Source organism: Danio aesculapii, chromosome 12, assembly GCF_903798145.1.
Source record: "Danio aesculapii chromosome 12, fDanAes4.1, whole genome shotgun sequence".
Classification (NCBI taxonomy): Eukaryota; Metazoa; Chordata; class Actinopteri; order Cypriniformes; family Danionidae; genus Danio; species Danio aesculapii.
In genome coordinates, this window is record NC_079446.1 from 28,063,591 (window position 1) to 28,268,590 (window position 205,000).

General features: G+C 36.0%; 11 protein-coding genes and 1 long non-coding RNA gene across 19 annotated transcripts in view; 6 read left to right on the forward strand and 6 right to left on the reverse strand.

The window, feature by feature from the left end:
- The window catches only part of itgb3b (integrin beta 3b), a 32,462-nt gene extending 25,746 nt beyond the window's left edge, over nucleotides 1–6,716 (forward strand). Inside the window, exons 14-15 of the mRNA XM_056469244.1 lie at nucleotides 1–2; nucleotides 2,217–6,716. The exon at nucleotides 1–2 is cut by the window's left edge and continues 165 nt beyond it. Of these exons, the coding sequence (XP_056325219.1) occupies nucleotides 1–2; nucleotides 2,217–2,285 (71 nt within the window). The 3' untranslated portion in view covers nucleotides 2,286–6,716. The remainder of the gene's footprint in view (nucleotides 3–2,216) is intronic.
- A 2,723-nt stretch (nucleotides 6,717–9,439) lies between these two features.
- Nucleotides 9,440–28,907, forward strand: ndel1a (nudE neurodevelopment protein 1-like 1a). Of its 4 annotated transcripts, none has more exons than XM_056469361.1 (10): nucleotides 9,440–9,541; nucleotides 12,252–12,348; nucleotides 16,558–16,711; nucleotides 16,815–16,963; nucleotides 19,270–19,406; nucleotides 19,634–19,807; nucleotides 19,886–19,977; nucleotides 21,128–21,276; nucleotides 22,843–22,880; nucleotides 27,928–28,021. In XM_056469361.1, exons 2-10 carry the CDS (start codon nucleotides 12,263–12,265, stop codon nucleotides 27,936–27,938), a joined length of 990 nt encoding a protein of 329 aa, XP_056325336.1. In that variant the 5' UTR covers nucleotides 9,440–9,541; nucleotides 12,252–12,262; the 3' UTR covers nucleotides 27,939–28,021. The 4 variants fall into 4 exon arrangements, with proteins under 4 accessions (XP_056325336.1, XP_056325337.1, XP_056325334.1 ...); XM_056469362.1 differs by having other exon boundaries at nucleotides 22,846–22,880; XM_056469359.1 differs by lacking the exon at nucleotides 22,843–22,880 and having other exon boundaries at nucleotides 27,928–28,907.
- A 1,352-nt stretch (nucleotides 28,908–30,259) lies between these two features.
- LOC130238980 (uncharacterized) lies at nucleotides 30,260–32,310 on the reverse strand. Its single transcript, XR_008838663.1, has 2 exons — nucleotides 31,978–32,310; nucleotides 30,260–30,912 (listed from the first exon to the last, which is right to left on the reverse strand). It is a non-coding gene; the product is annotated as an uncharacterized LOC130238980 (long non-coding RNA).
- Nucleotides 32,311–32,366: 56 nt separating this feature from the next.
- Nucleotides 32,367–36,098, forward strand: armc7 (armadillo repeat containing 7). The gene is made up of 4 exons (XM_056470099.1): nucleotides 32,367–32,500; nucleotides 32,778–32,899; nucleotides 33,678–33,821; nucleotides 35,690–36,098. The coding sequence occupies exons 2-4, from the start codon at nucleotides 32,809–32,811 to the stop codon at nucleotides 36,034–36,036; spliced, it is 582 nt and encodes a 193-aa protein (XP_056326074.1). The 5' UTR covers nucleotides 32,367–32,500; nucleotides 32,778–32,808; the 3' UTR covers nucleotides 36,037–36,098.
- Nucleotides 36,099–38,711: 2,613 nt separating this feature from the next.
- On the reverse strand, nucleotides 38,712–75,947 carry acsf2 (acyl-CoA synthetase family member 2). Its single transcript, XM_056469149.1, has 16 exons — nucleotides 75,499–75,947; nucleotides 73,514–73,709; nucleotides 70,724–70,852; nucleotides 70,591–70,644; nucleotides 68,693–68,811; nucleotides 68,434–68,596; nucleotides 67,672–67,767; nucleotides 66,971–67,122; nucleotides 65,601–65,692; nucleotides 65,385–65,461; nucleotides 44,346–44,453; nucleotides 44,115–44,266; nucleotides 43,885–44,026; nucleotides 42,408–42,518; nucleotides 40,077–40,145; nucleotides 38,712–39,689 (listed from the first exon to the last, which is right to left on the reverse strand). Exons 1-16 carry the CDS (start codon nucleotides 75,606–75,608, stop codon nucleotides 39,639–39,641), a joined length of 1,821 nt encoding a protein of 606 aa, XP_056325124.1. The 5' UTR covers nucleotides 75,609–75,947; the 3' UTR covers nucleotides 38,712–39,638.
- chad (chondroadherin) lies at nucleotides 51,360–64,628 on the forward strand. Its single transcript, XM_056469150.1, has 4 exons — nucleotides 51,360–52,285; nucleotides 55,876–56,039; nucleotides 58,311–58,456; nucleotides 63,182–64,628. Exons 1-3 carry the CDS (start codon nucleotides 51,500–51,502, stop codon nucleotides 58,450–58,452), a joined length of 1,092 nt encoding a protein of 363 aa, XP_056325125.1. The 5' UTR covers nucleotides 51,360–51,499; the 3' UTR covers nucleotides 58,453–58,456; nucleotides 63,182–64,628.
- A 1,586-nt stretch (nucleotides 75,948–77,533) lies between the features above and the next one.
- faap100 (FA core complex associated protein 100) lies at nucleotides 77,534–84,600 on the forward strand. The gene is made up of 9 exons (XM_056469213.1): nucleotides 77,534–77,809; nucleotides 77,898–78,022; nucleotides 79,334–79,983; nucleotides 80,806–81,024; nucleotides 81,117–81,273; nucleotides 82,042–82,900; nucleotides 82,982–83,098; nucleotides 84,018–84,104; nucleotides 84,425–84,600. The coding sequence occupies exons 1-9, from the start codon at nucleotides 77,663–77,665 to the stop codon at nucleotides 84,554–84,556; spliced, it is 2,493 nt and encodes an 830-aa protein (XP_056325188.1). The 5' UTR covers nucleotides 77,534–77,662; the 3' UTR covers nucleotides 84,557–84,600.
- Nucleotides 84,204–95,202, reverse strand: tap2t (transporter associated with antigen processing, subunit type t, teleost specific). The gene is given in 19 exon segments (XM_056469214.1): nucleotides 84,204–85,074; nucleotides 85,160–85,296; nucleotides 87,317–87,476; nucleotides 87,568–87,741; nucleotides 88,826–88,860; nucleotides 88,863–89,013; nucleotides 89,101–89,229; nucleotides 90,556–90,575; nucleotides 90,578–90,752; nucleotides 90,836–91,041; nucleotides 93,129–93,245; nucleotides 93,248–93,258; nucleotides 93,362–93,446; nucleotides 93,449–93,475; nucleotides 94,665–94,695; nucleotides 94,697–94,917; nucleotides 94,920–94,991; nucleotides 94,994–95,105; nucleotides 95,107–95,202. Coding segments are annotated over 19 exon segments (2,166 nt in total). The 3' UTR covers nucleotides 84,204–84,867.
- Nucleotides 95,203–109,820: 14,618 nt separating this feature from the next.
- slc16a5a (solute carrier family 16 member 5a) lies at nucleotides 109,821–129,502 on the reverse strand. Its single transcript, XM_056469739.1, is given in 6 exon segments — nucleotides 109,821–109,942; nucleotides 109,945–110,151; nucleotides 117,050–117,871; nucleotides 120,658–120,801; nucleotides 125,248–125,691; nucleotides 129,074–129,502. Coding segments are annotated over 5 exon segments (1,518 nt in total). The 5' UTR covers nucleotides 125,555–125,691; nucleotides 129,074–129,502; the 3' UTR covers nucleotides 109,821–109,904.
- Nucleotides 129,503–132,067: 2,565 nt separating this feature from the next.
- On the reverse strand, nucleotides 132,068–148,020 carry kctd2 (potassium channel tetramerization domain containing 2). The gene is made up of 6 exons (XM_056469246.1): nucleotides 147,416–148,020; nucleotides 144,110–144,218; nucleotides 141,270–141,361; nucleotides 139,071–139,166; nucleotides 138,630–138,755; nucleotides 132,068–135,972 (listed from the first exon to the last, which is right to left on the reverse strand). The coding sequence occupies exons 1-6, from the start codon at nucleotides 147,764–147,766 to the stop codon at nucleotides 135,943–135,945; spliced, it is 804 nt and encodes a 267-aa protein (XP_056325221.1). The 5' UTR covers nucleotides 147,767–148,020; the 3' UTR covers nucleotides 132,068–135,942.
- Nucleotides 148,021–150,431: 2,411 nt separating this feature from the next.
- hexdc (hexosaminidase (glycosyl hydrolase family 20, catalytic domain) containing) lies at nucleotides 150,432–160,562 on the reverse strand. The gene is made up of 12 exons (XM_056469889.1): nucleotides 160,281–160,562; nucleotides 160,082–160,197; nucleotides 159,911–159,998; nucleotides 156,941–157,105; nucleotides 156,612–156,795; nucleotides 155,067–155,138; nucleotides 154,789–154,987; nucleotides 154,617–154,699; nucleotides 151,714–151,786; nucleotides 151,486–151,596; nucleotides 151,312–151,401; nucleotides 150,432–151,155 (listed from the first exon to the last, which is right to left on the reverse strand). The coding sequence occupies exons 1-12, from the start codon at nucleotides 160,362–160,364 to the stop codon at nucleotides 150,978–150,980; spliced, it is 1,443 nt and encodes a 480-aa protein (XP_056325864.1). The 5' UTR covers nucleotides 160,365–160,562; the 3' UTR covers nucleotides 150,432–150,977.
- Nucleotides 160,563–164,200: 3,638 nt separating this feature from the next.
- arhgap12b (Rho GTPase activating protein 12b) overlaps nucleotides 164,201–205,000 on the forward strand; it is a 105,825-nt gene continuing 65,025 nt past the window's right edge. For all 5 annotated transcript variants that reach the window (XM_056469191.1, XM_056469192.1, XM_056469194.1 and 2 more), the window contains exons 1-2: nucleotides 164,201–164,388; nucleotides 178,436–179,195. In XM_056469191.1, coding sequence (XP_056325166.1) covers nucleotides 178,509–179,195 — 687 coding nt within the window. In that variant the 5' untranslated portion in view covers nucleotides 164,201–164,388; nucleotides 178,436–178,508. The remainder of the gene's footprint in view (nucleotides 164,389–178,435; nucleotides 179,196–205,000) is intronic.

Genomic DNA, 205,000 nt, shown 5'->3' on the forward strand with positions numbered 1-205,000 from the left:
CGGTCAGTGAAGTGCAAAAAAATACACACAATCGCTTTTTAGATAGAAGACACGCATTTGCAGACACACATCCCTCTGTTTTTATGTCAAGACTCCGCTGGCAAAAACATTGTTTATTCATGATGTGTATTCAGAGCCAGTGTGCAGTGGACTTTTTAAATAATAATAACAGTAATAAAAAAAACTGTGTCAGTGCGCAGTAAAAATCATTGTTGGGATCAATTGAGTAAGTGGGCATACTTGAAAGTGGTCTTCTGCTTTTGAAACATCCAAGTGCTCACAAAAGTTTGGATTACAAATCCATCTTCCTAACCAATTAACCACAACTGCCCTTTAATATATAAATATATACACACACACACATGCACACACACGCACACGCACACACACACACACACACACACTTATATACACATACCTATTATTATTATTATTATTATTATTGTTATTATCATCATCATTATATACACATGCATTATAATTTTATACAAATCCACTCTATAAAAATCCTTGACTGCAACATGTAGAGTTGTGTCAAAAATTGTTTGAGAAATTGATTCTATTCTACGCTAAATATTCCATACCAGTCGTCTGCCTCAATCCATGTGGGGTAAGATGTAGTGACGAGCTACAGCCAATGAGAGAGCAAGCCATGAGTTGAATGCAGGAAATCCCGTGTACAATGTTCAGTGGACACTACAACCAGAGTTTGTGCCTCATGGCATCAGCGTACATGCTGTTTTCTCCCTTCTGATTGGCCAACATGGCTGGGTTCTGCACTTTCACGGCAAATGTATTGGATATTCCACGACATTAGCACTACTGTAAGAGAGTAGTCTGCCTCTGTTCTCACATTTGCATTGACTTCTATGCAATTTACTTCCAAAAATACTTAATTCCCCATTTGGTGTTAACTCATAGTGTCATTATATCCGCTTGTTGGTTCGGCAAGCCATTAACATGCAGCACAGTGTGAATTTGGTACCGATCAGTACTGAAATTGTAAAAAAGTCCATTTCCCATGAACATTTGAGCACTGTGAAGGACGTTCTTAAACAGTGCTGATTTGTCGTTGTGTTCACGTGCTCAACAGAAATGACTGTGATTGGCTGTAAAGGTCATTGGTTTACCAAACTCACCACTGTTTACTGATTGTAACCACAGATACAGGGGCACTGGAGCATTTTAAAGCCACGACCCATCAGTGGATTGCTCGTATGTCAGCTTATAGACAAACCAGCTGATCGACGTGACTTTGAATCACTTCAGTGTTCCTGTATCTGTGGTTACACTCAGTAAACAGCGGTGAGTTTGGTGAACCGATGACCTTCACGGCCAATCACAGTCATATCTGTTGAGCATGTGAACACAATGGCAAATTAGCTGTGTTTAAGAACGTGCTTCACAGCGCTCAAATGTTCGCAAGAAATTGACGTTTTTTTTTTTTTTTTTCAGTTCCGATTGGTATCTGATAGGAATTACAGTATCTTGACAACCCTTGCAGATCTTTTTAAATAAAAGCGGGTAAATCTATATTTATAAATATACATGTGGACATGGATAGAATAACACCAATGTTTTGCCAATGTTTAAAGTCATGTAGTGCAAACTAGGCTTTAAGCATACAGCGCCATCTGCTGTTAAAAAGTAAGTTCAGAATCCATTCAAATGACAATAGTGATGCATGTTGAAAATCTCAAAGCAGAATCAATTTCTCGAATGATTTTATCATCACAGCTCTTGAAATATGCCCTAAAAAATGTTTAAACCTGATTCTTTCATTTTTCAGATTTACAAATTAAATCATATTTAAACAATGGCCCACTTGTATATTTAGATTTTAGAAAACTTGTAATATGAAAATCAATCAACTGTGGATCTGTTGAACAACTGACTGTGTAGCTCGCAGAACTAAAGATGTTGGCAGGATGGTTTTACTATTTCGGTGGCATGCTGTTTTCCCTTTCAGAACAAAGAAAATGTCTCCGTACCCTTGGGCAAGTTTTGTTTTCAATTATCCAGTGCTAATTAGGTTTTCCCCGTGAGGTCTCAAACCACATGTGAACCCTCTGATCCTTTCTGTTCACTCCCCGCTTCACCTTTTATCTTGAAATGTGTGTAATACAACTCTTGTTTAAGGAGGATTGAGGCTAGAAAGGCATATGTTGACTATTCTATATAGATGCTGAATGATAACATTGTGTTTACTCTTATAGGGCCACAATCCTCTTTATAAAGGCGCCACGTCGACATTCACAAACATCACATATCGAGGCAAAGACTGACCCCAGAGAGCAGAGGAAGAGCTGGACAGTGCTAAAAAGATGTTAAAAATCTTGAGAATTATGCAAACATGAAAGGGTTGTAGATATTTTGTTGCTGTATATATGTAAAGTCAAATATGGCATCTTCATGTTGCGAGCCGTTCTAACATTTAATCTATAAACTGTTCTAATATTTATTTAATGCAATACCCATTTTTTGTTACTAGTATTTTTTTTATCTTATTCATTATTTATTAGATTCTAGTTCTTATTTATTAGATACTACTTCTTATTAAATGCACAGTATTAATAGCTATTAAATAGTTTCCAGTATTTATTTATTAAATTCTACTTAGAAGTACTTAAAAATTGGCATTAAAACTACTGGATCCAAAAAAATCGAATTTTCATGTGACCAGGAAGTGGGATTATGGTATTTGATTAAAATTTATAAAAGCAAATTAATTTAATACATAATAATGAAGTGTTTCATTTCACAGTGTATAACAAGAACTACTGTATATACACAAAGTCCCTTTAAGGCAAGCCATTTCACTCGGCGACCAACTTTGAAACGCCTCTCAGGCAGTATGCTCGGGCATTCCGTCTGAATGGGGAAACATCAAGTTCTCCAAAACGGTTTACGATTTTACATTACATAATTGGAATCACCAATTAAATTAAGTTTGTCTCATAAGTTAAGTTTCTAAACGTTCAAATCCAACAAAATCTGGATATTTTCAGGTTGCCTAAGCTAATGTGCATGCGCACTCGAAAGAAACAAGATCACGATACCAACTTTGTTAATGGCTGTTCTACCCATTATCATCTTCTGATTGCGCATCTTCTGAAGTAGTTAAAACTTGGTCTTATGGTGATTCTCCTCTAGAAATGACAGCAACTATTTGTTTACAAGTTTGTAGGCGTTTGAGTAGTTGCTGTCATGCGATGTGCGTTTGACAGGATGAACTGTACACGTTTCATGCAGATTACTAAATCAAATCACTTCTGTTGTCGAAGGTAGTTCATTTAAAAGTAGAGATTTCAAGCTTTATCTGGATATATTTCTCATGTCTGTGAAGCAAGTATTCGCTGAGATTCCAGTGTGTATGTTGATCACCAAACTGTCAAAGCACACGTCTGGTCCGAGATTCTCGCCCAGAGAAAACCTCAGTCTATACCGGTCAATGATTGGCTTATGTACTATTCTTTTGCCTGGCTGCAATTTTCTCTATTGCTAGCTAAGTGGAAGCACGCTTGGTACACATTTTTTTATTTAACGAAGTAAATGGAGTCGCAAAAACTAAAATGTCTGATCATCGTCCATATTGCCGTTTAAATTATACTTGAATTACCAAGGCAACAACTGATGCGTCTGTATTACATTCCAAAAAGCTCCGTTATCAGCACCACCATGGAAAATAAAACCGTATTTGTGCTGATTGGCCTGGATAGGCATGGAATGGAACAGTTAAAGCAAAGAGAATCATTCAGCCCGATAGTGAAAAGCAGCTATTGTTAGCAGCTATTGTTATTACAAAAGCAGCTATTGTTATTAGCAATTCTCAATTTGTTTTTACCATTGACTTCTATGGGGATCTGTCATTGAGATATCAACAATTCAATTTTGACTGGAATTCCAATTGTGATTAGTAAATAATTGTTATTCAGTAAGTTCTCGTACTTATGAATAATTAAGCACTAACATCTTTAAAAAAAAATGTAATGGTATCTAAACAATAAGCACTAGTAGATAATAAGATAAACATACTAGTACTTAAATGGAAAAGATATTACAATTTCAAAAATAAGTAATAGTAAAAAAGATACAGTACTAGCATGAGTTTTGGAATAAATGTTAAAACGGCTTGCCATAATCTTCAGTCTATGCAAGTCTTTCTTGTGGGCTTTTCACAAAAGAAGATAACCCTGGATCGTTCCGAACATAAGATTTCACACTGATTAACAGTTAGTTCTGTGTATGCATACACTGGCATTTTACACTGTAGCCTACATTCTTAAATCATGGGTGAATGAATTACGAATCCTAATCATTTATATTGCATAGTGCTTTCGAATATTTTCCTCAATAGACTCTTCATGTGCAAATGGTAAGAATCAATTTTATTCCCATCTTCAGTTTTCAGCAGTATTTACATTTCTGACTGTGTGGCGTTTCCCTGACTGCACAGAGCACATCAATGTTGTGGCAGAAGAAATCTCAAAACTAAGGAAAATAATTAGTTGGGTGTTATAATAAGATATTTCAAAGAATTAATCAAATAAGGTCTGTGGTACATATAACGTGATGATACTTTATAAGAGTATAAACTGCAGACCAAAACCCCAAACGTTATTTCATTGTGACTTATTAGAAACTTGTTATATAACAAGCTTGTAACAGCTTTTTATTTCACTGCAATTTTCTCAATGTCAGCAATTATTATTCTGTATTTCACACTGCACAATCTTAAACGCTGGGTTAATATCCTTAACTGGACATATATGGAATCAGTCATTCATTTGATTAACTGCAGCACAAGAACTGTTTACTTTAAGGCTCTGTACATCCTGGCACTGCCGACTGCTATCAGTTTTTTTCCCTAAACAACTTTTTGGACTATCCACCTTATTCTCATTTAGCTTTTAAAGGAACAGTTTGCCCTAAACATTTTAATTGTCATAATTTATTCACATTCTCATTCTCTCTCTCATCTGTTGAACACAAAAGAAGATATTTTGAAGAATGTTGAAAACCAGTATCCACTGACTTCGAAATTATATTTATTTCTACTAAGGATGTCAATGGCCACCAGTTTTCAACATTCTTCAAAATATATTCTTTTGTGTTAAAGAGAAACTTGAGGGTGAGTTGGGAGAACTATGTAACTTGAATGCGTTTTTTTAGATTTATGAAACAACAGCTTCTTGACTTTGAAAACTGTATTTCTTATCCTATTATTTTAACTTCTTGTAATCAGAAACATACTGGTTTAATAATCATAAAAATAATTATAATAATAAATAATAACTTTTATTCTAATAAAAATTATTTAATATTTACTGCCATGTGTTACTCCTATATTGAACTTTACCAAAAAAAAAAACACCTTAGATGCACCTGCAAAAAGGTGTAACTCTTCTTTACTCCATCAACTGAAAAGCTGTTCATCAATATTAGTAACCCTGAAACACCAAATCAGTCTTAAGTTGTATGGGAAAATGTAGCCCAAAATACATTGTATTGGTCAAAATGTATTCATAATGATATTAAGTAAAGATAATCTTCCATAAAGATGTGCATCAATTTCCCACTGTAAATATATCAAAATGTAATTTATTATGATTAATAATATTGTTTTCAAAGTTTTAATCCAAGTTAAACATTGTCCTATATCCCATAATCAAGCCATATATCAAATGAAAGCTTATTCATTCAGTTTTCCAATTATGTATAAATCTTCATTTAAAAAACATAATAAATTGACACTTGTAGTTTTGTAATCCAGTGTCACATTTCTACACCTAAAACACGGAATGCACTACAATGACTGTCTGGAGCGTGCAAATATGAGGCACGCAACTGGCTCTTCAGTTACTAAACATAACATTCTAACACCTTATGTTTTTCATGCTGCATATTTGGCACCATAATGTGGAATCAACAGTGTAAACACAGTGCTAATTTTGTTTTAAACCACCTTAGCCTACATAAAAGATCTTTACTTCTAAATTACCAGTGTGAAATGTTAATTTATCCAAGATTAAGAGCCCATGTTCCACAATATCCTGGGTTAAACAATGTGAAAAGTCCTTCTGTTCATCACTGGATCTGTTTATCGTACAGTACTTGACTGTATTTGTCAGCACAGATAACGTCACACTGTACTGACACGTATCCATTTCCTCCCATTTCCTGCAGATCGTCTGTCATTATGTGCTGGCAGATCTGAAATATTACATGTCTGAATGATCTTTCCAACTACTGATGGCCTGCTGTAACACTGAATTCCTCAGCATTAACATGAACTGTTCTTAAAATAAGATATCGTTTCCATTGTGGTTATAGCTTTATTATTAATATTATGCAATTATGATTTCCTATTAGCCTTTTCACACTGGGTAAGATAAAAAAATGTAAGAAATGTGTCTCTATAGTCACTGTTTTATTTATTTGACTCCAAATGTCCCTCACAGATAAAGTGAATAGTAGCAGTGCCCTCCAATGGGAAATATATGAACTTTCTGAATTTGTGTTGGGTCATTTTATACCCTTTTGACAGACTTTTTGTAAATAAAAGCTTGGAAGGAAATGCCATATGGTTTTTAGAAGAAGACAAAAATTGATATTTAATTGTGAAATCATTATCTGCCTATAAATATATGTAATACATTCTGTATGAATGTTTGTTTTATGCTGAGTTTACCATGATTAAAACATTATTAGTCTGACCTGTGATCAAGCCCATTTCTTTGTGTTTTGGGGGTAAATAATGATCATTTAACTCAGCATCACATACATTGATGGCATTTATATTCGGCAGTTGCATAAGTGTCTTAAAGGCTGGCCCCAAAAAGTGATCATTTGCTAGTGAACATTTGCTAGAAGATTTTAAGCTAAATCTGCGGTCTTTGGTGATCCATAAAAAGCATATTAATAGTTATCATCACTAAGAGAGTCCAAAGTATATATTCTGTAGCTAAATAAAAAATAAGCAAACTAAAAATCACATAGCATTTGATGATAAGTGTAACAATCGCTCTGTGCATTAAATGTTCAACTGTACTCAGAAAAGTCTTGGATAGCACTAAGGGTTTTCAAGTTAATTTCAATAGATTTTTTAAGACTAGGCTGTCCAAATAGCAGTTAAAATCACACTAATCAATCACACTTGCTTTTCAGATTCATATTAGATCAATCTAACTTTTGAAAGTTTATGACCAGTGTTTATAATGTGACGACTATCATTTAAGACTAGTCTACTGTAAACAGTGTATGCCGGCCATTACAGTATACAGTACATGTCTTGCCGTGTATAATGGAACGGTTCAGGGGATGTTAGTTTGAGATGTGTTGAACTACAGCACCACCTGATGGATCGTTTTTTTTTTTCACCTCAATTCTTTTTATTGTTATGTGAAAAGTGAGAATATATAATCACAGTTTATTATAAAGAAAATTAAAAAAACATGCTGAAAAAAGAAAAACAAAATCAAACAGAATGGGGATATACATCACACGTTAAAGAAAATGTCAGTTGTTTTTAAAAGCCTATTTTGTAAAAGAGTTAGAAATAGTTTCAAAGGTAATACTGCATTTCAGTAAGCAATAATTATATATATATATATATATATATTTATATATATATATATATATATATATATATATATATAAATATATATATACACATACATATATATACATATACATATACATATACATATATATATATATATATATATATATATATATATATATATATATATATATACATATACATACATATATATATACACATATACATATATATATATATATATATATATATACACATATACATATATATATATATATATATATATATATACATATATATATATATATATATATACATATATATATATATATATATATATATATATATACATATATATATATATATATATATATATACATATATATATATATATATATATATATATATACATATATATATATATATATATATACATATATATATATATATATATATATATATATATATATATATATATATATATATATATATATATATATATATATATATATATATATATATCTACCACATATTTTCTTCCAAGACACTGGAAATAATTATGATAAACGTTTAGGTATAGAGTAGAGGAACTGTTATCCAGTGAAATTAGGAAAATATATTAGTTGCAAATACTAACGACATGAGGAGCCCTACTCTAGAGTCTTAAACACTAACAAAAGGAAAAGACGTTGTTTGAAGTTTGTGTCTGTTTCAGATTTACCCTCAATGCCGGAGGTCTACAAAATCTCTTTTAGGTTTAGCTTTATTTTTATATTGTAAAGGAAAAGGTGCAGATTATTTCTTTGTGCAGGAAACACATTCAGGTAACAGATACTGTATAATACGTTTTGGAGAAGTCGATGGGGAGGCGACATTTGATGGCAGCAATAGAGCAGAAGGGGTCGCAATACTCAAGGCAAAATTTAAGGGTTACGTTCATAGTCATGATCGAGAGAGATGATTCTGTATGATAATGGAAGCAAACATTGGTCAGTCACATACATATTGATGAATTCATATGCCAGAAACAACATATAATATATATTTTGGAAATGTTAAACAAAAATGAATGCATTTAAGAAATAAAAACCTGATAGGCTACTATGGGGAAGTAATATTGGGATGCATAGCATTAGACAAATGGCCACCGAAAATGATGGCACGTCTGAAATAAAAAAGTATGCCTACGTTTAGAATTAAATTGATAAAATTTATTTTATTTTGTTGGTGTTTCAGACTCTATAGACTCAGGCACTATGACCTTAACAGATCTCAACAGATCATAAAGGAATATAAATAGGTATGGCACATTAAGTCAAACAGAGGATACTGGAAACTCAAATGGACATTGTTGATGAATTAAACATTATAAATGAATATAAATTTAGACAGCCTGGTGTTGGATTCAGGCTTAAATGGTGAATTAATAAATTAATGAAGGAAAAGTTTTGGAGCTCATTCATGTTAGTACTTTAGCTATTTAAATGTGCTTACTTTTACTAAACAACATAAAGAATGTAGTACCACAAAAAAATGTGGAGCTGTCTTGTAGAGTAAATTTAACTTCTCAAGAATTTGATCTGTCATTATCACAATTAGAAATGGACGATATTTACAAAAAGAAAGCAAGAGGTGTTTCTACATCATGACAAATTTGGAACGGGTGGAAATAACACCAAGCGCGCCTGGAACAAACAAGTTATTACGAGTTAATACGTTTTTAACGTACAAAATGAGTAAAACAAACAAATAGCTAAAACAAATAAACAAATTCAGTTATTAAAACTAACGTCGCAGTCATAAATAAATAAATAACCAGTTACGTGTTACTGTAAGAGGCGTCGCCAAGATCAGTTTACACCACACCACACAAACGTCACTGAAGCGAGAGAGAGAGGGAGAGGATGCTGAAACACTGAAGGCTGTGCCAGGACCACAGTCAGTCCTACTATCAGCGTTCAAGATCCTGGAAATGTGCAGGTGAGTTCTTTAAATCACACGATAGATATCTTTAAACAGAATGAGATTCTATCTGACAGATTTATTGCCGTGGCTTATCATAAATAAGACAACACCCTATCGTTACCTGCGCTTCATCTGCTAACGTTACATCTCATCGAACGGAAAATAACGTCTCATCTTAACTGCAGACATTTATATTAGTTTCAGAATAATTTTAGTATAAAAGTCATATCTATTCGTGGTAATTCAAAGCACATAATCACTGTTGTTGTTAACGCTAGCTGGCTAACGTCAGTTAGCTCAGCTGTTGGCTAGCTAATGTATAGCTAGAGTGGAATTTGACGGGTCACCGTGATATCAATAGTGTTATAAAACAAATATGTCAGAATTGATCTTTCTTGTATTCGATACATGTGTTGGCAGTATTTATGAAGATATTTAGAAGATATATTCATCGTTTAGTTGTTAGTTAATGCGCCTGTCACACAGTTCGGCAGCCCCCATCAGCTTATTAAGAGTTTATAATGACCATTAAGATGAATGAAATCGATATGTAATTGTTATCAGAGCTGTATGTTTTAGGGCGTCCTATTTTCTGAACTGTCTTAATTGGTTGAAGTTTCTAATTTAAATATAGGTCAAAATTTTTGCCTGTAACATATGTCATGTATGATATATGAGGGGTTTTTTTTCTACTGTGGAGGGATTTTTTCTACTGTGAACTCCTTGGCAAAAAGAGTCACGATGTTCCATCAATTTCTCCACATCAAATTAATTTGGCAAAACTTGTAGAAAATGTTAAATACAAGGATAGTATAACCCTGATGATGATGTGGTGCTATTAATATTTGATCATTACAACATTCACAGTATGTGGTGGTTTTACTGCTACACTGTAAAATGCCAAAAACATTTATTATTATTATTATTATTATTAGTGTTCCATTTTTTTTTACTAGCGACACATTTTACAGCCAGCTCTTGTTCTATAATGAAAAAAAGGGATATATTGCATGAATATTGTAAGTAATCTTTTTTTTAGAGGATGTCAGTTTAACTTTAAAACACAACTGGAAGTCAAGAAGAATGAAAAAAGAACAAACAAAACAAGCAAACAGAAAGAAAAACTGAAAGGTGTGGGTGTACTGGGAGTTTTAGCAGTCTTTGTGAAACTAGATCTGAAGCTGCGCTGAATCTAGTTCATCTGACTAAATATTGCTCATCAATGAAGACTAATCGACTCAACACTTTCTCAGTAAAGAGTCATGCTGTGTCAGGCTGTGGCCTATAACCAGAGGGTGATTGTGTCCTGGCGTGTTTGAACAGGGCACACTGGGCTGGTACAGGCTGGGTCAAACTGCACGCACTCTTATTGATTATTTGGGACAACAGCAGTCAACTTAGAGGTGAACTGAGGTACATGCTACAACTAGATTACACATTTGGAAGATGCAATTCAGTTTATGAGGTTCTCAACATCTGGGTCATGACTGAAAAAAGGGTCACAGTTCAATGCTAAATGTAAATAATCATGCATAGATTTATAGTATTACATACAGTTGAAATCAGAATTATTAAGCCCCCTTTGAATTATAATTTTTTTAAAAGATTTCCCAAATGATGTTTAACAGAGCAAGGACATTTTCAGAGTATGTCTGATAATATTTTTCCTTCTGGAGAATGTCTTATTTGTTTAATTTAGGCTAGAAAAAAAAAACTGTTTCTAATTTTTAAAAAACATTTTAAAGTCAAATTTATTAGCTCCTTTATTAGCTATTTTTTTTCGATAGTCTACAGAACAAACCACCGTTATACAATAACTTGCCTAATTACCCTAACCTGCCTAGATAAAATAATTAACCTAGTTAAGCCTTTAAATGTCACTTTAAGCTGTATAGAAGTGTCTTGAAAAATATCTAGTCAAATATTATGTACTGTCATCATAGCAAAATAAAAAATAAATAAGTTATTAGAAATGAGTTATTAAAACTGTTATGTTTAGAAATGTGTTGAAATAATCTCTCTGTTAAACAGAAATTGGGGGAAAAAATAAACAGGGGGTCTGATAATTCTGACTTCAACTGCATGTTAAAAATGTCTTCAAAAATAAAAGTAGAAGACATTTCTCATTTTATGAGACTTGTTGTTATTTTGAACTTTTATTAAATCAAAGAATCCTATAAAACAACATTTCCACAAACTATTTTAACTGTTTTTGTGATTTTTGAGCACCAAATCAGCAGAGATGAATGATTTCTGAATGTATAAAGTAATGGTTGCTGAAAATTAATATTATCATTATCTCAGGAATGTTTCTTTTTAATATATATTAGAATACAAAATGGATATTTTAAATGGTAAAATCTTAATCGTTACTGTATTTTAATCAAATTTCATGTATATTTTAATCAAAAAATAAAAAAAAATTAAAACTCAAAGTTTTACTAACATGAAACATCTTAACAATAGTAAAGACCACTTTTAAAGTGGGAAAAAACAGTTGCCATACCATTCTGTGGCAGAAGAACAGGCGTGCATCCAATAAAACTTTGGCAGACATTCATCTCTGACTCGGTAGACAGCCAACTTTGGTGACCGTCAACTTGCACTTCATCTTCAAAAACCTTAATATTAATTATAATACTGCTCCTGTTCTGTTTATGGAAATATTAATACATTTTTAAAAAATTGGTTTTGATGGCATTTGATTTTGGTGCTATTTTACCAGGTTTATCTGTCATGGATGCAAATATGATACCAAAATTCACCACTAAAGAGGAGGAAATTGACTTCTGGAAAGCTCTTTCGCTCAAGTACAAAAAAAGGTAAGCGCATTGAACGTTACTCACACACAGCTCAGGTCTCGGTTTTGTACTCTTGACACCCGAGAGCTTTCCTTCATGTTGTTCTCAACCATCAGTATTGTGTCTAAAAGGACAACATCAGCTTGCCCTGAAGTAATGTCTGTGAATGCTGGGAATAAAACAAATGAGACCTGTTGTCTTACATTATTACCGCCATGTTGAGGAAGTATCTGCATGTTTGAGGACTTCCTCTCAGTCTCATTAGTCTGTTTACCGTACACAATCTTCCACAGTGGGAGTTTCCTTCAACGAGTTTAGCCTTTGTGATTTGATATAGACTCCTGCTGCTAAAATTCTAAAAATATTACACAAGCTTGTTGCTTGGTAAAGTTTGTATCCCAAAGCAGCATTTCTCAATTGCAGAGGTTTTTAGACTACTTGGAATCCCGTGGCAAACTTGGCAAAGGTTGGTGTGTTACATCTGGTTACGTAAAAAAAATGGATTGTAGCCCCAATACATCTGTTCATGTAATATGAATCAGAGATTTGATCTACAAATCTGCTTTGTTCTTTTGTGTGTGTGTGTGTTTACTATTTTTAGCATTATGGCATCTGCATGTCATATAAGTCTGAAATATATGATTGGGCAGCTTTTTAAACAGAGTTGTAATATTAATAGTCAAACAGTGGGTCTATTTTGCCTCATAGATGTAGTTAAAATCCCATAGGACTACTTTGAACAAAGGAATTGGGCTATAGAGATATATGGGTGTTGTGTTATTTATTTATTTATTTTTTTTACTTGAGCTGCTTACAATCTTAGCAAGGCTTTAACTCAGCTTAACATTGTTAACTTAGCTTTCCTTATTATGCCTTGAGATTCAACCATAGTTGTATCTTTGTACATCTAACAAAGGCAAAAAAATATGTTTATAAAAATATATATTTTTTTAGATATATGTATATTTTATTAACAAATATTATTTATGTTCTTTTAGTTTTTTTATTTTACTTTTATTTTAACTAACCCTGATTAAAAAATAATGAGAAGTAAATAATTGTCATTCTATAATAATAATAAATAATAATAATAATTCTGTATTTTACATTATACATTAATCACATTTCATAACTCTCTAATCTGGCCGATCTCATGAACCAACGCAAGTGTTTGTTTATGAGTTTACAAGCAGAGGAGGAGGCATGTGCGCACATGGGTGATACATCCAGCTACAACAGGTGAAGAGGTAGATGTTCTGTGGGGCTATGAGCGATCATTGCGCTCGCGTCACAACAGCTAAAACACATACAAAGGTGTATTAACCGTTTACAGTCAATATGTGCGACCTGCATGAGTAATGCTTTTCTTAGTTGCAATAATTGTGTATTAGTGTTTTAAGCTGCTGTGACACAAGTGGATCAATCGCCCCTCTCTAGTGTCTCATCCAACCCTATGACCTCTCCTGGGAGCTCCTAAAGTCTTCAGCATGTTCATAGTGGCTCCGTGATTCCCGCAAAGAAGATAAAAAAATACACTGGAAATCATGGAGACGAAGAGTAAACGAGCAAGAGAACAGATCACAAGACGCACAGTGATGGTCTGTGCATTATATTTGTTAGGTAAAATGAATAGCACAGTGAAAAAATCTCCTCTCTCATTGAGTGATGGAGCTGCGGTCATTCTGCTGCTGTCAATAGTCAGAGATGAGCAAAATATTGGAATGGACGTGAGTCTATTTAGACTATTTTACACACAAGAACTGAAAGTTCAGTTTTTTGACAATATTGCAAGTTTTACTAAAACCTTGCTGGAAATATTTGCTAAATAAAAATTATTAAAACCTCAATATTTAATAATATAACTTTTTGTAATATACTTATTGCAACAAACAGTAGTGTATAGTGCTACTTCCTGTTAAGCAAAGAAGTGATGGATTTATTTATTTAACAATTTTTTTATCTGTTTAATTATTATTTTCTGTAAAGCTGCTTCGGACCACGACATCTCCTCACTAAATGATTATAAGAGATGTGTTTAAGGGATTATATGCAGCATCCTTAATTTATTCTCTTTGGTAAGGAGATCTCCACTTAAGTTTAATACTTTGAGTGAAAATGTGCTTTATGCATTATTAAGTTTAAAGCATCAGAATCGGTATTTAGGATCAGCGTGACAAGGAATCATTACTAGGCATGGGCCGGTATAAGATTCTGGTGGTATGACAACCTTGGATAAAAATATCATGGTTTCACGGTATCATAGTATTGTGCTCACTGCTCTAAAACAATATTCTTTTTAAATGTCTGGGTAAAAAACTATTTTTCCCCCTTTGAACACAATAGATTTCATTTGTTTAAAGATTTATAATATTTTGGAATGGTAAACACGTCATGCTAAATAATTCAAATCAATCATTGGCTTCTGCTGTCTTCATTTGTTTAAAAAAAATGATTTCTTAACAATTTAAAACGGCATCTTTGAATATTTTTTTGCAGAAATTTTTAGCAGTTTTAAAACCTTTCCAAACTTTTCCAAACCGCGGTATACCTTAAAAACGGTTATCATCCCATGCCTAATTAGTACTTGGAATTGGTCACAAAAATCCTGATCAAAGCATCCCTAAATTTCACATCTCTGGCCTACTTATACCTGATATTAAGATGCACTTTTATGTGGAATGCTTATTTTTAAATGGACAAGACTAAACACAGATCTAAACAGGTTTTGAGGTGTATTAAGCAAGCCCATTTTGAACACTTCCAGTAGTCATGTATTTGTTTGGATGATTGGACAGACTCCTCTGTGTCTGACATGATAACTCCATCTGCTCAGTTCTGACCAGCTAGTAAAACACACTAATCGGCACTTCAGAGACCAGAAACTATGAAAAAACGAGTCCCAGATGTTCTCATTCCCTCCTTTGCTGCCTCGGCATTATGCACTTTGTGCAGTTCTAGTGGTCTCCTTATGCCTGGACAAACAGGTCATCATGCTCAATCTCTTGGCTCACGTGGTGTAACATGACTAGGTACAAAAATATTGCTCTGGTGCCATTTTTAGATCCTTCCACACCATAATGCTGGCTGGTGATTACATAAAGAGGCCCAGGGCAGCGTTCTCCCAGTCACTGGTGCACTGTAAACAAAACTGCTTGTTTACAGCAGATCTGCCCCATGAAGCAAGACTCATTCAGCTTAAATCACCCTATTTAAATAATGAGGCAAATACCAGTAAGATGACCAGTGCTTCCCACAGGTTTGAAATATACTTGCGGTGGTAGCCGGATTGAAACACTTTTTACCTGCGGAAAATGCACGTCTCTGTGTGTCCTGTGGGTCACTGCACAGCACGTGAGATTGTCTGTGGGACACTGACAGATCTCACGCACACCCAACGAGAAGTAGGAAACGCGGAGGGCAAGAGGAGATTTTCCATTAGTTAATCAATTGCGGATGTTTGGCTATTGGGCGAACACAAAAAAAGTGTAAAAGGATGTGTGGGAAGCACTAGATGACAAACATTAGTAAATCACTTTGAATGACTCATTAATTTGCATGAATTTTATTATAAATTTATTACACTTGGTGTGATATAGCTATCTTGTTGTACCGAAATTAGACTCCTTTGATTGCACAAAGCATTAGTAGTAGAAGTAGTGGTAGTAGTAGTAAAACTTTATTGTCCTTGACAGGAAATTTGTTTTGGGCATTGCCATATTGCTGCAGACATTCACTAAAAACAAGCAATAAAAACAATACAAAATACAACAGTTACAAAATTTATAACGCTAATTAAGATAGACTCTTATTAAATAAACCCACTGATACAGGTACAAAGGATTTCTTATAACAGTTTAACCTACACTTTGGGATTCTATATCTTCTACCAGAGGGAAGCAGTTCGTAATGTGGAAACAAAAAAGGAGTTGGATCGTTTACAATCCTTTCCCCTAATTACACAATTTAACAAAGTAATTGCAGGTAAACCTGAAGCAGTATATCATAAGGATTCTATCCATTTATTCGCTTTTTTCTCCCACAATTAAAACTTAGGAAAATAGAAGCCTTGTCTAAATGTGTCACTAAATGTGTCTGAACTCAAAGGCTTTTACTTTCATCAATAGTCTATAGTACAAGGCAAACTCTATTTAAGAGTGTAATTGCTTTGTGCATGTTTCATTAGTTCAAGGGTGTTCAATTATATCCTGATGTGTGTGTGTGTGTATTCAGTTATAAGGAGGCACAGGAGGAGTTGCTGGAGTTTCAAGAGGGGAGCAGAGAGCTGGAAACCGAGCTGGAGACACAACTGGGCCAAGCGGAACATCGCATCAGAGACCTGCAGGCGGACAATCAGAGACTGCAGCATGAGCTCGACTCGCTCAAGGTGACAGTGTGTGAGCTAAACACAGGAGCTGAGAGTGTGTGTGAAGAACATTAAAGCGAGGACAGGACTAATGCAGGTGTGTTTTGCGTATTCTGTCCTGTAGGAGAAGCTGGAGTATCAGTATGCTCAGAGCTATAAACAGATCTCTGTGCTGGAGGATGACCTTAGCCAGACTCGAGGCATCAAGGAGCAGCTGCATAAATATGTCCGAGAGTTAGAGCAGGCCAATGACGACCTGGAGAGAGCTAAGAGGTAAGAGGGCATCATCTTTCCCTTCACCATATATTCCAATTGGCTGCATCACAGTCAGATTACTTTATAAGAGGAAACAAATGACACCCACAGTTAATTAATATTTGAAGGGAAGTTACACTGCTGTTCAAAAGTTGGTCATGGTCTGATTTTTAATGTCCCTTAAACTCACCAAGGTTGCATGTGTCAGTAAATGAAAGCAACACTGCAAGTTTATCTTGCGACTTTCTCTTGTAGGAGCGCAATTGGTTGTTACCATCGTTGCGCTTCCCAATGGGCAGCACAACTCATGTACATTTGTTGTCTAACCTAACAAGACCAGTGTAAGCTGACACCTCTTTTGGTCCAGCAACCAGGTAAAATAGCCTGTGTTACGCTACTCTGTTCAACAAATATCATTACATGGCAACCAATTGGCCCTTTAGCTTATACCATTAAATGTAAGCTCGTGCAATACAAATCAGTGTTTGGGTTTGTTTCGATCAGCCTTAGATTGTTTTTTTTTTTTGTTTGTTTGTTTTTTTTGCTTTCTTGGACAGAACCCTCTTAAGTATTTTTAGTGTGTCTATATTGGCCTGTTTTGTCGCAACAAACAACAAAAAATAAGCTTTTGGCTAACTCCACCTAGGAGACAATTTTATATATGTCCATGGTTCCACTGGCAGGGGAATATTAATAATAAGTATTATGTTTGCAAAAAATATGCTAACTATGCTTTATGTTAACATCATAATAGCAATGATGCCAGCAGTGTACTGAAATATCTTAGTATTGTGTGTTAAATCAAAGGGATCTATTTTAATGATCTAGGCGCAAAGTCTAAAGTGCATGGTGCAAAAGCATTAAGGGCGTGTCAGGATCCACTTTTACCAATTTATGGACGGAAAAATACGCTCTGCACCGCGGGGCATGGTTTAACAGGGTTGTGCTTATTCTCTTAATGAGTAATTTGAGAATAAACCAATCAGAGTCTCATCTCTCATTACCTAAGAGTTCGTTGATTCGCGCCATGGCGCATTTGCTATTTACATGGCGGACTTTTTAAGTGAAAAATATGAACGCTTCACTAGCGAGAAAACAGTTAAACAGAGCATTTGCAGCACTGAAGGTAAAGAACGAGCCTACTCCAATTGACCGCTTTACCTTCTTTTTCTCTCGTGGATAAGGAAACAATGTTGTAGGCACAGACATCCATTAGCCTACATAATTAATTTAGTTTTTTTAAGCACAAAGATTTGTTTCAAAACTATTTCTAAATTCAGTTCTAATTTTCAGCAAACGAATAAATGAACAATAATAATGAAGTGTGCTAAAAAAAACTTTAGTTATATCCAAACACACATGCTACCCCCCATAAGGTCCAAAACCTGACAGGTGGACTAATCTAAGCTTGTTTTTATAAAACAAATATAAATATGCATATAATAAATATTACTACTACTAATAATAATAATAATAACATTTTACAACAGCAAAGTTGTCATGAATAAAATGAAAAAAAAAAACAAGGTGAAGGCATGGAGGCAGTGGTTTTTATATGTATGTAGAAAATAATAACTTTTGTAATATTTTAATCCTTTAATAATTTTTCATTTGTACAGATATTTGCGTGTTGCTGTACATCCTGTGTGTATTAGCCTAAGCAATGTGTAAGCAAGGTGCACAACTAACGCACTCTGCGGAGTCCACAAAGTGGCCCTAATTGATTTGCTACCTAAACAACGTGGCGCAAAAACGAGAAAATTAGCGCTGTGTTGGTCTGAAAATAGCAACATATTGCAGCAAACACATCTTGCATTTTATTGCGCCGGGTGCAGGATAGGGCCCAAAGTGTGTTAAAACAAAGCTAATGAAAGGTAAGCCTGCAACTATTTGCCAAAAAAGTGATGTCTACAGATGCTAATAACATTCTAACATTCTTCTCAAACATCCAAAAACAACAGCCATTGCTAATTCTGATGCAATCAATATATTACTCAATAAAAATCAATATATTACTTTAAAAAAAATTGTGCTGCATAATATTTTTTGTGGACAAGTCAAGTGTACATGAATTCTCTTATGAATAGAAAAATAAACAGAACAGCACTTATTTCTATTCAGATTTGACTTATTTTTGACATTATCCTTGGGATTTTTAAACATTGGAACAGTAGAAAAACTGTTTTAAGCAAAGAAACAAAACTGTGTCATAACATAACTGGCAACATGTTTTCTTTAAAGAATTCAGCCCTTCAAGTTTGCATTGTTTTCTCACTGTTCTACTATAGTTTAAAGATTTATTCTGCTATGATCTGTAACCACAGAGCCACCATAACATCTCTGGAGGACTTTGAGCAGAGGCTGAACCAGGCCATCGAGAGGAACGCTTTTCTGGAGAGTGAACTGGATGAGAAAGAGTCTCTCCTCGTGTCTGTGCAGAGACTAAAAGATGAAGCCAGAGGTATTTACTGACTCTGCTCGCAGTAATCTGGTCATGTGAAATTACAGATAGTTCCTCATTCCAGGCTGTTTTACAGATCTTGTTCTGTCAGTAAAGAGCTTTTCTGCCTGCTAGTGGAATGAAGTTATGATGTTACGTAGTCTGATCAGCATTATTGTTTGCGAGTGAAACTTACAAATCGATACTGTACGCATCATCTTAACATGCACATATATATGCATTTGTAGATTTGCGGCAAGAGCTTGCAGTGAGAGACACCAGGTCAGAGGTGACAAGAATGTCGGCTCCTAGCTCTCCGACTCCAGATAACGACAAAACAGACTCTGCGGTCCAGGCATCCCTCTCTCTGCCTGCTACACCTCTTAGCAAGAACCTGGACAATGCTTTCACCAGTCAGACAGGTTGATTTCTGTCACTGAGATATATACAACATCACACTTGTTCAACTTCAACTGACTTATTTCTTCTCCCTTTTTTAGTTCTGGCCAACGGCTCCACTAACGCAGCCCTCACACCATCTGCTAGAATATCAGCGCTCAATATTGTGGGCGATTTACTGCGCAAAGTTGGGGTGAGGAAATTCTGTATGAATGAGGGACAAATAATTGTTGATGGTTTGGTTTGCTGATCACTAGGGGTGCAATGGTTCTAGATGGACCTAAAATTCCTCTCATGGTTTGGTGCACCCTGTGATCCATGGTTTAGATCAGGGGTCACCAAACTTGTTCCTGGAGGGCCGGTGTCCTGCAGATTTTAGCTCCAACCCTAATCGAACACACCTGAATGAGCTAATCAAGGTCTTACTAGGTATACTTGAAACACCCAGCCAGGTGTGTAGAGGCAAGTTGGAGCTAAACCCTGCAGGGACACTGGCCCTCCAGGACCGAGATTGGTGACCCCTGGTTTAGATTATACATTATTATTACTAGTTTGATGAGAAAAACAACAGCAAAAAGCTTCGCCTTCGTACATTTCCAATTACCTTTTACATTCATGCGTCCATTTCCCAGTACTGGATTGTAGCTGGAAGAGCATCCGTTGCGTAAAACATATGCTGGAATCATTTTGAAAAGTAATATTTGTTAGTAGTAGTTAGTAGCCCTTAGTTAAAATTTTTGCAAGAAAAAAATGCTTATATTTTAATTTTTAATAATAAAAATATGTATTAATATTAATGGGTATATTGTTATTTAAATTTGCCTGTAGCCATTTTTTCTAAACAAAGCACATACCATACTGAAGCCAAGACCCTGAAACCGTGATGCATACCAAACCGTGGGTAGTATGAACTGTTGCACCCCTACTGATCACATATATGACTATATATATTTATATATATATATATATATATATATATATATATATATATATATATATATATATATATATATATATATATATATGGCCACTAAAGGTTGTTCGCACAAAGCATGATAACTATAAAGATAATGATGAAGATAGAGTTACAAAAATCATCCTAAAATGTAAAACAGCAGAATTCCAACCACTACAATAATGATAAAGATGTTAAGATGTGCTAGTAGCACACTCAGGACATCTGCTGGTCACAGAAGGGGCTGAAACATAAATAATAAAAAGCATGAACTAAAAACAAACAGATTTTTTTTGTTCGTCAAAGTGGACACAAATAAATGTATTGTTATGTTTAATGTGCTTTGTGTGAACTGGCTGTAATTTTAAGTGTTGCTTTTGTTTTCTAGGCTTTGGAGTCTAAGCTCGCGGCCTGTCGAAATTTCGCAAAGGACCAGGCAGCCAGGAAGAACTACGTCACCAACGTCAACGGCAATCTGATTAATGGCGACATTTCAAATTACTCTCATTCGCTCCACACATCCTACTTCGACAAAGCGTGAGTTGCCCATTTAGTTCTGCCACTGTTCAGAAAGACCAATCAATACACCATTAGATGTTGATGAGCAGTTACTTGACTTGATCTGTTACCCATAATTACACTTTCCTCCTCATTCTTACGATTCACCAAAAAAATATTAATTAAATATTTATAAATATAAAGGGCAAACTATTAAGTTCAGCTTTGGTCACCTAGAAATGGACATGCTGTCATCTTTTAGTCTCATGTTGTACTAAAAACCCATAAAACATTTGCTTATCTCCTGAAAATTGAGAACTTTTTGACTCTAATAACTCAAGTTTTAAAAATGTTCAGAAAAACAGTGCAGTAATCTATTCCGTTAATCACAGGTTTATGAAACGCTTTGAATTCTTTGTTTGAGCTTTATTTATAGACTAAATATCTTCACTTCCACATGAAAACCAGACAAGTTTATCAGTAATCAGTAATGTGCTCTTAATCTGCTCTCACACCAAATGTGTATAAAAGTGTATAACATTATTTAAAATGACATTATTTAGATGGCGCTCAGTGGAGCAGGATTTTTTGAACAGCATCCTGAGTAGTAGCTGGGCGCCAAGGACAGATGCCAAATGCTGCCGCCAGTGTGTCTACACTCATAGAAAACAATATTTAGAATTTTTTAAAGATGTGGCATGGCGCTGTGCTTCTTGTCCGGTGTTTAACCCTCTGTACGTGGGGTTGTTGCACATATTTTTAAAAAGTGATAATGCCTTGTTTTAAAAGAAATAATTGAAGACCCAAAGCAGAATCATTTCAAGATGGTAGCATTTCTGTGTTTTGATGCGAACATAGACCTTATTGTAATGCAAACATCATGGAAGTGAGGTTGTTTATGGCAGAGCTTCATTCATTATACAATAATAGTAGATTTTGCTTTATTTTTGTTTGGGTCTTTTTTTTGTAAATTATGCACAACATTTTATTTTATTTATTGACACATAAAAAACATTGCATTGTTTCGTGAAATTGGGATTAAACGTTTACTTTTTCTAAACAATTTGAAGCTCAAAATGTTCTAGCAGAAAACTCTGACTGTGAAGATGATGGAAAGTTTTATTGGGACTGGAACAACATGAGAGAGATTAATTGATGACCTTTGGATGAATTTCAAGTGTGGTTTTAATGGGATTGTTCACCTGAAAATGAGAAATGTACACATCCTGCTTCACTTGTCCCAAACCTGTTTGAGTTTCTTGCTTCTTTTGAACACAAATTGAAGATGTACTGGTGGTGAATACTGGTTTAAAAACAGAAACTGACTTCCATAGTATGTTTTGTTCCTACTATGGATATCAATGGCTGCTTTTTCCCCCAAACTTCTTCAGTATATCTTCCTTTGTGTTCAGAAATAAATCATCACAAAAGTTTAGAACTACCTGAATGTAAACGCTTTGGAAATATTCATTTTTGGGTGTACTATCCCTCTATTTGAGGACTGATGGAAAGTGTGATTATAATAATAATAATAATAATAATAATAATCAGTCTAATTGACACCGGAGATGAAATTCTCTCAGACTTCTGTGTTTCTCTCCTCAGCAGAAGAGAGAGGGTCATTTTCCCTGCGTTACTCTTGGGTAAATGATCCGACTAGTAGTTTTATGATGGGGTCCATGCATGCTGGTTAACAACCCCTGCATATACTGTAACTTACGTATAGTATGATAATCCACTAGGTTAAGATCACATCATCTCCACTAACATCTTGGTGGTGGCTAAATCTGTGATGGTGCACTCCATAGGTTTGCTCAAATGTGTTTTAAGTTAAAGTGAAAGGATTGGACACTTTGCTGGAGACTCAAAAGCTGAAAGGCCTTCAGAAAAAGTGCTAAATGTATGGAGTTCATCTAAATGCTGAATTCAATAGACTTTCTCTCCTCATCTGTCTGTCGGTTCAATTACATTACAGATTAGATTGTTCTAGTCTTTAGTTAGATCATGTTCATTTTCTTGCTAATGTCAACATGAAATGACATTCGCAAACTTGCTTTATTTTCATAATCTGACATTTATGAGTAGAACAATATATTCAGAAATATAGCATGGTGCTTCGTTTGATCCATGGGGGTGAGAAAAGTGGGGATTATTTACACTACTATAATTCAAAGTAAATATTTTTGCTTGACTTTAGCCTGTGATGGCAACTCATTATTTATAAACTATATTTTATACAACCCCTGTTGCATTCCAGACAACTTGAAGGAAGTGGAATTTACCAATGAAGTGTGAAATGACCAATGCTGTCACAATCGTTAGCTGTCCTTTGAATACGGTCTGTGAAGTAACTTCAAATGACGAGTCAATTTGCCTTGTTATTTCCAAGTAGGAAAACTCCCAATTCAAAGTTGTCTGGAATGCAGCATTAACTCCATTTAAGAAATTTTAATATATGCTAATTACTGCTTAACCCTTGTGTACTGTTCAAATTTACTACACTTTTGTTATGTTGGTGGCTGTTTTTGCCCCATTGACTTCCATTTTGATCACATTTTTTGATTGCAAAGCCATTACACCAAATAAATTTACTGTTTACAATGTTCTAAGAGATTGGGTGCTTATTTTTTTTTTTCTCAAAGATTTTTTATCAAGATTTTTAGCAAGATAAGTGCACAGAAGTCTCTCTTACATTCTCACACGCTATACTCCATATAAAAGCCAGAAACTAAGCTTTTTTTCACTGTAAATGATGATCAACTGTTAAAAATCAAACATTTTACATCTTCCTAAAAGGGAAAACCATCACCAAGAATGCATGATTATATAGTGTCATGGCTGTAATAAAAAAATGTCATTATAATAGAAGTCAATGGGGCAAAAACAGCCCCAAACATAATGAAAGAGCAGTCAATTAGCCCAAAGTGTATTGAGTTTTTGAAAATTTCCAAAGCATTTTCCCAAAACTTGTGTCAAAAGATTTGTCACCAAAAAACCATGTCATTTGCTGAAACACAGAGAAAGTTGTGGCCCAACAGCACATAAGGGTTAAGGAAAAATGATTATAATTTTGTGCGGTGGAAATCATGATCCATCTCAGGATATGTTGATGAATAGAAAGCTTTTATTTGAAATACTTGTTCAAGTCTTTGTGGCATTATTACTGCTTTACGCTTGATCTGTATTATCATACGCTCACTTTTGAACAATTTCTTCAACAAAAATTACCTACAATAACCCACAATGAGTTATTTCAGAGGCAAATCTGGAAGAAAGAGTACAAAGAAGAATTTTTAGAATACATCCAGTGCATAATACCAGGAACTTAGTAGCATCCCACAAACAAATGCTTGTTTATTTAAATTTCATGTTGACTTTAAGCATGTTTAATGATTAAGAAGCTTTATTGCAATTTAATCCGTTTGACAAGACAAATGGAGTCCTCCGAAGACTCAGTGTGTCTATTAGAGTGGCGTTTTCCGCAGTGCTGAATCAGTCTCTGCGGTGGCTCGAGTAGATCAATAGATGATAAAGGTTATGGTGAGGGCGTTTTTCTGTAAAGCTTGTGTCTCTGCTGCGTAAGACTTATCACATCTATACATGAACAATCACAGTGTTTACATCAGGATTATCAGCTTTAATCCGGTAACTTTATAATATAATGTTATAATTAATTACAGATATTTTCAAGAATGTCAAGGTAACAAAAACAGAGACAGTGATGCGTAGCTGAAGACCGTCATCGAGTTACCTTTACACTGATGGACAGTGGAGTGTTTGTGCCTGGCATGTCTCTGGGGGCCGTATTGAATGCTCTGGGCTGTTTGAGGCCTTTGCCTGAGAAAATCTACAGTTTCAGAGCTTCAGAGTTTTGTTTCGCTTGCTTCTACTCCAATTCACTCACGTGTGGGCTTTGCTTTGCATATTAACTGGTCCTTTTGGTTTTGGGAAAGCTTTTAAAGGCCTGTTTTTGTCTCACAGAGTTTCATCAAGCTAGGTTCTGTCTATTGTATCTTGTTGTTGTAGAGTAGCAAGTAGAGCTGGGTGATATGGCAGAATACAGAAATAATGTTACAACACAATAACAGTCATTTCTAATCTTCGCTTCACTGAAATATTAAACTGTAAAATAATGAGAATTTTCTCATTCAGACTGCGCAGGCTACTTTGAATTTAGTCCTTCCTTCAACGTTTATAATGATTTTTATTAAGGATGTTTAATGTCAAACCGTATATTTATTACTGTTGGTTTATTTTAGTACTTGCAATCCATTTACAAACCAAAGTGCAGTTCCAAACTATCTAAAACGACTTACAATTGCACAGTACTCACATTAAATTATACTAATAAAATACAGCTTATCTTTTTTTTTTTTAAATAAATGAATTAAAATGTTCTGGAAAGTGTTTTAGAGTAGGCATGGGCCGGTATAAGAATCTAACGATATGATAACCTTGAATAAAAATATCACGGTATTACGGTATTGTGATTACTGCTGTAAAATAAGTTCCTTTTAAATGTCTGGGTAAAAAGCAACAACTTTTGCCCCCATTGAACACAATACATTTTATTTTAAGAAACATTTCAAATATTTTGGAGCAGTGGTTTTTAATGTGGAGGTTTAAAGTTTTCTAGATGTTAGTATCAATGTTATTTGTTTTTAGGATATCCATAAGCTAGTGTGCTTCAAAACTGAAACAAATTTTGCATTTAGAAAATATAAAACCGATATAAACAACGGCATTGATATTGTCGGCAGCTAGCTCTCTGCAACTCTCACATGGTCGCCCACTGAGGCTAAGAAGTGCTGCACCTGGAAAGCTAGGTTGCTGCCAGAAGTGGTGTTAGTAAGGGCCAGCAGGGGGCGCTCAACCTGTGTTCTGTGTGGGTCTTAATGCCCCAGTATTGTGAAGGGGACTCTATACTGCTCAGAGAGTGGCATCTTTCAGATGCGATGTTAAAACGAGGTCCCGACTCTCTGTGGTCGTTAAAAATCCCAGGATGTCCTTAGAAAAAGAGTAGGGGTTTAACCCTGGCATCCTGGCCAAATTTGACAACTGGCCTTTGTCCATCATGACCTCCTAACCATCCTCATATCATTATTGGCTTCATCACTCTGTCTCCACCAATAAGCTGGTGTGTGGTGTGCGATCAGGCGCAATATGGCTGCCATCGCGTCATCCAAGTGGATGCTGCACACTGGTGGTGGATGAGTAGACTGTCCCAAATGTGTCAAACGCTTTGAGTGTCTAGAAAAGTGCTATATAAATGTAAGAAATTATTATCATTATTATTATAAACATGTATAAAGCTTGTAGTTTGTCACTTCCACTCAAATTGATCAATGGTTTTATTCACATCACCTCACACTACAGTTTCTCATCACGTCATAATCAAGTTATAGCTCTCTAGTATCTGACATGCCCTGCCTCCTCCAAGACGCTTCTCATTTGCTTTTCACTTGATGCACTTGAGCTCAACCACACAAACCACTATTTTATATATATATATATATAATAGTGGTTTGTGTGGTCCTCATTTGTTTTTAATTTAAATGATAAATTCCTCTTAAAAAATGTTTAACAACACATATTTATCTAAATTCCTCTTAAATATAATGTTTGCTTTTTTTATAACAAATATATTATTATTATTTTAAATAATGTCTTCAACTCTGTCTTAAATATGTTTGCTTTTTAAATAACAAATATTTTATTATTATTATTATTATTATTATTATTTTAAACATGTCTCCAAATCTGTCTTAAATATGTTTTTATTTTTATATAACATATATTATTATTTTTTTTTATCTAAATTCCTCTTAAATATAATGTTTGCTTTTTTATAGCAAATATATTATTATTATTTTAATTAATGTCTCCAACTCTGTCTTAATAAAATATTTTTTTATTTTAAAAGCAAACATTATATTTAAGACAGATTTGGAGACATATTTAAAAAAAATAATAACAAAGTATTTCTTATTTAAAAAGCAAACATTCTATTTATTATTATTATTTTAAAAATGTCTCCAAATCTGTCTTAAATATGTTTGCTTTTTAAATAACATATATTATTATTTTTATTCTAAATTCCTCTTAAATACGTTTGCTTTTTTATAGCAAATATATTATTATTATTATTTAAATAATGTCTCCAACTCTGTCTTAAATACATGTTTGATTTTAACAACAAGTTTTTTTTTTATTTAAAATCTAAATCCCTCTTAAACATGTTTGCTTTTTAATATCAGATATATTCAATATTACAAAAAATAAAAAAATATTTTTTTTTTAAATCACCCAGCCCTAGCTGCAGTAATTGTAAAGGCTCATTCACACCATGTACGATAACTACAACAATAATTATAAAGGATGTAAACAAATCCACATCACAACTAAAACCCTACCACAGAGGCACAATATCATTAAATTCACCTTCACATTGGTTTTATCCAAAACATTTACAGCCAATCAGAAACCACCTGACCTTAAAAGACCTCAAATATTTAAATCAGCAGACAACAAAGTCATAGCGCACTCTTAAAATAAATCGAACGTTATCGTGTGTTGATGTGGACACTCATACGGTTATCACTCTTGATGTGAAAGGGTCTCATTTAATTGGTTTGATGTCTCGTATTGTACAGGACTCAATCTGAAATCTCATGTTTTCTTTGAGCACAGCAGGACGGTGAACGGTTTGGATCCCGGCGACATGAAGAACATCCCAGCCCCGCCACGCTCCAACTCTCCATCCGGCCTGGTCCTCAGCGTATAAAACACACTCTGAGTTTTACATTTACAACCACTATACAGCAATATAATACACTACTGAAGCTGAGTCCACCCTACAGTGGGGTTTACAACAAGGTTAGAAACTGGAGCCCTTCTGTAGCTGCACCTCATAACTCGGTTATAATCTCGGTTCGCAATATACTACACGAAGTACTTGTTAATAGTTGTTAAAGATGTACAGTATATACCCTGACCTAATATATTTATGGTTACCGTTCATTTAGGATTTATGTACATATTTAGGTTTTCTGTTCGTTATGGATGTGATGTCTTCTAACACAGTCCAAAAATGTATTTATTGCTATAATGTTGGATCGCAACGTATGTGAAATTTGAAAACAAAGGGAATCTATGATATTAATGTATGTTGTGCGACACCTGCACCTGTTTGTGTAAGAAGGTAGACCTGATATATAACGATATACTGTATAATTGATGGAAAATGGATGACTATCTAGACTTACATGTGCACTTATGTCATTTTTATCCCCGGTTATACTTTTTTATTATTATTATTAAGTGCTAATGTGTGCCTCGGATGGTTGAACTTGCTGTATTTTTGTGGCCTGGTGTGAAGCGTCTTTGGAGTTGCACATGAAGGATTGAATTTGGCTTTAGCAGGTTTGTATTGGAACACTGGTTTTGGTCATTCTGACAATCGACTGCTGTAGTAATACTGTATAATACATTTGCTATCGAGTATCAGGCTGGTTTCCCAGCCTCATAGTGTTTGTATGGATTTTCATACCTTATTTGTCTCCTTGTTGTGAATGAGAAATCTTACTCGTTTTGCTTTGGATAGTGCAATGTGTTCTCAAAAGCACCTTTTGTTACTTTATCTGTTGCTCAAATAAATTGTAGTGTTCTCATCGGTCTGTATTATTGTCACAGATATTAAACTGTATGGTGTTGCCACTAAAAAAATATTACAGATGGAAGAACTTTACAATAAACTGGTATTTTACTACTGTACTATAAATTTATATTGGTTAAAACTGGTATAGGAGCCATGTTACTTTTCATTTAATTATAATGTTTATTTGTATAGTGATTAGTTTGAGTTTCACAGTGACGTTTTATGTTTTTAGTCACGTGGGCCTACCTGGCACCTGCTAGAGCAAATAAAGCGCGTGCACAATCACACACAGGTGTTAGGAGGAGAGAAGGAGAGTGGGGTAGCTGTGTTTTTTGTTGACCGCCACATCACACACACAACAACCCTATATCACTACAATGCAATAATCAGCTTCATAGACAACAGGTATTTAACCCACAAATTGCTGTTTTGTTTGTCATGTTTCAACTATATATAAAGTTTTGCTAACAACATCTTGGGCTCAGCGTGTCTGTCACAGCCATCAGCGCGTCACAAATACAAAGGACCCTCACTGCCTCTCTAGCGACTTAAGGAGAAATCAGGAAGTTCGAATAACTGGTTAATGTTTTAACTAACAATGAGAAACAATGCTATACTTAAACTATATCAGGGGTTCTTGGAAAACCTGGAAAAGTCATGGAATTTTGACAGCGATCTTCCATATATATACACAATATGATCTCATTCTCTCTCAATCTCCTAAAGCGACTACTGTATGCTTAGTGGTTGGTCAGCGGGTGCTGGAATAACACATATTACTAAGCCTCACTTACAGTACATGCTATTTCAGACCGAATATTCAGGGTCGCATGGTAAACAATATAGGGAGCGCGTCACAGGTTGTCAATGTTCAAAAATGAACCAATGTGAATATAAAACCATCTTCACCTCAGTAAAGCACGCTAGGTGGAATATCGCTATTTACTTATGTTTTGTTGTTAAACTAAATAAAAATCTACATTATCGATGCTGTTTAAAAAAACATCACCTGTCTAAAAGAAATACTTCAGCCATGGTGTCATCCTTCCTCCAGCATGCAAAAGTAACTCCAATATTGATTCAGGATTTTCAAAAGTTTGATTCAATGTTTGTTTTTACTGCTGTCACTTTCTCTCTCGTGTGCACGTGAATGCGGTGCAGGTGCACGCACAAACGGCAGATCTGTGTGAACGGCTGCGCAGATTTACACATTTTAATTGGATAAGTGTTTTTTTTGTCTTGTACCTTACCCAGAATATATAAATAAATATAAACACATTTAGATCATTAACTTTAATCATTACTATTAGAATGTGAAGAGACTTTCAACAAGCACAACAACAAATGTTTCTGAAGACAATCACCTACTGCACCTTTAAGGTTTATTTCAATGATTTAAAACGTTTGTCCTGTATTTGTTTAGACAATAAAATTAAGTACTGTCTAACAATTTTTCATTTATCAAAAAAGAAATGTAGGCTTTTTATTTAAAGAAATTATTATTTTAATCAATATGTTTCCCCTATAATTTAATCCACATTGTTTTTGTCAGTGGCGTACATATTAGAAGCTTACATATTTGGCCCATGATTTCCACCCTTTGCATCTTATCCATGCCTTAACCACATCTTACAAAATATAATCAAGGCAACCAGTTAAAATCATCATTGTCAGCAAACGTGTGTGTGCGTATATATATGTATGTATATATACTGTACAATACTATGTTGGCTATATTCTTTCTATATCACTCAAAGCAACATCAGTCCGATTTTAGCATCAACAGAGCAATCAAAGAACACTTCCCGAAATTATATTGGCAAAAGATGTCCAGTGTTTGTCTTCTTCAGTGGTGATTTCCTGCAGGTGTGTGTCAGTCGTCTCACCTGCCGCCTGCACTCTTATTTGCAAGTTCCTCCATTTGTTTCTGCCTTCTTTCCAGCACCTCCTGTCGTTTGGCCTCATGACGGGATCTTTCCTGCTCTCTGAGATCTGTCACATCTTCCATGAACAAATGCCTTCAGGTACAAACCACAACCAAAGGTCAGGTAACCACAGTGATTTAGTTTTAATGCTCATATGCATCACTCATAATTCTACATTAGGCCTATATTTTTGGCAATGCTTGCAATTATTCTCAAATTGTAATTTCAGAATCTGGTACAATATTAAAATAAAGGGGTTGATCAAATACTGTCCCATAAACAACCTTTAACACTAATGGAACCTCTTTGATGCATAAAAGGTGTGTTGAAAAAATTGTATATTGTAAAAATTATTTTAAAAGCAGCAGTAATGCGGTCGGTGTACCAGTCAGTTGTGGTAAAGAAGGAGCTGAGCCGAACGGCAAAGCTCTCGATTTACCGGTTAGTCTACGTTCCTACTCTCACCTACGGTCCTGAGCTTTGGGTCATGACCAAAAAAACAAGATCTCGGATACAAGCAGCAGAAATTAGTTTTCTTCACAGAGTGGCAGGGCGCATCCTTATAAGTAGGGTCAGGAGCTCGGAGTAGAGCCGCTGATCCTCTACATCGACAAAAGTCAGCTGAGGTGGCTCGGGTATCTGTTTCGAATGCCTCCTGGATGCCTACCTGGGGAGGTGTTTCAGGCATGTCCCCAAGGGAGGAGGCCTCTGGGAAAACCCAGAACACGCTGGAGGGACTATGTCTTTCGGCTGGCCTGGGAACATCTCGGGATCCCCCGGGGAAGCTGGCGAAGTGTCTGGGGTTCTCTCATAAGACTGCTGCCCCCACGACCCAGCCCCAGAACAGCGGATAAAAAGTGTATACTGATAACACTAACTTTATGAAATTAATAATATTTGTGGAATAAAATGTTCATAGATGTTAAAGGTTCTTCAGTGATGTAAATAAAGAAACTTTACTTTTCAGAGAGTATCGTAACTCAGATGTTATGTTTGGTAAATATTGAAATCGTGCACTGCTGGAATGCACACCGTTCGTTATGGGCCTGTATCTGCACATAATTTGAGTTGACTGGCTGCACAATATTTTGTGACTGTAAACAGTGTGACTTATCAAGTGTGTGAATGTCAAGGGGGTGTGTGAGTGTGTTTTCTCACCTGTTCATAAATGCTGTGGCCAAACCTACGAGCAGCGTCCCAAAAAGTATCGGCTTTGTCAGGCGCTTTCCTGTAGACAGTTTGTGTTGTTTCATTGTGAAGATGTTTACTCTGTGTTGGTAACATTAACTTAACTAGCTAGTGAATGGTGAACGTCTGAGCGAAACTGTATTTCTGACCTCCACACGGATGAATATTAACACTGCACTTATTACATTACTTCCGGCTCGTGGGTTAACGTTATATAATAGCTTACTAAATGCGACGTTGTTTTAAGAAGTAGGAGGGGGGATTCTTTACTATTTTATCCATTATAATTCTGCGCTTTATTATCCTGCTGGTAAGCAGGTTTATGAGAAGGGAACGGTCAATCGAAGGAACTTCAGATGACGGTTAAAGCGGGGAAGTTATTTGGTGACGGACCAGTCGTGCTGCATCGGCTTCAAACAAGTCTTGATTAAATTTATCTGTAAATAAAATAGTAACCGAAGCCTGTAGCAACTTCACGGCTGCCTTTGCAATAGTAAGTCAATTCTTCTGTATTAACGTAATGTATTGGCGTCCTTTATTAACGGTTTTGTTGTCGTTTTTCGATATATTACATTAGGATTACGAAGTTTATATTGTTATGATAGTTTTCATGGTGTAATAAAGATCTATCTATCTATCTATCTATCTATCTATCTATCTATCTATCTATCTATCTATCTATCTATCTATCTATCTATCTATCTATCTATCTCAAACATTTTGTAACATATATATTTACATTGTAATATAATCCTCTTTTCTGTGTGCAGGTGTTGAGCCCATGTTACCCATGATTCATCAATGATGGCAGGAAAGAACCGTTTCTCTGTATCTGACAGGTTTGAGTATCTGCAGGGTCTCGTCACGGAGTTTCAGGACACTGACAGTGAGGGTATGACAAAACATTACACATGTATGTGAGCTTGCAGCAGTTTGCACCCATTCCAATCATTTAACCAACATCAGTGTTCTGAATAACACCCTGCCATCCTCTGCCAGAAAACCGTTAAATAATTCCTAATGGTTTCCACTGAGATACTATTGAATGCATTACAACCAACCGCTAAATTTGGAAGGTTTCTAGTGTGCTTTAGGTCATATTCCATTAAGATCTATTGGTTTTAAATGTTGATATCAAACAGCAACAGCAGGCAACAATCACAGTGACCATTAAAGTTTCTTTTTAAACCAATACAATAACGAAACCATTTGGAATTTGTTGAGGATTTCTATTGATTTTTCACCTTTAGTTATTAAACTCTGCTCCATAAAAAAATAAGTTAACACTGCTTTTGTGATGTAAACCTTTGCAGTCCGTTACAGTCACTCTACATAAGATATACTGTATACAGTTTAATAATAAAAACATCAGCCTTTCTTTGAAATCTGTTTCAAATATTTTTATAAGTTAATATAAGTTATTAATATTAAGTGCTGTGTAATGGAGAGACAATTTTTCTCAACAGTTTTTAATATTTTAATAACTTATTTTTAATAACTAAATATGTATTTTAAAAAATGCACTGACATTGAATTGATTAATATAGAGTAACATTAAAATGGAGTTAATTTATTCATTAAGAAATGTAATGAATAAAGAAGTCATATTCCTTTTTAGAATTAGAATAAATAAAAATGTATTAATAATAATAATAATTCATCTTTAACAGAGGCTAAAGAGCAAGTGCTGGCTAATCTGGCCAACTTTGCTTACGATCCATCCAACATGGAGGCCCTGCGAACACTGCAGGTCACCGAGCTCTTCCTGGACATGCTGACAGAAGAGAACGAAAACTTTGTGGAGTTTGGAATTGGTTAGTACGGCTGTAATATCGTTGTTTAACATTTTGATCTGTTGTTCAAAGTATTAACAAAAAACCCTGCTCTCATTAAGAGAAAACTATTGCAAATACAGTTTTACAAAAATACAGTGCCTATAAAAATCATTTTACCTTGTGAAAATCTAAACCTTTACTCGCATTACAACCAGCATAAAGTTGTAAAAAGGCACAGGTTAGAAGGCTGGAAAAGTTATTTGATATGTGGTTTGATTTTAGGCTGTATGACAGTAATTCATTCAAAGGGGTATGGTTTTCTATAGGCACTGTATATAATATTAATAACACTTTTTAAATATATGTGCCATAATTATTGGCACTGATATGAAATAATTCATTCATTCATTCATTCATTCATTCATTCTCTTTTTGACTTAGTCCCTTTCTACTGTAAATACATGCAGTAACAGCAAATTCTTTTCCAAGTATATCCTTATTAATCAGAGGAACTGGAAACCATGTGCTCTAAATTATATGCCAAATACAGGCTAAACAACCCTCATCACGATGGGTAAAACCAAATAACAACAGCTGTGATTTGCAGCCCAGTTGCTCAGCTTCATAAAATGGTAAGTGGGTGTAAGAAAACCGTAAAACCCAGAAAATGGCTATTTCCATTATTGGGAAATAATAGAGCAATTTCAGTCCACTGGAAATGTAAAGATTGAGACTGAATATGGACATGAATCTGTCTCTTACAAGCAATATTTGAGGGGCTAAAAATCTCCAAGAATCACAGCTGGAGATTTGCAGAAAATTTTCAGCAAGTCTCTAACACTACAATCTGACATCACCTCCACCACAAGGCGATTTCCAGAAGAAGGGGGGGGGGAGCATCTACTCATCTAAAAACAAACTCAAGTATAATTTGAGCACAAGATCAAACAATAAAAATATCCGTATATACAGTGTATACAGTGGTTTAAAGTAACCAATTAAAATACTCTTAATTACTGTGAGTAGTTTTTCTCAGGAATTGTAATTTACTCAAGTAGTTTTGAAAATATCTACTTTTACTCTCCTTTGAGAACATTTTTAGTGCTGTATCGGTACTTTTACTCCACTACTTTCCTTCAGTTTGCAATCATTACTTTAAAACTTTATTTTTTCTGTCTATGGGGATTGGCTAAAGTAGAAAATCAGTCATGTGATTCCTGTCCAGTCAAATTGCACAACATTGAATCATACTAAACAACCTCAAGACATGGACGCTTCATAAATGCAGCTAACCATTTAGAACCATTAAAGGGTCCAAGAAGATGTCCACAATCTTTAAAGACCCAGAGACTGTTTAAACTACATGTCACTGATGAGAAAATGGCAGATGTTTACTGTATGACTGAAATGGCCCTAAATAATAACTAAATGCACTACAGCAGTGTTTCCCAACCCTGTTTCTGGAGGCACACCAACAGTACATATTTTGGATGTCTCCCTTATCTGACCCATTAACTTCAGGTTTTGGAGTCTCTTCTAATCTTCTGATGAGTTGATTCAGGTCTGTTTGATTAGGGAGATGTTGAAAATGTGTACTGTTGGTGTGCCTTCAGGAACAGGGTTGGGAAACAATGCACTACAGAATCTTGCGTTTTTTACACACATGGACAAATTGAACACTTTCAGACTTTCACATCGTAATACTCACTACTCTTGAGTACTTTTAAAAGGGCTACTTTTTACTCATACTTGGAGTAAAATGTACAAGATACTTTTACTCTACGTGTACTACATTTTTGGGCAAGTAATGGTACTTTTACTTGAGTATGATTTTTCAGTACTCTTTCCACCACTGAGTGTATATCATAATCCATTTTTGTGAACCGAGAGTGTTTGAAACCCTGCAGGTGGTTTATGTAACCTCAGTATGGAGCTGGAGTCTCGAGATCAGATCCTGCAGAGCGGTGGAGTCCCGTTGGTGATCTCTTGCTTGTCAAGCAGCAGAGACGAGACGGTTCTGTCTGCCATCACAACACTGATGAACCTCATCACAGCGTCCTCTCGCTCTGAGATCACAGACAGCGCTGTGGTGCAGTGTATGCTGCGCTTCTCCCACACACAGAACCCACGCCTCCGGAACCTGGCCTGCGTCTTCCTGCAGGAGCACTGCACAAACAAACAGGTGGACACAGCCAGACACGCACTGCAGGGACAGAGCCAATCAGCAGTCGGGATTCCACTGCCAAAAGACTAAACACAGCCTGGAAATGTTTACGTTATTATTTAAAATAAACAAATGCCTATTTTCCTAATAAATATTGTTCGTGGTTATTTTTTATAGAAACTAAAATGTATAGGGGTCTCGTTTTAGTGGCTGCATCAAATAAATTTTCCAAAAACAACATTTTGTATGGATAAAAGCATATTAGATGTAAGGGAAGTGTCAGTTATAAAAACGTTTGTGGGAAAAATGTCAAAATGTGTGAATTAATGTTCTATTGTCATTCAGGATATTTACGTAGAAATTAAATAACTTAAAGGATCATTCAAAATCAAAAGTGTGTGATTCATTACTGAACCCTCATGTCATTCCAAACCCCTGAGACTGTTGTTCATTTTCAGAACACTAATGAACGTATTCAAGTCCGAGAGCTCCCTCATCCTCCATACACAGCAATGGTCCCGCCCATTAAACATCCTCAAAACAGACCAAATGCCTTCAAACTAAATATTATCAAATTACCAGAATACTTCTGTATTCACAAATCAAATAAAAATTAACATTCGACAGTCTCAGTGTCAGTATAGGGTGCACAGTCCAAGTATTGTATAACTGATGCCTGTTTTGCAACTTCTTTTGATTGAAAAAAAAAAAAAACTCAAATGAAAAAAACAGGCATATTTGAGGTGTATGTCAGCAGCTTGACCTACCGCAACATCATCAGCAATAATACTATTTTTATTTTTGGGTGAACTAACTCTTCAATTCGACTTGAATAATAATAATAATAATATAAAATACTAATATAATCATATTAAACTTTATTAAGTGTTTAATAAAACAATGATAATTCAAATGCTAATCGTTATTTTAAGGATGATCAGTCTTTTAATAGGTCATCATATCTATACTGTATGTCTATGTCTGACATATGTATGTCAAGAGTTTTTGGAATTTGAACCTCAAAACGATATAAACTAATTACACTGATAATATCCGTTTCTTGGGTTTCACAGAATTTTGTTTCATTAATTCATTTTCTTTCCGGGTGCCTTTATTAATCTGGGGTCCCTACAGCGGAATGAACCGCCAACTTATCCAGCACGTTTTGCGCAGCGGATGCCCTTCCATCTGCAACCCATCACTGGGAAACACCCATACACTCATTCACAGACTACGGACAATGTTTTAGCTTACCCAATTCACCTAGTGGGCATGTCTTTGGACTTGTGGGGGAAACCGGAGCACCCGGAGGAAATCCACGCGAACACGGGGAGAACATGCATACTCCACACAGAAATCCCAACTGACCCAGCTGGGGCTCGAATCAGCGATCTTCTTGCTGTGAGGTGACAGCGTTACCCACTGCGCCACCGCACTGCAGAATTGTGTTTAATTCAGTAAACATTTCTTTCAAATTTAGAATGAAACTAACTTTACCATGTGAACAGATGTTATATTCATTTTTAGACAGCACAATACACTACATGACAAAAAGTCTTGTCGCCCATCCAAGTTTTAGAAACAACAAATAATAACTTGATCACTTGATTCTAGTTGATCATTTGGTATCAGAAGGTGCTAATATGAAATGCCAAGGCCTCTAGGTTACACTTATTTTACCTAAATAAAATATGATCATGCCTTGATTTTTAATTATTTAATTAGGACAGTAAGGTCTGACTTTTAGACAAGTCTTGTCACTTAACAGAAATAATGTACAGAATAGAATATAAAGTCATGGTGCAGTGGAAAAAGAATTAATATTGTGTATGACTCCCATGAGCTTGAGTTTGTAATGTTATGGGCAGCACAAATGTCTTGATACCTTAGGCTGCTGATGTTTCCATCCACTCTGCAGATCTCTCACATGCCCTCATACTGAATATAACCCAAACCATGATTTGTCCCTCACCAAACTTGACTGATTTCTGTGAGAATCCTGGGTCCCTACGGGTTCCAATAGGTCTCCTGCAGTATTTGTGATGCAGTTCAACACATGATTCGTCCTTTCTTTTACCACTTTTCCAAATGATCAACTAGAAGTCAAGTTATTAGTTGTTGCTCTTACAACTGGGATTGACGACAAGACTTTTGTCAGGTAGTGTACAGATGTTTATTAGTTGGTTTAATTACTCCCATTTTCAGGCCATGATATTTAAACGCATTCTGACCTATTATTATTTTCTGAAATAAAAATACTCTAAAATTATGGTGTTTTTTCTGATCAAACACACAGTATAGTCATTAATATTGTGAAATGTCATTATTTTTAATTATGTAATTTAGTTAAATTAAATTTAGTGTTTTACTAAATTACATAAATTACTTCAGTATTGTTTTCTATTTCACTATATTTTTTGTATTACACTATTACAAAATTACTAAATCCCAAAAATGTTGAAAAGGCAGCTTAAAGACATCCTATTATTGCTATTCTTCTAAAGGACACATGGGGGAGACATCACTGTTCACATCTCCCTTGGTCTCTTTTAAAAATTTCACTCATGCTAGACTCCAAATTAGATGATCCTTTCACCGCGAGTAATAAATCACTGTTAATTTGATGAAATGCGTCACAGCCCACCGAATGCATCCCATAATGACCTCAAAAAACGCACGGAGAATGACAGATTCCATTATGAGCTGCACGGAAATTCGCAAAGAATGTCTGGGGTTTTGTCCAGTGCTCTCAACCTAAATAAATGATCCTCACAAAACTATGCGTTAGTCCATACCAGAGTGGCCATTAGTTTCCAGCAGACCCATTAGAAAGCTGAGAGGCGACCTGCTTCTCCATATGGTCTCAATCCCAGCATCCAAATGTTCACATCCCAAGCCAAGCAGGAAAGCAGCGAAGCCTAAATGAACACCGACACGCTGCACCTGAGATCACAATGAGCCCAAACTACACCACAGCCAACAAAAAGACCACGTTAATGCCCTAAATACACTACTTTGGGGTATTTGGGGAATTTCAAAAGGTTTTATGGGGAGCAGATGTCCATGCAAGATAACTGACGACACGTTGTTTTTGTCTTTTTGTTTCATGAGAGTTATAAATGGTAGGTACATTTTATTAGACATCTATTAATACATTTACTTAACATAAGCATGCGAATTGAGTAATAAATTTCTATGTCTATATTTGGAGCCTATTACCCGTGATTATGAATCATTCATATGCAATTCATAACAGAATAAAAACAATTAAAAGTACATGATTTGTAAAGAGAGAGAGATAAAAGTTGCTGTTAATTTACTTGGTAGCTGTTTTTCCTTCATAAACAGATACCAGCACTGAAAAAAGTCATCTACAGGCTAAACAAAATTAATATCTGTGGCTCCTGAGAATTTGCGGATACAATCCCACATGTGAGCTGACGCTAAAGAAAGAAGTCGTCTTCAATCTTGAAAGGCCTGAGTGTAAGTAAATTAACAGCAAGTGTTTGGGATGAACTGTTCAAGATGGTGAAATGTTTTTCTAGAAATGCGGTAACTTAGTGTAATATCGTGCACATATAAAACAAGATGGGTCTAATTATGAATGTGGAAATCACAAAAGTGACCTAGTAATGTCCTTAGCATAATTTCCAGCTTGTAACGGTTTTACAAAAATCCCACAGGTGCCGTCATCACAGTCCGAGCTGTTTTTCGGTCCGCTCGCGCAGTTTGTGCTTCTGGATCTGAAAGAAAGATGAAGAAAAGACACAGCTGTAGTGCTATTAAAGGGTTCAATCTGTTGACAGCAAACCACAACCTTTTAAAAGCAAAGGTGTCACAGTAGCCCTCAAATGCCTGAAACCACTTCAGTGGGTTTGATGCAGACGGGGAAATTGCTTCCATTTCTTCTGTCTAGGGATGACTGTAAATCAGCCCAAGAAAACACAGTTTCTACACTATTTTTAACATTATGTATCCACGGAGATACAGAAAGGAGTGATGAGTAAGTAAAAAGAGATTGAGTCTGTGAAGACGATGGTGAATTGACTTTCTCTGGACTAAAGGAATTTTCTGAAATGTATATTTATAAGCAAGAATATGAATATTTAATATAATTTCGTATCACTTACCTTGCCTGTGATTGTCAGAGGATAATCCTGCACAAACAATATATAGCGCGGTACCTTGTAATGGGCAATCTGCAAAAATAACAGCAGAACTTGAACTCATTATGTATTATTATTATTAAATCATATTTCTAATTATTGTTTTATGTATTTTCAATTCATGTTTATATCTATAGCATCTTTACAACAAAGATTGTGTTAAAGCAGCTTAACATAGAAGTTCTAGTAAACTGAAACTGTGTCAGTCCAGTTTTCAGAGTTGAAGTTTAGTTTAGTTCAGTGTGGTTTAAATTTTACTGCTGGAAGTCCAACACTGAAGAACAAATCCATTGATGCACAGCCCCACAAGTGCCAAACAAAGCAAGCCAGAGGAGACAGTGACGAGGAACAAACTTCACCAATTTGCTAAAATGTTTGTTTTTAAAAATTGACTGAAATTGAAATTATTAATATATTGTAAATACTATTAAATAAAAAACACATTTATTCATGCAAAAAAGTATACTGAGGTCACGGATAGCGTCTTTTAGCTCTACCTTTGGCAAGAATTGTATAAGGTGTCACACAGGCGAAGCAGACTTGTCTCACATGTTTTGGATGTGCCTTAAGCTTACTCCTTACCCCGTACTAGTATAACCCGTACTAGTATCTATTTTCATGTTATTAGTGCTTATTTTTTAGATACTTGTATCTTTTACATTAAGTACTAGTGCTTATTCATTAGATACTAGTGCTTATTCATTAGATACTAGTGCTTATTCATTAGATACTAGTGCTTATTCATTAGATACTAGTGCCTTTTCTTTAGATACTAGTGCCTTTTCTTTAGATACTAGTGCTTATTTATTAGATACTAGTGCTTATTCTTTAGATAATAGTGCTTATTCATTAGATAATATCTATAAAATAGGCACTAGTATCTACAAAATAGGCACTAGTATCTAAAGAATAGGCACTAGTATCTACAGAATAGGCACTAGTATCTACAGAATAGGCACTAGTATCTATACAATAGGCACTAGTATCTACAAAATAGGCACTAGTATCTAAAGAATAGGCACTAGTATCTAAAGAATAAGCACAAGTAAGTAATAGTACCTAATAAAATGATAGTAGTATCTAAAAAGTAAGCACTATTAACATAAAAATAGATACTATTACGGGTTATAGATTAAATGTCAAACGACTTGCCATACTCGTCAACCATATTTGTTATATAGTCTAAAGTACAGCTTAAGCCATGTGCAGAATTTGCATTGTTTGGCATTCCACCTGGTGAATTGAGTCTGACTTTGCATCTTTCCTGACTCACAGACTAATTCTATTGCATTGGAAATCGTTAAATCCACCTAAAGCATCACACTGGCTTCAAGATCTGATGTTCCATCTACAGTTGAAAAAAATTAAATATACAATTAGAGGTTCTGGCCAATTTTCATATGTTTAGCAGCGCTATGCTATCAAAGTACTTCTTTGTGCTGTGACTTATCTTGTATGTAACTGTATTTCCTTTTCTTTGTCTGTCCAGACCAGTGGTGCTCAAACTCACTCCTGGAGGGCCGGTGTCCTGCATAGTTTAGATCCAACCCCAATCAGACATACCTGGGCTAGCTAATCAAGCTCTTAGTAGGCTTGCTAGAAATGTCCTGGCAGGTGTGTTGAGGCAAGTTGGAGCTAAACTCCGCAGGACGCTGGCCCTCCAGGACCGAGTTTGGGCACCCCTGGTCCAGACCCTCATATTTAGTCTTCGCTAGCCTACCATTGTAAGATATCACAGCACTATTCCTGATTGTAACACCCAATATTGTTGTCTATTTATTCAATTATTTATTTATTACTATCTTATTTTATACAATTTTGCTGTTTTTTTATTATTATTTTTATATGTGTCTTCACTTTTTATTAGCATTACTGTCAATATATTAGGCAGTGTAATTAAGGTTTGTTGAAGTGAGTTTATTATAAAAAAAAATCTATCTCTGTATAAACAATGACATCTGTTCTTAGCATAAAAATAAAGGGAAAAGGTATATTGAAGTGCTTAACTCTGAAACTAACTTTGTTTATTTTACAAAGGGATTATTGAGTACAGTGGAATAAATCAAATGAAAAGAAATGTATTTATTTATTTAAAATCAATAGATTTCCTAAGCGACACAACACAATTTCAGATTTTATTTATATTTGTATATTAATAAATGTGTAATTTAATAAATTGTGTGTTTCTATGTTTAAATTACATATGAAAATTATATAGTGACATTTTAATTTTGAACAAGTGTGTACATGTGCAGGGAGACACACACACAAGCTTGAGAATCCAAATTTCCTGACCTTTCCTTTGCAGTAAGCCTTAATCTCTTCTACAGTGCATTCCTGACCCTCCTTAAGTCGAATACAAGCACAGACTTCCTCTCCCATCCTCTCATCCTTCACACCAACCACCTGTGTGGAAAAACAGACAATTAAAAGGCTCAAACAACCTTGCTAACTATAACATGATGGTTAACAGTTAATGAAAACCAGATAGTACTATCTGGACTAAAAGCCTAGACTAAAAGTTAAACCAGGTTTACCATGTAGTTATCATGACATAATTCATACAATTGTAACATTAGCAGGTTTTTGGAATGTTTCTAGACTATCTTTAACACATTGACAACATGATTTTATAGGTTGCAATTATGCAGTTAGCATTGCTGACAAAAATTAACATGTTGTTAGCATGATTTAACATTACTAGCATGCTGATTGTGTGTTGTTAGCACTGCTAGAAAGAATTAGCATGTTCATAGCATGATTAAACACATTTCTAACATACTTTAATACATGGCTAATGTTTTCGTTGACAAAACACATTTCGCACATGTTTTAACACAGGGCTAATGTTTTAATTTGTTGACAGAATTAATTAGCATGTTTCTAGCATCTATAATATTTTGTTTCTAACATTAGCCATTGCTTGCATGCTTCTATTCCTTGATGAAAAAACAGCATTCACTGGCAAGGTATGTTTTGATGCTGGTTTATGGTTCTTGCTGGTCCTTTGCTCGTTCTTTTTTTGGTTCATTGCTGGTCATGTGCTGCAGGGAATCAGCAGGAACCAGTATAAACCAGCATCAAAACATAACTCACCAACATACGCTGGCTTTTTCAGCAATTATTAGCCATTTCTCCGACTGTTTTACCACGTTTAACATTTGTTGACAGTATTTTTAACACATGGGTAATATGCTTTAACTGTTGTGTGTTAAATGCTAGCATAAAATAACATGTTGCTCTAAACAGGTAAGACTTTTTAAGACAGGTAATTTTTTGCTAGCATGTTTTTTATTATGTGGCTAAAGTGAATTTGCTACATCAATTGACATGTTGTTTAGTAGCTGTTTAGTATTTTACTAGCAGGAACTAATGTCGTTATCATGTCAACATACTGCTAACTTGAATTAGCATGTTATTTTTAACACATTGGACATGCTAATAGAATGAGTTGGCATATTTTTAGCATAGTTTACCACAAAATACATTTTGTTAGCACAGATTTCTTTGCAGATTTTACAAGTTGCTGTGATGGTTCTCATACTTTAGTACCAAGTTTTAACACTATGCAAGAATTAATTACACTAGCATTATAACACATTTATACTCTTTGCTAGCATGTTTTAGCTAGTCTTTGCTAGTAGATCAGCAGCCTATATTGACTTTTCCAGCTAACATTATTGAAGCTAATAATTTGTTTCTGAGAATTATGCTGAAGTTATATATAGTGCTAAAGGTATATATATAAACATTTCTGGTAAACATCGCTGACCTGTGCTTCTAGAATTTTGGGATGTGTGTGCAGAAACTGCTCAATTTCAGCAGGATAGATGTTTTCTCCTCCTCGGATGATCAAATCTTTGATGCGTCCCTCTATTTTGCAGTACGCAAACTTGTCCAAACTGGCAATATCACTGTATGAATCACAGAGCAGAGAGACTCAGTCATGACAACAGGGAATGAATTTATAATAATGTAATGTGGAGTATCAAGCACACTTACCCGGTTTTGTACCAGCGGTCTTTCGTGATGCACTCACGGGTCTTCTCCTCATCCTGCCAGTACTCCAGCATCACACAGTACCCTCGGATCATCAGCTCCCCCTGAGCCCCCAGAGGCATGATCTCCCCTGTTGTAGGGTCCACCACTTTAGCCTAATGGAGAAACAATCATTCAGTGTGTCAGAACTGATGTCTGCAGAGCATCTTTATCTGGTGGGGTTTGAAAGTGTACCTCAGTGTGTGGGGAAATACACCCAACAGTCTCTATCTTTCTCTCTGCACTGTCCACTGGAAAGCCACAGAATGTTACAGGGCTGTTTTCAGTTGTGCCGTACCCAATCTGTTCAAAAGCACAATGATGACACAGTGAGAATCAATCACTTTGAAACTTAACTTTTAATTATGCACATATTCAAATGACAATATTCAAGCAGTAATTTCTAAAAGTTGCACAGGGATTAAAAAAAAGACTAATGAAAGTGCCTCAATATAACATTAAATTATATTAATTAAAATGTTTATGAAATGATATTGTGCAAACAATATAACATGAATAAATACATTTATACACATACACAGTTGAAGTCAGATTTATTAGCCCCCCCTGTTTATTTTTTTTCCCAATTTCTGTTTAACAGAGAGATTTTTTTTCAACATTTCTAAAAATAATAGTTTTAATAACTCATTTCTAATAACTGATTTATTTTATCTTTTCCATGATGACCTTAAAATGGATTTAAAAAAATTTAAAACTGCTTTTATTCTAGCTGAAATAAAACAAATAAGACTTTCTTCAGAAGAAAAAAAATATTATCATACATACTGTGAAAATCTCCTTGCTCTGTTAAACATCATTTGGGAAACATACAAAAAAATAAAATAAATAAAAATAAATCAAAGGGGGGCTATTAATTCTGACTTCAACTCTCTCTCTCTCTCTCTCTCTCTCTCTCTCTCTCTCTCTCTCTCTCTCTCTCTCTCTCTCTCTCTCTCTCTCTCTCTCTCTCTCTCTCTCTCTCTCTCTCTCTCTCTCTCTCTCTCTCTATATATATATATATATACATACATACATATACACACACACACACACACACAGTATATATTCTATAATTGAAAATGCATACACATAGTATTACAGAATTTGTCAAATAATAATAGGTTTAAATTAAAAAAGGTTTACATTAAAATGTTTAATTAAAAAATGATAACAATAACTTGATTTCAGTTATTATATATTTAATATTAATTATTTATGATTATCATCAAAATAATAATAATATAAAGATGTAAAACATTACTATATAATGTGTGCGTATTAACATTTTAGAATTGAACTATTAATTCTAATTAATATAATGTAGTGCTTTATTAAATCTAGTGTTAAATAACCTGTTATTTATTTATTAATAACATTTATTATTTATTAATTGATTCGGGATCTTGTTATATTGATAAAAAAGGTCATAAATAGATAATGTATGTATGTATGCATGCCTGTATGTATACACACATACCTCATAATAGCAAAAAATAAACTTCCTGAAATGTGAGACTGTGTACTGTATATGTAAGGGTTTGTGAAAGTAACCTCTTCACATCTAAGCTATGAAACACTAGTTTAAAAGTCAGGCTGTGTGCTTACATTACACTTCTGCACAGCATATTGTGGTAAAGACCTACAGCTGATATTTTATTCCTCAAACTAGCCAAAAGGCAAGCACAGAGCTGAATGAATTAACGGGACGGGTCTGGGAAGCAGGTGAGGTATGTGGTGCCCATCTGACAAACTGGCACAGCAGCATTTTCACTTTACAGCACCACTTCACTCTAAAACAAATCTCCCAAACACTCAGACCTTCAAGATAATGTGCCCTGGAAACAGCTCCTCACGCTGTTACTGAGAGACATAACCTCATCATGTCGATCTGTGTTTACGAAATTCAATAACATGAGCTGCCAGCTGCCGAGAGACTCGCTGATGTGCCAGACATTCATGATGTTTGTGTGGAATATTTTAAGTGAGTCACAAGCTTCTGAACTCAATAAGTATATACTGTATATATTTTAAATGCATGCATCAACATTCATTTGCCTTTCCAGTGTTGCCTTATTGGGATTTCAGTGACCAACACTACTGCATTGTTGCTCACTTGATATTTTTAGATATTAAAATAAATGTAAACATTTTTTTTAATTTATTAATTATTAAGACATCATAATTTCACCCATTTATTTGCTCTAAAGCAGGACTAAATTTTCTTGAGATTTCCGGTTCAATTCCATTGGTTTTTAACCATAAGAAAAGAGCTTATTATGCTGCTTTTATGGTGTTTTAAATGTGTATTTTCTTATTATATTTTTATATATTGTAATACAGTTGTTTTAGAGCAAGTAGTTTGGCGGTTTACTGATGTTTATTATTCCTGCTCATTTCCCCATATGCAATTTCCTAATAATAACTTACTTAAATATAATGTATTATTGTTGGTTATTTTATCATCAGATATTGTTCACACTGCTAATGCTCCGGTTGCAAGACATGTGGTATAAGGGAATTTGCTAAACTAAACTGGCCTTTAGTGTATGAGCGCGTGTATGAATGAGAGAGTGTATGGGTGTTTCCCAGTACTGGGTTGCAGCTGGAAGGGGATCCATGTCGAAATAGTTGGAGGTTCATTCTGCTGTGGCGACCTCTGATAAGTAAGGCACTCAACCGAAGGAAAATTAATAAATAGTAAATGTTAAGTAATGTATTTACTAACATGAACTAATTATGAACAATACTTGTACAGCATTTATTAATCAGAGTTTAACATTTATGCATTATTAACATCCAAATCCATGCCTGTTAGCATTAGTTAATGCACAATAAGTTATCATGAACTAACAATGAACAGCTGTATTTTCTATTAACGTTAACTAACATGAACAAATACTGTAATAAATGTATTGCTCATTGTTTGCTCATGTTAGTAAATGCATTAACAAATGAAACCTCATTGTACCCAGATCAATAACTAGTCAATGATACTATTAGCCAAACTAGCTACACTAGCCTCTTTGGGTTGAATCTGTAAACTGTAAGGTGTGAAAGTGAACTTTCCCGATAAAATGTTAAATTTGTTAAGCAAACACTAGATTCCGCCGATCCTGAAGGTGAGACGCACATAAACAGATCTTACAGCTTTGAGCCAAAGGAGTACAAGGATAAAAGTGTGACTGACTTATGTAAAAGTTAGCTAAAAAAGAAAACGCTAGGTGATTCCACAATGCACTTTCTCTTTTTTATACTGAATACTGTACATAGTTGAAACGAAAGGGGCCATTTATGCGGAGGAATGCGTCTCTCTAAATGAAACGCTCCTCTACAGACAAAAGAAGAAAAAAAACTCCATTTCCATTGTTGTTATGTGTTACTAGCCAAACATCTGGCGGTGATTATATGTTATAAAACACCCGCCGCATGGGAGTGTCTCCTTTTCCTCCTCCTGCTGACTAAAAACAATGGAAATGTCTGGCACGACATGCAGTCTCATCTTAACCTCAGCAGATTTGGCTGCACACAGACAAGCCTGTGAAATAAGAGACTAAGACCGAAAACAATCACATTTCAGACCTCTGGACTCACTTATAACATGCTCGAATATTTTCAGGTAGAAATAAACAAAATTCAAGCTAATAAATGAAATAGCCTAAATTCTATGTGAATCTGATGAAGAAGATTTAAATTTGAGTTGCTTCACACATTCATCAGGCTTGACATGCTTTGAAATGTGGTCTGTGTACGTTTTGCTCATTTGTTTTCCAATTTTAAACTCAGCATCAGGTGCACAGCAGCAAGAAGTTTGGGAGCGAAGTATAAGCATATTATTATTATTATTATTATTATTATTATTATTATTATAAAGGCCTTGCTCGGAAACAATCATGCAAACCAGGTTCTGCTCGGAAATGGCTATCCTTGCTAAGCATCAGGTGCATAGCAGCAAGAAGTTTGGCGGTGAACTATGGCCTTACTTTAATGCCATGGTCTACTAATACTGCTAATTTACATTTTTATTTCATTTATGCATACACAATGAATGTAAGCCTGCAGTTTGTTAATATATAATTAAATAATATTAATTAAAAGCCTGAAGGATTATTATTTTGAGGGCGACGTACTGAGCTCAGATTTGGTTGGCCAATCAGAGAAAAATGGGCGTTTCAGCACCGCCTACATGCGTATAATGAATTTTAAAGTCGTTTTGTAAGCAAACGAAAAACGACCGTTGTCTTCGCTTCTTTAATTTCGTTTAAAATTGGAAAACAAATGAGCAAAACGTACACGGACCAAAACTGCATTTTTTGTTCAATGTTTGACAAGCTCCACTGAAACATGAACAGAGCGTTGGACAGAGAGTACCTCCTCCCCTTGTTAAAAATCAGCCAATTGGTCCAGATTTGATGAGAAAGTGAAGTATGAGGGGACATGAAATAAATCGTTGATCTGTTTAAAATAGATGATAGTGACAAGCTTTGGATGTTTATATCATCTTAACACAAATTTTGTCACTGTTTCGGGGTAATAATAACATCTAAAATACTTTATTTAAATTTCACGAGACCTTGCAATTTGAAAGAGAACATTCATTCATTCATTCATTCATTCATTCATTTTTTTTTTCAGCTTTGACCCTTTATTAATCTGGGGTCGCCACAGAGGAATGAACCGCCAATTTATCCAGCATATGTTTTACACAGCGGATGCCCTTCCAGCTGCAACGCATTACTGGGAAACATCCATACACACTCATACACTACAGACAATTTAGCTTACCCATTTCACCTATAGCACATGTCTTTGGATTGTGGGAGAAACCGGAGCACCCGGATGAAAACCCACGCAAACATGGGGAGAACATGCAAACTCCACACAGATATGCCAACTGACCCAGCCGGTACTCGAACCCAGCGACCTTCTTGCTGTGAGGTGATTGTGCTACCTACTGTGCCACCGTGACGCAAAAAGAGAATATTATTATCGAATAATGACTTGTTCTTCGGAGAACATTTCAGTATAGCTCCAGAAAACTGGAATCGAGTCAGATAGGCCTATTTTGTAATACTTGTATTTATTGTTCAAAATAAATGTATATTTGCAATATTTTTTATTATTGGGTTTAAGGCCCACTGGAGAAGGAACTCAAATGTGCAGAGCATGCTGGGAAACCAAAGAATATAGAGATCCTGGATGGCACGGCACATTTTTACTGTCAAGAACCAAATATACTGATATTCATTTAAAAATATATATAAAAGACGCAAAAAAGTAGATGCTTGTTATTAGGTTAAATGCACCTAATAATGCCTAGTTTGTGCTGGTTTGTGAACTGCATGCTTTAATACATTGTGAAAATGAGCTGCTGCATCTATTTATTTTTTTTATTATGATAGTCAGTAGATCACTTGAAAAACGTTCTACTCAGGGGTTTCTGTGAGATAGTGATCTCATGTTAATTTTCCCTGTTCAGCGATTCCAATATTAATCCTGAAAAGTTCTGTTCTGGCACACTTTAGTTCCAGCACATCTGTCTGTTGTTATCAACCTGGTCTCTGAAAGCTCTAAATTGCTACTTTTGGAGGCAAATGCCAGAATTCATCAAGGCACATATGAATCCAAATTCTGCTCCACTTCTTCTTTTGAGCAAATTTTGAAGGCTGCATATTTATTCTTCACTGCCTTTTATATCCCACAATCCCGGGCATTCCATTGATGACAGTTAAGCTAAAATAAATCTGTTTTCTACTTTACTAGTCATTTCTAACAAGACGTTTTGTATTAAGCAAATGATATCACCAAAGCTTTCTCAATTCTGTTGTATAGATTCAATCATTATGCCGTCTCAGAAGCCTGTTTGAAATCAGTTTTGTTTGGTGGTGCCTGAGAGGGCAGCAAGCTAACAAGTCAGTTGTATAAGATTTAGGGAACATCCCAATCATCTCGGTTAATTAGTTGAGATTTGTTCGCTAAAGGTTGGAGCTGAACTCTGCAGGATTTCAAGGAGAAGGTTTTGGAGACTCTATTGAGTATTTTAAGCAAAATTGTATTCTGTTTGTCCAATAGGTGGTGCTGCTCCCAAACCGATATGGTGCGGTCAAGTGTGTGGTGACATTTTACAGAAAAAATAGCTTGTTGTATGCCAAAGATGACAAAAAAAAAATTAAATTGTCAGACTGTCAAAAATATATACCACTGGAGTATGTAGGAGCCAATAAATAGAAACATTGGTATTCATTTCTATCAATCTAAATACCCATCAAAATTTAAGCATATTTGTTGAAGATATTTGTAAGCATATTTGACATATTTGACACTGATTGATATAATCCTTGTAAGCATATAAAGTGTACTAACAATACACCAAAGTATTTATAAAATAAAGTATATAAAGTGATAGTTCTGCCCAAAATGAGAATTTATTTACTATTTACCCACCCTCAAGTGGTTTCAAACCTTTATGGGCTTCTATTATTTAAGTTATAACCAATGTCTTCCATTGTATGTCAATAGTTAAAAAGTTCAACTTTCTTCAAAATATCTTCTTCTGTGTTCCACAGAAGAAAGAAACTCAAAGATTTAAAACAAGAGTGAGTAAATGATGAAAGAATTGTAATTTTTAGGGGAACTATCTCTTTAAATAAAATAAAAAATGGACATTGTACAAAAGAAATGACACAGAAAAAACTGAAACTTTAAAAAAATGTCGTAAAAAAAAATAAATAAATAAAAAAAAACAACAACAAAAAAACAGTAGATGTAGATGACCAGTAGATGATGATGATGATGTGCTGAAACTACCAATGTAATCTCAGGCCATGCTTAGTTTCACGTGTTTCAAGTTTGACCTGAATAGAAGACCTGAGCCAGTTTTAGTAAAATTCTGTCAAATCCTTTTGACCATCTACCATTGTGTCCCAACAAGTTCAGATCATCAGCTCTTAAAACTCCATGAACTGAACCAAGGGTCAAATAAAAAACACAAAATGCTGAGGGATGGTTCCCAGGACTAGAGTTGAGAAGTTTGAGGAGGTGGATTTTTGACAAAATGGAGGAAACTTTACCATCAAGTCAAGAGCAGAACAGTAATATAAACACTACTGCATTCAGCTTTCTTCCCACACATACCCCTCTCTCTCTCTCTCTCTCTCTCTCTCTCTCTCTCTCTCTCTCTCTCTCTCTCTCTCTCTCACCTCCAGCCCTCTCTCTCTGCTCTCCCACACACTCCCTCTCTTTACTCTGAGGCTGTGTGGACCACTTCTGCTGTCTGTATATGTTCCTGCTGCCACAGTCTCTCGGAGTAAAGCAGAAACCAGACCAAACATTCAGACAGCAATAAGCTCAACATGTACACTTTCCGTGTCTTACTGGTGCTAGTGTGTCTACAGTTTTGTGCTCCTACTGCTTTTGCAGCTCCAACTCAGTGTCCAAGCCAGTGCCACTGCCATAGGGACCTGCAACATGTTATTTGTGACAATGTCGGGCTAAAGAAGATCCCTCGCATATCCGAGGCCACGCGTCTCCTCAACCTGCAACGCAACAACTTGGGGAATCTACCAACCGGGGGCTTCAGTGAGATGAAGGGGCTCATTTCTCTGCACCTGCAGCACTGCCAGATCCGAGAGGTCTCCGGGCAGGCTTTCAAAGGGCTCAACAAGCTCCACTACCTCTACCTGTCTGATAATGAAATCAGCACCATTAAACCCAGTGCTTTTGAGGACCTAACCGAACTCACCTATCTCTACTTGGACGGCAACCAAATCACAAGCCTTCCGAAGGGCATCTTTTCTCCCATGATCAACCTGTTCATCATGCAGCTCAACAACAACAAGCTTCGAGAGCTGCAGCCTGGTACTTTCAAAGGTGCCAAGGATCTTCGCTGGCTTTATATGAGTGGCAATGAGCTGAGCTCCATACAGCCTGGTTCTCTTGATGAAGTGGAGAACTTGGCCATTCTAACCCTGGACCAGAACAACCTGTCCACCTACCCTCTCCTGGCTATGAGCAAACTGCGTGTTGTGGAGGAACTCAACCTCTCCAAAAATCCTCTCAGCTTCATCCCGGACCATGCCTTCCGGAGCTTCGGACGCTACATGGAGAAGCTACATCTAAATGACATGAGCCTGGAGAAGGTAAGCCTGTCACTCACGTTATAATTATTTTGTATTGTTAAAAACGTCAAATAATACATGAAAAATCAAGATGGTGCCAGTAACTTGAATAAAATGTTGGACTGTAAAGTTTTGGCTAAATAAATGCTTGTTTGTGTTTGATTTTTTGGAAACTTGGCATTGGCAAACAAACTTTGCATCCAAATAAAGCAGACCATTGCAATATTCTGCAACTCGTTCAGACTAAATCAACTATGTAGACTAAAAAACTAGGATTGAGATTTTCAAGTTTTCTTTCAATAAGACTTTTCTTTTTTTAATAAAGTATGTTTATTGACGGCAGCGCAGTGGCGCAGTAGGTAGTGCTGTCACCTCACAGCAAGAAGGTCGCTGGTTCGAGCTTCGGCTGGGTCTGTTGGCATTTCTGTGTGGAGTTTGCATGTTCTCCCTGCGTTCGCATGGGTTTCCTCCGGGTTCTCCGGTTTCCCCCACAGTCCAAAGACATGCGGTATAGGTGAATTAGGTAAGCTAAATTTTCCATAGTGTATGAGAGTGAATGAGTGTGTATGGATGTTTCCCAGAGATGGGTTGCAGCTGGAAGGGCATCCGCTGTGTAAAACATATGCAGGATAAGTTGGCGGTTCATTCCGCTGTGGCGACCCCGGATCGATAAAGGGACTAAGTCGAAAAGAAAATGAATAAATGAATGAATGTTTATTGACAATATACTAGGGTTGGGTGATGTCAACCAATTTGGCATCGTACGGTGTCTAATGTGAAGCATCACGATAGAGGATTGCATCGTCGTCGTAAGTGGCAGTGAATTAATTATTTATGAATAATTAATTTATTCATAATGAATAAATTTTTTGTAGCGTTTCAACTACCTGACCCACATGGTCTTTGTTTAACTCATAACCAAATCATAAATAAACAAAGATAAGTTACACACAAATTACCACCTGTCAATCTCTTTCTCTGGGACTCTGGCATGAATAGGCAGAGTGATCTGTGTCGTTATAATGGCGTTGACAAGCTTGGTTGGTAAAAAAAGGTGCACCACCAACAGGAACCAACCAACAGTATCTGAAATTTTCGCTAAAATTACGAAGTGCAAGCGTGAAAACGAAAGATTGTGACACTGACGCTGTGAGTCGATAGATAGAGACAAGATTAATGAAATATCACGTTTAACAACTATAGTGAGACACGATCCATCGCAGCGGTATATCCTTGATAAACTGTCCGACATTTTAAAACTAAGGCGTATTAGTGTAAAAGGGGCCTAAGTGTGTATTTTTCGCAAACGGATTTGCGACAGGGGCGGGGCGGAGGATCGGCCATGCCGGCTCAGCATCGTGATGTCAATCGACCATCGGCGATGGAATCGTCTATCGACCCAACCCAACCATATACCTAATATTATATAGAATGCAAGTATACAAAGAGTATCAAGACTTTTTATAACAATTATCAAAATAAAAATAAAAATAAAAAATACAAATACAACACACCCCGCCACCGCCTATCCATACAAGCTATAATTGTCACAAATTTGGTCAAAACATTTCTCATTTTGATATTAAATAAAGATAGTAGAAATGGTTGATGGTAATAATAAATAAAAACAATAATTTCTAGAAATGATGCATAAATAAATTATTTACAAATAAACAACAAAAAAGACTAGCAGAACTAACAATAATTATACAAAATAATCAATTATTAAAGTCTAACAGAGGTAATCCCAGCAGGCACACAACATCATAAGACGTTAATATTAGGTTAGATTTAGGTCATGATGTCAGGTGACCAAAATTCAACGTCTAGTTAGGGTCTAAGGACAACGCTATTTTGACGTCAAACATAGACGTCAAATTACTTTGATATTTGGTTGATTTTAGGTTGTGTTGGGAAGTGACCAAAATACGTCTGATAGATGTCATAGTGATAACATCCATACATCGTCAAGGTGTAACATGATTAGACGTTAATATTTGGTTGATTTTTGGTTAATTTTAGACATTAGACATTAACATCGGCCTGATGTTGAGTTCTGACGTCAACCTGATTTTCATTTCCAAACAAAATCTAACATCCCCATGACATGGGGTACAACGACAATTAACATCATGTTGATGTCCTGTGCTTGCAGGAATGCGCCAAGAAAAGGGCCCCAAGTATAATCAAAGTCTGCAGGCTTTTGTCTGACAGAATACAATATTTTTTCAGGGGTAATATAAAATACAAGCTCATTGATCTAGTGTTTTTTATAAAGGGGGGTTCTCAGATTTCCAGTGTTGAAGTATACATTTTTTATCTGCAGTGCTTGCAAACAAAATAAAATAGCTGTTGTAGTAGGTCAATTGAAGCAAACTGATATCACCTAGTATCAAAATTTTAGGATCTGGATCAGTTTGATTATTTGATATTTCAAAAGACGTTGCAATGACAAACTTCCAGAATGTCTCAATGAGACATTCTGATATTCTGCCCATTCCCTTCATGCTTTCAGGCCTTAAATACAGTCACATGTGCTTTATGTCAGGATGCACATGTGCTACATCAGCAGGACATTTCCCTGTGGACTACTAAATGGCTAATGAAAGCATTTAAGAGATGCATTCATCTTTTCCTCGTCTTTGATCTGACTTCCAAGGACAAGGACTGATGCTAGCCTGATATATACACTGGATTGATGCATCAATTCATGCTTTCATCCAATCATACACCGCATTTATAGAACTTTTTATTGTTTAAAAAAAATTGTCATCGAAATTATAATTATATTATGTAATGCATAACACATCGCCCCGCCTCAGCCCCATGAAGTTGGTCAATGCTGTTTCTGTGATAGAAAAGGGAAAAAATAACGCCTCTCCCCTCACGTGTGGATATTTTAGGGCCTATTTGCTTGAGAAATGTTATTTTGAGTCCCGTGTTTTTTCCTCTTGCTCCGAGCACCATGTAAACAGGTCAGTAAGGGGTAGCAGACGGGTAAACAGTCACAGGGTGTTCCGTGGCCCATGAAGAGAAGTATTTTTAGGCTGTCGTTGCCTTACTTGAATGGACAAATAAGCCCTTTGCGAGCATTTCTGGCAGAGGAGCAGGTCGATGGAGAAGTGGACAGACAGAAAACGTGAAATCAACCCTTCAATGCTGGAAGTAATCCATCGCCTCAAATTACCAAGCTCTCCACGTCTCTGAGTGGAAATTTCCAAAAAGTCCCTTTAATAAGTCTATCTTTTCTACGCTTGCATAACACACCGACACACACTGTCTCAAGCCCCTCAACCGTCATCGTCCTCCTATAAAGCAGACACTATGCAGATCTAACACCTTGGTGAAGTTTCTAGCAGTCTTACAAATCCTTATGAAGTTTGATGGAGGGCTGCAAGGAGAGCGCGGGCAGGTTTACATAAGCCCTGGACGCCATGAGAAAGGTCTTTCATAAGGGAAAAAAAGCCCTCAGTTCAGCCTTCACGTGTCTCCTTTAGATACTAAAAGTGACTTTGAATGTTAATTCTGAGGATATTCTACAGTACATGCATATGTTGTGATGTTGGAACACAATATATTTACGCATCTATCTGTCCTTTCTCCCTATCAAGTTTTCTAATGCTGCCTTTGAGGGAGTGACGGCTCTCAAATCTCTGCATCTGGAGAACAACAAGCTGAGGTCACTACCAAACAGCCTTGAGTTCAGCACCATCCAAAACATCACTCTGTTTAACAACCCCTGGAGCTGCACCTGCCCATTATTAAACCTCAGAAAGTAAGAGACAACAATGAGTACCACTTAATATAACAATACAATAATAATTTGATGACTATCAGAATTTGTGGACTACATATGAAAATTCCACCAATCAGGGAATTGCAGTGAGCAAAGTGTGCCAAGAGATCTTCCAGCCACTTTCGGGTCCAAGCGCTCTATTAAACTGTATGGGGAGACTCAATAACTAGTCATAATAAACGTTTACAAAGTGATGTAATACTTTCGAGAATCATAAATCGCAATATATACAGTTGAAGTCAGATTTATTAGGCGGTTGCTAAGGTGTTCTAGGTCATTGCTATGGTGTTGCTAGGGGTTGCTAGGGAGTGGTTGCTAGGCAGTTGCTAAGGCATTGCTAGCTGGTAGCTAGGTGGTTGCTAGGGTGTTGCTAGGTGGTTGCTAAGGTGTTCTGAGTAGTTGCTAGGCAGTTGCTAACATAAATTAGCATGGTTCTAGTATAAAGTTGTTTGGTTGTTCTGAGTGGTTGCATGTTAGTATGTTTCTAGCACAAATTAGCATGTTGTTGTTAGCATTGTTCAAGTATGAATTACCATGTTGTTAGCATGAATTAGCATGTTGCTAGTATGATTGGTATGTTTGTTAGTATGTTTTAGTATGAATTGGTGTGTTGTTAGTATGTCCAATGTAAAGTCATTGGAATTTTTTTTTTACAATGGAAGTCTATGGGACAGTTGCTAGGGTGCCATAAGTGGTTGCTAGGGTGTGGCTAGTAAGTTGAAAGGTCATCAGTGTTTGGCAGATTGGTAGTCTGAGTAAATTGAGTCCAACCTTAAATCTGTAGGACAGTCTGGCGCAAAGTTATGAGGTCACAAAGTTTGGTCTAATGTTAAGTCAATGGGACTTTCAGAATTTTCCAGTCAGTTTTCAGAAAACCGTAAGTCGGATTAGTAGGAAAAGATATAGCAACTTTAATCATTAAATGAGGAAAAAACAGAGGTGACTGTCTTCAGCCCTACTGATAACGTTTAGGTCTCTTGCCTAGATTTGGGCTGCTTATCTGCCTTCAGATACCCCCGTGTCCACAATCTGGGTGTCATCCTTGATGAGTCATTGAAACTAGACAAACAGGTCATTTCGGTTATTGGCTGCAGTTTTTATCAACTCCGTTTGCTGTCTAAAGTCAAACACTTCTTAAATCCCACCACTCTAGAGATGGCTGTCCACGCTTTTTTTACATCACGGTTAGACTACTGCAATGCACTTTACAGTGGCATGTCAAAATCCCAAATTTATCGCCTTCAGTTGGTCCAAAATGCTGGATTTATTTGTAAAAGCAGAAAATATGACCACATTACCCCTCTTTTAAAAGGCCTCCATTGGCTGCCTGTCCATCTCAGAATTGATTTTCAAGTGCTTTTACTGGTATATAAATCCCTCCATAATCTAGCCCCATCCTATCTCTCAGAATGGTTTCATTTTTACACTCCTGTGAGATCTCTTAGGTCAAGTGATCAAAATTTTCTTTTAGTTCCTCAGTCCAGACTGAAACGTAGAAGGGAGAGAGCTTTCTCTGTGGCAGGTCCTAGGTTGTGGAACACCTTGCCCCTTGAGATTAGAATGTCTCCATTATGATCTACTTTCAAATCACTTCTTAAAATGTACCTTTTTAGCTTGGCTTTTTAAGATTATTTTAGTAGTCCTTTCTACTGCTACATTTTTACATTTTTTCAGACGTTTCTCTTGCCTTATTTCTATGTTTTTATATTCTGTCCTTTTATTTTTACCTTGTCTTATGTACAGCACTTTGGTCAGTCTTGTGACTGCTTTTAAAAGTGCTATACTGTATAAATAAATGAACTTGAACTTGAACTTAATTCAGTATAGTTTGGAGATTTAGAGTTAGTTTGGTGGTTGTAGTATGAATGGTTTAGGAGGAGCTGCGTTCTTAAAATAGTCAAAGAAGAAGAAGAGGAATATTAAGTTTAAGTAGTATATGTTGATTTTCTCAAGCAGTTTTCAAGCAATGTTTGTTTTTGTTTTTTGGCTTAAAACATTTCAACAAAGGCTTTTTATTTTAAGTAACTATGGACAAATGAATATAAAAATATATTTCTGGAATCAGCACTGCCAAAAAAGTGTGTAGGCACTGATGCACTCTATAGATAACTTTACCAAATATCCATATAGCTAATTAGTCGTTGTACAATATCTGCATTCAATCCACTAACCTATCAATTATTGTAAAAACCCATATATTTTATCTATACAGCAACTGACGAGATTTGGTTTAAATGCTTGAATTTACAGATGGATGGACACTACTCGTAATCACCCAGATGCAGTTTGCGCTTCACCTGCCAACCAGAAAGGAAAGCAAATAAGAGACAGCACTGCTTTCGCCCGCTGCAAGGGAAAAATAAAGAGGGCCAGGAAAGGCACACGACTTTGAGATGGTGAGCTACTTCCATTCTCGCATACTAAAGATTGACAACTTTAAAAAGGCAAATTCCAAATATTCTGTTCACAATTGAGGTGTTTAAAGGTGAAAAATACAGCAAGTAATAGCAAAATACAGTAAGTGTTCTTAATGTCCTCTGGAGCATAGATATCCAGTACATACAGTGGACGTTTTATTAGAGGCTGTTTCTAGGGGCCGCTATACTGTAAGTATGTTGACTGTGTGTCTGTAACCAGAGTTGTTTGTATGTATAAATATTTGTATATACAATAGACCCCATAGATGATTTAGCTAAACTAACAAAATAATAAAAAATGTGAAGACATTTGCTAAAACAACATCAAAAACTTGGAAGTGCATAATTTAAATCAATACATATGAAAACACAAGCCAACACATTTTCAACTGAGAAAGGATATTTGTTTTACTCAATAATTTAAAGGGGTCATGAACTGACAAATCAAAATTATATGATACAAAATCATCTGTCACTGTACACAATTTTTTATTACTTAAAACAGCTCATACTAAAGAAAGGTTGAGGAACGAGCCAATCTTTTACGTAATAGTGAGTGTAAATTCAGCAAAAACTTTGCATTTGCATTGCTTTCCTTCCGATTCAAACATTAGAAAAGACTAATACTGAACTTTAGAAATTAATTTTCATTTAATAAAAGTCCCAGACCACATATTAGAACTTTTACATAGATTCATAGTCGGCAGGATTTTCCAAAAGATTGGTACTAAAAGACAATGCTTTACAGATTATATTGGGCACAAATGTAATGTCACACCAGAACAATTTCAGTTATATTAAATAGCTTTAAAATAGAATTGATTTGTCCATAATTTTTTTTATATTTATATTTTTATGTGTTTTAACATGGATCACAGCAGTCTTCATCAAGGAAAGATGTAGGCTGTCAAATCACATGCTGCACACTTGGGGATTTACATCTATCTAATTTTAAATGGTAACAGTTCTTGACCCCAGTGAGTTACAAACAAAAATTCTGTATCAATGTGAAGAAGACACTTTAAGCTTTATTATGGTCTATCTGTAAAGTTTAATTCCTAAAAAATATAAAAAGTTATTCATTATGAATTAAAGAGAAAACATGTATTAAGTTCAATATTTGTTTTTTCATATACAAACACAGGAAAACATTAATGTAATGACATAGAAAAAATATGCCTTGAAAGTCAAAAGTCTCACTAATATGTCAAATTTGATGAAGATAGCATGCAAAATGAGATTTCTGCAAAAAGTTTTTCAAGGCTATATCGGTGTCCCTCTCTCCCTCACCATCAGAGGAATTTTCTCAAAAATGACCTCCCTAAACTAAAACAGTAACAGTTGCTGAATAATTTGGTCTACATTCAGATTGGCATCTAATTGTAGAAGTAAAGCATTTAAAATTCGTCAATGTGCTAAACTGTTTGCCAATCATACCTGAGGATGTTTACATCCAGGTCTACAACTTGCTACACTGCTTTAAAAAAAAAACATTCAAATATTTAAAAAAAAAAAAAAGAGTGCAGAGACTAAAGTCAATGTTGTTTAAGACAGAAGAAGTCAAACTATAAAATGACGATCTATTACCTGTTTACCGAACGCAATGTCCCAGACCAGTTTATTCAAAACTATAAGCCAGACCCAAACAAAGTCTTCCAGGCTTTAGACCCACACCCAAACCTGAGGGCTAATATCCAAACCCATACATGGTTTATGTGGTCAACAGAAGTCTTATAAATGAGACCACAGGATTAAGGCTGCAGCTAAAATCACAAAACCCAGACATTAAATCACAGGCCTCAATATGACAACTGGTCTCTTTCCACATGATTTGCAAAAATAAATAAATTATGAAGGAAAAAAAGGGTAAATAAGTAGTCTCAAGGGTTCTCTGTGGTGAATGGAGCAAGACATCATGCACTGCTCTTCCGTGATCTTTATGAAAGGCTCTTTCATCACGAGACACTCATGAGATTCCCTGCTCAAGTGCTACCAAAAACCCTGAGAGACCTATGAGGATGGGATAAACAACAGTTCTTGGAAAATTTGGCGTCTCCTAAATAAACCTTACATTATATTTCAAAAACAAACAAAAAAACTTTAATAAAACAGCTTTGAATAGTATTACAAAATATATCAATTTATGTCTAAAAATCGTGTTTGTTTGTGTATTAGCGGACATTTTGTCTTGATAATATTCACTTAAAGACTTCTGAATCGTACATTGAGCTTTAATTATCATGAAATAAATACACCTAATTTTCATCTCTTTTTTGTATTTACTACTAAGATAATATATTTTGTGTATTATTTGTATTTATTAATTTCAGTAATATTAAAATTTATTTTGTGTCTATCCCTGCATTCCAATCAACTCTGCTACATACATAAAATGGCATAACAATATTTAAAGCACTGATAGAAAAAGTCTGTAACTCGCTCAAAGAGAGTTGACCTCCAGAAAGTGTTTTGTGCAAAATATTTAGGATGTAACAATAGTAGATTCATTATTGGTCAACTCTGTTCTTGTGATAGCTCATCGAATCTCTCATGTCATGCTTTAAAAACAATAATATGATGAAAATACAAACAAATCTGTTTTAGATATGCCATGTAGTACCTCATGTGAGGTTAGCATCTTGCTAAAGCTAAAGCTCAAAATGGTGGAAAGTGTTATTGTCCACTCTTATTGTTTTAGTTTAAAAGGTTTATTTTTTGTTTATTTTACACCAATTTATGTTTACATTTTTTACTTATATTTTAGATTATATTATATGTGTAATTGTATTTGTGCAAGTCCGAATTATTAATTTCTGTTTCATGGAGAGAAGATTTTTTCAACACATTTCTAAACATATTAGTTTTAGTAACTCATTTCTAATAACTGATTTATTTTATCTTTTCCATGATGACAGTAAATAATATTTGACTAGATATTTTTCAAGATACTTCTATACAGCTTAAAGAGACATTTAAAGGCTTAACTAGGTTACTTAGGTTAACTAGGCAAATTTTTGCATAATGATGGTTTGTTCTGTAGACTATCGGAAAAAAAATATAGCTTAAAGGGGCTAATAATTTTGACCTTAAAATGGGTTTAAACATTTTTTAAATGCTTTCATTCTAGCCAAAATAAAACAAAAACTTTCTCCAGAAGAAAAAATATTATCAGACATACTGTGAAAATTTCCTTGCTCTGGGAAAAAAAATAAAATAAATCAAAGGGGGGGCTAGTAATTCTGACTTCAACTGTATAAGTTAGGCACCTATAGTCTGAGAGTAATGCAATTTCAATTCTCTGCATGTCCTGTACATGTGGTTAAATTGACAATAAAGCTGACTGACTTGTTTTGACTTTTGACCAATAATTGATTTAGTTTACTGTAAATTATACATCCGTTCTATATCATAATTCAAGAAAAAATAACAGAAAATGCTTGAATGTTCCTTCAATTCTGAAATGAGTCACATGGTTATGAAAGTATTCAAGTATAGGTCTGCAAATTGATTTGAGGTTTGTCAAGCCTGGTTCCTTACCAATCACTGATGCTCATACCTTTTATTCTGTAGCTATTAAAAACTTATCACAATAAATGTAAATGTTTTGAATTACACTATATTTTAAAGTCATTATACTACATTAAAAGGGGCTATATGTGAGAATTTACCATGCATACATGTACTCTTATTGCCAGTGTGTGCGCAGCTTCTAACAAACCTTCAAAAACAATACATTCCCGACGACCTACAGTAGGTTATCTATGAAAGTTTATAAATAGTTTATATATGAAAGACTATTTGACGTTTTTACGTGTCAATTATACTCAATTAATAATCAATTATACTTACATACAATTATAATCAGCATTAGGGAAAAAACTAAAAACTACAAGTTCTGAAAGAAATCAAGCCTCAGACAGGTAAGAAAAAGTGACACAAAAGTAACGTAACAGATTACTTACAATAAAACGTAACTAAGTAATGCAACTACAGTAGTTACTTTTTTGGAAAGTAACTGAATATTGTAATGGATTACTTTCAAAAGTAACTTTCCCCAATTCTAATTCTAATTTTAATCAGATGATCAGTTTTTATGATCGGATGCATTCTTAACTGTTGTTTTCTTTATGTTGTCATTTCTAGTGTGTTTATATTGTTAGAGAGAAAACATGTGGCAGATTTTCTCGTCTGAACGTCACTCTCAGCAGAGTGAATGATGATTGTTACTGTTATATTGCTGCAAAGGCATTTCCAAGTTTTAGCTTTTAACAGTCTCATTTGCGTTACATGATTAAAAGTACAAGAAATAAGTTAGTCTGCAGTTCGCTTAATGGCTACTAGTGTCTAATTCTAAATAATAATACAATTTATTAAACAAATCATTCTAAAAACACTAACTTCCCGTAACTTCTCTGAGAAATAAAAGTTGCATATTTGCACCGAGAATTGAGAGGCTAATGCTAACCGTAAGTGTTTATACCTCTTCCAACATGAAAGAGCGAATGGTAATACTATAATCATGGTCAGGATATGGGTTTGGCCGACTGCCTTGTGGTAAAATACTGTCTCTTATGCTTTTTCCAACCTATCCTTCATGTTTCTGCTGATCTCTTTGTCCTTTGGTTTGTTTGTGCTTTTCCATTTTTGGCTTCATGTCCAGAACATCACAAGTCCTTGGCACTCTGTATTTGTGTGTTCCCTCAGGAGGACAGGGAGAAGAAGAAGCCTGTCCAGGTGTCAAGACTTCAATGTGCAGAACAGGGAAAGCAATGCTGCCTTCAACATTGGGACTGTCTATCTCCTCTTTCACTCTTTTTTTTGTGTGACATATAGATGCGCTGACTCAGTTCATAGTATATAACGTGAATAGCATAAATATGTGTTCGCAGGCATTGAGAAACATCCTGAAGGAGCAACCGTGTACGCCACAAAGAAAATATGCCTTAAACTCTCAATATGCAATGTTATGGTAATGTATAAATATCCTAGTCAAAAATCTAACATTACGACAGTACTACTTCCTATAAAAAAGAAATAGTTGACTTATGAAAATTGATGGAATTCATTTGTATTGTTTTATTTAGCAACAGATTTGCTGAATTGAACCTGACCAAATGTTAGAAGACAATTTAAAAAAAAATCTAACTCTATGACAAAGCATTTCAATTAAATTATATACACTTCTACTTTTAAATGCACATGAAATCAGCATTTCGTTTTTTAACCTAGATTCTTTCAGCATATAAATGTAATAGGATGCACAAAACATATAAATATGTTTAAGCAGACTGTCATTAGGTTGAATAGACTGAACATTCAGAATGATCTTGATATATTCTACTGATTTCATTTTAAACTCCCGTTATCAACACCTAAAATGAGCCAACCATATATAAGCACACCAGAGCACTTCATCCTTGGCTTTACATGTCCCATCATGACTTCTTGCAAGGAATTTTTCAGCCTTTGTAAACATAAACCCAACCTGACCGTGACTAAAGCTGACACATATTCAAGATGTGACCCGACCTGACCTCTTCCTTCCATCTCTGACCTGAGTCAAATGCAACACAGGCCAGGAAAAAAGCATGGACTCCATATGCTCATGTAAAGGTAAATAAGTCAATGTAAACACTATATGAAGATACAATATTCAGCAAGTCATCATCAAAAACACAGTATGACTATAGGATTGGTTGTATCTAAAATAGATGTAAAGAATGCAGCAGTTTCCACAACAGAAGACAGTTTACAAAGAGCAGGTAAAATGAAAAAGACAAATGGATGTTCTCCAGTCTACTGTTTTTAATTTGTTATTACGATGATTTTATGCTCAATAAAGCACGTATAAAGCACCAGTAGTAATGCTTTTTTAAGAGAATGAGAACTGCATTCACTAACAAGTTAGAACAAAACATCAGTACAAATAGATACTTGTTCAGATTTTGTTACCTTCTCCATACCCTGTACGTAAAAGGTATAGCTTTTTTTAGGATATTTTGCTTCTTAGGTTGAAGTTTGAATAATCTAGACAACCTGTTTCAACTAGATCGATTCAAAAAGAACCTTTTGAGCAATTTAAATGGTTCTGTGAATGTTTAAGTTTCTTCATAGAACTATCAAATCACAATAAAGCACATTTATTTTTAAAGAGTGTGCGTGTTTGGTTCTTTTTAGAGCTTGACAGCCTCATCGTATGTAAGAAAGATGTTTGTTCCAACAAATGAAAGTTGTATGGTTTGGATTAATGAGTTAACACCTATAGTTTTATTTTTTGCTGAACTATTCCTTTAACAATACTTTTGAAAACGAACAATAGTTGTACATAACGTTCAGAAGATTGGAGATTTTTTTTTAATAGGTTCATTCTTTTATTCATCAAAGACGCATTTAATTGATCAAAAGATATTTAAAAATATGTGTTTCTAATAAAGGTTTGTATTATGCATCATAGAATATATATTAGTTCCAACAACTTTATAAACAGCATATTAACTGATAATCATTAAAAATGTCTCATAAGCACAAACTTCATTTCTAAATAAATCATATATTAAACTAGAAAACTGCTATTATAAACATATTCAATATTACTGTTTAAATTATTTTATTCAAATTAGTCTTTTAAATCACATAATTTTGATGTATGGAATGTAAGATGCACGGCAAGTCAACTAAACACATTTATTTTCTCAGAGGAGAATGAATGTGTTCATGAAAGCTAGAATAAAAGTGCCATAAACAGAGTGCTGAGTGGGTTTTATATGAGCTCATTCAATTCATAACAGAAAATATTGCCAAATCTGCTGCTAAACCAGTAATGTGGAAATCTCTGTCTCCCTCTAGTGATTTGGACAATCATTATCAGAGAATTTGCAATCATGTTTTATTATATATGACTACTTACCACCATTTCCTTAATATCCATGACATTTAAGATTTTACGCATGACCTCAGGAGGACAAGGAGATCCAGCGGCAATACCTGACAGAAAACAAAGCGAGATCTTAGCAAAATACTGATGGAAGTGCACAATGTACTCCTTGAAAAATGTGTACAAGTTAATTGATAACTTTCATTTAGCAATACATTTAGATTTTACAAAAACATTTGATTGACTCACCACCCTCCACTGATGACAAATCAAATTTGGCCAGGTCTGGCTGTCCGAGCATGTCGATAAACATAGTGGGGGTACCGTAGACAAAAGTACACCTGGGTAAACAGTTTGTGTCAATGGTATTAAATGAGTCGTATTAAATTTTATATATTTAGTTTAGGCATATCATTTATGACATTTAAACATTATCTAAATTATACACTGCTGTCCTCTTTATGTTTTCTTGTAATTTAGTTATGAAAATATAATAATAGTGTAATAATTCCTAACATTTATATTGCACTTTTCTGGATGCTCAAAGCCCTCTACACATTTTTGTGAGCAATCTCCTCATCCACCACCAGTGTGCAGCATTCATCTGGATGAAGGCAGCCACAGTGCGCCAGACCGCACACCACAAAACAGCAGAGATAACTCTTACTCTTTTTCAAAGGACTTCCTAGAATTTTTAATGACCAGAGAGTCAGGACATTAGTTTAACATTTCATCCAAACGACGGCGCTCACTGAGCAGTATAGAGACCCCATCAATATACTGGGGTGTTAGGACCTACACGGACCAAAGGTTGAGTGCACTCTACATCTTTCACTATCACCACTTCCGGCAGCAACCTAGTTTTCCCATATGGTCTCCCATCCAGGTGCTGACCAGGCACAGCCCAGCTTAGCTTCAGTGGGCAGCCATGTGAGAGTTGCAGAGAGCTAGCTGCCATCAAATATATATTCATATATCTGTAGTAAGTACCAAGAATCATCCTTCTGTTCTATGGCAAAGGACAGGTGTGCGACAGTTGTGAACTTTCGCAAATTCATAAATTATAAAGGAATATGAATATAAATACACACACAGTGGATAAAATAAGTTGAAAACGTCATTATTTATATATATATAAAATATATTTATAGAGCTGTTGACATTGAATTGACCCAGATTTCAGTAAAAACACAAACAGGTTTCATCTTTATCAGCCTGGTAATGTAGGTGTTCAGACTGAAGCAGCTAATATTAATTTACACTGGTGTCTAATGTGGGTTGCGTTCTAACTAGTAAGAAAATTCAGCTGCTGTCTGGGCTTTCCATACCTTTTTACACCAGCCTTTCTTTCCATACTTTTCCCTGTATCAATTTTATTATCATTTTATTGCACATAAATTAATTGCTAAATTAATTAGTTTTGTGTGTGTGTGTGTGTGTGTGTGTGTGTGTGTGTGTGTGCGTGTGTGTGTGTGTGTGTGTGTGTGTATGTATATATATATATATATATATATATATATATATATATATATATATATATATATATATATAGATATAGATAGATATAGATAGATATCTCAAAGGGTTAATTAACACTTTCATAATTTATGATAGCATACTTCTCTTTCTCTATTGCCTGCAGGTTGGCACGTCCATCATAACCGGTTGATGGAAAAATCACTGTGGTGCCATACAAAGCCATGATTACACCACCACCCACTGAGCCAAAACAGTGATACAGGGGCACCGGCAAGCATATCCGCACATTTTTCTGTAAAGACAATGAAGTTGCAAACATATTATAGTTACATACATATTAAACATACTAAAAATAATGATTTAAATAGATTTAATTAGAAACATTTTAATGTCCTCATAATATGCATTACAGCCTCAGCTGTTTTCTCACAATGTCTAAACAATTCGTTTAAGAATCCAATTCTCTCAGACCTTTTTTTGGCCTTTCTGATTAGTCAAATGAGGAAGTCTGTTGTGATTGGCCAACTGAATTCCAAAGGCTGGAATTAAGCAAATTTGTTACGAAACTAATTAGGTTTGTGCAGGAAGTATGGCTGAAATTACAGATGACTTGTTTCAGGCAATTCACAAATCAAATCTGTTCTTTCTTTTTTATAAATAATTACATTTATAGTTCACATTCACAAATAGCTATATTACACCCTCTGTGAACAGTAATTTCTTCTTAGACTAGAGAAAATGGCATCATGTAAAGATCAGTTTTCCAAGATAAAAGACCATTATATGGAATCAAACACTGCTTTCACTGTATTATCATTGTTTGTTGGTCACAAGCACCCACCCTCCAGTTGTAGCCAATGCGCATGCCGGTGAAATAAGCATTGTTCACAATGTTGTGATGAGATAGAGTGGCTCCTTTGGGCTTTCCAGTAGTTCCCTAAGAATCATAAAGATATAACACAGTTCCAATACATGTAGGGTGTTCCAATTAATGTTATTTTAACGGAACAATTCACCAAATAAACAAATCTGTAAAACATTTTACATTTACAACATACAAGCCCACTCCTCCCTGACCCATTTAATATGTCTCTTTTTTTCAGTTGAACACAAAAAAAGATATTTTGAGGAATGTTTGAAACTGGAAACCACTGAATTCCGTAGTATTTTTAGTTTTTCTACTATGGACGCCAATGGCACTGGTTTCCAATAGTCTTCAAAATATCTCCTTTGTGTTCAACTGAATAAAGAGACTCTTTAAAGTTTGTAAACACTTTAAGGTGAGGAATTAGTCTGCAAATTTTCATTCTTTGAATGAACTGCTCTTTTTCCATTAGACTGTACAAGACATAAAGCTAAAGTGTGCAGTTTCCTTATGTAAAAATTGCTTCATTTGCAAAGCTAACATTGCTAAGGTAACATCTCTGAAAAACTTTTTTGTTCGTCCCATCCACTCAAAAGCAACAACATTACCTCAACCAATTGTCTGCGTTTGGGTTGCAATTTTCATTTAATTTTTGCAACATACATCTATTAGTGAAAGTGCCACAGAAATGACACACTTCAGCTTTATACAAATAAAAAATAAGCATAGAATCAGTACCGAAGTAAACTGAATGTTTATAGGATCGTCGCAAACAAGTTTCTTCTGCAGGTCCTGTAGCTGTTGATAGTGTTGGCTGCTTCCTGCCTGCATCAGATCTTTTAAAAGGAAAGATCCTGGCTGCTGACTGTCAGTCACGATCACAGTATGCAAGTCTGGTAGTCTGAAAAGAAAACAAAAACAACAAAATGGCAGCTCAATCACCCTCTGGCCCTTAATATTGATTTTGTAGATCTGTCTTTTATTACATCACTGGTACCTTGAACTCTTGATTCCTCCAGGTGATGCGGTCTCCATTTCTGGACAAAGCTGCTTTAACATGTCACAGTAATGCTGGGATTTGAATTTAGTTGGGCAAACAACTGCATTGCATTGCACCTGAAAGAAGCCATCAACCATTAATAGTGCACAAAGGTTGTCTATTTGGAAAAACTTGACTATTTGAGTATAAATGAAGCCAACCACACTCTTGTTTCTTATAATTATTACTTAAAATATCACAGTATGATTGTACATATCTAAATATTGACTTAATTTCTCAGAACTGTGACTATTTCTTACAAGTTCTTCTGTATATTTGCTACTTCATGTGATTTTACATCTGTATATCTGTCTTACAAACATGACTTGAAGGAATAGTTCAATCAAAATAAAAAATTGATGCTAATTGTTTCTTCAATAGAATATTAAACATTTTTTTAGCTGAGAATGTTGTCTTTAGTGATTTATAAAGTGCAAGTCAAAGACAACCAGCACTTAAGGTTTTTTTTTTTTAAGTACAAACAAAACTTGTGTTTTAGACTGTCATAAATGCACTCTGAACTGTTTGGCAATGGAGTAGATAAAAGGCATTAATGTTCAGCTTCTTGTAAAGACTGTTCGTTCAGGTGCAGGGCTCTTAGGTGTTATAATAAGGTCTTATGTAGCTAAACAAACACTGTGCAAATGAAGCTGAACATTAATACATTTTATCTACTATTTTCATTTAGTTTTGTATGATGTTTGACTCTTGCTGACTTGCATTTTATAAAGTCTAAAGGGCAAAAATGACCAAGTTTACAGCTAAAAAACTTCTTCAATATTCTACTCAAAAAACACTCAAAACACACCAGGGATGGTATGAACTTTTGTGTACTGTTAGGGATGTTTTCATCCACTCTGGGGTGATTTCGAGTCTTAATTTGGCCAGAACTTTCACTGTTTTAGCAAATGGAATGATTTTTGATGACAAACCTTATTTTGAAAACTCTCAATTTTTGAAAATTTAACAATACACTCTGGGCAAATGTGCTACCCTTTCATTATGTTTGTGGCTGTTTTTGCCGCATTGACTTCCATTGTAATGACATTTTTTGATAGCAAAGCCATGACACCATATAATCATGCATTCTTGATTGTTTCTGGTTTTCCTTGAAGTAAATTTAAACAGTACACAATGGTTAAATTAGGACAAAATGTTCATTATCTGATGAACTATCCCATTAATTTTTGACAATGGACACTTTATTTCTTAGAGTCCAACTGTGTATCTCAATAATGCAATCTTAATGAGATAGTTCACCCAAAAATGAAACTTTACTCACCCTTTAGGAGTTTCTTTTTTTCTGCTGAATACAAAAGAAGATTGTCTGAAAAATGTTAGAAACCTGTAACTGTTGCCTTCCATAGTAGAAAAAACAAACACTATGGAAGTCATGGTTACAGGTTCCCAGCATTTTTCTAACACTTCTTTTTGTGCTCAACAAGTTTGTGAAACATGAAGGTTGAGTTTATGATGACAGGATTTTCACTTTTAGGTGAACTATTCCTTTAATTCTCATAAGTTTAACTTCATTCATTCATTAACCCACGCGAACATGGGGAGAACAAGCAAACTCCACACAGAAATGCCAACTAGTCCAGCCGGGATTCGAACCAGACACCTTCTTGCTGTGAGGCGACAGTGCTAACCACTGAGCCACCGTGTAGCCTAAGTTTAACTTAATTTCTTAACTTTGAATTTATAATTCACAGAAACTTCATTACAGACCTTAAAACACAAATGGAGGCTTCTATTTAAATCCGACCTAGTTTTTAATCTACAGCAAATAAAGCCATCAGGACATCAGGACATTGATAGTTTGTTGTTCTTTCATGCATGTATAAACATTAACTTACCTTTCTCAGAGCATATTCTACCTCCTGCAATTGATAAGCCGGGTTCACCGCAACCTGTTAAATCACAATACACTTTAGCAAGCTAATGCAATATTATTGATAAACCAAAGTCAAAACCATGAAAAGCACTCACCAAAATGATCCCTGCTTTAGCTGTGGCGAACTGCATCAGTACCCATTCATAGATATTCGGTCCCCACATCCCTAATCGATCGCCCCGCTTCAGCCCAGCCGCCAGCAGACCCGCAGCAGCCTTCTCCACCTGAAATCAAAACATACCACATTTTTACACTAGAAGACATTCCAATTGTTCAACATTAGCACATCATATTTTCTAATAAATAACAAAATGAGAATTTTCTAAGAAAATCAGGGAAGACACCCACTCCTGCAGATCTGCATTTAATAAAATCACCACTTTGGCACTTATCGCACATACACTGTAATAAGTCATTAGTTACTTTACTTAAAAAAGTGAGTAAACCCAATGTCTTAAGAGTGACAATTTGACTTAACTTTTAAAAAAGTGAGCAGACCCGTTGTAACTTGAAACTGTTCAAATTGGAGGTTACAAAATGGCAGCTTGAAGGAAAGCTGTGTGCAGTTAAGCGGTAGTGTCACATTGTGATATTTCATTACAAAGCTCTCAATAGGTTACATTTTCACACGCTCAGACTGAGCATTCCACATTATGAGCATTGATTACTATTTTCTGAGGCAATCAGAAAATACGCCACGTAAAAAAACACTGTTTACCAGCCATGAAGAGGCTGACGAACGACTAATGCAAGCTCAAACCCACAAATCCACTGTCGAACATAGTTGCAGAGATTACAGCTAATATCGCTAAACTTACAGATGAAACTGTTCAAATGATTTACTTCCATTTTTTGTAATGAAGCACATAGTTCATTTACTTAATAATTGAAAGACAATGGTTTTAGCAAAATTCAGAGTTTTGATGGGAACGGTTGTATTTCTGTCAAGAACAGAGACAGTCATTCTGGTTTAAAATAAACACATTTGTGGTAAGGTAAAATGCTAATGTGCTCTTCTTGTAGAAAAATCAATAAATAAAACACACTGTTCTATAAAAACTGGAGTATCCACACTGAATATGTGTGTAGTGACACCGGTTTGTTTCAACCTTATTTATGCTATGCAATCTGTAAATATTTAACTTCTTGCAACATTGATACACTTTAACCCAGTGAGCAACCACACGTGAAGCACCTATCTGTGCTAGGTTGCTCATTTCAGGCAATTACAACAAAATCTTAGCTTCAGTGTCATGCTCACAGTGATTTAATGGGTAAGAAAGGTCAAAATTATTGCAGGATAATCCCAGAAAATGTTTTATATCCAGTCAAACATTCAACCCTCTTGGTTCATGAACCTAATGTATATACTGTAGGTCAAAGATGAGAAGTAGTTTATAAGTATGCATTACAGTTGAACTTCCCCTCTCCCTGTACATTAGAATGTGTTTTTCTGCACACAAAGAACATAATGTGTACTTTTAAGAACATGCATTATTATCATAACTTGGACATCTACTAAAATGCCAACCAACCATTTAAATATCACAGTGCATCCCCAAAATGCAGGGGCGTAGCGGACATTTTAAATGTTGGGGGGACGGCTGTATGACATCATATGTTCATATAACTATTAATCACCCATTTCTAAATGGTCTGTCTCTAAAAGTGAGGGAGACGGACCACCCCGATTTGGTTAAAGAGCACAAAACAAAGCTGGATCAATCAGCAGTGAGAAATGTGACATACATATATATAGCACCGCTCAGCATCTACATTATAGATGCAATATAGCCACTCCCATTGCCGAAGTGTCCTTTCTGTTCTGCATTAAACCATTTTACACTCTATGTTAAACCTAGACTTAAGTTTATTTCAAGTGTTGTGAAACCACCCAAACTTAACCAGGTAGGAGTTGCTTGGTTTTATAAACCTGCAACCCGGAGTTTGTTCGAGTCATTTTATGCAACAGCCCTCAGATCAGAATTACTACAGTGTTATATTTACATTACATGTTATTGTGATGCTTAAATATATCTCTTAAGCTGTATAGTGAGAGAAAGTTATTTACCCATAATAGAATTTTCTTTACAGACATTATATGAAACATGACACACTTTACTTGCACAAAATTCATTCATTCTTTCATTCATTTTCTTTTGGCTTAGTCTCTTTATTCATTAGGGGTCACCACACTGGAATGAACCACCAACTTATCCAGCATATGTTTTACACAGCGAATGCCCTTCCAGCTGCAACCCAGTACTGGGAAACATCCATATACAGACTCATACACTACGGACAATTTAGTTTATTCAATTCACCAATAGCACATGTCTTTGGACTGTGGGGGAAACCGGAGCACCAGGAGGAAATCCATGCGAACACGGGGAGAACATTCAAACTTCACACAGAAATGCCAACTGACCTAGTCGAGACTCGAACCAGCAACCTTCTTGCTGTGAGGTGAAAGTACTAACCATTGAGCCACTGTCGCCTACTTGCATAACATTCTATATAAATTCACTTTGAAAATTTTATATAATGCACACACCAAAATTGGTCTTCTAATCTTTGACCCATATAAAGAACACACTCTAGCCTACACAAACAAATAGGACTGTTGAACACAAATGGCAACAAAATTTTGCTATTTTAACTCCATGTTTCACATGGAATCTGTGGTAAAGGCATTTTTAGCCATGATTAATAAAAACCTGCCTAGGAATGTGTACTTTTTTAATGATATTATTTTAGGATTTGGCCAAGACACCTCATTCCACACACTGCCCTTTTGACAATGTGGTTTTCCTCTTTCCCATGACTGAAGGGAGTCGGTTCGCCAACCAGTATTCTTTAGAAAAGCCAGAAGCAGAAATACTCACGTCTTGGTAAAACTCAGCAAAGGTCTTGCGTATTCCGTCCTGCACAAAAACCATAGCTTCACGGTCTGGGTAACGCTCAACTGTAGCTTGAAGACACTGGTCCACAGTACTAGACTGCAGTGAATGGGAAGAGAGGCCATGGACATAGCTGGTAGTCAGGGCTGGGATGCTGGGTGGATTATCTACATGAATGGCACTGGAAGACAAAAAGGGGGCAAGAAGGAGACAGTGTGTGTTTATATAAGATGCAGAGATATATTTAATGGAAAATAAAATACATAAAACACAACAAAACTAATGAAATTATTTTATTATCATAAAGGAGTTATTGTTTGTAAACAGCAAAGAAGGTATTGCAGGTTTAGAACAATGTGAGGCTAAGTAACTAACTATTTTCAGCCACCTGTTGGCAGTTTTAGTTTCATATTTAGATTACTATCATATATCTGACTTAGTATATTTAGTATATGTGACTCTGAACAAAACCAGTCACAAGCAGAGATTTATTCATCATATGAAACCTTAATAAACAATCTTTCTATTAATGCAGGGGTGTCCAAACTCAATCCTGGAGGGCCGAAGTCCTGCTCAGTTTAGCTCCAACTTGCTTTAACACACCTGCCAGGAAGTTTCTAGTATTTCTAGCAAGAGCTTGATTAGCTGGTTCAGGTGAGTTTGATTATGGTTGGATCTAAACTGTCCAGGAAACATGCCCCCCAGGACCGAGTTTGGACACCCCTGTATTAATGTATGCTTGTTAGTACTCTTTTAATATCTATAATCCGGGGGTTTTAAAATATACTGCAAAAATTGCTTTTTAAATTTGTCCAAATGATGAACTCAATCAAAAATTTTGAGTTTGACAGAGTTTGACATATTTACAGTTAAAAATGTACAAAATATCTTCACTTGATATTCTAATTATATTCGTAATAACAGAAAAATATGTTTTCACCCATATAAAGTATTTCTGGCTTAAAATATTCCAGTGCAACATAACTGGTGGGGCGTCAGGGTGGCGCAGTGGGTAGCACAATCGCCTCACAGCATGAAGGTCGCTAGTTCGAGCCTGAGCTGGCATTTCCCCATGTTCGCGTGGGTTTACTCCACGTGCTCCAGTTTCCCCCACAAGTCCAAAGACATGCGCTATAGGTGAATTGGGTCAGCTAAATTGATCGTAGTGTATGTGTGTGAATGAGAGTGTATGGATGTTTCCCAGTAATGAGTTGCGGCTGGAAGCACATCCGCTGCATAAAACATATGCTGGATAAGTTGGCGGTTCATTCCGCTGTAGCGACCCCTAATGAATTAAGGGACTAAGCCAAAAAGAAAATGAATGAATGAATAAACATAACTGGTTTTGTGATCCAGGGTCACAAATAGTACATTTCACCCAAATATTTATTTATATTAAATTAAAATTATGTTATTATTTATTCCCAATATGTTGTTTCATATCTGTATAGTCATTATATAAACAAATAAAATCATTTAGTCAATCAATATATGTAGATATTAGATTGTGTGTGTGTGTGTGTGTGTGTGTGTGTGTGTGTGTGTGTGTGTGTGTGTGTGTGTGTGTGTGTGTGTGTGTGTTAGGGGAAAAAAAATCGAGAAGTGAGTGTTAGATAAGGGAGGCATTTAAAACAGGCGGTGCTGGGCGACAAACTCAACCACTAACCATATTAGTTGCCACAAGTCTTTTGTTTTGATTTTCAGCAGAAGAAACTGTTACTTCTTCTCACTACAGAAATAACACATTCATCTGCTTTGCGTTGTCAGTTAAATGGTTAAAAAACATTACATAATCACTACAGTCAGCAACTGATATTATGCAGTCCATCGGAAGTCTGAGTTATTTTCGAGTTTCCAGGAATATGGAGACACAATGCCAAAAGCAGATCTAAAAGAAGCAGTCTGCCTCGTGTCTGATAGCTTCTGTCAGATAAATCATAAAATATGCATGTTTTTTTATAGTTCCTTACCAACTCTGTTGAAAAGCAATGAAAGGAGTCCGGGGTCTCTGCGGAAACTTCAGGGTTTTGCAGAAGCTCGCAGTCGTTCGTAGATTAGTCAGAAGAATCTTAGAAGACATCTTTCTTTCACCTTCGCCTTTCTGATAGAAGTAAACTGCGAAGAATCCGAGTGCTGCTTTTTAATTAAGAAACTCGATGCGACTGCAATCAAACAAAAAAAACACGTTTCCAGACACATGCAGGCGCATTCACACGCTAAAAATGCACATGCACTTAAAACAAGCAGCCCCAAATTAATTGCATTAGGCTAAACCATGAATTCTCGACTTTTAAGCGGAGCCGAGATCGAGCCACAGTGGTCCCAAAGTTCCCAAAAGTTAATCGTTGATCTACAACAACAACACTTGAAGTTGTAAGACCAGCAGCTGCACCGGAATATGAACTGTAGAGGACGCAAAGTAAACCCGATCACATCAGGAAGCTCTAAGTTCAGCCATACATTAACTTGTTCAGCATTTATTTACAATCTTTACAGCTTTGAAAGTGAATGTTTAAAGCAAATGATTACACTACATGTTTTTTTTTTTTTGTTTGTTTGTTTTTTGAGAAATGCAAGATTGACAATCTAACAAACATATCACACTTGTGAATACTGTTATTTGAATATCAGTGCTCTGAAATACTGCATGATTATTTATTTCAATCATATGGTGAGTGGAAAATATATAGACCTACATATTTTACTACATTATATTATACTACATTTTGTGGTTCTCAAGAACATTGTGATTATGGTCAATGCATAGAAGAGGAGGGGCGTGAGTTGAAAAGACATAACAAGACCTCACTGAACAAGACCTAATACGCATCCCCACGCACAAGCCCCAACTAGTCTGGGTGATTCAATCGATTATATTGATTATAAATATTATATATATATATATATATCCACTTATACACAGTATATCACGCTTGACCGCTGACATTTACCTCTTATTAACTTTCTGTACTTCCGCTTTGTAGTTATGAGTTTGTACGAGTGCTTACATTACTAATTAATAAACTATTAAAACATCTACTGGTCTAGCTTTTACCAACGCAACTACGCTAATTTTTGTTTTGAGTAGGTCACTATGGTAACACTGCAAGCAGATATTGAACAGCTTCGTCGCCGCATACGTTAAAGATATATTTAAAGGTTTAGTTGAAAATACTAAAAAAAATATTCCCCTGCAGCGTTCTCCTTGTTTTCCGTATAATAAGGTGCCCCGTATTTCAGTTACAAGTGAAAAGAAAGCTGTTCTAAACGATTCAGGGCGTGAAAGAACTGTTTGTGAATCACGATTCATTAAAGTGTAAGTCACGATTTTATTCTGTTCAAAGAGTCACGATGCTTTTACGGGGTAAATATAAACAATTTTTGTTCCATTAAAAATATGAAACAAGAATATTACGTTAATATTTAATTTACATCATCAACAACACTACAATTAAATTAACAATTCCATTATGAATTAGTTAACTAGCAATTTAAATATAAAAAATGCAAGATTCGATAGAAAATATGAGCTTTGTTGGTTTTAAAAAACTTTCAATAGATTTTTCAGTATTTGAGTAAAAACACTCATTGTCACCCTAAACGATTCACGAGTTTCAACTCATAGAAAGAATATTTAACTCTCGATCCTTAAATGTCCGTTTCATGTTAGCAAGGTAAAAAATATCTCTTCAAATGATTCAGGTGTGAGAGAGCTGTTTGACTGAATCGCGATTCTGTTTAAATTCGTTGAGTGGATTTGAATCCGTAGAGCGAATCAATCACGTTTTTAATATCATGCAGCCTCGATTTGAAAACTGCCAACGTTACATTGTTGCTACTTTTATCATTTTGTATGCACTGGAATTAACATTTAGTGATGTTCTGATTACCTTTACTTTGAACGTATTTTGAAATCGATACTCCGTAGTTCACCGAAAGATGGCAGTGTACTAAAACTGACAGGCAGACGAGGAAGAGCCTTGACCCTCATTGGTGACTGTAGAATCTATGGCGGGTACACGAAACACTTTAGTTACAGTCACGAACATGCGGCTATACTTGATAACTATTATTCCACGAACAGAAACCCTGAAGTTCAATTAATCTCTGAAGAGAATGTAAACATGCACCGTAATGGCCGCGGCTCGGTGCAGTGTTGAGTTTTTATCAGAGTTCAGTGACTGTCAGTCGGTGCGCTTCATTCAGCACGACACGAATCTATTCTTGACCAGCGGACACAGAGATGTGCTCATATTCAGTGTGCAGGACAGAAAAGTCAAGGCAAGTGAATGTCTGCTGTTGTCAGTTTTGTGTTGTACTTCTGTTATATACATTGCCGCAGGCTCACTTCATGTATGTTGTCTTTTAGACCGTGATTCAATTTGACGACTCAGTGACATGTCTGGATTTAACGTCAAGTGATGATAAACATCGACTTTATGCACTCTGCAAGAACGGTGGGCTTTACTGTACTCCTCTACCACAACAGCTCAGGTAATATCTTCCATTATTCCTTATGCTTTTGATAACAAAATACTTTGATAACATTTATTGGAAAACAATCCTGAACGCACAGATTTTTTTTATGTTATGATTTTTAAAATTTATTTCATGGATTTGGGCACTCAAATAGAAAAGAGTGTGGCTGCTGCTGAGCCATCTCTTGGTCCTCCACCAGCCAAAAAAAAAACTTGCTCAAGTTCTGTGTGGAAGCATTTTACAGTCAGTGCTGCAGATAAAACCAAAGTAATACTGTATGTAATGTGTGCAAAAGTCAAATCAGAAGAGGCAGAGATATCAAATGTCTGTCTACATCTGCTATGCATAATCATTCATTCATTAATTTCTTTTCGGGTTAGTTCCTTTATTAATCAGGGGTCAACACAGCGGAATGAACCACCAACATATCTAGCATATGTTTTACATAGCGGATGCCCTTCCAGCTGCAACCCATACACCCATACACCCATACACACCCATACACTCTCATTCACACACATACACTACGATTCAATAACCAACCCAATTCACTTATAACCGGAGCACCTGGAGGAAACCCACACCAACATGGGGAGAACATGCAAACTCCACAAAGAAATGCCAACTGACCCAGCAGAGGCTCGAACCAGCGACCTTCTTGCTGGACCTCACCGCCCCTATATATATTATAATTTAAGTTATGCATTAAGTTTTGTGTTTAACATTACATGATTTCACATGTTCCCCCTAAAATATAAAACATTGTTATAACAATTATGCATTTAATGTGATATTGCAAGCATATACTACATTTAGGAATGTTTCCATAGAAAATCTGTCAGGAAAAGGATAATTCACCCCCAGAAATTAATTTGTTGTTAATTCAGGCAATACAGTAGGTGGGTGACTTTTTCTTTTTTTTTTAGCTGCAACAGTGTGTTGTGTTCAGTTTCTTGCACAGGTCAATTGTTTTGCTTCATAAAACCTAAATATACCACCCAAAGCCACGCTTAATAATAATAATAATAATATATTTAATTTTTATGTTTTTTGTTTTTATGTTTATTGATTCACTAAAGTGAACACCACATGATTCACCTGAGACCAGAGTTTCAGCTAAACTTTTTCTTAAATGATCATTGGAAGGAAAAAAGTCACTTACATCTTAAATTGCTGGAGGGTGAAAAAATTAAAGGCTTTATTGAACACAATAAGAAACACTAAAGTCATCAATCTTTTGATTATTATATTATTATAGACCTCCTAAAGTCACTGAAGTGTAGAATCTATGGTTTTAACATTTTATTTTTTCTTTTCCTCTCATAGTTCTTCCTCTGTGAACAAAAGTCCTGAGCCTATGCTACATGTTGTATCAAATGATTCACTTGTCCTCAAAAATGCCGGTCTGCAGGCGTTCACGATAGTCAAAAAGATCCTTGTGACTCTTAGTCTTGACGAGTCCGTCTGGAGTTTTAACCTCTATGAAGAGCCTGGATCCAAACCCTTTTGTAAACTTGCACATTTCCAGATTTCCACTGTAATGACGTGTTGTTTAAGCGTAACAGACAATGAAAAAAGTGTCAGCTCACCTCCAGTGCTGACCTGCATCTATCCTGAGGGCTCCACGTCAGTCAAAACTCACCAATCTGACCTGCATCATCATCTCGAGCCCCATCTCTTCAGGCTTTTATTTGGAGTGGACGCCGCTTTAGTCAGTTCCCCGGTTATTCTGTGTGGTTTACCTGATGGACGTATTTGCTGCTTTCCTTTGCTCGTCCCCACTCTGATCGGTCCGAGAGGAGAACAGAGATCTCCAATAAGAGTCCTTCAGAGCTTAGAGCAGCCGATCGTATTCATCGGAACTTGCATCTCTGGAGAACATGGACCTCAGAGTCTCATTGCAGTGGGTCAGAGAGGCAAACTACTAATGGTCAGAAGCAAACCAAGAAGCTCGGAAGGAAAAGAGACAGATTATAGTAAGTATGAAATGAAATTTTGTTTTTATTTTTGTTTTTTTATATTTGATAATGACATACAAGTTGAAAACTTAAAAGGCCATTTTGTTCTTTGAGCATTTTCACTAGTTTTTACATGGTTTAATTAAGCATTATAAAGAAACACCATAATGTTATTAAAGTAAAAAAACAATGATGATAAAAAACTTTTAAATATTTTATAGAAATATTCCATAAGTATAATTCCAATTTTGGAGAGATACACTATATTTTACAACTGGATATTACCTTTATATGCCAGACAAAACATTAGGTCCAATTACTTGGTTTTAGGTTTTAAACAAATCTTTTTTTTGCCAGGTTTTTATTTTCTTCATTGTAAAATTTTTTTGATTGTATACTTACTATAGTAAATCAAAGTGTTGAATCTCCGAAATTAACAAATATTTAAAAATAGGCACTATACTTATAAATAAATGGCATAGTTGCACAACTACAACTACATGGCAATCTATACAACTACATTCTTGACTAAAAAGCCTCAAAAGTACATTATGTTAATACAACAGCTGCAATATTTGTCAACCTGTAGCGAGTTGTTCCCTCTTCCTCCTTGTCTCTCTATGTGGACGGAGTAATACACCACTTGGGTGAAGAGACTGTATGAGTGCTGTTATTGCAGAATATCACACATCTAAACCAGATTTAAGAATATATATACACACACACACACCCCGTAACTATCATTTGAAGCAGATCAAAACTTTTTATCTCAAATTTGTTCTAAAACTACTGAACAAAAGAGAGATTAGTTTTGTTAATCTGTTAAATTCATTTTCACAGGCTTCAATGAGCATAGCGTTCGAGGGCCAGTGCTTTGTGCCTGTGCTGATGATAAACGGCTATACTACAGTTCACTTAATGACCTTCACGCTCTTCAGCTCACCACATCATCTTCATCAGAAGCCACAGGTACCGAGTTCCAACTGCAAGCGCTGATATCAAACAGTCTTGGTGTATGCAGGGTTATAGCACTTGCTGGACCATATACAAACCCCACAGGTATGACACAAATCCCTATGCTGTTTACCTGGCATTTGTAGTGTTGGAAAAATGAAGTTACTTACACAAAGTTTTCTATTTTAAATTTTAAGGATCCGTTCAACTTTTGGCTTTATCTTCAAGTGGAAGACTGATGCGAGTCAACCTTCCTCAAGGGTCTGAAAAGGGAATCTTGTCCAGGTTGTCCTCATCGCTGGCAGGCCAGAGAGTGAAAGACCTCCTGGCCTCCATTGGAAACGTCTGGGAGAGGTTTGTTCATGCTTCATCACTAAAAAAAAAAAAGAAAGCATTCCAATGAAAAAATGTCCAATGCTGCAAGCTAAATGGCACCTTTTGAATAAATATCTGTTGTCATACAAACATTTTCAAGTACAATTGTGTTTCCAAACATCAGACATCTATTAAAGAATGCAAGATAACACAGCAGTTCTTCTTCTTCATTTCATCTGCATGCCCTGAAGAGTCATGTATGTCCCAATTGTGTAAAAGTAAAGATCTACAGTTATTGCAGCAACTTCCGTTCTATTTTTGATAATTGAAGAAATTATATAATATCATTATTATTAAAGAGATAGTTCACCCAAAAATGTAATCTGCCATAATTTACTCATCCTTCACTCGTTTAAAATGTATATGAGTTTCTTTTTTATATATATATAATAAGTTATTTTGAAGAATGCTAGTTGCTGTGACACATTGACTTCCATAGATGGAATCACATCAACCAGCAATTTTCAAAATAGATAATAATAATAATTCCTTACATTTATATAGAGCTTTTCTAGACACTTAAAACACCTTACACATTGGGGGGGAATCCCCTCATCCAATACATTTTGTGTTCAACAGAAGAAACGATCTCATAAAGCTCTAAAACTAATTAAGGGTGAAAAATGGTAAGGTAATTTCCATTTTTGGCTGAAATATCCCTTTAATTCATGATTATTTTTAAAATACATTATTAAAGCTGCTGTACGTGAGTGTTATGTCATTGACCTTTATTAATGTTTTCTGCAGGGCAGAATCTTTGAAACAGAAGCTTCAGGAGAAAAACGAGTCTCTCAAACAACTTAATCAAGTCGTAAACATTTGCAGCCTTCTGTTGGACAGCAATGGGAATGAAAAGCAATCTAACATGGACACCAAACCTCCGATCAGCTTTCTTGGTGCAGCTAGATGGAGCTCACTGCTTCAAAAAACCTCTTTGACTCTTACATGTGTGCTTAAAAACTCAAGCGATTGTACGCTTGAACATGGCTGGACGTTGTGCATTCAGGTCCATCCATTATACCAACATCCAAATACGGAGAGCTCATCCAGCTCGTACTCATTCCCACTGAGGAAGTTAGATTCAGGTCAGAAACTAGATGTGACTATTCCTCTTGAAAGCAATGGTGGCCTGTTTCTGCCAGTGAAGGTCTGCTGTTCCCTCTCCTTCTCCCTTTCTGCTCTGTTTGGCCCTGATGCATCTTCCCCTGGTGTTTATCAGCTTCTAAAAGAGATGGGCTCCATCAGTGCACCTTTGAGTACTTTAACAGTAGACTGGCTTGATGTTTTAAGGCTCGAGGGATCCTTTTCTCACAATAACATCAGCTGCAACACGATCTCCGATGGCATCCAAGCCTTTCTGCGATCCAGAGGAGTGTTTACAAAACATTCCGATAAAACTTCCAAGTCGGGACCCGTTGCAGTGGTGGTGAGGGTATCAATCGAGCTTCTAAAAAGCAAACTGCACCTATCAGCAACCAGCAGTCTGGAGGCGAGCATGTCTGTGCTAAACTGGTTGGTATCACCTGAGACGATAGGATCTGTAAAAAGTCCAGTGGTTAATGCCTACAGTCCAGATGGATGCTCTGTGAAGATCATGGCCAAAGAGGTGTTCGTTTTACACCACAGATTACTCGTGTATGATTGTGAAGTCTGTGTTTATTATGAATTAATAATATCTTTCTGCTAGGTAACACTGGGAGATTTCTATTCTGAAGGACCTCTCGAAGCCCTGGAGATTTGTGTGGAAAGTACATCAATGGCAGCAGTGTGTGGACTCCATCATGCCATTCTGAGGCGCCTACGGGTACTTTTACAATAAAGTACACTACTGGTCAAAAGTTTGGGGTCAGTAAGATTAAAAAATAGTAATAAAATAAGCTTAAGGCTGCATTTATTTGATAAAAAATACAGTAGAAATGATAAAATAACTGTTTAAAAGTAGTTTATCGTTTAATTAAATCATTTATTCCAGTGATTTTAATGATTAATTTTAGCTTCATTCCTCCAGTCTTTAGAGTAACATGGTGCTTCAAAAATCACTCTAATTAATATTATTATTAATGTTAATAGTAATGAAAGCAATAACAACTGGAGTAATAATTTCATTTAAAACTACACACTACAAGTAATAAATTAGGCCCACACAGAATCTGCATGCACAGAAATTCGCAGATTTCCACAGATTTTTAGCCCATCATTGAGTCTGTTTACTTGTGTGTAAATTTATATTTACACACATTTACTTTTAATACTACTATTACTGTGATATAATAAATTTTCAGTACAGGTTGTGAAGTAATATTTTCAGTCATTTAGGAGATCTATTATATGAGAGACTTGCTTTGTTTACCAAATAAGTGGATCTAGTTGGATTTGCATTGTCAACATTAAATAAAAGTTAAAAATGTATTCTTTGTTCATTTCATATAATAAGTTTGTTGTAATGGTACTCCTGAAATAATTCTGCAGATTTTTTTGACCAAATTCTCTGCAGAAATAGCAAAAAATGTCCGCAGATTCTGTCTGGCCCAAGTAATAAATATTTAACAATTAATTTTTTTACATTTAATAAATGCTGCCTTGATGAACACAATAATTTTCTCAAAATAAAATAAAAAAACCCAGAAAAAAATCAAACCCCAAACTTTTGACCGGTAGTGTAATTCTATTTTTCAAACATGTACTTCTAATTGAAGCTGGATTACAAATCTTGACATTTTCAGGACTTGCTCAGAGACTCGTCTGCACAATGTGGCCATACAAAGAAGTTAAAAGCACAAAGCTTGTGTGAAGCTGTAAGGCATGTTGAGGTATTTTATTTGTTTACTCTTCAATGATTTGATTGCATGCTATTTTAGTTTTAAGGTGCCATCACGTTAACCACTGCTCAGTAAAAGTTTCCAATCATCTCAATAGCAGTCCAGAGTTTAATATGAGGGTGAAAAGGCAGGCTTTGGTCACACAAATAAACAGTATTAATGAGTAAACAGCCACTTGGTTTTTTGGCCTGCAAATTTACATTCATGTGACAACACCTTCACTCTGCAATTAGTATTCATTTACATGTAGCAAAGTTTTGCACAAAACCCCATACACCTCTAATATACATTTCTGTGTGTGTGTGTGTCAGTCTCTTTATAAAGATCTTCAGGATGCTCAAAATCAAACAGCTCTTGGTGGGGAAATGAAGACAAATCAGAGATCCGATATCCTGTTCCACATTTTTCTGCAGCTGAGGGCAAACCCACTGGTCATTCTCTAAACTACACACACTCATGATGTATCAAATAAAAAGTAAATACAGTAGATGTTCTTAATTCATATGGTTTTACTTTAAGGACATATGGCCTGACTGTCTCATTCATTGCTCTATAAAAACAGACATACTGAGAACAGTATGTAAACACACACACTCACACTTAAAACCCTCTTCACTGGACTTCGCCCTACCCTTAGGCACATAATTCATCAAAACATATGAATTTGTAATATTTGTTTAATCTATATTAAAGTCTGTGAGTGTGTTCTAAAGTTTCTGTAGCGCGTGAAATATTTCTACATATATCTCATACTTTAGTCTCCTGTTGTTTCCATGTTAAAGAGCTTTTCTCTGAGCCGATGGTATCTTCCTTGCTTGTCCATTAGCTGCTGGTGTGTTCCCTGCTCCACAACTTCACCTCCTTCCATGAAGATAATGTGGTCTGCTTTCTCTATAGTCTCCAAACGGTGAGCTATCACCAGAACCGTCTGATCTGTTATGCTACAGAGCACATCTTGAACCTGGAAAATGAGGTCATGAATAGACATTATCAATGGGGGAAGCCTCTGAATTGATCGGAATATTAAGATCTATCAGTATTCTTACTGCTTGTTGTGTGCTGGAGTCCATGTGACTGGTGGCCTCGTCCAAGATCAGAATCTGAGGGTTTCTTATCAGAGCTCTGGCTATGGCGATGCACTGCTTCTGGCCTGCAGACAGCTGGCCACCACACTCGCCAACATCTGTAGAGAAAGCATCCACATTAAACATACTTTTTAAAACCCTTTAACTGCCTGTTCTACCAAATGGTTGCCCATATTTTGACTGTTTTAAATAATGCTTTACATTATACACAGCATTGTTGGTTTACAAAAAAAATCTAAAATATTATATAATCCTGTTGCACTACTACACTTGATTTTGGTTTTATTGAAAAGGTTTTTTTATTAAAAAATAAATAAACATGTTAAATGAGAATCTGAAATATTTTATGGTAATACTTAAAAAATAAAGATGATTTAGGCTTCGAAAATGTTAGATAATGTTTTTAAATAAATTGGTCTTACACTTCATATTTTTCATAATATATGTATTCATTCCAGTACTTTTTTTAAAATTATTATTATTTTTTAGGGGTTTTCACCTTTATTGGGATAGGACAGTGGAGATTGTACAGACAGGATAGTGTGGGGAGCAGAGATAGGGAAAGGATCAGCAAAGGTCCTCGAGCCGGGAATTGAACTCGGGTCGCCGTGAGCACCTTGGTGCTATGTGTCGACGCAATACCACTAGGCTATTGGCGCCGACATTCCGGTACTTTTACCATAAACCGACATATCAACCATTTGGTAGAGGTTCATGTTTTAGATTATGGGATTTGTTGGAAAAAAATGCATTGAGTGTGTTAACTAGCGACATTAGGAGTTAAGAAATGCAATCCAAATGTTTTTTTTTTTGTTGGTGGGGCAGTTAGGTTTTTGGTTACACTTTAATTTTTAGTGTAAGTATTACAATGTAATTATACATTTAAGTATATTAATGAAATACATTTACAGTAATAATGGATTACGTTGTAATTGCAAATAATTTACTGTTACTTCTTTATATCAAGTGTTAGGGTTCCCAAGTTTGTATTCACTAAATATTGGTACAAGATTGCATATCTTTTTTGTTATCACTCGATATTGGGTCATTTTATGTGTTAATGCTTTCTCTATTTTTATAGAACATGGAGGTGGCATTCACAAATATTGATTGCATTTTGGCCATTCAGTTACATTAAAAATCTACTTATTGGGAGCTGAAAATTCCATATTCTGAAAACAGAGGATTTTAAAACTATAAAAATATGATTTTGTGAAAATAGTGCACTGGGCTAAAGGCTTGCACGGGTACCTGACAACCAAAACATCAATGCTGGATTACAGGATTGTATCTGCACAGACATCAACAACTACTGCCATAACACGCATAATACACTTCATTTTCACATTTGTTTTCTTTAAAAAGGGGAAAAAATGACATCTGTATGTTAAAAACTGTTTTAGTTATATCATTAGATATAAAACTAGACTGCCTTGCTCTCAAATAGTAGATATTTTAAAACAAATATTTTAACAATAATATATTTATGAAATCTTTCTTTTTCCTTCGACTTTTTCCCTTATTTATCAGGGGTCACCACAGCGTAACGAACCACCAACTATTCTGGCATATGTTTTATGGAGTGGATGCCTTTCCAGTGTACTCAAGGGTTTTTTCTGGGTCTTTTATAGTCTAAAGACATGCTATAGGTGAATTGATTAAGCTAAATTGGCCGTAGTGTGGGTGTGAATGTGTATGGGTGTTTCCTAGTGCTGGGTTGCGTCTGAAAGAGCATCCGCTGCGTAAAACATATGCTGGATAAGTTGCCGGTTTATTCCGCTGTGGTGACCCCTGAATAATAAAGGGACCAAGCAAAAAGAAAATGAATTTCCCAGCCGCAACCCAGGACTGAGTAACACCCATATATTCTCATTCACACACACTAATACACTATGCCAATTTAGTTTATTCAATTCAACACCTATACCACATGTCTTTGGACTGTGGGGGAAACCCACGCAAACACGGGGTGAACATGCAAACAACACACAGAACCAGCATCCTTCTAGCTGTGAGGCAACAGTGCCACCTGATTTATGAAATATTTTTGTTTATTTCTCATCAAAATGATTCAGAATGTTATCATTGCTGCCACTTTACTAGTTAAATCTACTGTACCTGTGTCATATCCCTGTTCCAGATTGCATATGAAGTTGTGTGCATTGGCTTTTCGAGCAGCAGCTTCTACTCTTTCGAGTGTGCAGTTCTGCAAACCATATTCAATATTATATCTCACGGAGCCCGAGAAAAGCACAGGATCCTGAGATACCATTGCCACCTGAGCCAAGTAAATAAAAGAACAATGTGTCATGTTTTGCACATATCTCCTAAAGTTACATAATTGTAAACGCCTGTGTGTGGTTTCTTGCCTTTTTATGCAAATACTGGTGTTGGTAGCGGTACAGAGGTTCTCCATCTAGGAACATCTCACCCTCCTTAGGCTCATAAAACCTCTGCAGCAGGCTGACGCAAGAGCTCTTCCCTCCTCCTGAGGGTCCTACCAATGCTGTCAACTTCCCTGGACTCAGTTCCAGTGTTACAGACTGCATTAATTCAACAATCAATGCATTATTATTATTTATTTGATAGCTTTTAATGTATAGTGGAGATCAAAATTAGAGAACAATTTATGAACACTTCAATTTTTTTGAATAATGTAATGATTGTACAAAATTTGAAAATTTTAGTCATGGCTTTACCATGCTAATAAAGCTGTTTTACAAAATAACAGAAAATGTCAAGAAAAACACTACATTTTGTGGAAAACACTGATTAAAATTAGAGAACAGGACACTACTTATATCTCACAGGACACCAAAAGTCTCACAGGATCTTGATCCAAGCTTCTTCCAGTTCTCATTTCATTGTAAGTCTCAAAATTCTCATTTAGGTTTAGGTCAGGACTCTGGGCTGCCAGCTCCTGCTCCACCATTCACTGACTTCTTTAAATACTGAGGCTTCAGTCTTCAGCCCAATTTGGCAATGAACAATGTTTCCCATCAGACCCAAATATATTAATCTAGACTTAATCACTAAAGCGCGAACAGGTGAGCAATGGTGTAAGTGCACAGACTTTTAATTTTCAGTCAGCCAGCCCAAGCACTTCCTGTCATTCCATTACAAAATCGGCACATTTAAAATCAGATTTATTTAAAAATGTGTGATTTTTTACTGCCTGATAGATAAATACGATGTAAAGTGTCCAAAATATAAAATTTCCCCACCATGACTTTAAAATATGAACATTTATTTTACCCCAGTATTTTCAATAGAGTTTCTGTGCTAGCCTGTTGCTACTGACGACTCTAGCGTCTACACATCTCGTTTTATGCTTGAACAACTAAAATATAGCTTATGTTTATTTAACTGATCACCAAATTACCAACTGTGAGGCATCTGGAGAATATGAAAGTGTTCGCTAATTTTGACCAGTGCTTTTTAAATGTCTAATTTACGTTTTTAAAAATGTGCAGAATATATGTAACTCGTGAAAAATGCTCAGGGATTGTTCTTTTATTCTCGTTAGGATAACTTCAGAGAGGACCAAGCTCAAGCAGTGGCCTCAAAAATGAAGAAATTGTAGGTTGTCCTCTAATTATGATCTCCACTGTATAAATAAAACCATACCTTTAGTGCTGGGTCATCAGGGCGGGAAAGGTAGGAAAGGTGACTTTTTCAAAAGTTATTCTTCCTTTAAGCTTTTCTGGTGCCAGATCGCCTGCTTCTCTCATTTGTGGCTTCCTGTCGAGCAGCTGGAACACCTTTACTGATGAACCCACAGTGCTCAGCATGTCTCCATAGATATATACAAGGTGCTGTGAATGTTACAATGGGCAAAATTTATCTTATGTGAATAGAGCTACTTCTTACTATACAGTATATGTATAACCTGCCAGTCTTACCTTCATACTGGTCACCATGTCCTTCTGGTAAAACACAAACGCCAGTAGGCTGCCGCTGCTAAGCTGCCCAGAGGAGATGAGATTTCGGCCTTGGCACAGCATTGCTACCTTCAAGCCCACTGTAATAAACTGTAGAGCAATTAGTATGTCATATGTGTGAATCTATGCATGTGCTTAATTATAGTGTTATAGATGTGACAATGCAATAAAAATCTGATACATACATTCACAGAGAATGTGTATGTTAATAGTACATTATCATAAACACATGTTTATTTTCCACAGAGTTAAGGGATCAGAAAAATATCCATCTGTAAAGGTGTTTTATATTTTGATTGAGGAAAATAAACATGCGTAATGAATGTGACCAAAAGAGTATGTGACTTTACAGTACACAGCATGTAGAAATTCTCTGAAATGTACAGCGCAAAAAGAAAATACCAATCAAAAGGATAAGGGTTGGCTCTCTATAGAAGAAAATGTATTTATTTTATTTTACATATATTGATGCCAGCGGTCAGAAGAGAATGGCCAGACTAGTTCGAGCTGATAGAAAGGCAACAGTAACTTAAATAACTACTCGTTACAATTGAGGTTTGCGGAAGAGCATCTCTGAATGCACAACACGTCTAACCTTGAGGCGGTTGGGCTACAGCAGCAGAAGACCACACCGGGTGCCACTGCTGTCAGCTAACAACAGGAAACTGAGGCTACAATTCGCATAGGCTCACCAAATTTGGAAAATAGAAGATTGGAAAACGTTGCCTGGTCTGATGAGTCTTGATTTCTGCTGCGACATTCGGATGGGTAGGGTCAGAATTTGCCGTCAACAACATAAAAGTATGGATCCATCCTGCCTTGTATCAACTGTTCAGGCTGGTGGTGGTGTTGTAATGGTGTGGGGGACACTTTGGGCATTGTATCAATGCCACAGCCTGCCTGAGTATTGTTGCTGACCATGTCCATTTCTTTATTATCACAGTGTACCCATCTACTGATGGCTACTTCCAGCAGAATATGTCATAAACCGCACAACATCTCAGACTGGTTTCTTGAACATGACAATGAGTTCACTGTACTCAAATGGCCTCCACAGTCACCATAACTCAATCCAATAGAGCACATTTGGAATGTGGTGGACTGGGAGATTCACATCATGGATGTGCAGTAGACAAATCTGCAACAACTGCATGATGCTATCATGTCAATATGGACCAAAATCTCTGAGAAATATTTCCATACTTTGTTGAATCTATGTCACGAAGGATTAAGGCAGTTCTGAAGGCAAAGGGGGGTACAAACCAGTACTAGCAAGGTACCTAATAAAGTGGCCAGTTAGTGTATGAGGAAAAGAGCTTCGTTATGGATGTGACAGATGTGAAATTGGCCCTTGTGTGACTTTGGCAAATCAAATAAAATCCTTTGAAAATGTATATGATACTGTATGTGATTTACCCTGCGTATTAAGAGATAAAGGCACTGTGAAAGCCTTTACGCCTCAAAACCTGGAGCTTCCTGTTGATAGTTTGTTCATATCGCTGCTGTTCTTGACACTCGGCCTTAAAACTCCGAACGGTCTTCATCGAACTAATGACAGAAGACGCCAACTCTCCAGTCTCTGCATCACAGTCTTGAAGCTCTTTGGAGGTTTTCTGATCAGGAAGATGAGAGACATTATGGATTTGTTATGTTCTACCCCATTAGTTTGTGGAAAAAGTTAAAGATGATAATCTACCTGGGAGAGGCTGTTGTATGAATTCTGAATGAAAGCCAGAAGTGGCATTTCGATGCAGGTGAGGAGAGTTAATTGCCAAGAGACACCCAGCATGAAGTACAGCATGCCGCAAGTCTTTACCATACTCCGCAGTAACACATTCACATTCATGGCCACAGCACGTCCCATTTTATCAGTGTCGGAGATCAAACGGGATGCGAGATTACCTGTAAGAGAGGATTAACTTATTCCTAAGTCATGCTAAATAAGCTTTGGCTACATTTAAAGGGATAGTTCAACCAAACTGAAAAATCTGTTCTCCTTTACTCATACTTTACTTATTATAAACCTATTTAAATTTCTGTTTTAGAAATATGTTACTTTGAACAAAGCTGGAAACCTGTAACCATTGACTTCCATTGTATTTATTTTTTCCTACTTTGGAAGGCAATGGTTTGTAGCTTTCTTCAAATATCTTCTTTAATTTTCAACAAAAGAAAAAACTCATAATGTTTAAAACACATAAAGGCAAGTAAATAGTGAGTAAGTAAAAATTTTTGGGTGAACTATCTCTCTAAAATATTTGTCAATCACAGAGACAAATTCAATGTGTCAAGTTTAACCTTCATTTTCAAAGGATTTAAAGGTTTAAGAAACCCTCGAGTACTTTTTTATTTTAACACATTTGTGTGTGTGTTAGCTTTATTGTGGGGAAAACTGGTTAATTTGAGCTTTTGTCAGCTAATTTCATCTTCCGGGTTTAAAATAATGTTTGGGGTGGGATCAAATCGCTGATGTAGCGCAAATCTGCTAGTGGATGATGATGTGTCGGTTTCTCTTTATTATTCATACCAGAGTATTCTTATCTTATGAGAAGGACTATGCTTCTTAATTATTCATGAGAGCACGTGCTTTCCGAAGGCAAGGCAGACCTGCCAAGATGAGACCCAATGACTGGGTGAGACCGTGTCCGCACACGGCACGGGCCGTATGTGTTGTTTTCATGACCCACGGGGTTTGTGCATGTTTTTTGTCAGGGCTGATACAGTAAAGCTGTTGGTTTGCAGCAAGATTTTTGTCAGGAGATCTGTACGAAAATTGGAGAATGGCGGACTTTGTCTTTTATTAGTTGAGTTTGTTACATTCACACATATCACCTATATCTATGCTGCTGTGTTCGCCTATGTTTAAATAGTCCACATTACCAACAGGGTTAATGGTTGGAATAGACAGGGCAAGAGACCTGCTGCACTGCTGTCCACTGTGTCTGCATTCAGACCTGGGGATTGAGGAGGAGGGAAGTGCTCCACATTCATTGTGTTTATATAAACATGATTATCTTTATGATGATAAAAAATAAACAAATGCAGCAGGACATTAAATTACTTACTGTTTAATTCTTTGCATTTTAACTTTGTAAACTATCAAATCATGGGTCTCCTCACGGTTTGCGTCTCATTTTGTGAGCCAACTGACAACAGTTGTTTACTCCCCTCTTTTCCCCTGCTCTGCCGGCCACGCCCCCTCCTCCCTCAGCTCGCAGCACTCCACACCCATCTCAGAGCATTTTATAAAAAAATTCTGAGGTAGAATTGAACCAAAAGAGGGGGGTTTCATGGCCCTTTAACGTTTTGAATTTTTTTCACATTATTATATTTTTTTCATTCATTTCATTCATATCATTTATTTATGTATCTGCATTTTTGTACAAATGTAAAATCTCAAAATGTACTTCAGCTCATGCTTATTGTTTATGTGTAAAATTTTAGGACAGTCTGGTGGTGTTGTATATTCAGATTTTTCATCAAATCTTTTTATATACAAGTTTATAAACTGGTGCCAGTATAACCCCACCGGTCCTACACCACCCAAACTGCTCCGAGCTGGGATCGAACCGGTGACTCTAAAAAGGAGGCTAAAGACCTTAGCCTCTAGCATCTGTCACTAGAGCACGTTTTCGGGTTCAGATGAGTAAGGTTTACCTGCACAGCACTTTACTAGCTGGCCTCTGTTACACTCACCCCCCATAATCTCACTCATATCCGGGTCACGGCACCAATGTAACCCCACTGGTCCTACACTACTCAAAGACAATGGCTAAAGACCTTGGCTTACCTGCACACCAATTTACTAGCTGGCTTCTGTTACAGCAGAACTAATGCTGACATTGATTTTCTAGTTTACAAAATAAAAAATGGGTATAAAATATGCACCTGTTATCATTAATGTCATTTATGTCAATATTTAGAATAGTTTGTTTTGACTGTCGAGAATCCTTCAAAAAGAGGTCACACGATTAGACTCTTTGGTTTACCTGGTTTGATTTCATCAAAGAAGTATATCTCCTGCTTCATGAGATTTTGAAACAGCATATTTCGTATTCTCTTGTTCAGTCTGTTGAGACTAAACATGAACATCCCTCCACGAAGACGCTGAACATAGAGCTTAAAGACATAACACATGAGCATTTATTCCAGAAGACAACCAATCTGTGCAAGCAGACTTCTAATATTTTAATACAGTTGCATGAGAATGAAGCCCACTAACCTTCCAAGTGAGCACAGTGCCAAGAGTAAAATGGCCCAAGAGAAGTTGCTGTGCTGGTATTTTCCGCTTAATATGTCAATAACCTTCCAGTGCAGTATGGGATGAACGTCTCAACTATAAATAACACCATCACATTAAATTATAATAATAAGGTATAATTAATAAGGTCAGCTTTATTTTGTATTATTCTTTATCTACTGCAAATATTAAAGCAATAAACCTTACTGTGATTGTATAACAGCTAAGATGCATTCTTTAAGTTACTATGGTGCTTTAGAATGCTTGATCTGATTGGCTGATGATCTAAGGTACACACTTATTTTCAGAAAAAGGCACAGCTAAAATAGTTTCAGGCAGACCTTAACTGCATTGCAATTCCCTATACACACAAAAAGTGATGTTTGCTGTTAGTTCGAACTACTTACATAAATAAGCTGAAACAACACGTTTCTTGAGTTTTTTTTGGGACAACCTAATTGTTTATGTTCAATCCACTTAATTTGTAAAAATTAAACTAACTTAATCCCTTCATGTGATTCAAACAAATCGCTTTGTTGAACCCAGTATTCTTTTACAGTGCCACTACACCACATGATTTCAGCTATTTCACAGTCTACAACTGTTAATTAATCAATCAACCAATCAAGGCTTTAGATTAGATGTGTAAGAATCTAGTCCCAAAAAGAAGCGGTTTGAGAAGAAAAAACTGACAAATGCACACCACATGCACAATGCAGGCGGCATCACTACCTTGGGTGTGCATTATTTTTTAATAATCCAAAGGCCTGTAGTCCATTATTATTATTATTAAGTAAACCACAGCTTCACAGAACTTGCTGATTTTATAAAGCAGTTATACCATATACACTGCACTTATAGGTGTGTGTTTATAGAGAAATTTACAACAGATTTAAACTTGACTCAGCCAAACAGAACCAAGGGCTGGTGTCCTGCCATTTTATCCTACCCATCAGATTATGCTACCAACGCTGTATTTGAATGGTTCTGAGGTCGGGGTTAGGGATTAGGTAGGTTAGGGTGATATTACAGCTACATAACACCATTAGTCCACATTAAAATTTACACTGGTAGCAAAATCTGAGGGGTAGCATACTGCGTCATTAAAATGTGCTAGCTACTTTTTGAATGGGAGGTAGGACAATCTGACAAGGTGGGACGAATCGACAGAACACCAGAACTATCTGTTTTATAAAATAATATAGTTTATTCTATGTTGTTAAACAATATACCTTGTGGATTTAATTATAAGGATTAATTCAGATAAATTTGGATAAAGACTCACACAGTGCCGCCAAGCTGAGGAAGATAAAAGCTAGCTCCTAGATAGAGATAATCAAGCCTGGAGTAGCGAATGACCCTCATTAAAAGTGCTCTGGCCTCTTCGTCTTTCTTCTGGTTTCTGCCACCCTTAGATGATCCACCATGTGGGAAGGCCATTTCCCACACCATATAAATCAAGATCGACGTAGCAGAGCTAAGGATCACCATACCAGGATCAGGAACAGGACTGAAGGCCCTCAGGGTCCCATCCAGCATACCTGCATACTGTCGAACACTGGAGGTAAGAAGCTCAACAGTGCAACCCAGCGCTTCAGGAGAGGTTTAAGGTGCTTTCTGGGACAATTGTGCTTAATGAATAAAGCCCGGCGAAGGTGATGGTCCTGAGAGCCCACAGGCACCATAGATCCAGACTGCCCTCTCCATCCAGCCACAGCAGTATTGCCCCACACACAAGCCCAGAAGAGAAGATCACAGAACAGCAGACAGAAGTGGACAAGGACAACCCTGGAGACGCTGACGTGAGCCTGATCTGAAGTCATCTTAACCTGATGAAAAGATAAACCATGAGCCAGTCTAGTTTACTGGGAGCATCGGTACGCCTCAGGGTTGGAAACTACCAGGGTTTGTTTTGGTAAAACAAAAATTAATATTAATACAAGATAAGAAGGCAGAAACTACATCTATTTCGAAAATCTATTAAAACTATACAAAAATCTATTTCGACTATTAAATTTTAAGGCAACAGTCTCAACTCAAGGCTGCAGCTCTGCATAGTTTAGCTCATAGGTCTCAACCTCAATTCCTGGAGGGCGCAGCTCTGCATAGTTTTGCTCCAACCCTAATCAACACACCTGATCAACTAATGGTCAAGACTACTCTTGAACACCTTAATTGGTTGGATCAGTTGTGTTTAAATAGGATTGGAGAGCAAATCTGTGCGGAGCTGCAGCCCTTCAGCAATTGAGTTTGAGACCTATGGAGACCTACATATGGAAATATGTAGAATGTTAAACCTACAAGTAATGTATTGTAGTATTTGTAATGTAAATATTGTATTGAAAGCAATGTATTTTATTATATTGTTGTATGTAATTGTATTGTTTCGATAGCAGTAATTGTGAAGTGACGATTGTAGTGGGTAATCAAAATAGTTTTGAGTTAACTTTAAAAAGCATTATTTTTGTTTTTAGATTGTCATGTTACAAAGTTAAAATGCATGCGGTCCTAGCTTTTTACACATAATGAGTTACCATTGCCTGCATGGTTATAATCACAATTTTTGCTTACATAAGGTCTAAAATTGAACATTGTTTCACTGAAGTCATTGGCCAGAATTAGTTTAATCCAAATATAAAAATGTAATCAATACAAAAATACATATATCATATGTACAATACAGCTATAAAAACCGTCCAGTCCTATATGCTGCATATCACAAGGGAAACATGTCACCAATTAATGGAAACTGGACAAATGTATCTGCTTTCAGTTTCTCCTGCCTCACTGTTTCCTTGCAAAGTGTCGACCTTTTTTTCGTGTTGTGAGCTTCCCTATTTACGTTTTTGACATACAATACAACAAAGGTATAAGTTAGTAGTAAAATATTGCCATTACACTGCTTATGTAAATCGGTTCATGGTTGACATTGGGCAGTCTGGTCTTTGAGACCACCTGAAAAAAAACAGTCTCAAACTCGATCTGCAGTCTGCACAGTTTTGCTCCAACCCTAATCAAGCACAGCTGATCCAATCAAGGTGTTCAAGACTACTATAGACTATTAAGCAGGTGTGAGTTGGAGGTGGTTGGAACTAAAACTATGCAAAGCTGTGGACCTCCACGAATTGAGTTTAAGACCACTGAACTAAACCAACCAACTTTTAACCAACTAAAGGCTGCTAATGGATGTTTTTCAGCAGCACCAAACGTTTGAACAGCTATAAATGAGAAGATTTAAGCAATAAACAGTGTATAGCGTTAGTCTGCTTACATCTGTTGTGTCCTCGTTGCATTTTGTCGCAGGATCACTTTTGGTTTCACTTTCGCAGCTGTGGGCGACGTCAGATACCTTTTAGCTTCAGAATTTGTTAAAATAGCAAGAGGCTACATAAAATGACATTTATAGGTTCATAGTTTGCTTTAAAACCGATGGCAGTTTGCACACAACACGATATTTCTGTATTATACTGCGTATGACGTTTCATGACGATATTTTCGTCGTCGACCAAATGGCGGCTATTCCTCAAGTGATCGGCAGAGGGCGCTGTTAAACAACTTCACGAGTCTTGAGTGTCATGTCAGCTTAAAGGCGCAGAAGCTGCGAGAACAAAATCATCTCACCAGATCAAGACTCTGGCACGGCCGTGAAAACATCTGGAATGTGAACAAAACGAAGATGGATGGCCGAAAACATCAAAAGCTAAGCTGCTGTGTTTTTTTTTCACACTAGGAGTGGCATAAATACAGGTATTTTGTCATGGTTATATTACATTATATTATTATTACTACATAATATCAGTTTTACAGCTTTTAGAAAAAAATACACAACCATATTTAATTATATAAAATTAAACATATAAACCATAAAATAATGAAACATATAATAATAAATAATAAAATACATTAATCATTACAATAATCAAATTATTAAACAGTTATTTGAAAAATAATAGTCAGGACAAAGCTCATGATCACAACAGGGCTATGAATAATTCTGTTTGCCTTTAAACTTATGAGTCCATTGAACTTATATTTCGTTATTTCGACTTAAAACTGCTATAAAAAATATCATTGTAATTTACAAGAAATGTCAACAGTTTGCAGAAGTTTTTACTCAAACATAAAATCATAAATTGCAGCAACCAATCATTTTTAAGTGATTCTTAAATCTTTCATATACAGTTGAAGTCAGAATTATTAGCCCCCCTTTGATTGTTTTTCTTTTAAAATATTTCCCAAATGATGTGTTAAGAGAGCAAGGAAAATTTTCACAGTATGTCTGATAATATTTTCCGCTGGAGAAAGTCTTATTTGTTTTATTTCGGCTAGAAAAAAAGCAGTTTTTAATTTTATAAAAAACACTTTAAGGTCAAATTATTAGCCCCTTTAAGATATAATATTGTTTGATAGTCTACAGAACAAAACAATCGTTATACAATAAATTGCCTAATTACCCTAACCTGCTTAGTTAAACCTAATTAACCTAGTTAAGCCTTTAATGTCACTTTAAGCTGTATAGAAGTGTCCTTAAAAAATATCTAGTGAAATATTATGTACTGTCATCATGGCAAGATAAAATAAATCAGTTATTAGAAATGAGTTATTAAAACTATCATGTTTAGAAATGTGTTGAAAAAATCTCTCCGTTAAACAGAAATTGGGGAAAAAAAATAAACAGGGGGGGCTGATAATTCAGGGGGGCTAATAGTTCTGACTTCAAGTGTACATTTATTACTTCTCCAGAAAATCCATTAAACAGATTAATAGGGATGTTAACCAGAAAGTGGGTAAATTCATACCTATATAAAGAAAAAGAAAACAAATCAGCTGAAACAATTCTTCTTGTTCACTGAAATTGTCACGGATTGGCCAGGCTCTTCCACCAACATCACGCACCGAGCACCTCCACCTGAGTATTTAACACGCACAGCTGCACCCAATCACTCCCATTCACTATATAAGCACACACCTCACTTCACTCATTGTCCGGTCTCGTTCCTACGAAGCGGACTCTGAGTGAACCACTTCCTAGGTTTCACTCCCCTACGATCTCAGCACATATACTTACCTTATCTCTGTTTTCATTCCAGTCTGTCCAGTGTTCCAGTTGTCCTGTCAACGTGGTGTGTCTCGTCAGTCTGTCTTCCCCGCAAGTCCTCTGGTGTGTGCATTCGGTCATCCTTCTGTGTCTGTCATCCCACCTGGCAAAGAGAATCATCAGTTCATCCAAACTCCATTTCCACTCTCAATCATTATCCAAATTACTCTGCTGTTTGTAATAAACCTCATTTATACTTACTCCCCTTGTTTGTCCGTCTGCTTCCGTAACAGAAGACCGGACCTTCAACTACCAACAGCATGAGCACTCACGATCCCCTTCAGGAGTTGGTGGATTCATTGAAGAGAGTGCTACTACCATCTGCTCCACTTCCCGAAGCACCACCAGCACCGAGCACTTCTTCACCGTCCCCCACTCAATCCAGTCCCATGGCTCGACCAGCGCCCTACTCTGGCGGGGCGGAGGAGTGCAATGGATTTCTCCTACAATGTTCTCTGGTATTCACTATGCAACCCGAGTTATTACCCTACAGATCGGTCCCAAAATCGCATTCAATCATCTCCCTTCTCTCTGGGTGGCTCTTCGGTGGGCTGAAACCATCTGGCAACAGTCTGGGCCGGTAACAAATTCCATTCAGTCATTCACCCAATATTTCAAGGAGGTTTTTGGTCGCGCGGATGCCGAAGTAGCAGCTGGAGAACAGTTATACCATCTCAAACAGGGAGCCATGTCCACTCAGGATTATGCTCTCAGGTTCCGAACTCTGGCTGCTGCTAGCGGGTGGAATGAGCGATCTCTCTCTCACAACCTACCGGCTCGGACTAGAGCCCAGCCTCCGGTTACAGCTGGCCGCCCTCGACGACACGATGGGATTGGAGAAGTTCATCCAACACTCTCTGCGCTGTTCCGATCGTCTGAGGGTCTACCAGCATGATCCTCCACCGGTATCACAAGCACTCCTCCGTTCGCCAGAGCCAGCCGTCCCTCCAGAACCAGAGCCCATGATCATAGAATCTGGTAGACTCACAATCACGAGCGACAGAGGAGGCTGACCGGGGGTCTGTGCATGTACTGTGGTGCCAAAGGTACATGTCAGGCTGGACTGTCCCATCGTCCAACACGCTCTGTGGTGAGTTTGTTCAGTTCTCCCATTGAAAAATTGCATCCTCTCACCACTAATGTCCAGTTAACCTACCCCTTCTGTCTCAGTTTCAGTCACAGCCCTCATCGACTCCGGGTCAGCAGGAAATTTCATCTCGCACGCCCTCTGTCGCCGACTACAGTTAACACCGAAGCCTCGACGCACGTCTACCAGATTCAGCCCATAACCAACGATATCCATTCTCAGGCACGTATCCATCGAAAATGTGAACCCGTCAATCTCCAAGTAGGACTGCTCCACAAAGAGGAGATTCAATTTCTGGTTCTGGAGGGTGCATCGATGGATATCATCTTAGGGCGCCCGTGGCTGGTGAAGCACGATCCCATCCTCTCTTGGGGCACAGGAGAGATTAAGAGATGGGGAGAAGAATGCAGATCCAGCTGTTTTCCCGATCTACCCTTACAAATTCAAAGACCCCTTACCGTCTACGTCACGTCTGTCGAAAGTCCTGTCGAGAAAATATCCATTCAGATCCCGAAGATCTACTCCTCATACGAGGATGTATTTGCCCCAAGAGAGCTTCCCAGCTACCTCCACATCGGCCATGGGACTGCGCCATAGACCTGCTTCCAGATGCTCCTATGCCCAGAGGTAGGATCTACCCGTTGTCCCTTCCGGAGACCAAGGCAATGGAGGAGTACATCCATGAGGCTCTGAGTCAGGGGTATATCCGTCCATCCACGTCACCTGCTGCCTCAAGTTTCTTCCGTGGCTAAAAAGGATGGAGGGCTGCGGCCATGTATCGATTACAGAACCCTAAATCAAGGTACAGTCAAGTTCCGGTATCCCCTTCCTCTCGTCCCTGCGGCCCTGGAACAACTCAGATCCGCCAAAATTTTCACCAAGTTGGACCTCCGCAGCGCCTATAACCTGGTGAGAATACGTGAGGGGGACGAGTGGAAGACTGGGTTTGTGACCCCTACTGGACACTACGAGTACCTGGTCATGCCCTATGGTCTGGTTAACGCCCCCTCCGTATTCCAAAACTTCATCCACGAAGTTCTCCGGGAGTTCCTTCATCTCTTCGTCATTGTATACATAGATGATATCCTGATTTACTCCCGGAGTGAGGCCGAACATCGCCACCACGTTGCGGAGGTCCTGAAAACCCTCAGGAAACACCGCCTGTACCTCAAGGCTGAAAAATGCTCCTTCCATTCACCATCTGTTCAGTTCTTGGGGTACATCATCGATCAAAGAGGGGTTCGTATGGACGAGGGGAAGGTCACTTCCGTCATCTCCTGGCCCGAACCAAAGACCATAAAGGAACTCCAACGTTTCCTAGGATTTGCTAATTTCTACCGACGTTTCATCCAGAATTACAGTCTCATCACCGCTCCGCTCACCAACCTGTTGAAAAATAAACCCAAAGCACTACCCTGGCCTCCCGAAGCCGCCGCAGCCTTCCAAAACCTAAAAGAATCCTTCACTCAAGCCCCACTGCTGACTCATCCTGATCCTGACTTGCCGTTTGTGGTCGAAGTGGATGCATCGACCACCGGAGTGGGAGCCATCCTGTCCCAGTACCACGGTACTCCTTCATTACTCCATCCATGTGCCTATTTCTCCCGGAAGCTCAGCCCGGCGGAAAGGAACTATGACATCGGAAATCGAGAACTTCTGGCCATCAAGCTCGCCCTGGAGGAGTGGCGACACTGGTTGGAGGGGCCAAACATTCGTTCCAGGTGATCACAGATCATAAAAATCTCCAATACCTAAAAGATGCTAAAAGACTCTGTCCTCGTCAAGCCCGTTGGTCATTGTTCTTCTCCAGATTTCAGTTCTCTATCTCATATCGACCAGGTTCAAAGAACATCAGAGCAGACGCACTTTCCAGAATTCACGACCAGCATGAAATTATTGAGACACCGGCCAAGATCCTTCCCGATCAGATCACTATCTGTCCCATCCAATGGTCCGCTCCTACAGTAAACGCCACTCCAGAATCCAGAACTCCGCCGGGCTGTCCCCCCAATCGACGCTTCATCCCTGAAAACCAACGGGTAGATCTCATTCATTCCAGCCATACATCTCTGGGCACAGGACATCCTGGGGCCAACAACACCCTCTCGCTGCTATCCCAACGCTTTTGGTGGCCGAACATGGCGAGGGATGTGAGAAGATACGTCCAAGGCTGCAGAGAATGCGCTATGGCGAAGAGTCCTCGCCATCTACCTGCTGGTAAACTCCATCCCTTGCCCATCCCAAAACCGCCCCTGGTCACACCTAGGAGTTGACTTCATGACAGACCTCCCATTGTCTGAAGGTAACACCTGCATTCTAGTCATCATAGATCGATTCTCTAAATTCTGTCGTTTGATTCCTTTGAAAGGTATACCCACAGCCCTAGAGACCGCCGAAAACCTGTTCAACCACGTCTTTCGAAATTTTGGGTTACCAGAAGATATAGTCTCGGATCGAGGACCCCAATTCATCTCCAGACTATGGAGAGCATTCTTCAGACTCCTAGGTGTGACCGTAAGCCTCTCGTCTGGCTATCACCCCCAAACCAACGGCCAGACAGAGAGGAAAATTCAGGAAGTGGGGCGGTTCCTCCGGACCTTCTGTCACGGTCACCAAAACTCCTGGAGCCAGTTTCTGGGCTGGGCGGAATACGCCCAGAATTCCCTGCGGCAACCTACCACCGGACTCACGCCATTCCAGTGCATCCTAGGGTTCCAACCTCCACTCTTCCCCTGGGATGGCGCACCATCTGATGTCCCCGCAGTGGATTACTGGTTCCGGGAGAGCGAGAGAGTCTGGGACGATGCTCATCACCATCTCCAGAGGGCAGTACGCAGAACAAAGGAGGTATCTGATAAGAGGAGGATTCCAGGCCCCATCTATACTCCAGGACAAAAGGTCTGGCTCTCCACCAGAGATATCCGGTTGCGACTGCCCTCCCGAAAATTAAGTCCCAGATTTGTTGGTCCCTTCACCATTCTGGAACAGGTCAACCCCGTCACATACAAATTACAGTTACCACCACAGTACAGAATCCACCCCACATTCCACGTGTCCCTTCTAAAACCCTTTCACGATCCTCTGATTCCCTCCACAGAGCCTGGCCATGAAGAGGAACCTCCTCCCCCCCTGATGTTAGAAGAAGGGGCCATCTACCAAGTCAAGGACATCCTACGGTCCCGGCGTCGTGGTGGTCAGCTTGAATACCTCGTCGACTGGGAAGGATACGGTCCAGAAGAGAGGTCATGGGTCTCCAGATCCGATATACTAGATCCCGCACTTATGGAAGAGTTCCACTCCAATCACCCAGAATTTCCAGCACCTCGAGGACGAGGTAGACCACCACGACGTCGGAGGTTCAGGCCCTCAGGAGCGGGCCCTGGGGAGGGGGGTAATGTCACGGATTGGCCAGGCTCTTCCACCAACATCACGCACCGAGCACCTTCACCTGAGTATTAACCACGCACAGCTGCACCCAATCACTCCCATTCACTATATAAGCACACACCTCACTTCACTCATTGTCCGGTCTCGTTCCTACGAAGCGGACTCTGAGTGAACCACTTCCTAGGTTTCACTCCCCTACGATCTCAGCAAATATACTTACCTTATCTCTGTTTTCATTCCAGTCTGTCCAGTGTTCCAGTTGTCCTGTCAACGTTGTGTGTCTCGTCAGTCTGTCTTCCCCGCAAGTCCTCTGGTGTGTGCATTCGGTCATCCTTCTGTGTCTGTCATCCCACCTGGCAAAGAGAATCATCAGTTCATCCAAACTCCATTTCCACTCTCAATCATTATCCAAATTACTCTGCTGTTGTAATAAACCTCATTTATACTTACCCCTTGTTTGTCCGTCTGCTTCCGTAACAGAAATGAAGTAAAATATAATAGACTTTTCTTCAATCTATAATTTCTTTATTCATCTTTAGTAATAAACTTGAAACTAAGTACAGAAATAATTTATCTTGTTTTTTTTTGTAAATATATTGTATTACACAGTGTGATATAAATGATAGTCTGTCAGTGGCGTCACAGTCCTTTCTGCTTCCAGATTTGCTTTGGCAAAGTAACAAAACAACAATGAAACTATGGCAAGACCATTACCAGTTTACATGAGGAGTTTACAAAAATCAGCAAATGAAATGTGACACTCTGTATTCAGCAGTAAAGTACAATTCATGACACTCAATTTCATGCTCCCCATTTGCACACTTCAGTTGAAACACTTGTATAAATCAAAACACACAATCAAACACCCCCCAATGGTACATATTGAAATATTCTCATACTAAAGCACACTGTTTGTAAATGCATCTTGGTTAAAGAAATATTGGTATTGTGTAGCCCTGTGCAATAATAGCAAACGCAGTTTGTTATACAGTACCTTTCCTACCCTTTGGAAACTGAACCGAACCAAACACATCATCTTTTTAAGTATCAGGTCTTTCAGTGCACTATAAAACAACACAGTGTGATTATTGTAGGTATGGAGAAAAATAAGAGACCATATGAATATTTACTAGGTTTATTATGTTTGGATATAAAACATCTGATATAAGTTTATTCTATAATGCTTTGATAAGATGTATTTAAAATGTAATATGAATATATTAGATACAAACATGTGCAAAAAGGCACTTTATATGTACAAAAAGGCTTTAAATGACAGCATTTGTATTTAAAAGTTGGTTGTAAATGTTGTCAGACCTTCATTTTTAAATTTCCTGATGTTAAAATAGGACCCAAATCCCAGTGATTTTGAGACCTACCGCAACGTGACGTAAACGGTTAATATATGTGTGTGTGAGTGTGTGTGTAATGCAAAAGGCATTCGTGTGAGACTCATCATTTCAGAAAGGCTTGCATAAACTCCTCCACAACAATGAAATAAAATGGCTTGATATTTTTGACTAATGAGATGTATTTCAGCTTTATACCGTTGTCTGTCTCTCTGCTGTTTATCTGATGTAATGCATGATGAGAATCAGATGTGGGAACAGTGGGGTGGGGAGAAGCAGCTCATTTGCATTTAAAGCCACAGGCTACAAAACAGCTACACTGTTTTCAGCTATAATAAATGGGCACCAAAATGGGCACATTCTGGAGGCTATAATAAATAATCTGATGGGTAATTTGAGCTGAAACTTTATAGACGCATCTGGAGACACCAAATGCTTCTCTTACATCTTGTTAAAGAAATAAAATAGCCACCCTTTAAATGGTCTCTTATTTTTTTTTCCATTGTTGTATATCTTCAAAGGTTGGGGGTCAGTAAGTTTGTAGCACTTTTATTCAGAAAGATGCATTAATAAATGCTGTGTTATAACTTTTTAACCTTGTTTAAAATTCAATCACACTTACTACAAAATATTAAGCAGCAAAATGGTTTTTAACATTGATAATTAAAAAGAAATCAGATGAACAATCGTGAGATTCTGGAAGCTGAAGACTCACTGGAATAAAATGTATGAAATATAGAGAAGAGTTCTATATATTATTATAGTATAGTATTCTATTATTATAGTCTATATACAGCTGAAGTCAGAATTATTAGCCCCCCTGAATTATTAGGTTCCTGTTTATTTCTTCCCCCAATTTCTGTGTAACGGAAGAGATTTTTTCAACACATTTCTAAACATAACAGTTTTAATAACTCATTTCTTATAACTGATTTTATTTTATCTTGCCATGATGACAGTAAATAATATTTGGACTAGATATTTTTCAAGACACTTCTATACAGCTTTAAAGTGACACTTAAAGGTTAACTAGGTTAATTAGGTTTAAAGGCAGGTTATGGTAATTAGGCAAGTTATTATATAACGATGGTTTGTTTCATTAGACTGTCGAAAAAATATCAAGGGGCTAATAATTTTGACCTTTAAATGTTATTAAAAACTTAAAAACTGCTTTTGGTTCTAGCCAAAATAAAACAAATAAGACTTTCCTCCAGAAGAAAAATTATTATCAGACATACTGTGAAATTTCCTTGCTCTGTTAAAACATCATTTGAGGAATTTTAGAAGAGAAAAAAAATGAAAAAAATGAATGGATGGGGCGAATAATTCTGACTTCAAATGTATATTATAGTATTCACTATAAACAAATATTGTACAATATTACAATACAACTGTGTTTAGATTAAATCAAGGTTAACTTTTTGAAAACAAAATAAAAACAATCTTGCAGACCCCAAACGGTTCAAAAGTAAAGTAACTGGCAAATATTGCGGAGAGGATTTATTGGCCTGAAGTGAAACCTTTCCTGCCTTCAAATAGCTTAATTTCCTGGCAAAGTAACTTTTTTAGGACGAAATAATTGAAGTGTTTAAAAGACAGCATTACCGGATAGAATTGTTGTGCCGTGGCACTATTATACTGTTTAAGGCAAACATCAGTAACATGAGACTGGGAGATTTATAAAAGACACTGTAAACTCCATTCGCTTTCTCCTTCATTTGAAACCTCTAAAGACCAACCCTCTGCAAAATGTAATTAGTTTAGTTAGTTCCACCCAAAAATCTGTCATTACTTCATCTTCCCTGTTACAAATCTGCTTGAGTTTCTTTCTTTTGCTGAACACAAAGGAAGATACATTGAAGAATGTTGGAAAAAAACAGCCATTGACTTTCATACCACTGTAAAACCCATAAGTTAAGGTAAACTCAAACCATTTGACGAAAACCGATTGCAACAACCCATTTAAGTTCAAAAACTAATCCTAATGAGTACTGTGAACTTAATCCATTTGAGTAGACGAAGTAATTTTAGCACAGTAACACCCAATAAATGAAGAGAACTCAAACCAGCTGAGTACTGTAAACCCCAGTAAGTTAGGGTAACTCAAATCGTTTGAGGAAACTGATTGCTACAAACCATTTGAGTAACAAAAACTAATCTATATGAGTACTGTGAACTTACTCCGTTTAAATTGAAGTAAAGAGGTGTTTAATTAACTCATTACCTTCAACACTGAGTTTAAAACCCTTTATATGAGTAGAATTAATTTTCAGTCAATTGAGTTAACTACACTCATTTCATTTGAAAAAGTTGACTGTTGGGTTTTACAGTGTAGTTTTTTCATAGTGATCTCCTACATTATTTCATGTTCAACAGCAGACTTTTTATTATAAGAGTTTAGAACCACTTCAGTGTGCGTAAATGCCAGATGGTGAGGAAATGTTCATTTTTGGGTGAGTTCTCCCTTCTTTAAGAAACTTGCAGAAAGGAATCGCCTTAAATTTAGCAATTAAATGGACTCATCATATTTGAGTCAATAATACTGGATGTATGGCTGGGTTACTTAGAAAATTTGAGTATGAGTAACTCATTTTTAAAAGTTGAGTGGTAGTCAAGTTGAGTAACAAGTTTAACAAGTTGAGGGATTACTAATGTTTAAAAGTCAAGGGTCAAGAGCCCAAGTAAAGCAAATTCTAATCACTACAATGCTGACTACAGACTTCATTACTTAAAAAATCATCTGAGCATCTGTTAATTCTTAATAAGAGCCTTCTTTACACTGTAAAACAGTCAACTTTATTAAATGAAATGAGTGTAGTGAACTCAAAATTTTACTGAAAGTTAAATCTACTCATTTGAAAAGAGTTTTGAACTCAGTGTTGAAGGGTAATAAGTTAAAACACCTCATTACTTAAACTTAATGGTAGTAAGTTCACAGTACTCATACAGATTAGCTTTTACTACTCAAATGGTTTTGTAGCAATCGTTTCCTCAAACGGTTTGAGTTGCCTTAACTTATTGGGTTTTACAGTATCAGTTGGTTTGAGTTCTCTTCATTTATTGGGTTTTTACTGTGCTAAATTACTTCGTCTACTCAATGGATTAAGTTCACAGTACTCATTAGGACTAGTTTTTGAACCTAAATGGTTTGTTGCAATCGGTTTTCTCAAATGGTTTGAGTTAACTTAACTTTTGGATTTTACAGATATACAGTGTGGACCAAATTATATGAACATAACAACATATGATTTGATGTGAACTATAACTTATAAAATTAAAATTCGAAACATAATTAACTTGGTTTAATAAGTCATACAAGCTAGCTGTTGGAAACGAGTAGCCACTAACTTCCATAGTAGGAAAAATACTATGGATTTCAAGGGCTACTGGTTTCTAACATTGTTCAATTATCTTCATATGCGTTTAAAATGAAGAAAGAAGTTCAAACAAGTTTGAAACATGTGGAGGGGGAGTAAATGATGACAAAATAATAATTTGTGGTAAATTAGACTGTAAACAATATTTGTAAATGAGCAGTTTTCAGTTTTTTGGTGATTGCTGTTTTTATTTTACCTATTATTTATGCTTTTGAATTGCATTATGGGACCTTGATATTTATTACAACAACTTTTAACATTAAATTTTTTTTTAAAAAGTGGCTTTCATTAACATTTTAATAGTTAAAAGTGATATATTGTCTTGGTTGGTGACAAAAAAACTTGTAATAAACTTGTAATAAAATTTACAGACAGTTCTCTATATAGTCTTTCTTATTCATTATATTATTAATATAACTAGAATATTAACTACAAAAATGTCAATAAAAGTCATTTTTGTTTAACTGTAGAGTTGAATCTTCAACATCAAAAGTGGGCAGAGCAGAGATAAAGGTCCCATAATGCAATTAACAACCATAAATAAATTGAAAACACCTGTGAATCCCGAAATATGGAAACATTTTCACAGTGTATTTGTCAATAATACAGTTTTTTAAATTCAGTATTGGAACAGTTGGGTTTTTTCTAAGTTTACAATTAAAAAATCAGTTTCCACATGTTTACCTAGGAAGGTAAACATTAGGATTGGATTTATTTGAGTTCCGAACATTAAAATCATTAAGTTGAAGGAACTAAGGAAGCTTAGTTTAAGTTTCTTTAGTTTCTGCTATATTTAAGGCAATCGGTTTCTTTCTAATGAAATTTTACAGTGTGTTGTGAGGTTGTTGATTGCTTATTTTAAACCGTAATAGCAGAATTCAATCTAAAAAACTACATCACCTATAATGCTGTACAGAAAATTCCACCAATCAGTCGCAATAAGCACAGCATCTTTGGCTCCGCCCACTTCATAGAATCTCCCTGATTGACCTAATCAAGCTGGTCTCTGACTGCACGCTTTCAAGATACATGAAATGTGTATGTTTATATGCATTTATTGCACTAATCTTAAAATATATCATTTGTAAGATAAATACAACAAAACTTAGCCCTATATACATTTCTGGAGATCGTGAATTATGTAACCAGAGCTACAGTATGTATGGGTGCAATTCATCTTTAAAACGAACGCTACGGGGTGGTATTACGCTGGTTCCTTTCCTCGCTTACCAGCTGACCAATTGCCTTCACTTGGACGGCTTTTCCGCTGGTGACCAGTTTGTTCCGGTAGCTCGACGAGTACGTCGGCAGACTTGAGACGCAGGAGTGGAGTTGACTTGCGACAACGGGGTTTGAATCCGGTAAAGAGCGGTTCCAGAAAACAGGTGAGACAAAAAAAGAAGCCAAAAAATTAAAATAAACAAGTAAATAACAGGGTGAGAAAGCGGTAAAATCTGAAAACGTGGGTAAAAATCAGTTGAGGGCTTTTCTTTTCTGGGTTGCTTTAAAAAACCACTGTCAGCTGGGGTTTAGGGAAGGGGTGGGCAGGTCATCAATGCTTTTGAAAACACTATCGGTTGGGTTTAGGGAAGGAGAAGGGTGGGGGGGATCGTTCGGTTTGGTCAGTCAATCAGTCGACAGCGGCCTCTGGTGGATTTACGTGAGAACAGCAGAAGTGAATGGCACTCCCGAGAGAAGTTTGAGATCTGAAAACGCGTACACAACAGCCTCTGGTAGATTTGCGTAAAGAAAAAATGCAAAAATGTAGCCCCTGGCATGTATTTTGCTCTCTCCAGAAATGTATATAGGGGTGCAAAACCAGAATTAGCCTGGGTTGAATAAATAGTTTGCTCTCCATTGTTTTTGATACAATTGTGTTTGTAGTTCTTTTTCTCATTAATGCCGTCAAGTACTAATTCTTGTATTTTTGTCTGATTTTCAGATACTTCTTTGCTTTAGATTTGTATTGTGATTTTGATATTTGTAATGCTGTGATTCACCTAATAGCTGATTGGTTTGTTTTATGGCTTCAAACCTTTTAACAAATATATATATTTTTAAATCACTATAGGAAAAATAAATGGAAAAAATACATCCGCACTCTATAAACAACCAGGGTTTGACACTCAGTGAAATGATACAGTTCTAAACAGCACATTTTATGTACCTGATTAGACCTTGGTCACAATTACAAAAGACATACTGTAAATAAACCAAGATCCAGGTCTCATACGCTGGTGGTGTTTTCTGCTTCTGATGATGGTTATTGGTCTTGTTTCCATCTGTAGGCACACTGCTGTATTGGCAGTCTGTTGAGATATTGATTGCAGGTTTGGCTGGAGAATCTTTTTTAGCTGCATCACGGGAGTCCAGCCAGTAAAAGGTGAACATGAGGAACAGAGCTGATAAGACCACTATGATGGTGCAGGCCATGAACACATATGTGTACAGTTGGGTACGGTCCACAAGAAATCCTGTAACACAACCGATATGGTTACATTAACAGTTTTTTTTGCATCTAGTTCAAGGCTAGACATGTCTAAATTCTCTAAAGAAGATTTTATAGATTTATATAGACAGAAAAAAAATTAAATGCAACTGTGTGTCTTCTTGACCAGTGGTGTAAAAAGTACAGAAAAATTATACTCAAGTAAAAGTACCATTACTTGCCTAAAATATAGTGCGAGTAAAAGTATCTGTTGTAAATATTACTCAAAGTATGAGTAAGTAGACCTTTTAAAAGTATTTAAGAGTAGTGAGTATTACGCTGTAAAAAAGCTGATGCATTTACATGTAATTTTGTGTACATTCTGTAGTGGATTTAGTTATTTCCCAGCAGTAATAAGACATTAATATTAGGTTAGATTTAGGTTGTGATGTCAGGTGACCAAACTTCAAGTAGACAACGTCTAGGACAATGTTGTTGTCTAATAAAGACGACAAATGACTTTGATATTTGGTTGATTTTTAGGTTGAGTTGAAAGTGACCAAAATGTCGAGCATCCAACATCCAAAACATCTTAAACCAACGTCATATTGACGTCAAATACTGACATTTATTCGTCAGGTATGGCAACCAAAATCCAACATCTAATAGACATCATAGTGATAACGTCCAAACAACGTCAAGCTGTAACATCATTAGATGTTGATATTTGGTTGATTTTAGGTTGGACGTTGGACAAAGATGTAGGCCTAACATTGGGTTCTGATGTCAACCCGATTTTTATTTCCAAACAAAATGCAATGTCCCCACGACGTTGGGGTACAATGTCAATCTGACATCATGTTGACGTCTTGTGCCTGCTGGGTGTTTAAGGCCATTTCGGTCATCATACAGTAAACATCCGTCATCTTCTCATCAGTGACATGCATCTAAACAGGCTGTGGGTCAATGCGTGTAAAGATTTAGACATCTTTTTTGACACTTTTAATGCTTCAAAACAGTTTGCTTGCAATTATAAGTCGCCCATGGCTCATTATAATGTGATTACCTTCTATGTGCGATTTGATGGACAGGAATCACAGGACTTTATTTCTAATCCCCATAGACAAGAAAAAAATAATGAGCGCAGGTTGGAGGAAAGCAGTGGAGTAAAAGTACAGATACTGCACTAAAAACTTACTCAACGGAAAGTAAAAGTACACATATCTAAAACTACTCAGTAAATTTGCAATTTCTGAGAAAAACTACTTAATTACTGTATTTGAATATTGTAATTTGTTACTTTACACCACCGTTCTTGACTGATTCAGTTAACTCAGGGCAATGTCAAAATATGGGTGAAATATTTTGGGTGCCCATATTTTGACATTTCATTTCCCAAACCTAAATCATTCAAGTAGACACTTCAGTTGCATTTAATTTGCTTTCTATGTACATGAAATCACTTTTGTGAATATACTTTGGTGAAACAACATAATGGTTTTGCACTGCACTACATATAAATTACATATACATTCTTACATATTACACTACATATAAATTATTTACTAAAATGTATATTATAAATGAAGAAATATTGGCTTAAAAAGAAAAGAAAAGAAAATACAAAATGCAGGGTTCCACACAATTCATTCATGTTGTTCCAGAACAAATCAATTAAGTTAACAAATTTAAAGAGCCCCTATTATGGGTTTTTGAAAATGACCTTCCATGCAGTGTGTAACACAGCTCTAAGTGAAGTGAAATATCCAGCTAAGGCTTAAATCTGAAAGTGTTTAAAACTACTAATTCATCTACTAATTCATCTATAAAAGAGTTGACTCATGGTGGTGAATGAATAGCCGCTGTAACGAGTCTTTAGCTGTGTCGGCATGACTTTGATATGGAACTTAAGCCCCGCTCATTTGTTGCGCGCAAACCTGGGAGATTTGGCGCAAACCCCAACTAAGTGCGATTAAAATGGTTGCCTCCGTGTTTTCTCTAGCTTGCAAATTATGTATTTAATTGTGTTTTGTTACTTGTAATCGCTTGTAGTGTATCTGGTTAACTTTATACTCTCATATCGTGTCTAAAACCATGTTAAAAACATGACGCGTGCCGCTTTGTTTGCGGATTTAAATGCGTTTGTGAGCTCACTATCCATTGCCATTTGTCATTGCTATGGCCACCATCAGCTGTTCTTACAAATGTGCGGCGGTCAAGTTTTAAAATAGTTCAGCTTTTGCTACTTTATTGAAGAACAGAGCACTATGCTGGTGTTAAACTGCTTTGCTTTATTGCACTCCTGCATTAGACTCACACATCCACCCTGCACTCTGACTACTTGTTGATAAGCCATGCTGGGCATTTCTCTCTGTCTTGCGCTGAACGCAGTCGACCAATCCCAACAGACTGGGTCATCGGACCAATCATCGCAGATTAGCATTGCGCTAAGGAGGGGTTTAGGAACAAATTAATCACTGAACGATTCATATAGGAGTCCTTGGGATAATTTGGTAGAAATAGATGCATATTATAAGACAATGAAAGTGTTTTTTTTGACCTTGCATGCATATCAGCCTGTTGTTGGAGACCCCCAAAAACCAAAATATGACCTTTTATAATGCATAGTAGGGGCTCTTTAAGTGGATTGAACATAAAACAATTAAGTTGTCCCGCAAAAATCCTAAGAATTGTGTTGTTTCAGCTCATTTTAAATATATAGTTTGAACAAGCAGCAAAATAATTATTAAGTGTAAGTTAGGGCTGGGCCGATAAACGATATTATATTGAAACGTGATAATATTTATGTCAATAACAATGATAAGCTCTGGACTTTTTTACTCTATATTGATCTAAGAGCCAATCACACAGCAGAAATGTGCAACAATGGGAATCTAGAAATGTGTTGATATTAGAGATGCACCAAATTTTCGGCCACCCTCTAATTTTTTGTGGCTTCAGTCATTGTTGGGGGCACTTTGAATCTGTAAGCATTAACAACTACTGAAACATATATCGCTATCATTCAATATGGAAATCAATTATTGAGATTTTATTTTTGCCATATCGCCCAGCCCTAATGCAAGTTCATTGTTTTAAATTATTATCAAGTTGACAAACTTTTAACAATATTCGATTTCTGATTTAATACATGTTTAAATGTTATTTATTTGTGTGACATAATATGAATTTTTATTAAGCATTACATCAGGGTTCTGTATCACATGATCCTTTGGAAATTAATTATAATTATTTTATATTTAATATATTATATATAATATATATTATAAATATCCTGATCTTGTTGACATTTATTACGGGTGTTTAGCTCTTCATAAGTGTTAAAATGCAGTGGTTCTTAAGTATTGGTGCGGAAAACATGATTTTATTTAATTTTTTAATTCAACATTCCTTTAGGAATAGAGAATTGAATTAAACAAAAACATTGTAGTTTCATAACATCATATATACATCTTTCAATTTTAGCTAATATGGTGTATCGATGGTGAATTAAAGTATTAATTTCTTTAAACCATTGTTTTATGGTTTGCAATAATAATATTTTTATAACACTAATGATAAAAATTTTATATTTTTTTGAGCAAAACAACAGCATATTCAAATAATTTCTGAAGAATAGTGTGACACAATATTACTGTATTTGCAACCAGCGGTTTACTATAATATAAGATATAACTATATTTAGAATATAACATTAAATAAAGAAAGTGCTCTGTCATCATTATTTTCAAAATAACCACTAAAACATGAGTCAATCTTGACTGTGCAAGGATTTTCTAATATAAGAATGTGTGCCAAGTCATAAACGAGTATACTAATCTGTACTTGGCTCAACAATGTACATCTGAGTGTGAGAAAGAGCCGGTCAGTTTGACCAGACTGAGAACCGCCTTCGCTCCCACCAGCAACACGTAAATCCAGATTAGTGCCTTTACAATGGAGGAGACATTCCTTTGCTTCAGCACAAAAACAGGCACACACCTCTTTCACAATCAACACAATCACAGTTATAATATTTCACTCTGTATCTGTCATGTCTTTTCTGTTTGGGAATTTCTTTGAATGAATTTGTTAATGACTAATGAATTGTACTGCGACGTGACAGGAAAGAACATTCATTTCCTGATATAAATAAGACAGATTTGAAGATGCGATAAGAAGAGTTTTTTAGGAAGTTAATATGTCATGTGTATCAGAACTTCAGGGTAAAGTTTATAACATGTCAGCTCTGTTTTATGTTCCTATGTTTTGTTTCCCACCACCATTAACCACTAAACTGCTTCACCTCTCTTACATTTAGCTCATTATTATTCTCCTGCGTATTTAAAAGGTTTGTTCGTGTCAAAATGTTCGTTATCATTAACTCACCCTCCACTTTTTCCAAATCTGTTTGAGTTTCTTTCTTCTGTTGAACACAAAGGAAGATATACTGAAGAATGTTGGGGGATAAAAACAGCCATTGACTTCCATAGACTATTTCTGAATCATGCTATGCATTTCAAAGGCGTTTTTTCCAACATTCTTCAGAATAGCTTCTTTGTTGTTTAACAGAAGAAAAAAGTTCTTAAACGATTAGAACAACTTGACTGTGGACAACATGAAATATATTGTTCATAAATGAGTCCACCTTCACTGTCTTTCTCACATTCGAGAGAGTTACAGTGTGGAGAAGCCCCAAATAAGCATACCACCCAGACTGCTGCATGCCCAAAGTGAAACATGGCAGTGGATCAGTCATGGTGTTTGGGCTGAAATATTATGAGATTCCCTAAGCCCAATACTTGTGCTAGATGAGTGTGTCACCGCTAAGGACTACCGAACCATTCAGGAGGACCATGTGCACCCTCAACATTGTATCTTGAAGGCAGTGTTATGTATCAAGATGATAATGCACCAATACACACAGCAAGACTGGTGACAGAGGGGTTTGATGAACATGAAAGTGAACTTGAACATCTTACATGGCCTGCACAGTCACCAGATCTAAATATTATTGAGCCACTTTGGAGTTTTTTTGGTGGAGCAAGTCAGGAAACGTTTTTCTCCACCAGCATCACAAAGTGACCTGGCCACTATTCTGCAAGAAGAATGACTCAAGATCCCTCAGGCCACAGGACTTGTATCTGTCATTCCAAATATGAACTATTGCTGTGTTGGCCACAAAAGGAGGCCCTGTACTGTTTCATTGTCCAACACTTGTGTATATATAAGAAGACAACAGAAATGATATGTGAAGCAACAGCTTCCTGCTCTAAAAGCCGTAAAGCAACACTAATGTTCTGAATTTGAGCTAGAATCAGAACTGGTAAGATAACATTGTGAAATTTTCCCCCACATTTTTCACCCTCAAACCAGCTTCCGATTTCAGCTGTCAAAGTTTTAATCCCTTCTGGCTAGTATATTTTAAAAACAACTCATTAAGCGTTGTAGTCTTTTGTGGCTCTTTGAATCCACTGCAAATGAAATCCAACTAAATGAAAGACATGCTCTTACTCTCTATTGATAATACTTGACTCAAGTATAGGGCAGGAACAAATGTTGAAATACCAGCAAGACTGCATTTAGACACCCAAAGATCTGTCAGAGCAGTCTTCTGAGCCATTTGGTGGAGCATTAGAGAACGACCTACAATTTTCTACATTTCGAGGTCACAACTTGATCCTTTTGAAGTTATGCCGAAAGGAGTAAAAAAGCCGTTTTTAAGCATGTTTCATGGGTTACATATTTTTTGAAGTACAGTATAAAATCTTTAATGAGAAATTTGAAGAGAATTCTGATAAAAATTAGAGAACAGCTACCTCTCAGTTACTAGTGTTAATCTGCACCTGGTGGTAAATTCCTCAGTTATCTGACAAACCCTGTTTAACTGGCAGCCTCATTTTCCAGTTTTCTCTGACTGTGCAACACATGGAGCCGTTCAAATGTGAATGAAACCCTTCGACAACAGGTTGTCCAAAATGAAGGCCAAAGGTATGATCCTTTCAGCCATAGCAAGAGAAATGATTTAAAATTCATATAATTTCATTGATTTTAAAGTGATTTGTAGAATATTGCATTTTTTAGAATTTTTGCATTTTGATTGATTGATCCTCACTTCAGCAATGAAGTAAGTTTAATTTATTTTTGTCTGATTGGAAATTACGTTTATTCTCATAAAGTGTGAAGATTGAAACCACAGCATGTAAAAAGTCCGTAAAAGGTGGAGGTGAAATGCCATGGTTGGGGATTCTTCTGCACCAGAAATATATGAGTTCAACATGCAGTTCCTTCCCTGATTTATCGCCCAATCAGCCAGAAATTTTCATGTAGAAAATTTTACTTTGTCACACAGCGAAACAGGTAAATCAGTTCTCTGAAACTGAAAACATTGAAATAATGAAATGGCCAGACCAGAGTCCCGAACTAAACCTGTAATAGCTGGAAAATCCTTGGTTTTGACTAAGAAACCCCATACATTTAGTGAATTGTGAACAAGACAAGTGATGTCCTGTAGCATCAAATGTGCTGAAGTCATTGAAATCCACGGCCACTATAGTTCCTACTCATTTATGACTGCTGTAACCATCCAAAATTTTAGCTGTAATTTTTCTTTTTGCGCTACAATTATTGCTGTTCTCTTCCTCATTCCAAATTTTAGCTGTAATTTTTCTTTTTGAGCTGCAATCGTTGCCGTTCTCTTCCCAAGTCATTCTGTTTTCCACAGAAATTCCATAGTTATTTTGTAAAACACAAAGGCATAGCATAGTGAAAAACTTAAACTCTTTCAAATTTTGAACCATTAAGATTACTCAACGATTATTATTATTATTATTATTATTAAAATCATGTGTTCTCTCACTTTTGATTTCCACTACATTTAATGTCAGAGACATTGTGTATTGTGCCTACCTTATACAATTTAAAACACAAGGTTTTCAAGTTACCTGCAAGTGGAGGTCCAATCAGCAGTGTGACGCTCTCCATGATAGACAGCAGGCCAAGAGCAGAAGGAAATCGACTCATTTCCACAGTGTCCATCAAAACGGTGAACATCAGTGAGCCAACCACGCTCATTGACAGTCCGTAGGTCAACACGTAAACTAACAGCACAGGAAAACTTGCAGAAATGCAGCAAATGCTATTACTGAGTCCGTTTATTAGGAGCGCGGCTGAGAAAACGTAAATGTGACGACCCTTAAACCAGGGAAGGCTGAAGAGGACTCCGACAGGAGGCCGAACAAAGATGTTAACAAATCCCAGGATGGAGAGGAGCAAGGCAGCCCGGCTTGGCTCCATATCATCAGCCGATGCATACGGGACGAGGTAAATCAGTGGCACCACAAATCCCAGCATCATCCAAGTGATGCCCAATGAAAACACCCGAAATCTTGTGTTACTACAGAAAAGGTCAAAGGCCATTTGTTGTCTGAGGGATGACGCTAAACTTTGACAGATGCCCAGCATGCATCCCTTTTTGTCTGAGGTTTTGGGGCTGTTGTTGATCGCAATGGTCTTTCTGGGCTTGCGAGGTCTGATTGGTCTCATGACGGCTCCGCAAACACAACAGTTTAGCAGCACAGCGCCGAGGACCAGAAAGCTTCCTCTCCAGCCAAGCTCACTCTTCAGAAAATCACATAAAAAAGGCAATGTGGAGAGACCCAGAGCAGTGCCCGTGGAGGACATCGCGTTGGCAAAAGGACGACGGCGCACAAAGTAGTGGCCGAGAATGGTGACAGCGGGCTGAAAACTGAAGCAGAAACCCAGACCTGTGAAGCAAATAGAGGGGGATTTAGATTGATTCAAAACTGTAAAAACACAGACTAAAGTTCCTTGTATTTGTTAGCTTACAGTCAACATACCAACGATCACATCCATATCTCTATTTGTATCTATAACTGTATTTCTATTAAGGGATAGTTCACCCAAAAATGAAAATGCTATAATCATTTATTTACCATTCACTTGTTTCAAACCTATGAGTTTTGGGGGATAGTTCACACAAAAATGACAAAAAATTAACTCACTATTTACTCTCCCATTAAATGGCACCTATTTTACCCCTTTTACAAGATGTAAGATAAGCCTTTGGTGTCTCCAGAATGTGTCTGTAAAGTTTCAGCTCAAAATACCCATCAGATTATTTATTATAGCCTCCAGAATATGCTAATTTTAGTGTCTGAATACAGTGTAGCTGTTTTTGTAGCCTGTGGCTTTAAATTCAAATGAGCTGCTTCTCCCCGCCCACTGTTCCCACGTGCGTGTCTGCTTCTCATGTTGCGTTCGTCAGATAAACAGCAGTCAGTGACAGAGACAGACACGGATAAAGCTGAAATACAGCTCATTAGTCAAAAATACCAATTTTATTTCACGTATTTGTGGTGAAGTTTATTTAAGCCTTTCTGAAATGATGAGTCTCACACAAATGCTGTTTGCAGTACACACACACACACACACACACATTATTTGCGTTTACTGACACCATGCGGCTGTGGTGATTATAGCGGTTAAGAATTAGATAGTGATTTTACTGTCTTTATTACAAGCATGCTCTGTTTTAAAATCGTTTTAAACGTATAAAACTTTTACAAAAATCACAGAGAGTTGGAACAAATATTTTAATCCCAGTTTATTTGCATAAAAAAGTTCTGTGGACGTGTGTACATGTTATTATAGAAACATGGCGCCAATCAATTCGGTGGGCAGGGAAAATTGCACTCCTATATCACATTGCGGTGGGCCTCAAAACCACTGAGATTTTGGTCCTATTTTAGCATCAGGAAATGTAAAAAAAAAAAAAAGACTTGTTGAGTTTATATCACTCAAATATGACAGTGGACACACTATAAATACAATGAAAAAAAATAATACTATAAATAATACAGTTCTGTCCAAACAGCTTACAAAAGTTGATTTTCATCATAGGTGCCCTTTAAGTGGTTCCAAACCTTTATGAGTTCCAAACCTTCATTGTATTTTGTTGAACACAAAAGAATATATTTTGAAAAATGTTGAAACCTGTAACCATTGACTTATTTGTGTTTCTTACACTGTAAAAAATGCAGGGTTCCACACAATTCATTCATGTTGTCCCAACACAAATTGATTAAGTTAACGTAACACTTTTAACAAATTTATGTGAATTGAACATAAAGAAATTGAGTTGTCCCAATGAAATCTCAAGAATTGTGTTGTTTCAGCTCATTTTAAACAAGTAGTTTAAATGAGCAAAAAAATATATTTTTGAGTGTACTATTGAAGTCAATAATTACAGGTTTTCAGCATTCTTCAAAATAGCAATGAAGCAATAATTATCAGTTTAATAAATAATAATCAACCAGTGAATGATAAACAGATCAAAGCTGTAACTTTCAAAAATAGATATATTTAAATAACATTGGGAAATAATTTTTTTAGATGATATGAACACTTATAACTGTTAATAATATTTAATAATTAGTTTTTATTGAATACTCTAATGAATGCTCTATTATAATAAATGCTAATGTATTTCTTACCTGCATCACATGACTATCTTAGCTATAACATTATTTAATAAATTATTATTATTATTATTATTATTAATAATATTAAATATGTAGCACGATGGTGCAGTGGGTAGCACAATCGCCTCACAGCAAGAAGGTTGCTGGTTCGAGCCCCAGCTGGGTCAGTTGGCATTTCTGTGTGGAGTTTACTTGTTCTCCCCGTGTTCGCATGGATTTCCTCTGGGTGCTCCGGTTTCTCATGCGATATAGGTGGATTGAATAAGCTAAACTGGCCGTAGTGTATGTGAGTGTGTGCAAGAGTATATGGGTGTTTTCCAGTGTTGAGCTGCGGCTTGAAGGGCATCCGCTGCGTAAAAAATGTGCTGGATAAGTTGGCAGTTCATTCCACTGTGGCGACCCCAGATTATTAAAGGGACTAAGCCGAATATATAAATATTATTTATTAAAAGTAGTAGTAAATCATTCATAAATTGATGTGATGATTAATTATTAGACAATACACCAAAGTATTATTCTTATTATTATAATTAATTAATTAATTACAATTATTATTATAAACAAATATAATAATACCATGTATTATTCACTTATTCATATATATATATATATATATATATATATATATATATATATATATATATATATATATATATATATATATATATCATAAATAATTATAACTTACAGTAAATATAAGTAATATAATTAAATATACATAATATATATAATACAGTTATTAATTTTACTGAATGCAAGTTTATTTGTTGATACAGTACACGCATTTTTAACATCAACAACTTTTCTATAAGGGATCAAGTTGTGATGTTTATAAAGCTGCTGATATTACACACACCAGGATTCATGTGCTGTTGCACAAGATATGTGTATTCATATTCTGCTATTCAAGTCATATCAGCTGGTAAAATGCTTAGCGATAACCCCTTACATAATCACCACAATGTTTATGCAATCTCTGCTGTTGTTCTGCTCTGCTGTCTGCAAATCAAACCGGATGTGATAATCACTTCCTCTGGGGACGCACTGACCTGTGATGACCCCGGCTGTGATGTATAAGTCAACTATGGAATGAGAGAATGAGCTGACCGCCATCCCGAAACCACTCAGTACTCCTCCAAACATCACTGTCGCTCGACAGCCAAAGCGATCCACCAGCACACTGCACAGAGGACCTGAAAGAGACATGCAAAGATTAATATAAGGTTCAAAGGGGACAAATGCTGGTCCTTTTCATACGATGTACAGTAAGTAATTTATTATAGCTGGTCATATTTGTCCCAATTTGGTTCTAAGCAAAAACACGCTGTTTTGTATGTGTGTGTCTGTGTGTGTTCCTTTAAATGCAAATTAGCTGCTGATTTTCAGAAAAGGCCACAGCCTTTACATCCTATTCTGACACTTCAGAAACATCAAACCACAGTGAAACAATAATAGAGAAAACACATATTTACATGTTCAATGTTTTTAAAAAGGTTACTGTATAAATTTATGCAGTTGCTGTGGAGTAGATTCATCTAGAAAGTTTCTTCTCTTATGTGTTTGCCAATAAACAATGAACTGCAATGTTTGCAGTTTGTTGTTTATTACACCAGAATGAGATTAAAGGTTCTAGCCATGTCGACTTAAGAAATAAACCCTTTTTTAATTCCTGTCGGTCTTAGTACATGATGTAGTCACAGAAGAGTTAAGCCTTAATAGGATAATTATTAAAGCTCTTTGGTCATTTTTTGAGTGAGATGCTAATGGTCTAATCAGATTCAATGATCTATGCTAAGCTAAGCTAAAATGCTCCTGCCAGGCTTGGAGATCGACTGAATGGATTAAAAAGTAATCAAACTCTACTGTATAACTCTAATGGACTTGTAAAATAAGCCAGTTTTTTGGTAACACTTTATTTTGATGGTCCATTTGAGTATTAGTAGACTGTCTGCTTAATATCTGTTGATACTGCTCCTTCAACAGACATTTAACTATAAGAAACTTTGCAAGTACTTGCAAGTACAAATACTAACCCTAACCCCAACCGTAACCCCAACCTAATAGTCTACTTATAATCTAATGAGAATTAGTTGGTATGTAGACGCAATGTAACTTAAATTCAACAAACGGACCATCAAAATAAAGTGTGACCCAGTTTTCTCCAAAAAAAGTGGAGTGTGTCTTTTAAACATGGGAAAAGTCAGATTTTCTAATCCTACAACTAACTGCCATCAACCAGCCACCATATAACAATAAAAGACCTTGTTCAAATATGCTCAACACAAATATCTCAAGTAGCTGTGGCAGTTTAAGAGGGTGTAATAAATATTGTATCAGGCTGTTCCTGTTTTTTATATTCTGATTATTATAATTATGACTGCTACTACGACTACAAAAAATTTACAGTGAAAATACAACAGTGAAAAACAAAACACTTTTAATTACCATCTCTGTTGGAGATATATTGGTTAAGAACCTAAATCAGATATAAAGTAAACTGTTTGACAAAGCAAGCACATACAGTCGTCTTTACACAATAAGCAACAATTTTTAACTTTTTTTTTTGTGCATTCAGTCCAATTAACTGATTAAGATGAGTATAATAATAAATGAATGTAATTACTGTATTAAAAATTATTAATTAACAAATCAGTGGAATTTGATTCACTATAAAAAATATCAACTTTACTACTTGTCACGATCACCAGCGATTTAACCTTCATAGACTGCTGGAGAACATTCACATTTGCATGGACTACAAGTCCTGTCATGCAACACACACACACACCTGCTCAGAGTCTCCATTGATTACCCTCACACAGCTGATGCTGCTCAAGGACTGATTACACACACATATATGGCTCACTTTGACACACTCATGGCTGAGTCTTGTTAAACTGTACTCTGAGCATTACACGTTTCCTTTGCCTTGTCTTGCCGTGTTTGTTTGTTTACGCTTGTTTGTGCAATAATGATAAAAAAAATGTATCTTCTATATTTCTTTCCACTAATAATGATTAAGTTTTTTTTTGTTGTGTACATTTTTGTGTGGGTGAATTCTTGACTGGTTCAGGTATGTCATGGATAAATAAAAATGACACTAAAACAACCGTAGGAGGCAACAAATCGCTGTCTTCAATGGTGATTCTTCGAATTATTCATTCAAATTATTTGTTATAAACAAATTACTGATACAGAAAAAAGAGACTGTGACAATGATAATGAATAATGAAATTATTTGATTCTAAACCAGATTTAGTAATGAACAAAACACTTTAGTGTTGCTTTGAGACATTTAGATGTTCTGCTCCAGGTTTGTTTAAAACTGAGAAAAAATGTAAAAAAGAAAAAGGTTTTTACTTGTAATTTACATTGTACAAAATTACTTTTGCCTTAACACCCATGCTAATGTTATGGAAATAATAATTTTTGCTTTTATGCTATTTTTAGCTATGTCATATCTTATAAATATAAAACCAAAAACACATGTAGGGGGGTTTATTGCTTTCATAAGTAATTATAGTCACATTTTGACTGCAATCAAATTTGCATATTTAAATATTTTTGGACTTTTTTTCGTGGAAAGTCAATGGTATACTTATACTTACATTTTAGATTTTAAAAAAGTTACACATCTGTGAATTGGAATTGCCACAGGTTAAATTTCAATCAAGTGTGACCCAATTTATTTCCAGACACAACTCCAGACATTCACTTATGTATGTCTGCAGCTTCAGAACCGTGCTCTGTGCTTTAATGACTCACACAGGGATTCCAAAACATCTTGTGATCCAAACCCCTTAGACAATATTTAGGTTGACGCCCGTTAGCATTTTATTTATTTAATGCCCCATTCTGTAATGTTGATTAATGGTCGGATGACATGAGGTGAGCACTTCACTTAAAATATATTGCTTTATTTTTACATTTTTAAATATATAATCAGGAGTTAATGGAACTTTTGATACCATATACAGTATTTTTTTTGTTTTTTGATAAAACATATCATTTCATTTTCAAATGTCTAATGTTAGTCCTGCTGTGGCACCCAGATACAATGAAATAAAAACTCTACTTCTAATACATGTGTCATGCTTACATTATGTTGAACAATTTTTACATCTTAAATAACATCAGTTGTCATTCTGGAGAAATGTTGATGAATGCTGTAAACTTGGAAATGATGCAAATGTTAATGTAAACAAAGTGAACAGTGTGTTGTGTTTAAAATGATATTCGATGTATGCAAAGATAGAGTTAGTAAGAAGTAGCAGACTTTGAACCTTTACTCTGAAACAGACAGAGCAAACTGACTATATGCAACATTAACTATATATTTTACAATTTAAATATACAGAAGTGAGACTTGTTTGTCTAAACATTGAAAAATGGACAGTGTTTGGGAAGCCTTTTTTGGTTAACATAATTTTGGCAGTTTAGTTTGTGCTATATAAAGATCTGAACACTGAACAAACTCGGTCCTATACAATGAAAAAACGCAACCCAGGCTCATTTTGAAAATGTACAGCTATATACATTTCTGGAGATCGTCAAATACATCCCAGGAGGCATGTTTTTTCTGCAGTTTTTGCTTTCACGAATCCCTCAGAGGCCACCGAGTATGCTTTTTCAGATCTCAAACTTCTCTCGTACCTGTTGTTCTCGCATAAATCCAGCAGAAGCCGCTGTTGACTGACTGAATCACTGACTAACTGACCAATCGACTGACCCACCTTCCTGCTTCCCTAAACCCAACCAATAGTGTTTGTAAAAGCACAGATTGACCCGCCCACCCACTTTCCTAAACCTAACCGACAGTTTTAAAAAGCAATCCCGGAAAAGGCCCTCGCCTGATTTTTACCACGTTTTCAGATTTTACCCTACTCTCAACCCTGTTGTTTACTTGTTTATTTTATTTTTTGGCTTCTGTTTTTGTTCTACCTGCTCTCTGGAACCGTTCTTCGTCGGACTCAAACTCTGTCGTCGTGGTCAATTTCTCTCTGCGTCTCAAGTCAGCGGATGTAACTGGACAAACTGGTAACAGCGGTAAAGCAATCCATATGGAGGTAAGCGGTCAGCTGTTAAGCACGAAAAGTAACGGTGTCATACCGCCCCCTAGCGTTCATTTTAAAGACGAAATGCAGCCATACATACCTCTGGCTACATAATTCGCGATCTCCAGAAACGTATACAGGGCTACGTTTTTAGAATGTTGCAAAAATGGCTTTGAAATTACTCAGAAATTGCTAACAATTTTCATAAACACTAACAAAGAAATTAAAATAATATTCAATTAAACCTGACAAAAAAAGAATAAAAATAGTATAAAGGATAGTAGATCTGGGATCTTGCATGACACCTCACAGTTTGGAATGCATGTGGTCTATGGACTGTTTGCAAAACTGAACCATCATCTGCATTAAATGTTAAAAGCTGAAACATTCAAGTGACACTGAAACTGTTCATACAAACTAAGATTAAAAAAAGACCTCAATTCTATCACAACAGCTATGCAAATTATATCTTTTTCACTTCTTCTTGGGCTTGGATGAACAGTTACACACAAATGATCTCTTATTTCCTGTCTCTGTTTTTTTTTTAATCACAAAATTTGTAACATTTATTTACTATTTCCTCACCTCCAGCGTGCAGAACAGCTGTCATTATTGACGGCACCCAAGATGTCTGACTGTTAGTGGCCTCAAATTCTTTCTGCAGGTCCAAATAGAAGATGATGATGCAGGAGGGAAAGGCCAGAGTCAGAGCTAAGACAATGATGGTGGCCAGCAGAACCACCCATCCCCAGCCTCCATCTGGAGCATCATAGCTATCGGGAGAGTTTGCATTAGAAGGGGGTCCTGGTCCTTGTTTCTCTAGCTCCTCAGATTCAGGTTCACACAGCTCCCTGGACTGCTCCTCCATGCTGGAAGGTTGCTGAGGTGCCATATATTGCTGTCTGATGGTAACCAAATCACTGTGCCCCGTGATGTTGTACTCGATCCAGGGGGTTTTGAGCTCTCAAAAGCAGATGAGTTAGGAAAAACATTCCGGCATATTCTATATCATCTATATATCATGTACTCCTATACAAAGAGGAAAAAAGAGTGATGTTATTATAAAAAAAGTGAAAAAAAGGTATGCAAAACATTGGAACTGCAAAAATAAGTCCTAGCATGAGCTTGTTAACTCCTCTCTGTTTGCTTTTCACGTTCAAGTTGACAAGGGGGAAGGGTGGGATTGGCCATAACAATCTTTCTGAGATTTTTAAGATTGTTTGGTCTAAGCTATAATTAAGTAGTAAACAAATACACATTTACATAAATCCTGCAGCGCACTGTTCGGTACATCAATATCAAAAGTGGAAATAGTTGAAGTAGAAGTTTTTTTGTGAATGAATGTGTTTTTGGGGGTTTCTTTTGTGAATGAATATGTTTTTTTTTGAGGTTTTTTCGTGAACGAATATGTGTTTTTGAGGTTTATTTGTGAATTAATATGTGTTTTTGGGTTTCTTTTGAGATTGAATATGTGTTGAGGTCTATTTGTGAATGAATGTGTGTTTTTGTGTGTTTTTTGTGAATGAATGTGTGTTTTTGTGTGTTTTTTGTGAATGAATGTGTGTTTTTGTGTGTTTTTTGTGAATGAATGTGTGTTTTTGGGTTCTTTTGTGAATGAATATGTGTTTTTGATGGTTTTTTGTGAATGAATATGTTTTTGAGGGATTTTCGTGAATGAATATGTGTTTTTGAGTGTTTTTTGTGAATGAATATGTGTTTTTGGATTTTTTTTGGTGAATGAATATGTGTTTTTTGGATTTTTTTGTGAATGAATATGTGTTTTTGAGGGTTTTTGGTGAATGAATATCTGTTTTTGGGTTTCTTTTGTGAATAAATATGTTTTTTTTTAGGGTTTTTGGTGAATAAATATGTGTTTTTGGGGTTTTTTTGGTGAATAAATATGTGTTTTTGGGTTTCTGTTGTGAATTAATATGTGTTTTGGGGTTTCTTTTGTGAATTAAGGTGTGTTTTGGTGTTTCTTTTGTAAATTAATATGTGTTTTGGTGTTTCTTTTGTAAATTAATATGTGTTTTGGTGTTTCTTTTGTGAATTAATGTGTGTTTTGGTGTTTCTTTTGTAAATTAATATGTGTTTTGGGGTTTCTTTTGTGTATTAATATGTGTTTTGGTGTTTCTTTTGTAAATTAATATGTGTTTTGGGGTTTCTTTTGTGTATTAATATGTGTTTTTGTGTTTCTTTTGTAAATTAATATGTGTTTTGGGGTTTCTTTTGTGTATTAATATGTGTTTTGGTGTTTCTTTTGTAAATTAATATGTGTTTTGGTGTTTCTTTTGTAAATTAATATGTGTTTTGGGGTTTCTTTTGTGAATTAATGTGTGTTTTGGTGTTTCTTTTGTGAATTAATGTGTTTTTAGTTTTTTTTTGTGAATGAATATGTGTTTTGGGGTTTCTTTTGTGATTTAATGTGTTTTGTTTTGTTTTTTTTTGTGAATGAAAATGTGTTTTGGGGTTTTTTTTGTGAATAAATATATGTTTTTGAGGGGTTTTTTGTGAATGAATGGGTTTTGAAATTCTTTTGTGAATGAATATGTGTTTGTAAGGTTTTTTTGTGAACGAATATGTGTTTTTGAATACATTTTAAAGCAATAGTTTATGCTTTTTGCATCCTCAGGCCATCCAAGATGTAGTTGACCTTTTTTATATATAGTTGAAACTGTGGTGATTCATAAAGTACACTCTCAGAAATAAAGGAACGAGAGCTGTCACTGGGGTGGTACCTTTTTAAAAGCTACACTTTTGTACCTAAAGGGTTCCTATTAATACCTCAAGGGTACATATTAGTACCTAAAAAGTACAAAGATGTACCTCTTAAAATGTTTAGGTACAAATATATGCTTTTGAGGTACCAATATGGACCCTTTAAGTACAAATGTGAATCTTCTGAAAAGGTACCACCCCAGTGACAGCTCTTGTACCTTTATTTCCAAGAGTGTATAAGTCGACAGCAATTGGGACTCAAAAACAACATATACAAACAAAATCCATTTTTGTGGCTTCTGCCGATTCATTGAGGTGAAACAATCGGTCTGTGCAAGAAACAATATAAATTAAAACCTTTTTTATACTCAACTATGACAAAAGATTATTTGTATATTACCCCAGCATCTGCAAATGGTCCTGAGGATGTTTACGACACTGTGAAAGTCAAGTTTCCTGTCACACAATGACACGTGCAAGAGCATGTGTGGAGACCCGTTTGTTTTGTTTTTCTGTTTGTGTTGTAGTGTGTGTTGCATTATTTATTGATATTGTTCATATTGTTTTTCAATGTGCATGTACTCATACTGGATGCTGCAACCTATGTAGTGAGATTCTATTCATGTGTGCTATATCAAATCGGAAGACTGACTATGTATAAAGATGTGTGTGTACAAGTGAACATGCTCAGCACCAATTCTTTTCCGAGGCTATGGTACTAGTGCTTGAAAATCTTTTTGCTTCATAAGATTTTATTCATCATCTGAGTTCACGAGTGTTCACTTGTTTTGCTTGTATACTTTTCTTTGCTGTAAAAGTGATACATTTGAAAATACATTTGAACGTTTAAATGAACATTAAAGTAGTTTAAGACTACTTTAATGTTCATTTAAACGTTCAAATGTATGTTAAGACAGTACATTAACACCATTATCAAATCCATTTCAGTCGTGTTTTGTGTGAATGTAATCTTAAAGGTGTAGTAGGTGATTGTCTTCAGAAAAAAATGTGTTGTGCTGGTTGAAAGTCTCTTCACATTCCAATAGTAATGATTAAAGTAAATGATCTAAATGTTTTTATATATTCTGGGTAAGGCATAAAACTAAATAATGTTCATCTAATTAAAATTTGTCGGACCGATAAAGAAAACTGACTTACTACAAATAAACCAACTACATTTTATTTGTAGTACTGCTACACTAACCATTGTTTAACCATGGTAATTGTAGTAAACTGGTATCCAGAACAAAAAATAAACATTGTTAGACTACTATAATTTTTACTACAACAACAAACGTTTAATTTTTGTAAGGGACTCATATAGCATGTGTCGCCACCTACTGGCCTAACCAAGCATGAAACTCTATGAAACTATAAGAACTGTATGACAATATTAATAAATAATCATAATAATGAAAATATTCTGCTCCAACGACATGTGTACACGCTTCTCCTCTTTTGTCTGGCGTTTGTGTTCAGTGACAGCCAAAAATGATGACATCACAATGACATTCGTACAGTTCAGGAAGGAGTCAACAACAAAGAAAATACGAGGAAAACCGATGCGTACATGTGATGCTACCCCCCAACATAAATTGCGACCACATCTTTTAAAACAACAACAACGTAGAAACTTAAAACATTTGACGCACTACAGCTTCTTCCCATAAGAAAACAGTATCATTGAAAGTACCTGAAACTGGCCACATCACCGGGATCTCGGCAGCCAATGTCAACACATCATCCTTTCCGAGCACAGTGTAAGTATTCCCATGTTCAGACACGATGAAGTCAAAAGCTTGAACAGACCTCATGGAAGAAGCAGCGCAGGCATCTTTTCAGCGCATATGATATCAGGCATCCACGCCAGATTCGCGTCTCTGTGTTTTGGAGGCTGTGAAGACTGTCATATCAGCGGCAGGAGGAGGAGACACTTCGGGTGGGAGCAGTTTTAGGCTTCAACCGGTGAAGGAACAGCTAATGTATAAGCTTGTTCTTTCACGTGTCGTGCTTTGACCGCATAATACAAATGGAGGGCTACATGGAAGCGGCAACGTTAAATACGTAGGGAAATTTGAGCACTGAGGCGATGGCATTTCCTCTTTGCCTTTACCCCACAGAGTCTCGATCTCATCCGCCTAGTGGCGCGCTGAAGGGCGGGTTTTGTGAGTGCTGGCGTGCTTATAAACATATAAACGTATAAAGCTTATAAACGTAATATAAACATAAAAACGAACAGGCCTATTAAATACAATAGCACAATAGCGATAAGTTTAAACAGGCTAATACTTCTTGCTTGAATATGCTAAAAAGTGGTTTACATTTATTTACATTTATAGATATAAACTTTCCAATATATATTAATGTAAAACCCAAAACAAGGTGTTTTGATTAAGTCTTAAACAATGATTAAGCTTATTTTGGATAATGAAGGCATTTTCAAAACAGCACTTTAATCCAAAAAGATTGAACAAAAGGACATTCCTAAAATAAATGAGCTACACTTTAAGTAGAAGTTTACCAGAAAGACCAGGTATTAACGGCTGCACAGGAAATAACACACACACACACACACACACACACATATATATATATATATATATATATATATATATATATATATATATATATATATATATATATATATATATATATATATATATATATGTGTGTGTGTGTGCGTGTGTGTGAGTATGCGTGTGTCTGTGTGGCAGTGTGGCAGGATCAATGATGATGATTATTTTCTTACAAGTCTTTAGTACAAGACTTATTTGAGTTAATATTTAGGTTATTTACTAAAATATGTCATTTAAATCTTTCATGGAGCTGAATGTAGTAAATAGTCTGTATAAAAAAGGTTGAAAATGAACCTGTGGAAACAAGCTAGCTTTTATTACCAGATTATTTAACACAACATGATTACTGCAGTAAAATATTTGTAGTCTTTTAATAAGCATGATGTGGGTATGAAAAGTTAATTGTTTGTTCTGAAATTTGTGAATGGCGACGCAGTGGCGCAGTAGGTAGTACTGTTGCCTCACAGCAAGAAGGTCGCTGGTTCAAGCCTCAGCTGGGTCAGTTGGTGTTTCTGTGTGGAGTTTGCATGGTTTTCTCCGGGTGCTCCGGTTTCCCCAACAGTCCAAAGTCATGTGGTATAGGTGAATTGGGTAGGCTAAATTGTCCGTAGTGTATGTGTGTGTGAATAAGTGTCTATGTTTTTCCCAGTGAAGGGCATTCGCTGCATAAAACAAATGCTGGATAAGTTGGCGGTTCATTCCGCTGTGGCGACCCCAGATTAATAAAGGGACTAAGCCGAAAAGAAAATGAATGAATGAATGAAATTTGTGAATTAGAAGTTGTCCAATAATAAACTCGAAACACACGTGTTTGTCATGCAGCAACATGCAATAACTTGACCTCTGGTTGATCATTTGGAAAAGTGTCAGAGGGTAGATTTTTCCAATGAATCATCTGTTAAACTGCATCCCAATCATCACAAATACTGCAGAAGATCTATTGAAACCCGCATGGACTCAAGATTCTCATAGATATCAGTCAAGTTTGGTGAAGGAAAAATCATGGTTTGGGGTTAAATTCAGTATGGGGGCATGCAAGAGATCTGCAGAGTAGATGGCAACATCAACAGCCTGAGGTATCAAGACATCTGTGCAGCCCATTACATTACAAACCACAGTAGAGGGCAAATTCAATATCAGCAGGATAGCGCTCCTCCTCAAACTTCTCAAACTCCTCCTCCAAGCTCAGACGAGTCATACACAATATTAATTCTTTTTCCACTGCCCCATTGTTTGTATTTATTGGAAGCCTTCTTTGATATATTCACAATTTATGATGGCATAGCAGTCAAAATAAGACAAAGGAGCTCATGTATGGGACCTTTTATCAGTGTTGGGGGGGGTGTCTTTTGAACCACCCCAAACCCCCCCTGACTACGGGCCTGTAGTATGTTAAGGCATTCATCAACAAAGTGTTGTAAATATAACACACTTGACTGTATTGTTTAAAAACACTGTAGTATTTACTATAAATTACTATGTGGGACAACTATGTGTTTATTATTATATTAGCATGTGGGACAAGATGTTTTTCATTCTTAACCAAAAACACAACCTATTTTAATTTCATTACCAATTAATAAACACATTTTGAAATGCTCATTTACATTTCCAAAACTAAATATTTACATAAAAAACACAATGATCATTTAAATTCTTTCTCAACAAGCACAATTATATTTCTAGAACTAAATATTTACATGTAAAAAAACAAACTAATTTTTCTACATTATTTTAGATCACTTTAAATAAAGAGGTTTTGTTTTAACCCAGATAACGTTTGACTTTATTCATGGAAAACTGCATGGGGGATGCCAGTGTATGATGTCATTCTGCCAAACTTCTCTTTTGTGGTCCATTAAAATAAACCACATAAGTACAGTTTAATTTCAATAGTATGAATGTGATTACAGGATTCCCATAATAAAATATCAGGGATTTTTTAGTTTCCTGGTATGGCTAATTACCCAACACTGTAGAAATAATTTAATAACACAAAACACTTTTTGTAATCTTGGAATTACTGTTTGTGAGTGCAAAAAGAAAGAAAAAAATACAGATTTTTAAAAACAAAATACATATGAACATTAAAAAAAATGAGCACACAAGTCTGAAACACAAACACATTTTATGATAAAAATCATACATTATCATTTTGCAATCTGTACATTGCAAGAAACTGCATCAAACTTCAAAAATGAAATAAAAAAGAAATGAAAAGGACAGTCTGATCAAGACTATTCATTTCCAGAACACTTAGCTTGACAATCTCCATAGCCTAGTGACATATTTGACACTTTACATCAATACTGTTGACAATACACCCAAAACATCTGATGAAAGAGCAGGTTTCAGCACGTTAAAATGTATGTGTACTGTATATTAAAGCATGCAGGTGTTGTAGACTAACTATTATGGCAGAAAATAAACAACAACTGTTAAACATGGACCTTGTTTTTAGCTTTAATCTGAAGACGTTACGACAGAGGTCTGCACCTTTGGCCAGCTTGAAAGCTATATTTTTATCGAATACATGGGGTGTTGTGTAAGCATATTTCTCTCAGCAAACAAGTTTTTCCAGTAATAGTGAATTGGATTTTATTGATTTCCACCAAACAGTTAAAACAGGGCCAAATTTTATGATTTGATGTCATTGATACCATCTGTCAACTGTCCATGCACCGAATCACCTTTATAATATGACAACATCCCAGCATATAACGTTATATATACTCAATACATTTTGCATGCTTCCGAGTTGGCATTCCAAACCACCAACTTCACCATTTATATATTTTCTTCACAAAGAAAATATCTTTTTTTTTTTAATCCATATATCGTTTTCATTAGATCCTAAACCACACGAAGCCTAAAGAAGAATGGCGGATTTCTAAAAGTATAAGGAGACAAACTAAATTCCCAGTCTCACGTGACGGAAAGCATCAGCAGTCAATGTGACGTCCGTATCGGTTTCCAAAACCGCCTTAAATAAAACTTGAGACTGCGCATGACATTTTCATTTGCCTCACATGGGGTTTGACTCTAAAAATAGAACAAACACAGTGTGAATTACAATGCAGGTAGGCGCAAACTTAAAAGTGCTCAGGGGCAGGAGTGGAGAAGCTAAATAGGGATGAACCACTGAAAACAAGAACAATAACAATCTCAGGGGAAAATGGGCACATTCAGTATCTGTGTCAGGGAACAGAACTGATTTAGTCAAAACAAATATTTCTCAACCATCTGTATTCATAAAAGAGTAATCTAGGAGTGAAGACACGTACAGTAGGGCACGACGGGTCAAAGGCACAACACCAGACAAACAATTGGGACGGAGAGAGAGACTTTAACGCTGCCACCTGGAACAAACTCCAATCTTTCTGTATTTAAAAGTGGACCTGAAAGCTATTTGAACAAAGGGAAAGTACAAACAGGATCCTGTTACAGGAGCTTCGGTGACTAATAAGTGGGCTTGAACAAATAAACTCTCTCCAGGAGGGGGAAAACATTAACACAACCAAAGAAAGAGAAAAGCCAACGACCATTTAAACAGATTATACTGTAGCTCACAAACTCAAGTACATCGTCTTCTTGATATGATCAACTAAAGGACGTGAGTTTAGTGTGATAAAGAGAGGAAAGGACAACACTTTGAAACACTGCAGACCATAAAAAAACGTCCATTTACATGATGCCATCTTAGACTGACCCCTAGATTCAACAATAGTTTATCAACAGATATGAATAATTAAAATACAGCCTGGATTACTATTCAAATACTGACAATTTGCAATGTAGTCACAGTAGATTCAGAGAAACCATAACGAATTTATCGAAAATAAACAAAAATTAAAGGGAACGTTCACCTCTAAAATGAAAACTCACATCGTAAAAAAACAAAACGTCTAAACACCATAAGAAAATTGATCATTGAAACGCAAATGAAGATTTTTTTTATCTAACCTGAGAGATTTTTGTCTCTCGATTGAAAATTTTCTCACAAAACTTCGAAATGTCAACAAATATAAAAAAAAATAAAGCTTAATTGACTTTATTCTCAATGGACACAATCACTTTATTTGATAAAGATTTAATTTAGTATTTTATTTACATATTAACACTGATCTTTTATGAATTTTTTCAGAATTCAAATTACATAATGCTTGCTTGATGCTTGAGAACCAATCAGGTTTATTCTTGTGTCGTGGCATATTCAAACTCATCAAGCTGGAACAGTTTAGCTTCTGTTTATGTTTGCTGTTCAAAATAAAAATGTAAATTAAACCCTATTTAATATTTGACCATCAAATAAGTGATTATGTGCATCTATTCAAATCAACCGGCTGATTTCTATTACATTGTTTTTATGTTTTGATCTCCTTAAAATACATTTTGAAATCTTCGTGTTTTGGCCAAATTTCAATAAATGGGAAAAAATGTAAACATATTAAAAAAATCTTTGTTGTTAGGATGAATGAAGTCTTATGGAAATTTTTCATTTTGAGGTGAACCTACTCTTTAAACAACGAGGGCAACCAAAGCCTTCAAAGATGAGGCTTCAATGTTAAACTTATCAGATTAAAAAAAAAAGTCAAGAACGTTCCACAACAAATGGAGCCCTTTACATTCAAAAACATTCTGCTGACGTTATCAGACTTAGTTTAAACCAAAAGCTGAAAAATTAAACATTTAAATAGCCAAACTGTTATGGGGAGAGCTATATCTGAATTTAAACTTGTCAGACAAGTGTCGAAAAAAAAAAAAAAGATGCAACAAAGAGCCACTAATGCAGTTTTGCCCTGACTCAAAACTTGAGGCCACTTTGTCCATCAACAGTCTCCCGAAGCACCAGGACTATGATACCACTAACACTAGAAGCCTCCTGCTTATTTCCAGTCATCGACAAAGAGTTTGAAGGTAAAACAAACCATTTCACATGTTGGCAACCAGGCTTTAAAGAAAGAAAAAATAATTCAAGGGTCGACCTTCCCCCAAATCAAATCTCGATAAACACACGCGCACACACACACAGAAAAAAAAACGACCACTATGGTACAGATATCAACAATTACAAGATTTGCATTCGGCCTCTTTGTAATACATATGTTTGTAATATACATAATCCTCACATGCCCTACAACCACATATTTCTTCTTTTTTTATATCCTGTATGTTGATGCTTTTGAAATATCCACAGAGACGAGGCAAAACAAAACCAAAATCCAGGACGACAAAAAGTCACCCGTAGCAAATGGGAAATGTGAGACGAATCTTCACAGCGATAGACACGCGGACTATTGGCAGTATGAGTTCTCCCTTCTCCCCTGGTCCTTTCCAGATGGGTAAATGGATCGTTAACGAAACAAACATGCCATTTCAAAGACAAAAAAAATTTCAAAATCAGCACGTTCTGAATGCCGTCGTCTCGATTTTTATCCGTAGTGCCATCTGCCAATGGAAAACGAATGCATAAATGATGGCTGATAATGATTTACAGTGTAAGTTAATGAGAAGCTGAAGATGCGAGTCTATTTTGGAAGTCCTGAGGAGTTGATGGACGCAGCCGAGCCAATGGGGCAACGTGTAAAGCCAGCAGCTGTATGATGATAACGATCGGGATATGAGGATGATGATAATAATGATGATGAAGTCTGCATAAATAAGCATTAGGATGAATGATGGATCCTTCCCTGTAATCCTCTCTCTGAGCAGTCTTGCATCAAATGTGATGGTCTGAGGCTTAACCCCGGACGCATTGTTGTTGTTTCTCTTTTGTTTTGATTAGTCAGTAAGAGCAGTGATAGTTAGTGGTGGTGCTGATTGGTTAATGCTGCAGCACTGCAGGGAGGAGGGGGACTGACGCCCCACAGTGGAAAGGCACGAGGGAGGAGGGCAGGGTGAGGTGAGGGGTGGAGGGCTGATGGAGGATCTGGAAGGAAAGGAGGTGAGGGATGGGAGATCTGTGTGGGCTCAGGCGACAGGCTCCTCACATCCTGGACCCTCTCTCTTGAAGGATCTGGGAAGAAACATGAGGACACCGATGAGTTCAACCATTTTAAAAATCTCCTCAATCTGTTATGGCAGTTAGCAAATATCAAGTATTTTAGAGTATTTACAGGGTGTCTGCAGATCCTTAAAATGTCTTAAACTCAATAGTATAAATATAGGGCCTTAATTAGTCTTAAAATGTCTTAAATTGGTGTTTTGAAAGTCCTAAAATGCAATTGAAATGACCCCATAAAGATTTCTCTGTTTTCTGTCTATTTTTCACCCAGAACTAAATAGGGGGGAACCCAATAAAATAAACGCTCGCAGGGATTTTGCTTACGCAAGCAGATCTTGTAGGAATTTTACTCTGTAATAGCATTTGACAGCTTAGCAAAATAAATAAATACATTAGCAAAATAAAGAACTAGAAATACATTGATCAACTGACCAGGGACCGGAATCTGACGTTTTTTCCACATGACTGGCCTGACTGGTGATTCTGCTGCATCCCAATCCTTATTATTAGTTATTATTAGTCAGCTCAATGACTGTTTTCAGTTTTTTTAATATAATTATATAATATATAATTATAATAAAGTGTTAGAATTGTAATTAATTAGTAGTGTTGGGTGCTTTTTTGCAAATTTGGTACTATAAATTAATTATACTATTAAAAGGTCTTAAACATAGCTCTTATAAACCTGCAGACACTGATTAAAAGAAATAATTCTTATTGATTTGTTGTATGTTTTTTTATTTATAAACAGATTTTAAACGACAAGAAAATGGAAATGCCAAGTTTATTGTATAGATGCATAATTTGGGCAAAATGTACAAATTTGTTTTTTCTTTTGTTTTGCAGTTATGATTTGTAAACATTCATTTTTTTGCAAAAAAAAAACTGTTAATAATACCCAATCTGCAGGTGCACATTCGCAATTATTTAAAATGAAATTATTCAGATGGTGCTCTGTGGCACGGCAGAAATATGAACAGTGTTCAGAGTCGTGACTGGGCACAGGCAGACAGCGGTGTGTGTACCCTGACATAAACCTATGTTAACAATTCTAAAATGCATGGCGCGGCACACCTGGTCTACCACTCCCTTTACGATGTTCTTGCTGCGTACAGTTACAACCCTTTTTGTATCCTTGTTGAAACTCACACTGCTAGCAATCGAAGATCTATGTTAGTTTGGCAGACTGAGCGTATTCTGTACTTTACAGGAGACACGGAGGATATTGATTGACAATGGTCTACAGCCAATCAGGACACAGGACACAATGTGTTGTAAAAAGTATGTCATGGTATCTGCGAGGCCATGAAAGGTGAACCGGTTATAGCGAGGGACCACTGTAATAATAATAATTAGAGATGCACTGATAGGGAATTTTTGACTGATATCTTTAGATTTGGAGGCCAATAGCCGATATATTAGTCAATAAATATAAATATTTCAACAATATTTCCATAATTGCAGAATCAAAGGGGCAAGCACAAAGTGAACAACTGATTTTATTTTAAAACCTTAACCTCAGCAAAGTTTGTACTCATTTCTGAACTTTATAAATCAACTACTCATTTGTATGGCCAACTTTCCTTTCTATAAATAGAATCTACTGCCTGACAAAAAAGAATGCAGAAATAAAGCAACCAAGTCACTGAACATTAACCAAAATAAAAATATCAGTAAAAAGTGGCAGACAGCAGCACTTTAAGTAGTTCAACCAGTGGAAAAAATACATAATTCTTTGGCTTAAAGATATCGCCCTAATTTTGTTCTAGATAAAATATAAAAATAGCATTTATCTGCAGATATCAATATACAGTGCTCAGCATATATAAGTGCACCCCTCACAAATCTATCTTTTAAATTCATATTTTTAATAGGAAGCCAGATGATAGCAATATTTGTGCATATACACTATATTAGTCAGTACTAAGCCAAATCTGGAGCTTATCTAACAAAATAACTTACAATATTGGTCCAAAACTAGTACACCCAAATTTATATGTTATAGAAAAATATTAAATACAAATTTAAAAAGAGGAAAAATCAGGAAGCAAAATCATTGAAATTTTTGTTGAAATTTTGTAGGTTGTAATTGTTTTTTGCAATATTTGGCTTGAATTTAAATTGTATTATCTGTCAATTTCTAAATATGTTTGGTGACTAAATATATTTTAATAAACATGTATGTTGAATAAATCTGTTTTGTTTAAAATGCACCAAAATACATCGCCTATATTCACTGCGAAATGGATACAAATATTCATTTTCAAAATGGGGTGTATTCAATTATGTGAGCACTGTAATTGCTGATATATCATGCATGTCTAATAATAATAATAATAATAATAATAATAAAACTATCTTACCTTGTGTATTTAAAGAAGAAATAGTCCATCCAATTAAATTCAAATTTACTACAATTATAAAATGTTCTAATTTTGAAGAAAAGGCTGTGATTATATGTTAGTATGAATGTAAAAAACAATTATAATAATAATTATTATAACTAAAACAATTATTATATTTATTATTATTGTCATATTAACCTATTAAATAATTTCTACACTTTTTTCAAAAACTTTTTGTAGTAATAATTATTTATAAGGCATTATCTTTGTACTATAATTGTATTAAACTAAATATCAACTATTTTTAAAAAAGACGTTCAATACCTTAGCCTTCTCAGTGGGCTCAATAACAATTCCATTGGTGGAGTTGTTGAGCTCCCGGGAAACAACGCACAGGAATTCGGCCTGGTCCTCGTTGCCATAGTTATAGGAGGAGCCGATGCTTATGAGCTGAAGACAGACAAGTCGAGGTCAGGTTTGTTCCACAGCAAAGAGATAAGCAACAAGAACAGTGGATTATGCAAGTTACAAACATATTCGGTTTTTTCCAAAACATCACGTACAGCACTTTATCAGTAAATCCTCCCTAGTTTAAAAGAAAATTATAACAGCCCTGTTCAGACTTAAAGGGGCTATCCAGAGATTATCTACATATTATCCGAGTTAAGAGATGCTACAATAAAAATATGGCATGTCCAGACTAAGGATCTGTACTGAAAACAGCCATCAGATCCACAGTTTATGAGGAAAATTTAGAAAAGTTACCTGTTCAAACTTCCATCCATCTGACATGGTGGAAACCATCTGCGTGAGCTCCTCTTCTTGACATTGTAAAACACGATACACATGCTTCACTGGGCCCTGCAAAAAAAAATAATACTCTCAAACCAGAACTAAATATGAATTGCTTAAGTGTCAGGGTCCACATAAAAGTGTACTGGCAAACAATAAAAGTGACCTATTATGCCCCTTTTTACAAGAGGTAAAATAAGTCTCTGATGATCCCTAGAGTGTGTATGTGAAGTTTCAGCTCAAATTAACTCTTTAAATACTGCCCCTTTTAGGCTTTGATCCAAACTGTGCCGTTTTGGTGAGTGTTTCTTTAAATTCAGATAAGATTGTGTTCCCAGCCAGAGGGCGGAGCTACAAACACATGTGCTTCAGTGAGACTGTCACTAATGGGCAGGACTTTCCCGCTCCGATTACATATACAACAGAAAAATATCAATCAAAGTGTTTCTGCAGGCTTTTTTAATGAAGTGTGATTATAACAAATAGATTCAATTATTTTTTACCATTGGAAGTTGTTATATTCACACACACTGTTACCACACAACTGTTTAAATCCCTTTAAAAGTGATTTGTGCAACTCAATGCATTTAGGCATGTAGACATGGTCAAGATGATCTGCTGCAGATTAAACAGAGCATCAGAATGGGGAAGAAAGGTGATTTAAGTGACTTTGAACATGGCATGGTTGTTGATGCCAGACGGGTTGGTCTGAGTATTTCAGAAACTGCTGATCTACTGGATTTTCACGCACAACCATCTCTAGGGTTTACAGAGAATAGTCAGAAAAAGAGAAAATATCCAGTGAGCGCCAATTCTGTGGGAGCAAATGCCTTGTTGATGCCAGAGGTCAGAGGAGAATGGCCAAACTGGTTCCAGCTGATAGAAAGGCAACAGTAACTTAAATAACCACTCATTACAACCGAGGTATGCAGAAGAGCATCTCTGAATGCACAACACATCGAACCTTGAGGTGGATGGATTACAGCAGCAGAAGATGACACCGGGTGCCTGTGAGCTAAGAACAGGAAACTGTGGCTACAATTTACACAGGCTCACCAAAATTGCACAATAGAAGATTGGAAAACGTTGACTGGTCTGATGAGTCCCGAATTCTGCTGCAATATTCAGATGGTAGGGTCAGAATTTGGCGTCAACAATATGAAAGCATGGCTCCATCCTGCCTTGTATCGACGGTTCAGACTGGTGGTGGTGGTGGTGTAATGGTGTGGGGGATATTTTCTTGGCACACTTTGGGCCTATTAGTACCAATTGAGCATCGTGTCAACGCCACAGCCTACCCGAGTATTGTTGCTAACCATGTCCATCCCTTTATGACCACAGTGTACCCATCTTCTGATGGCAAATTCCAGCAGGATAACATGCCATGTCATAAAGTGCGAGTCATCTCAGACTGGTTTCTTGAACATGACACTGAATTCACTGTACTTAAATGGCCTCCACAGTCACCAGATGTCAATCCAATAGAGCACCTTTGGTATGTGGTGGAACGGGAGATTCACATCATGGATGTGCAGCCGACAAATCTGCAGCAACTGCATGATGTTATCAAGTCAATATGGACCAAAATCTCAAAGGAATATTTCCAGGACCTTGTTGAATCTATGTCACGAAGGATTAATGCAGTTCTGAAGGGTCCAACCTAGTACTAGTAAGGTGTACCTAATAAAGTGGCTTGTGAGTGTATACAAGAAGAAGAAAATATTTAAAAGAAAAAAACTTTAGACCAACAGAGACAAATAGTATTAATTCTCAAAAAAAGAACAACATGAACATTATCCCAAACATCTTCCTTTTTGTTTCACAAAAAGTCGTACAATTTTGAAACAACATGAACGTGAATACATTTAGACAGACTTCTCATTTTGGGCAAACTATTCCTTGAAGCAAATTTTCACATGATGTCTATAAGTCAGTGTTTGTTTTATAAGTTTGGGCGGCTGCGCCTTTTAATTCTGATTCACATGAGGTTTCCTTTTGTTCCCAAATAGCTTCAGACGCGGAACTCGACAGTACTCTTCCCTTTTGGCACAGTCGCAGAATGAACTACTCCCTTTGAGTGAGTAATCCCAGTAAAATGAGCTATTTGTGATTGATTGCTTGAAAACAGCCACAAGCCATCTTGTTCCTCCATGTGTTGTTTTTCCCACATACCTGAGACGTTCTGTTTTCATTGTCTCGTATTCTCTCCTTCACGAGCCTCACGAGTGATGCAATGTTGTAAAACTCGGCTTCCTCTAAAACACCTGCAAGAGAGAAAAAAAAAATCTGAGAAAATCCATCTTGCACCAAACTGCTTTGCAATCAGAAATAAGCATCTGGAAATAACGCAGTAGAGTTGACAAAGGAATGTGTGGGGAGCAGAGAAATCGAACTCAGGTCACCGTGTATGTTGGCACACTTAACCACTAGACTATTGGAAATAACACCATCTAAAAGGGATAGTTTGCAGCACGTCTGATGTGATCTCAACTGAAAAATAAAGAGAGGGTCCTCCCCTTTTAAAAAAACAGCCAATAGGGTTTAGTTTTTCTGGATGATAAAGCATGTTAAATGAGAGTGCATCTTGAAGGGTGCGGGGCATGTCAAGGTACTTGGGCATGTTAAGCATTTGATTGGTCAAGATGTGATGAGAAACTGTAGTATGAGGTGATGTAAAAAAAAGTGTTGATTAATTTAGGCAGAAGTAACAAACTGCAAGCTTTGGATGTTTATATCAGTTTTATACCATCAAATCAGGAATTGTGCCACTATTTGGAGCACACTAGCTAATAGATATCCTTAAACCTAACAGACTGAATCTAACATCTACAAACAAATTTTTTAATTTCACGGGACCCTTAAGTGCAAAAAGGACTGAAACATTTTTCAAAACATCTATAATTGGTCAGTGATTGGTCAGATGGCCTCTTGAGCAGTCCTTCACCACTGAAAATATACAGTCAGGCCATAAATATTAGGACATCAACAACATTTTTTACATCAAAATCAGGTGCACAGTGTAGGAATTACAACAGTATATGTGCCCCTCACTAGTTAAGGGACCAAAAGTAATTGGACAGAATAATAATCATAAATCAGACTTTCACTTTTAATACTTGGGTGCAAATCCTTGCAGTCAATTACAGCCTGAATTCTGGAACGCATTGACATCACAAGATGCTGGGTTTCATCTTTGGTGATGCTCTGCCAGGCCTCTACTGCAACTGTCTTCAGTTCCTGCTTGATCTTGGGGCATTTTCTCATCAGTTTTGTCTTCAGCAATTGAAATGCATGCTCAATAGGATTCAGTTTAGGGGATTGACATGGCCATGGCATAACATTCCACTTCTTTCCGCTCAAAAACTCTTAGGTTGCTCTTGCAGTATGCTTTATCACGGTAATGTAGACTATATAGTAATTTTGGTCCCGGAGGGTCACTGTCCTGCAAAGTTAAGTTTCAACCTGCCTCAACACACCTGTCTGGATGTTTCTGGCATGCCTAGCAAGACCTAGATTATCGGGTTTAAGTGTGCTTAATTAGGGTAGAAGCTAAAGTATGCAAGGTAGTGGCGCTCCAGAAACAGAAGTGGCCACTCCTGTACTAGTGTCACAACATTACTCTTTTAAAGACTAATTAAAACAAGTTTCTGCAGTGTTAACAGAGGCACCAATGAGGGTTCCACAGAGAAACTTTCAGTAAAACGCTTTTTTCTTAGAGCAAATAACAATTTAAAGGTCATTGCACACTGGATCCGAAATTTTTGTCTGTAATTTTTGTACGTGAAAAAATTAATTCAACCTCACGTTGTGTGAATCGTATTGAGATAAATACCATAATTTGAGCTACAGATAACTTTAGGACAAACACAGTGTATAATATAAGATAAAAATATTGCGGTGGGCAGTTGAGACCCTTATATGCTTGAAACAGTGACTAGCGCACCTTGACGTACTGCCCATAGACATTATAATAGAAAGCATGGTCTGCTTTCGGTCAATTGCTTCGACACGTCAACGAGGCCACCATCTATTATAATGTCTATAGGTACTGCCAGTCTCTGTTTAGGATTTGTTTACTTACGTGAATGTGTGAAGTATCACAAGCAATGTATCAAAATTCCACTGATTTCCTAAAATAAACATTTTGGTATAATCATAGCTAAGCTGAATTCTCATTCCTCTCTGCGCAATGGTGCATGAACACAATATGTAGCCTATTCCTCTATCTTTTTCTACTTTGGAGAAGAGAGGAGAACAAAGTATCACTGAATTGACTCCGAAATGTTTTGCGTTTTTTCGTAACGGATTGATTAATACTCATTGGACTGGAAGGTTTGTTTACATGATGATTTTTTCACATTTGAATATGAAAAAATGCATACAAAAATTTTCGTACTTCAGTGTGCAAACACCTTAAAAATCTAAAGATATATATATTTTTTTTCAAATTAAAAGATTCTTAGAATTTTACAGGCCCTTAAAAAATATAGGTTTACAAAAAAATTATTTACTCGCCCTCAAGTGGTTAAAAACCTTTATGCGATTTTAAATACAACAGATGACATTTTGAAGAAAGCTGTAATCATTGACTTCCATAGTAGGATAAACATACACTATGGAAGTCAATGGCTTCAAAATATCTTCTTTTGGTTTAACAGAAGAAAGAAACTCATAAAAGTTTTGAATAACGTAAAGGGATGAGTAAATGATGACAACATTTTATTTGTGGGTTAATGATCCCTTTAATAGTGTATTCCTGTGATAATATATTGCACGTGTAAAATTAGTTTTTGTGACAGGCCTAGTTAATTTTTGGACTGTAAGCCTATCAATATCCCTCAGTCCTGTAGGAAATTATCTCTTACGTGAGTACACATTGGTCCCTTTCCTCACTCACTCACACACACACACACACACACACACACACACACACAAAGATGTTTCTAAATGAAAGTAGGTCGTTACTCTTCCATTATGAAGTTTTTTAGGGCAGCTTGCCCAGATCATCTCACCCTCCTCAGCGAGGTTCTTGTTGATGATCAACTTTCCATGCCTCAAGTAGTTCAAGATGGGCCCGAAATATGTGGGATCTCTGTCAATCAAATATGCTCCTGTCTCATCCTGGAAGAAAAGACATACAATCAATCCGTGAAGCAATTTTTGCTCCAACTGAAACGCACAGAAGTTAAAGATCTGAATCATTTTGTGAAATCTCCTTGAGGTAAAATAGCATCTAATTTTTACAAGGCGAGTCTCTAGAACCCAGTTTGTGAGCTTTATCATTCTCCAGAATTGAATGCAGAATGGGAACAAATTAGGAACAAATTAGAGCAGTTTTTCTTTCCAAATTAGATGCTCTCATCATTTCAACCTCCAAACTGTTGTTGCTAAATTTACATTAGACCGTGAAGAGGAAATCCTCTGCTGAACTGTGACTAACACTTTATGCCATGCTAAAATGCAACCTAAATGATGCCTTAACCAATACTAAACAAAAGTAACAGCCACAAAATGACAGCTGATGACATTCTAAAATGGCTTTTTTTATTTTAAACATATCTGTACATAATATATCAAACACAAAACAATATAAAAACATGCATGATATATACATGATATATAAAGTTTTCAGTGTAAGTAAATTAAAAAGGTAAATGCAATGTTAAATTCACTAATAATAACAACAACAGCAACGTAGTCTGTATTTCCAGGATGCTACAAACCAGCTTCAAATTAGGGCTGGGCAAATAAACAATATTATATTGAATCACGATACAATTTATCTCAATAACAATAATAAGCTCTGGACTTTTTTTACTCTGTTTTAGACAATCACAGCAGAAACGTGCAACAATGGACATTAGACGTGTACCGAATATTAATATTAGTGGTGTACTGAATGTTCACAAAGTTTCAAAATCCCTGTTAGCCTTTAGGGCAGTCATTATTGAGTTTTTGGTAGTGCAGAATAAGTTCAAGTGGCCTGAATAGAAAATATATTATTTACTAAATAAAAATAAATGCATACACTTAATAAATAAAAATGTTAATATGGCAGTTATTTTAGGCTACATACATATTTTGGAAAATAATCTAATACATTCATTCATTTATTCATTCATTTGCTTTCAGCTTAGTCCTATATTTATATCAGGGTTCGCCACAGCAGAATAAACCGTCAAATATTCCGGCATATGTTTTACGCAGTAGCCGCAACCCAGTACAGAGAAACACCTATAGACTCATTCAAACACACACTCATACACTACAGGCAATTTAGTTCAATTCAATTATTTCAACATGTCTTTGTATTGTGGTGAGCAATCCAAAGACTACACACAGAACTCCACACAGGTATGCCAACTGGTGTAGCCAGGACTCAAAACAGTGACCTTCTTGCTGTGAGGCAACAGTGCCAACCAAAAATCATGTGAAAACCTGGCAGGCCTAACATTGTTTTGTTTTTTCATCACCTTAGCATCAGTTCTTTTGACACCATGCAAGTTCAAACACATACTGACAGTGGCTCCTCGATGAATGAAAATTACACACAACATAATAACACTTTTTTTGAGACAATGCAAAAGCATTGAAACAGGCAATTTTTTTTCTCCTATTAAGATAGTCTGATGGGTGGGGTGGATTCATTTTTGGTAGCTTGACTGGAAAACATAATAACCCTGGGAGTTTTGCAAGGCCCTCGATTTTTAGAAAACAGGAAAACGCTTTGATATGTTGTGTGTTTTATTAAACTGCATAAAGCAGCATTAGAAATACAAATCTTCTATAACAGTATCTAGCATGAGAAAACAGCACTGCTTTAATCATAACCGTATTAAAACAGAAACAATCGAATCTGGCATAATATAAGCTCTGCTGTTTTTGAGCCGTGTCACAATCGTCTCTCATCTTCAGTGGTCTTGTTTCACTTCTACGGCTTTCAGTCTTATTCCGCTTCAAACTACCATGATAATAAGCATTGAATACTTTAGCTCATCTATGAACATGATTTCTGCAAGAGTCCTGATGTCTCCTATGATTCTATACTCACTCATGGCATCAACAAAATACGCCTTTGTTTGTTGTGAACACGCACCCTCTAGTGGACAAAAGTACATACTGTGACTTTAAAGAGAGTCTTTTATAATGCAATTAAACATGGGACGATAACAGTTTTCAAGGTATACCACGGTTTGGATAAGTCAAGGTTTTAAAAGCCACCAACGTTTTCGGTTTTGCCCTTCCTACGGTATATATAAGATTTTTATTTTTTTTAACTTTTTTTTGGCTTTTAGTACAACATTATCTACAGCAAAAGAAATATCCCAAGATGCCATTTTAAATTGTAAAGAAATCTGTGTTTTTAAAGCTAATGAAGACAGCAGAAGTAAATAATTTATTTGAATTATTTAGCCTGACATGTTTACTGCTCCAAAATATTTTAAATGTTTCTTAATATAAAATGTACTGTGTTCAGGGGGGGGGGTCTTGTTTTTTACCTAGACATTTAAAAAGAATATATTTTAGTGCAGAAATCACAATACGGTGAAACTGTGATGTTTTATCCTCAGAATCTTATACTGGCCCATGCCTACATGCAATGAAATGATTCTTGCTCCAAATCAAATATTTTGGTATAACAATTGTTATGCTTTAATGGGTTTATGACAGTCATTACTTTGAATGACAATTTAAAAAACTAAAATTAAACAGGACATATTGAAAAAAAATGTAATAAAAGATTCAACCAAAAATGTAAATTATCATATAGTTGTATGGATTACTTATATGGTGGGTGGATACACTTTTTGGACTTTTCAAAACCCAGCATTGAGCAATGCCATTATAATGCTTGAATGAGCATAATACAACTTATTATGTGTCCAAAAGTACAACATTCACCCCTAGAATGACTTGAAGATGAGTATGTTTATTTTTTTCATTTTTGAGTGAACTGCACCTTTAAAGCAGTTACACTTTCATTGTTTTGATGCTTGAAAGCCCTTTTCATCTTTGACCCCCAAAATAGATTTGTTACCAACGTCAAAATATCTTGTGTTCCACAGAAATACCCTTGTATCTTTGGCATTGCAGACCTTGTCAATAAATACCAGAATAAAAACATTTGGGGTGAACTAGCATTATTCCTTGTAACTGCATTCTTCCAGATGAGCTTTACGTGTAGTCTTCGGCTGCAAAACGATCAATATCTGTCGAGTTCCTTTTCTATATTAATATTTCATGCAGACTATAAACTGGCTGGTTTATTTTAAGGTGTAATGCAAGCTTTGGAAATGTAAACCGAGCTTTAACGTTACCTTGTCCGAATCCAGATCTGGATCTTCCTGACACAATCGATACAGAAAGGATTTGGGATCCCTGCACAGGGTCTGTTTGGTTGTAATAAAGTATGTTCCGCCAACGTTCAGCCGAACCCACCGGGACCCGGGTTTCTCTGTGGCTTCAGGTGAAGGGGAAGTGGGGTTGCTCTTCATAGGGAACCCGAAGACCGCTCTGGAGCCCGAGACCCCAGGACTGGACAAGCCACTCCGGGGCGGAATCACCAGGGTGGGCGAGGGCAGTCTCACGCTCACCGAGCCGCGGATCTCACAATGCTCCGGCTGCTCGATGATGCCAGTCGCGTTGGGCTCAACGTGCAACTCTGCCATATTTTCGCAGCACAAACAGTCAGTTCCGTTTCGATCAGACGCTAAATACCTTTATTTAGCGCTCCGAACGGCACCCTTACGTTGAACGGCAGGATTTACACGCGCTGATAACGGCGACTAAAGCGTTGCGGGGTGTTATTAACGCTCACGCGAGGCGGCATAGCTTTACAATTCCCCAAAACGCTACGCTGGTCTGTTTTGTTTATACAAACGACCCATGTAAGCTACAAATATTATGGGTGAGACTCAACATATCACTTCCAGGTCAAGTAAATCCATGTGTGACAAAATAAAAGTCTATGAAATTGTGCTGTGGCACGTTTGTGAAAAACCCACCACGATTAAGTTAAATTGAGTTTAATGAATGTTTTTTTTAGGTCTGGGTTTAAAAGTTTAATATAAGAAAATAATAATATTGAAAAATCTAACAAGAATAAAGATTAACTACCTTAAATTAAGCCAGAATACAATTGATGCTCTAAATGTTATTTTTGAGCAAATTCAAAAGTTTGGTGGATAATTATTTAGTATACATTATTTACATTTTAAAAATACAAACATAACAATAAATTTATATTAAACTGGATTTAAATAAAACATACATGTTAAAAATCCTAAAATCACCATAATTAAACGAACATTGAAATATATAAATACTAAAATAACACCTAAGGACTGCTGGATAGATTAATTTATCGACTTTAAAAATATATGGTTTTATGTAATTGAAAAAAAAAACAGCAATTACCTTTATTTAATTAATACCATAAACAATTGAACAAATAGAAACATTTGACGTTTAAATCACTAAACAATGAAGAAATAAAAACCCCTCAAAATTTATAAAAATGTAATTAAATTAAAACTAAAAATCATAAAGACATTTTTAAAAGAATGGGTTCTTCTCAGAAGTTCATGAATTTAAACATTCTTGAAAGGACATTTGTGATTTAACCAATCATTAAATCAGTGGTGTAAGGGCATGCTGTAGTCACCAACTCGCATTTCTGCAGCATATAGCTACAGAGCTCCAAACATCATGTGGCCTCCAGATTAGTTAAAGAACAGTGGCTCAGTGGGTAGCACTATTGCCTCCCCGCTGGACCAGGAAGACTTTCTGTGTGGAGTTTGCATATTTGCATGCTGGGTTTCCTCCGGGTGCTCTGGTTTCCCCCACAGTCCAAAGACACAAGTGAATTAGATTAAAAAATGACCATAGTGAATGAATGTTTGGAAAGTATACAGAGTGTATGTATAGGTGTTTTCCAGAACTGAGTGTTGTACTCTTGGTGTACTCTCGGAAGGACCATCCCCAAAATGTCTTGGTACAATTCCCCTGGCAACTGCTGGAAATCTGATCTAGACGAGTCTGAGTTTAGCAGTGGCCAGGGGAAATTGTACCAAGACATTTTGGACAAATTTGGAGGATGGTCCCTTCCTGCTCCAACATGACTACACACCAGTGCACAAATCAAAGTCCATAAAGACATGGATGAGCGAGTTTAGTGTGGAGAAACTTGACTGGCCTGCCCTGAATCCTGACCTCAACCTGACTGAACAACTTTGAGATCAATTAGATTGGAAGCTGCGAGCTAGGCCCTCTAGTCAAACATGAGTGCCTGACCTCACTAATAAGCTTCTAGAAGAAAAGTCAAAGATTCCAATTAACACACTCCTAGACTAAACACTCCTAGTTGAATCTGGTAAAGCTGCAAAAGGCGAGGCAACTCCATATAAAATCCTACACAGACAAATGATTGGGACGCTAATTATTTTCTTTGCTTTCTATTTCCACCTGGGGATGCCCATCCCGAGGTCTCTAGAGACTGTGATGAGATCCAAGATCTGTGAAGAGATGATGCCAACTATCAAGGACTTCAAGCACAACACTTAAACTTGAACTTGTACACACACAGACATTATCTATTATCTATTAGGTATTATCTATTATCTATATACTATTTAACTGCAGGTTAACTGTTTACACATAACACCTTTAACTGTTAGAAATCATTAGTTACTACTTAATTAGTTACAGATATTAGTACCTAATAAAGTTATGGTAACTAATAACCTTAACTTTTTTGATTATGAGTGTAATGCAATAATTAGTGCTCCTTTTGTAAAGCTGCTTTGAAACATTATTATTATGAAAAGTGCTATACAAATAAACTTGAATTGAATCATTACAAGCTCATGTGCCTTTAAAGGCAGCTGTCCCAAAGCTTTTGCCAATATAATGTAGCTATGCAAAAACATTGAAAGCAATATTACTAAAATGAAGACTTACTATAGTAGTATTTAAACAACATTAAATATATAAGGAGGATTAATTAATTCAACAATTTGTTAAAAATGAAAACAAAACTAGTTCTTTCTGCAATAAATATCATTGTGCTGAAGGCACTTTATTTCACTCTGGACATGTCCTAACTTGGAGCATTTCTGATGCTAATATAGCTAGAACCAGATCCACAGGTGGCACTGTTTGGGGTTACCTCTCAGAGGAAATACAGTTGTCTTCATCAAAGACTTTATTGACACATAGAGATATTTTGCTAAAAAGAAAGGATTCTCGTCCTCTCACTCATGCTCAGTGGATTAGAGAAGCTATGTCTTGTCTCTATTTGGAAAAAAATCAGGTTTTCATAAAAAGAGTCGGAGGGGAAGTTCTTTAAGGTGTGACAACCTTTTCTTTAATATGTGGAAAATCTCAAATAATTAGATTTTTGCTATACATATTGTATGTATGTATATATACATATATACATATATATATATATACACATAGTATTTGAACCTACAGTACAATTGTATATTTGTTAATTTTTGGCTAATGTAAGCGCTATCCCGCTGTTGGATTGGTATGGGTCAGGGGTGTGTATTGTTGTTTTTCTGGTTTGAAACACTGAATATCAAAAATATCTAAACCAAAAATGTAAACAAATGTTTTAAATGGTTTATACTGCACAGAACTTAATTTAATTCATGCACATATTGATTGATAACCATTTAAAATGATACAATAATTGACAACTTTAATGTTATATTACATTTATATTATAAACATCCAATTTTTGTTTTTAAGAATAGTAATTCACAAAAACAAGCCATCTCAGTTGTTTAAATCTGCTTTAAATTATACTTTAAGCAAACATCCAACCTGGATAGGAAGTTTTCAAACAAGTTTGTCCAACTTTTGTTATACTGATTAAATACAGAGTCCCATTTCATGTAAAACTCTTTCAATGTCTCTCAGCAGGTTGTGCAGCGGCTCCACAACTGGGGTAACATGTTGATCCATCCATTCCTGGACTGTAGAGTCCGAATAAAGCAGACCCATTTCAGGCCTCACCTCCCCCACCTGGATCTCCACAGCATCAAGAATACTGTTTGACCAGAGAAAAAAAAAAAGGTTATATTACGTCATAGGAACCCTGATAAAAAATACACATGAATATGGCTGTGATGCATCAAACCAACATCAAGAGCAACTATATTTAACTATATTTGTTTGTATTTTGTATTTATAATACAAGACTTACATTTTTGCTTGCGTTCTGATCTGTTGTGCAATAAGTGGGTTAACAGTCTTCTTCTGAATGTGGTAAGAAGTAAACCAGCCTCTCACAAACCTAAATTGCGCAAAAATAAATGTACAGTTTAGTGAAAAGTTAGCAATAACGTCACAAAAAAAAAACAGTTAACCATAAACTTACATGTTGTTCTGAAAATGTCTCAGTTCTGCAGACTCCAGCAAAGACGTCAGCTTTACTATGAGTTCAGCTAGTTTCACCCCTGCAAAGGGAGAAGACGTCCTGGAAGGCAATCTGGGACACAGAGGCCAAAGAATATCTTGTAAGTGAGTCTATTTTAAAGTAACCCAAGAGGTTTTTTAGTTTTTAACTCGCATGCTTTCTTCTTTCAGGACATAATTATGAATGTACCTTTCTGTGTCTCCTACTTCCACAGTGCCAAGTGCCTCAACTACCTTCTTTTGCGCCTCTTCAGTAAAGCTACCTGTGAAGAAAGAACAGCTAAAGTCAATTTAGCATTCTTAAAGTGTTGCATTGTGCAGATCTAAAGGTTCCAGGTTTTGTTTCAGAGTACTCCTACTAATGGTTTACAAATTTCAAGGTAAAAATTCATTACAGTATCACCTCTCACAGTGTTTTACAGTAAATGGTTAAATCTCCTTGTCGAAAGTGTACTCTTCTCTGACTGATTACATGGTTTAGTCCGTTGTGATTAGTCTACACATTACACCCTGTGATGGATAAGCAGTGTTGGGGAAAGTTACATTTGAAAGTATAGTGCATTACAATATTGAGTTACTCCCCACCAAAAAAAGTAACCAATTGTGTTAATTAATTACTTTTTATGTAAAGTAATGCGTTTTGTTACTTTTAAGTTACTTTTGCGTTACTTTTCCTTACCTTAGGTTTGACCTCTTTCAGAACTTGCAAGTGTTTTTACAACTTTTTTATAGAGAAGCTCAGCATTTAACAGCCCCCTATATAACATACGTAGGACAAAAGTAGGATAAAATTCTATTTTGAGAACATTCTGAGCCCACATGCTGTATATACAGCTTAATGAAAGCATGTAAAGTAATGTGTTTGCTACCTTTGAATGTTTTGTATTGTTAGTTAAGGTAATTCACTCTCCATTGAGATAAAGGTTGCAATAAAGCCTAAGAGAACTAACATGAAATAATTTATATTAAGGCAAAAACTGATTTTAAACCTCTAAAATATTTAATAACAAAATGAACAGTAAGACGATAAAAAATCCCCAAATCAAAATAAATCTTTGAGCTTTATACATTGAATAAATTGCTTCACATGGCCTTAACAAATGTGTAAATCGTTTCCCAAAAGAGAAAAAAATCGTACTATATTACAAAAGGAAGTTGCTTCTTTTTTTAGTTTAGTCGAATTAATTGTTTTACCTAGAGAATGTGAACTGATGTCAATCATAGCTGAAGGTGGGGTGCAGGTGTAGTGCTTTGCATCCAGTTTTGTTCTTTTTTTATGTCGTGTTTCCTGAAGTTTTACTTACACATAATCTACCCTTAACAACAATCCACTTCTTTTCTTCAATAAGTTAACTAGAATTCATTGCAAAAATGTAAGTCTCCGGCCTGCCATTGTTTCTGTTTCTGATTGTCTGTAGTAATGGCGGGACATTTTCAAATGAATTGTTTGTTTTAACTGGATCTTCTAAGTGAACTGGTCAAACCAGTTCATTAAATTGAACAGAGTTGTCGTGAAACGGTTTGCATTATCAGTATTAACATACTGAATACCCTCTCTGACTCAAAATAAACCAATATACTGAGCTACTCAGTTGCAAGAACAGTACACTTACTCATCTTCTGTGAAAAAAAGAGACCTGATGATGATGAGTGCGAGTCGACTGTCTGTTTCCTCGCAGCACGCACTCTCATTGAGTGTGTGAGCTAACCTGACTAAGGTCATTTTTATTTCGCAATAAATTTTGCAAAAGCCAATCAAGCAAGGTAAAAAGTAACTCGCGTTACATTTTTTAAAAAGGAACTCAAATAATATGACTTATTTTTAAAATTAATGCGTTATATTACTCGTTACTTTGAAAAAGTAATATAATTACATAACATGCATTACTTAAACCGTTTTACCCCCCAACACTGTGGATAAGCAATGCCCATTACTGCCTGAATTTCAGTGTTTTTACGCTCGCTTAAGGAAGTTTTGATGTTGTGCAAAAAAGAACAACGTGAAGAACGTGAAATAGAAACGCATTTGTGGAAATAAACTCTGATGTAGTAAACATGACACCCATGTGATAAATCAGCTGTGTCTATTATGCTTGCCTTGTTTACTGTTGGTTACTAGGTTACCAATACTATAGTGAGCCACTCTAACAACTTGATAAAAAGACACTTTTTAAATTTGCATTTGAGATCTTTGACATGATTTGCTTCATGTCAGGGTGGAAACCTGGCTAGTGATATGAAAAAAAAGAACAAAATAAACATCCAAAATCCAACATTATATTTTGTCTAAAATTCACAGCTAAAACTACATTTTTTCACTAACAAAAATTAATTAGTAGTTCACAACAAATAAAGTTGAACCACTGAAGTCACATGGAATTTTTTAACAAAGTTTTTGAATCTTTGTACGTCTCAGGGCCATTTCTGTCTATGAAGGGTCTGAAAGATCTGGGAAATTGTACCAAAACATTTTGGACAAATTTGGAGGATGGTCCCTTCTTGCTCCAACATGACTACACACCAGTGCACAAATCAATTTCCGTAAAGATATGGACGACCAAGTTTGGTGTGGAGAAACTTGACTGGCCTGCACAGAGTCCTGACTTTAAACCGACTAAACACCTTTGAGGTAAATTGGATTGGAAACTGCAATCCAGTCCTTCTATTCCAGCAAGAGTGCCTGACCTCACAAATGGGCTTCTAGACGAAAAGTCAAAAATTCCAATAAACACACTCCTAGACCTTGTGGAAAGCCTTCCCTTAAGAGTTGAATCTGTTAAAGCTACAAAGGGTGGACCAACTCCATATTAAATCCTACAAAGACTGGGATGATTAGGACACTAATTATTTTCTTTGCTTTCTATTTCCACCTGGGGATGCCCATCCCAAGGCCTGATCTCAGGGTCATTTCTGTTTATGAAGGGTCAGAGAGATCTCTGATTTAATCTAAAATATCTTAATTTCTTTTTCGAGGACAAATGAATGAATCACAGGATTAGAAGGATATCAGGGTGAGTAATTAATAACAGAATTTTCATTTATGGATGAACAAAGTCTTTAAAAGAAATCTATATTTAAATCAAGGAGACTGACCGTGCTGAAGAGTTTGCAAACACGATGCCAAAGAGGGCAAACCCAAAGGCATCAGCTCACACAAAACGGACAGGTGGTCATACCTTTAAAGGCAAAAAAGAAACCTATACAAGTTATTATTTTGCCCAATTGGAAGATTGCAGTTTTAAAGTGAGTTAGAACACCTCCAAACCTTTGCCATCCAGTCAGAGCAATTCCCTGTAGTTTGATGCCAGCTGACAAGTTGGATGCCACATTAAGCCACTGTAGATGGTTGTCCACATGTCTCTGAGTCCCAGTTACGCAGGTGTGGACGGTGGTCGAGCCTTTAAAAGAGCTGGCGGCCCATTGCTGTGACATACCAGCAGACTTGTATAGTTCCATCAGCGCAACTAGAAAGAGTACATGTACAATGGTCAAGCATTTACATCAACAAATCATTAAAAATGTGTGATTTCAAACATGCAGTACCAGCGTTATTGACATCCAAAGTAGGGCTGTAATCCCACAACATTGGCTGCACTAATCCAACAAGGCCACTTTCTAGAACAAGATCATGAATAGGAATTAAGGTTAGTATAATGCAAACAATATTGTTATGAATTAAAATATGCAAAACAGTAATATATTTATCCATAGCAATATTTAAAGGATGTGGAATATTTATGTGAGGCATTTAGCCAGTGAAGACAAGGGTGTTAACCTTTAGCATATTAAAGGGAAAGAGGTGAAAATATCATAAACAAGTTAAAAGCAACTGCAGTTTAAAGGATTGTTTTTTTTTTGTCTTAGCAACACCAAGAACCTAAGTTTGTTATCAGGAAAACAACTTGTTTAAATTAACATTTAACAAATTGTTTATAACAGTTATTAAAATGTCAGAATGAAATATTTACCAGTTTAAATTCTGGGAACAACTTTTAGGATGCAGGTCAAACTGACCTTCATTCAATACAAATCACCAAAAAAAAAAAAAACTTTACAGGACACTCTTGTAATACTATACGGAAAGCCCCAGAAGTATTTCTGGGGATTATTACAAGACTTTTGTGCCCCAAAAGAATTATAATAATTTTTTTTAATGCTAATAATAATAATAATAATAATAATAATGTATTAATTTTTTTTACAATTTTCTTGGCCAAAAACTGTTTAATAATATAAATATTTTTTAATTAATCGTTGGTTATTTTAATACATCAGCACACACAAATACAGTCTCAGCTATACAGTAGGAAATAATAAAAAATATACAAACAAGTAAAAGGACAATACAGTCAGGCTAGGAGTTAAATATGCACCATAGAATAGAAAATCAGGAGAAATTATTAATGTAATGCCAAAAAGGTGTCCATAGCTGCCAAAAGTAATCAGACTTTTGATGTATGTCATAGGTGAGTTTCTCGTGTGGAAATAGCGATTAAATAACAGTTTTGAAGAAAAATAAATATTTGAAAAAGAAAAAAAAATTAAAGGGGGGCTAATAATTCTGACTTCAAAAACTTCATTTATTTCTCTTTTTTTAGCGAAGCTCAAGCAGTAGAACATACTGCTAGCAACACCAATATGAAGCATAAAATGATGTTTAAAAATGTTACCCCTTCAACACAGTATAGTCCTTTAAACAAATTTGCGAAATGCATAAATGTAAATACCCAGAGGTTTTACATCTATCACCTATTTGTAGTTACATATCAACATATTATAACCAGGCATGTGATCAGCCGAGGACAAAAAAAAGGAAGACGAGACCCCCTCCAACAACCCCCAACACCCCCCCACACCCCTTAACACAACATAGGGTTAAGGTTCAGAACCACCTGCTAAAAAATCTTCAAAAATTCAATGTAATTTTAATTATTTCATTTACAGTTACCCAAAAATACAAATGACAAAAATAAAAAAAGAGCAATATAAGTTGCATTTGTGAATAAACAATTCTTTAAATCATAAGAATTTACATGACACTGATGAATGAATGCACCATTGCACACAACCAAATCAAGAACTGCTCACCTTTGATAGTATCAGAGGTCATGGATCTCAGCATATCATCCCACATAATCAATTTAAGTTTGGGCAAGCTCTCCTGAATGCTCTTTGCCACTTTAAGGACATGACCGAGGAACAGCTGGTGAACATTTCGACCTGGAGCAGTTAACCATTGTTTGGATTCATCACCGAGACCGAGCATGTACACCTATGAACAGCATGTTATTTGGTCAAGACAAATGTTAAACCAGGACCATCAACTTCAATGCCAAACATGTTTTTTTTAAGATCTGAGGAAGCAGTTTATTAAGGAGTCACACATTATTCATGAAGGGTTGTTCTATGTATTATACCTCATCAGCTCCAATGTGCAGGCTGGTACTATTAGGGTGGAGCTTCATGACTTGCTTTAGCATCTCTTGGACCAGCTTGACTCCTCGATCACAGTTTGGGTTTAGGGTGCCCAGACAGCAGTCCACTTCCCGCAGATCTCTGAACACCTCATGCTTCAGGACAAACTGAAGAACATTTTTATTCATATCAAAGAGTTTGAAAATCCATATTTTATATACTCAGTGAACTTAAAATTATTGTTTTCAGTATGAATACATTTTAAAAATGTATTTTATTTCTGTCATTCAAAGCTGAATGTTTTGATATAGTGGATATTCTGATATATGTCTGCTCCAGGAAGGAGTAACGCATATCCTTGCTTATGTCTTTATGATTATTAATAGAGTTGAATGTTTAAGGGCCTTAGTGTCATCCCATTTCAGAGTCAGACTGGAAAGATGTGTCATTGAGTTTTCTGTATGCCAAATGATTTGTTTCCTCAGGATCTTCTGGCCAATTCAAGAGGTCACGGAAACCTCTCATGTGGAACTAGACCAGAGATGCCCAAAGTAGGGCCTGTGGGCTAAAGTTGGCCCATTGTAACCTTTGATTTGGCCTACCATGATGGTTGGCCTACCATGCCATCTGAGAAGAGAATGAGAAGGATGGAGAAGGTTGAGGCGAATGCCTTTGAAAGAGATCGCCATTTCTAATTTGACGTAACCTTTTTTTGTTTGTTTGTTTGTTTGTTTTATTGATGAGCTACAAAAAAACAAAATGAAATAAAATGTTTCAATGACATGTTGTAGATGTTTTTAAATGTAAATAATGTCACTTGACGACTATGCAGAAGACATCGGTGAGTAATCCAAGGCAAAAACTAGTGTAATGCCATTCTGTAATAAATGAGATTGTTTTTGCTGTAATGTTCATTATAAAATGAAAAAAGTGATGCTGTATTAATTACTATAAAAGCAATGTTTTCTAGTTATTTTGATATATTATTATTTAAAGAGTTCACACGTAGCTGATGATTTATTATAAAGAGTGTGTTTGACATGCTGTCCCACAAGAGAGTCTGAGCTCAGGTAGGACTCAAGAACTCCCCTGAACTCATTCTTACGGCCTGTTCTTTGATTACAGTTTGTGCATTAAAAGCTTTGTACTAAATGCTCATATTATGGTGCCAATTTGGTTTATTAAATTCACCTAAATCAGAGTCTTCGGACTGTGGAAGGAAATCGAAGCACCCGGAAACTGTGGAAACCCACGTGAACACGGGGAGAACATGTCAACTCAACACAGAAACGCCAACTGGCCCAACTGGAACTCAAACCGGTGACGTTCTGTGAGGCAACAGTGGTTACCACTGAGCCACCATGTCACCCTGTCCTGGATTAATCTAGGGAAGAGTGGGGGTGGATGGGGGATTCTTCAAGATGAAGATAGCTAAGATAAGAAAATCTGGTTATTTATAGAGAGTTTGAATTCATCTGATTGGTAAATCATGTGTTAGCTAATGCGGGACCAGCCGTGGTCAATCATAAGCATGTGATCCTCTCGAAATTAGTTTATAAATAAACTTCACTAAATAAATTACTCATGGCAACTATATTTACTTCTGGCCCTAGCCTCAATCAAGTTTGCTTTTTGGCCGTTCATAAGAAAACGTTTGGGCACCCCTGAACTAAACGTTTGATTGATTGGAAACAACTGTTTCCTGAGTTATTTGACATTTTACGTGTTAATCATTTAAAGTAAATTCCTTTGTATACAAGATATACTTTCTGTGTTTTAGCAAGCTGCAAGTTTGGATGTACATTCCATCAGTTTTGATAAGATGTCTGAGAGAACAAAACACAGCCTTGACTATAAAACAGTTTGTACTTTGTGTGTTCTATTCTTTAGTGGATCATTCTTAGAGGTCTGGGGTCAGCTCTGAATAGCCTACTGGCTGTCTGACGTTTGGTAATCACTGGAGATATTGTTCAGAATTGTACGCACACGTGGAAATTTTCTATCTGTGAAAAAGTATATCTGTGTTTTAGCTGATAAAACTGCAAACTATCCTTATTAAAATTTCCCTGATTGAATCTTTGACTCCAACTTTTTTTCACCTGACAGACTGGTCAGTTTTTAGTTAAAACTGTCAGTCCCTCAACAGTTTATTAGCCATTATTCCAGTCTTAATGTATATGCATAAAAGTACTGTATATTATAATGCATGTTCTCTTCAGCTCTTTTTAAATTCTGAATATAAATAGATAAAATAAGGCTCAAAAATACATTTCAGAAACAAATATAAGCATTGTTAATAATTAGCATTATTGAGCACAAATAATAATTAATCAGCAAATTGTATTCTAATGAGTTCTGAAGAATAGGGTGACAGTGAAGACAGGAATTATGAATGAATAGATTCAAGGAAATAAATTACATGTATAATATAAATTCAGTAAATGCAGCTTGACACGGTGGCACAGTGGGTAGCACTGTATCTCCTCACAACAAGAAGGTCACTGGTTCAGTCTCAGCTGGGTCAGTTGGCATTTCTATGTGGAGTTTGTATGTTCTCCCCATGTTCGCGCGGCTTTCCTCCGGGTACTCCGGTTTCCCCCACAAGTCCAAAGACATGTGCTATAGGTGAACTGGGTAAGCTAAAATTGTCCATAGTGTGTGTAAATGAGTGTGTATGGGTGTTTCCCAGTGATGGGTTTGCCGTTGGAAGAGCATCTGCTGCGTAAAACATATGCTGGATAAGTTGGCGGTTCATTCCGCTGTGGTGACCCCAGATTACAAAAGGGATTAAGCCGAAAAGAAAATGAATGAATGAATGAATGAATGAATGAATGAATGAATGCAGCTTTAGTAAGCAGGAGAAACTGTAATCTGTGTCTGTGTGTGTGTCTGCACATTCATGTTTTTTTCATGGCAATTTGACATTAAATTAGCAATTCCTTGTTAATAACAAATATCAGTTTAATAGTTACTTCCAAGTGTCCAAACGTCTGCACCAGAGGAATGATCTCCAGCCCTCTGCTACTGGCAGCATCCTGTATAGACGCAATCTCCTCTCGGCTGTTTGGATATTAGGTATTTTGTCATTTAATGTCTCAAACAAATCAACAAATGCTAAAATATTATTGAAATACATATATCACCTGTATGGAGGCTGAGCGTTAGACTGAAGAACTTGCAGCTCTCCCTCATAAGGAAACATATCCTCATATTCAATGAGCAACCCATTGGCACCGAGATCAGCAAATAACTGGATCAACTGAAGACACATCGAGTTCACATTTAAAGATTCTTTATTCAGATTTAAAGAAAACATGTAGACCGTGCGTGTTTAAGCAGTACCTCAATGAAGTAGCCAATTCTAGGAGGAGCCCCTTTCAGGTCCAAATGGACAAACTTTTTGCAAGTGCGCGATGACAGGTCCATTGCAGGTGATGCCAAATGCAAACGACTTAAATATATGTTGACACTATATTTACATTGCTGAGGTGATATACTTTAAGCTATCACCATTTTGTTTTTGGTAATTTGAACAGTAATGATACTGTTTTTAATTACCTCCAGCTAAAAACGTACTTTCATTTAATCATGTCAACGAACCTCTGTTTACCATCCTTTACCGCACAGCACACTGCGCAGCAACCTTTTAAACGCCTTCTGAAAAGCACGATGGCCATTGTAGTTTTTTGTGCATTTTTGAACGTTAAGGAGTTCAGATGTAGGACTACAGGCGCATTTATGTCCGTTTAGAACCGGAAGTTGTGAACTGTTATCTATTATTTTAAAATAAAAGTGAATAAAATGCTTTCAAATAAAAATATGTGTATTTTAAAAATATTCTCTTTTTTACTTTAATACCTCTGATCAAAGTTCAATTCAAAGGTAGTATTTTAATTCATTTTAAGTAAACTATGTAAAGTCAGACTTGTCAACAACAAGCATAACTGAATAGCGATTAAAATATTTTTGTTGTTTTTATTCTTTATCTTCAAGGTGAATGTTCAGGTAACTGGCAAATGTAGGCTTTTAATTTAATCAAACCCACTGTGCAAGAATAATTATTTAAGATATGCTTGAATCTTTTCCCAGTGATGGTTGTAGCTGGGAGGACATTCGCTGTGTAAAACATAAGAACATTCATTCCACTTGGGCGACCCCTGATGAATAAAGAGACTAAGACAAAGGAAAATGAATGAATAAATGAATGAATGAATGCTTGAATCTCTGGCAAGAGCATTTTACAGCTGACAAATGTCACACCCTGGTGGACATTTTTTCAATGTGCGCCTTGGTTGTGAATTCAAGTATGATTCATAAAGCAAATTTAACTTCAAATACATGCAAGACAACTTTTATATTTGTTCATGATTATAGTGTCACTTAATGTTAAACTGCTGCTGGATATAAATGCTTTTTTAAAACATTTAACTACCCCACCAATAAAAAAAATATTTTGGATTGTATTTGTTAGCTCCTAATGTCGCTAGTTAACACACTTAATGCATTTTCTTTTCAACACATCCCATAATTTCTAAAATATCAGCCTCTACCACATGGTTGATATGTCGGTTTATGGTAAAAAGTACCAGAATGAATACATATACTGCGAAAAATCTGAAAATATGAAGTGTAAGACCAATTTATTTAAAAACATAATCAAAACGAAACATTTCTGAATACTAAATCATCTTTATTTTTTGAAGTATTCCATAAAATATTCAGATTCTCATTTAACATGCTCTCTTGCATTTTACAATAAAATCAAATTCATCAAGTGTAGTGCAACAGAATGTTTGTTTGATTTTTTTGTAAACCAACAATCCTGTGTGTGAGCCATTATTTGAAACAGTAATTCTTTAAAACAGTCAACAAATTGTAAGCCATTTAGTAGAGCAGGCAGTTAATGTTGGAAATAATAGACATACTTCAATTTTAGTAGATATAACTCAGACAATAGTTATAATTTTATCCTGTGTTTATATAAACTAGATAGCAATGACCCCTTAATAAATTAATGAATGAAAAACACAGTCTTGTTAATTTAGTTATTAATTCAGTTTCAAAGTATTAATAGGCTCAAATGTTTACACAAACATAGAGACAAACCACTGAAAATATATAAACAATTGCTATTAATAATGGTGTATAACTTTATCTACATTTCTATTGTGCTTTTACAATGTAAGTTGTGTCAAAGCAACTTAACACAGAAGTTCTAGTAGATTGAAACTTTGTCAGTCCAGTTTTCAGAATAGAAGTTTAGTTTAGTTAATTTCAGTGTGGTTTAATTTTCACTGCTGAAAGTCCAGGGCAGCACAGTGGTGCAGTGGGAAGCACAATCACCTCACAGCAAGAAGGTCGCTGGTTCGAGCCTTTGCTGGGTCAGTTGGCATTTCTGTGTGGAGTTTGCATGTTCTCCCCATGTTCGCGTGGGTTTCCTCCGGGTGCTCCAGTTTTCCCCACAGTCCAAAGACATGTGGTACAGGTGAATTGGGTAAGCTAAAATTGTCCATATAGTGTATGGATGTTTCTCAGTGATGGGTTGCAGCTGGAAGGTCATCCGTTGCCTAAAACATATGCTGGATAAGTTGGCGGTTCCTTCCACTGTGGCGACCCCAGATTAATAAAAGGAAAAGAAAATGAAAATTAATGAATGCTGAAAGATACGCATCAATGCACAGCTCCACAAGTCCCAAACCAAGCAAGCAAGTGGCGACAGTGGTGAGGAACAAACTTTACCACTTGACGAACGTGAAAGAAAAAACCTTGAGAGAATCCAGGCTCAGTTGACCACGACCATTTCTCCTCATTCTCTCCTTGTTTTCAAGCCAAAATCAGTCTCATGCTCTCCACTCATGCCCACCACAGCACCTGCTCAGGATACGGCCTGGTCAAGGATTATGGAAACCTTGGGATAATAAAAAACAGACTAACATAAGCAAGATTCCTGCTCTGGTTGCCCTAATTAATGCAGCATATAACAATCCTTTAGAGGATTTTGATTTCAAAAGCATTTGTGTATGCTAATGCAAAGAGATGTGTCTTCAATCTAGTTGTATATTAATAAAAAATACTTAACCCCTTAACTGCTCTCCTCAAGATGTGGGAATGCACTATATCCAGACTTAAATTGTTGTAATTGATGAGTGCTTTCAAAAGGCTCAAACACTCAGTACGTGGTATACATTTTTTTCATTAACAAACCTTGATTAATAAAACCTTGAACTGTGTTTATTGTTTGATTGTTTGTTTTACTGTAAAACTAGAAAGAAGAAAACTGGGTTGTTGTTTTGTTGAAAGGTTTTGCTGAGCATAATGATAAAAATGTAAAAAGAGAATTGATTATGTTTACTGTAAATAAAGGGTACTAAACCTACTACATGTACTAAACATGTCATCTAAATTTGCTCTAAAATTACAGCCATGGGCGTCACAGTGGCGCAGTGGGTAGCACTATCTCCTCACTGCAAGGAGTTCGTTGGTTCGCGTGGGTTTCCTCCAGATCCTCCGGTTTCCCCCACAGTCCAAAGACATGCGCTGTAGGTGAATTGGGTAAGCTAAACTGGCCGTAGTGTATGAGTGTATGTGTGAAAGAGTGTGTATAGGTGTTTCCCAGTGTTGGGTTGCAGCTGGAAGGGCATCCGCTGCATAAAACATGTGCAGGATAAGTTCATTCCACTGTGGCATCCACTGATTAATAAAGGGACTAAGCTGAAAAGTAAACGAATAAATGAATGAATGAATGAATGAATGAATGAATGAATGAATTAATTAATTAATTAATTACAGTCATACGTATAACCAAGTTATGTTCCAAATTTGAAATTGATATCACAAAAGCTTTTCTGAGATTTTGTTTATGCATTGTACCAAAAACAGCCACCGGGTGACACTAAAACCCAAATTTTAAATCATTTTCTTACCACAAACCCATCAATTTCTGTCAGTTTCAGAAAAAGATTTTGATGGCAAGATAAAACTATAAATAAAACTGTTTTGTTTGCTGAAAGGTTTTTATGTATTATTGTAATACACGTTGCTTAATGCTATAGAAAACATAAAATAAAGGTTTAGTGTATAATAAAGTCCAGTGACACAAAGTTATGCATGCAGAACCACGCAAACGCCTCTGCCTGCTTTCCACTGAGCAGATAGGGCATCAAGAGCCTTGCAACACCACGAGGGGGCCCGATGCGGTAACACAGGAGCATCAGCAGTCCAGCAGAGCTTCACACAGGACAGGCGGGAGCGCGCAGTGACGCGAACGCGCACTCGCTCACCCACGGAGACCGACTGCGATTGGAAGCGCGAGGCGGTCAGATCGTGTGTTTTGTGTTGCTGCCGAGCACTATCTTTTTACACGAGTGTAGAGGACTGCAAAGGGAAAAGTTTATTTCAGAGACTCTCCAACTAACGGGCATGGCCGCTCCCTGATCCCCCTGAACGCCAGGTCAGTATGGGCAGTTTCTGCGTTCATTCTTACGCTTCAAAGGCGCATTGTTGTAAATATAAAGAGTTGCATTGTTGCGAGCACTGGGGACTGATTGTTGCACAGCGGTTTGCTACCTTGCGGCCAGCCACTAAAGCCGCTTTGGGGATTCGTGGTTGGGGGAACCTGCTATCTTGCTGCGGCAAAATACTCCCATCAGGCTTTTAAATTACAGCCATGTGTTTTAACACGCAGTTGATAGCCAATCTCACTTTCGTCTTGTTATGATGTGATTTATATTATAGACATGTAAACATGTGTATATTATTATTTTAGCTTTTGTTTTGATTACATTTCTGTCATCAGTCAAGAGGGTTCAAGCGGTTCATCAAAGTTGTTATTATTGGTAAGGTTAACGTTGGAAAACTAGTGTTGGCTTGCTTTTCCTTCGGAATCATTTTGTTTAAATTACGTTATTGTGATGACAAATCACTTGTAATTGATTACAGTACACATTTCATGGGTAGAACTGTTAGTTTGTACGTGGGTGTTTTGTTTAAAAGTTTATGGACCGAACCGACCCCTTTCCCCCGCGGCCTCGCTGTCGCCTTCGCCCGGGGAGGGACCGCACTGGCGACCGCGATGAGTGACCAGTGCAGCCGACCCAAACAAAGGCAGGTTACCAGGGGAAACGGGTCCTCTAACTGTGGTCTGCTTTGGGCTGTGGCGATGGCTTACATATTGTGCTCATCTGCATCTCTATTGAATGAATGAACCGCTGGAAGGAAAGCAAATGCCGTTTGACGTGTGAGAATTTTCTGATGCTGAAAATCAAGTAATGTCGATAATGCGTTTCCCGCCTGCAAGGTCACTTTGTGTTCACGGCTGCTAAGTGGCTGAGTGGATTAGACAAACAAACCCGATTTATTCTGCCTGGTTGTTTGTCGGAATGAGAAATAGTTTAATCAAAATGAGAGCTACTCTGAAGTCAGCGAGATGAATGACAAAGAGCCATTTCAGAGCATCAAGCCATTACAAGGGACACTCAAGACACTATAGAGGTAGCATTTTCATTCTAATTTGTTGTGAGACTTGCCAGATTTCGTATATTAAACATAATTAAATTACTGAAATATAGCTGAGACTCTTCTGATTTAGCATTCTATAAATGTAATGTCTTAAAATCTAATTTGTATTGAACAAAACACCCTTATTTATTTCATTGAATGGGGTATGTGTAAGAATTCTCAGGTATTATTTGCTAAGTGTGAACATAAATGGCACCTCTTGTGGCTTCCTAGGTTGGATATGAATACCTGTGGTCTATTTTGTACTTTTGTAATTTACACACAGAGAGCCTTGCTTGACACATGAAACAAAAGTATTGTAACGTCAGTGTGTCATAAAAGGGAGCTGAAAATGACAGTTCAACCCAAATTCTAGCAGAGCTTGAAAATTTCTACAAATCTTTCTTCTGTTGAACACCAAAGCAGATATATTGAAGAATGTGGGAAAGCAGCAGCCATCCACTTTCAAAGTTTTTCTTGGATTAACAAGCATGAGCTTTTTTAAATGTATCTTTGGTGTTCTATAGAAAATAAAGTATGACAGGATTTTCATTTTTGGGAGAATTATGCCTTAAAATATCATCTCACTAGATACAGCCTGAAACATACTTTGCCGTCAAACTCATAACAGCCCGAAAATCGCATATATTCCATATTAACAATTATTGAAAGAGTTGTGTTTCACATGTCTTGTGTGAAAGGTGTTTGTGGAAGTGTTGCTGCTCCTTGACCAATTTGACTGGAAAGCGCAGTGCAGCATCAAGCAGACCATCCCTTTCTCTCACTCTGCACATGAGAAGTGCAATTTAGTTTGCTGTCTCATGTCACAGGCGAACTTGTGATAGAGTTGGTGGGGTTCAGTTCATGTGCAGAGTGAATGAGTGATTGTCATCATCATACACGTTCAAACACCATCGTACCTCACAGTGCCTCTTCAAGTTCAACACACCCTATATCAATTTTTATCGTCTAATTCAGATTTTTACGGTATTGTGTAATTGCATTGGAAAAAATATCGATTTATAATTATCTATCTATCTATCTATCTATCTATCTATCTATCTATCTATCTATCTATCTATCTATCTATCTATCTATCTATCTATCTATCTATCTATCTATCTATCTATCTATCTATCTATCTATCTACCTACCTACCTACCTACCTACCTACCTACCTACATACACACATACACACATACACACATACACACATGCATCCATACATACACACATACATACATACACACACATATATATATATATATATATATATATATATATATATATATATATATATATATATATATATATATATATATATATATATATTTAAAATGAGCTAAAACAACACAATCCTTGAGTTTTTTTTACAACTTAATTGTTTTATATTCAATCCACTTTTGAAAAAAATAGTAAGTCCACTTAATTACTTCATGTTATCTCAACACAAATTAATTGTGTGAAACCCAGCATTTTTTTTACATTGTACCAGCCAGCCATGTAGATTTGCATGACTACTCTTTTTTTTTTCTTCAAATAAAGATATAGTTCTTCTAGTTCAAATGTGGGTGAAAGTCATGTTTGGAAATGAGAGCATAACTGTTAGGGATGGATACTGTGGCATTTACAGTGTCAGGTTCTTAAAGTGATCAGGTAACTGGACTAAATGTATTGTTTCTACAGAGATCAAATACTACCTATAAATTCTTGTTCTATATCTAAGCCATTCAAGGTTTTTAATAGCATGGAATAGTTTGCAAAACTTTATTTGCTCCAAAAGACTTGTTATTTGCACAAACAAATCAATTCTCTAAAAGAGGATGACAGTGTTTGAGAGCATAATCCTCGCCAACCTCATGGATCCCCCAAGTGCAGACTGTGGGATTCCAAATGTTTTCTTGTCTAGACCAGATGTCCATATATAAACACCGTTTGAAATCTCAAGTTTATTTTTCCCAGGTTGCAGATTTAGAGACACTGGTTGTTCTGTTTCATCGGCCAAAATTTCAGATATTCTATGATAAACTTCAGGTCATGATGTTTGCCTTTCTCTAGTAAATTTACAACTGGCTGATTTGAAAGTGGGTCATGTTGGCCTTTATTGTAAATGTTATGTAATGTCCGAGACTGCTGCGTAACAATGCTTAATTTGATCATGTCCAGAATGTAAAATGTCACGGAAACCTCTGGAAATTTATTTAACAGAAGCATGTTTTGTCAAGTTCAAGCAATAATACAGACTGCCTGGTTTAAAATTTGCTGTAATTAAATGCCACACAAATTGCTCTGTTTGAGAGATTGAATAATCTCTGGGTAGCATTTAATTCTGGTTTATTTGTTTACTTTTTGAGCTCAATTAAAGTTTGATTAAAGACAAAGACAGAAGTTTTCTAATACTTTGGTATTTAATAAGGCTACAGTACTGCATTTATTGTGTCTAATAAATGTTTCAGCAATATGTGAAACAGATTTTTTTATACATTTTTATACATAAGACTAGACTTGATCAATTGATTTTTACCAGATGTTGTATTGAACATAAATGTTTGACCTATAGTTTTTAACTTAAAGCTGAATACCCCACCCAGTGTTTGTTCTGCAAAATTCCTATTTCTGTAAAGCTTTTAATGACTGCATCAGGTTTTTTATTAAATGAACTCAAGGTTCAGTTGTTTGTGGTTGTTAATTGTATATCTAATAATTAAATGTTTTTTTTGCCATGAAAATAGTCTTTTTTTGCTGACGTCATTAAATAATTATATACTACTGAAGTATGAGAAGGAGCGCTATCCTGCTGAAGAGTTTGCCCTCTCCTGTTTTTTGTAATATCTTGATGCCATGTTGCCATCAACTGTGCAGATCTCTTGCACGCCCCATACTGATTGTGACCCCAAACCATGATTTTTCCTTCACCAAACTTGACTGATTGACTGAAAAATATATACCTTCTGCCTCTTTTCCAAATGATCAACTAGAAGTCAAGTTATGAATTGTTGCTCCTACAACTGGGATTGACGGACAAGACTAGGTAGTGTATGATGGTGATGTTCGGCATTATGTTTCAGATTTTCAGTGAGTGGTAATGTGGTGGTCTTGATAGTGAAACTCTGTGTTACTTGAATCCAAAAGAGTGAAACTTTATAAACACTTTCCCAGCATATATGATGCATCATATGATATTCAGTTTTCTGTTAAAGTGCCAGTCTTACTCATCTTGCTGCAAATTTGGTAGTAATGTCTTTTGCATGTTGGCCGCAGTGACACTGCACTCACACCCAGAGGAGACCTTCCATCTGCTCTTTGTTTATAAAAGCTCCACTTTGGTTTGCAGTCAAGTCCCCAAATAGGAGACACATGGTTGATTTCAAATCCTTGTGTGCTACTTTTTGATCAGATATTTGTGCGTTCACTTTAATGAAGACCTGTTTTCTCTTTTCAAAAAAATGTTGATAAGGGTTGCCTCAAGCTGTTTTATTGTTGATCGAAAATCTGGCATCAGAGCTTTCACCTAAGATCTTCCAGTCTGTGGTGTGTAAATAATATTGCTCCTTTTCAGATGCTGTCCTCTCCTTCTTTCATCAGAAATCATTAAAGGCTTTTATTTCTCAGGCCTCTTCCTTGTGTTAACAGTGCAACCCAAGTTTGCAAATGTGAATGACTCCTGTAGCTGTTATTGGCAGAGGGAGAGGATGGACTATGTTTAGCTCAGTTCACAGTGTCTGGAGGACAGGGCAGTTTTGCGGGCAGACAGACAGGCTTGTTGCAAACTTAATCATTAGGTGGTGGATTACCTGAGAATAAAAAAGATCTGTCAGTGATGGTTACGACATTTATAATGTTGCAAAAGAACTCTTGAACTTTCTGTTCATGAAAGAATGCTGACAATCTGCATATTAGATTGGTTTCTGAATGACCATATGACACTGAAGACTGCTTGAAATACATTGTAAGAATATCTTGGCAGAATATTATAATCATACAATCAGTTTTCTGAAAAATGTACTGATATTTTCTTCACATACAATTCACTGAATACCTGTATACACTTAAATAATTGCATCTGTTAAAAATTAATAATAGAAAAGTATAGTACATTTGTAGGGGCTGCACAATATATTGTTTCAGCATCGATATCACAATGTGCGAATCGGCAATAGGCACATTGTAGGATCTGCAATGATGAGTTGAGTTGGAGTGTAATTAACCAGAAAACACAGTCTGAATAAAGTTAAACCCTAATAGATTTTTTTAAAACCCTGTGACTATGTAAGATTTCAAGCGAATTTAAACCATTTGGGTGCTTGAACAAGTCTCCCCTTACAAAATGATCACAGTCATGATTATTCAATTATGAATACTTTTCAAATAGAGTTATGAATAGGCCCACACGGAATCTGCATGAGCAGAAATCAGCCCATCTTTGAGTCTATTTATTTAGTTTAAATTTAGTTCTTAAATTAAAATTCAGTTTTAAATTAATTTCAGTAATATTATTGATTAATACGAAAAAGTTTATATTATTTATAAACAATACAGTTTGTAAAGTAATATTGTCTGTTTTTTAGTAGATATATAGTGGATATATTATATGAGAGACTTGCTTTGTTTACTAAATAAATGGATCTAATAGGATTTAGATTGTAAGCAATAAATAAAAATGAAACATTTATTATTTTTTATTTAACATATTAAGTTTTTAGTTACGATGCACCCAAAGTCATTCAGCATAAATCTGCAGATTTTTTTTACAATATTCTGCGCAGAAATAGCAAAAAATTTCCGCAGATTCTGTCTGGCCCTAGTTTTGAGTCATGAAATGAAATTATAAATTAAGTTATATTCATATCACAATGTATTTAGCAGAAAAACTAAATATGACAATGTCAGGTTTTTTTCAACATCGTGCAGCCCTAGTACTGTACATTGGGCAGTTTTTGATTAAATAAATGCAATCTGGGTAAGCATAAGATTTTCCAAAATATGGATAAAAAAGCTAAATGTTAAAATTGTTGATTATGTATCAGTAGTCGTTGGGACTACCAGAATTCTGTAACTGCTAGAATGGTCAAATCAGTCATTCTGACTGTTCATATAAGATTGCACAGATTACATTCAATCATATTTATATTTACAAGTTTTTATTAAGATTTTTGAATTAAGCTTTGAATGTCTGTCATCTTTTATTATTACGCCATAATAAATGCCCTTAATATATTTTTGTATAAAAATATATTTGTAGCTTTTAATTATTTATGAGTTACTAGACCGCTTGTGAAGGTGTCCACCTCACTTTGTTCGCCAAATGGGCAACCAAAGTTTTTTCACCGCACTGAATTTTAATAAAGTCATTTTATTAAAATAACAATGTTAAAATGAATTTGAGATAAATATGATTATTTCATTTTTTTTTCTTCAGTTGAACATGAACAAAGACTTTTATCTGTGTTCCTTGGCAATATAATATAAAATACAAATCAATGAATACTGGCACTTTGACAGTCAAAATCCATACAGGCAAAATAATATTAATACTGATTATTTCACTTTCTAAGACCTCAATATATATCAATGTATGTCTATTTGACTTTCAAAGTCCCCCCCGTTTGTAATTGATTAGCCTTTTATAAATTATTATATAGGTGGTCTGGGAGTGAATAACTTAACAACATATTTTTGGATGAACTAAACCTTTGTGAAGACCAGTCATTTGTTATTTCTGTTGTGGTTTATTAATAGCTGTTTTACAGAACCTGTCTCTCTGTGCATTCACAGGATCATTAGTTCAGTACTGGATGTTCTGAGTTCACTTTGGCTTGAGTTCATACGGTATCATTTCACACTAAGGGACCATTCACGCAAGACACGTTTTTGCTTTTAAAGCACATGGCGCATGGCAGTGGAATTGAGACAAGTTCTGTAAAAGTGGAAACTTGAGCACAAAGTTTTTAGAACATTGTGTCATTTTGCTAAAAGCAAGCCATAAGGTGCAAACACCACAGTAAAATGTGTCTGTGGTGCACCGGATAATTTAGGTGAATGCTGAAAAAGTTGAGCAGGGAATAAAAAAAAAGAAAAAAAAGAGATAAATCATTATGTGTAAATTTCCTCTAAAAAGCTGTAATCGACAGTGTTTTCCAGCTTTTCCTCATGCTCTTATTTGTTGTATTTTAATCAGTGTCTCTTGTCTTGGAGTTTATGCCTCAGTGTTTTGGAGTGCCTGTGGTGAGGCTTGATGAAGTATGTAGGAAATGAAAGGATGTGAAAGTGTGAAGTTGCTGCCAAGGCTGGCATGAGTGTTTAGTGCAGAATGCGAATACAGAGGGAGAGCAGATTGCCTTTAGCTCTGCATCGGTTAAACCAATGCTAGGTCAACTGTCTTCTCTGGTGGAAGAGATGTGTTGTTGTGACAAGCGCAGTGGAGAGGAACAGGTTGGTTTCAGCAACAGCCTTCAGTTTTATGTGTCTTTAACATAAGATGCAGGACCATTAAGGTCTAATTACACCAAAGACAATAACTGTAATGGTATGATGCAGATATAATTGTGAAAATTGTTAATAGCGGAGTCACAATAATGGCATAAAAATGAAAAAGGACGGAAAATATCATTGAAATCTGTTAAAGCTTTTTTCCAGCTGTTAAACTTTTAAAACATGGACAGCCAATCAGAATCTACTTGGTTCCAAAAGTTTGAGCAGTTATAATGGCACAAACTGCTTTTAAAAATCACAATGCTTTTAAAGTGATTAGTGTAAAGCACTTGCTTTTAAATGTATTAGTTGAGTTTACTTAAAAAATGAGCAAACCTACTGGCTTGAATTCTCTGTGAAATCAAGAATTTTAAAATATATAATAATAGTAGTATGTTGGTTTTAAAGGGGACCTATTTTGCCCCTTTTTACAAATTTTAATATAAGTCTCGGATGTTCCTAGAGTGTGTAGTTTTAGCTCAAAACACCCCAAAAATTTTTTATAACTCTCAAACTGTGCTTTCTGCTGTTCTTATGCTACTGGGATAATATAATTGGTTGGGACAGAATAATAATCATTATGCCTATTATTTGTAGTATTTTCATAGCAATTTAAACTACCCCTTCAATATGTACAACAAGAAACGGTTTTGACAGCATATACTTTGTGGAAGAATGACTGAGTGTGTGTCTAACGCTCGTCCATACACACAACAACCACAGATATATTTCAGCAGCTGATGTATGATATGATAAACATGCTCATTTGCATAATCACTGGTGACCGGTAATGCTTGAAATATAACCGTTATGTGTGTTGTCCTAATATGCATCAATTATGTCAGGTTTTCACTTTTTACTTGTGCTTGAATGTTAAAACGGCCCTCCTATGAATTGTCAGTCACTGAAATGGGCCCCCGTCAGTTTGAGTTTGAGACCCCTGCTCTATAATATCTGACATGCCCCGCCCCCTTCAAGATGCTTCTCACTTGCTTTTCATTTGATGTGCTTCAACTCAACCACTTTTATTGGCAGTGCTGTAGTAAAATCGAAACGCCATTGGCTGTTTTTTAAAAAGGGGAGGGTCTGTCTACATGTTTCAGTTGAAATTGTCAGAAATCGATCAAAAATGCACATTTCAAAGCACATCACGCAACTTTTTAACGTTTTAAGTAAATGAACTATGTGCATAATTATAAAAATTAAGTCAACTTGAGTTCAAAGTTACTGCAGGTTTACTCACTTTCAGTAAATTAAACTTGTTGCTTGTAATACAATGAAATGTATTATGAAATAATACAAATATATTAGCTAATCGCAACGATTCGATTAATCGCAGAGCCCTAAAATGAACTATACAGTGTATAATAAAAAGTTATTCTGCGACGGTTTGGACACTTATACTTGTACTAAAAGGCCATTAAAATATCTCTAAATACAATGTTTATGCTTGTTATGTCCGAGTCTCTTTGGTTTGATTTACATCATTATTTTGTGTGCAAGTTTAATACCTTGTTAAAGAATCTACAACCGACAGCATGAGAGAGGGAGAAAAGCTGACCAGCCTGACCTCTTCATCGATGAGACGCAGGTTCATAAATTCAAAGCTTAGCTCATAATCAAAAGGTCTATGAAGATCAGGCATTTTGATAAAAGCCAGCTGCTCCCTGCTGCATGAGCAGGAAGGCAGTAGCTTTTATTTTCGACAAGACTGTATATAAAAGAACGCATATTGCTAGTGAATTATTTGTATGTGCGCACGTGAGTCTGTGCTTGACTCAACAGCATGAGGTTTTCTCAGTGGAGGCATCAGTGCAGCCTGTGTCTGGTTACAGTATTTAGTTTCATTCAGTCTTAGTAACCTCTATCAGTTCCTCTCCTCCGTGGCTATTTTGAGAGGTGCCTTATGTCACATCAAATCCGCATCTAAAATTTGACAGCACCGCATGGCTTCACACTCACTGAGCAGGTTGTATAATATTTGTTGCTATTTCCAAATGTGTAGTAAACCCTTCGGCTTCAGTGACTGACCGTTTAAGGACAGACCATGTGGATTAACTTGCTATAAGTAGAGAGGGTGTTATAGCTTGTAAAGAATGTGCAAATGTTTTTTTTTTCTTTTGTAGCCATAATTTTTACTATTTAGCTGAAAATTCTCTTCATGTTAGGGGTGATGTATGATTTCTATGCTATTTTGGCTGCATGGATAAAATGTAAAACAGTACTAAATTGTATTATCAAACATAGATAAATCAATCAGTCATTAGAAATAAATGTTCATTCAGTTTTGGGGATAGACAGAGTTTTAAAATTGTTTTATGATCACCAAGGCTGTATTAATTTGGAAAAAATTTAAAGTAACAAACAGTAATGTTATGTTGTGTATTGATATTGAAATTTAATATAATTGTTTTCAATTTTAATATATTTTTAAGTGTCATTTTTCCCCTCTGATGAAAGCTGAATTTCAGCAGTCATTACTCTAGTCTTCAGTGCCATGGGATCCGTCAGAAATATTTTTTAACATGCTAATTTAGTGTTTATTTAATTTCTTTTTTATTTGATATTTTTTTAATGTTTTATTTAGTTATTTTAACATTTTCAGGATTTTTAAATGAATTATAAATTCTTTTTTTAACAGATTTTGTCTGAAAAGAATGACATTTTCTGAATTCTGTGTATGGCAGAATATTAATGTAAAGAGTTTTATGTATTTGCTTGTTTGTGTCTTTGAATGGTTTTTATTATATTTATAATATTCAAAATAATTTTTGTCATGAAGATAGCCAATGGAACTTGCATGACATCACATATAAGATAAGATACTTTAAAGAGCCCCTTGTATGGGTTTTTGAAAATTACCTTTAATGCAGTGTGCAACAAAGCTCTAAGTGAATGACAACATCCAGAGGTTTAAATGTGAAACTGCACCTTGTTTATAAATATAGATTTTTTAAATAAAAGTTTTGACTCAGAGTCTTTTAAATTATTCGTTGTTCGTCCGTATCTTTTGGCCTGTTCGTATCAACGTCGACACGAAACAATACCAAATATTAAGTGCTAGATCAGGTAAAACGTGAACGCGCCTTTCCCTTTAAGCAGAATGCAGAATGCAGCTGTGTGTGGGACTGATCATGACTGTAGATGAGTGAACATTAATGAGTGTACTTTCTAGTATTTAATGCAGTAATCTACCCTGTAATGGGGGATTCGTCAGCCATTTGTTTAAGAGGGATCAGAAAAGACTATTGATGTATGGGACTTTGTCAGCGCCTGACTGGAACTTTACAGTACACAGTTAATAGATCCATTTCTTCCTCCATTTCCTCCTAGTGTAACTGTGACTAAAATGGTTCTCTAGCTTGCAAAATATGTATTTAATTGCGTTTTGTTACTTGTAATCGCTCCACATGGCTTGTACTGTATCTGGTTAGCGCTTTATATTCACATATCGCATCTAAATCCACACTAAAAATGCGGCACATGCTGCTGTCCTCATGGATTTGAATGCGCTTATGAGCTCGCGATCCTCTGCCATTTGTGATTGCTATGGCCGTTGTCAGCTGTTTCTACATACTCGCGGCGGTCAAGGGTCGGAAGTAGTTCAGCTTTTGCCACTGTGTGGATTAATACCAAGTGTATCGTTGTTTTTACATGGTTAATGCACTCTGGTTTACTTATGGTTAATGCACTCTGACTACTTCAACAATGTTGATAAGCCGTGGTAGGCATTTCTCTCTGTCTCGCGCTGAACGCAGTCGACCAATCGCAACAGACTGGGTCATTGGACCAATCAGGGCAGATTAGCATCATGCTAAGGAGGGGTTTGAGAACAAATGAATCGCTGAAAATTAATTAGGGGTCGCGTAGTAATTAGGTAAAAATAAACGCATAATATAAGACAATGAAAGTGTTTTTTAACCTACATAGCCTGTTGTTGGAGACCCCCAAAACCAAAATATGACTTTTTATAATATATAATAAGGGTTCTTTAATTTCCATGGCAGACCACATGAAAGTCTTTATTGTCACTATTGGAAACAATTTAGTGCTGTCTTGGTCATTATCCCTAACTTATGAATGGTAGTATATTTACCAGGTCCAGCTTTCAAAGCATTCTTTTCAAAGACCTATGTATCTGCAGTTGCCTACAAAGCCAGCCAATCAGATTAGAGCTTGCCAGATCATAAAGCACTTGCATTTATCCTGCATAGTGTGCATCAATACACCTTTTTTCATATACTCACAAGGACTAAAGAGAACAAAGAGTCAGAGAAATGAAAGCAAGAGTGAATCCAGCCGCTCTTTATATCCGGCCCAAGGCTGTCACAATCCATCATCTTTACGTACCATATGTGAACGTGACAGTGTATATTTAACCTAAGAATGCTTAGGGGATTGTGTACATGTGAGAGAAGTATATGGAGCCAAACAGATGCATGTTGAGAGTAGAAATGCATCTGCAGGCAATATTCTGTCTGAAAAATATCTCTTAATGATCGGTGTATGTGTGAGAGTGCAGTTGTGTTCCTTGAGACCTGTCATTGTAATTTGATCATTGGATTACTGATATGCTGGTTGCCATGGCCTCCTTATGCATGATTAGGTTACCGTGCAACTGCCCTTGATGCTGGAAAGTACAGTAGCTGTTTTTTTTAGTTGTGTGATTTGTTTTAATTTTTTTCAAATGCAGTGCATTTATTGGTGCTGTCGGCATAAAATAAAAAATAGTCTTTTGTTTGTTTTAAAAAAGGTTTAAATAGAACTGATTACATCATTTGGTTTGCTGTTGTTGTGTTAAGGGAATGCTCAAATGTAAAGATTGACTCTTCTGTTGTTACTCCCAAACGTTCTTGACGCTTCTGTTGTTACCCCCCCACAAACGTTTTTGACTCTTCTGTAGTTACCCCCAAACGGTTTTGACTCTTCTTTAGTTACCCTCAAATGTTGTCAAAATGTTCTTGACTCTTTCGTAGTTACCCCCAGGCATTATCAAAACGTTCTTGAATCTTCAGTAGTTACCCTAAATGTTGTCAATAGTTCTTGACTCTTCTGTAGTTACCCCCAAATGTTGTCAATAGTTCTTACTCTTCTATAGTTAACCCCAAATGTTGTCAATAGTTCTTACTCTTCTGTAGTTACCCCCAAATGTTGTCAATAGTTCTTGACTCTTCTGTAGTTACCCCCAAATGTTGTCAATAGTTCTTACTCTTCTGTAGTTACCCCCAAATGTTGTCAATAGTTCTTGACTCTTCTGTAGTTACCCCCAAATGTTGTCAATAGTTCTTACTCTTCTATAGTTACCCCCAAATGTTGTCAATAGTTCTTACTCTTCTGTAGTTACCCCCAAATGTTGTCAATAGTTCTTGACTCTTCTGTAGTTACCCCCAAATGTTGTCAATAGTTCTTGACTCTTCTGTAGTTACCCCCAAATGTTGTCAATAGTTCTTACTCTTCTGTAGTTACCCCCAAATGTTGTCAATAGTTCTTACTCTTCTGTAGTTACCCCCAAATGTTGTCAATAGTTCTTGACTCTTCTGTAGTTACCCCCAAATGATGTCAATAGTTCTTGACTCTTCTCTAGTTACCCCCAAATGTTGTCAAAATGTTCTTGACTCTTCTGTAGTTACCCCAAATGTCAAAATGTTCTTGACTTTTCTGTAGTTACCCCCAAACGTTCTCAACTTTTCTGTAGTTACCCCCAAACGTTCTCAACTTTTCTGTAGTTACCCCCAAACGTTCTCAACTTTTCTGTAGTTACCCACAAACGTTCTTGAAACGTTCTTGACTCTTCTGTAGTTACCCCAAATGTTCTCGATATCATCCAATGCAGTTTGTCAAATGAAAATCTCAGCCAGCGTGCTCCCATGGAAAGGTCCACCTTTGGACCACTCTAGACATATCAGCCTTGGAAATAGCAACCTTTAAATTTCCATTAGTCTTAGTACCGTGTGTAACCACAGAGACACAGACAATTACCAAAATGTTTTGTTTTTTGGGGAAATCTGCTGCATGGATTAAAAAACGGTAAAACGCAAATGTTTAACTCTAGGTGACTGGTAAACAAAGCCTATTTCCATTGAGTGTTTCGTTAATGTGACAGGTTATCTTGCCTTCATGTCAAACTCCAGTGATGCACAATTTATTGGCAGCCATATTGGAATAGGTTGATAAATACTTTTTGTGACCAGGTGTGGTATCATATCACAGAATGAGAAAAAAATCATTCTAATATTCTGTACAGTGATGAAGGATATGCCCGTTAGCATTGCATTATTTATGAATATAGGTTAGGATTGTAAAAATGGCCATGATGGCACCAATTGTGGTTATAATGTTCATATTTTATATATGTCGGCCATGTATCGACCAATTGGCTTCCAGATATAAAGAGTTATTGTTATCTGTATTGGACAAACATTTTCATGTCAGTTGTAAAAATACCCTTTTATATAGATATATCATCTATATATTCTCTATTGGACTAAATTTCTGTCAGTTTTTCACAGTCTCATTTTCTCTTTTCACAGTTGTGCGGACACAGCAAGACATGAGGATCCACTTACTGTCTGTCTCCTGAATAGCACAAGGACAGATTGAGCCATGACTGAACGGGATGGCCGCTGTGATTTGTCCATCGCCCCGGGACAGGTGTATATTGAGGTGGAGTACGATTATGAGTACAAAGCGAAAGACAAACTCATCTCCATACGACAAGGCGAATGCTACATGTTGGTTCGGAAAACCAATGAGGACTGGTGGCAAGTTCGTCGGGAGGAGGGCACCAAGGCTTTTTACGTCCCTGCTCAGTACGTCCGAGAGGTCCGACGTGCCCTCATGCCACCACCCAAACCTCGAGCAAAACCCCCAAACGTTCTCGAGATCACCCATTGCAGATCGTCGAATGAAAATCTCAACCAGCGTGCTCCCACGGAAAAGTCCACTTTCGGGAGGCCGCCGCCATCAACAACACCTTCCCCTTTACCAGGACAACAAACCCCGCCATTGCTGTTACGGGACAGCAATCATAACCCAGGGATGAAGAGCGTTGTTGCTGAACTAACTCTGCTCAACAACAACAACCATCATAACTTCCACCACGCTAATCCCACGCTTCCACAAGGGCGTGCAGAATCTCCTCCACGAGATCAAGGCTGCCAGGGCAAACTCACAGGTGGTTTGTCTGTAGACACGGATGGCAGTGTGTCACCGGGAGATGGAGTGGAGAAAATGAGAAATGACTCAGAATCTGGAGACGAGCTCAGCAGCAGCTCGACTGAACACATACAGGTAAGAATAAGTGAAGTTCACTCTGCTTCTTTCCTGCTTTCCCTCCCAAATGTACTCATGTTCTGCCTTTATCTCCTTCAGTGTCATCCTCACCTTTTTATTCTCAGCGTTTTCAGTGTTTATCTATGGCAGAAATGCTCTCGCCGCCTTTTTATCCTTTGATTGTCATTATCTTTTTGCTGTAACACGGTGTTCCAACAATTACTTGAAGACTAATCGAACGTTTCCTCCTCCACACCTTCCCCTTTATCCTCCCCTCAGTTTTACCTCTGACATTTACGGTTGCGTGTCTTCTTGTCTGTCAGGTTAAATTGCATTCAGGAGTGGTTTTCTCTGCTCTTGCCTTCTTTTCATTTCCTTGCCTGACAATTGTTCAGCAGGAGATGGTAGTGGAAATTGTGGTCACCTTACAGGTTTTGGTTTAGACAGTAATAGACACTATTATAATAGAGATAACAAAAATATTAAACTTGTTGACTTTAGAGTTTCTTAATGTGCATTCAATCCACCCATCTATTCAAAACACACATCCACAACATCCATCCATCCATGCAAAACATACATCCATCCATCCATCCAAAACATACATCCATCCATCCACAACTTTCATCCATCCATCTAAAACATCCATCCATCCAAATATCCAAAACATCCATCCATCCCTCCATTCAAAACATCCATCAAAACATACATCCATCCATACACCCAAAACACCATTCATTCAACCATCCATCCATCCATCCAAATATCCAAAACATCCATCCATCCATCCATGCAAAACATATATCCATCCATCCATCCATCCAAAACATATTTCTATCAATCTATCCATCCAAAACAAGTTTCCATCCATCCATCCATCCATCCATCCATCAAAACCATATATCCTTTATTTATCCATCCATTCAAAACATACATGCATTCATCCATCCAAAACATCCATCCATCCAAAACACACATACGTATATCCATCCAAAACATCCATCCAAAATATCTATCCATCCATCCATCCATCCAAAACACATATCCATCCATCCATCCATCCATCCATCCAAAACACATCCATCCATCCATCCATCCATCCATCCAAAACATAAATCCATCCATCCATGCATGGATAAATCCATCTATCCAAAACACACATGCATTCATCCATCCAAAACACACCTCCATCCATCCATCCATCCATCCATCCATCCATCCATCCAAAAAATCCATCCATCCATCCATCCTTCAATCCATCCTTCCATCTAAAACATATATCCATCCATCCATCCAAAACATATATTCATCCATCCATCCAAAACATATATTCATCCATCCATCCAAAACATATTCATCCATCCAAAACATATATTCATTCATCCATCCAAAACATATATTCATCCATCCATCCAAAACATATATTCATCCATCCATCCATCCAAAACATGCATACACGTGTATGAATTTTATGTGTATACACACATATGCATGTATGAATTTATGTATAATCAATTAACAATTACATATGTATGTGTACATAAACGCATACATTAAAATTATAAATACTAAATTGTGTAATGTATATTTATAATAAAAGTAATATATTACATGTAGTTTTTTTAATTTATTTTTCGTAATAACAGTTATATTGTAATACACTTTTCTGATTCTCTCGTGTAATACACAAATTGAAGAGAGTTAATTGCAGTGCATTCATTATATTTAATCTGCTTCTTACTAGATGTCAGGGGGCTTTGCCATATGGGGATTCTACATTAGTGTGCACTAAGTAGTTTGTGAGTGATCGAGCTTGATTTCTGAGTGTCCCAGGGTGCATCGTGTGGAATTGGGTGTTTAGTCTTTGTTACACTCCTCCTCCCCCATTTCTCTGTGTCTCTGAAAGAGGGTGCTGCTGGGGGAACAAAAGGGATTGTGGGAGAATACGTAGAAAGTAGGTCATATCTGACTAGATCGTGTTGTTGCCCCCGTTTTGTCTGTGTGGGTGTGAGACTGTGAATGGTATGGAAAGATGCACATTGAGAAGTTTAAAGAAATAGTTCACCCAAAAATGAAATTGTGTCATCGTTTACTCATCCTCAAGTGATTCAGCACCTGTTTGAGTTTCTTTTTTCTGTTGAACACAAAAGAAGATTTTTGAAAGAATGTTAGCAACTGGTCACCATTGACTTGCATAGTAGTCAGTGGCTACTGGTTTCCAGCAATCCTCATCTGCTTTTGTGTTCAACAGTAGAAAGAAACTCCAACAGGAAGGCATGTAATGATTCTCCTGACTCCTAAATCAATACGATTCATGATACTCATCTCACGATTCACGATTTAGTCACAATTTTAACAAAATTATTTGCAACAAATTTAAGGTGATGAGCCCTTTCATTTGTTTCTTAAATGTTGCACATTTTTGCAAAATATTATATATTTTCTGCCATAATTAAATGGCTATTTTAAAAACAAACTCCAAAAAAGAACAATACAAACTAAAGAAGACTCCTCAATAATATAAACAAATTAAAACTGTGACTGTGGGATTTTACATTTTTTAAAAAGAAATATCAGCACGTCTACGTTTTCTGGCATAAACTGAGATCTTCGCACATTTATGCACATGTCCCCCTGCTGAAAAATGATGGCTGGTGTGGAGAGGAAAGCCGTTCCTAAACCAGAGAGCAGTGTTTACAGAGGTGGTCAATAGCCCTCTCTGATCTGGGGACTGGCCACTGGCATAAAAAATATATATATAATATAAAATTACTAATTATAAAATAGACTAGAGACAGGAGTTGAACATGATTATGAAGGTAAATAATTAATATTAATTGTACAATTAATTAGTATAAGTATCAGTATAACTAAAAAGAGATAATCTTGAACACTTTTTAAATATTCAGTAATAAGAAAATTATTAAAATATGCATAAACTAATTTGAAAAGGAGGGTAAAAATAATCTAATACCTGCTTCTGTAACAGAACAACTTTCTCTTTTAGTCTGAAAAACATCTTCACACTTTCACTATGAAAACACTGATTCACTGTGTGATCTCCGTAGCACTCGTCAGCGCAAGCGGAGCTGCAAATCATCCGGTCCTCATGGTTTGGCTTATTAATAGTGTTTTTGCATATAGGCGTCTGTGACAGTAGTTTTTAATTGTGGTGAGGGTTTATATGCATCATATTCGTTCTTCTATTAGTGTAAGTAAACGTCTTTTCGCAGTATTTGCACACAGTTTGTGTTTGTCTGGCGCACCTCACCGCTGTCATTTTACTCTGCCGCTCCACCTCTTGCTCGCCGCTTGCAAGTAAGTGAGATTGTGGCTGTAAACACAGCGCCGCCTCTGTTCTAAACATGTATCGCGATTATTCAACATTTTAACCGGTTTGAATCGCTACATCTTTGAATCGATTTTCAACCAGCTCACAGTGAAATTCCTATTAAAATTCGGATATTCGTTTGTCAAATTCCTACCAACAGGTTTGGAACAAGTGGAGAGTGAGTAAATGATGACACAATTTTCATTTTGGCGTGAACTGTCCATTTTATTTTGCATATTGTCATTCTGAAAAATAAAGACAATAATCATAATCATTGGTAAACTTGTAGATTGAGTTTATCTTCTCATATGACACCGTCTACAGGTGACGCGGTGCCATGACACATGATAAAACTGTGTTTTTCGCATTAAAAGGAGTTTTTGTTCTAACCATCTGTGAAGACGATGCACAAAATGTCTATTTTATAAACCGTTTCATCAGCATATACTATTAAGACAATGATCACCTTAGGTACCGATTATGTGCTTTATTCTGTGTTAAATGCTACCAATGTGAGTTTAAATACTATTTTATGTGACATACTACTAAAAAAAGCAGCAGCAGATAGTTTACCTCTGATTTTGAAAATAAAATAACTAGCAGACGGTTTGAAAATGGAAATTAGAACTGTGACTGAGTGCAAACCAACAACATCAGTCATTCAGTAGTCTATTAAAAATGTTAAATAAGTTTCATAAGTATTAATTAGATTAAAAGCCTTTACCATTTTGTTGGGAGTGCAGTGGCTAGTAAATAAATGTTTCTGTCATCTTGCGTTGCGTTTGGTGCACACAGCCAAATTGCTTGTAACTGGAATCTTGTGGCGTTGTGTGTTGTTAGGACACTGTGTGAGTCTTAGTAAACACCATTTCTAGTTACTTCTATTCTCTTTCGAATAATAAGAATTATAATCATGTTTCTCGATGGCAGGCTGCAAACAGTGGCTTTATCACACACTCACACACTCGCTGGCGCTTAAAGGGACATACAGTACGCTGGGCTTTTGAGGGATTTGTCCTTGTCAGGCTTTGTCCATCAGGGTCAGCTGCTTAATACTAAACCATGTGATTACTTAATCAGCCTTTTAGCAACTATCCCTCACAGACAAAGAATATTTTCCTTCCACATCTCATTCATGACATCTACTATGCTTGATGTTTGGGTTGATGGAGGACTTCAACCAATTCTGCCATCAATTATGAAGCTCATGTGCTTCCAGACCTTTGAAATCACCTATAAGCTTAACTGTAAATAGCTTTGAAATTTATTGTGAATCATTATTTGCTTGAAATTGGCCATTGTGACAGTGGATTACTGGTTGGAAATCTTTGCAATTAATAATGGTTTCATGTAATTTTTGTAGCCTTTTAAAATATATTTTTTTCTGTTTGTGTGATTTTATTTTTTTTTATTTATTTTTTTAATGGATTTTGGCATTTAAGAACACTGAATTGTACTTAAAATAGAAGTGGAAACAGTCCCGTGAACATCTCTTTTTTTATTCCTTAAAGTGGTTTGTGAATTCTTTGATTTAACTTTTGTAAATATTTGGAATTTTAGTTTTATGTAAAGTTTTAGTATTTTTATTGTGCCTTGCCTTTTTTTATTTATGTTTCTGTCGGCAAAATTTCAATTTTGTTCTGATTTATATTAGAAGATATGATTTTTTTTTTCACTGACACTTTTAAATAAATTTATGTGCGTTTTTATGTAGTTATTTATTTTTTAATTCTGTTTAGCTTACATTTATTTCAGCTTTATTTAACAGCTTTGAGTTTCTGTTTTCTATTTTGGTTTTTAAGTAAAGTGTTTTTAATTCTGTTTAGCTTTATTTGAATATTCTTACATTTTTATTATTATTATTTTTTGTTAATTTAGCTAATCCTTTTTTATTTTATCTGTTTTTATTTGTTTAGATTTCATTGATTATTGTATTTCAGGTTTCAGCTTGACTTCTAATTCTAATTCTTGATCATATTTCAGTTAAATTCTTTTAACTTTTGTTTAAATTTATTTAAACTATTTCAGTATCTTTTTTTTTTCTTTTCTATGGACCCATTTCACAAGAAGAATGGTCATCATAATTTTAAATCCTTGAAAGTTTTTAATACTTAGATTTTTAAAAAACATAAACTTTTATATGCATTTATGTACACTAGGCATGGGCCAGTATAAGATTGTGATGGTATGATAAGCTTGGATAAAAATATCACAGTTTTACGGTATTGTGATTACTGCTCTAAAATATATTCTTTTTAGATGTCTGGGTAAAAAACAAGAACTTTTCCCCCTATGAAGACTATATTTTTTTGTTGAGAAACATTTATAATATTTTGGAGCAGTAAACATGTCAGGCTAAATAATTCAAACGAACCATTATCTTCTGCTGTCTTCATTTGTTTCAAAAACACAGATTTCTTTACAGTTTAAAATGACATCTTTGGATATCTTTTCTGCTGGAGATACTATTGTCCTAAAAATAAAAAAACAAAAAATTTGGTGGTTTTAAAACCTTCACTTTTCCAAAGCCGGGTATACCTTGAAAATGGTTATCGTTCCATGCCTAATACACGCACACACACACACACACGCATGCATGCACGCACGCACGCAAGCACACACACAGAGATGTATAAAGTACTAGAGACCCAGACTTAAGTAAAAGTACAAGTACTCTATCAAAAAGTGACTTGAGTAGAAGTAAAAGTGCTCTTTAAGCACCATACTTAAGTGGAAGTACTAAAGTATTCAACATTTTTTGTACTTAAGTATTGCAAGTAGTTTATTTCAAAATTTACTACTCAAGTACTGAAAGTAAAAGTACAAGTATTGTGTAATGTAGTTATTAAAGAATGCAGTCAAAAGACATCATATTGTTTTGTTTATTTTAAATCTCTTTTTGGGGGGCACGTCATTAAGCAGAACGAAAAGAAACATGACTTTCATGATTTTCTCACGCTTGAACCACAGACCTGACAGATTATAACAGCTTTAACACACACCTTTCAAAGTTGTGTGTCACAAAAACAGTCCATAATCCACTCAAAACGCTATTGAAACCCATTTTTGGAGCACAATTTACTGGTTGTGAATGCTGTAAACGAACGTTCTAATTCACTTGATTTTGATTTTATTGTAAAAAAAAGAAAACGTGTATATTACTGTGTTAAATGAAAATCTGAAATATTTTATGGCTTATGGCTATGATTTAGTATTCAAAAATGTTTCATTTTGATTATGTTTTAATTAAATTGGTCTTAAACTTCATATTTTTATAGTATATTTATTAATTCTGGTACTTTTACCATAAACCAACATCTCAACCATTTGGTAGAGGCTGATATTTTAGAAATTATGGGATGTGTTGGGGGAAAATGTATTGATTGTGTTAACTAGCGACATTAGGAGTTAAGAAATGCAATAAATAAAAAAATTCTATTGGTTTTTTTCTTGGTGTGACAGTTAAATGGTTACTTGTAATAAAATAGTGTCCTTTAATACAGCAGTAATATATATGAACTGTACCCTTAATTTGACCCGCTCAAAGAAAACCCTCTTTCTGAATGTATCAAACAAAACTCATGCACAGAAGACAGCATGAGCATTTATAGCAAATAAATGCCTGCTTTTTAAACGCTGACAGGCAAGGTCTTACACCCCTTTGATTGGTTATTGTCTTCACCTTCTCAACAGAAAGGGCTGCTATCGGCTTTAGAAATGAAAGCGTTGTTCACTGATGGCGGGAAGAACAGCCACGGTTACAGTCTATGTATGTATATTACGCGGTTATCACAGGTAATCTATAAAGTTACCTCACAAACAGGCCAGCGGGTCAAATGTCCAAAGTGAGAGAGGCAGAGATGGAGTCTCACAACATTTCTCTGTAGTAGTGAAATAGCGGCTCGTGTGCTGTGCCGCCTTCACTCGCCCTCGCGCCTCCGTCCTTCGCCATAGTATTGCGACACCGCACATAGGAGATAAATGACGTCAGTACGTAATAACCCGTTATGATCTATTACTGAACCGATATCGACCATTTTGACACCTCTAGTAACGAGTAACGATGCAGCTCATAAAAAATCTATCGGAGTAAAAGTATTAAACTCATGGAAAATATGTACTTAAGTAAAAGTGGAAGTAGGAGAAAAAAACAATACTCCAGTAAAGTACAGATACTGCCTTTTAGTACTTAAGTACAGTAGTGAAGTAGTTCTACTTCGTTACTATACATCTCTGCACACACACACACACACACACACACACACACAGAGTTATAAAGAATGTACATGTATAAATTTAAATGTTGAATTTTCAGTTTGGGGTAACTATTTATGTTAATTCTCTTATCCCAAAGTCACATTCTTTGCCCACATCCCTCCTGCTGTAGATCCCCCTTCACCAATTGTGAATGGGAGGCTTCTGCTCTCTAAAAGGATTGAGGTCCAAATCTGTTTCCTTCACCACTCCACCAGACTGGCCCACAGAGAGCGGATTTAGAACCCCAATTTCTCGCCTTTTTCTATGCCTCAACTTTATCTTCACCCCCTGAGGTAGATTTGCACACACATATTTTCCCACTTTCACTTTCTTCTCCTATCCCACTCTTTCACTTTTAGAGACTTCTGAATTCTTAAGTGTTTCCTTTCTCTACATCCTTTCTATGACACGTTCAAGAAAATAAGAAGCCATCAGAAGATCCACACACAGTCGCTTAACGAGGGATTAGTAGCATGTCACCTCTCTAATGAAAGATTATGAATGGTTTTTATAACGGAGCAGGGGCTTTTCTAACACGCAGCTGCACAAAATTAAATTCAGCCCCCTCAGTTGGGTGTTTTCTTTTGTCTGAATAGTTATTGTCTGCAGCTGAGATTATACTTCAGCTTTTTTTATGTGTTTCCGTCTGTTGCAGCAGGTTTTTTTTATTTTTTTGAGTGTATGTATGTGTGTGAATATGCAATAATATTTTCACCAAAATATTATAATGTTGAAGATTATAATTAATCAGCTCAAATTAATTTACAGATCTTTTAATTTTGCCCTATTTAGGGGTGAGCAAAGACTCATTTTGTGTATGCGTGTCTCTTTAAATGCAAATGAGCTGCTGCTTCTTGATGAGGGCGGAGCCTTTACGCTCTACTCTGATACTTCAAAAACAACAGAACAAGTGAATCACACACAGCCGGAATTGTATTGAAGTGCTACATTTTAAATCCAGTGTCAGACAATAATAAACAGGACAACTTCTAGACTGAATGATAGAAATCTGAATGGTTAGTGGTTATTCGATTCATCTTTATTTCTATAGCACTTTTACAAGGTAGATTGTGTCAAAGCAGCTTAACATAGAAGTTCTAGTAAATTGAAACTGTCAGTCCAGTTTTCAGAGTTGAAGTTCACTTTAGTTCAGTTCAGTGTGGTTTAATTTTCACTGCTGAAAACGCTCGCTAGGTTAGGACAAGAAACAACGCTAACTAACCCTACATCATGTTAACAAGCACTTTCTAAAAGGACACTTGGTAACATTCACAGAATATGAACAGACAATCTTAAAAGTTAGAAAGTTATAGCAGACCCTCACTGGTAAAGCAGTTCAGTGTAAAGTAAATCTTGTATGATGTTATTCAGCACATTTCATTCAAAAATAAAAATGTCACCACTCTACAATCATCTCTACATTCAACAACAGAACATTTTTTATTTTTTGCATCAAATATTGTAATTTACTTTGTTTAGAAAGCACAATACACTAACACAGTGTTTCCCAACCCTGTTCCTGGAGGCACACTAACATTACATATTTTCGGTGTTTCTCTTATCTGATCCATTAACTTCAGGTTTTGGAGCCTCTTCTAATGTTCTGATGAGTTGATTCAGGTGTGTTTGATTAGGGAGAGGTTGAAAATGCGGACTGTTGGTGTGCCTTCAGGAACAGGGTTGAGAAACACTGCACTAACAGTCGTTGTAGCATTGTGCTGTACACAAATTGTATAAAAATGATCAACTAAGATCAAAGGAATAAAACAGCATGCAATACAAAAAACATGAAGCGTATAAAGGAAAAAGTAAGCTCAAATGACTCTGGTATTAAAGGCCTTTTCTAAAAGTTGATGTTTTTAGTTTCCCCTTGAACAAGGATTCTGTGGAGATTTTCCTAGAAGAAAGAGCTAGGCCTCTTTCACAATTTGGGGCCAACAATGGCAAAAGCCTGGTCTCCCTTTCTTTTTATCTTTGATCTGGCAACTTTTAACAATTTCTGACTTGATGACCATAAATTGTATTAGAGCAAATAAACAGAAATGGCATGCCGTCAAACATGATAAGAACGCCTTTTTATGCCATTTTAGCAAAATGTAAATGTGTTTTAGGGGTAGGAAAAACCAAATACCCACTGTCCAAATTTTCCCGATACTTGAGTCACAATACAATATTGCAATTATGTATCTGTTGCGATATTCTGTGAAATGTAGCAATTTATTACCCTTTTCCAACTAAAAACTATGTCTCCAAAGGAAAATTTAGCTAACATCTTTTAAATAAATGATCTTTTTTGTGCTTTTCACTTTAATTTCATTGCTGCATTGAAAATAAATGGGATTGTCAAGCAGACAAACTGACCAACCCTTTAATAAAATGTCTTAAAGTGTGCATGAACCGGAACCTCCAACTTTTTTTTCATATTGTGATGCAGTTCCTAGAGAAACGTAATGTTAAACGAGAACCCAGTGGGCGTGGCTTGTTTTTTCCACTGTGAGCTGAATAGATTCAGTAAAGTAGGCATTTGGGTTTCAGGAGTGTTATTACAACCTATCAGACACCTTCTCCTCACCATTTCTTTTTTTGTCATAGCGCGGTCATAACTGACAGTTGGAGGGGCGTGGTTAAGTATGTTAACCACACCCAATACCTCAGACAGACGTAATCTGAGAATTTAACTGAAAACAAACAGAACGTGTATTTTTAGATTTCAATTTTGCTAACTTTTTTTTTTATTATAATTTTTTTTATTAATAATAATTTTTTAGGGTTTTTCACCTTTATTTTAACAGAACAGTTGAGAGAATTGACAGGAAAGTGTGGGGAGCAGAGTGAGGGGAAGGATCGGCATAGGACCTCGAGGTGGGAATCGAACCCGGGTCGCCGCGAACACCGGAGTGCATGTGTCCGTGCACTTTCCACTACGCCATAGGCACCGACGTTTTTTTTCTTTTCTTCTTAATGACATTCACAGATTAATTGTTCACCACAAAACTAGCAATGTGAGCTAACAAAATAAAAATAGTTAGCTTGATATCATTCTGCAATGCTGCCATCTTTATTTGACCAACTTAAGGCATCCTGAAGGTGACACCACCATCAACTGGAGTGCAATTCAAGAAAATCTATTTATTATTCACCCTAAATGTATAGTTAGTAAAATATTGGCAACATTTTCATATGGACATTCTAGGGCTGGGCGATTTGACCTAAAATTAAAATCTCGATTAATTGAACATTTTAGCTTGATTACGATTAATGAACGATTTATTTATTTATTTATTTGTTTATTTTTACTGGCAATTTTTGTACAGTACATTTAGCATTTTTGTCTTTGGTACAAGCTGCTCTCGTTGCTTTGTTGTCAGTGTTTACATTGTCTATCCTCGACATGTTGGTGGAATAACGTAATGGAGCGGGGTCATGACTTTAAATACTAATACTATAGATTATAGTTTCTGAATGTCGATTTTGGATTAATCACCCGGCCTTAGGACATTTATGCATTATATTGCTACTGGAAATATCGCAGTACTATGGTGTAGCTACTATGGTGATATTTTCCATCACCCCTTAAAGTTTTACCAAAACTGGGTTGTTCTTTTTTTATCTTTTCTGGGTTTGTAGATCCATAAGATCTGCTTATAGCACGTAAACATGGAGAAAAGTTCTGTGATATGTCCCCTTTAAAGCTCACATGTGACCAACCCCCAAAAAACTCTTAAAAGCATGTGCTACATATTGGACTTGAGTCTGAATCCTGTAAGTCGTTCCCTACATTGACAGTAAAGGAGGCCCGAGCATTCTTGTCATTCCTGTCCCAGCACTCGCTCTCTCTCTCTCTCTGTCTCTCTCTCACACACACACACACACACACACACACACACACACACACACACACACACACACACACACACACACACACACACACATCGGGTTTAGTGGGATAACCCAATAAAGGCTCACCGATCCTGATGGGCGGAAAACAGCGCAGCTCACCCTAATCTAATATTTACTCAAGTATCAAAGATCTCTCTCTCTCCTGTCTCTTGTTGTTCCTGTCTGCTATATTTGCCCAAAAATGGACTTTAGGCTGAGAGATGGTAGTGGACATGAAAGTGTGTTTGGGTGTGTTGAGGGGAGGGGGGGTTTGGTACCCTGGTGCTGTCAGGGCATCTCTCTCACTCATTCTGTCTCTCTGCTGTAGATGAGCACAGCTGACATGTCGTCAGGGCACAATGTGTCCAGACGGTGAGGTAAGTTTAGCTTCACACATACTCTATTTATTTCGTTATCTAAATGAAGACACAACATAGACGTCTGCTTTTTAAAAAGGGAGTCAGAATTGACTCACACCAAGTTTAAAACAGTAACTTGCTCACTAAAGCTGTGCTTATTTGATTGAAATTTTAAGTTAAAAAAAGTGAAATGATTACAAATTAAAAGTAAATAGACCCTTTTCACAAGACTTAATCTTAAATCCTTGAAAGTTTTCCATATTTAGATTTTTTTTTAAATGTATGAACATTTAAATGTATTTATGTTTGTATTAAATCATCTTTGCGCCAAATTACAAAAAATGAATTACCACTTATGTGAGGTGTTTCTTATGCAGTGTTTATGGGGCTGAGAGTAAATTTGACGGTGTTTTCTCTTCTGTCTGCCGTTATCAGGCTCACACTACTATTTCCCTTTTTCTGAAAGTCTTGATAACACCATCATGGCATTTTTCTTTTATTATTTTAGTAAATATGATTGTAAAAAATAATTTGTTGTACTCTCCCTTTCACTGCACTTTAAGTTTACTCTACCATGACGCTATCAGCTACTGAGAAACCGGGAAATGTGAAGAGGGTCTATTTCTTGTTTTAAAACGTCATTATATTTTGGACTGAGAATCTGAATTTTTTGCATTATTACTTTAGTCTTTGGTGTCCTCTATAAATCATGTGGATATGATGATTTGTTAAAAAATGTAACGTTGTTATTATTAGCATTGAAAACATTTTGTGCTGACTAATATGTTTGCGGAGACTTTTTTTTTTTTTCCTTCGCTTTTTTTAATATAAATGGAAAGCACAAAAAACACCTTATTTGAAGCAGACTTTATAAATGTTTTCTGCCACTTTATATTAATTTAACATCTTTGCTGAAGAATTATAATATAAAAGTAAATATATAAAACTTAGTTTTAGAAGCTTTTGAATGGTATGGTCTCTGAAATAAACATGTATTGTTATTTAAGATTTATTTAAAGAATTTATTCAGCCAAAAAATAAATTAAGCCATCATTTCCTCTCGTGGATGTTCTTTTTTTTTTTTTTTTTTCCGAAAAAGGGATTAAAAATAATTGTCCTTTTTACACTTGTCCATATTATGGGAATGAAAAGTATCTTATTAAAGTGAAATTTCTTTTTCTATTTAATTATTTTTTAGGGGTTTTTCACCTTTAATTGGATAGGACAGTGGAGATTACAGACAGGAAAGTATTGTTAGAAGAGGGAGGGGAAGTGTTGGCAAAGGACCTCGAGCCGGGACTCGAACTCAGGTTGCCGTGAGCACAATGGTACTATATGTCAGCGCACTTAATCACTAGGCTATTGGCTTCAATTTCAAGTGAAATTTCTAACAATTTCATTTTAAAATCTGCAAAAGATTGTTTGGAGTTTCAGGAATTATTGCCTAAGCAAACTTTATAGAAATAAATAAATAACATTTCAAAACATTTTTCATTCCAATGAAAGGTTTTGTTTTGAATAATGGTTCTTTAAATGCATACTTTTTTGTTCTTCACATGAAGAAAAATGGCTATTTGAATAATTGTTTTAATAATAATTATAACTGTTTAAGTCATGATTGTTTGACCAAAAATCTTCTATGGCATCAATAAGAAATCTCCACTAAACCTTTATGTACAAGATTACAAGTAGAGCACATCCAGCTACTTAAAGTGTTGTGTTTTATTTTACTATAATTATTTTTTAAAAATGCATTAAAATGTCTATCTAGAGTAGACTGTCTCGATCTCCACCAATTACTTTCCATCTCTCTTGTTCTGGTGTTCAGACTAAAGTCTCTTCAAATCAGCCACAATATACCCAGGGACATTTAGCCGTGAGAAAGGATAAAGTTAAACAGACGAGAGAGAGAGAGAGCAAGCAAAAACAACAGTGTGCTGAACTGAGGTAACCCGTCCCTCACAGCGGTTTATGACCTTTTGAGGATGCTGGACATTATCACAGCGGTGCATGAGTGCTTTTGTCAGAGGGAACGTTCTCCACCTCTGTTTGCTGAGCTGAGGTCCGTCAGAGACAATGGTGAACCAGTAGTGTCGAATGATCTGCGCGCTCACTAACAATTAACCCATAATTAAGCATTCACCAGGGGATGAATGATATTGGAAAAAGACTGACATGGCAATGTTTAGTTTTTCTGCCATTATACAATTTAATGCAGTTTTACCAGGTGACTTCAGTAGCTCTATTTGCAAATTATTAATTTTGTTTTTGAATGATCAGGATGATTTTGTAAGGGATTGCATTTATGGAAAATATGATGAATAAATTGAAAACGTAGATAAATACAATAAAGCAAAAATACAAATGAAGTAAACAGTGTTTTGTGGTTTTTTTGGGGAGACTAGTAGTAGGTACAGAAATTGAATTAAATACTTTTCTTCTCTCAATCTTCTCTCAAACTCAATCTTATGGCAATTCTTTTTGATTTAGTGGCTAATTTATATTCATTTGTATGATCTCATTTATACATTTTAGTATGATTTGCAATGGGGGGTATAGGGGAGGGTTTTTCCCCTTAAAATATTGTTCATTTTCATTAAAGGAACTCGTATGAATTTGTATGAATTGGACACTTTTTTACAATTTGTAAAAGTTATATTTCCTCATGAATTCAGGCTGGATTTTGTCATTAATATGTCCAAAAATCACTCAACAGTGTTATAAATATAAGTTTCAAAGAATGGTTAAATCCAGAGAAATTAGCAGTTTTATCGAGACATTTACTAATGACATCATACACCCTTCTGGTTTGGTTTTATAGAAAACAAGGAAACACCAAAGGCGCTTTAATGTGTTGTCAGTTTTATTACAACAACATTTTACACAGAACCTGAAAATGTATTTAGCATGATAAAACAGCACTGGTTTTTCCTGACGTCATCACAAATAATAAAACGGCGTAATAAAAGCTTTGCTGCTTTCATGCCACATCACATTCATCTCTCATCAGCAATTGCTTCAGTGCATTGCTTCTGGGTTTTAGACTTACTCTGCTTCATATAATAAGTTTTGACTACTTCAGCCCATCTATGAACATGCTTTCTGCAGGAGTCTCTTATTCCTCAGAGGTCAATATTGGTCCATATTGACATGATATCATCACATAGTTGTTGCAGCTTTGTCGTCTGTACATCCATGATACGAATCTCCTGTTCCACCACATCCCAACGATGCTTTATTGAATTGAGATCTGGTGATTGTGGAGGCCATTTGAGTACAGTGAACTCATTGTCATGTTCAAGAAACCAGTCTGAGATGATTTGTGCTTTATGACATGGCGTGTTATTCTGGAAGTAGCCATCAGACGATGGGTACACTGTGGTCATAAATGGATGGACATGGTCACTGTTGTAATTGAGTTACTGTTGCCTTTTCTGTCAGCTCGAGCCAGTCTGGTCATTCTCTTCTGAACTCTGGCATCAACAAGACATTTGCGCCCACAGAACTGCCACTCACTGGATATTTTCTCTTTTTCTGATAATGCTCTGTAAACCCTAGAATGGTTGTGCATGAAAATCCCAGTAGATCAGCAGTTTCTGAAATACTCAGACCAGCCAGTTTGGCATCAACAACCATGTCACATTCAAAGTCACTTAAATCATCTTTCTTCCCCATTCTGATGCTCGGTTTGAACTGCAGCAGATCGTCTTGACCATGTCGACATGCCTAAATGCATTGAGTTGCTACCATGTGAATGGCTGATTAAAAAATTGCATTAACAGGCAGTTGGACAGGTGTACCTAATAAAGTGGCCTGTGAGTGTATAATCATCCTCATGTGGTTCCAAACCTTTATGAATCTTGTTTTGTTTTGTTCTGTTGAACACAAAATAAGATATTTTAAAGATATGTTGATGTTGGAAACCGGCAGCCATTGACACTCAGAGGAGGAAAATACCATGCAAGTCAATGAATACTGGTCTCCAGTGTTCTTGAAACTATCTTCTTTTGTGTTCAATGGAAGAGAGAAACTCATAAGTTTGTAAGAAGTGGAGGGAAGTAAATTATGACATTTAAGATTTTAAAATTATTTGGAAAGCAAATAATAAATATTATTAAATGTATTATATAAATATTAAAATAATAATTTAAAGCATCAGTATTTGTTATTGCAGTTTAAAAATAATGATTTTCGCTGCTGTTTTCAGGAAGCCTGTTTTTTTATTCTTGATGCAAAGGAAGTTTGGAACAAGTTTGCTTTTCTGTTTGTAACATTGTCTACGTCTTTACTCTACCTTTTTATTGGTTTAGTGCTTATTTGTTAAATAAATGTAAAAAATGAACAACAACAAACTTTTTATCAGTAGTGTTTGTTCATCATGACAGCTGTTTATGAAATATGACTTATAAACATGCTTTTGTGTGCTAAATAACGTTTTAGCGCAAGCTAGTTTAAAACAAGCTAAAAACAAAGAAAAGATCCTTAAAGTGAAGAATTTGACTGTTTGCAAATCCTTCACAGTTGTGTGTGTGTGTGTGTGTGTACTTGGAATCTGTACACACTCGCTTTTTGCCAGCTTTTCTTTCCGTGACTCAGTTTAGGCTGAAGGACAAAGGAAGTCACCACTGAAGAGACTGTGCTTGCACTTTCAGCATTAGTGTATGTTTGGGTGCCAGTTTGCGTCTGGAGTGTGTTTGTGCTAGACCTCTGACCTCATGATGCTCTTCCCTTTTACGCACAAATAACACTGCCGGTGACCTTCTTGCACCAAATTCTGCTTGATCATGAAGATTTGTTTTTATGCGCTTTAGATTATGCTTGTGCTAAGCTCACTATTACATAAAGAGATGCTTTTGAAATGACACAATATTAACGGCTCTAGTCAGAGTTCCACTGTCAGTTTTTAAAGGGATAGTTCACCAAAAATGGAAAATTCTTATTTAATCACTGAATCATTCTCTAGTTGTTCCAGACTGGTGTACGTTAGTTTTGTTCCTGCTAAACTCATAAGAAGAAATTGTGAAAAATGTAGATAGCCAAACAGTTAGTGGTGAACACACATTTTATATCAAAGCTAACATTTTTATAGTTACGAACATTCATAATGGTTAATTATTTATTTATTTTTAAAAGATATGGACATATTATCCGTGACGTCACCTATAGGTTTCTAAAGAGCGCAAATGAAGCTACAAGTAGGCGTGGCCCACCGTTGCCATTTTGTTTACGTGTCATCGCACCCACAAGGGGTAACCAAATAAGGGCAATGAGGCGGAGTGTCAGTGGAGCTACAAACGCCTGCTAGCATTTTGCTTTGACAGGCTTTTCTTTGCGAGAAATGCTTAATACTTCATTACCTGTGATTTGTTTGTGTTTTGACCACATGTGCTTGGTTGTACACTGTATCAATAAAGTGTTTAGTCTTTTAAAAACACTGTTGTATTACATTGAGCCACTAAGCATTGTTCTTATGGCGCTTTTCTACAAGAGGAAAATGCTAATTACTTCCAAACACTTCAAATATAGTCTGTGTTAGTAAATGCAAGGCTGTTTATGAAATCCAGGCATAACACTGTATGACAACATTTCAGATGACTGTTTTATAGCCTACTGCTAATCAAGCAGTCAGATTCTGGGGTCTAAAGAAAAATATAAATGATAAATTATCTTAAGTAAAACAAATACATTTATAGAGATGGTATACAAGTATATAATTTCACTCACCTGGGAAATGAAGGCTGCTTGAATGGTTTGTGAGCACAATTAAGTGCACACAGCATGCTATAATATCTGATAATTGCAGGAAATAATTCCAAAAGGCAATTGACTGTGTAAAGCCACATAAAACAAAACAAAAATATGATGTATATGCCGAGTTCAGCAGCTAATCAGCCGGAATCAGCTGAGGTGACGAGATGATGAGCAGCGAGACATAGCTGTCACTCAAGTGGCCACGCCCTTAATTATGCAGACTTAATAAAACTCAATAAAAAAGAAACAGATGAGTTATAAAAAAAATTAATCCCCATCACTGTTGTCATGAAGGGTAATATTAGTTACATGCACCAAAACCATCTTTTGTACCAGGCTGTAAACATGTTTTTATCAGCTGTAAAATTGGCCAATTTAGCATTGCAGTCAGAGAACTACTGGACTTCGTGGAGCCAGCCCCCAAATGCGAGTTGATGAATTGCAGTTTCAGTCACTTCTGTATTGGCTTCACAAGGGAGAGCGGGAGTTTGCCGCCTGGTTGATAATAAGATTTGCGCAGTTGAAATGAGTAGAGCTGTTTTGTTTTTGACATTTGATACTTTAAGCATGTAATAGCATAATTTTGTTACACTTGCAGGAAAATGTTGAACAATACAAACTGCTGTAAAATCTTTTTTTAATTTAATTTGTTTCTTTCACTTTTCTATCTTCCTTGTGCTGTGCCATGTGTTGGTTCAGAAGCAGGGCCAGACAAAATTATGCACCGTTCTAAACCTGTGACTTTTATTGTTTGTGCAGAACCCAGATTTATATAAAAAAATGTGTCAACTTTTGTTGGTCAGTAGATTCAAAACATTGGACATCGCTGACCTGGACCGAATGGATAAAAATCTTTTCCTCTTTGTTCCGACAGATGGTTTGGTCTATGTAGTCAGAGCTTGTCAATGAGAGTGACAGTTTGTGATATTGTACCAACAGGATGCTCCCCTCTCGTAATCCTCAGAAATTAAGCATGGCTGATCCTGTGTTTTAACACACTGTCTAGTCAGTTGATTTGAAGACCCCAGTCAAAGAGCACTCTCACTGTCGTGCCCATCACCGTCTGGCCACTAAGTGCTTCCTGCTCTCCGATTTCACATCTTTTTCAGTGCCGTTGGGGAAATTACAGGTCTTATCAATTTAGAGCTTAAAGTTAAAAACATCCCTAAAAATGCCAATCAAGCGACCTGGAAGATTGCAGTGTATTTGTGTTAGCTTAAAAGCATGTTTCCCTTGTTTTCTTGTGCCAAACACTGTCCACCCCCCATGCAAAAGCCTCTTATGGTACCTCCATAAAGAAGAGGGGGTTGGGGGCAGATGGGAAAAAACTGGATTAAAGGGAATGTGGCACACACAAACACTTAGCATTACATTGATGTGTGTGTACATTCGGGCTGGCCTTTAAGTGAACATAATCAAATCAAATGGCATCTGTAATCCCTTTATGCTACAGTTGGGTTTAATTGTCAGTAATGTTAATTATTGGGTGTTTCTCCTTCATCTCTTTTACTCATCTTTTGCGCTTATGTTTGTTTTAGAGCGCTTAATAATATCTCTTTCTCCCTCTGTGCACAGTGTGATGGACTGCTGTCTGCTTGTGCCATTAGATAGAAAGACTAGGGTGGATGTTTGTGCCAGCAAGTACTGGGTGCCCTAAAATGCCCTTTTTTATTGGCACAAAGCGAATCTAAAGAGCCAAAGCAAACACTCAAAGAGCTGCTTGTGTTGTGGTGTGACAAGATTCAGAAACGTGCACCCTCCCAATTACCTTATAGTACAGTACCAGTAGTAAAATTCTAGCTGAAAGTAATAACTGAAATTATTTTTGCTGCTTCTTCAAACTACTTATTTACAATGAGTTTTATCGACACAATTCTTAAGTTTTTTTTGGGGACAACTTAATTGTTTTATGTTCAAATCTCTTAAGTTTGTAAAAACAATTTAGTTAACGATTTTGTTTAAGGACAACGTGAAGGAATTGCGTGGAACCCAGCATCTTTTATAGTGTTTTCAATCCAGTGCCAGTGTCAGTTTACCTGGCTAGCGAGGGTGTTGTGGCAGAACCGTGATCAATTAGATACTCTTATATATTGTGGATATAGTTTACTCCAGTGCCTTATGACATCACAAGCCATGCTATGGCGGCACCACACACCGAAGCTCCAACCGTATCATTGTCTTAGTGTTTGGGTACAGCCATCGTAGCTGATCGACCTGTTTAAGGAGAGAAATTTTTATCTAATGAATATTCTGTATTCATGTTATATGTTTGCGTATCTATTTTACAGATGTAATGATTATATTGAGATTTATGCCACTTAGGCGATTGAGGAAAAAGTATGAGGAATGAGACTTGCCTATTATTGGTATGAGGGGCAGAGTCTGGCTTATTTAAGCAAGAACATGTGTTAATTTTCCTGGGTAGCGAGCGTGTTGTGGCAGAACCATGAGCAATGTGTTAGCAACTCTATTATACAGTTGAAGTTAGAATTTTTAAACCCCATGAATTATTAACCCCCCTGTTTATTTTGCCCCCAATTTCTGTTTAACAGAGAGAAGATTTTTTAAACACATTTCTAAACATTATCGTTTTAATAACTCATTTCTAATAACAGATTTATTTTTGTCTTTGCCATTTTAATATTTTTTCAAGACACTTCTATACAGCAAGTGACATTTAAAGGCTTTCCTAGGTTAATTAGTTTAACTAGGCAGGTTAGGGTAATTAGGCAAGTTATTGTATAACAATGTTTTGTTCTGTAAACAAATAGCTTAAAGGGGCTAATAATTTTGACCTTAAAATGTTTTTTAATGTGCTAATAATTCTGATTTCAACTGTATATTGTGGATATAGTGTTTGTTTTTGAGTTGTAAGTCTTTATATTTGGTTTATTATTTTTATACTTTGTATATTTTTGATATTTTTCTTGTACATACCTTTTTGGGAAGCGGGTCACTGTACATGTACTTTGAACTAGACGTTTTTATCATCACCTTTGTAAATAAATTCCACCATTTTTTACGCTTCCGGGAAAGGTCATCTGTTATTAAACTGTTTATTTTTGGTGTTTTTGTTGGTGTTGGGCGTCCCACGCCTCGTTGTAGACCCATTGGGGGAACACTACACAAACTATTACGACAAGTCTGTGGAGAGGGGGATAGTTCGAACGGTTTTGCATGCTCTGAATTAAGAAATCGGCCACCGAATAGGTAATGCTATTTAATGTAAACTCTCATTTTTGTGGCTTCAGTCATTGTTGGGATACTCTTAAATCTGGAAGCATTAACAACTGATATTGAAATATATATCGCTATTGTTCAATATGGAAAAGAATTATTCAAGATTCCATTTTTGCCATATCACCCAGCCCTACTCATACATATTAAATCCAGTACAAAATATGTTAGTGTTATGTTAATTTTTATATGTAGCCGTAGATGACTTTATTTCTTTAAACTCACATGTGAGCTGACACCGTTTTTGGTCACCAAACGCTTGCTTTCAATGTAAAAAAAAAAGATAAATGAGCAGAAATGGCTAAATATCTGAATATTGATTGCAATTTTCTAATATTGGCAGATTATGATATGTGACTATGGCCCTGTCCACAAGAGATGAGTTTAGGTAGTTAGACATCACTAGATCACATAACAGTGGCAACAACAACAATGGCAAACTAAACTGTTTCAGTGGTTTCGTGTGTACGAAAATTTTTTTTGAGACCTGGCAAAAATATATGTGCATATATATATATATATATATATATATATATATATATATATATATATATATATATATATATATATATATATATATATATATATATATATATATATATATATATATATATATATATATATATATATATATATATATATATATATATATATATATATATATATATATATATATATATATATATATATATATATATATATATATATATATCAGATTTTTTTGTTATAAGTCTGTATTGTATACAACTCTACAATCACAGGAAAGTCTTAAATATTTTACATATTGGCAAACCAGATGTGGCCAATCAATCAAACACGGCCTGGCGCATTCATATTAATGGTCCTGTGTGCAAAATACAAGTCTGTGTTTTGGCTGTTGAACTTCTGAAGACACAGCAGCCCATGCAGGTCCAGTTGATGTAGAACCTGACCTAATGTACTGTACATAAAATTGTTGAAGGCATGCTAATAAATATCCCAGTGAGCAATGCAATGGTCTGCATTGTGTTCTGATTGACCTGTTTTTCCACTGGTGTTTTCCACTCGTGGAATTTAAATGAGAACCAGAAAACAATGATGTTTTAGGATCACGGTTTGACCATTTCAATGTACTGAACTCTTACAGTATATTCGATTATTCCTAGGTATACACAGTTTGACTTTACAGGGCCACTTAAATTAATTTAATCAATTTAATTTAGTAAATTTAGTCCCACAAACGCATACATAAAGCACCAAAAGTCCAGTAACTGGCTTTGAAACTAAAGCAGTCTAACCTGAATTATATGCACGCTTTAAGCATCATGCCCTGGAGGTGTTTGCTGAATGCAAGGCCACTGCAGGGGAAGCACTGTCATCACTGGACTATAAGCGGAGAATGAGACTCCAGTGGCCTCCAAAGGGCTGAATGACTGACAAAAGCCACATTATCAGACATCTGAGGGGGGTAAAGTGTCTCCATGCCTTTTTACCAACAGTTTCAGCTGAAACACTCTCAATCCAGTCAGTCTGCTAAAGGGTGAAAGAGAAAAAGAGCGTCACGGAAGAATTTGAGATGACGCATGTAAAATAGTGGTTTGATAGCTCTTCGGGGCTACATGTGTGGGTGGGACAGAGTTGAGACAGAGCAAAGAGGATGTTTGAGAACATCACATGATATCCTGGAAGAGACACATAGATGGGGGCTACACATTTTAAACTTGGAAAAGTATTAGAGATGGCAGTCATTTAATGTTGTGCTATTTGATTGATCACTTTGCAATTTGAATTGACCTAATTGAAGTCATTGGGCAGTGACTGACTTTTTTATTATTGAAGTTTTTCTTTTGTATTCAGAAATTTTATGTTTTTGGTAGTTGTGGTTGACAAGAATGTTTATTTTATTGTGGCGGTTTTATACATTGTAATTTTGGAATCACTAATATTTAAAGAAAAACAAATCAACAACAATGCCATAATGTATCAATAATGTTATCAAAAGACTTGTTAAAATTATATTTTAACTTGCTTTTTAATTATTCATCAAGGAATCCTAAAAAATGCACGAGTGTTTTGACTGAAATATTAAGCAACACATACATGAATGTGTCAATGAAGGCTGATGTAATTCAGAAATTCAGGTGAGCCATCACAGGATTAGAGGTGCAATGATTATAGATTTTGGCTGTACGATTATAAGGAATAATCACGGTTTCATAGTTATCATGATTATTATGCATTCATTCATTTCAAAACACTACTAGTTTAGAAAACTGTATGAAAACTCCTTAAATTTTCAAGTGTTCTTTATTGCTGCTCAGTAACTAAGTAATACATCACAAAATAATAATCAAAACAAAGAATAGTCCATTTCTCTTTGGACTTAAAAATAAGTGGAAAATGTTTTTGGTGTTTAAACATAAGCATTAATTTTACACTGAAAATAAATGACAACAATGAATAAGTAAATAAAATTAAGGATAAATAAAAAACTATTTGTTTAAATGTAAATCTAAGCTACATATCAGCAAAGTATTTCCCTTTTAAAGAGAACAAATGTAGTCAAAGGCTGCTGAACCTCTGTCTGAAAGACACTTTTGATCAACTATATTACTTGCGCAGGCAAAAGACGCGATATGTGAACGGCCCTTAGGTAATAGCCTCAGCCACAGATAATCCAGTGTGTGTGCGTATTAGCTATGGGTTACAAGATTGGAACTTTAAACTAGCGCACGATTGGGATAACTTTGCTTTATTGCAGCAGTTTTGTTCTGTGCAGAAATATAGTGTTGAGAAGCCTTCATGATTGATTAACTGTGACGAATTAAATCAGGGTTAATAGTGAAATCGATTAATTATTGTATCTCTACATATGATAAAATTTCAAATGTATATTAACATATATTAAATCATATATTTTTAAAAACTGTAATTTTTTCACTTAATTAAAAACTGTAAACTTTCTTTACAATTTTACTGTTATTTGTAATGTTTTTAATCAAATACAACCTTGATAATTTAGACAATGAAAAGAGATTGTTTTTTCATGAACTCTATGAAGTTTTACTTTTTTCTTTACTCCAAATGGCTGTTATTTTCTCTTATTATCGATGCTGTTTTATCACCACTTTTATACCTGATCCCGGATTTCAGATGTTCTAAACTTCCTGTAAAGACTGTTTCCTGTGTAGTCTGTGTTTTCTGAATCTCAGACCTGAATGTTTATGTCATGAAATACTGTAGTCCAATGTCTCCCTCTCTTCATCTAATGATTTAAAACCCTGAATCAGGAACAAACCTTTCAAGATGAATAAGAACATGTCTTGATTTGTTGTGGTGCTTTTGGCATATTAATCGGCCATCCTCCTCCCAGGCAAAAAAGAAAAATCAGATTTTAAAACCATAATCCAGATGACAATGTTGTTGTCGTTTCCCCTGTTTACGTAACTCATGGTTCCAGAGAAACTATTTTTATTCATACATTGCATTGAACCAAGAAATACTAAGAAAAACAGCCAAGCCTGACCTTTAGGCTTTAAACTTATTAATTCAGACTAGCTGGACATAACATTAAAGAGTAATATTTTTTTGAGGGTTTATGGGAGTCCTGGGACTTAGTGTCGTCATTAAACTCTCTGTCTGGCTCCTGAAACGTAAGACCTAGACAGGATAGTTTATTATAAATCTGAAAGAGGAACGTATGCTACACGATGATGGCTAATGCAGAAGTTTTTCATAGCTGCTTTTCCCTCTTCTGCTTTTCCCTCTAATAACGTAGTTTTCAGGTCTAAAGTGGAGATGTTGGATGCTCGGCAAGACATTTCCATTATCTGTCTGTGCTAAAATCAGAGCGAACTCACTGGCACTTCAAGCTGAGCCTCCATGTGTTCTCATCTCTCTCTCATTTCTCATTCTCCTTTCTTTTTCTGGACAAAGCTGCAAAGCAACCAAACACGATTCAAATTTCTGCCCTTAAAAAAGTACAGATTTTGAAGACATATAAAGAAATTTGACGGTGGTCTTTGTAAATGGTTAAGTTGTGATTTAGTTCCACAAGCAAATCTGTTGGATTTAAAGGTCTCATGAAATTAAAATAAAAAAAATTAGATGTTAGTTTCAGTCGGTTAGTTTTAAGGATATCTATTAGCTAGTGTGCTCCAAAACAGTGACAGAATTCACATTTAGAAAATATAAAACTGATATAAACATCCAAAGCTTGCAGTTTTTCACTTCGATAAGCGTTTTTGTGTCATAAAATCTTGACCAATCAAATGCTCTCTAGTATCTGACATCTCTCATTTCCTTTTCATTTGATGCTCTTGATCTCAATCACTCTCACGGGCAGAGCTGTGATGACAACAAAACGCTATTGGCTGTTTTTTTAAAGGGGAGGAGCTGCTCTCATAAGATTACGTCAAACATTGAATAAAAACTGCACATTTCAAAGTACTTCACATGCAGGACCTTTAAGATAAAAGTAGTTTTTATACTAAAGTATTCAATCACTATCATTATTAGAGGTGTGAACCTTCACTGGTCTCACAGTTCTGTTATGATTATCATGCCATCGATTCTGTTCATATCGATATCACAGTGCATTGACGATGCTTTCCATACACAATTTTAGATTTTCTTCACAGCACAGCAATTCTTGTATTAAAATGTATAAATGTATTTATATACTATTTGTTATACAATTTTGTCCTTTAATACAAACAGTCAGGTATATAAACTGTGCCTTTAAAACAACACGAGCATTTATAGCAAATAAACAAAGAAATATCCCGCTCGCTTTCTGAGCCTTGTGAGTTCTATGTATGGTCACGCGCTCAACAGAAAGGGCTGCGATTGGCTCTTGCGCGCTGAGCTCTTCACAGATGAGTGACTCTGATAAACGGCAGCGGCGATCACAGCTAATCCATGATAGACATGGTGGAGAAAACTCTGCAGACACGCGCTCATGTCTGTATCCAGAGCCGAGAGGAGAGGAAAAGTCATGCCAGCAGGTTAAATGGGCCACAGTGAGAGAG

What these genes read in the sequence shown, in the direction of transcription:
- chad (XM_056469150.1), top strand. Translation starts at nt 51,500, where the DNA reads ATGTACACTTTCCGTGTCTTACTGGTGCTAGTGTGTCTACAGTTTTGT. An exon ending in ATGACATGAGCCTGGAGAAG is followed by an intron (nt 52,286 to 55,875) that starts GTAAGCCTGTCA and finishes CTCCCTATCAAG; the next exon opens with TTTTCTAATGCTGCCTTTGA. An exon ending in CCATTATTAAACCTCAGAAA is followed by an intron (nt 56,040 to 58,310) that starts GTAAGAGACAAC and finishes TTGAATTTACAG; the next exon opens with ATGGATGGACACTACTCGTA.
- acsf2 (XM_056469149.1), bottom strand. Translation starts at nt 75,608, where the DNA reads ATGTCTTCTAAGATTCTTCTGACTAATCTACGAACGACTGCGAGCTTC. An exon ending in GCATTGGCTACAACTGGAGG is followed by an intron (nt 67,123 to 67,671) that starts GTGGGTGCTTGT and finishes TTGTCTTTACAG; the next exon opens with AAAAATGTGCGGATATGCTT. An exon ending in GTATTTCCCCACACACTGAG is followed by an intron (nt 44,267 to 44,345) that starts GTACACTTTCAA and finishes TTTCTCCATTAG; the next exon opens with GCTAAAGTGGTGGACCCTAC.
- faap100 (XM_056469213.1), top strand. Translation starts at nt 77,663, where the DNA reads ATGGCCGCGGCTCGGTGCAGTGTTGAGTTTTTATCAGAGTTCAGTGAC. An exon ending in TGAAGATCATGGCCAAAGAG is followed by an intron (nt 82,901 to 82,981) that starts GTGTTCGTTTTA and finishes TCTTTCTGCTAG; the next exon opens with GTAACACTGGGAGATTTCTA. An exon ending in CCATTCTGAGGCGCCTACGG is followed by an intron (nt 83,099 to 84,017) that starts GTACTTTTACAA and finishes TGACATTTTCAG; the next exon opens with GACTTGCTCAGAGACTCGTC.
- kctd2 (XM_056469246.1), bottom strand. Translation starts at nt 147,766, where the DNA reads ATGGCAGAGTTGCACGTTGAGCCCAACGCGACTGGCATCATCGAGCAG. An exon ending in CAGATCTGGATTCGGACAAG is followed by an intron (nt 144,219 to 147,415) that starts GTAACGTTAAAG and finishes CTTTTCTTCCAG; the next exon opens with GATGAGACAGGAGCATATTT. An exon ending in CAAGAACCTCGCTGAGGAGG is followed by an intron (nt 141,362 to 144,109) that starts GTGAGATGATCT and finishes TCTCTCTTGCAG; the next exon opens with GTGTTTTAGAGGAAGCCGAG.
- armc7 (XM_056470099.1), top strand. Translation starts at nt 32,809, where the DNA reads ATGATGGCAGGAAAGAACCGTTTCTCTGTATCTGACAGGTTTGAGTAT. An exon ending in TCAGGACACTGACAGTGAGG is followed by an intron (nt 32,900 to 33,677) that starts GTATGACAAAAC and finishes CATCTTTAACAG; the next exon opens with AGGCTAAAGAGCAAGTGCTG. An exon ending in CTTTGTGGAGTTTGGAATTG is followed by an intron (nt 33,822 to 35,689) that starts GTTAGTACGGCT and finishes GAAACCCTGCAG; the next exon opens with GTGGTTTATGTAACCTCAGT.
- ndel1a (XM_056469359.1), top strand. Translation starts at nt 12,263, where the DNA reads ATGGATGCAAATATGATACCAAAATTCACCACTAAAGAGGAGGAAATT. An exon ending in TCGCTCAAGTACAAAAAAAG is followed by an intron (nt 12,349 to 16,557) that starts GTAAGCGCATTG and finishes GTGTGTATTCAG; the next exon opens with TTATAAGGAGGCACAGGAGG. An exon ending in TGCTTTCACCAGTCAGACAG is followed by an intron (nt 19,808 to 19,885) that starts GTTGATTTCTGT and finishes TCCCTTTTTTAG; the next exon opens with TTCTGGCCAACGGCTCCACT.
- hexdc (XM_056469889.1), bottom strand. Translation starts at nt 160,364, where the DNA reads ATGGACCTGTCATCGCGCACTTGCAAAAAGTTTGTCCATTTGGACCTG. An exon ending in GACCTCTGATACTATCAAAG is followed by an intron (nt 155,139 to 156,611) that starts GTGAGCAGTTCT and finishes ATCTTGTTCTAG; the next exon opens with AAAGTGGCCTTGTTGGATTA. An exon ending in ATCAGAACGCAAGCAAAAAT is followed by an intron (nt 151,156 to 151,311) that starts GTAAGTCTTGTA and finishes CTGGTCAAACAG; the next exon opens with TATTCTTGATGCTGTGGAGA.